Source organism: Eumetopias jubatus, unplaced genomic scaffold (assembly GCF_037043125.1).
Source record: "Eumetopias jubatus isolate StellerSeaLion01/CBP00866 unplaced genomic scaffold, mEumJub1_p1.0 scaffold_10, whole genome shotgun sequence".
In the NCBI taxonomy this organism is placed as follows: domain Eukaryota; kingdom Metazoa; phylum Chordata; class Mammalia; order Carnivora; family Otariidae; genus Eumetopias; species Eumetopias jubatus.
The window spans coordinates 85,023,038-85,302,982 of record NW_028274816.1 but is presented as its reverse complement, the minus strand read 5'-3'; the positions used below and the strand labels follow the sequence as shown (position 1 = coordinate 85,302,982).

The window sequence follows — 279,945 nt, the reverse complement described above, 5'->3', positions numbered from 1 at the left end:
GGGTGGTCATGGGAGAGCTCTTGGCTGGGGCTGTGGTCACGCAGGTGCATCTCTCCGAGATACCCACCCGTTTGCTGAGGATCTGTGATTTTGCTTGAATGCTATACTTTAATAAAAAATTACTTAAAAATATAATGTACAGTAGTATGGTCCTGTTTTCTCGGTTGAAAATATATGTGCAGGGGCCCCTGGGTACCTTAGTTGGTTAAACTTCAGACTCTTGGTTTCGGCTCAGGTCATGATCTCAGGGTTGTGGGATTGAGCCCTGTGTTGAGCTCCTGATGGTGTACATTCAAAAAGATGAATTAAAAGCACTTGAGGGGCATCTGGGCGGCTCAGTCGGTTGGGTGTTTGCCTTGGGCTCGGGTCATGATCTAGGGGTCCTGGGATTGAGCCCCAGGTCGGGCTCCCTGCTTAGTGGGGAGTCTGCTGCTCCCTCTGCCCCTCCCCCTACTCATGCTCTCTCTCACTCTCTTTCTCTCAAATAAATAAATAAATCTTAAAAAAAAAAACAAAAATAAAAACCACTTAAGCCTCGAGGGGACCACCACCTGTTGTCACTCCCCTTGGAAACTCACATGCTCTTTCCAGGCCTGCAGAACAATCTTCTTATCCAGAAAAACAGATTTTTCTGCTTAAAATTTTGATCCAACTTTATTTTTTTCCAGAAGATTTTATTTATTTATTTGACACAGAGAGAGAGACAGTAAGAGAGAGAACACAAGCAGGGAGAGTGGGAGAGGGAGAAACAGGCTTCCCGCCGAGCAGGGAGCCCGATGCAGGGCTCAATCCCTGGACCCTGGGACCATGACCTGAGCCAGAGGCAGACACCCAACGACTGAACCACCCCAGTGCCCCTTGATCCAACTTTAAAGTTCAGATGTTGAAATAAAAGGATGCTTCACAATGGATTTTTTTTTAAATAGGTGAAACAAACAAATTACGATCCCTAGATGTTCCTTCTCCAAGCAAGGTGACCTGGTCATTTCCCCCGTGTCCAAGATGGGGCAGCGCTACCCCTCCTCACAGAACCTCGGAGTGCACAGCGGGCACGGGTTTCTTCCGCCTCAACCCCTTGCCTTCCCTGCCACACACCTGCTCTTGGGTACCTTCTGGGTCACAGGCTGAATGCACCCAAAACGCACCTGCAGCAACAGACGGGATAAAGAAGTAGTTAGGAGGAGATATCAGCCAGGGGGAGTCTGTCTCTCTGCTCACCTACCCCTGAAATCCCGCCAGGCTGAGGGTATCACTGTCTTGGGGACAAACCACAGTTCCGAAGTGAAGATCCTGAAGGCCTCCGTGCTTTCCGTGAGTGCGACACAGTTCAACACAAGACAGTGGTTCTTCTCATTCCCACCTTATGCCTTAGCTGCTCCTGACTCCGCCATAAACACACAACCTCTTATCCTAACGCACAGGCCCGGAATACTCCCCAGGGTGGGAAGAAGGTGCCAGTGTCTGTGTTCCATCCCTGCCTTAAGTGGAACCTTTTTTTTTTTTTTGAGATTTTATTTATGTGTTTGACAGCGCACAAGCAGGGGGAGTGGCAGGCAGTGGGAGAGGGAGAAGCAGACTCCCCACTGAGCAGGGAGCCCGATGCTGGGTTCGATCCCAAGACCCTGGGACCATGACCTGAGCCGAAGGCAGACGCCCAATGGACTGACTCGCCCAGGCGTCCCAAGTGGGACCTTTTTTACAAAACTGTGTGGCCCACCTGGATATCTGTGATAAATGACATTATCGTAGAGGTCCTGGGAGCCGCTCCCCTCCACCCCACCTCTGGATTCAGGAGTCAGGCACAAATTCAAACCGTTAAGTAAGTCCCAGCGGGCTCGCATTTTCTGGAGCCCCACAGTCATAAACCGCGGCAACAAAGCTCTTCCCAGTTCCTAACTTCAGAGCTGTTTTCTTGTTTTGTCAGTAAGCATTCATTCCAGAGAACTATGCCCTTCCGGCTCTTTCCTGGGTCTGATGTCCACCAGCTACCAATAAGCTGCTAAATGCAATTGTGGTTTTTTTCACACGGGGAATGTCGGGCAGAGCATTTCTGTGGTCATATGATCTGCCTAAAGCCCCAAGCCCTCTGGGTTCGCCTTTGGCAGCTGAGTTTGGGCAGGAGAGGTTTCTTCCAGGACCCCACCTGTTTCAGACCCTTTTGGGAACCAGACCCTCGTTCTCGGCTCTGTGTACAGTGTATGGGTGGGAACGGCTCTTGGGGTCTTCACTCGGTGGCTACGGGCCTTCTGGGATGCTGCCCACCTCCCCAAAAGAGGGACGTTGTGAGTTCTGACTACCCTCTGAGTTGTTGCCACCAAAGCAGTGTGTTCTCTTGCTTTTCAAAAACCCAGAAAACAAGTCCCTGTTTCCTAAATGAAAAGGAGCAAACTTAGCACTGGGAGAGGTCGTGGGAGATGTTTTCCAAGGATCTGAGAGTGCTCGGCACTTACATGCAAAATCCTCTCCATCAGGGCCTGTTCTGAAGTCAGTTCATTGTGCAGGAAGGGAAACTGAAAGAAATTGAAAGAGTTTGACTCTTAAGTCTTTATAAACCCTACAAAAATTCACATAGCTGTAAAGATGCAAAAGAGCCCATTTTGGGGTGGGCGTGCTGCTGGAGGGGATTGGTGGGCTTGAGGGATCGCCCCCTAAGGCAGAATCTCCTAAGAACTTGAATAATAGTATGAGCAGAACCCAACCCAGAATCCGGAGGAAGGGGGAATGAATTCTGACCTTGGCATATGGGTGTTTAGTGGGGGAACTGAGCCATGCGGGATGGGGCGGGATTTCGTAGAGCAGATCCGGGGACAAAAGCCCTACCGGGCGGGAGAGGCTCAGACTTCCAGAGGGGGCAACAGGGAGGGAGGCACAGGGCGGTGCGTCCTCAGGCAGCAAGCAGCATGATGGCCTCGGCGCTCGGGGCAGAGGTAAACCGAAACCTGGTATTTTTATTGCTGTTTCTATATTGGGCTTCACAAGTCGGAGATCTAACATGAACATAAATTTGCTACAAGGTTAGGGGTTTTTTCGTTTGAAATTCGAAGAGACATTTTTATCAGCGACAGCATGTCCGAACAACCGTGGAATGTCACAGACTTTTCCACGTCCTCCCGTCCCGTTCCTCCAAGGAGGTACCAGGCAGGATACTCCATCATCTTCGACTAGAATTCACCCCTCTTCGTGGACGGTGTGGGTGTGGGTGGGGGTGAGGCTGTGGGTAGGGGGAGTTTTGGGACCGTGATTTCAGGCTGACACCCCATCTTTACAAAATTAAATGTTCAGCCTCCTTTTCATGCCATAATTGGCGATCTCTGGGTCTGTTGAGCGCCACCTACCCCTCTGTTTCCAGCTTCTCTCTCTTCTTTGCAGTAAATGCTAGTGAACTAATCTGTGTGCAAAGACACTTTTTGGGGGCATGCAGAAACCCAACCAACATCTTTGCAAAAGGTTGGTGTTTTTAAAAGCCCTAATAAGCTCTTCTCATCAGCTGAATGAATGTTTTGACAGCCTAATGGTGATCGATGTGTTCTACAGCTTTTAGACAGAGCTGCTGAATTATAGAGTAACTTCATAGATCAAGCCCTAGATGAGAATGTTCTCCATAGAGCTGGCCTGTCCCCAGTTATTGCTCAGGAAAACCCATCCCCCTGTTGGCCCTGGCCATCTCCTGTGGGAAGAAACACTGTAGGGCTGAGGGGTTAGACAGGCCTTCATTACCATGGAGCTGGAGGCAAAGGGTTAAGTTTGGGGGTGTCAGATCTTTGAGACACTCTGAAGACCCCTGCCCAGCCCCTCCCTCTTATTCCCATCTCACTCGGTGAGAATCTACATAGAATGGTGCAATCGGCCTTGATAGGACCAGAAGACCAGTCGCTGCACCAGCCTGGCACTGACGTTCTGTGGAACCTACCACCAGAAGGCCTGAGGCTTGGAGGCCAAAGAGCAAGACCAGCATTTCATCTTGGTCAGCCGCAGGGTCAACTGGATGGCAGGCATAATGTGATGTTTCCAATCTGGGCATACAGAGAAGGCTAACAGGTCCACCTGGCTTAGGTAGGGCTCCCCAGTGCCTTGGGAGCTGGGGGTATGTGGGCTGCTTAGAGCCATAATGGGTGGGCGCATCAGACAGCTCTTTGGAAGGGTTTGGAAAAGCTGTTCCTTTCTTCAACCCAATGCCTCTGACCCAGGTAGGCTCTCAAGGGGGAGTCCATCCCTACAGAGAGGTCTTGTCTCCCTCTTTCTCAACAACAATTACAAATCAATGACTTTAAAATTTACCGTCCAACCAGGTCACTTCTGAGAGTGACAGGGGGGCATTGTGAATAAGTACCTTGAGTCAACAGGCATACACGGACATTGTCTCCAACCGGGTCGTCTGTCACCCTAATTAGAAGGGAAGAAGAAGGGAAGGAATGTGAATGAGACCGGGCTGTCCTTTGAGCCACCAATTCCAAGTAACAATGGGCACTTTTCTGTTACGGAAGACAATCCCACGCGCCACTAGGTCCAAAGGTAACAAAAGACAGTGTATTTCCAGCTGCTGTTCCAGAAATGGCATTTAACCTAAGGAGAGCCCTGGCCCCAGCCACAGCAGGTCATCTTTCCTAAGTCAAGGTTGTAATTGTGCAGCCTCGGGAACCTGATTGTTCTAACGTGTGTGCAGGCACGCGTGGGGGCGGTGCATCTAGAAGCTCTTGTCCCCGCTTCCTGCCATCAGCATTGCCTCTGTCGCAGCACGCAGGGAACACAGGCTTTGACGGGCAAGGTAATCCCAGGGGGTTTAGAACAGGAAAGAAATAACTAGTACCTTCCAGTAACCATCCCATCCCCTTCAATAAGAGGAAGGCAGCGCTGCCGGTGCTGTCCTCCCACGCAGAGTCCCAAGAGCTAGATGAACATGCGGGAAAATGAGCCTCCGCTTGCAGCGTTGGGGGAAGGACAAGAGTCTAGAAGATCACTTGGCCACCTCTCCTTAGGGATTATGGGTGAACTGCAGGCTTCTGTCCTACGCTGGAATAAACAGCTTCTTTTTGTTGTTGTTTTTTTAAGATTATTTATTTATTAGAGAGAGAGAGTGTGTGTGTGTGTGTGTGTGTGTGCACGCGCGTGCAAGAGTCGGGGAGGGCAGAGGGAGAGAGAATCTCAAGCAGACTCTATGCCGAGCACGGAGCCCGATCTCACAACCCCAAGATCATGACCTGAGCTGAAATCAAGAGTCAGAGGCTCACTTGGGTGCCCCAAGCAGCTGCTTCTTTCAGGAGTTGAAATGATGAGGCTCATGTCAGTGTCTTAGCTGGAGGAAAAGCTCGCAACAGAGCCCATACCTTGTGGGAGAGCAGACTGGGCTGTTGTCAGGGATGCCAGCTCCCTGGCAGGACAGGAAGCAGCCTTTCTTTTATCCACCTGCAGAATGAAGGAGTATTTGATGAAATCATTCATGCTGAGTGAGTGCAAAATATCATCTACAAGTGCAGGTATTTAACAACATCATCCATAAGAAGAGGGCCAGTCTGGCTTGTCCTGAGGGGCCCTTCCGTGGTAGTGGTTCGTCCTTCTGCTCTGTGTGTGATCCCTGGATGACATGAGCCAACTGCACTCACACATGCTGGGCACCCTTGCTCCAGTGCAAAGGCAGGATTATTGGACGAATTTGAGGCTGCACAGACACCTTCTGATCCCATGCCAGAGAAGAGACCACAGCTTAGAAAAAACAGGAACAGTTTCAGGAACGTGACTGTGGGGACTTTTCCCAGGCCTCACTGACCCTCGGGCTACATTTGCCCCTTACTGACAATACTTTCTCTTATTGCGCCAAAACCAGTTTCAGCTAGTTTGTTACACTGCCCGAGAGTTCATCAACTGGAGATTAGAATGGACAAGCACAGGGAGGGGGAAGTTTCCCTGGACTCCCTTAGGGTCCCCAGCTAGGCCTGAAAATGAAACGGACAAAGACAATCACAGGAGAAAAACGTACGTGATTATTTAATAGACGTTTTCTGGGACATGGGAGCTGTCATAATGAAGTGAAGAGTTGAAGAAACAGTTAAATCTGAGTTGTTTTTTTTAAGATTTGATTTTTAAATAATCTCCATCCCCAAAGTGGGGCTTGAACTCAACGACCCTGAGATCAAGAGTTGCACACTCCACCAGTCGAGCCGCAAACCTGAACATTTTTGTGTGGGGTTTGATGCTGAGTGGATGGTCGTGGAGGAATGTGATAGGTCGAAGAATCTGAGGTAAGGGGCAGTAAACTGGGGTAAGCTCAGCAAGGTCTGTTGGTTGGAATTCCTCCGGGCATCCCCGTCACCAGAGGTAAGGATGCTCCTTTGCCCAGGTGTAGAGAGGGCCCCTCTCATGGCAGAATTTTATGACCTGTGTCGGGAGAAGCCAGGGGAGGTGGGAGTGGACTTTCTGCTTCTGCTGTTTTCTCAAATCCCTTCAGTGTGCACTATTTAATGTGCCAAGGTGCCATATTTGGGGGTAGTAGGTCCTAAACCCCATCCCAAGCATGTTCTTAAAAGTGTGAAAGGTGAAGGACCCATCAAAACCTGTGCCCCTAGGAATGGCCTGATCAATCTCCTGGTTTTGCCTCTTGCATCTGAGCTCAGCTGGGGTTGAACTGGATCACGTCCCAATACCATCTCCGATGGACCAGGATACAGGTGCGAGGCTTGCAAGCGTGTATCCTTGGTCTACTCCCCACCATACTCTGAGGCTGCCCCAAGGGTTTTGAATCTTCTCTCCACACTCTGACTGTGCTCAGATTTCCAGATTGTAGATAGCCCCTTTCCAAGGTAGACACGTAAACCCCGCTGGGGCTCAGAGGTGTGATTTAGATTTAACTAACTGCACGCTCTGGCAGGAGACTTTGATTCGGAACTGGCTGGTGTGGAGGCAGGGGACAGGGCATCGTTTTGTTGGCATGGATTGTTGGCAGAGCCAGCCCGGTTCTGGAGGCGGGAGCCAAGGCAGCAACATCCTGACTTGGCAGTTCCCTAATCCTGGGGAGGTGCAGCCGGGAGCTGGTTCTTCGGTGTGACTCGGGGAGTCGGTTGTTCCTGGAAGCCTGCCCAGTGCCTGCATCTCCGGCCGTCTCAATGGTTCTGTGAGCTTTCTGCCCCTTCAGAAATCCCTTTGGCTTGAACCAGCCGTAGCAGATCCTGTTGTCTGCAACTAAGAACCCCCGGCTAATGCAGAGGGAGCAAGACAGCAGAGGGCAGGGGAAAGGATGTTCAGCATATGGTAGAAGAGTCGAGAAAGAGATATAGGAAATTGACAAGTATTTTGAATAATGGTCATACCCTGCACATTATCTCCAACCTTTACAACAACTCTGTTAGGCATTAGTATTCCTGTTTTACAGATGAGCACATAGTCTCAGAATGGTTAAGGGACCTGCCCAAGGCCACACAGCCTTCGACTGTGACTCAGGAATTTGAACCCAGATCCTTTTGCTCAAAGCCCAGGATCTCTCCACTCTGTTGCTCTGCCCAGGCCAGCCCTTCGTGCAGAAGGGTGTGGAAGCTCCCGTCCCATTCTGTTTCCTCTTCTTGACTTCCCCTTCCCCCACCCCCATGGGAGGCACACTACAGTTTATGTATGTATGGACCTTCATTGGTCAGGAGCAGAGCATACCTCAGAAAACACCGCAAAGGGTCCACCACTGAGGCGACGGTGGGGCGGGGAGGGTTCCCCAGCAGCTTTTTCCTTTCTGCATAAGACAATTGCACTGTTGGAACTTTTTTACAGGAAGCAAGTGTATTACTTATGTAATGTAGACATCAAAATTAGCACTGCCGAAGAGTGATGGAAAAGCACCAAGACATAAATTGTGGTTATTATGGCATGGTGGGTTATAGGGGATTTTTATTTTCTTCTTTATCCGTTTCTGCATTTAACCATATTTCTAAAATGAGGATGTGCTCAGGTTGCTTTTAGCCACAAGGAACAGAAAAAAACCCTTCGTCAAACTGGATTGCCCAGTGAGGACGCTGATGGGTTCCCAGGCCTCGATGTCTTGCAGACGAAGGACAGCCCCACACATGACCAGGGCATGTCACAAAAGACTCCACCTGCTTCCTCCTCCTCTCTTCTCTGTGGCCCCAGCATCCTCCCCAGGAAATGCTGGCTCCCCTCGTGCACACAGTACCCTGGAGCCGTCCCAGGAGAGAGCAGGCACAACAGTGTCCACACACAGAAATAGGGGATTTCTGTTCATGTGTCTCCTTTGTCAGGGTGCAGGGACCCTTCCAGAACCTCCTGGCAGACTCCCCTGCCGGTGTCATTGGTCAGAACTGGGTGACACGCTCGCTCCTAAATCAGTCCCTGGCAGGAGGGATGCCTTAGCCGTACCTGGTGCACCTGCTGGAGCTGGGGCAGCACCCAGCCTCCCCGGGAAACGGAATATGGACAAGGGCAAATGCCTGAACAAAGGCGGGCTTTAGGAGTGAAGCCATGGTGATATGGGTGCCGTGTGGAGAGTCTCCTAGGGCAGGTATTTATTTGATTATTTAAAACACTACATTAATTTTTAAAAATTTAAAATTACCCTTGTGTGGTTGGACCTGCTGTTGAGGGCTTTGGTGGGAACTGTGTTGCTGGGTCTACTCTGTTTATGAAACCTGGCTGCTCCTAGTGGAAGATAATCATGGCCTCGGCAGCAACAAAAACCCTGTGCTGTTTCTGCTCCAGGATATTGTTTTATCTCTGGGAACATCGGGAGCTGAACGGGACCCACCTGGCAGTTGTGGGGCCCGAAATTCTGTAGGTACATCTGTCACTTGGGTCACGTGAGCCAGACCACTGATGGGGGCTGCCGGGCTGGGCCAAAAAGGTTCCTGACTCAGGGTGTTAAGGCTCAACGTTAAGTTTTGTTCTTGGCCATGAAGGCTGCTAAGCTTTCACCAAACATTATTTGATGCAGCCTTCTTCAATGTTAAAGGCTTGGTGAAGCTGAATGAAGGGGTCTTGGAAGTGCTCCAGGTCCCAGTGTGGCAAATCTGAGGGTGAGGGTCGAGGTAGCAGAAGCCCCTTGGAGGCCCCTCGGGTTTTCCTGAGTCCATAAACTTCCTCAGGGTTGTTCTGTTTTTGTTTTTGTTTTGTTTTCAACTGAGTCTGATCCAACTGCCTGGAAATCATTGTTTCCTTTCAACTTGCAGAGTTGCTCAACTGTTTAAAGCAAGAGCAGAAGTTAAGCCAGTGGGTTTGACGTCTTCCATCAGAGAAGAAGCTTTACTCTGCATTGATATTCAAATTGTCCTCCAAGTCTTTGTTTCTAGGACATAAGAATAAGTGGATTTTTTTTTTTATATTTCTATAAGTTTAAAAAAACATTTTTTAAAGTAATCTCTACACCCAGTATGGGCCTCGAACTCACAACCCCGAGATCAAGAGTCGCATGCTCTCCTGACTGAGCCAGCCGGGTGCCCCACTTCTCTTTTTCTTTAAATTCACTTATTCTTGGGGTGCCCGGTTGATTCCATCGGGAGAGCATGCGACTTTTGGTCTTGGGGTTGTGAGCTCGAGCCCCACGCTAGGTAGAGATAACGAGAAAAAAAAGGGAGGGGTGATGAAAGGTAAAGAAAGAAACTTCCCTATTATTTTCTCCAAGTTAAGGGTACCTTTCACTTCACTCAGCATTCTAAAACTCAACGTATTCCCTCGCTTGCAAAGTTGTGGAGTTTTTCTTCCCTCCATTATGTCATGTGCTAGGCACCCAAGGAGCCCCACGATTATAAATCTCAGAACAACAGACGGTTGGGAGAATAAATGGAACATTAAAAAGTCATACAGGATCTTGCCACTTGTTATTTAAAGAATTTATAAGTCAAGACAGTTTGAACTGCTACTCAGGGCCCATACGGAAAGACTTGAAGGCCAGAGAGGTTCTTGGTTCGCTTGCTTGGCAGAATGTCCGAGGATGTCCGGGCACCCACATCCATCCGGTGTTTGCGCACCTGGCATCCCCATGCCTTATGTGCTTATGGCTGATGGGCTTTTCACCATGACACCTGGGCATACGCAGCTCGAAGCTGGGAAACTGGAAGAAAGACCAAAGTGCAAAGAAACTGAGTGAAGCAGAGAGAAGTTAATGCAACGGAAATACCCCTGTGAGCATAGGAGTCAGTGTTGGGTTCAGATTCTCTGCCCTGGAAGTTACTTACCCTGGGTGTACCTTGGTGTCCCCATCTGTGAAATGGGCTCCTCTGAGGATCGGTGATGAGGCGTGGAAAGTGCCTAGCACCGGCCCAATATAGTTGGTCGGCAACAGAGGAGTTGTTTTTTGTTTTCAGCTGGATGTCTTCATTTAGCTAAATTAAATAGGGCGCCATATTTAGATGTCGTGGAGGAGGGGAGAGGCACAGTCGGCTGGCTCCAAAGTTCTGAATACTCTGTAGGGATTAAACCACCTGGCCGCCTTGTGCCTCGGTTTCCCTGAGTATGGAATAAACTCAGGTTGCCAGCATCACAGGGATTCCTGGAAGACTCTCCTGAGCTGCCAAGAGGCTGGTCCCCAGAGAAGTCCTTTGCATGCCTGCCCGTGACAGGTGCACGTGCCAAACCTTTGAATAAGGCCAGTCCGGACACAGAGCCCAGCCTTGGTCACCAAGGACAGTGACGTCTTTGTCCTCAGGCTGCGGGGGCTTGCTGAGCCTGGTGGTTAAAAAGTTCTCTCTCCTGCTGTGTAAAGTTCAAAGGTGTACCTTGTGTCCCTGGGGTATGGAGGAGGGTTGCACGGGCTCTTGGTTTTGCGTCAGCATGGTTTCTGGGGAGCAGTAGAACACCCACCCCCGCCCCCAATGTCCTGGAGGCAGCTAAAGGTCATGCCTTGGCAAGAGCACCATACCTGACAGAGGCCACCATGCGAGGCAGGGCTGGGAGGCGTGGTCCCTTTTAGGGACGGTTATGCATTCACACGTTAGCATTTTAAGAGTGGAGTGGGCTCTCTGAACTTGGAGGGTGGCAGGAGCTCTCGTGCCCAGCTAAGCAAGACAACTCTCTCTGCCTGTGGTCCCTGACACCTTCAAGTCCTATGTAGCTTGTAATTATAGAAGGTGGTTTACCAAGAAAGAGGTAAGGTCTGTGCTTACAGCCATTCACGTGAGGACTGGTCTTTTGATCAGCACCCTTTGTATTATTTTTCCGTTTGGGAGAAATTTCAGATGGGGAAGGACTTATCTAAATAAATAGAGGATGATACTACCAACCAACCAAAGGGGTAGGCAGGGTAATAATAATCTATGGTTACAGAATGTTCTGGAGGCAGAGCTGTGAGATGCCTGGCTATGGGAAGCGTTCACTCAGAGCCTAACCATTTACAAAGTGTTTTCACGAACATTCTCTTATCTAAGCTTTACAACCCTGTGAGATACATTTTCTGACACCAAATCCCATCAACATCCAATTTAAAACATTTTTTTTTTTTCCTTTGGAAGAGAAAGGTCTTAAAAGCTGCTCTGGGCTACAGGGATGGTTCAGTTGGGCACTGCCAAGGTGGGAAGGGCTGAGAGATGGGATTTTCGGCGAGGTGTGAAATGAGCAGATGTGTGGTTCTCAGCGGGAGGTCACAGAACATTCTGGAGGCAGAGCTGCGGGATGCCTGGCTGTGGGTTGCACTCCAAATAAGGAATTGAACAGAAACACCCCCCACCCCCGCACCATGGCCAAAAGCCTTTGGGGTGACAGGAGATTTCGGGGTCTGAGGTGGCCCTCTCTTTCATCCATGTCAAAGAGAAAGTGGGGGAGATCTGGGCCCTCTCTGGCTTTTCTCTGTGAGGTCCACTCTCTGCCCACAGGACTGAAAGTGGAGCAGGCGTTTCTCTTCCCTCTGTAGCCTTGGGAAAAAGGCATCACTGATCCCACTTAGGATGCTCTGCTTCTGATCCCTCACTTGGTGTCATCTTGTTGTGTGACCTTCAGTCTGTCCCTTGTTGATACTCCGTTGCTCCTGCCAGGCCAACCCCACCTCCATCTTGTGTGACCAGCAGAGGAGCAGCCTGGGGAGCAATTGCTAACTTGCTAAGTCCCGATCTAGCTTACCACAGCTGCATCAGGTCCCAGAAGCGAGGACTCTATTTTGTAAGCAAACAAACCAAAAAGAAGTATGATTGTGTTGGCTATTTGTATGTCTCTGAGCTGGAAGCCGAGAAGGGCCTCAGATCATCTCCTTTGTTGTCCTAAATCTCATCGGATGAGCACCCTGCTTCCCAGGGCACAGGGTAGCAAGTCTCTTACGCTGGGCTGCTTCCCTAGGCTCGGTGTCCTAGCTTGGTGACACGGAGGACAGAACAGGGTGAGGAAAGCACCACCCCCAAGGATGCCTCCGCTCAGCCCATGGGACGGAGAGATGTGTCTAATGCACCCACAATAAAGATCCAATGCAATGTAAGGCTCATGACTTCAACCCATCCAATATTTAATAGGGTTCTGGAAAATGGCAGGTGCCATGACAAGGAGAAGAAAATGAGTGGATACGGTCCTAGGACCCAAGCAACTTACAATCTGATGGAACACAGACCCGCTTCTCTTCCAATCTCATTGAAGGCAGTATGCCTTAAGTGGAAGTGCCAAGTTCATAGGCGCATATAGAAAAAGAACAGGTGACAGGAAAGGCTTTAGAGAGGGCTACAGACCTTACCAGCTACATCTTCCATGTAGGAAGTCTTATCCCATTTCCATGGCTGCCCTGTGCAGTAGGCTGAGCACCTGGAAGGCCAATCTGCTTTTCTATAGTGTATCTTCCTACACTCCTGTGCTTAATGTGGCGTCTGAATAAATTAAGGAGCTGAATAAATGTTTGCTGAGTTAACAAAGGGATGAATAAATGAACAGACAGAGTGGAGGTGGAAAGAAAGTCTTTCTGGACAAAGGAAAGCTGGGGACAAGATTTATAGAAGATCTCAGATGACAGGCTTGGATGCTTCAATTTATTTCTGTCGTCCATGTAGGTTTTGAGCCAAGGTGTAAGTTTGTGTTTGTGTTGTTTTGAAAGAGAATTCTGCCAGCAGCATTAAGAGGGCCCTGGAAGAAGAAAGGCTTTCTGGCAGCGAAACCAATTAAGGAAAGGGGAGCTTTGCCTCTCCAGATTGAACTGAGGTATTTTAGAAATGTGTCAGGTCAGATGATAATTTTGCAGATCTGGCTTCTTGGCCTGAAGTTTTCCCAGGTTGGGAATGATGCAATGGTATTAGCTCAAGGCCACTGGATGACTGCCAGCTCCATTAGGAAATTGTGCCTGTGGGATAAGCTACATTTTCCACACTTTTCCAGGCTGGAAAATTTGCCAGATGGCCCATGTCAGGAGAATCTGTCATGTTTTGCAAGGCTGTCTTTTACCATCAAGTGAGAAGGTAATCTCTTCCAGACATGGAGGAGAGTGGACATGTCCCTGGGACTGACCGATGTGCAAGGGGCAAATGCCAGGGTGGGTCGGGCCCCGGAGAATAAGATTAAGTGCCACTGGGCCTCTCACACAGCCTAGATGTTTAATTGACCCTAAGTCTTAGTTACATTCAAAGAGATCATTCAGCCCTTTATTTCCTATTTCTTTGGCTGTGGTGGGGAAGAGATTGGGGCTCTGCAGGCTGAAATTTGAGCTAAGACTGTCACCTGCCTCCCAGGGTCTTTCCTGCAATGACCCTCCCCTTAATCCATACCCCCAGTCCTCTCAGTGTCACCAACTTCCCATGCTTTCCTTGGGATGACTCCTGAGAGCACTAAGAGCAATGGAGAAGATGTGGCTGTAGGGACCAGGGACAGTGTCCCCAGCTCCGGTCAATCCTGTTGGGAAAGATGTAACAGCCACAGCGTCGGTGTCTAGGCAGGTGTGAGCAGGCCACTGATGCCACGTCCTGACCACATCAGCCAGAGGTGGCCCCACGGAACGGCAGCTTCAGCTTCTAGCTCCTAGTGGTAACTCAGCTGAGCGACCCAAAAGAGCCAGAGGGTCTCTCTGTGGATGCCAGAACTTAGGAATCTTCGGTCTCCCTTCCAGGCCACCCATCAAGGCTTCCATCCACCAAATGAGAGGTGACAGCAGACAGGTGAGGAGTTCACTAATAAAAATGCTCATCGAGCTGGGGCTTCACTCAGGGTGTCTTAGAATACTCTCCTAGTACGACTTTCAAGAGAGTCTGAAGAAGAGAGCAGGGTTGCTGTTGCAGACCAGGGAGGCCACATCGTGTCATCTCCACTAGAGTTTCACGGTCCCACCAGTCCTGCCCTTTGTTCTGTGCACACACACAACCTGCATTGACAAAGTGCTATTCGAGGAAGGGTGTTTGATCCTCTTTGCTCGCTCCTACCTGCTGGCTGGGGGCCAAGGCGATACTGAGATAAGGGCAAGGCAGCGAGACAGAAGGAACCCATGGTCCTGATGATGAGAAATGAGACCACCTGAATCCACACAGCTTAACTGTCAGGACTCCTGTGTCAATATGACTGACTCTTCACCTAGAGAATTCTTGCCTGGGGAAGATAAGACTGTAAACCAATAAATAGCTTCACTGTTTGCTTCAGGATACTCATGAAAAATAATGTCTTCTAACAAAAGGTGGCTCATCTTGGCAAACAACCCCCCCCTCTCAGGAGGTTAGGTTGCTCACTTGGGCAAACAGCTTGTTTATCAGACAACTGTTTACTTAACAAGACTAGAATCTTCGAGACCTTCGGCTTGTTGTGTCCACCAGGCGTCCACGACTACATCACACATTGGCCCGGTCCTTCTGAGGCCTCAGCTTTGAGAGACCTGCCTTGAACACTTAAGCTGAGACCCATGCACCCTGAAATGTCTCCCCTGACCTCCCCCAGCTGATGCACCAAGAGCGTCTCCAGGTTGACTCTGGTCCAGGTGGAGCTCTCTCCTGCTGTTGTTGCTTCAATCACCTTGGCCTTCGTTTGGTTCATCAGCACATTATTCTGATGGTCCTTTGGGGGAGCTGGCAGTTGATATTGGTGATCGAGGCACCATACCAGCCCTGGACCTCATTCACAGGTGAGGGACATACACTGTTATTTTGTCATGACACTTTTACTTTGCGGTTCTGGTCACCGGCCGCCAAAGCTGATCCCCTGACTTCCCTGCTTTCCCCTCTACACTCTACTCATCTTTATGCCTCACCCAGGGTCTGCCATATAGTAAGAGCTCTGCAGACATGTGCTAACAAGACAGACTGCTTCTTTACATTTAACTCTGTAGTATGTCCCTCAGTAGAGTTTCTTGTAGGTTTTGGACACTTGCGCAATAAAACTGATTTAAAAACAAACATACCATAATTTATACATCTAAACAAGTGTTGTTTCCTTCAAATTAGATTCCTTGGGAGTCTGTTCTTGTATCCCAACGATACTACTATTGCTTGAGACATTTTCAAATACCTCTTTTGTAATTATGTCTTGATTTGCCAGCCTCAGTGGTGACAGACCATCTTTTTTTTTGTGAAAAATGTTTTATTATTGTTAATTACAAACATATACAACAGTGGACACAATCATACAATGAACAGTTATCAACTTAAGACCAGTCTTATTTCATCTAAGCCTTTACTCCCCCTTCTCCCCAGCTGGCTTATTTTGAAGGTAATCCTAGACATCACATCATTTCACTCCAAAATATTTCAGCATGTCCCTAAGAGACAGGGCTCCTTTGAAAAATTTTAGCCATAATACCATATCCCGCCTAAAAAATTAGTAAGTTTTTAATATCATTGTATGTTCAATGTTTTTAATCTCCCTGGTTTCATAACACTTTATTTGTGAAAATCAGGATGGAAATCAAGTTCATACACTGCAATTGGTCCAAGTCTCAGGTCTGTTTTTTCTTGAAAAGTTTTAACTGAAGTGTACTATATGCAGACAAAAGTGCAGGAGTCCTAAGTGTATGGCTCAGTGATCTCCCAATCTCCTTTAGGCCCTCACCCCCCCCCCCCCGGTTTTTTCCTTTGGAATTTATCTGATAAAGAATGTGTTTGTCATGCAGGGTTACCCCCAGCTGAGGCTTGGGCAATTGCTTCGCCATGGTATCATTTGGCATGTTCCTCTGTTCTCTGCTCCCTGTAAATTGGTGGTTACACCTACAGGTTTATCAGATCAGGTCAGTTTTCGGCAAGACCAATTTCGTAGGTGCTGCTGTTTACTCCTACTGGGAGGCTCATCATTCCTGGGACGTCTCTTTTTGAAAGCATCTTTTGAAGGTGGATGTGATTTTTACTAACAGGCAAAAGCCAGTCGGAGCTGAGTGTAGTGAGCAGTGTGGGTGCTCAAGTTGGAAAATGATGGTTTGCGAAAAACAAGGTGTGATCAAGTTATCCATGACGTTCTTGTGTGGCTGCTAAACTGGCCCTGAAGGAAATTCCAAAGCAGTTCCGGAAATGGGCTGTGCGATGGCAGAGCATCCAATGTGCAGCCACCCAGGGTGACTAATACAAAGGGCACAGCAGTGACACCGCCGGAGAAATCACGTGTGGGGGGCCGTGCGCCGTGGCCCTCTCCAGTCCTTCTACCCCCTTAAGGACCCGCGTCTCAACATGTATCACACTCGTGCTTCAAAGCTGGCGCTGGAACTGCGCCTTCCCGCTGGAACGCAGCCCTCCTGGTCTCGAGGGGCTGACCTGGTCTCACGTCAGTTCCATTGCGGGGCCTGGACCTGTTGACAAGATGATGCTCGGTTCCGCCCAGCCCCTCGCAAGCCCTGACACTCGCCTCAGCTGCATTACTCGGCGAGAATGTGGTCAGGGCACTGCAGGGGGAGGCCTGCCGCTCCTGAGCAGTGCACAAAAAATGAGGAGGCACCGGACCTCCGGCGCCGGTCAGACCTCAGGGCAGCGCCCTGGCCCCGGCCCCCGGCAGCCACAAAACCAGAAGGCCGGGGCGGGGACCGGCCTGCTCCAACTCAGCGGAACTCCCCGCCCAGCTCGCTACCCACTTTGGCGTCTCGCTCCGCCCCTCGTCCTAGCCCCGCCCCGTGACGCAAACAGGGCGGAGCCAGCGGCCTCTAGTGAGACCAGCCTGTGCGTCAGGGCCTGCGCCAGCTCCGAACTCCTCCCACGCCCGCCGGGCCCCCGAGATGGCGCCTGCGCAGCGCGGCTCGGCCCGGGTTGTGGCTCCCCGCCCCCTCCCCTAGCAACCGTCGTCGCGCCCGCCTCCGTCCTTCGGCCGCGCTCGCGCACGCGCGCTCCTTCCGGCCGCCCGGCCCCGCCCTCCCCGTCACCCGTAACAACCACTCGAGCCTCGCCGCGCCCCTCCCGCTCCCGCCCCCCGGTCCACTCCCCGGAACCGGCCGCGGAGCTGCGGCCGCGGGCAGTGGAACGGCGACGGCACCACGGAGCCGCCAGCATGAGCGCCCCCCGCCGCCCCGCGTCCCGGGCCCGGCCTTTCTGACAAGAGGTAGGCGCGCGTCGCCGCGGCGGGCTCCGAGCGCGCCCCCTGCCCCTCCCAGCGCCGCGGGGCTCTACGCGGCCCCTCGGCCCGGGAGGGAGGGGACCCACCGCCCCCGCTTCCTCGGTAGCCCCCCGTAGCCCCCGCCTTCCCACTCCGGGAGCCCTCCCTGCGGGAAGCAGAGTTTGGGGTCCAAGCCCGCTCTCGGCTCCCCACCGCCGGGCTGGCCGGGGCTGGGGGCGCGGGGCCCGCCGCGCTGGACTCCCTAGACCGGCCCGAGGGCCCGGCCGCCCCTCCGCCTGCGCGCGGTGGACTCCCTGGCTCTGGCCATTGGCTGATTTTTAAGCACCAATTGTCATGCAATAGAGGCTGCCCTGGTCCAGGATGCCACTTGGCCGTTGTAAGTCCGGATTCCCACGTAGGACGTTTCTCTGGACCTGAGCATCCGAAGCTGGGCACTGGCAGGAGTTCAGAAGCTCGTGAATTAGCAGGTTCCCCAGCGTAGTCACTCTGGGTTCTTCCGGGCAGTGGAATCCTGAATGGGTGTTAGAGTATCTTCGCCGAGCATTCTGCTTTTTAAGTCTCCCCCAACCCCCGCATCCCTTTTTATACCCTGTGACCAGCCTCCCCGTCTCTGGGCGATGCTCTAAAGTTAATTTTCCCAATTTAAAAATTGTGCACCGGCATTGTTAGGTTTACAAAACGAAATAGAATGTGGTCCCCGCGCGGCAGGACCTGCCAGTCCCAGAATCGATATTAATGCCGGCTTCCAGTGGAGTGACATGGAGGACTCCGGAGTTTGGCTCTGAGTGTCAAGATTTCAGAGTTGGAAGTCCTTCGAGATTATCTCACCTCAAACCTCATTTTCCAGAGGTGAAACTGAGTCCGAGGGAAGTCAAATGACTGGTTTGAGGTCACCGAGAGTAATTCTGTAACATGCCAGTGCTGTTGTCCAACATAACCTGTTCTTGCAGAGAGATATGCTAAACAAACACACCAGAGAGAGTTCCAGACCTGGTTAAATGTAATAATGTAGATAAGAATCTTCTGAAATAAAATATATCTCCATAATTTTTTTTTTATTACAGCTAGACTTTGGGCTCCTTGAGGATATTCCATTTTGTACATTTGAATATCCTCTGACCATATTCACATGAAGTAACATTCTTAATGATTATTCTCAGCAGGACAGGTAGGCTCTTTGGATTTATTTTTCTTCCTCACTTTTAAATAGGGAATCAAAGTCACGCAAAGGACTCCAAAAAAAGTGTGTTTTTCAGAAAAATGCGTGTAGGCTGGCACCAGAGTGGGAATAGGTACCTTGTAGGAGGATTCCTTCCTCTGGGTCGTAGGCTCCAGCATTTAGTGGATTATTGACAGGTATCACAGCTGTTTGAGGCTGGAGGTTCCACCCAGCTGGAGTGCTTGGTGTTGCTGCCATTGGAAGACAGGTCTCTGAAATTGTAGTCTATGCAGTTAGAAAACAGGGATTGCCAGGTTTACTTTAAAGCTAGCTTTTGAGGAGTATTCCATAATTTGAAATACAATAGTATTTTTTTCCATTTTTATTTTTGTGTGTCTTCAGACTTAATATCTTGAAGTGCCATAATTTTTATTTGGCTTCTTGTAGAAGTTGTGGAAGGGAAAATGATTCAAGAACTAATAATCGGACCATATAACATTTCAGTGCTGGAAAGAACTGGGATCCTGTACCCAGTCCAGCCCCTGGAGAGGCCCTAGGAGGCAGAGCAGAGCTGTTTCCCTCATGACACTTGGACTTCCTTCACCTTTTCTTACTGTCTAATTACCTTCTCCTTCCTTGTATAGTCCAAGTGTCATCTTTGGGTTTTTGTGTGTAGAGAATTATTGAGGTCCCTTTCTACAGTTAGACTGTGGTATGATGAGTAAATGCAGACTTAATTTTTTCCAGACTTAATCATGGTTTTTTTTAAATCATATATATTTGTGTTTTGCAGGTGTGAGAGGATTGCTATTGTGTTACAGTCATGGTGCAGAAATACCAGTCACCCGTGAGGGTGTATAAACACCCCTTTGAATTAATTATGGCTGTAAGTACTTTACATTTTAATTTAGTCTTTGGCTTTTTTTTTTTTAAGTATTCAAATTTGATGATCTGTAAATGGATGTAAATGTTATAATTTGTTTCCATTGCTCCACTTTTACTTATTCTGTTTTTATGCTTTTGATCCAGATCTAGAGTTCATGAAATGTTTTTAAACCATAAATCTCTAAAAATGAAAACCTGCATGTTTGTTTTTTACAAACGCACCTCTGGTTAATATGTGAATTTGAGTTAATTCTCTCTTTGAAAACACAGAAGTGCGATTCTGAAAATACTTCTTCTGGATTTTGGTCTTTTTGTTTGTTTGTTGAAATAGAAAAGGGATGTGCAGAGTGGTTTTTTTCCCTCTGCTGCTCATTCAGAAGCGCGCTCTGGTTGTCCGGGTATTCACTTACATAGCAATGAACACTATGGGATGGAGTTTAATTTAGATTATTCTAAGGCCTCTGCTGAATGAGTTTTTCCCCTTGACATCAAGTTCGTGAGGCATAGTAGAATTCCACAAACGGGGTAACTCAAGTCTTAATTTTCTTTGTTATTTATCTGCAGAGTTTGGCTGAAAATAAGCATTTCACCAGATGCAAAACAAATCTTTCCAAATCACTTTTAGAATATTTTTGGGTATTCCTTCTTCTCCTTTCTTTTCTGTGTTACTGTTAAGGTGTAATATAACCTGCGTACAGGAAATGCTTTTGTCACGAACATAACGATGAAAATGCCAAACTGGACCAAGATCAAGATCCAGAACATACCAGCCCAGCAAGAAATCCCCCTTGCCCCCTCCCTCCCACCTCAAAGTTAGCCACTGCTCTGACTTCGCTGCTCTGACTTCGAGCACCATTGATGAGTGTTGGCTGTTTCTGTTCTATATTTAACTAGAAACTCAGGTGGTGTTTTTGCATCTGGCTGTTTCTGCGCAACCTTGTTTGTGAGATTTATCTGGAGCAATATGGTTTTGAAAAATAACCCCCAAAAGGCAAGTCGTCTCAAGGAAACAATTTAGATTTAGGAAATTTTTAAATTGAGACATAATTTACATACATTGAGATGGTCACGTTAACATTAGGTGTACAGTTTGATCAGTTTTGATGAAAGAGTGACCCACACCTCTGTCAGGATGCAGAACCTTTCCATCCAGTACCTCAGAAAGTTCCCTTGTGCCTCTTCTCTGTCAGTGTGAGGTTTTGGGGGTTTTTCTTTTGGCACGGGGGTGGTGCTTTTAGTTCTGTATTTCCTTTTTTTTTTTTTTTTTTTGAAGATTTTACTTTTACGTAATCTCTACACCCTGTGTGGGGCTCGAACCCCCGAACCCGAGATCAAGAGTCGTGTGTTTGACTGATGGAGCCAGCCTGGCGCCACCGTGTTTCCCTTAAATACCAGGACTGTTCAGTATTTTATGTTAATGGTTTATCAGAGAGGCTTGTTTCCTGTTTGCATGTTATGTGTACTGCTTTGGCTTTTGGTTGTATGCAGCAAAGACCCACTCCAGAGAGCTTGAGAAGGGGTATTGTTCGAGGGAACACATGTGGTGTGATGTGGTGATGTGAATCGCACAGAAGTGCAGGAATGCGAGCTGGCTGGGCTGAGCTCCAAGAACTGGGCGTTGGAAGGTGGTTCCCGGCAGCTCTGGGGAACCTTGGCTGCAGTTGTCCCTGGAACTTCACCCCGTGGGACTCGGCCTTGCTCCACAGGGGGGAGCCTCTCTTCCCCGTCTCCTGCCAGTCTCCTGCCAGTCGGCTGCTTTGCTCACTCCTGGTTTGCCCTCCCCTGTGGCTTCAGCTCTGGTGCTGTTTTAGCTGTTCAAAGCCCCTCCAAGCCCTAGTCCAACTTTGTGGCATTTCTTGTTGCTTTCTTTCAGTTTCTAAGTGACCGAGTCTTGTCATGTTTCAGATTCTAGAGAGGCTCGATCTGGGCATCTCTCCCCTGGAGCAAGGATGTAGGTTATTGGCCAGTCTGTGGATTATTTGCCCAGGGTGGGTGGCCTAACCCTTTTCAGTTGGCAGACGCTGGCGGAGGTGGGGGAGAGGTGTGGGGAGCAGTGGAGCCCAGTGGCTCCCTCTGAGGCCGAGAACTGCCCCAGGGGCTGGCCAGGCCGGGTCGGCAGGGGAACACAGGAACCAGGAGCCAGGGGTGGTGCGTTCTGTTCTCTAAAACATTAAGTATGATCTGAAAAGCTCAGTGCTGCCCTGATTGTGGGAGGCAGAGGTTTTTTTTTTGGTCTCTTCTGCAGACACTAGATTAATAAAGAGGAGTTTTGACTAATGATCAACTTCCATATTTTCCTTACTTGACTATTTTCAAAATGGTGAAGTTTGTCCTGCCCATTTTATATGTGGATTTACAGGAGAATTTGAAATTCAAGATCTGAACCATCCCCCCAGGCTTTTAAAATTAACTCATTTTTAAATTGCTTTTGTTTTGAGGCAAGTAGTCATTTTCTTTCGGGTTGTGGAAAGTATTTTTTAATCTGAAAATGAAATAAGTTCTTCCAGAATTAGATAGAAGCTAGAGTGTTTTAAGTCCTTAGTGATTTTTGTGTGGTGTCATTGGCCACTTTTCGGACTGAAATTGTACGTCATAAAATTCTCTTTATTTACCTTGCTTTATTATTATTTTTTTCATTGAGAAGAAACAGTAGTATAATAGAATAAGTCTGGGAATATTCTTTGCAGTTCTTCAGAGCGAGGAGAGACACAATTAAAGCAAGAACAGAACTATAGCATCAAGGGATAAATTTTTTTAATTAAACTTTTAATTTCAAGATACTTTTAGATATACATGCAATCATAAGAAATAATACAGAAAGATGCCATGTACCCTTACCCATTTTTGTCCAATGGGAACATCTTGCAAAACTATAATACTGTATCACAACCAAGATACTGATATTCATACAGTCAAGATACAGAGCATTTCCGTCCCCACAAAGATCCTCAGGTTGCCCTTTTTAAGTAAGCTCCACACGTAGTGTGGGGCTCGAACCCGCAACCCAGAGCCCAAGAGTCCCATGCCCTGCTGACTGAGCCAGCCGGGTGCCCCCCCCAAGGGAAAGGGTTTTGAGAGAGCGCCACAGCGAGAGCTGGGTAGTGGTGGGGGTGCCGGGGCGGTGGGTGGTTGATTGGAGGCTCCAAATCTTGCTTCATGGGGGGTCCCTGGGGGGAGGAGACTGTTGGGGAAAATGCCACTCAGTGAGAACATGGCCTTATCTGTCAAGCAGAGGTGTGACTGAGTGTAGTATTGCCAGAAAATGGTTCAGGTGGAAATTGCCTCCAAAAATAGCGACACAGTGGACATCAGATTTGTTAATTGCATTTGATTGAGTTAATTAAAATTGATCATTTGTTTTGGGATCAGTATACCCGTAGCACGAAGAAATCTTGTTGATGTTCCCATTGACTCGTAAATGGCAAACAAGCAAGATGGAGGTAGAGTTTTCCAGCGGGCGCTTGTAGCATTTTAAGGGCTTGCTTTTGTGAGACGTTTGCCCAGAAACAGCACGTTAGGGCTTCAGTGAGTGGAGAAATGGCCCGAAAGCCCCTGTCTCACCTCGGAGGGTGAGGAGCCCGAGGCGCACTTAGTGGCAGAGATCTGCTTCCCAAGTCCGTCGTTCCTTGCACCCTGCGGGGGCTTCTGAAGGTTCTTGTTCCCCGGGATGCCTCTGACTTGTCCAGCCTCTGCCCGGGCTGTTGGGAGGCATGTTGAATCCCTGAAGGACGCTTAAAAGATTTGGGGTCTTGCCCAGGCGGAGCGAGGGGTTCCCACAAAGCAGGAGCTTGGCATGGCAGGGAGGACTCTGACGCGCTTGCGGGAGAGTGTTTCACGTTGACATTTCTGGGGGAAAACCGTTTTAAAACGAAACATTTTCAGGCACAGCTTTCCCCCTCCTGACGTCACAGGCCTCTTACTACCAACCCGAGGAGGGGTGAAGGAGGTAGGGAGCGGGTCGAAGAGAGGCGCGGGAGGGCGACCGGGAGGGGTCCAGTACCTCTGGGTGCGGGGGTACCTCCGGGTGTGGGTGCGGGGAGAGGAGAAGGCCTGCCGCTGTCCTCTGCGGTGGCCCAGGGAGCTCTGTGCCCGCATGCACAAGTGGGGCGAGGACTGGCCTCTCCTCCCTTTCCTCCTGAGGACAGCTGTCGTTTTGACCCCGTGGAGCGCGTGCTGGGAGGGGCCCCGCCGCAGGCCCCGCTGCCTTCCGCGCCAGCACGGTGCGCCCGGGCCCGCTCTCAGGAGCACCGGCCTTCTTCCAGCCCCCCCCCCGCCACCATCTGTGGCCCAGCAGACACAGCCTCTGCTTGTGCCCTCGGGTCCCCCGTTTCTGTTCCTTTCTCTCCCGGCACTGCCCGAGTGAGTTGTTTTCTTGTTCCGTCTTGTACGCCTTCAGGTCACCCCGCGTTCTGCTGCCAGACGCTGTGTCCGCGTGGCAGTCCCATTTGGGTGACCTCTTACTGTCTCACCTGCTCTAAACTCCCGTGCTCTTCCTCGAGGACCTTCCTGTCCTCCCTTTGTGAAGTAAGTAACCTTACTTCACAAATAGGCATTTTTAAATCTATTCTGTGCTGTTCCGGTTGCCACACAGTGTTTTTCCGGCCCTTACACCGTTTTGACACTTCCTTCCTCGCCTGAGCTGCTTGCTTTTCCCCGTCTGTTTCTTTGAATCTCGGTCCTGCTGACCTAGCTTCTTCCCCGGGCCTCTGAGGGACCACCCGGGTCTCTCTCCCTTTCCTTGACTCTTTTTTATCAGGGTCGTCAGGGTTAGCTACTTCCCCTTCTAACTAGAGTTTCGTTTATTCTCAGGGTTCCATACAACTATTGTCTATGTTCCTCAGGGGCAGTGACTTTGCAGATTATTTTCCCCTGTTCCCTCAGGTGTTGGCCCTAAACCCGTAGTAGGCTCTTGGATTGCACTTGGTCAGCTGACGTCTGTGCGCAGGAACTTTGCATGTGAGGACTTGGGAGGTGGGTCTGATGGAAACTCAGATCTAAAATGTAACTCTGTGGTCTGTTTTCAGATAAGAGATTTACGTTTTCTCTGTGGAATAGAAGTAACGCACGATGATCCTTCAATTAACCAATACTTCCCTTAGGAACAGAGCCCTTTTATGATGAATTTGACTTTTTTTTTTTTACATCTTCATAAATTATGCGAAGCTCTGTTGACAGGCACCTTACTAGTAGTTTAAGCAGTGTATTTTTATAGGTTGAACAAACAGAAAAGCTATTTGCCAGTGTACAGTTGTTGATTAAATGGCCCACCACCACTAAATTTGCTTTTGCTCTTCTCTCTTATTTTTGTTTGTTTCATTCTTTGTGTTTTTAGCTCTTCCTTTTTTTTCCCCAGGCGTCTCCTGGGTTCCCTTTCCCCAGGTGCCTCCTGGCTTCCCGCTAAGACCAGCTGATGAAGGCAGGAAGGACAGATGTGCTGAGTTGGGTGCACATCTAATCCCTGCCACAAACCAGCTGGGTGACCCAGTGACGAGGCCAGTTACCTAGTGTAAGGCTGCGGTGCGGAGGAGTTAGCCCGCAGTTAGCAAAGTAGGGAAGACGGGGCCTGGCGATACCTGTGCCCCCCACTCTTCCTTCTTTACATCCAGCCCTTTGCCTACCTCCAAATACGAGGTGAAATCAATCAGTAAGTAAATGACTTCTCTGAATGTGTGTATTTCTTTTATTTTTAAGATTTCTTTTAGATGAAACAGGCATTTGTACTTATATTTAGGCTTTATTTCCTGTATCAAAACAGCAGGGGACACCTGGGGGGACCCCAGGTAGACTTGTATGTGTGCCTGCAGTATGAGAAGAGCCCCACGTGGAGTTGGACCGAGTCTGGTCTTTTTGGGGTGAGGGTGAGGTGTGCAGAAATCCGAGAAATAGAGTGCTTCCTGAGGAGTCGGCCTGGCACACAAGCCGCCCCACTTCCACATTGTTCCTCGGGTTGGTTGGGGTGGGGGAGCACAAGTCCCGCTGGAACCCAGACTTGCTTTGTCCTTGCTCACTCCTTCTGGCAGCTGGCTGCCTCTGGAAGCCCCGTCCATTCTCCTGAAGAAATTCTGAGCCACCTGTCCCACTTTTCACTGTTTCTCCCTCTGACCTGAGCTGCATGCACGTTGGGTTTTGAGCAGCATTTAGTTGGAAGTGTTGTCATCCCGTCTCTCATTGTTCGAGAAGAACACATCTTCTTCCTCTCATCCTGGATTTCATCCCTGGGCCTTTTGGCATCCCTGGCTCTGGTGTCCGAGTTTCTCATGGTGGTACTGAAATACATCCTCTCGTTGACTGAGGTGGTATTAGATCTTCGGGCAGCCTAATACGCGGTAGGATTTGTTTTTACTCAGAGGTGAATAAGCAGTGTTCGTGTATTTTGGGTAGCTGACTTTAAACAATTTATTCAAGTCTAGGAATGGAGGGAAGTGATCCAATTTCTCTGATGGTGTATTAAGGTCAGTTTTCAGTGGGGGGACGCTGTACTCTTCTCATTTATAGGGTGTTCGAGTGCTACAGCGTGAGTCCTATTGCATTTAATACAAGCTGGGGTCTAATTAGTCAAGCTTACTTAGTTTTGGAAATGGACAATTATAGTACACTTTCATTACATGCTACTTTGTATAGAACTAGGCATTTTCCCTTCTCTTACACCCACTTGCCAGCACATTATGCATTCCGAATTATTTTTAATGTGCTAGGGTGAAGACAGTTGTGGCTCAGTAGGAAATATCCAAAGGAGATCTAAAGCAGGATCTGACTCAGCTCCTTGCCTCTTTGATTTACCACTGCGCCCCGACCTCATTAGCCCCCAGCCAGGCCTCCTCTAACACCCGCTGCTCGCTGCTCCTGCTACACACAAACCCTCTCAATCAAACCTGCCAATAGATGAACTGCTTTCTGTGTGAAACATTAGGACCAATGAAGTGGGTTAAAAAGTAACTATAAATAAACCCAGGAGTATTTTGCATCTTATTTGCAATTCAACATTCTTGAAGAGGGTCACTGGGACCAAAGAGGAGCAGCAGGTTTTTGCCACTAAATAAATAAAGCCAGTCTCCATCATCAAGCATTTCAACAGAGCTGCTGTTGAGTAAATGACTTCTCTGAATGTGTATATTTCTTTTATTTTTAAGATTTCTTTTAGATGAAACAGGCATTTGTACTTATATTTAGGCTTTATTTCCTGTATCAAAACAGCAGGGGACACCTGGGGGGACCCCAGGTAGACTTGTGTGTGTGCCTGCAGTATGAGAGGAGCCCCACGTGGAGTTGGACCGAGTCTGGTCTTTTTGGGGTGAGGGCGAGGTGTGCAGAAATCCGAGAAAACACAAAATACCACACAAAAACCCCGAAACCTTGTATTATGGACATTTTCAAGCATACGTGAGTAGAGAGCATGAAGCGTGCAGCTAACGCCGCGGCCCCATCACCCCGCTCTGGCAGGAGCAGCGCTTTGCCACTGACTATTGTGTCATCTGTCCCCCCCCCCTTTTGTTCTTTTCCTGGTGTATTTAGAGCAGATTTCAGGCATCTTGTGAACTCATCCATAAATCCTTCAGCACGTATCTCTAACCAGTAAGGACCTTTTTCTGTTGTAAACTCCATTGCCATGTCATCATCACAGTTAATGAAAACACTGTGTTCAGACTTTTCTCTACTGTCAAGAACGATGTCTTTTCAGACAGTGTTTGGTTCCCACTCTGGATCAGCCATCGCTCTTGGTTTTTGTGTCTTCAGTCCTCACACTTCTCCCACATTCTCCCTTCCCTGTTTCCTTTCATGCCCTCACTTTATTAGAGAAACTGGGGCATCGCCCAGCCCCGTCCTCTTAACCTTTGGCTAATTGTTCCCGGTAGTTGATAGGAGCCGATGCAGCCTCGAGTCAGTTCAGCGACTCTAGCGGCTCTGTTGAAATGCTTGATGATGGAGATTGGCTTTATTTATTTAGTGGCAAAAACCTGCTGCTCCTCTTTGGTCCCAGTGACCCTCTTCAAGGATGTTGAATTGCAAATAAGATGCAAAATACTCCTGGGTTTATTTGTAGTTACTTTTTAACCCACTTCATTGGTCCTCATGTTTCACACAGAAAGCAGTTGAAAGGAGTTCATCTATTGGCAGGTTTGACTGAGAGGGTTTGTGGGTAGCAGGAGCAGCGAGCGGGTGCTGGTGGAGGCCTGGCTGGGGGCTAGTGAGGTCGGGGGGCAGTGGTCTGAGGGGTCTGGCTCCCGGTGGTTCTTCCACCTGAGCCCTGGGTAGGGCTATCAGGCTGGTTGGAGAAGCGTCCACAGAGAAGTTCACCGAAGAGAGGACTTGGCTTGCTGGTGTCATAACTGATTCTTCTTTCTTGATTTTAACCTGTACAGGAGGGAAACAGTTTTGTGTATTTCTAGGGGAGTGATTTTACATGTTGAAACAGAGAGCATATCCTGCATTCAAATTCTTTTGCAAGGTACAATTTGATGTTAGGAGAACTAGCCTTTTTCTTTTTAATGAAAAGTTTATGTATATATCATTATCACTCTATATAAGGTAACTTTATGTATCTTGATGTACTGGATCCCTTTTCCATTCAGAAATCTTACCATCTGTTTCATGGCTCTCCTGCTTGTTTCGCACTAGAGTATTCAGAGCATACTTTGAGTTACTGATAAGCATCCGGTGTGTAAGTGCCGGTGCCTTGCATATTTGACCAGAGGCTGCCTGTGGAACTCTCCAGCCTCTGCCCTCTGACCAGTCTTGCCTCTCACCCCCCACTCCCACCCTTTCTGCTGGCAGATGGACTCCTCCTCTCATACTTGTCTTGCTATTTGGGGACCACCGGTTATAGATTTTGTGTTTTCTGGCCCTCATAAGCATCATGGTGTTATAATTGGTAGTTAATGCTATTTTAGAACGATCCAGTTCTCTCTCACCTGACATCTCTTCCTGGGCAGCCTCATTTAACTCATGGCTTCAACTGTTACTTTATAAACAGAAGATCTCAAAGTTTATCTTCAGCCTACACTCCCACTCAGGAGCTTCCAGATTCCTAGCCAACTGCCTGCTAGGACATCTCCATTTGACTATACACAAATTCAGTGTCTCTGAAACAGAATTCACTCCCTCCTCCTGCCTGCGCAAAGAACACAGCCTAACAGAAAACAAATACACAAAAAACCCCAATAAAATGTCTCTGAAGCTCTGCCTTTACCTTTGATCTGCTGCTTCTGTTGAGTGCCACGGCCATGTGGCCGGCCCTGCCCTCAGACCAGAGACCTCGGCGTCCCTGGCTGCCTTCCCTGCGCGCCCCTTGGCCTCAGTGATGACCAGACCCTCCCCTGTCCAGAACGTCGAATGAACGAACGAACTCACCCTTCCTTCCTTCCTTCCTTCCTTCCTTCCTTCCTTCCTTCCTTCCTTCCTTCCTTCCTTCCTTCCTTCCTTCCTCTCTCTCTCTCTCTTTCTTTTTTTTAAGTTTCACTTATTTAAGTCATCTCTACACCCCATGTGGGGCTTGAACTCACGACTCCGAGGTCAGGAGTCACATACATGCTCCTCTGACTGAGCCAGCCAGGTGCCCCACCCGAATTGTTTCTGAATCTGCCTGTCTCCGATCGTGTTGGCTCCTCTCCGATGACAGGATGACAGTTCCTGGCATCCTTTTCAGGGCTTCTGGACTCGGACTGCTGACGCCATCTCACCCACCTCCTCTTTCTCTGGGCTGCTGCCAGGGGCTCTGATTGTAAACCTGAACATGCTCCGTGTTGGAGTTCTTAAGTGTCTGCCCCGCACCTTCAAGGTGAGGCTCAGATTCGTACCCAGCCTGGTACCCGGGGCCCTTCCCCATCTTCTCCTGCCTCTCTCCCCAGCCTCATCTCCCCGCATGAGCCCCCCACGTTTGCTGCACATCCAGTTATATCGGACCAGTGGGAGTTTCAACAGTATGCCGTTATTCCCCACGGCTTCTGCGCCTTTCTGCAGACTGCTTGGGGTTCCTCCCTCCCTCTTTCCCACGTGGCTGGCTCTAACTGGTTGGACTCACTTCTCCTAGGTGGGATTCCCTCTCTGTGTTCTCATGGCCCCGTCACCTCACTGGTCTCTCCACCTTCAGCTTGTAACTTGAGCATATAGTAAGCTCTCAAATATATTTGTCTAAGGAGTAAGTCAGTCTTGGAATATATGCGTGTGTTCCTGTGGAACTTCTGCTTCTGGTAATGAAAATTCTGACAGAAGGTCACATTGGATCATGCTCTTTTGGTTGGAGGTATTTGCTACTTGTCGTTGAGTCATGTTTTGAAGGAATCTAACTCAAATCATGTTTTGTGGGTAAAACAGAGTCCATATTCAGTGAACTGAAGTATATAAGCACTATAGTTGACTAAAAAATGTGTCCTGGTTTATGTATCATTTGGTGTTTTGGGTGGCTTTTCTCCCATCGTGATGAATACCAATTATAAAAGAATTTCATTTCTGTGGTTCTCCTATAGAACGTGAAATTCATTTAAAAATTGTTGGGTGGCTCAGTCATTGAGTGTCTGCCTTCGGCTCAGGTCATGATCCCGGGGTGCTGGAATCGAGCCCCGCATCGGGCTCCCTGCTCCACGGGAAGCCTGCTTCTCCCTCTTCCACTCCCCCTGCTTGTGTTCCCTCTCTTGCTGTGTCTCTCTCGGTCAAATAATTAAAATCTTAAAAAAAAAAAATTATTGACTCTGGTAATATGGTATTCTAGTTTGTTTTGTTTTTTTTTTTGAGATATCTTCAGGTTTAAACCTGAAAGGTTGATTATTATATGACTTTTTTTCCTTAATGAATAAGTTATTCTGTAGCATTAGGTAGTCCTACTCATAAATGTGTGTGTTTCTCTTCTTTTTCCTAGCTTAATCCCTGTGTATGTCTTAAAAACCAAGTCCAGACCTAAAAGCTGTAAGGTACAGATTTTAAGTAAATTTAAGAGATCATTGGTTGTATTGCAGGATTTATGCTATTAATATTAGGACTCTTGCTCAAACACCTGTTATCTTCATTTTGCTTTTAACACAAAGTTGATTTAGAATGCAAATTCTAGCAGTTCTAAGTTCTGATTCTCTATTGAATCGGGGTTTTCTGAGAGTGGGCGCCACAGCGTGGTTTCGCAGCCCTCCAGGTGATTCTGATACCTGCTCAGGTTTGAGAACCACTGGTGTAGCTCTCCTTAATTAGAATTTATAGCAAATGGAATAGGAGGAAGGGAAGTTGGTTTCAGTTATAACTGTTAAATTTTTTGAAAAGACTAGATTCTTTAACAGGCTGTGTCAAGAGATTCTTACTACATTATGTTTTCTTTTGAAGGATTTAACGTGCCAAGACGGAGACTATTTATTTGCTTTATATGCTTCTCAGACTGTTGTTCTTGAGTTTATTTAGTGATACCAAAGTTACAAGCATGTGTTTCTTTGAACTTGTCTTAATTTAGTTATTTGTATGACTTTGCTAATTTTCAGGTAAAGAACCTGTACTTGTACTATACTGTATTGTGGTAAATAGACACTAATATAAAATCTGTCATTTTAACCATTTCCAAGTGTACAGTTCAGTGTGCTAACGGGTCCACCTTATGTAGCCATCAACGCCATCCATCCCCCGAACTTTTTTACCTTCCCGCACAGAGACTTTGTACCCATTAAACACCAGCTCCCCAACCCCCATTCCCTGGTAAACACCCTGCCCCTTCTTTACTTTCTGTTTCTGATTAGAACTATGTTCCTTATATGAGTGGAATCCTACAACATTTGTCCTTTTGTGATTTGCTTATTTTACTCAGTATCATGTCTTCACGGGTCATCCATGTTGTAGCAGGTGTCAGAATTTCTTTCCTTTTTAAGGCTGAATAATCTATTTGATGTATATACCACGTTTTGTTCATCTATTCATCCGTCAGTGGACACTTGGGTTGCTTCCACTTTTCGGCTGTCGTGTTTACTGTATACTTTTAAGATCTAGTTTTTGACTATAATATCAACCAAAAAAATGCATATCTCTCTAGGTTTTTTTTTTTTGTCCTTTGTATTAGTAGATTCTAGATCCAAAAGACAGCTTCCTTGAAGAATTCTACCACTGAATTTGGTCCCCTGTATTCAAAGTATATCTGTAACTTACATCTCATGGTTGCTGTTGCTGTTGGTTTCTTTTTTTTTTTAATTTTATTTTTTAAAGATTTTATTTATTCATTCGAGACACAGAGCTACAGAGAGAGAGAGAGAGAGAGCATGATCAGGGGGAGAGGCAGAGGGAAAAGCAGGCTCCCTGCTGAGCCAAGAGCCAGACGTGGGGCTTGATCCCAGGACGCTGGGATCATGACCTGAGCTGAAGACAGGCATTTAACCATTTGAGCCATCCAGGCGCCCCTCTTTTTTTTTTTTTTTTTAAAGATTTTATTTATTTCAGAGAGAGAGGAGGGGGAAGGGCAGAGGGAGAGGGAGAAGCAGACATCCCCGCTGAGCAGGGAGCCCGATGCGGGACTCGATGCCAGGACTCTGGGATCATGATCCGAGCTGAAGGCAGACGCCCAACCGACTGAGCCACCCAGGCGCCTGGTTTCTGAAGAAAGAACAGCATCTAACAGCAGGTGTAGAGCCAGTGAAGTACAACGGTGGGCTCCGGCCGTAGGGGGAGAGAAGCAGCAGAGAGAATAGGGAAGTGGGCGCTGGACAGTCTGGGAGGTGCGACTTGTGTAACAGGCCTCTAATAAATAGTGCACGACAGATATGTTCCTGATGGATTAAAATAGCTCCTACTTTCAGCCTACTGATGATGGAGTTTTTATTCTGGTTCATGAAACCGGATAATATTTCCATAGCTCATTACATTCTTTTATGTGGGCAAACACATGGCATCTTTCAAAGCTGACAGCTGCGATACGCTGGAACACCAGATGCTTTTCTGAAGTCCATGGATTTATTTTTTACACTCTGGAAAGTAAAACAGTACTCTGCCAAATCCCAACTTGATTTGAATAGGAATATGCAAAACTGCTATTTTTGTTGCCACCTATACTCTGTTTGCTATTTATTAGACAAAACAATTTATGGATTAGGAATGGGTTTGGTAAATCATGGTGTGTTTTGGTTGCCATTGGACCACGCATGGATCAGTCATGTGATTGCACATGAAAACCTGAGAGAGGAGAAACCTTTCATAGCACTCTGGACACTCTTGTTTCCCTGGGGCTTAAGTAATTGTGGCCTATGAAACATTTGACCTTCAAGATTTATTGACGGTGGTATCTTAAGTATAAAGATCAACTTAAAAGATGTGTCTACCTCTTTTTTTTCTAACCACAATTGACCCTTGAACACAGAGGTTAGGGGCACGGACCTCCCCCCTTCCCCCAGTGCAGTTAAAAATCTGCATATAACTTTTGATTGTCCAAAAACTTAACCACTAATAGCCCACTGTTGACCAAAGCCTTACTGGTCACATAGCAGTTGATAAATACAGATTTTGTATATTATCATATACCATATTCCTACAATCAAACAAGGTAAAAAAACGTTAAAGGCATAAGAAAAATACATTTACCATACTGTACTGTATCGAAAAAAATCTGTGTATATTTGGACCTGCACAGTTCAAACTCGTTGTTCAAGGGTCAACTGTAGTGTCCTTTAATTCTCTAATAGGGATTGGTTAATGTTGTGCTTTTTATTTTGACAGTCTGAAAAAAGTATGAACACATTGAGATCATCTGGATGCCTGACATAGCTAAGTGCTATGGGACAGAACATGGTTTGCCGTTATGTTTATTTGGGGGTGCCAAATAATACTATTTTTATGGTGGAAGCAAATACAAAAAGAATTGAGGTGGAATTAATATGTAGAAGATGTATTTGAGCCAAGTATAGGCCAAGGTACCTTGCAGACAGGGAGCTGTACAAGTAAAGGGTTAACTAAAGAAAGCAGTGGGCATGGTGGGTCACCTGCAGCCTCTCCCAGCCAGCCGTCAGGTCTGAAAGCACGGTGCCCTGGCCACCAGTTTGTGTCTATGCTGAAGGAGCCATCAGCTCCAACAAGTTGTCACCCTTCCTAGTAAACGTATGTCATGGGCTTCATAATTGTATGAGCTTTTACCTAGTTTGTATGTATTTAAGTAATATAATAATAGAAATAATTGGTCAACACCAAAGGTCCAAAGAAGCTTTTTTCTCTTAAAAGGGGTTTGTACATTATTCAAGCCTGGTACCCAGTTACTTGGAGTTAGATTTTGCTATACTTGCATGAATCCATATCAGCCAGGTCCTTAAGTTGGGTTTTGTTGGAAACACAGCCTGAGGTTGAAAACGACCAGAGGTTGTGTGGAGGGGGTGCTTCACTTGATGGTTTGTTGGTCCAGCTGTTTTAAATAACCCTTCTATACAGTGAACCCATAGTGGTAGTTTGTTTGACTGTCCTCTAAGTTTTGATTGATGAGACTGAGAATGGAAAAGAGGGATGGTAGTGTCCCCAAACTTCTGGATCTGACTTAGAGCTGTGGAAATTCACACAGTGTACACATTTTGACTCTGTCACCTTACAGTGGAAAGGTGTGTGTGGTGGTCCTTTTATGTTTATGATTCTTAAAGTCATGTTTCTTTTTCATGAAAGGAGTTTTTGAGTGTTTTGTAAATGGTCCTCAAATACAACTGTATCATATTTTTAACTTTCAAAGTTTAAAACTTTTGGGGCATCTGACCGGCTTGGTTGGAAGGGCATATGACTCTTGATCTCGGGGTTGTACGCTCAAGCCCCATGGTGGGTATAGAGATTAATTAAAAATAAAATCTTAAAAAATGTATACACTGTGTTAATTTCCACAGATCTAAGTTAGACCCAGAAGAAGTTGAGGATGCTGCCAGTATCTCATTTATTGCTTACACTTACCTTGTGGGTGGGGCCCCCAACCAGCTTTATTTGGATATAATGGACATTTAACATTGTATTAGTTTAAGATGAATAATAGTGCTTTGATATATGTACATATTTGTGAAATGATCATCACAATAAGTTTATTTAACATCTATTACCTCACATAGTTACACATTTTTTTCTTGTGATAACTTTTAAGACGTACTCTTAGTACCTTTCAAATATGCAGTACAGTATTATTAATTATAATCACTGTGCTGTGCATTATATCCCCAGGACTTACCTGTTTTTTTTCTCTTTTTAAAGATGTATTTATTTATTTGAGAGAGAGAGAGTGTGTGCCCGTGAGCAGGGGTGTGGGTTAGAGGGGGAGAGAGAGAGAGAATCCCCAAGCAGACTCCCCACTGAGCAAGGAGCCCAACTCAGGGCTTGATCTCATGACCCTGAGATCCTGACCTGGACGCTTAACCGACTGACTGACTGAGCCACCCAGGTGCCCCCCCCCCCCCCGCCGCCTTTTCTTTTAAGTAAGCTCTATATCCAGTGTGGGACTTTAACTCACAGCTCTGAGGTCTGCAGTCTCACGCTCCACTGACTGACTTACAACTGGAAGTGTGTACTTTTTGGAGTAGGTCTTCTCTTATTCCACTGTACAAGGGAGAGAACTGAGGTTGAATTGGCTCGGCCAGTGGGTGGTCCTTGACCTGGCTGCCCGCCCAGTGACTGTGGCGCAGCCTGCCAGCATGTAGGGGTGGACTGCCTGCAGCTGGCTCACCTCCAGACAAACCCCGATCTCACCAGCCAGCCGCTGATGCTCGACCCTTGCCTCTCCTGATTCTGGACAGGGCTGGTTTTTGGACTTTGCTTTAAAGTTCCTCTCCCTTTCTCCTCCTGGTTCTCCCTCTGAACTGTGTCTGACCCGGTTCCCTGCTGGGCAATAAAACTTTTTCCCCCAGGGCCCTATCTCCCCATCTTTTCTCTTTTCTTTAACGGAAGCCTCTTGCTCATCGGTGGGTACTGCTGGCCTTCAAATCAAGGTCCAAAGCTCTGCATTGGCTCTGTGGTGTGCCTCCCTGGTTTGTGTCTTAGTCCTGAGGAGACGGTGCTGCAGGAGCGGAGGGAAAGGACACTGTGGGTAGTTGAGTCAAATACCTGGTAATTCGTGGGGTCGGGGTGCAGGGAGGATCGAAAGTTGCTAGCACTCTGAGTTTAAAATAGTCCATTTGAAAAATAAAAATAAAATAAAACAGTCCCTCTGAGGCCGTAAGTGCTGGTGCAGCATCATGTCTTTGGTCAACAGTTGTGCGAGACCACCCGGGGAGGGCTTTGTCTGGGGAACGGTGGATGGCTCTTCCGAGACTGTGGGAACAGCAGGTTAATGTTTACATTTATTCAGGCCACTGCGGGACCTGAGCAATTAGTTTCCTGACGTGAGTTCTTTCCCTTCCAGGTATATTGTATTTCCTCGTTCTGTGGAAGACGTTAATACCATTAACATCAGGCCTGATTCAAGGCTGCCTGTAACTGCAAACTTTTCAGAGAACATCTTGTTACCTGGCACCCTCCTGCCAGCCCCCATGTATTTTATGAAAGTTCTCTTCCCACCTCTGGTTATGTTTGTCTTCAGAGCCATATTTTTTGTTTCCAGTAACTGAGTATTTTATATTTAGCTAATTAATCATTTAACTAGCTAAATCCCTTTATTTCTTGTATTTATTTTATATTACAGAGGGAATATTTTATCCACAATGCTGAAATTGAAATAAAGAATTTTTCTATCTTTATCTTCTGTTTGCCTTTTCTTTTCCTTATAGAAAGAGGGAGACCAATATGATAGTATTTATACCAAGTTTTTTTTTTTTTTAGTTGGCTATTTATAAACTTAACATAGTTGGTTTCCACCAAAGCCTCATGAGATTTGCATCTTGTGTCATTTTAGTCTGGTGAACACGTGGATTTTCTGAGGGGTGCATTTTCGAAGTATAATAGAAAAGGTAAATGTCAAAAAAAATTTTAGTTTTTAAAGCTGTTTGCGTTAAAAAGGTAAGGTGTCCTTCCTCTTTTTATGCATCGCCGAGTTGGCTCCTTGGGACTGTTGGGTGGCCGTGTCCTTACCCACGGTTCGTCACTCTCTTCCTCTTTGGGAAGTTCATGTGCAGTGGGCATGTGAACACATGTAGCTGCATGTTTTGACTATTGTTCTTATTCTATGTGAGGATCTACTAAACATTTTCTTTTTTAATCTTCCACAATTCTGTACATTAAAGAAGTTGAGGAAATTTAGTAACCTCCCAAGGCCATCCTCCGGCTGAGGGCAGAGCTGGGATTTGAAGCTGGTCTCTTTTCTCCGGGTCTGTGCTCTGAGATTCAGAGGCCATCTGCATCAGGAGTGGGGCATACCCGGGTTCAGATTCTGGGACATTTGCTCCTCTCAGCCTCCCATTTCCTCATTTCAAAGTAGAGAGAAACATTTCATAGAAAGATCCTGCCTAGTAAACGCATTAATCTCTGTGAAACCGATTATGGTGCAAACGTAGGATTCAGTAAGTAGGCGGTGGTTTGGGAGTCTGTTCTCAGGCTTGTTTCCCCCATGGTGAATGGTCTTCACACACGGTCCTTGCCTTCTGTTCGTGCCCCCTCAGCACCTGCCCTATAGTGCCTGTCATGGGGAAGGGAGAGAGTGTTTGCTGAGTAAGTGATATTCTGAATTTCTCTAGGTTCTTCTGAAAAGAAGTTTGTCTTTTTATTTTCTTACAGCACAGTTAATAGGTTTTTGCCCCTTTTCTTCATATTTAATAGGTATGATTTTTTTTTAGAATAATTTTAGGTTTACAGAAAATTGAGCAGATAGTACAGAGAGTTTCTATATACCCCTTTATAATTTCCCCATTTACTTATTTATTTGAGATGGAGAGCGGGCGCACAGCACTCGCGTGAGCAGGGGTAAGAACAGAGGGAGAGACAGAATCCCAGGCAGACTCCACAATGAGCATGGAGCCCGACGCTGGGCTTGATCTCACGATCCTGAGATCAGAACCTGAGCTGAAATCAAGAGTCTGACGCTTAACCCACTAAGCCACTTAGGTGCCCCTTCCCCTGTTATTGACATCCTGTGTGGTGTGTTCGTTTCGATTGATGAACCAGTATTAATACATCATTATTAACTGAAGTCCATAATTTACATTAGGATTCACTCTTTGTGTTGCACATTCTGTGGGTGTGGATGCGTGTAGAATGGCATGTGTCCACATTACGGTATCCTATGGAATAGTTTCACTGCCCAAAAAGCCCTCTGTGCTCCACCTACTCCTCCCTCCCTTCTCCTTCCCAGTACCTGGGAGCCACTGAGCTTCCGGCTGTCTCCATAGTTGTCCTTTACCAGAGTGTCAACGTGGTTGGAATCATATGGGACGCGGCCTTTTCACACAGGCTCCTTGCATTAAACAATAGTCATTGAAGTTTCTTCCATGTATTTTTGTGGGTTGACAGCTGATTTTTCTTTATTGCTGAGTAATACTCCCTTGTATGGATTTGCCCCAGTCTGTTTATCCGTCTTTTGTGGGACATCTCAGCTGCTTTCAGTGTTTGATGATTAGGAATAAAGCCTGCCATGCTGTGTTCCTTGTCAAATGCCCTTGGCCTGTGCCTGCTCCGTGCTGGATGATGGTGAATCGGGTTCCTTCATCAGGAAATCCTGAGCACTGCTAGAAATGCTTTCCTAAGTTGGCTTTGTCAGTTAAACCTATGTGTACTTGTGTTTTTATTTTTATTTTTTAGCTTTACTGAGGTATAAATGATGAATAATAAACTGTGCATTTTAAAAGATGTATAGTTGGGTAAGTTTTATCATGTGTATATACCTTTGAAACCATCACTGTAATAAAGATAATGAACATATCCATCACCCCAGAAATTCTTTATGCCCCATTGTAATTTCTTTTTTCCTACCACCAGGCAACCACTGATTTGCTTTCTGTTAGTATAAATTGGTTTCCATTTCCTAGAATGTCACAAAAATAGAATCACACGTACTTTTTTGGTGTTTTCTTTGATTCATCATAATTATTTTGGATTCATTCATGTGCGCATAAGTAGTTTGTTACATTGTATTGCTGAAGAGTGTTTCATTGGGTGGGTATACCACAATTTATTTGTTACATATTGCCACAGAAAACATTGGCACTAAAAAAGAAGTGAACACTTTTTGATTCTGTAGGGCTTTTCTAAGATATTTGGATCTGTTAGAATCAAGAGTAAAACCTGTAATTTATTTATTTTATTTTTTATTTTTCCTATAATTTATTTTAAAACTCTGGGTTAATATTTGTAAACTAGAAAACAGAAGAGATGCTTTTCAGGCTGTCAGCAAAAAGAAAAAAAAACAGTTACGAAAGTTACATTCTAGGCAGAAAACAAAACTAGATCTGAGACTCTTGGGACCTAGAGAAGGAAGGAATACCAGGGATCCAGTTGGGGGCGGGTGGAGCAGGAAGGGGGTGCACCGAGGGGTAGGAGAGCAGCCTCAGAGGGGCTGAAGAGAGCGTTGAGCTGCCTCAGTGTTGAGCTGCCTCAGTGAGCTGTCTTTGAAGGAATTAACTGATGTTTACCCTTAAGTTAGCTTTGTGATCGGTGTTATGAGTTCGGAGGTTGCCTGTTTTCTAAAAAATTCCCTCTGGTGCCAGAAGTTTTAAAATAGGGGATACAGCCTTCTATTCTACGTCTGGACAAAAGGCTTTAAATAACAAAGCCTAATTAATAAAACAGATTTGAAACTCAGACTAATATAATCAACCTATCAGTAAGTATGAATGACTCTGGGTTTTGTGGAGAGAAGAAATTTATCATAAGGCTTATGATTTGGGGCATCTGCCAGCACCGCCCTGCAGACATTCTAAGGACACTAACTAGGACAAAGGTGTGGAGTTGTCAGGTCAAAATGTTTGTTACAGCATTCAGTTATTCATTGTAAGTCAGGCAAGAATATCAGAGCAACTTCTTTAACTTAAAATGTGGCTCGGGAGACTGAGGAACTGATTTTTTTTTTTTTTTTTTTTAGAGAGAGAGCGTGCACAGGGGGGAAGGACAGAGGGAGAGGGAGAAGCAGACTCCCCACTGAGCAGGGAGCACGATGCAGTGGCTCGATCCCAGGACCCCGGGATCATGACCTGAGCCGAAGGCAGATGCCTAACGACTGAGCCACCCAGGTGCCCTAGTTTTTACATTTTTTAATGAGTAGGGAAAATCCCAAAGAATAACATTTTCTGACATGTGAAAAGCATATGAAATTCATTTCTCGGTGTCTCTAAGTAAAGTCTCATCGGCGCACAGCTGTGCTCGTTTGCTCACGTGTTGGTGGCAGCAGTGCTGAGTATTTGCGACAGAACCTGTCTGGTCCGTAAAGCTTAAAATATTTGATATCTGGCCCTCTACTTACAGGAAAAGTTTGCTTGCCCCTCTCGTCGATTTTTAAAGGTCTCTATGCAGACATTGGAAACTTGCTAGAACACTGGACCCTTTGTTTTTGATAGAAAGTTTGATGGTGGAAGATGATCAATTGATTGGAGCTCGTTTCTTTAGATTTTGAATACTTCCTCTTTATATAGGCAGAAGAATTTGTGAACAAATGAATACCATTTAAAGCACTCGGAGCCACAGTTCCCTCGCTGTTCTGAGGCCCCCTAGAACACCACAGGGCTGTAGGGTATTTTTAATTTTTGAGGAAACACAGTGATAGTCATCAGCTCACATTTTAAGATTAGATCACACTGCATTTCTTTTTTTTTTTTTTTAAGATTTAATTTATCAGAGAGCGCGCACAGGCGCAATTGGGGGAGGGCAAGAAGGAGCGGGAGAAGCAGACCCCCTGCTGAGCAGGGAGCCCGATGCAGGGGTCTGTCCCTGGGATCACGACCTGAGCCAAAGGCAGCTGCCCGACTGACTGAGCCACCCAGGCGCCCTTGCATTTCTTTTAAGGGTGTTGCATCTTTGTGGCGCCGGGTTTTCGCTGGTTGCTATGCTAAAAAGCCATTGCCACATGAGAATCAGTGAGCCACAGGAAACCAGAGTAGGAGGGTCCACTGTGATTCCAAGCCTCCCTAGTACCCAAGTACGTATGCTCACAAGTAATCTTGGGTATTTAGGAAGAAAACAAAAACATGTTTTCCCTCAATTTAAATGTAGTATTATTTAAGATGGTTACTAAGTTATTAGGACACAAATGCTTTTTAAGTTGTTTGGACCTAATAATAAATGGTATTTCTTTTGACTTTGGGGCACTGTGGAAAAGTTACTGAGATGTCAAGGGTGCTGTGAAGGGAAATGTGGAAAAACCTCTGACGTAGAGCTCCCTGTGACCGTGCCTAAGGACGAATAGTCAGAAATGTCATCACTGATTATCTTTAAGACAGTAAACAAACTGAAATCACCCCCAGGCTATTGTGTGAGATGTCAGTCTTGAGCTCTTTTCAGAAATCGGACACAGTTGAACCAGTGCAGGCCCTAGCTTTCTAATCTAGGCTAAAAAGCAGAAGATGCAGTTTAATCAAGCACGCTAGATCGTACTTGGAATTTTATTTGAAAGCTCAAAAGCTCTGTGTCAATCTATTAAATTGTGTTAACAAAAGTTTCCAAGTAGTTTTGCCCGGAAATTTTTTTTTTTTTAAAGATTTTATTTATTTATTTGAGAGAGAGAATAAGAGAGAGAGAGAGCATGAGAGGGGGGAGGGTCAGAGGGAGAAGCAGAGTCCCCGCTGAGCAGGGAGCCCGATGTGGGACTTGATCCCGGGACTCCAGGATCATGACCTGAGCCGAAGGCAGTCGCTTAACCGACTGAGCCACCCAGGTGCCCTGCCCAGAAATTTTTAAAGGAATATATTACAAGTACTGTAAGAGATGGGGCGCCTGCGTGGCTCAGTTGTTGGGCATCTGCCTTCGGCTCAGGTCCTGGGGTCCTGGGATCAAGCCCTGCATCGGGCTCCCTGCTCGGCGGGAAGCCTGCTTCTCCCTCTCCCACTCCCCCTGCTTGTGTTCCCTCTCTCGCCATGTCTCTCTCTGTCAAATAAATAAATAAAATCTTTAAAAAAAAAAAAGTACTGTAAGAGTATTCTAGAAGATCTTACCAAATCAAAGCTTTAGCTCTTCAGTTGGCTGCACACCTCAGGGAGAGAAGGATGGTTTGATGTTTGTCTTTGACCAGGAACAACTGAAACTGTCTTGCTGTTAGGAGTTGGCAGCTTTGCTTTAGCCGAATGTAAACATGCTATTTTTTTTTTAAAGATTTTGTTTCTCTCAGAGGGAGGGAGAGAGAGCGTGCGCACAAGCTGGGGGAGGGGCAGAGGGAGAGGGAGAAGCAGACTCCTCACCGAGCAGGGAGTCTGACTTGGGGCTCCATCCCAGGACCCCGGGATCATGACCTGAGCTGAAGGCAGACGCTTAACCAACTGAGCCACCCAGGCGCCCCTCTAATTTTTTTTTTATTATTAAGTAAGTTCTACATTGAATGTGGAGCTTGAACTCATGACCCTGAGATCAAGAGTCGTGTGCTCTACCGACTGAACCAGCCAGGTGCCCCAAACATGCTAAGTTTTTAATAGATTTAGATGATTATTTTTCTTCTAAGGACAGTTCTTTGGCTTGTTTTATTTTTAGCAATGATTCAGATCCTGAGAAGTCCCGGGACTCTGCTGCCTGTCGTGTAATAGTGACGTATAGTCATTTCTCTGCTGTGAACCAGGAACAGTTTGGTAGCGGGACCCAAACTTCCGTATGTGCAGGATAAAATCCAGTGTCAGGCTCACTGACCTTTGGGGGGAGGGGGCAGGGCAGGGGCACTTTGTGGGGGGTGCCCGGCTCTTTTGGGGGGTTTACCTGCTGCTCCTTTGCTCACTTTTTTTTTTTTTGGTCATGTACTAGCGTTTATTTCTAGGACCCAGAGCGTTAGGAAAATTTGTGGTAGAAAATCTTAAAATGGATAGAACTTCATGTAGTGCTAATTCATGTTCCTCTTCAGGAGGGACCTTTGCCAGGCACCTGGTTGAGGGCCCTCCCATCCCACCTTTCATTCGGGTCTGTGAGAAAGAACACTGCCTTGTGGAGTAGAGTTAAGCACGGTTTGGGTCTCACTGGCCCTAATTATTTTAAGAGGTCAGAAAATACCCTGCTATTACGTGGTTTTTTTTTGGATACTATTTAAAATTACCATGGTATGGGTGAATAAGATTAACGATTTCTCTGAAATGAAAACTTCTTACATGTGAAGTCTTGTAATGTTGTGGGTAGTTCTTACCAGGCTGTGTAGGATTGTGCCACTGTTGCTGGCGGCTCGCCGTCTGGAGGCCAGTGAAAGTGGACTGAGGGCAGGGGACACAGATGGCCGCTGCGTGCAGTGACCCCGCCGTGGTGGAGGCCCTGCATGCCCAGTGGCACCGTGGCCTGTGTCTGTGTGCTGTTTTCTGACTGAAACTATGTGGAGTTTAGAAGAAATTTCGAGAATTTTCTGTCCTTTCACTAAACTATTTCCTGTAGAGAACTTGGAGCCCCGGCGTGGACATGTGAGCGAGGGCAGCGGTGACCCTCGTGTGCGCGCCCTCCCAGTATTTGCGCATTCCCCCTCTGGAGCGCCGAGCAGCGCCTGCGTTATCGCAGTAAATAAGGCCGGTTTCCGTCCCGGTGTGGTGGCTGTGGGCGTGGGTGTTGGAGAGAGGCGTGGCAAAAAGAAGGTGCTCCTGGTGAAAACTGTCTCCAGTGTTTGCAGGTGGGAGCGTGTCGGCGCGTCTGCCGTGTGTTCCTCCACTGTAGCTGCGTCTTCTGCAGCGCACTCCTACTCTAACGGGGAGGCCCTAGGAGAGAATCCAAGCTCTTTCACCGGATTACTGTGGCATCCATCACCCTGCCCTCCTTGTCCTTAGCGCTCACAGCACCGGAGGCTGAAGTCACGCCTTCTCCATACTAAATAGTACCTGGAAAGAATGTGTGATCAGAACCATGGGATTTGAGGTTTTCTAAGATGAAATTCATAATTTAAACTTCAAATGTGTTTGCTCTCAGAGGGATACGGCTTGGGATCGATGGGATTTTTACAGATCTCTTTTTAGCTTTAGTAGAGCCATTGGACGTTCTTGTTTGAACTTCCCAGTGGGTGTTCCAGTCTGCCGGGGCTTGACCTGTGGGCCTCACTGAAGACGGTGATTGAGGACAAGGACTTGGCTGTAAATGCTTCGCTTCCCTCCCGCCGTTGTGCGCACCGTGCTACCCTCGTGCGTTTGCTCCTGCTCTTGCTCACGCTCTTGCGCTCCTTTGAAAATCGCTCATCTCATCGGGTTGTCATTAAGTATTTGGATGAATGAAGTATAACATAACAGGATTATAGCTTTCCTTTAAAAGGGCTCACGTTTTCAAAAATTTAAGTTTATAAGTATCTTGCTAAGTATGAACACATGCATTCCCAAGTAGCCTGTAACTTGGAACCCCTTTAGTAGTGGACTAAATAGAAGTAATATTGGAGGTAGAATTCAGGAGCCCACAAAGGACTGACCTGTGAGTAAACGCAGTGTCAGGGTTCCAAGGTTCCCTGGGTGGTTGACACTTTTCATAGCTACAGTTGGCTGATCTGTTTACATGCTGTCGAGTTTCAGCAACAGACCAGGTGTTTAAAGCTCTTCATGGAGCAACCTCCTGTGTGCTTGGGCCAGCTTTTGAGAAACTGCCGTTGTGTAAACAGGTCTGAAAGGCTGCCCTGGAGTTCATCTGTGCTTTGCTCCCTTTTGGTTTCGCTCCGGTTCCTCCCACCAGGAATGTTCCCTTCTGCAGATGCACTTCTGGGTAAAGCCTTTCACCACCCAGCCTGCAGCCCTTTCCCCCGACTCTCCCAGGCAGTTGTAGCCGCAGTGCATACGGTGCCCTGACGCTCGTCGCCTCCTCCCTGTCTTTTCAATTGTTGTCCACAGTGTATGCTTCCGTGTCTTTCTAAGGAAGCCCCACCCCTGTGTCCTCCACTGTTGTGTTCTTTGGGATCTTAACATGATGCCTTAGATGGTAGGGCCTCTGTATGTCCCTGTCGCTTTGATAGTCTATGAATTCCGGAATCCTAACTCTGAGGGACTTTGGTCAGGTTGCCCTATCGTCTTGATAGGTTTTCTGTTTGCTTCCTTGAACACCGGCGACTTCTGAGACACACTTAAGCCATGTTTGGTTTTTTTACTTAGGGATTCTTTCTGGGGTAAAACCAGATCTGTGTCTGAGTTTGATGGTCATGTCCAGTGCCATAGAATATCCAGGTTGTTCCACGGAAAGCAGCTGGCTTAGTTCGTTGGCTGAATTGTGTATGAACATAGTTCAACTTAAAGGTAGATTGTTTAAATGGAATTTCTCTTAAATGGGTTTTCCCGGCAGAATGCACTGTTAAGCTCATTAATTCTCAAGTTGAAATGTCTTCACTAAAGTATGGTTTTCTTTAGCACAGTACAAGCTTCTAACGTCCCAAAATTGCATTCCGAGATTGGTTAAAAACTGAAAGTACTGTTGCCAGGCTCCCAAATTACAGTCTCAGAAATCCCATTTGAAAGAGGAAGAGTGGGTGTAGGAAGGTAGGAGGAAGCTAAGTTACCCAGAAGGCAGCTTCCCACCCCCCGCCCCGGGGCAAATGGATCAGGCCCTGGTTTTGTTTTTATTGTTGAAACAATTGCTATGTTAAACAAAAAGAGTGAACAAATGATTATAATAGTTATTTCTCTTGCGAAAGCAACCTTTCCTTTTAAGAGACATCGAAGAACATTTCTCTGTCTCTGGAGAAGTTCCTTCTGGAAGAGTTCATTTTGTTCAGCCTTTCTTGATTTTTGTGTTTGATAAATTCTGAGTGTGATTAGGAAGTGACTTGATAATACTGCAGATAGTTACAAAAAAGAAGACATTTGGAAATTCCTGCAGCTCTCCTGAGGTGGTGATTTGAACCCGATGTGAGCTTTAGCCTGGGTTCTTGCTCAGTTCTCCTGGAGAGACTTTTTTGTGCAGAGAGAAGACTCGCAGGTCTGCTTATGTGGGCTCATTGGCCCATACAAGGTTTTAAAAATAGGGAAGCTTCACACAGAAATTCAGATTGCTGTTTTCTCTTGAACAACCAGAAGCTGGAGCTCTCTGGACCTGCATCTCCTCAGAGCTATGGTGGCAGGACTGCGCAGGGGGCGCCTGTACAGGGGCACAGGTCCCTGGTGGACTGCACATCCAGCCTTTCACCTTGGGCTGAGGCCGGGGCAAACCTCAAGCTTGTACATTTTCAGGTATAAAATAGGACAGTGTCATATTCAGTCAGTTATTTGCAGAAGCGCTGCTAGTTTCCATATGGCCCTTCCCCCCGCCAAAGTTACCTTCTTCTATTAATATTTTCCCCAACTTTTGAGAAATTTCCATTTTTAAAAAAATTGAGGAAGTGGGGCGCCTGCGTGGCTCAGTTGGTTGAGCGTCTGCCTTCAGCTCAGCTCTCGATCTCGGTCCTGGGATTGGGCCCCACATCGGCCTCCCTGCTCGGTGGGGAGCCTGCTTTTCCCTCTTCCCCCCTGCTTGTGCTCACTTGCTCTCTCTCTCTCTCAAATAAATAAATAAAATATTTAAAAAATAATAAAATTAAAAAAAATTGACGAAGTATAGTGAATACCTGTATACAGTTCCACTTAGATAAATGAGCACATTTGCTTGCCTTCTAACATATACACTCACACACACATACACATGGCATGTATTTTGCAGCACCGTTTGAAAGTAAGCTGTGTATATCTTAACACTTTTGCCCTAAGTACGGATGTATTGCCTAAGAAGAGAAATTCTACTTAACGGTCATCATTATCATACCCAAGAAATTTAACACTGACAGAAGGGTATTATTTAATGTGTGATGGTCACATTTCCTTAAATATTCTGTATAGCTATTATTATTCCAATCAAAAAGCCAGTGCATTTGATGGTCCTGTCTCTTTAATTGCCTTTATTCTGATTGGTCTCTGCATTTTCTGTTCATCTTTCAAGACACTAGCATTTTTCACTTATTTTTAAGAGTCCAGGCTGATGGTTTTGTACAATGTTCTGTAACTTGGACCTATCTGATTGTTTCCTCATGATGAGCCCCAGGCTCACCATTTTGTTGTGAGGACTGCGTAGGCTGTGTGTGCTTCCATTGTATCCCATCAGCTTGTCAGGCTGTCCCGTTGTTGGTCCTGAGTTGAATTGTTTGGTCCAGGTGATAATCTACTAGATCTTTCCAACGTAAAGGCACCTCTGTCCCCTTGTAATGGTAAGCTGCAGGATGATAGTGTGAGACTGTGGTACCTCATCCAACAGCCCCCCTCAGCAGTGCCCGTTGGTGGTCCTTGTCTGAACCCGTAACTGAGGATTAGTGCTTGCACTACTGGGATTCTCTAATTGTATCGTTCACTCTGGTGGTTTTTAGGTGACATTTTCCTGTAAGATTTCCTCCCCTCCATTTTTCTTGAGTATCACTCTGGCTTATAAAGCTTTACTGTCTTTTCTCTTTCTGGTGCTCAAATGACCCCAGAGTTGGGGAGGGGAACCCCTTCAGGCCAGTCTCTGTGTCCTTTTGACATGTCCCCATCAGTCACTGAGCACATCCTCAGATTTCTGATAAGTACTTCAGATTCACCTTGACCTTTCTTTCCTTCAGACCTGTAATCAGCCACTTCTTCACAGTGCACGCATTCCTTTGTGGTAGGGAATGGTATTTAGAAACCGGGATCTAGACGCCAAGTTTCTTGTGACTGCTGATATGTCATTGCTTCTAGGCTCTTCCTTTGGATAAAACTAGAATGCCTCTATTTTTGTAGCAACTTTATAGATTGTAGTTTGTGCTGAAAACCTGGGATCTGGTATCTGTAAGCAGTTTCAGAGACTAAAGCTTTCTGCAGTCTTCCTTTTCCACAACCCTCTAGAAATTTAGGGTTTTCTGTGCTAAAAGGATGCAGAATTCATTAACCTTATATATTTCTGAAAGATTGGCCCAGGTAAGTGAGCACAGAAACAAAAAGCTGGATTCATTGGTTTATTTAGTAAGGTTTTATTCCATAATTCAAAGAATGTTTATTGAACAGTGACATTGTTTTAGGCAATGTGAAGAAAAATGGGACTTGGTGTCTGCGCTGTGGCTCAGTAACGCGTCTGGGGCAGGGTGATGGATGCAGACCAGCCCGTGGAGGGAGGAAGGTAGATGCTTCCTAGCCTGGGTACTTGAAATGCCACCTGGCCAAGGTATAAGTGAGTGTGTACAGGTGTCTACCCGGCTGGATGACTTTACAGGGAATGGAAAGTTTGTACTGTGTTTTGAATTAAAGGCTAGGCTGTGTGGGAAATGCCCTGTGCTGACCACTCTATTTCAAGGGTTTAAAAGATGTTGTGGGTATGTTGAAAATGATCTAATACGTCCTTCAATAGGAGAGACCCTAGCTTACATTTTTTCTTGGTGAGTACTTGCTTTACCCTTTATGTAACCTAAAAAGAATTGTTTTGTTTGAAGCCCTAGTGTTCTCAGTTTTTTGGTATGTCATAGTGCTGGAATGTACAAAGCCAGGTTTTGGTTTTTTGTTTGTTTGTTTTAATGTGTTACAATTTAGAAGTTAGTTTAGATGGTTTTCAGTATCTGTAGAACAAATGATAGCAAATTTTTTTCTAGAATTGTTCATGTATGTAGTGCTTAATACAAATTTTAGGGCCTCCTTGAGACTTATCTGTGGTATTGTCTGAGCAGTTGGATAAACTTCTTAAATGTTATTTATTTAAAATGCATTAAGAGACAAATATTGTGTGATTTATCAAGATTATAGCAGTAATGGGATTCAGAATATATTTGAGTGGAGGAGGGGAGTAGATAAATATGAAGAATATGTTTTTGACTCCCAAAGTAAAAACATTTTAAAAAGCAAATATAACTGGTGGTCATGTAAATTTTGCCTCCTTTCCAGATGCCCTGTGCAAGACTGTCATTAATTTTCTGAAAAGGCGACTCTGGTCACATGGTAGAGTTCCCTCCTTCTTCATCTGCTGTGGAGGAGGTCAGTTCCAGGGCGGCCAGCACTGTGCCTGCAGGGCCTGGCCATGCGGTCAGTCCTCAGTGGAGACCTGCCTTGTCACAGTCCCGCTCCCTCGCCTCTGCCAGCTTTGGGTGCCTGTTTCCTTAGGCTGCGTTCTTGGGTTCTCTTTCCTGGAAATCTCTCCCCTCCTTGCTGACGACAGACAGACTTTCCCACTTTGAGGCCATGTCAGTGCTTCCTCTTTCATGAAACCTTCCCAAACCACCAGCTCTCCAAAGCTGAGGGTGTTCTTTCTCCTCAAGCCTTTATACCTTGCGTATTCTTAGTATGCTTTCATATTACCCTGACTCCCTTTCCTGAACTGTTTGCTTCATTTCCCCTCCCTCCCGCATTCCCTAGCGTGGGATCCTGTAAACATGTAGATGGCAGGAGCACAGCCCAAAGTGTTCAGATTAGTGTAACCCTGCGATGTTATGGTGAGGAGATAAGATATGTACCAGAGAATCGAGCATCGCTTTGGAACGGGATTGATGAAAACCAGGTGGAGGGATTAATAGGTGGCTCTGGTGCTGTAGTGGGTTTTCAGTGCGGCTCTTGTGATCGGAGTATTACTTCTGTTCAGACTTCACACCTGTTCACGGGGAACGTCAGGAAACTTCTCCACGAAAGGTGGTGTTTTTAGTATGGTGGTGCCCCAAAACCACTCGCTCCTTGTTAGAGGTAAAATCAGAGCAGTCTATGTTGCTTTCAGATTTTCATTCATCTTTTTAACACCATACATTTCTTCTTAAATCTGTGCTTGGTTGTGATTAAGGTAGGAAGTCAGCCCCCCCCCCCCCCATTTTTAGGACAACCCGATAGAGGAGTGATGTCTGTCACTTTATTAGGAGCATCAGTTCAGTGAACTGCTGAGCCCAGCCCTGGGCTTCTTTTTTATGCCCCTTCTTACAGCCCAGGACTTGTCATCCCGAGTCCCATGGTTTCCTGCTCACGCACCCCTGTGAGCTGCTAAGGTAGCTTAGGTTTTAGTGTGAATGTAGCAAGGTCTTCAGCAAAGTTGTCTTCAAGGACCACCACACACTACACAGCAAACTCAGGTGCCTGAGTGCATCTTCTAAAAGTTTGGATGAATTATATATAGCAAGTGAAAATTTTTTTTAATTCAGTTTTTTATTTTGAGATTATTGAAGATTCATGATTTATTAATAATACTTTATTCATAAGGAATAATATGGAGAGAGGCCGTGTGCTCTTTAACCATTTTCCCCCAGTGGTGGCATTTGGGAAACTGTAGTAACATCATCGGAACCAGGATATTGATGTTGATGCAGTGAAGATACAGAACATTTTCCAAGTATCTTTCTTTGTTACCCTGTTACAGTCACACCCACATCCCCCCTGCCCTTACCCCACAGCAACCACTAATCTGTTCTGCATTTCTATAGTGGTGTCATTTCTTTCTTTTTTTTTAAGAGTTTATTCATTTATTTTGGGGGGAGGGGCAGAGGGAGAGAGAGAATCTCAAGCAGACTCTGTGCTGAGTGTGGAACCCAACACAGGGCTCAATCCCATGACCCTGAGATCATGACCTGAACTGAAACCAAGAGCTGGACGCTCAACTGACTGAGCCCCCCAGGCGCACCTATAGTGGTGTCATTTCAAGAAGGTTACAAAAATCGTTAAGTCCTTGATCCATTTTGAGTTAATTTTTATATAAGGTGTGTGGTTCAGGTTGAGCTCCATTTTTTTTTTTTTTTTTTTTTTTTTGCCTGTCGGTGTGCAATTTCTCCAGTAATATTTTTTGAAAAAAAGGCTATACTTCTATTGAATTGCTTTTGCACCTTTGTCAAAAATCAGTTGGGCATATTTGTGTGGGTCAATTTACAGCTCTCTCATCCGCCCACTGACCTCTGTGTCTGTCCCTCTGCCAGTACCATTAGCCTGGATTACTGTAGGTGTGTAGTCCCTGCTAATACCATACCATGTAGAGTGATTCCTCCCAATGTAGTCTTCTTTTTCAAAACTGTTGTAGCTATTTCTGTTCTTCTGCCTTTCCATATCAATTTTAAAATAATCTTGTCTGTAGCTTAAACAAAATAAGCCTTGCTGGGATTTTGTAGGAATTATGTTAAACCTCTATATCCATATGGGAAGAGTTGACATCTTTACCGCGTTGAGTCTTCTAATCCATGAACATAGACTGTCTTTTTCTTTTTTAATGAAATCTTATGATGTAAAGAGAAAGATGACTCTGATGTAACATGTTGACATGTGTTAAGAGATGCTTTTTTTCCAGGGAGACTATCAGTGACAAACTGTCAGATTGCATCTTTGTTCAATTACTTTAAAAAAAAATTTTTTTTGTAGGCCTATGAAAGGAGGTTTCCTACATGTCCTTTGATTCCGATGTTTGTGGACAGTGACACTGTGAATGAGTTCAAGAGCGAAGACGGGGCTATTCACGTTATAGAAAGGCGCTGTAAGCTGGACATAGACGCACCAAGGCTGCTGAAAAAGGTACCTGTGGGGACACCTTAGAAAGACCATCCCCAAACTAGATGAAGTTACGTTCACAGCTTCTGTTGCATTTGGTATTATTAATAAGCCCTTTTTCTCTTTATTTTGTTTTCTAAAGATTGCAGGAGTTGATTATGTTTATTTTGTCCAGAAAAACTCACTGAATTCTCGGGAACGTACTTTGCACATTGAGGCCCACAATGAAACCTTTTCTAATCGGGTCATCATCACTGAGCACTGCTGCTACACCGTGAGTGCCCAGCATTTGGGGAAGGACGTGAGTGTGGGCTGCCGTGTGCTGTGGGGGGTTGCTTGGCCACCGCTTTACACAGTCCACTGCCTTATCTCAGAGGGCAGCTCTTCAGCACATATGGTCACTCATTTCTCATTGGTGGGATTTGCAAGGTGGCAGGTGTGGTTTACTGCAGAATGGGTTACGTTGTCGTAGCAGTTAAGGGAGCCTAGGTGATGCCTTGATTTGTCTTTATTTATTTATTATTTTTTTAAAAAGGTTTTATTTATTTGAGAGAGAGAGAAACAGCGTGAGAGGGAACACAAGCAGGGGCAGAGGGACAGGGAGAAGCAGACTCCCTGCTGAGCAGGGAGCCTGATGCAGGGCTCGATCCCAGGACCCTGGGGTCATGACCTGAGCTGAAGGCAGATGCTTAACGACTGAGCCACCCAAGTGCCCCTTGATTTGTCTTTAAATGTTACCTTATATGCCCCTTCATCTCTGGCACCACTCTTAACACTTTAGAAGTATATATGGACGGACCCAAGATACAGTTTTCCTCCACTCTCTGAAAGTAGAGTGTTTCTGTGAACTCTTTTGTAAGCCGAAATGGGGCAAAGCGAAACAGCAAATTACCATGAATTTATATGGAAATTTTTTTTAGCATTCCTATACTCAAAAAATAACCTCTTTAAGCTTTTCTGAGACCTTAGGACACATCTTGCTAACAGATGCACAAAATAAATGCAGATAAAGCCCAGGTGCTCACAGACACAGTTCTAGGCTCTGGAGTCCTGATGCTGAGTTGCTGAGTATGGCTCTCTGGCAGGGGGCTTGGTGGCACTCTCAGGGCTGGGCTTGGGGTGCGAGCTGCCTCTGTAACAGCTTTGGCAAAACAAATGGTGAATGCTATTTTCGCTTTTTGCCCTTTTTCCTAAAAGCGGAAATCCTCTTTGGATTTCTTTTGGTTATCAAAACCAGGTACAAATGTAGATCTTTCGTAAAAACGAAGGGGTGGAGTGGTGGAGTACAGACTTTGGGAAGGGAGGGGAGATACCTGTAATGCATACCTCTGAGATCAGGCTGAGTGCTTTTATCTGCCACACCATCTTCAGTAACTTCTGTTACCAGATTATTAGAAGAATCTAATAGGGTCTCTTTGCTTTTCCCTTACCTTCCTGCAACATATCCTCAGTGCTGAATCCAAAATGATCCTTTTAAAGTATATCAGCTCATGTCATACTTTCTGCAGTTGTACTGCATTTCACTCAGAGAAGGAGCCCAGAGGCCTTCCAGTGGCTTACAAGGCCTTGCATTTTCTCTTAATCACACATCTGCTCCTGCCTTCCTTGTGCACAAGCCTACGCACCATCTTGCTGTTCCTGATCACGTAGGCGTGCTTCCCCTGAGGACCTGTGCTCCAAGTGCACCCTCTGCCTGCCCTCACCTCCTTCAGTCTGTGCTCATGTCTGCCCTTCTGGATGAAGCCAGTTTGAACACCCTATTTAATTCTGCTTCCTCCCCGCCACGCCCCTGCCCCCAACCCTCGTCCTTTTAACCTGTTCCACCGTTCCTTTCTCCCTTGGCACTTGTCTTCCAACAACAATAGAATTTCTTACCTCTGATGTTCATGGCTAATTGCCGTTCTCCCCCTTCAGACTGTAAGCTTCATGAGGCAGGGATCTTCGTTTTGTTTATGATGGAGAACACTGCTCAATAAATGTGATGAACAAATGAACCAAGAATGAAAATGAAGCTCTCCTTTTCACAGTCATTTTTAGAATTTTTTTTTAGACTATTTTAGAAATATTATTTAGGTCTTTTCATGATTTTAAACGTCTCTGTGTAATTTTTCCATCTGGTGCTTTCATGATAATATTATTAGTCAAATGAAATGTTTTCTTTTGGTTACCACTTGATTGAGGAGCAAATGACCTTGTCAGTTGTCAGCATAGTTAATGGGAATGATTTCTCATTTATCTACAGGTTCACCCTGAAAATGAAGATTGGACTTGTTTTGAACAGTCTGCAAGTTTAGATATTAAATCTTTCTTTGGTTTTGAAAGTACAGTGGAAAAAATTGCAATGAAACAATATACCAGCAACATTAAAAAAGTGAGTCTAGCTTGGGATTTTATGGAAACGGGAAGGCAGGAGCCTCTGAGGTGCTGGCAGTGTTTTCAGGAGGCTGGAAATGGGCTAGTCAGGGAGCCCAGCCATTTCAAGACAAGGAAATACTTTGGCTTTTCCCCAAGCCTTGTGTTCCAGGGAGGTGTAGGGTTGGATGGGGGTTCAGATGATGCTGGTGGCTGGTGGAGGTAAGGAGGAGCATGTAGCCACTGGCCAGGACGCCCTCTGCTTAGAATCACTGGAAGATTGGGGTTGGGGGGTGGGGGGGTGAGGCAGGAGCAGCTGGCTTACAGCGCCCCCAGCTGCCACCTCAGGGTCTGTGGGCAGGAGGTGCCGCATGAGGAGGCGCTTGCCGGGGACCCCTTGGGGATCCAGGCCTTGGATTATTAGGTTCACCTTCCGTGGAAAAACTTTCCTTCTCATTTTTTTTTTTTTAAAGATTTATTTGAGAGGGAGGGGGAGAGAGAGAGAGTGCATGAGCGCAGTGGGAAGACACAGAGGGAGAAGGAGAATCTTAAGCAGACTCTCTGCTGAGTGCGAAGCCTGATGTGGGGCTCGATCTCACAACCCTGACATCATGACCTGAGCTGAAATCAAGAATCGGACGCTTAACTGACTGTGCCCCCCCCAGGCGCTCCACTTTCCTTCTCATTTTTATACTGCTGCTCAGTGTTGGTGTGGAATATGGTTGTGAAGTGTATCCATGTTGGATTCTAAGTGCTTTTTGAAGGCTTGTTTTATTTCAGGGTGTTAGAAAGAATTTGGATTGAGACACAAAGCATTAATTGAGTACAAGTGTGATGAATCAGTGCTTTTAATTAGTCATAAAAAAAATTCCATCTCTTTAGATATTATTTCCTAGACCATTGGAGAAGAGGAAGTAAAATAATTATGAAAAACAGAAACACAAAGGCATTTCACTTTTTTATAGATTTATTCTGTAGCAACCCAGTTTTTATTAGTGTTTTAAAGACCTGTGGGAGATGAATAATTTGAATGTTGAATATATACTAACCTTAAAATTGGTTTTGTTTTAAAGGGAAAAGAAATAATTGAATACTATCTTCGTCAGTTGGAAGAAGAAGGCATAACGTTCGTGCCCCGCTGGACTCCGCCTTCCATTGCTCCGTCCTCAGAGACCTCCTCATTGTGCAAGAAACAGGCAGCATCCTTGGCTCTTGTGGTTCCAGATGCTGCCCAGGCGGAGGGGCTGGGCAGTGAGGCCCTCGGCAGCCCCAGCGGGCCCCCTGAGCCCGGGGCGGGGACCCCTGACGGTGGGTCGGAAAGAGGGTCGTCCCACGAGCAAGGCTGGGGCCTCCGAGGAGTCCTTTCCCCTCTGCTTCCTCCACCCCTTCTTGTGTCCTGAGGACACGCGGAGATAATTTTGTTACTGTCCCTTTTCCACGTTTTATTTTTTTCTTAGAATGAGGAAGCATTTAGTTTTTTTAATGGGCAGGAAGGGTTATATCAAGTTACTCTTTTCTTGAAACCAGGAAATGTGTTTCATTTATTTTAATTGAAGGCATCTTTAGTGAATGAAAGGTAGCAACTAATCGTTTTAACACAGTTGTGTCACCATCAAACACTTTATACTCACTCTGTGCTAGGCCCTGTTGTAAGCACTTAATGAGTATTTATTTACTCACTTAACAGTGGTTGCTTCTTGGTACGCAGTGCTTATTACCCTCATTTTATGTATGAGAGAACTGAGGCCCACAGGAGCTGAGTGACTTGCCTGGAGTCCCAGTGGCAGATGGTGGCGCTGGGACGGAGCTAGGGCGGCTGGCGCCAGGGTCTGCACGTAGCCACTGTGCTGTGCTGCCTTTCATGTGTGTTGTGCACGCGCGCACACATGTGCACGCGCACCTCTTTTTTATTTCTCAGAGTGATGCCCATTGTAAAACCACACAAGAAGATTCTACCACTCACAAGTTTTGTTAAAGTATTGCTGTCTCTCTTTCCACACTTTCTTCTCTGCAGCTAAACTGTGCCATCCATTTGCCGTGCAGTAGGCAGCAGGTGACAGGTGTTTTAATTGGTTTGGGGACACGTTCTATTTTTCCATCTCGTGAATGTTTGCTGTATTTATGGTACCCCATCACGAAGAAGAAGATTTCTTATATTCTTGAGTACAGTAGCTCTATTCAGAATAGGTTTAAGTCCACATACTTGTTTTATTTCATAGTCTTATGTAGGTCCTGTTTAAGTTTGAATTAAAATAATCTCTCAATAACTGTTACAGATTTTCTTCTGCCGTGACTACTATTAAGACTTTGCAAATAGAGTTGACCACGGGGTGATCAGGGAATATAACTGATTGAATCAGTAGCCTGGCCTGGGGCCTGGTCAGTGATTAGCTCTTACAGACTATCACTGAGGGTCTCGAGGGGGCCAGCTTAGCTCTGCTGTCCCTGGGGTGTCATTGAGTTCTGTGACTTGGGGACCACACTTAACGTTACTGAGCAGGATGACTTTGGAAGCCTTCACGTTCCCAGTGTTCTTTGTGTAAATGTCGTCATGTAACTTACATTCCAGACAAACTAGATGCAGACTACATCAAGAGATACCTGGGTGACTTGACCCCGCTACAGGAGAGCTGCCTGATCCGGCTTCGCCAGTGGCTCCAGGAGACCCACAAGGGCAAAGTGAGAACTGGCACCCATGTACAGGCGTGCTGTCTGTGGAGCTGTGGACCCTGGTCCCGTTCGTAGTTACTCAGAGTACATGTTCCCGATCGCCATAGCTGGGGACGTCCCTCTCAGCCCCAGCATCACTGGCTCTGTATCTCTGGGTGTGGCATCTGAGTCCCTCGTGGAGAGTCATGATGCCCTTCTATGTACGATCAGCTGTGCTTTTCTCGGTTTACCAGAGGAGGGTCTCCCGTAAAAACAATTACAGGTCAAGCTACAAAGCAATATTATATTCCAAGTATTCAGACTTTTTAAAAAATATGTATTTATTTATTTATTTTAGATGGAGCAGGGGCAGGGGTAGAGGGCGAAGAGGGAGAGAGTATCCAGCAGACTCCCTGCTGCGCCAGGAGGTCCGTGCGGGGCTCGATCCCATGACCCTGAGGTCACAACCTGAGCTGAACCCAAGAGTCAGATGCTCAACTGACTGAGCCACCTAGGCGCCCCCAAGTATTCAGACATTTTAATTATCAGAAGCTTTGGAAGGAGTCCACAGATTATTCCAAGACCAGCAGTGTTTGAGCTTTCATTTTGAGGTTTTTGGTAGATTTTTAGCCTTGTTAAGGAATCCCGTTTTTCTCATACTAAGCCTCATACTGATGGGGGGCGAGTGGTGAGCACAGGCAGGTTGGCGTGTCCGGCTGGGTACTGGCACCACTCAGTAAAGGGAAGCCGGGGTTGCATGGAGCCGGCCTGCTCTAGAACTCTGTCCACCTGGGTTACTAGAGCCACATCCTGAGGACTGTTTAGTGTCAGTTGTCGGGAGCACAACCATTGTAGTGATGGCTGTCATTTGTTGTGCATACACTGTGTACTAGACGCTCTTAGGGTCTTTATGAGGTCCTCCAGCAGCCCTCTGAGGTGGTGTTTTTATCATGTGAGGGAACTGAGGCGCAGAGCAGTGAGGTCACTTGCCTGAGGCCTTCCAGTGAGTGAGTGCTGGGGTGAGGATTTGAAGCCAGGCCCTTTGCTTCCGGCACCCACATCCTTTCTGAGCGGCAGCGACACCCTCTGAGTGCCTTGAGTTGCTCTCCCGGCAGTGGGGTTGTTGGCAGGCTCCCCACCCGCCGCCTTCCTGTCCCCTGTGGACCCGCGGCGTGCATCAGTGAGCGCATGGCCACAGAGGAAGACGGCCAGGCCAGATGAGACTTCTTTTTCACTCAGAGAAGTCGACGTATCCGATAGCAGACTTTAGAGGAGGTGTGTGTTAGGAAGCCCCCCCCCCCCTCACCAAAACCAACAACACTTCTGTATTCGAACTTTTGTTCTGGTGTAATATAGAAAAGTGCACCCAGATCATAATCATAAATCAGTCCAGTGAATTGAAGCATCTGATGTTTAACAAATTGTTTATGCCTTTGCTCTACTTGGCTGAAACTAAAATGGAATACTATAAAGATTATTCAGATTAATGATACCAGTTTTCTAAAGCATTGAGGAAGGTTTTTTTAGTAACGGCTAATTTTAAATAGTGCAAAAATGCAGCTCCCTCTGGATGAGAAGTGACAGTTTTAGAGTTTTATTCCCTTAGTAACTTGGTTTTTTTTTTTCCCTTAGCAACTTTTAACACTGCTTAGAAACTTCTTTTTCTCTGAATAGATCCCAAAAGATGAGCATATTCTTCGGTTCTTACGCGCCCGGGACTTCAATATCGACAAAGCCAGAGAGATCATGTGTCAGTCTTTGACTTGGCGAAAGCAGCACCAGGTGGACTACATTCTTGAGACCTGGAGCCCTCCCCAGGTCCTTCAGGACTACTACGCGGGAGGCTGGCACCATCATGACAAAGGTGGGCTGGGCATCCCGGACATGCTTCAAGGCCACGTTGTGCAGCGTTGAAGGGACCCGTGAATGCCTGGGCCCTCCCTCTCCCAGGGTGGCGCCCATTCATCACGGCCAGCCCCACAACACTGCCCACTCGGAAGCCCCCTGAGGTCCCCCATAGAGCAGCAGGTGCGGGCTGTCTGCTCCTTCTCTCGGCTCATGGCCCCTTGGCCACCAAGTTTCTTCACCTCCTTTCTTAGTCACAAAGACCTTGTTTCGACTTACTTAAAAAACCCGCAAGTTTGAGGGCAGTGTTTTCAGGAGCACAGTGCTAGTAAAGGAACTTTTAATAACTTAAATCCCTACAAGATCTGTAACAATATGTAGCCAGGTTTTCTACATCGAAACAGCGAAGAACTTCAGCTCTGTTTTGGGCAGGAAGCAAAACATAAGCCAAGGAAGTGATAGCGTAAAACGAAGGGTAAGCTAAGGGAGCAGGGTTCTCTCGGATTGCATCCAAGGCACGCCCTGCAGGAAAGCGGGCATTGCCAGAGGCATGCTCGGTATTTCCTGGTTTGGAGTTGGGCAGTGGACGGAACGGAACCGTGGACGTGGGCTCCCTCCCCCTCCAGGCAGATTCTTCCAGAATGGCACAGCTCGGATTCGTCTGTTTTCTGGACTGCATCTTTTGTACTTTTCCAGACTAATTGTAGCTCTGTTCGTTTTTGCTAGCAACATATATTTATTCTACTTTCCCACCTTTCAAAGATTAAAGTTTGGTAGTGAAATATTAACAAATGTGTCTTATAAATGTCAGGAGACACTTTTCATAAATCTTCCTTTCAACAAGATTTGGGAGCATAAAGACATTCTTGTTTTAAGTAGAACATTGATCTAGTTCAGACCGGGTGATAAATACAAGGAGAACTTGGACTTTGTCAGGATGACAGGACTGACCCTCCGTTAACAGAAGACAAGGCTTAGTTGCTTGTCAGCAGCAGCTTCCGTTCCTGTCCTTTCTGCTGCTCCCCTGTGACCCCAAGTGTCAGGAGTCCAGATTCTGGAGAATCTGCTGACTCAGGGGGATGCTGTGGCCATCGAGATCTTTTCCCATTTATGTAGCTGGCCTGTGATGACAGGGCATTTGTATAGTGAATGAGGTTCCTCTCAGGTTTCATCCATTAGACCTTCGGGGTATAAACATGTAGAGCCAAGATGTGCTGGTTGGTATGGATTTAAAAATTTCCTGGAAGGACTCATTTATTCTGATCCTTTGGATGGGAATCAAGGGAAGCTGGCTTTTTTAAAAAAATCTAGACATTAACTTACTGATAACTCATGAAATGAAAAAAAAATTGTTTTCTCTAAAATACAAAATTTTAAAATACTCCATATTCACAGAAAATGTGTCTCTGGATCTTCTGAGGTCCCCCGGCTTGAAAGTCAGCTCTGCTCAACCCCCTGGTTGTTTAAGTGAGGAGGCCGAGCCTAGCAATGGCCCCGGTCGGTGACGGTGGTTGGAGCCAGATGAGAGAGAGGTTGAGTTGCACTTGGTGCCTCTCATCCTGGGCAGAGGGGCAGTGGTTGGGGGGAATCTCCTGTACACACAGCCAGCTGCAGCTTCTAAGTGGGAAAGCACGCTCCTTGTTAAGGTTCCTAGAGTTGTACTGTCAGCTTCTCATCAGGAGTGGTGCTGATTATACCTTTGCTTCCCCTCCTGCAGACGGGCGGCCACTATACGTTCTCAGGCTGGGGCAGATGGACACCAAGGGCTTGGTGAGGGCCCTCGGGGAGGAGGCTCTGCTGCGATACGTAAGTGCTTCCTGCGGAGGTCACTGCCCCCTTCCTTGCCAGCAGGGTGGTGATCTTAACAGCTATTAGAGCAAGCATGCAGTGCTTTTGTAATTAGGCCAATCTATTAATATATTTTTAAAATTTCAAAAGAGGGCACGGAAATTATAAAAATGTTTTTCACAGGGAAGCATCAACAAAAAAATCTGTGTAGCCACTCAAGATGACTTTGTGGGGACTGATTTGGGGTCTTCTTGTTTCATTGCCATGCTCCCCCCCCCCCCCCCCCCAGCCCTCCACTCTCCTTTTGAGCTGTCTCTCGGATCAGACCGCTTCAGGGCATTCTTTTCCCGGCACTTCCTTACTCGCAGGTCTTCACATCTCTTATCTGGACGGTTATAAATGCCTCCTCCCGGTTCCCCTTCCACTTCGGCCTCCACAGCATGGGCAGTTATGAAGAGAAGAGTGTGCTTAAATTAAAAACCAAACAAACGGGCACCTGGGTGGCTCAATCGGTTAAGCGTCTGCCTTCGGCTCAGGTCATGATCCCAGGGTCCTGGGATCGAGCCCTGCGTCAGGCTCCCTTCCCCACTCAGTGGGCTTTATTACTGTCTCTTTGTTTCATAGCTTGACACAGTGGCATTACTTAGACTAATCATGGGCTTTTTATGGCCATTTTACACACAGGTTCTCTCCATAAACGAAGAAGGGCTGAGACGGTGTGAAGAAAATACAAAAGTCTTTGGTCGACCTATCAGGTAGATGTTGATTTTGTTTTTCCTTCCAGCGTATTGAGAATGTGAGGTAAATATTTCTAGTTGACTTTTAGGACCAAAATCTGGTTTGATTTTTAGGCTTTTAGATTTCTAGAGCCAAATCTAAATAGCTTCCCATTTTTTGCAGTGTTCCAGAAGGTAGAAGATAAATAACATGTAATTCGGTCAGTTGGGAAGGATAGGTGCTGGATTTTGGTATTTCTGACCCTGAGTGAGACATTGTTGTCACCTCAGTCTGAGTGGGTCGGTCTGCCTTGTTAGTCTGCATGGTCCTTGGGAGCCCAGGGTCGCAGGTTGGTTTTGTTCGTTTGTTTTAGTTGCAGGGGCACAAGGAAATTATTCTGTATTTCTAAACCATACTTGTAGTTATGGTAAACTATTTGGAAAATGTGCAGTGGTTCAGAGGTGGACACTAGAAGGGCATAGCGGGTTTACTGGTATGGAAGTTCCACCATGACAGGAAGGAGTTTTTTTTTTTCTTTTTTCTTTAAATTTTTATTGTTATGTTAATCACCATACATCATTAGTTTTTGATGTAGTGTTCCATGATTCATTGTTTGTGCATAACACCCAGTGCTCCACGCAGAACGTGCCCTCTTTAATGCCCATCACCAGGCTAACCCATCCCCCCACCTCCCTCCCCTCTAGAACCCTCCGTTTGTTTTTCAGAGTCCATCGTCTCTCATGGTTCGTCTCCCCCTCCGATTTACTCCCGTTCATTCTTCCCCTCCTGCTATCTTCTTCTTCCTTTTTTTTTTCTTAACATATATTGCATTATTGGTTTCAGAAGTACAGATCTGTGATTCAATAGTCTTGCACAATTCACAGCACTCACCACAGCACATACCCTCCCCAATGTCCATCACCCAGCCACCCCATGCCTCCCACCCCCCACCACTCCAGCACCCCTCAGTTTGTTTCCTGAGATTAGGAATTGACAGGAAGGAGTTTTGAGGGTTTTCTGTTCCCTGCGTATTGTCAGCTCCTGAGACACTGCTGGGTTAGTGGGTATTTGTTGAAGAAGAGCTTCTTGAAGTTCAGTCACACGATGCGTTAAAAAGCCAGGTTCCTGCCCTGTTAGGTCTGTGGAGGTGGCCCAGCATGTCAAGCCCAGCGTGTCACCTTGTTTGCTGGGTCACAGGCAGGTCCGAATGAGGTGGTTATTAATTGTCAGTTGAGGTTTTGCTATTCCAGGGGTTGGTCCTACCACACTGATCCCGTATGTATCATACAAGTAGATAGAAATACAGTTCATAACACTTTAATTTTTAGAAACTGGTGTATTTTTGGAAATGGATATAAATGATGGCTTTGTAATAGCCAGAAGACGATAGCTTAGGACGTGGTTTGCACGCGTGCCGTGTCTAGCGAGTAGCTCACACGTCTGCACCCCTGCAGTTCGTGGACCTGCCTGGTGGACCTGGAGGGACTCAACATGCGCCACCTGTGGAGACCCGGCGTCAAGGCCTTGCTGCGCATCATAGAGGTGGTGGAGGCCAACTACCCTGAGACGCTCGGCCGCCTGCTCATTCTCCGTGCTCCCCGCGTGTTCCCCGTCCTCTGGACGCTGGTGGGTGTGGGCGCTGGTTTGGGGAAACGGTTGGCCATTCAGAAGGTGGAGAGGTGTGCATTCGTATCCCTGTGTCTGTTCGTCTGAACTAGTCAGGAAATAACAAATGTGGAAAGATACACGCTTTCTCAGATAATTTAAGGGAAGGAAGAATTCATGAGAGTCCTTTTGTCACGCAAATAGACTTTACGGAAAAAGTGTATCACGCTTCCTACCCCTACCCCCACCCACCCACTCATACTGTCACACGGTAATTTTAATCCTTGGGAATCAGACAGCAAAGCAAAATGACCACGTGGTCCTTTCTCGTTACTTACAGGTTAGTCCATTCATCGATGACAACACCAGAAGGAAATTCCTGATTTATGCCGGAAATGACTACCAGGGTCCCGGAGGCCTGCTGGACTACATTGATAAAGAGATTATTCCAGATTTCCTGAGCGGGGAGTGTATGGTATGTATTTAGGCAAGCAGCTGTACGTCTGGCTGCTTCACAGGGGTAGGAAAGGTGGGTGTTGGTTGGTACAAATGATTTTCAGAACTTTTAGTTTGGATTATTGTTTTTTGTTTTGTTTTGTTTTTCTTTATTTTGCTGACATTTTTCTGACCCAGGGTTAAACTACATAGAACCGTTCAGGTAATGGTTGACAAATGCACGTTTCTTCATTGTTACTTGCTAATGAGAATTTGTTTTAGAACCTAATATAATTGCAGCTTGCTTTATTCACTCAGCTTTGTGTGGATCAGATTTCTTAATAACTATTTTGAGGAGCTATGCATTTTATAGAAACACTTTTAAAAACTCAAAGTGATTCTGCAGGATCTCCTTCTTGACAATAAATAAGGATAACATTTTGAAGGGGACACATTAAGGGAAATACTTTTATAATCTGGGGTTTTTGATACATGGCGTTGCTAGGGTATCAGGCAGCCATGTCCACTTCTATGCCCTGAACTGTGATGAGGGGTCCTTGAGGACCTTACAGCCTGCAGGGCGTGCCCTGCTGACACGAGGGCAAGGGAGGCCAAAGGCTGCAGAGGCCCAGGTGGCTTCCTGAAGTGACAGCAGAAGCCAGAGGGGAGTGTGGTTCTCCTTAGAGAAAGGATCTCTATCATCCTCATAGAAAATAGAGTTGTCCTTCTGAGATGTGACACGCTGGATTTGATGCACGTATTTACCTAACGAACCCGGTTTTCAGGGGAGTCTCGGGTTGGTTAGAGGAGTTTGAACAGCATCCGGATTCAGCTTTCAGGGCCTCGGTCCTGCTGTCAAGAACTGCAGACATCAGCACGGCGTGGTACCAGGTTGCCAAGGAGTTGCTGGCCCCTCCCTCACCGAGGGCCATGAGATTAAACCGGGAGGTGCGCTGTGTAGCGACCCACAGGCAACTCCCATTACGAACGGTCCCAAGTGCTTGGTCCTTCTGACGGTGAGCTGGAGCAGAGGGAGACCTGACTCACAGCACGTTGGGCCGACCCTGATGTGCTCCCCACTGTGAGAGTCCTCCTCATTCGTCCATGGGTCCAGGCTCTTCTCGGCTCTCCTGTGCTCCCTGCTTCCCTGCTCCGGGTCCGTCTGAGGTCTTCCACCGGAGACTGTCTCTGGGTCACCGCCTCCCAGGGCCGGTAGTGCAAGAGGTGCTGGGATTCTGTGAACTTCAGTGTTGAGTCACTAGGTCAAGGTCAACTAGGAAATGTATGAAGTATACAGATTTTAATTCAACCCAGCCTGTAGTTGCTGAGAATAAAACTTTTCTTCATACCATGTTTTCTCTTTACAGTACAGTGTAACTGCTTGTAATTCTCCCAAGAACTAGAGTTCCTAATGGGGTCCAGCACCTCACACTTAGTAGTGTAAATTCTGTGGTAAATTAGCTTCAACATGTTCTCATTTAGTTAAACTAAGACAGGTAGATTTAAGAGGTTTTAAAAATTTACATTGCTGAGTCATGCAGAAGCTGTTGGACATTGCCAGTGTGTTCCATTCCCTAAGCAGCTGGGGGCGTACGGGCCTTGATGGAGTGTCGGCTTTCAGGGGGTCCCTTCTGTGTGCACAGCTTTTACTGCTATGTTTGTGTTTCCAGTGCGAAGTGCCCGAGGGCGGACTGGTCCCCAAGTCTCTGTACAGGACTGCAGAGGAGCTGGAGAACGAGGACCTCAGGCTCTGGACCGAGACCATCTACCAGTCTGCAAGCGTCTTCAAAGGAGCCCCGCATGAGGTGCGCCGCCCGCACCCAGGGCCCGGGGTGGCGGGGCCCCTTCTCCCAACAGACACTTTCTTCGGCGGGTCTTCCCAATAGGATTTACTTTAGAAGAATCAAATGGTTTTTCTGGTCTTTGTCTTTAGATTTTTGTTGTTGTTGTTGTTGTTTCAGATCTTTAGTTGAGGTAAAAGTCTGCACTGACGTACAGGCATCTCAAGGGATCTGCTCCTGGAAGGAGGTTAGGCCTCCTGGCCTCTGCTTTACCAGAGACCCCTGAGCACAGGAATGAGTCGCATGTGGAAGGGTTTTCCTGTGGAAGATTGTTGACTCTCAAATCTAGTTTATTTAACGATTATGTAGGGCTGGTTTCATTTTCTGTTTTTTCGTGACCGGGCTTTGATTATTTACATTTTTTAAGAGATTTGCACATTTTTGTAAGTCATATGGAGTGAGGAGAAAGTAGCACATCTCTGTTTTCCCTTCTTGCTGTCACACTGGGTGTGGCAGCAAGAGTATTCCTGGGTTTTGCAAACACTGTGTGTCCTGTGACATTGTGAGTGGTCTGAGCGGTGAGGGCTGACAACCAAGGCACCTTTCCTGAGCTCTGGGCAGATTTGTTTGTGCCTCAGGGGTTGTTGCTGAGGACGGGGGCGCTGGGCACCGAGCCAGCGTTCAGTGCGCAGGGGCTGTGGGCTCAGGCTGTTGGTGGTAGCCGGGAGCTGACCCCTTATTTCCATCCGCCATTTGTCCTTGCTGGCCTGTGTTCTAGCATGGCCGACCCATCCCTTGTGGGGCAGGTAGGTACTGTTGCTGTGTTTGAACAAGTAGAGGCAGATTTGGTCTGCCTCATTCGTAGGTTCTGTAGGGGAAGTCTCAGATTTTCATGACTGTGTCTTGAGGATTATTTATATTAATTCCTTATTTGGAGACCAGGCTTGAGGAGGTGGAGTTCTTATTTCTCTTAGGTAACTCGCTCGTCTCTGGTAGGGAACTCCGTGGCATAGGGCGTTTCTTGTGCGTCACAGGGTATCTGTGAAATGTGAAAGTTTTCTACATCAGAATGCTAAACCCTGCTTTGGGGGTGAAGTAAAACACAAATCAGGGACACAAGAGCCCTGAAATGAAGGTTGAATTCAGTGTCCCCACGGTAAGTGCAGGAAGGAGGGTGCCTGTCAGCAGAGGGGGCTGCGTCCCGGGAGATCTCGGCCCTTGGGGAGCCACTGTGCTGCGGAAGGCCCGTCGCTGTTCCCAGACAGGACTCTTGTGCTCCGGGGAGTCTGCTCTTCAGGGAGATTCCGAGTTGGTGAATGTATGGTGAGAAGTAGCAGTGGTGGAATCGAGGAGTCTGTCTGACTGACGACAGGCAGCCGAGCGCCGAAGAGCAAGCAGCCAGACGGGTCTCACAGGGGGGCACGGCCTCCGCTGAGGTCTCACAGCTGGGTTCAGTTCTCACATCCCTCCCACAGTAATGTTTTAAACTCTCTGACTTTGATCATTCCCTGCTGCAAACCCTTCCAGGGGCTCTGTTAGGAAGTTTGGGTTTTGGGTTGGCACTCAGTCCCCGGGGCCGCGGCCCCTCCTCTGCCCCGGGCCACGTGGCTCTTTTCTCCCCACGCTGCCACTGTTCCTTGAGAGTCTGTCCCCTCCCCCTGCCCGGAACGCTTCCTCCTGTTCTTCCATGTGCCCTTTATTTAGCTCCCACCTTCTCTGGGACTATCCTTGTGCTCATCCACCTAGAACAATCCATGGAACCACTTCTGTACCATCTTGAGTCACTTCTGCTCTGTGTTGTTAAGGCATTTGTACAGCCAGGAGCCAGTGTGTCCGAGTGCTACGGATCGTGCAGTGGGAAGTCTGGGCTGTAGGTGCAGCTGAGGGAGAGCGCAGAGCTTGGCACGTGACATGGAGCAGGAAGGTTGGGAGGAGGGAGAGCAGGAAAGGCTGGGTGGCAGAACGGTGGGTGCGGGTGAGGACACAGTTGGTGGGACGTGTCTCCCTCCCTCCCACAACACACACGGCTGGGCCCAGAAGCTCCCCCAAGGACGAAGCTGCCACAGTGTCGGCACGGGACTGGGGGGCTCGTGCTTGCCTTGGTTGCTTAATGCACTCTCTTTTTCCAGATCCTCATTCAGATTGTGGATGCCTCTTCAGTGATCACTTGGGATTTTGACGTGTGCAAAGGGGACATTGTCTTCAACATCTACCACTCCAAGAGGTCGCCCCAGCCTCCCAAAAAGGACTCCCTGGGGGCACACAGCATTACTTCCCCAGGAGGGAATAACGTGCAGCTAATAGACAGAGTCTGGCAGCTGGGCCGTGACTACAGCATGGTGGAGTCACCTCTGATCTGCAAAGAAGGGGAAAGCGTGCAGGTAGAGCCATCTGTGACTCTCTACAGCTTGGGTATTTTGTCTTCAAAAAGAAGGGTCTTTTGCTTCATTGCTGTCCTGCGCGGCTGGCACTCTGTCTGCGGGGAGTCCGCAGGGGTGTGCGGCGTCAGTTACGGTCAGAGTGACCCAGGAAGCCCCATTGAGACTCCGAAGAGAGGGAACTCAGCCCTGAGCAGGGGTTTTGGAATGAATCCATAACTTTTATCTAAAGTGCATGAGTTTTCTTCAGAAGTTAGTTTCACAAGAGCGACGTGGAAGGAAGGGAGAGGCATTCGGTGCACGTGGACAGCTGGGATCCAGACTTCACTGAGAGGACAGTCACCCCAAATAGCAGGGAGACAAGCAAGTGCTGAGGGAGCTGTTAGCTGTCATTACTGAGCATTCTCATTCATTTAAAAATGCTCTGTCAGTTCATTTTTCACATTTTGGCCAGTTATTTTGAGTGCTTGTACTAAGAACGGTGGTTCTTGGGTGCTTCTGGCCTGCATAATAGATGCATAATTTTGCTGCCTTTACAGTTTTCAGGGATGAGCCTGTCAGTGTTTGGTGGTCTGAGAAGTAGAATAAAAGAGAGTATTTTATTTAGTTTTAAAAGTAATGGATGGTTTAAGCTTCAGAATTAAATGAAGAAAGTAATTTTCATAGGTTGACATTGTACTTCAGATTGCCATCCTTTTAACCAGAATGCTCTAGTAAGATCATTGGAAGCAGGTCCAGGAGAGCACTGCCTGGTCAGATGATCTTTCTTGACCCCCTTAAGGCTGAATGAAGGGCCCCCTGAGCTCTCTCATCCCGCCTCTCCAGGCGCCTGCTTCTGTTGTGGCCTTGCCCCCTCCCCCCCAAAAGCTGCAAGTCCCTGGGGTGGGCAGACACGGAGAGCCCCTCCCCGAGGCCTGCGCAGCTCTTGGGAGGGGCCTCGCTGCAGGGCCGGAGGCCGCATGGGACTGGCCCCTGAGTGAGGAGTTGGTCCTCCAACCACGGAGGTGGCCGGCCGACGCTGCTGAATCTGAGTAGGCCCGGGGAAGCCCGCAGGTGGTGTCCGCCAGGGTCCATGGAAGGTAGGGGCTTGGAAGTAAGTTCTCAGGCGGTGGTGCCTGACTCGTTCCAGGGCTCACACGTGACAAGATGGCCGGGCTTCTACATCCTGCAGTGGAGATTCCACAGCATGCCCGCGTGCGCCGCCACCAACCTGCCCCGGGTGGACGATGTGCTGGCCTCCCTGCAGGTGTCGTCCCACAAGTGCAAAGTGATGTACTACACCGAAGTGATCGGCTCCGAGGATTTCCGGTACGGGCTCCCCACCCCCAGGGCCACCGCAGCACCACGGGTGTGGGCAGGGGGGCTCCGCAAGGGTGGTGGGGCTCGGGGGCGGGTGGGAGTGGCCTTTGGGCCATCTGCTGTGGCCGGTTGATGACGTCACCTGTGGGCCGGGCCAGCAGGGAGCCACGGTTCTGGGAGAGCCTGCTTTGTGAGTGCTGTGGGGGCCGAGTGGGCCGCGGGGAGCGAGGGCGGCCCGCAGTGGGGTCCTCACGCCTCGCCCCTCCCGGTGCTGTTTGCAGAGGCTCTATGACCAGCCTGGAGTCCAGCCACAGCGGGTTCTCCCAGCTGAGCGCCGCCACCACCTCCTCCAGCCAGTCTCAGTCCAGCTCCATGATTTCCAGGTAGTGCCGCAGCGCCCGTGCCCAGGGCGCGGAGGGGACAGCGCGCCTCCTCGGACAGCCTGCCGCGTTCCGCCACCCGCCCGGCGGCCACACTGTGCAGACTTCTCACCCTCTAGGTAGCAGATAGCTCTCCAGATGGCACATGTAGTGCTTGATCCCAGACTGTCTCGACAGGTAGTTGTAACTCTAACTCCATAGCCATAGATTTTGTATACAGTGTGCACAAAATCAAACCAGAGCACAAGGGCTCTCTTGAAAGAAAAGTAGTTTATATACAATTAAGAGGTTGACTTCGTCTCAAATGTTGATGCAAAAAATGTTTCCAGCAACCTCCACACCCTGTCCGTTAGCGGATGAATTCCTACACCATCCTTCAGAGGTGACCCACCTTCCTACACGGGGCAGGAACCACCAGCTCGTCCCCACACCACGTCACAGTGTCACCCTCTGCTGTTAGCCGGCATGGCCCACAGATCGAGGGGCCGCCCACTAGGCACCTGTCCTTCGAGCAGCGCTGCTTCCGTGGGGAGCACTTGGGGGCAGCCTGCAGGAGCACCTCGCTTGGGCCCCGCGGGCGGGTGACCCGCTGTCCTGCAGTGGGTGCGGGTGGGCCCGGGGGCTCTCGGGGACCCCCCCTCCCACGGTGCCAGGAGAGCACCGCCACCATTAAACAGCTTCTCTTTCCTCCTTTCCACATCTTTCTGGTACTTTCAGAGCAGGATTTTTCTGTATGTGAACTCGCGCGGAAGGGATTCTTTCCCTTTTCCTTCTGGTATGTTCTTACCTGCAAATGCTAGTTCTGAACTCACTCTAGACTTAGGTCCCCTCTGCCTCCTCTTAGCTTGATAGCGTCAGAGCCCGTGCGGTCTTTCTAGTCACTAGAAGGCTGTTGTGACGACTCAGTCATGTTTGCCATTTTGAAGTTGTCCAGTGTCCATCTGCGCTGATGAGTGTTCTTGCCATGCGGCCGCTCCAGGAGAGCATGCGGCTTACAGGAGCCCCGCTGCTTCATAGAAGGACATTGCCTACGTGTGGGGGGGTGTGCGTGGCAGTGGGGGCACACGCGTGTGAGTGAGGCAGCGCGTGGGGGGGTGTTTGGGTGGCAGTGCGTGGGGGCACACGTGGGTGAGCGTGACAATATGTGTGGCACGTGTGTGCAAGTGTGGCATTGGGGGGCACGTGAGTGTGGGGGTGCATGGGGGTGGGGGTGTGGGTGGGCATCAGTGTGGTGTTGGTGAGAAACGGGGCAAGTAGAAAGTGAGATAAGTTACAAGGGATTCTTTTTCGAAGCAAATCAGAGTATGAGCTTGGTTTGCCTTCTTTGTTTTGTTTTTGATTCCCAATTCTTGTGTTGGCCCATGTTTTTTTCAGCTTTTTATGGGAAAAGCAGGTCATTTGCGAATCTGTCTGGATGTTGCGTAGGGTCAGCGTTTGTGATAAGGATGTGATGTGTGGTGTCGTGTGTTGGAAGAGGCTGTGTTTTTAAAGATATGTGCCACAGCCCACGTGGCCGTTAGCGGCAGGTGTGAGAAGCACGGAAGCCTGGGCCGCATTGCTTGCCATCCGCTCTCGAGGCCCGAGGTGGGTGGCTGCAGGGTGGACAGGTGTGGGCCCCGCGGGCGAGCCCCAGCGGGCTCGTGAGGAACGCCGGGTCAGGGAGGCCCCCAAGGCGGCCCGCACAACTGAAGACTGGGCTTCTCCGTGGTTGCCGGTCTTCCCGGAGTGTGTGGCCTCTGAAAAGATACGCTCGCCATTGGCACCTAAAGCCTTGTTTCCAGAAAGCACAGTAGGGTTGGTTAGTGCCCCTGTGCTGCTTCCGATCAGTGCTTCCTGCTTCTAAATTATAAGGACCTGAAGATGGTCCCTTCCTTCTCTTTCTTTCTCTCTCTCTCTGTGTCTCAGATGGCGATTTTGCTGACAGCTGCCAAGAAAACGCTTCCCTCCACAGTCCACCTCAGCCCAGGGATGTCTGTAGAACTGCTTGAGTTGCAGCCATTCCCTCCCCCTCCCCCAGTCTGAAGACGTGTTCGTTTTAAGTTGGCTCAGAAGTGGCACTGTCTTGTCCCCAGAGAATTGAATGCGTCTCTCAGAGTTCAAAGCACATCACTGCGCAGACGCCTGCAGGGTTCCTCATGAGTGACACAGCACCTGCTTCTCCTTGGAGGGGGCTGCGGGCGCCCGGACCCGGACTCTGCCCCTACTTCCAGTGCCCTGCGCTCTCACACTCCGCCTTTCTCCTGCACTAAGGGTTCTTTTGATTTCCCCTCTATTACTAGTGTCTTAACTCACTTTTCTTCCTAAATTCATTATTTGCATATCAAATTCTGTAAATGTTTTGTAAACATATTACCTCACTCTTGGTAATACAATACTGATAGTCTTTAAAAGATTTTTTTACTGTTATCAATAATAAACGTGAACTGTTTAAAGAAGAGAATGTCTCTTTCTTCCTGTGAAACGTGAAGCATCAGCCTCCCTTGGAGTGTGGACTGAGCAGATGTGGGGTGGTGAGCAGGTGCGTGGATGTCCGCACATCCGTAGCTCAGTCTGAGTTTGAGTTTGTCAGCAAGCAAGAGAGGTGATGTGCGTCATTCCCGCCTCAGCAGCACCTGTGTTGCTCACTGAGGCCTCGGCGTGTTGCCGGAGGAAGGGCAGGGTTTACACCAGTTCCTTTCGGGCTCTGAGTTCTCTGCCTGCCCTCCTGTCAGGCCTGCTCTTACCAAGCTGTTGGGTTAGCATCGGATTCTCACGGCGGCGGCAGGAGAAAACCCGTGTTACCTGGTGCTGTCTCGGCCGTCTCAGAACGTAGTGAAAGTGGGCTGTCCTGAACGACGGTTCCCGTGTTCTTTTGGGCCGCCGGACCTTGAGTACGTATTTCTCCTTAAACACATCCCTTCGTTTCATACCTGAGCACAACCGTAGGGCGCCTGTCAGTTCTCTGGTCAAGGCAGAGGTGTTCTCAGTAAAATGTTGTCATGACAGACCAATGAATCGGTTTTTGTTTTTTTTTTAAGATTTTGAGTGAGTGAGAGAGCACAAGCAGGGACAGCAGCAGAGGGAGACGGAGAGGGAGCAGCAGACCCCCAGCTGAGCGGGGAGCCTGACGTGGGGCTCCATCCCAGAGATCCCAGAGCCCCGGGATCGTGACCTGAGCCAAAGGCAGACACTCAACTGACTGAGCCACCCAGCGCCCCCCAGTGAATCAGTTTTGTTTGAAAGGGCTTTGGAAAGCAGGGGTTCTGGGAACAGGGTAGTGGCATCCCGTGTAAAAACAGCAGCTAGACTGCAAAGCCTCAAACCTGCAGCCATCTGAATTGTGGGCTTAAAAGGGGTTAAAATGGCAACGTTTGTTACTTATTTTCTACCACAGTGAAAAACCGCTATGGACAGCATTCACAGTCTAGGTGATAAGGTATCTGCACAAACCCCGAACAGAGGCACAAACCAGCAACAGTCATAAGCCCCAGTGTTCAACAGTGTTCAGTCTGATGGACGGGAGCAGGACCTGGGTTAAGCCCTCCTTCCGATGGTGGATGCCAGGGCCGTGGGCAAGGGGCCTGTGGGGTGGGGCGGTCGGCCCCTTGGAGCTTCCAGCACGGCCTGACGGGGCTCCCTGCCAGGAAGGGTCCCACACTGAGGGAAACCCACCAGGAGTGGAATGAAAACTAAGCAGGACGGGGCCTACACGAGGGAGAGAAGGCGGAAGCAGGGCCGGAGCCGGGAAAGCTCTGGAAGCAAAGGGACACATTTTTTAAAACTTCCCAAAAATGACAGAAGAGGGCGCTCTGTAGAATTAGAAATGCTTTCTTGAAGCCCCTTTCATTCTGAAAGTTTATGACATACTTTCACGTAAAAATAAGCATCAGAAAAGCATCCAAGTCCAGTCCATACGAAGCTGAGAATGAGAAGGGCATCCTACAGACAAGGAAAGGCCAGAAGGATGCGCCTACAAAACCCGCAAATGTATAAATGGTTTCTTTTTCTCCTTGAAGTATAGCGAACACGCGACGTTTTAGTTTTGGGGGTGCAGCTACGGATTCCACGGTTCTGTGCGTGGCTCCGTGCTCTCCATGACCGGTGTGGCCGCCGCCTGTCACGACATCGTCACGGTGCCGTTGACATCCCCATGCCGGGGTCCCTCTGGTCTCCGTGACTGACCGACTTGGTGACTGGAAGTTTGTGCTGCGTCACCCCCGCCCCCTCTGGCGACCACCAGTCCTCTGGGTGGGAGAGTCTCTGTTTTGGGCTTTTTTTAAGGAACCCAAAGACATTAAGAGAGTAGACATGACAGGAAAGAATGTATTAGAAAAGCTCAGAAACAAAGTGACAAGAATTAGAAATGAATGAAACCACTTCAGAAATTCAGATGGAATTAGGAGGACATAAAGTGGAAGATGCCACAGATGAGGCTCTAAGGGAAAAGCTCCAAAGGGGAGAATCAGACAAGTCAGGAAGGACAGAGGTGAAGAGATGTCGAAGGGGACACGGCTTGAAGGTGAGCGAAGCAGGAAGCCCAGTCCCGAGAGATACTTTGGTGAGACTGAGGCATCTGGGGGGAACTCAGGCTTCCCAAAGGCTGAGCTTTGTGGGGGAAGAAATAGAATAATTGGGATTTTCAAGGAAAGAAAGAGGAAGCCTCGGAATTTCTAGCCAGCAGCACAGCACATGGGGGTCAGGTGGCCGCACGCCCTCCTGCCAAGTCCGGAGAGGGTGCCAGGGTGCAGGGGGCGACCGAGGACGGGGGCCTTAGGGCCAGCGAGGCTGCAGAGGGGAGAGGGGGGTACGTGTTGGCTACCGCCCTATGTCTGTATCAGACAACTTTTTCAAAAACGGGGCGGGAAACAGGGACAGCGTACGCGAAAGTTTCTGTTTTTCATAACCAGTGGCAGCGTTCCCATGGGTCATCTGAGAGTCTTGGTCTGTGATATGGGTGCGTCTGTGTGGGACCAGCCCAACCGCAGTGAGAACCCCCAGCCCCCCGTGGTGGTTTCGTCACGGGAAGCCCCGTGGGTGTGGGGGAGTCTGGCAGCTCCAGGGGGCTGAGTCGTTTGTTGGACCCATGCACTTTTCTAGATCCCTGTTTTATCTTATAAAACAGAGGTTTGTGGGTGGTGGTGTTTTTAGTTAGGGTTTTAGACAGGTAATTTGCCTCGAGGGACAGTAACACCGGCTGTCTTGCTGGGACTCAGGCTTTCTTTCCTTTGTCCAGATCACCAAAGCACCAGTTGGGGCTGCTGAGGCCTGCAGCTTCTGTTCCATCCCGGGCTTGTGTGTGCAGGACAGCGAAGCCGAGCCCACTCGCTGGCGGCAGGTGACTGCGAAGCTCAGCGCTGCTCTCCAGGAGGACGTCTGAGAGGCCGGTCCCGTGAGAGTCGAGCCCCTTGCCCGTGCTTCTCCGATAGAAGTGGCTAGACCTCTCCCGCTCTGACCTTGCCTTTGGGTTTAAGAACTCGGTCTCCAGGACCCGTGTTGACACCCACTGGGAAACAGTCATGAGCCCTCGGATATGCAAATCACTGAGCCTCCGTGCATCAGCCCAGCTGCTCTGTGTCCTGTGACCCGTGAAGGAGAGAACAATCTGCGGCCTGCTCTCTGGGCTATTTCTGGGAACCAGCGAGGGGCAAGAGGCCTGGCTGCAGGGAGGAAGGCGCTCCCAGCTCCATCTGTAGAGCAGCGTGGGTCCGTGGAGTTGAACCCGGTCTACACCCATGATCTGACAGTCCTGGTGCTACAGCCAGAGTGAAGCCCAAGCTCAGCCACCCAGGCCGCTGAAGCTCAAGGTAGTCCCGGCTCTGGCCCGGGAAGTCCCTCCCGGATGCCACCTTGTGGCCGTATGGGAGACACGGCACCCTCCGTTCCCAGCTGGGGTGGTGGTGACGTCCTTTCTCCAGCTCTGCCCTGCAAGTCAGAGCCATGGGAGGACCTTCTCTAGCCCTCATGTCTCCGGAAATCTCTCAGAAGGGGTGCCATAGTTAATGTGTCAGTTTGGCTGGGCCATGCGGTACCCAGATATTTGGTCCAACATTATCCTGGGTGTTTGTGTGGAGGTGCTTTTTTGCACGAGATTAACAATGACATGGGTAGAGTGAGTGAAGCAGATCGCTTTTCCTAATGCAGGTGGGTCTTGTCCAATCAGTTGAAGTCCTGAATAGAACAAAAGGCTGCCCTCCCCAAAGGAAGAGAGGATTCCCCCTGCCTAGTGGTCTTCAAACTGGGATATCAGCTTTTTCTTGCCTTCGGACTAAAAAGTTGTCTCCTTCTGGGTCTCAAACCTGCTGGCCTTTGGACCAGAATAATACCATCAAGCCCTCCAGAGTCTCCAGCTTGCCAACTGCAGACCTTGGGACCTGTCAGCCTCCGTAATCGTGCAAGCCCATTCCCTACATCAGAACTCCTTCTATATACGCGTTCTCTTGATTCCGACTCTCTGGAGAACCCTGACTAATACAGGAAGTGTACTCCGAAACCCTGGAATTGCAAAGCCTTTGACTTTTACAAAAAAACCTGGTTAATCTGGAATCATCTTTCTCTGGTTTGTGTGTATGTGTTTTGGTTTAGGATTTTTTTTTTCCATCAATAGGCTTATTTTTCTAAATGTAGAATAAAATTACGGACTGTTAAAGTTGAGTTGGGAAAGACTAAAATGGTCTAGTTGCAGCTCTCGCAGCTTAAGGATGGTCAAGCCCGGAGCGGGGAGGGGGCTGTACCTGAGCAGGTGGCTGCGAGTCCAGCAGGCTGGGGGACGTTGGGCAAGCCACTGAGCCTCCCCGAGCCCAGCTTCTCACTGTGAAGGCCAAGTCCGGAGCCCTCCAAAGTCCCTTCCATCTTGTTGCCATCACTGACCGTGGAATGGGAGGAGGCAGGTCCATCTCACTGGGGTCGTTGTCAAGACACAAGAAGCAAATGATGATTAGACCGTGTTCACTTCCAAGTGCTCTGCAAACGTGAGGTGTTCTGTATAGTTCCGGTCTTGCCTAGGGCATGGGAGCAGAGTACTGGGCCCGGGCCGAGGACATATCAGTGCCTGCTCCTCTGGGAAGACGGTACACTGGACATCGGATGGAAGACACGCCACTAAAGGGGAGGCCAGAAGGAACAGCTTGAAGTTAGAAGCAAGTAAGAAAGCTTAATGGCATGCTCTCCTCCCTCTTCCCGAGAGGGAATGAGATGGCCACGGGGTGGCAGGGGGCCGTGGGGGGAATGTGTCACCCGACTGCCCCTCCGCTCCGGTGCCCGTGGAATGGAAGGACAGACAGCTTATTGGACTGAACACCTGTTGGAGCCAGGGGCTGTGGAGGGGGCCAGTGTGCCCTGGAGAGCTGTACCCAGCCCTCCTGGCACTTTCTCTCTTCCCTACATGTCACCCTCGGCGGGGGGGGCTGCTTTTCAGGGTTCTCATCCCACAGAGTCGAAGACTGAATCTCGGGGACACAAGAGGGTGGAGTGATAGTTTATTAAGTGAAGGTGAGAACAGATAGAAAGCTCTCTAGAGTGAGAGGGGTCCTGAATGGGTTGCCCTTTCTCTTCTTTAAAAAAAATTAAAGCATTTTTGTGGACCCCTAAAAGAATCGTGGGCCCTGGGCCCTGCTCCCAGAGGCTGGAAAGCCTCTGCGGACACGGCCTGCCCCAGCCCAGAAGGGGGCAGGGGAAGGGACCCTCCCCACTGCGCTAATCCTTGAGCCCTGCTGGGGCTGCCCTGGGAGCCGCCCCCGAAAGCTCTGCCTGCGAGGATGCCGCTGCCCACTTGTGCGCCTGGCGTTGGCGTCGGCGTGGGGGTGTGCTGGGTCAGTCTGCGCACCAGGGTGGGTGTAGAACTCAGCACCCTTCCGAGGGGTGTGGAAGGGACGTGGCTGTCGGTGCACTCAGGTCCTGGGGAGCTGCTGCTTCCTTGGGCCTGGGGGCTCTGGCCAGTCTGCGGAGCGCTCGCCCCTCGGACCCTGCTCACGGTCTGATTGCTCCCAGTGGGAGGCGCCAGCCCTCAGCTCAGCCTGAGCTTCAGAAGAGCACAGTACACTCTGCTTCTAGAAGTCTCCATGGCCATGTGGGGAGGGGCCCCTGGAGGTCTTCAGTGAGTCAGTCTGTTCCCAGCCTTTCGATGTGCCTACGCTGGCTTAGCTTGCAGAGCCTAGGAGCTGGGGGGTGTCAGGCATTGTGACAAGCCCTGCTTGGCGGGGTCATACCCTCTGCCCTGGAGAAGCATCTGGGGAAGGGGTCCCTATGCTGGTGCTAGGGAGGTGCCCAGGGATTGAGCTCAGGCCATACTGTTTCTGAGCTGCCCCACTGCCCTCTGGGGCGTCTCCTCCATACCCTTCTACCTCCAGTGCATCTCTCCTTATATTTACTTTTCTGCCTAAGTGACACTCACCCTATGCCACAGAATCTCTGGCTTCAGCCCTCCCTGTGGCCCCCCGCCCAAGGAGGGCTTGGAGGGAGCCCACAGAGGCTGGGCAGAAAGACAGGGCCGGCCCAGGGAGAGCAGGCTCATGATGGTGGCAGGTGCCCCTCCCCGTCCTGGGAGTGCAGAGGGCAGACCTATGGGCCAGACCCTCACTTGCCCCCTTTACTCATGGCCTCCGACTGGGCCCCAGTGTGAGTGTTCTCCGAAGGAGCACATGGATAAATTAATTTATTCTTTGTTGACTCTGAAAGTCATGTCTAAAGCTCCCCAGCAGAATCCGTGCGAATCCCTTTTCCTAGAGGCACTGTCATTTGTCAGTGGAGCTGAGCTGAGCCTGGACTAGCAGTGGACTTGGGCCTCCTGGGCCCCCTGCCCTGCTCCATTCTCCTTCCCGGGCCCCACACCTGCTTGGCCCCCAGGCCTTTGTCCCTGCTGTTCCCAGCACCTGGAACCCTGACCCCCTTCCCCCCTCCCTGGGAAGGAGGCCTCAGGAAGCTCTTCGTGTTCCTATGAACCCTGCACGGACTCTGCAACCCCAAGACCTTTGTGGAACTGGCTTGTTGCCCCATTCTAGACTGGAAGGTTCTTCATGGGGTCGGGGTAGGGGCTGGCTTGGTGGTGTGGCCCCCCCAGATTGCGCCCCCCACCCCCCCGGGCCCTGCAGCTGCTCATGTGTCCCACCCTGCAGCCCCAGCTTCCAGAAGCCACGCGGCTGCTGGGTAGGCAGCCAGTGGCTGCTTCTTACAGATGGGAGTCCCAGTGTGTCCCTTTCCCCTTCGAAACCCAGGGAGCCTGCTTCCTATATTACATCCTTTTGTTTGAAGCAGCGAAGATGATCTCTGTTCTCCTGACTGTTGTCCCACGTGGTGACGTGTGCCGGGAGGAAAGTAAGCGTGGCGAGGGACAGGTTGATGGGGTGGGATGGGGGGTCGCAGTCTTCAACCGGGTGAGCAGGAAAGGCCTCACTCGAAGGACGTGAGGGAGCCAGCCTAGCAGATTTCCGGGAGAATGTTCTAGAACGAGGGAGGCGCTAACACAGAGGCCACAGGACACGTATGTTCAGCAGGAGGGCTGTGGCGGAGAGACCTCAGTTCACGAGGCGCCGCAACCACGCGGACCTCACCGGGACGGCTCCGGCCAACGGGCAATGTCACCTCTGGGTGTGGGGGAGCACTTCCCCAGGACCGCCTGGGTCGGTGTCGCCGTGTGGTGTGGCTGCAGCCTCGGGGGGCTGCCTGACCCTCAGGGGCCTCGTGCAAGTAGGAAGTAAATGCGTCTGTGATGTCAGGGTTTGCCGTCACCCCTGCAGGACCAAGCTCATCCTGACAAATAGGCGTGAGGCCAGTGGGGGGGTGGGGGGGTGGGCGGGGCGGCCAGGCCCCAAAAGGCCTTGGGGCTCCGGCGAGGCCACCAGCTTGCGGCTCCAGCTCTGAATGAGATGGGAGCAGCGGTCTTGTCACGTGGCTTGGGCTCTTTGGTTTTGAGTAGAACATTTTAATCCTTATGACGTCAAATTTCTTTTCCTTTCCTGAACAGCGTCTGGGTTTTACATCTTACTCAGGACTTCCCCACGTGAAACTCTCCTACAGTTTCTTCAGGTTCTTCCGTGGTTTTATTTTTTTTACATTTACATGTAAATGTCTGATGCACCTGATGTTGGGTTTTGTGTCAAGAGTGACGTAATGACTTGGTTAGTCCTAAATCGTTCTCCAGGTTTGGTGGCTGTAGGACAAAACTCACTTCCAGCTCTTCAGAACCCTCTTGGGGGTGCCCAGATGGCTCAGGCGGTGGGATGTGTGACTCTTGATCTCGGGGTTGTGAGTTCGAGCCCCCTGTTGGGTGTGGAGATGACTTAAAAATAAAATCTTAAAAAACCCACAAAAACTCTCTTGAGACATGCTTAGGGACTGTGGCTGGTCGGGGCAGGGAGGCCGGGGTGGACGGCCGCAGGTAGCTGGGAGATCCAGGGCCAGCTGGGCAGCTGCTGGTGGACATCGAGGCAGTTCTAAGTGTTGAAATATTGCAGGAATAAATTGCAGCCCTGAAGCCTGCGAGCCTGGGCGTCCGCCCCGCACACCTTCCCTGATGGCCGAGAGCGCCCTCACGTGGACGGCGTCCCTGGGCCCTGCTGTCAGCACGCCGGGACAGCGTTTACTCAGCAGAAGCACGCAGCCTAATAACCCACAGGCTGTTTTCCGAGAACCAGTGATTTATTTTATTGCCTCATTTTTAAGCGCTTCAGCGTGCCTCCCAAGAGGCTGTTTGGTTTGGAAAATCACAAGAGAAGATGCGGACTGCGAGCGGGGAGCGCTTCTCTGCACCTGCCGGGGCGCCAGCCTAATCGCGCGGGGGCCAGACGTTCGGGGCCTCTGGCCGAGGTGCGCCCCCTGTGCCGGCTCTGGCTCCTAGTGCACGTCTGGAAGGGGCGCACCGGCCGTCAGTAGAAGACGAAGATGGGTTTCTCTGCGTCTGGAAGCACGAAGTGAACATGGATCAGTTTCAGGGGCATTGTGGTGGCCTCCTGCAGGGGCCCCGACCTGTCTCCAGGTGCCCGGCCAGCCGCCACCGCTAAGGAAATGCACAGACAGAGGTCACCGACACTCTGAGGATCCCGCATGGGACACTCTGGCCTCTCGGCCGTCTGCCCTCACTGTTCTCCGCTCTTCCCAGAGTGGAGGAAGCTCCTGAGAGCCGTCACCAAGGCTCCCTGGAAGGCCTCAAGGACCGTGGAGAAAGGGCAGTGAACCTTTTCCACTTCCCCAGTTTGTGTTCTGTCCAGTAAGACATGACCTGTGCCGTTGTCCTCACAGCCCGATCTGGACTTGGAATGGGCGGGGGTTGGTCTACCCCAGGGTCCCTCGACCTCGGCACTGTTGACATTCTGGGCGGGATAATCCCTTGCTGTGCAAGCTGTCTAGTGCACTGTGGGATGTGCCGTGGTATCCCTGGCCTCTCCCCTCTCGATGCCACTGGCATCCCCTAGTTGTGACAACCAACCGTGTCTCCAGACATTCCTCACTGTCCCCTGGGTGGGTGAGACCATCCCTGGTGAGAATCATGGTTCTGATCCAACACTCTTAGGACTGGGGGGAAGAAACTGAGGCCCAGGGAGGTTGAGACGTTTGCTCAAAGTAACACAGCGAGTCCATGGTGGTGGAGCCGGGGTTTGACCTCTCGCCCTGGCCTCCCAGGTTGGTGCTCGGTCCGTTGCGAACGCAGCCGCAGATGCGATGAGCATGAATTTAACAAAAGGTAAAACTGGACTTCCTCCAGGGTCCAGTTCTCCCCCGGAAATCATGGGGGGGATCGTGAATGCGCAGGCAGGTCAGAAAATTAACCTCCTTGGCAATGCAGAGAGCCGAGAGCGTTTGAGTGCCAGGCCCCAGCACGGATCCGCTCCCACCCGATCCTGCACAGAGAACACAGCCTTCCAGCTGGGGAGCCTGGACATTTGGACGACAGTGAAGAAGTTCCCTCCAGACTGGCGGTTTTGCTTAAGCTTCACAGTGGTGCCTTCATCATCGTCACCGATAAATACCGCAGACTCCAAGTGCATGACATGCTCCTCTTGTGAGACAGTGGCCCACAGTCTGCTCAATAAACACCTTCCCAGGACACCAGACCGTGTGTTCAGATGTGTTCTGGGAAAGGCTGTTGAAAGGAACCCCCAAGAAGAATCCTTCTGTGATGCCAGATTCCCCTGGTGATTACTTCCTGATTTGGCGTTTAATAAATGTAATTCAGCACGGTGTGGAATTTTCCTAAAGCACCAACACATTTATTTGGAGGTGGGGTAGGAGCAGGGTGTGTGTTGGGGGGGCGGTCAGACACAGCCTAAGGACTGAGTTTGTCTGTATTAGAACAGGATACATAGGTTCTTTCATGCAGTGGATTCTCCAGCCCTAGAGTTAGCAGCTCTGGCACACAATATGCGAGTCGGGGGATGTTACACTCAAAGGAGCAAACACTGGCTCTGTTTTCAGCCTGGTTTCCTGTCTCCTTTGGGATGCGGTGTGGGACCTGCCTCTTGACTGCAGCCTTGCTGCATGTCTGCCGGCCAAGATGCACGCGGCCCCGATGTGCCTCATTTTCCTGCCAGGAGCCAGGGAAACCCGGGGAGCCCGAGCCCTCAGCTCTGGGGAGGCGCTCAGACCTAAATCTAAATCTCAGGAGGGTTATTCTCCGGATGAGGTGAGCTTGCATGCGTCGGGCCTGGCCTGTCCATGGGAAGAGTTCTGGAACGATCAGCCACGGGGAAGGCAGATAATGACAGCGATGCCAGGCTGACTCAAGGCCTTGCAGTCAGACACTCAGAGGTGATCACAAGTGGCCCGGAACCTCCAGGGCTCTGGGCTGCGGCTGGGACCCTGGGGCCGCTGCCCTCGTCCAGGCCCAGACCAGCCTGGTGGGGTCACGGGCTCTCTGCTCTGCTGTGCTGTCCTCCAGCATCCTTTCACAGCCGATGGAGATGGTTTTGGTGCCAGGGGAAGACAGGTGGGAGAGCAAACCTCGGCCTGCCTGGGCACCCAGCGACCCCCGGTGGCGGCCCTGCAGCTGCGGTCCTGGATGGGCCCACTGCCAGAGCAAGTCAGGTTGGTCTCTGCCCCAGGGCCTTTGCACCTGCCACCTCCCTGTCTGTGGTATTCTCTCCCAGGTGTTGGCATGGCAGTCCCTCCTCTGACTACCTTACCCAAATGGCACCGCCCATCCAGGCACTTTGGCACTCTCCTCCTAAGTGCCCCAGGTGTCTGTCCCCACCAGATTCACACCCCATGAGAACAGGGACCTCATTTGCTGTGTTCAGTGCTATGGCTCCAGAGTCCAGAAGAATGTCCAACAGGTGGGAGCGGCTGAATGGAGGGATGGCTGAAGGTAGATGATCGAGGTCCTTAGGTGCGCGAGAAGGCTGTGGGGGCAGGGGCCTGGGTCTCCAGGCCCTCCGGGGCTGCAGACCGTGTGGTCCAGAGCGCTAGCTTGGGTGGGTGAGGTCAGAGTCCCAGCCCGCTGCCCGGCCGGGGGCCCCAAGTGAGCCTGCAGTGCAGGGAGCCTCGCTCTGAAGGGGAAGCCCGGAAGACACTTCAGCTGCAGGGGTGCACGCAGAGGGCAGGACATGGCAGCCTCTGTGTCCCCCGCCCTACCTGCCGCAGCTCCCGGATAATGACCGATCAGTCAGCTCCCGCAATGAGCAGGGACGCAGATCTGCTTCTGTCGCTGGGACCCCCAACAGACGGCCATGCAGGCCACAGGGAGAAGAGGAGGCTCGGGGACTAAGCTGCGGGCTGAGATAGACCCCCAATCGGCTGGCTGCTCGGGCCGGGACTGGGCCCCGGGGACCCCCCGCCCGCACTTCTGCCTCCAGCTCTCAGCAAGTTGGACCGAAGTGCACAGTCTCCACCGGCTGGAGGACACTCGGGGGACAGATTGGCAGGGCAGGAAGGACATTGTGGGGGGGCAACGGCCGGTCAGGAGGGATTGGGAGGTGACTCACCATGTGACATTGGAGCCCGTAGGGCGGGCCGTGCAGGACGTAGAAATGAAAAGCACCCCCCCCAAAAAGAGAAAAGCCCAGAAATGGCACATTTGGGTGGTGCCTCCCGAAAGGCCAGCTCCTGTGAATGGGAGGACTTCCAGCTGAGCCCTGCACGTCCTCTCCCCCAGGATGGCGCGAGACGGTGTGTATGGAAGGGACACGCGTGGAGCCGCCAGGAGCCGCAGCTTCTCTGGGCCCGTTCGAGCCGTGAAGTGCGCTGGTGGAGCCCGGGTCTGAGCAGCCGGCCTGGCGGGTTCCCCGGGGCTGGTCCTCCTCTTGCCCAGCACACCCTTGGCACCCACTGCATTTGGGGCGGCTAATGAATGAAAGCCTCTCCGGGTCCAGTGAGATCCTGCAGGCAAAGCTGCCCCGGAGGCGTCATCGTCAAGGCCGAGAAGCCTGGGGAGGCGGTGGTGAGGGCGCCTGTGGTCCCAGGTCCCAGACCCCACTGCCCAGGCTGTGCAGGGCTGAGAGCCTCCTGACCTCCAGCAAGGCTCTGGTCGGCAGGGCGCAGGGATGGCCCATGGCCCAGGCAGGACCGGAGGGTGGCAGAGGCGGCTCACCTCTTGCTCCCAAGACTGCAGCCCCCAAGCAGAACCGGGGTGGACAGGGCCTCCCAGGGCGCCTGACTCTCCCTGGTTCCCTTCTCCAGCGGCCCTTGCTCGGTGGTCGGGGACACCTGGTCTTAGAAAGCTGCCTGCAGACGTACGGCACTTGGCTCCCCGCGTGCATGGCACTCGAGCCAGCCACAGTGCACCTGCACACCCAGGGACCCCGCTTCCCCGCCCCAGCCTTCGGTCTGGGGGGTGTGTGTGGGTGGGGCGGGTTCTGTGCACGTGCACATGTCTGCATGCGTGTGCATGTGCACACGCCTGTATGCACACGTATAGTGTGTGTCTGTACGTGTGCACGCGTGTCCATGTATGTCCCCACTCCCTGTCCCACCTCCTCTGAAGGTCCCCGCTCCACCCTCGGGAGCTGCCTGGCCAAGTTCCCATGGGCCACAGCGCCACCTGCTGGAACGCAGGCCGCAGGCCGTCCAGACCTGGCCCGAGGGAGGGCGAGAGGCAACACCTAGTCCTCCCCCTGGGCTTGTGACATCCTGGGAATTCCTGAAGGAAGGACCGAGGCCGGGAGACCTGGGCAGCATGGGTAGGGGTCCAACACCCAGAGCTGGGCTTGGGGTGTTCAGTGGACGCTCCCGCCAGGACTGGTCTTTAGTGAGCCTCATTCTATCAGGTGGAGGGTCACTGCCCTGCAGCCCTCACACAGGCAGCCAAGGCTGTTCCTTCTCCGGCTTAAAGATGGGAAACTGAGGCCCAGAGAAGTTGCAACCAGTAGGCAGAGGGCCTGGGATTCTGGCCCAGGCTCGTTGGCTCCAGTCTCCCGTGGCTCTCTCTGCTTTGCCTAAACAGAGGACCTTCACTTAAATGCCACCTCCGCCAGGAAGCCTTCTCTGACCCCTCCACATTAGGGTGGGTGCTCCTGCTCTGTGCTCAGCTAGCAACCCATATCCCCCATTTTAGTTCTCGCCAGGTTGCTTACCTGGCCCAGGTTTACCTTCCCCGCCACCCCAGTCTGTGAGCTCCTAAAGAGGTCACTTGTGTCTTGTTCACCTGCCCTGTGTAATGACCCAAACCTTTAACTGCACAGTTTTGAGTTAATCATGAGGGTCAGAGAGCTGTGAAGAAGGGGCGAGGTCAGAGGGTGTACCAAAAGCCCATTTCTTATTGTGTTTGCCTGGACTCCTCCACAAGTGCTCCTCCCAGGAAGATGCTGAGCCGGGCTCTGAGCAGCATGGTGGCAGGACCCCTGTCTGCCGTGCTCACAGACGGCTGCCAGGACCCTTGTCTGTCAGCCCAGGGACAGACGTGGAAGCCGGTCAAGGCTCCGATGCAGCAAGGCCATCTTGTGGACGCTCCTCACGAGGGCACTGACTTGTCACCTGGGGCTTCCCATCCCCCATCCTCCCCTACCCTCTTCCTAAACTGGGTGGGACCACCTACACCGCGGCCCTCCGAGGTGGCCCCCACTGATGCCCCTGGGTGCTGAATCCCAGGGACGGGCCGCACGCCCCGGCTTGATCCTGCCCTCCCGCCCCCAGAGGCCAGTGCTCCCCACCCGACTCAGTCTCCAGCACCCTCCCCAGGGCTTTGGGACGGGCTCGCTCTGCTCCTTTGGCCCAGATCCTACCATCTTGATAAACAGCTTCATTATCGCTTAGCCGATGCCCTCGGCTGAAAGACATGGGCCTCCTCCACTCAGTGCATGGGGGCAGAATCCCAAGGTGTCCCGACTCCCAGCCCTGCTGTGCTGTCACCTGCTCTCAGTTGTGCAGCCAAGTGTCAGTGTAGACATGGCTCTGACAGGCTAGCAGGTGTCCTTGGGTTCCCCAGGCAGCTCACCTTGAAATAGGGAGATTATCAGGGTGGGCCACACCAAGCACAGAGCCCTCTCCCTTCTGGGGCTCCACAGCAAAGGAAGCATGTGACCGAGTGAAAGCAGCCTGTGCAAGGGGAGGAAGGATTTGCAAACGCAGCCGCCTCAGGGTCAAGCCCAAACTCCTCCACGGGTCTCAGAAGGCCCCTCCTGCCCTGGTCCCCCACTGACTGTGCCCTCATGGGCCACCTTCTCCTTCCCCTCGGCACCCTGGGAGGGGGTGTCCCTCCCTGAGCACAGAGTGCCCTCTCCCCAGGTGAGGCTCTCCCCTCAGCTGCCAGGGCTCAGCTCACTATTGCCTCCTCTGGGAAGCCTTCCTTGGTTCCCCCAGCCCGGATTTGATGCCGAGTGTGCTCTCCTGGCACCCCGTCACCACCCCCGACGGAAGCCCCCGACCGCACTGCACGTGTGGTCTTTGTGTCCCTGCTTCTGTGTCCATCCGGGCTGGAAGCCGCTGGGGCAGGGAGGCCGTCACCACGCTCACCTCTGCACCCCGCGCCACATGCGCCCGCGTCTCTACTTGACGGGAGCCCTCCTCCTTCACGTTCGCGTGCAGTGCCCTCTGGACACCCGCCCAGCTGCCCCCCGTACGCTTCGGCACGCCGCGTATTTATTTTCACTCGGCTTCGTGCTTACATTTCCTTCAAGACTTCCTCTTTGACCCTGGATTATCTAGAAGTGTGTTGTTTAACTTGCAAGTGTTCAGAGATTTTCCCCTTGTCTCTCTGTCGTTGATTTTCAGTTTGGTACTATTATGGTCAGAGAACGTGTTCTGCGTGATTTCAGTGGCAAAGAACGTGCTGAGGTTTATTTGGTGGCTCAGGACAGGTGGATCTTGGTGAATGTTCCCTGGGCACTTGATAAAAATGTGTCTTCTCCTGGGGCACCTGGGTGGCTCAGTCGGTTAAGCGTCTGCCTTCGGCTCAGGTCATGATCCCAGGGTCCTGGGATCGAGCCCCGCCTCGGGCTCCGTGCTCAGCGTGGAGATGGCCTCCCTGCCCCAGCGGCTTCCAGCCCGGAGCTTCTCCCTCTCCCTCTCCCTCTGCTGCTCCCCCTGTTTGTGCTCTCTCTCTCTCTCTCAAATAAATAAATAAAATCTTAAAAAAAAAAAGTATGTCTTCTGTCAGGTGGCGTCTTCTGGATCGGTGGGCCAGATCCCGGGGTGAATGGGGCCATGAGATCCTCACTTGTGTCCTTGCCGATTTTCGGTCCGGTTATTCCATCAGTTGCTGGCGGTGGGCGGGGGGGTGGGGTGCGGGGAGGTGTTGAAGTCCCCAGATGTACCTGTGGGTCCATTTCTCCTTTCAGCTCGGCTAGTTTTCTGCTTTGTGTATCTTGAGGCTCTGCTGCTTGGTGCGCACACGGATTTGGGATTACCAAGTCTCTGGTGAATTAATCTTTTTATCACCATGTAACGTCCCTCTTTGTGTCTGGTAATTTTCCCTGCTCTGAAGCAGGCTTTATTTCATATGAATATAGCCACTCATGCTTTAAAAAAAAATCATTGGCATGGCATGTCTTTTTTCCATTCTTCCTTTCAGTCCGCCAGTGTCACTGGGTTTGAAGTAAGTGTTGTAAGCAGCGTCTGGTTGGGTCCCGTTCTTTCCACTCTGACGGTCTCTGCCTTTCGTGAGCGGATCGAGACCACGTAAGGCTGCCGTTTTAGTATGTGAGGGTTTTGGGGTATGTTTTCTGTGTATCAGCTTCTCCTTCCTCTGCTTCTCTTTCCTTGCCACCTGTGGCAATATTTTAGGACCCCGGGTCGAGGTTTCATGGTGTTTCCGAGAGTTTTGTGTACGTTTCCATACAAACGTGGGTATGGCCACACACATAACGTATCACCCAATGCTGACACCGGTGCTTTAGCATTTCACGTGGAAACTTAGGCAACTCCATCCGTGGGGGTCCCGTTACCCTCCCCTCTTTTAAATGTCTGGAGAATCAGACGGGCCCTATAACTTTTGTCCCACCACACCCGATTCAGAAAACTCGCGAGGAGGAAAGTCTGTTGTACATAGCGCATTTCTGCTCTTTCCATTATTCCTGATTCCTTCCTGATGCTCAAGATTCCTTCTTTTATTATTTCCCTTCTGGATGAAGAACTTCCTCTAAGCCATTCTTTAGGGATATGTCTGCTCACAAAAATTCCTTTCATTTTCTTCCATCAGAGGATGTCTTTATTTCCCTGTCGTTCCTGAAGGGTACTTCTGCCAGATTTAGGGCTCACAGTTCATAGCTCTGTTTCCTTCAGCACCTTTGTGGGCCGCATTCCCAGTCCCGGGCTGATTCAGAGCCAGGCGTCGGGCCAGGTGTTGCTGAGAGGACCGAAGGCCCGGCCGCCTGGTGCCGCTTGGTGGGAGGGGACCTCCAGCTTGCGGGGGCAGAGAGCAGCCCTGGGCCCGTGCTTCTGGTGGGGGGCCTTCCCTTGGCCCTGGGTGTCTCTGGGTGAGTAAGGGGAGCCCTTGCCTGGCCACTGTTGTCGGGCGCCCCCTAGTCCTTCCCCTGACTGGTTCTGCCTGGCCGGCCTGGTGTTTGGCGAGCCTCTCGCTCGGTCCAGGAGAGAATGAGCCTGCTCGGCAGCCTTCCGTTGCTGGGTCGGGGCTTGGGAAGTGCGTTCCTCGGTCCGGGGGTGCGGGGGCTGCAGGGTGCCCTACGATGCCTTGCGGCTAATTGTTCCTGACTCGGTCTTGGGGTCCCAGCCACCTCCCCTTCTCCCTCTGCTCTTCAGCACCCCCTTTGGGTTGCCTCTCGCATCATCCCCAGGGCCTGTAGCCGTTCTTAGCAGAGAGGGGTGGGAAGAGCCGCGTCGACACCATCTTTTCCAGACTCGAAGTCCCTCCTTAGGTGCTTGAGTGACTGTCTGTTTGAAAGAAAGCAGTGAACACAGGCCCCTGTGCAAAGCAGGTTAGCGCCTCACGCCGGAGCCGTGAGGTCCGGGCTGGACTGCGGGGCCAGCCAGCTCCTGTCACAGCCCCACGGCCAGGGCGGTCAGGAGCGGCGGCCCCCACGGCGGCCCCACTGAAGGGCATCGGCCCGGGGGGGTGGGGGGGGGTGACAGCCAACTGCTGCCCAGCCACCGGATGCTGAGAGTCGGGGAGCGGGGAGAAGCCCCAGCAGAGATGCCTGGAAAACAGACCCCACGGTGGGGCCGCGGCCACCCCCTGCTGCCGGTCACCCCTGCGGTTGGAGGGGTTGGTAGGGATGGATGTGCCAGCCTTTCGGGGTGGCCTCCCGAGACAGAAGCTCCTTCCTCCCCGCCCCCGACAGCCATTCCCTGCTGCTCCGGGGCCAAGCCTGGTGACTTGGCAGCAAACGGGGGCGGGGGCCGCACACCTCCAGAGGGCTCTGCGGGCGCCCCGGGCCGCTGTCTTCCGGCCACACGCTGGAGGCCCAGGAACCTCGGAGCTCAGTGTGCGTCTCTGTTCCAGAGCAGAGGGCTGCTGTCTTTCGGAACCCGTCAGGCCCCCCGCGCCCTCTTGCCCCACCACTGTGGGGACAGTGGGGGAGGCTCGCAGGGCCGCTGCGGGGGTGAGGGCAAGAAGAAAGGGGCACCACAAGAGCCCAGTTCTTTTCCTTCCTTTTCCATTTCTTTCCATAGAAAGTGCCTTTCGGCACCCGGCTCTGTGCTCTGAGGAAGGTGGGAGTGGGAAGGGGCGCACAGGTGAGTCGGACCCCGCTCAGCCCTGGGAAGAGCTCGGCGGGCCCAGGACAACCTGAGCCCAGCGTCCAGTCCGGCCCCAGGCGCAGCGATGCAGAGCCCTGGAAGGTTTCAGACGCCCGGGTCTTCGCACAGGGCCAGTCTCTCTCTCTCTCTCCGTGGGCACCTGGCCGGGCCAGGAGGGCTGGTCCCACCGCCAGGCCTGTTGGCTGCCCCCTCCCGCGTCTTTCCTGCTGGGGCCTGTCTGTGGCTCCCCAGGCAGAGGCCTTGGTCCCACCCCCAGGCCTCTGACATTGTTGCAGGCTCTGCCTGGCCTCCCCCTCCTTCACCATGGGCGGCCTTCCCCGACAGGCACCCACCATTCCGCGGAAGCCTGTAATTTCCAAGGGCTGAGTCACTGCTGGCTGGCTAGACGGGTCAGCATGCCGCCCGGCCCGGGGCACAGAAGTGAGCTACTGGGGCCTGTGCCCTGAGGTGAGGTGCCCAGGGACCGATTTCCAGGAAGCCTGGCCTGTGAATAAGTCTTAAAAAGCAAAGATCAAGGCGGAGAATAACCGAGCCTTTATTCCCTCACCCCACCCATGTCAGGAGCCGCCTGGCTCCCTCAGACTAGGTTCCAGCACATTCAGTGTGCTCCCCCTGATGCTCTGGGGTTTTGGATGAAGGCTGCACATTCCGGAGAGGGTGCTGGACATATCCATGCAGAACCGTCCAGCGGAGGGTTATTGGAGAGCCAGAGAGAGGGGTGCTGCCTGGGATGGAGTTGAGGCTCATCCACTGAGCGGCTGGGTGACCTTCAACAGGTCACTTCACCTCTCTGTGCTTACGTCCCTCATCTGTGGATGGGAACGTGATGGGGCTTCAGTGAATCAGTGCAGGGAAAGCACGCGGGGCAGGCTGGAGAGGATGCTAGAATCTGGAAGTGGGGTTTGCTGGGGGCAAGGTTTAGGACCAGAGGTGGGGAGCAGGGAGGAGTGTAGACAGGAGCTTTGAATGGGATGTGACACTGAAGTTTTGGTTTAGGCCGGTCTGGTTATTTTAATACGTGACAGTGAGTCTAGACGAGCAAAGATTAGGTGGTTCCTAGTGCTGACAATGAATGAAGTCTGTGAAGCGCCTGAGCGCTTAACAAGGGTGGTGGGGGCACCAGAGTGGGGAGAAAAATGATCTGCTGAGCTTGGCCCCTGCAGGAAGCTGGTTACACTCACCCGACATGAACTCCAGCCTGCAGAGGAGGCGGCCATCAGCTGCCTTCCCGCCGTTACCCTACCTCTCCCACCTCCCCGGCCCCACCCCTTCCATCCCTGTCCGCTCCTCTGTCTCTACCTCCACATCCTGAACCACTGCTGCCCAGTGTCATTTCCTGGAACAGCCCCCGTTCCCCACCCCCAGCTGCTTCCTGACCTTGCCATGCTCCTCCCTGAAAGGCACCCGTCCAAACCATCTCCTAACTGGAAAAGTCAGAGCAGCCCCAGAGCCTGCCCCTGCCACACCCAACATCCCGGAAAAGGGCCCTCAGCTCCTCTTTGCCCCGCTGGGCGCTCCTGACCCAAGGTGGGGGTGTGCCGTTGACGAGCAACTAGCTGCACTGCTGGGCGGGCAGGTGTCCCCCAGAAGGCGCACGTTTTTCTGGGAGTCAGGCCCGGTGCTGGGTCCTTTCTCAGCTCTTGAAGCCACCTTGCCAGGCAGGAATTGCCATTCCATCGGACAGATGAGGAACAGACGCAGAGAGGTTCAGCAGCCCCTCCGAGCTCACGGGTCCCCTGCGCACTCGGCCTCCGCCCCCCTGGGCAACCGCAGCGCGCCGAGTCATCGGCAGCCCCCCAGGCCGGCAGCTGAGCCCCAGCAAGAAGGCAGTCATCCCAGGTTTGGGGCTTGTATCTGAGTGTCATGGGAGCAGGCTGAACCTCAGCCCGCAAACACAGGAGGCCCAGAGCAAGCCCATTGCCTCAGTGTCTTCAGAGCTGACCCCAAGCCCCCAGCTTGCTTTCACAGGAAATTGTCTGTCATTCGGGATTCCTGCTCTCCCCCCGCCCCCCGCTGTCACTGCCACCGTGGGGTGGGCCGAGGTCCCAGGCCTCCCAGGTAGGCCCCTGGTCACTGCTCTGCCTTGGTCCTGCCGAGATGCCCACCATGGCAACCTCGGGGTCCTTTCTGACTCTTGGCTCTGCATCTGGGCACAGGGATCCCCAGGTACCCCAGGCCACCTTCCCAGGGTGCCCTACAGCGGTTCCCTCCAGGTGTGTCGGGCCAGCCCCTGCTGACCTCCTACCGACCTCCATCCTCTTGTCTGCACACGGGGTCTCCTGTTTGTGTCTCACTCTCTCTCAAGGCACCCCTCCCTCCTGCACAACCTGCCCCCCACCCCCACCGCACACACAGACACACACACACACACACACACACACACAGCCAGCAGAACTCTTCTTGAAAGGCAAGAGGGGACACTGTCTGCTATCAGCGTCTGCTTCACGCCCTGCCCCAAATCCCTGACACCTTAGAATCGGGGTTTGGGGAAATACAGGGAAAAGGTGTGTAAATTAAGGTCTCAGAAAATCCTCCCCACGCAGGGGCTCTTCGGCAGCCCTGGTGGTCTCTGGGGGCTGTTGGAATGTTCCGCCTTGGGGGACGGTGGTAAGGGGATTTAGTCCACTTACAGGATTGCTCGGGTTGGTCCCTCTGGGGCCCTTCAGCCTCTGGTGCATTCCCGCGTTTGTCCGGGCGCTGGAAGGGGCCGCCCGGGGGCGGGAAGGGGAGACGCAGGGTAAACTCGGGAGTGGGGCGAAAGCAGATCTCGGCTCATTTAACATTAAAAGGGCGTTTATGAAAACGAACCACCACTGAGGACAGCCACCACGACCATCTCTCTCTATCCAGAAGGAGCATCCATCCCCGTGCGGGGCTCCTGACCCACCGTCGGCGAGTTTGCAGGACGTCCTGGGACCCACGGGAGCTGGTGTGGAATGAGGACAGTGCTTGCCACCTCCGAGCGCTCACAGCGGTGGACGGGGAACCGGAGTCCCTTTTTTTATTGTGGTAAAATACACATAACACAAAATTTACCGCCTCACCCCCTTCTCAGCATCCTGTTCCGGGGCGTCAGGTCCATTCACGCTGTTGTGTAGCCCTCACCACCATCTGTCTCCAGAACTCTTCCATCTTGCACAACTGAAACTCTGTCCCCATGAAACTCTAACCGCCCCCCCAGCCCCGGCCCCCACCACCCCACTATCTCAAGGCATCTGACTGTCTAGGGACCCCAGAGAAGGGGAGTCCTGCGGGGTCTGTCTTTGTGGTCCTTTTAAAGGTGGGCTTCCTGTGTGTGGTTCCCAATTCTATCTTCCCGACTTTTCACTCACCTGGTGGATGCCCTTCTCAAGAGCCATGACAGGAAGGACATTGGCCCGCGGGCCCCAGACTGGAGCCTGGAAGGGACACTGAATTGCACAGGTAGGACTCAGGGTAGAGTGTATATTTCGGGGCCCCTGAATGTACGCGGAAAAGATGAAATACCGGGGCGCCCGGGTGGCTCAGTCGGTTAAGCGTCCGACTCCTGATTTCGGCTCGGGTCATGATCACAGGGTCCTGGGATCGAGCCCTTCGTGGGGCCCTGCACTCAGCAGGGAGTCTGCTTGAGGATTTTTCTCCCTGTCCCTCTGCCCCTTGCCCCGTTCACTTTCTCTCTCTCTAAAATAAATAAATAAATCTTAAAAAAATGATGAAATATTTCAAGCATCAGAAAAACGGAGAGCCATACAACAAACACCTGTTTACGCCGCCTAGTGCTAGCAAAGGAGAGCATCCCGCCGCATGTGATTCAGACCCTCCTTCCCCCTCTCCCGATAGATGTTAACAACACAAGGTTACACACAGAACTGAAGGGCCCCTCTGTACTCACTGGGGCCCCATTCTTCCTCCTTCCCCGGAGCTAACGGCTGTCCTAATGTCTTTGCATTTATAATTTTATACTTTTCTTTTTTACTTGTATAAATATCTGTAAGCAACACCTAGAATTGTGTGTGTTAACCTTCCTGTTCACATCATTCTACATAACTGGCTTATTTGGACTTTCCTCTGCCATTCGATTTTATGGTTTTATTTATCACGTCTCTCTGAGTCCTCTTCTCTCTTCTGTTGAACTGAGAAGGGTTTCCGCATTCTCTCGTTTTTTTTTTTTAAGATTTTCTTTTTTAAAGAAGATTTTATTTATTCATTTGACAGAGAGAGAGAGAGAGAGAGAGAGAGAGAGAGAGAGAGAGCACAAGCAGGGGGAGTGGCAGGGAGGGGCCGGGGGAGAAGCAGATGCCCCGCGGAGCAGGGAGCCCAAAGCGGTACTCGATCCCAGGACCCTGGGATCATGACCTGAGCCGAAGGCAGACGCTTCACCGACTGAGCCACCCAGGCGCCCCTGTGTTCACCCTTGTTTCTTGCAGCTTTCTCTTCCCTCCTGGCTTGACTTTTCTTCTTGCCAGAGTTCACCCTTGGTAAATTTTCAGGGATGGTTTGTGGTTAGGGAACTCTTTCTTAGACTTTGCATGTTGGAAATGTGCTTTGTTCGCACTGCTAAGGAAGAGCTTAGCTGGCTCTAGAATTCTAGAATGGCAGCTGGGTTCCTTCGGCCAGTGGACGGATTGCCCCAGACTGCAAGAAACCTGCTGGATTCTCATTTCTCCATGGATGATTTTATTGTCTCTGATAGCATTTCCGACTTTTCTGTGTCCTTGGATGTGCCGCAGGTTCGCCATGACGTCTCTAATTATGAATGGGTGTTTATTGATCTGGCACAGCACGTTTCTTTTTTAGTTTTTGAGAGCTTTCAGCAGTTATGTTTCAGAACATTATTTTTTATATCATTCCTTCTATTTTCTTCTTCTGAAGCCCCTGTGAGATATATTCTGGAACTTCTTGATCCGCTCTCTGCGTTTCTTACCTGTAACTTCTTGTTCTTATCTGCTTCATTTGTTTATTTCTGGGCCACATTCTCGGCAATATCTGCCAACTACCTCATTCCTCAGTGTGTCCGATAACATATATTCTGTCTGTCGAGCTTTAACTTTGAAACTTCTCATTTCCATTTTATTTGAAAACCATTTGCAGGGGCGTCTGGGTGGCTCAGTCGGTTAAGCATCTGACTCTTGATTTCGGCTCAGGTCAGGATCTCAGGGTCTCAGCATGGAGCCTGCTTGGGACTCTCTCTCTCCCTCTCCCTGTGCCCCGCTGCCCTGCTCACGTGCGCTCACTCTCTCTCAATCAATCAGTCAATAGTATGAAAATCATTTTCAGATTCCTCTATTATTTCCACTTCACCAGGAGTGATTTTATATCTGCATGGTTGATCTTCTGGATTGTCTTTACCAGCATTAGCTTAGCCCATGTTTTGGGGATCAGGTTTGTAGGTTCATCTTGAGTCGATGTTTCTGTCTCTCCAATCTCTTCCCCTCTCCGTCCATCCCCCATCGTCTCGCTGCCTCCACCTGGCCTGCTGGGGGCCCCACTGCAGAACAATGAAGCCATTTGTTGTTGGCTGGGAGTGCCCACCTCGTGGGGGGATGCTGGGGACCCAGCTGCTGAGTCCCTGGGTGTCATGGCTCAGAGACTATAGTTGCTCCTTTCCACTTCTCCAGACACACGGCAGGGAGCCCTGCCCCAACCCACCCACGGCGTAGCCCCAGCCAGACCCCCCCCACCCCCACCCCACTCCACCATCTCCTTTCAGTATCTGTTACATGGAGATGGGGATCTTAGGTTGTTTTTTTTTTTAATAGTTTTTTTTTTAAGATTTTTATTTATTTATTTGTCAGATTGGGAGAGAGAGAGAGCACAAGCAGGGGGAGCAGCAGAGGGAGAGGGAGAGGCAAGCTCCCTGCTTAGCAAGGAGCCCGATGCGGGACTTGATCCGAGGACCCTGGGATCATGACCTGAGCCGAAGGCAGACACTTAACCGACTGAGCCACACAGGCGCCCCATGGATCTTCAGTTTTCTTCCGGCTATGTCTTTTAAATTTCTCTTTTTATAGTTTATCTGCCTTTGCTATATGAGATGACTTGGAAAATGAACTTAAAGTGCCATCTACTTTTTTAAGCTTTAAATATTTCCTTTTGTTGTAAATCCATTAAAAATAGAAAACCAGTGTAAATTTTCAGTTTCCCGGAATGTAATGGGTTTGAAGGTTAACTTTTAAAAATGCAACCTCATCAAGCTGACCCAAATATGCGCTCAGCTACACATCTTTTTCCCTCTGTAGTGGCGGGCTCTGCAGCTGTGTGCAGACAATGGGTAATAAATTCACGTTTCCATTGCAAAGTTGGAGGTAATAATATCTCCTTGCAAGATAAATGGGGTAAGCTTCTCTCTATTGGAAGCCTCTTTGCTAACTGAACTTTATTTTTTTAGAAACTATTTTGTTGAATTACAGCATGACACGGCAAAGTGCACACATCCTAAATGAGCCACGTGATGAGCGTCTGCCTGTGGATGTACCAGGGTGGCCTCTATCCAATCCTGAGCAAGCCTGTGGCCTTGGAGAGGTCATGACCTCCATTCCATGCGTAAGGAAGTGAAAGAGCAGAGAGGTTAAGTGCTTTTTCCAAGGTTCCCAGCTAGGAAGAGGCATAACAGGGAGGGCACAGCCAGGCCTCATGGCCCTACATTCGGGGAACAGCTCTGAGAGCAGGGGTGGGGGGTGGGGAGCATTTACACAGGAAAGGAAAATTTCAGAAGAAAGACCAGTCCTTTGAATATCTTAGGCTTTCACAAAAGAGAAAAGGGTGAACAAAAACAAAAACCAGAAACCCACCTCTTTGCATTGTTCTCACTGGTCTCATTTTGCTTCTGACTGGAACACTTGTCGGGGGCACGGCCCCAGTCCCCAGCTTGGTGTCTGGAAACCCCGACTGGGGGATGGTCAAAGCTCCTCTCCAGGACTGCCAGCCTAGGTCCAGGGGCCCAGGCCAGAGTTTCCAGATTTAGCAAGTAAAAATATAGGATGCCCCGTTACATGCTAATTTCAGATAAACAATAATTTTTTTAGAAGTATACCTTTATGTCTTAAATACTACATGGGACATAGTCATACCACAAAAATTATTTGCTGCTCACCTGGAAGTTCAAATCTCACTGGGCATTCTGTGTTTGGTCCTGCAACTTCGCCAAGGGACACCTGCAGAGCATGAGGGCTGAGCCGAGTGTGCCAAGAGCGCCAGAGTGTGCCCGCCCCACCCCCCACTCTGTGACCCGCGGCACCTGCAGCCACAGCCCCTGGCAGGCCCTATATTTATTTATGCTTTTAATGAAAGCAAATTAAGATTCACTTACTCTGGAGAACTGTAACATGATGGCTCTTATGAGAAGAGGAGACACTTGGCTTTTCTCAGCCCGCGCGTCCCGCGTGGGGCTCTGGTTCCAGCACTCGGCTGTCGGCTGCTTATGGAGCGCCTCTGCACACGGCCCTGAGGGAGGGAAGGCCACTCCTGCCCTCACTCACTCACCGTCCACCTGGGGATGGGCGAGTGCCACTGTTATAGCCCAACCCCACAACAGCCCAGGGCAGGCGTTGTTATCCCCATGGGACAGGTGAGGAAACTGAGGCACAGAGATTTGGGATTGTGCAGAAGCTCATCGGGCTGATGCCTAGCGGCCCTGGGCTGTCCACCCAGACCTCGGGTTTCCCTCCCGCAGACCGGTGGTTTGAGCCCAGGGAGCGCTTTCGAAAAGCTCCACTGCCAGACCTCCTGATGCAACGGGCCTGGTGGGGAGCTCTGAAAGCTCCCGGGAGAGGCCAGTGGACAGAGATGAATCTGGCTTCTCCCTGCACTTCCTCCCGGCGGGAGAAACAGCCCCACGGAGGCAGAGGGGCTCCAGGGCCGGAGGGTATGCTAGGGGGCCCAGGGGGGCACGAGCAGAGGCGCAGAGGCGGGATGTGCTCCTGGGCGAATAGAGGGCTGAGCTCCAAATGGGGGCTTGCCTCGGGCTTTCCTCTCCACGTTGCTGGGGATTCCCACTGCCCCTGAGCAGAAAGCACGGGTGCGGTGTCGCCAAGGATGCCAGTCCCTTTCCCGCCTCACCCCAGGGCCCGGCGGTTTTCCCATCAGAAAGCTCATCCTGGCTCCTCCTCCCAGAGGGCAGTGGAGAGGACGGGAGGAGTGGGCAAGGCCAGCAGGAAGTGACAAGGGCAAAGGAGAGCAGGCCCAGGGTCGAGGAGCCTTCATTTGCAGCTGACCTTGGAGCCTGGCGGACTTCCCTGGCTGACGGGCGGCCCTCCCCGCCCCCACCGACCCAGGGGCCCTCCTACCAGCCTCCTTGCGCAGAGAATGTCCCGCGGAACCGCAAGGCACTTGTAATGAAAGAGTCCTGGTGTCCCAAGTTTGGGAAATGCTGTGTACTCTAACCTTGTTGGAGCCTCACAGCATCTTCGAGCACGTTAAAGGCTCTGAGAAGTCCTACAGCAAAATGCTGCCCAGTTAGTTTTGTTTGATATAAGTGTGGATGCTTTGTGACCTCAGAGCCCTTCTCCGTACAATGAGGAACCCTGAGAGCATCGTGGAATGCGTCCTGGAGACGGGCAGGGGCTCCCGAGAGAGGGGCGGGAAGTGGAGGTCTTATTTGGATCCGTGGTGCCAGGTTAATCCTTCAGAAGGGCCACCCTTCCTCAGGCTGCTGGCGAGGGAGGGAAGCGCCTTGTCCGAGGAAGCACTCCGCCAGAGTCCAGGACCGATCCCTCCCTCGAGGGGGCTCAGCCGCTGTTTGATGCCCCACCTGCAAGAATGGCAGATTCGGACTCTCAGGATTTGGGGCCCGGCACTGGCTTTCGTGGCCGCGGGAGAAGCTGTGCTTCATGGGGAGGGAAATCCTAGCGTGCGGGCCCTGGGTGACCTCGGACTCCGTGCCCCATATTCCGTAGAATGGGCTCACGAGAAAACCACCCACTGAAATGAAGGTTAAAGTCACTTTGCAAGTCGGCAGTCCAAACTGCCCCAATGTAAAAAAAAAACCCTGCTTGAGGTCCTGGTAATGATGAGTTTGATTGAAAAGATCCGAAGGTCAGACAAAGCTGTGAAAGTATACCAACATCGACCTCAAACACAGGTGTCTGTCGTACGTGTACACGTGGTGTGGGCGGCTGTTTTCCCAGATGATGAGAGCAATATACGTTTTCATGGAAAACACAGAAAAATACAAAGAAGAAACCAAGCCACCCCTAATCCCATGACGGGTAGGCACTGCTGTTAGCATCCGGTGTAACATTTCCTATATTTTAATGTTTTTATTTTACTAGATGCGTCATCTTTCTGTTTTCTAGACAAGATCTCTGTGTACCTACGGCCCTTGCAGCCTTCTTTTTGTTTTTTAAGTAAACTCTGTGCCCAACGCGGGGCTCGAACTCACGACCCCGAGATCAAGAGTCGCACACTGCACTCCACCGACGGAGCTCAGCCCGCAACCTTCATTTTTTAAAAATAACTTATTGACGGGGCGCCTGGGTGGCTCAGTCGTTAAGCGTCTGTCTTCGGCTCAGGTCGTGATCCCGGGGTCCTGGGATCGAGCCCCGCATCGGGCTCCCTGCTCGGCGGGAAGCCTGCTTCTCCCTCTCCCACTCCCCCTGCTTGTGTTCCCTCTCTCGCTGTGTCTCTCTGTGTCAAATAAATAAAATCTTAAAAAAAAAAAACTTATTGAAGCGAAAATCACATAAAATAAAATAACCATTTAAGGCGAGCAAGTCGGTGGCATTTAACGCATTCATGGTGTGCAAACATCACCCCTATCCAGTTCTGAAACTTTCCCCAAAGTCTTCCTTTGGCACTCGCCGAAGCTTTGCATACTCTTCCACCGAGACGGGGCTGTTACTTCTTGAACGCTAAAGCTGTTCCTGAATACTGGCTTTAATTTCCCGCACTGCCGGCGGGCTGCTGAGAAGGTCCAGTGCACACCTGTTGTCTGTGTGTCTGTCTGTTCCCCTCCCACCTCCCAGCAGGCTCTGGGAGGGATCTTGACAGCCGAGACCCGCCTGATGCCCAAGCACAGACGCCACCGCCCAGCTGATGGCTCGCCTTGGATGCTTGGAAGCCTCCGCAACACGACATGCCTGAAGCTCAGCCTGTCCTCCATCCGTCCCTCTTGCGTCTCTCTGAGCCGTCCTGATGCGGCCCATCCCCAGGCCCGGGTGATTTTACCTCTGGGGCTCCTTTCTGAGACGCTGCAATTTCTCTCTTTGCATCTCACCATGCCCCTGCCCTGAGCCCCACCATCGTCCGAGCCTGGAACACTGCCTCAGGCTCCCCCTGGACTCCGGCCCCCTCCCGTCGCTTGCAGTCCATCTAGACGGCTGTTCCGGAGTGCCAGGCGGCTCATGCCAGCCCCTCTTCTCCCTCTTGGAACCTTTCCCTGACCTCCTGTTCTTTTTTAGGGTAAAGGTCCAAGTCATTAAAGTGCCTGTAAGGCCTGCTTCCTCCGCCATCTCTCCAGCTTCTCTGGGCTCAAGCCTCCTGCGTCCCTGCAGTTCCCCGCAGGGACCACCTTCCCTCCCACCGAAGGGCCTTTGCACAGGCTGCTCTCCCCTTCCCCTCCGTTCCTCCTGGTTAATCCTGGCTCATCTTTCTGACCTCAGCCCAGTCCCCCCTCCTACAAGAAGCCCTCCCTGACCCCGGACCAGATGTGAAGCTTTTAGTGTATACTCTGATTGCACCTTCTTCTATGTCGGTTTGGTTAATGTCTGTTTTCCTGGCCCAACTAGAAGCATTAGAGGGAAGGGGCCATAATGAGTAATCAAGAAATATGTGTTGAATCAGCCAATGAAAAAACAATGTAATTAAGAGGACAAAGCTCCTGACACATATTTGCCAGAGTGCTTTCCGGACAGGGGGGAGCAACGCGCTCTCCCACATTGCATATGCGGGTGTCAGAGTAGCCACACCTTTACCGTAAACTCTGCACATGCAGCAAGGCCTCAGTCCTCTGACGAGTTCAAGCTCAGGGACAGCACAAGTTAGGGAACAGTCAGCAGCAGGTGTGCCGAGCCGAGCTGAAGAAGCAAAGATAGCCCACACCTGGTGTGACCAGGACCCGCTCAGGACAGAGGACCGGAGCAATCCCCCCGGATGGCTTATCAGAGCCACGTCGGACCACTCGGGCCTGGAACCCTGGGTGGGAGGTCCAGGGAAAGGACTAGCAAGACGTTGACGGACGACAGAGAAGAAAATGTGAGCAGAGGCAGGGGGCCCGGGCGGTGGCTGGGGCCGGAGGTCTCAGGCCAGCCGACGACGTGGGAGGTGCGGTGTGGGGAGCACGGGAAGGCTCACCTCACCGGCACCTGGGCTGGGAAGACCCAGAGACCAGGACCGCTGACAAGATCTCCACTTGTGGCCTCCTTGGGGCAGGCTGTTTCTACGATGGTCCCAAAGCTTGCCTGCCTCCCGGTATTCAGGGCGGCCACCTCCGTGATCAGATTACGAGATCACGGTTTCCATCTTTCCAGCGGACCGTCTTCCCTTGATGGACAAGTTGCTGAGTCGGGGAGTCCCACATGTCAAGGAGCTCAGTTCTAGCTGGTGCAGAACCGAGGCCTTCAGTTTAAGAGCCTCCACGGAGCTCAGCTCTGGCAACAACCACGTCAACTTGGATGTGTATCCTTCCCTCGTTGAACCTTCAGAGGAGACCCTGCCCCAGCCAGCCCCTGGACTGCCATCTGTGAGACCCTCTGCAGCCCGGAGCCCAGCCCAGCCACGCACATATTCCTGACTCACAGAAGCCATGCGATGTTAACCGTGTGTCATTGTAAGCCACTAAGTTTGTGACAATTTGTTACACAGCAGTAGTTACCCGACACACTCCCGTGTGCCTTGGCTTCCTCATCACAAAGAAGTCTGGAGTGTCTCAAGTTTCAGGGTTATAATGAAACAACAGGCTCTCCCACAGTCAAAGGGAGGGGACATAGGGAAGAACACTAAGGTCACAATGTGGAAGGGGGATGGAGACAGTGCCGTGGCCGTTTTTGGGAAATATGCTCTGACACAGCCCATCCTTGGGCCACAGCAACCCACGTGCTCCCACATGCAAAGTACACTCACCCGCCCCCAAGACCCCCGACGTCTGGTCCACGTGCTTTGGGCCCAGACTCCAGATGCAGGATGCAGTCTAGTCCTTGAGGCCACCTGGTGCAGATGGGACTCCGGGGGAGGGTTCCTCAAGTCCTACGCCCCCGCCTGGGGCTGTTCTCTGAGTCACACTTCCTCTTTCATAAGAAAACAGCGTTTGTAACTGAACAGCTTTCTCAGCCTGCTTCTTCCTCTAAGAGGCTGAGAGTCCAAAAGCCTCTTTTTTCATTTTGCCTCGGCTTTATCCCCGTTTAGTCCAAACCTAATTCCTTTAAAAGCTTGGGGGCTGCCTATGTGTTCATTTAAAATCGGCTCCTTGCATTAAAAACCCTACCCACAAAACTTTAAAAAAAAATGAATAGACTTTGTGTGTAAAGAGTTGTTTTAGGGTTAGAGAAAAGGGGAGCAGAAGGCACAGAGCGTTCCCACGGGCCCCACATGGCCCCCCACCCCGCCCCCAGCATTCCCTCTTCTTCACATCTTGCACTGGAGTGGCACATTTGTCACAACTGATGAGCCACTATTGATACGTGATAATTAACTAAAGCCCACAGTACATGTTAGGGCTCACTCTCGTTGCACACTCCATGGGTTTGGGCAAGTGCGTGATAACACGGATCGGCCACTACAGTATCCCACATAATAGTTTCACTGGCCTAAAAATCCCCTGTGCTCCACCTGTTCGTCCCTCCTTCCTTCCTGTCTACCCCGTGGCAGCCCCTGATTACTGTCTCCATAGTTCTGCCCCTTCCAGAATGTCCTATAGCTGGAATCATACAGTGTGGAGCCTTTTCGGATGGCTGCCTTCACTTAGCACCACAACACTTCCTGAGATTAGCCCGTCTCTGCCCTCATGTGAGGATGCAGTGGGAGAAGCCCCCGGAAGGCCAACTCTAATAGGGTCTGCAAGGCAAGAAGACCCTCAAAGTGCCTCTGTCGGAAACAGTTTATGAAGCACCTTTACATTTTTCCCTGAGGTCTTCCCCAAGGATCTGACAGTCACATCTGGACTTCCTTGTTCTGAGGCCCTTTCTTACTTTGAGAACCCTTTGCTGGCTGCGGAGACAGTTCCGGCTTTTCCCATTTCCTCGCAATTCCACTTGAAACTCAAATTGTTTGCTCTTAGTTCATCTTTCTCCTTTCTCATTTTATGATAGGCAGAGCCTTCTGCCTCCCCCTGGAAAGTCCGTTAGCTAGATCATCAAGTTCGCGAGCACACTTTCCATCTGTGCAGGCACCAGGTTTGCTAAGCTTTCTGCCACCACTTGGTGAAGGCTTCCTGTCCCCCGGGGGGCAACAGCACTCTTTTTTTTTTTTTTTTAAAGATTTTATTTATTTGAGAGAGAGAGAGAGAGAGAGAGAGAGTGCACGAGTGGGAGGGGGAGGGGCAGAGGGAGAAGCAGACGCCCCACTGAGCAGGGAGCCCGATGCAGGGCTCAATCCCAGGACCCTGAGATTGTGACCTGAGCCGAAATCAAGAGCCGGCCGCTTAATCAACTTAGCCCCCTAGGTGTCCCCATACGTTGCTTTTCTAATCAATACAACCGCCTCGCAAGCTATGTAAGATATTGTCATTACATTTATAGGAGCAGAAACTGAGACTCAGAGACGTCATATGGCTTGTCACAAGCCACACAGTAGGTGAGGGAGCTGAGTGTTGAAAAAAAATTTTTAAAAGGCGGCCAGCACAGTGGCCTGGGGACGTTTCGTGAAGAAGAAACACAGCAGTATATGAGTCAGTAACCATTAAAGGTGTCATTTAAGATGATCTTGAGCCATGAGAAAGTTTGGTATACTCTATTAAGGCAAGTGATTTTGTTATACGTTTTATTAGAGAGTGTCCATAAAAAGAATGAAAATAAAATTTTTGTGCTTAAACAACCTTCATGCATCTTGAAAGCCATGCCCCTCCTCCCCTCCCTCCCTCTCTCTCATCCTTCCTTCAAGAGTCTTGGGAATGTTAGAGGTCCTGTATCACTGCAACACAGGTGTTCCTGGTTCCTGGGTGCCCAGGTACATGTGAATTATGACCCACAGGCAGAAAGGTGAGCGTCGAGAGAGGGGCCAACCCAACGGAAAACATCCTCCATGACTCCAGGATGCATCTACTCTGAGGATGGATGAGCACCGGGGCATCTCTGATGTGAGCTAAATAAAAGGAACGAAGCCAACAATTCGACAGACTCTTGAGAGGTGGTTGGGCTCTGGGAACCAGAGGCCTCAGTGTCAGGGCTGTACCATGCATTCTGGCTGAATCAGAACAAAGCTTGACACCAGAGTAGAATTTGCACACATGGCAGTTAGGGGTGTTGTGCTAGTGCAAGTGACGATGGTGGGGGGGCGAGGGGTGCGCGGCCAACCCAGAATCTACTGATAGCTGCTTATAATTCATCTATAGCCCCAGGCCTGGAGCTGCTCCCCTCCTTCACACCCCTGCCCTGCCTCAGCTTCCCATCCCTAGATAAGGAAGTGGGAGGTTGGCCCGGGCAGAGTCCAGGGTCTACTGTGGTCCAGTTGACTCTAACCAGGGGTTGGGGAAGGTCACCTGCCTGGACAGATTTCTGACAATGGGGAGCAGGTGGGAAGGACTCACCCACCGAGCCACGTGTACCTGAGTTCTCATTTATAAGGGTTTCCCACTCCCTGGCAGGAAATAAAAATGCTTCTTGGACCCCCATGGAAAGTAAAGGAGAAGAGGGGAAGAGAGGGTTGATGAAGCTAAGCCTACTTTCTCCTGTGTGCTGTTTGGGATGGCGGCCAGGAGCAGGCAGCGCTGAGCCCTCACTGAGAATTTGTGTGGATCTCCTCCCCCACTCCTGTCTTACCTGGGGGCCTGGGCTGGCAAATCTGGAAGGGCCGGCCGGGTGCGTCTCTCTGCGCTTGTGAGACATCGCGCCTGGGGCTCTGCCACGCCCTTCCCTCTGCCTGGAACAGCCTGCCTCCCCAAACCTTGGCTACCTGGCAGATTCCTACTCACTCTTTAAAACCTTGAATTGGCACCACCTTAATACAACTCTGGCATCACCCTCTAGACAAAACGCCTCACTTTCTCCTCTGTATGTTAAAAAAAAAAAAAGTTTTATTACGGAAAATTTCCTTAAGGATACAAAAGTAGAGAGAATTCTTCTGTACAACTTTTGCCAGGAATGCACACTCTCATCACTGCCTGTACTACACAGGTTGGAAAGCCGAGTGTCCCTCTGTGTCTGCTCTTCAGAGCCGCGCACAGTACCTGGCACAGAGCGGATCAATGTTCCTCAGATGGATCAGAAATCGAGCTGATACAACGCGCCCATTCTACAGATGTGGAAACCGAGGCCCCCGCTCATCAGAGGAGTAGAGGCAGTCTGTTCTTTTGACTACTAGACAGGTAGAGAGGCAGGTACCCCGCCCCCCACCCTGCCCTGCCCTGGGCAACTAAACTGGAGTCCGGCTCCGCCGCCCGCCCCCCCCCACACACGGGGGGCTGGCCCGCTGTGCCACCGCCTCGCCCCTCGGCCTGAGCGCGCGGCCGCACCCCGCGCTCCCTCCTCCCCCAGCGGTCACCTGGGCCCCCGCGCCGGGACTCGAGACAGGGAAGGAGCTGCGACGCCCCGGGACCAGCCCTTCGCGCTGGGGGTGGGGGGTAGGGGGTGGGCGATGCGGGCCGGCGCGGGCCACCAGGCGTCCCCACCCTCGGACGTGCTGCGTAGGGGTGCAGAGCCCGGGCCGCGGGGCCGCGCCAGGTGCAGCGCGGGGCGGGGCCGGGCGCGCACCTCCACGGGCGGGGGCGGGGCCGGGGGCGGCCCCTCCTCCCGCCCCACCCCGCGCTCTCCGGGCCCGGGATTAGCGACCCGGGAGCCCGCGCCCCGGGGCCTCGCCGCCACACTTTCCTGGGAGCGGCGGCCGCGGCGGCACCATGAAGAAGTCGTACTCAGGTGGGCGCCGCGGCCGGAGCGGGGAGGGGTCGGTGTCCCGGGACGAGCCCTTCTTACCTGAGCCGAGGAGGTGGCGGGTGGGGACGGCGCGGGCCGTTGCACTCCCGCTCAGCTCCCGCGCGTGGGGCGTTCGCGCCCGGCCCGTGTTCGCAGCTCCCAAACCGGACCCGGATCCAGGGTCCTCCAGGCGGTGAGCCCCTCGACGGACTCGGCGCTGCCCTTTGCTCCCAGGCCGCGGGGCCCGCGCGCGGGTCGGGACCACCCGTGAGGGGGGCGGGGCAGGGGCGGGTTGGAGGGGGGGAGTCCTGGCGCTGAGGCCTCTGACCCCGGCACGGCTGGCCCCGCTCCCGACCTTGCCCGGGGTCCCCCGCCGCCGTCAGCCACTGCTCGCTCAGGTGTCTGTCCGGAGGGGCCGCCGTGGGGGCCGCTGCCCTAGGCTGGTCGTACTTCCTGCTCGCCCTCCTTGCCCCTTGCGTCCGACTCTCCAGGCGCCACCCGCGGGTCCCGGCGTGCGTCTGTGTGTGTTGGCAGGGGGTGGTGGGGTGGAGGATTTCCTGGGGCTCAGCCTCCAGGGCTGGTGGTGGTCCAGGCCGCAGCATCCTTTCTTCAGATGAACTGTTTGTTACCCCTCTACCCGGTGGAGCTTGGGAAGTTCGCCAAATGGGACCATCCAGCAAGGCCCGGGCTTAGTACCACGGGTTCATCCGGTGGGTCTCAGAGTGCGTCCCCCACCCCCGGGTGCTGGCATCCTAACTCCACCGGCAGCTCTAACCTCACACAGGTGGGGGAGGCCTCACTGGCTCGCATCACTCTGAAGTTCCATTTCACAGATGGGACAACTGAGGCCACAAGCATGGAAGGGCAGACAAGGGTAACCCAGATCTCTCTTTCTCTCTCTCTCTCTTTCTTTCTTTCTCTTTCTTTTCTTTGTGCCCCCCCCCCCCAAGGGATCCTGGCAGGATCCGTTGTCCTCAGTTCTCAAATATAAGTAGCATCTCCTCTTTTGCTCACCTTGCAAACTGTGTTCCTCCCCTTAATCTATTTGGACATGAAGTTTTCTGCCAAGGACTCATGAACTGATTTTTACTGATAAGAGGACAGCATCATGGGACTTAGTTGGAGCTGAAGAGGCCATTCGGGCCACCCCCGTGCCTTTGGGCCATTTCTCAGTCTCCTGCTTTCCATATTCAGGAACTGAAATGAGTAATAAAGAATAACTTGTCTAAAAGAGGGTTACTCAGAACTTCCTTTAAAATACCCTTCTGGGTCAGTGGCTTAGAATTCCAACTTTAACCCCCTTGTTGCAAACAGCACGGCCCTTCAGACACCCCCAGCACAGCTCTATCTTGGGAGCGTGCGCGCGTTGATGTAATGGTGGGGGGGGGAGGGGGCTTCCAGGTGGCATATGCTGGGATTTGGCACTTGGCCTCCCTTCCTCCCCAGCATGCTCCAAATACTTGAGATGGTTGTGGGCATTGCTGCCGTGTGCGGCCCTCTCCCTTGGATCGCTAGCCCAGTGCATCCCAGGGACCTCTGCTGGCTCCCACCCTAGGCTCCTTGTGTTTCACCTCCTGCTGGTGGGTCTGGACAGTGGGGGCGATATGGGTCCTGCCAGGTCATAGGTCCTTGGCATTTTCCTGGGGGGACTTTGAGACCTCTGTGGATGCCAGAGGGCCCCTGAAGCAGGCTTGGGCTCCTCTCCTCCAGGCCTTCTTCCCCTCCCCCCCCCGGTAAATTAAAAAAAGAAAGATGAAGCTTTGTGTAATAAATGGAAGTAGGGTTTATGGGGTGAGTAGGAACCAGCTCTTGTAAAGGCAGCCTCCATGGCTCCTGTGTTTACCTAACGGGGTGGGGCCCTGGAGGATGGGAGCAGGGAGGGCTTGGACCACTTCCAGTTTGTTCCCCTGCTGGCAGTGGTCCAAGGCAGGCTGGGTCACTCTGTTGCAGTTGTATGGGATTGGGCTGGAGGGGCCTGGCCCAGGGGAGGGCTGGCCTCTTGGCCTCATTCTGAGCCTGCCCCAGTTCTCTTGGTGCGCCCTGTTCAGAGGGGTGCTCTGCAGAAGTCAGACTGACCCCTAGGTAGCATCAATGCTATGAAATTAAGGAGAGCCCAAACAGTGTTAACCCCCCACCCCAGGGCTGAAAATCCAAGGACAGCTGAAAAGGCTTTTATTTTCTGCCTGGACTGAGTGGGATCATTGCTTCTGGACCTATTTATGGGCTCAGAAAGAAATCAGATGATTATAATGGGGTCCTCTGTAGAGCTGGTTTTGAGCACTCATGAGTCCCTGAAACGGGGAACATTTTTAAGCTATGCTTTGGGGCGGATCCCAAGTGTCTTAGGGCTGTACACATTCACTGAACACACACCATGCGTTGGGCACCCACCGCCAGGGCCACGAGGGGACGAAGATGCTAAAACGACGGGGGTCCTTGCTGCATGCTCACAGGGGAGACAAGAAGCAGGCGAGACACCAGCTGGATGACCGCGCCGCCCCCGCCCCCCCGCTGCCCCGACCTGAGCTGTAGGCTCCAAATGCTACCAAATACCCTGGAAGGTGGGATCCCAGGCATGACAGGAGGTCTGAGTGGGAGCCAAGATTGAACTGGGCCCTGAGAAATGAGAGGTGGGAGTAGGTGGGGAATAGAAAGGGGCTTTCCAGGTGGGGAACAAAGTGAAGGCCCTGGTGGGGGCTGCAGGACGGCAGCTCCAAAGCCGCTCCAGCCTTTTCCTGGATCCATCTCCCCTGCTGTTCCGGTGGGGCAGGGTGGTGTTGGTCCACAGGCAGCGTGGCCCAGGGGCGAACTGGGGGGCTCCTGGAAGCCAGTCCCAGGCTGGCACCTCCTCACTGTGTGGCAGGGTACTTGATCTCACTTCATTTGTTAAACAGGGTTGATGCTGATTGGTTGTGAGGATTGCATGAGCCCCTGCGTATAAAGGCCTAGAAACACCTGCCCTGTACCTTGGTGGCTGCTACTGTCTTCATCATTCTTACCAGCTGTAGGAAGGCCAGGAAGGCCGTATGTTCCTCCCCTTTCCCAGGAAGCCGGGAAGATGCCCGGTCCTCCCTGCACCCTCTGCTGCTGCGGAGGCCAGGAGTGAGGCCCAGGCTTTTCCCTCAGGCCCTCTGCTGTCTGAACCCCCCTGGTTTTCTGGTGTTCTGAGTTTGGGGCTTCTCACTGCATGCTGGGTCACGGGGACCTGGCCTTTCAGTGTCCCTGGCTCCCCTGGGAATCCTCATGGGCACAGGCGCTTACCTGAGGCCCACAAACCACAGAAATGGGGAGCAGGGGGCTGGGGATTGGTCTGTGGGTACACTTGGGAATTAGTCTGAGATTCTTTGTGGCTTTCGGGATATTCCCAAAGGGGTACCTGGCCTATCAGACGTTAAAGAGGCTTCTCCAGAGGCCTGGGTAGGAGGCTGGACCCCAGGGGAACGAGACTATTGTCTGTGGCTGGCCCCTGGGAAGTGCAGCCTTCCTCACACCCAATGCCCTAGAAGCTGACTTATGGGAAGGGAGAGGAACCTCCAAGAATACTTCCCCAGTGAGCTAACCCCGGGTTGCCCGGTGAGGTGAGCGTGGGCAGGGGGTTAAGGCAGGGTTCTTCCTCTTCTTTGCCCTGGCCCCTCCCCCCACCCAGTCCTCGCTGCCCCTTGTCTTCTTGAGTCCAAGCCTGTTTGCTCTGGTTCATTCGGGGACCTGGGTAGAGAGAAAGAGCTACCTAGTGCAGTTAGTCTGTGGCACTGTGGACTTGTGCCCAGGACCATGGGACTCATGGACCCCTGGAGCCCCCCAGTCGTGAGTAAGCTGGCCGAGCCTGAGACCTGGGACCATCCTTCTTGCTGGCCCGTTGCAGAGGTGGGGAGGCACGCTCAGGCACGGGTGATGGGCTTGCTCGCCCTTCTGGCTCACCCCAGCTCCCAGTCCCCTGCCCGGCAGCATCTTCCCAGCCAGCCCAGAGGGTTCTGAGAGTCCGGTGGCATGCACCTGAGTTTGAGGCAGCCCATCTTCTTCCTGGAGACCCACCCCCTCCAAGTAGCCAGTTCGAGTGAGGACAGGTGCAGAGGGGACATGAGACTGCCCCTCCGGAGCAGAGGCCTAGAGCCCATGAACCAGGAGGACATGCTCAGAGCTCTCAGGAGGGTGTCAGCAGAGGGCATCTCACCTGAGGACCCAGGGACCCCACTAGCAGGAAGAAGGCTCTCCCCATCCCCCACCCAACCCCTTGGGCAGCCCTGTGAGACTCTCCTGCCCATCCCAGGCCACCCCACGTGGATGGGACCTGGGGGTGGGGCCTTGTTTCCGCACTGCTGTTTGTCCATGGGCAGTGTTGCGTGGGCCGTGCAGTTTGTCTAAGATGTGCTTGATAAGGAAGGCTCAGCACACAGCAGAGCAGGGCCCAGCCTGGGGCGAGGAGCACCAGTTCCTGGGCGGATCCTGCTGGTGGCCTTGGGGGAGGGAGGGTTGGAGGGAGAGGCCCCAGGCCCCAGGCCCCAGGGGTGTGAACCTCTGTGTGGGGAGGGAGGTGACTGTGGGGGTTCTTGGCTCTCTCTGTTGGAGCTATTATCTTGGAATGCCCAGCTCTAGGCGTGGCCTGGGGAACTGGGGGGGGGGGGGTGTCCGTGGGTGGGAGAGGCCTGTGCAGAGCACAGGAGGGACCCAGCCTCCCAGAGGGATGGGGGCTGAGCTGTGGGGTGCCTGTCTCCCCAGGCTTCCTGGCCTGTTTTGACTGTCCCTGTGGGTTCAGTCCCTCATTGCCAGAGCGCTGCCGAGTGCCAGGCTCTGCGTGTCCTTCCTGCTCCCCGGTGGCTCTCATTGACGCTCAGCAAGGGTGGCCTGGCCTTGGGTCTCCAAGGTCGAGTGTGGCACTCTTCTCCCAGCCCGGTTTCTCTCTGCCTTATCTCCCTGTCCCCGCCCGGGGCCCAGGTCCCTTGCAGCCTGCGTGAAGCGGGGCATTGAGCGGCTGCCGGCAGAGGGGGCAGCGGCCCCCGGGCGTCTTGCTGTCAGTGTGGCCTTTTGGAGGCTCTTTAACAACTAAGCTTTGTTCCCGGCCAAATCTGACCTGGTTCTCTGGAGTGTGACCGCTGGCTGCCTGCAGGCCTCCAGGACAGGAAAAGGGGCCGCGGCAGCGAGAGTAAGATGATCCGGGTCACAGGGTGGCCCTCGAGCCCAGGCTGCCTGCCTTCTCTGGCAGGAACGCGCGTCACCGGTCATCCTCCAAGGGCTGCTGGCTCCAGGCCCCACGCGGCAGGTGTGGGCCCCACAAAGTGCCGGGTGGGGGAGGAGGCCTGGAAAGACCTCCGTCCTGCTGGCTGCTGCCCCCTGGAGAGTCAGGTCTTCTGCTGGCCTGGGATTTCAGAGTGGGGCCGAGATCGGATGATGGGGCAGCGGGGGGGGGGGGGTTGTGCGCTGTCCTCTTTCTGGCTCATCCGGGGCAGCTTCAGAGACGTGCAGTTACGCCTGGGTGGTGGCTGGGCCTTCTTGGGCCCTACGGGCTGCACCTGGGAGCCAGGGGCTGGTCACACAGCCGTGTGAGTCCCTGAGAGCTGAGCCAGGGCCCCTGGTCCTGGCCCGGCCAGGCGTGTTGGGGCAGCGGCTGAAAGGCGCGCGGCAGCGACCATCTGCCCGGGCTGGAGATTGCTCCTGGGGAGCGTGGTTACCAGGAGGGGCCAGGCAGAGGTAGGCTGGCAGGCGGCCTTGGGCTTGGCCCACACCTTCATCTGACCCGCATCCTGGGGCTTTCACAGATGTCCCAGGGACCATGCTCCTGTTCCCCGCCCAGGATCAGATCCCAGTGCAAGAATAATGCTCCTGTAACCCAAGCCACTTGGAAGTGGGTTAAATTCAATCCCTGTTGTCTTCCAGCCTGTTAAGGACTAATCCGCTCAGAGGGATTTGGGGGTTAGTTCACAAAACGTGCTAAGAAAACCGTGACTTTGGCTCTGTAGCCGCAGGTTCAAACATGTGTGTGTCGAGGGCCAGGTGTTGGATGGATGCACAGAGGTGAGCCAGTGTAGACGCTGTGGGGGACACAGGTGGTGGCGTAACCTCCCAGGGCACACTGCGGCGGCAGCGTGAGGCCTCCTGGCCGGTGCAGTGAGGGGCCGAGGGGCCGAGGGGCCGAGGTGTGGCAGACCCTCAGCTCTAGTGAGCCAGTCATTCTGGGCGGCAGCGCCTTCCTGCTAGCTGGGGGTTGACGCTCCAGCTGCCAGACCTCTGCATACATTTTTTGGGTTTGTTTTCTTAAAGAAAAGCTTTCTAAAATACCCACTGTGCGTCTCTTCTTTCTCTTCTGTCTTTCCACCCCTCCCCCCAGTGGTTCGTTTTGTTCATTACTTATTGCCAATGTGAATAGGAAATTGCAAGAGCAAATTCTTCAGTCCCATCGGTCATAACTTTGATTTCTGTGTGCCCTTGGCCATAGGCACAGCATTTGATTATCAAAAGGATATAACGTATTTTCCCAGAGGTAGGCATTCCCTACAGAAACCATTTTAATTCTGCTCTTTCCACTTGCGATCAAATCTCATGCATGGACTGCAGAATTCTAACTTTACTGGCTCTTCAGAGTGCATGTCCCTTGATTGACTTAACCATCCTCTTACTAGCTGCTGACACTGACCCCCTTCTGGGACGGCGACGGGCGGAGGGTGGGGGGAACGTGCCTCTAATTGAGGGTTCTGTGCTGCGCTGAAGATGTTACAGTAGCCGTGCCCCCAGCTCTGGCACATGGGTTGTTTGGATACTGAATATTTCTCCAGGTAATTAGCTTAATAAAACACTGTGCATGATGACTCCTTTTTTCCATCATTCCTGGGATTGCCTCCAAAACCAGAAAAGTGTTCTTACGGCAGCATTCTGTAAGGAGGCCTGATGAACCGAAAATGCCTTTTGCTCTGCTTATCAATCTGCTTCAAGGACTGACTTGTTTAAAAGATCAGCCCCCTGGGGCGCCTGGGTGGCTCAGTTGGTTAAGCGATTGCCTTCGGCTCAGGGATCGAGTCCCACATCAGGCTCCCTGCTCAGCGGGGAGTCTGCTTCTCCCTCTGAACCCTCTTCCCTCTCATGCTGTCTCTCATTCTCTCTTTCTCACATAAATAAAAAAAATAATAATAAAATAAAAAAAAAAAAAAGATCAGCCCCGGATCCATATGGTGGAGCCCCAGCTCCCAGTGGGATGGTGTTTGGAAGGGGGCCTTTGGGAGGTGATTCTGTTTAAACAGTCTTGAGGGTGGGGCTCCCATGGTGGGATTGGTGTCCTTGTAAGAGGAGGAGACTCCAGTGTTCCCCCTACCCGCCATGTGAGGATAAACAAAAAAAAACTTTTTTTTATTAAAAATCAATAAAAGCAAAGACCAACAAAGCCTTCTTTGTATCCCAGGGGCACCTTCCTCCTGCTCCGTTCTGCTGTAGTGAGCAGTTTCTGATGGCTTCTCGATTTTCCTTTGGGTCCACTGGCCCTTTGTTAATCTGCTCATCTTTCTCACGTGTGCAGTTTGTTCATGGTATATGTTTCGATGTCTAACCAGGACACAAATCTCTCGAGGACTTGGAATAGAAGGACTTCCATGTAAGGTCTTTGCTATACGGATGATGGAAAGAAACAGCCATGGGCAGATCCACCTTGCGTGGGGCTTATACAACTCTTTAAAAAAGTATGAACATGATTCCTTGTTTAGAATGAGGAAAGAAATAACACCAGATTGTAAATTTTATTTTATTTTATTTTATTTTTTTTAAAAGATTTTGTTTTTAGGGACACCTGGGAGGCTCAGTCAGTTAAGCATCTGCCTTCGGCTCAGGTCATGATCCCGGGGTCCTGGAATCGAGCCCCGCGTCGGCTCCCTGCTCAGCGGGGAGGCTGCTTCTCCCTCTCCCGCTGCCTGCCGCTCCCCCTGCTTGTGTGCATGCACCCTCTCTCTCTCTTTCTCTCTGTCAAATAAATAAAATCTTAAAATAAATGCTTCTTACCCCTTAAAAAAAAGGTGTGACTTCACACAGAGTTTGTGGTACTGCCACAATTTTTGCCCTACACACACAAGGATTCTGATATATTCTATCTCTAAGATAATTTCTGTTTTAAGAAAGAAATAGGAAAGTATGGGGCATTTGTAACTTTGTATTTATCTCTGACCAGAGATACTTTGTGTTTTGACTCCCCATGGAAGGGAAGCAAATTCTCTGCTTACAACTTTGTGTCTGGCGATCAGAATAATTTTCCGTGGACTTTCCTGTGGCCTAGCTTCTGGCTTCGCACATTCTACATCTCACTTTCCCGCAACTGCCCACATTTTTCTGGCAGGCACTCAGGTCGTGTTCACATCTTATCCCTTCTGGTTCCGCATAGCAGACAGATTGGAGTGGTCATGGGAAGGAGTGTTGCTGGACTGCCACCTGGGGATGGCCAGCAGGCCCCTAAGTAAACACAGACATACCTGTGAACCATGTAAATACAACCCAGCTGAGTCCAAACTATGTATGTATATCTTCCCATCCAACCTGTCCTTGGCGGGAGCCCCCGGATGCCAGCCACCACCCCCCCCACCCCCGCCCCCGGTACCTTACACAGGAGGAGTGTGATGGGCAGGAACTCAGAGTGGACATAGACAGTGATTTTACCTGATTGGGTTTAAGATATTTTCTGTTTTGAAAATTTCACAAAAACGTTTGACCCTGTGGATGTGTTGTTAGGGCCCTTTTCATGCCAGCCAAGGGCCCTGAAGCTTCAGGTTCCTTGGCTTCCTGGAGACAACCTACGGATTAGCAGCAGGAAGCCACCACCCCTCTCCCAGGTCAGAGGGTCAGAGGGAGGAGGTCATGTCCCAGTCCACACCTGATGGTAGTGGGGCAAAGGTGGGCCTGACCCGCCCGAGCTGCAGCTTTCAGCAAAGACAAGATCTGCTGCTGGAGAAACCTCCCAAGGCAGAGAGAGAGGAAGGATCTACCCTGTTTCTGCCTTGCTCCCACCTCACAGTCTTCTCCCAAACCCCCCACTGGTTGGCAGGCCTGTGGACCACGGCTCTTCTGCCCCTCGAAGGAGAGCCTGGGAGGGGCAAGGAATGGAGGAATACACTCATGCTTAAAAGATTATCTGTTGTTTATCTGAAATTCAGGTTCAACTGAGTGTATTTCACATGGCAATGTAGTTTATATGGGTGGGACCCCAGAGTCCAGATGTCCAGGGACCTTGCTCAGCACCGATGTCGTGTGACAGACCGGGCTACCTGGTGAGGTTGCTGCCTGCAGAGGGCTGAGCAGAGCCCCCCTTGTGCATAAGCTGTTGGCACCTTCCCAACCTGTGAGCTGGACCCCCGTGTAGGCTCCCCACGAGGCTGTGAGCGCCACCAGGGGAGCCCAGGTCACTTTTGGTCACTGTTGTATCCCCCAGTCCTTGAACGGTGCCCGGTGCAGGGTAGATGCTCAGTAATATTTTCATGAGTCTGCATCTTGTAGATACAGAAACTCAGGCTCAGAGAGAGAGCGCACTTCCTCGGGCAGCAAAGGCAGAGGCTGGGAGAAGAGGGAGGAACTTATCTCCTGATCTCAGGTTCTTCTAGATAAGCCTAGAATTTGACTCTTCACTCCCACCTGCAACCCTTGACTTTGCGGAAGCCCTTCCCAGCTTCTGTGGGCACGTGCGCCGTAGAGAAAGAGGGATGAAGATTGTGCGTCCCGGGGCCCCCATCCTGGGCTCGGAGGTGGAGGGGCAGATGGCTCTGAGCCAAGGTCGCTGTGACCTCCCCGTTCTTTCCTGAGAGACTCAAACTCAGGGGTTTGAAGACAAAAAATGAAAATGGATTCTTTTCTGTTCTTTATTGAAAATGGATGTTTGTGCAAATTTTCATAGTGTCTCTTCCTGCAAAATGGTAACTTCTTGATTGGAGGAAGGTACTGTCCCGACCTCATTCGTTGCTGGCACAGAGCAGAACCAGATGCATGTATGTGTATGTGTGTGTGTCGGGGGGGGGCGTCACCCTCCACCTGGGCTGGGATGTCTCGGCTGTGCACGACCCCAGAGGGGCTGGGGACAGCCGCCAGATCCTGGACGGAGACAGTGGCTCTGAGGCTGTGCATGGTGTTGCAGTCATTAAAATCATAACTAATAATAACACATGAACTCGAGAGTCTAGTTAGATGCCTCGGTGCCTGTTGAACCATTTTGAACTTGTGATTTACTGGGTCCTATCATAAAACCTTGTCCGGAAGGAAGAAATACAGGGCTTTCACGCCGACTGCACCCCTGCCTGCATCCCCTGTGCAGGCTCCCCAGGTTGCACGCACAGGGCGATGCCCAGGAGACAGGCCGAGGGGCTCCCCTGGCCGCACGGCTGCTGTGCCAGGTGGGGCTGCACCTGGGCCGTGTGGCGGAGGGGCAGCGCAGGCTCCGGGCAGTTTCCCCGGACCGGTTTTTGCTGCCTGCGGGTGGGCTTTGCCCCGGGGCTGCCATGGTGGCTCCGTGCCCCCACCCTGCACACTGGTTCTAGCAGGAAAACGCCGCCCCGGGCCATCCCCGCTGGCCCAGCCCTGCCCAGGATCGCCACGTTTCTCTCCAGGACCAAGGAGCCCCCATTCCTGGTCTGGCATCTTTCCTGCTCCGGAATGCTGCGATTTCATTCGGTTTGAGACGCCGGCCAGGGGTGAGTCCTGCTTTCTGCCCTCTGCTGCCCTCTGTCTCAGTCCCGCGGGCTCGGGGCTCGACACCGTACACTTTACTGGTGTGTGTCACTGGTCTGGAGTTTGTGACCGTTTATGAAATGGCCTTTGTGCCCAGCCTCGGAGTTTCTGGGGTGCGCGGGTCTAGGAGAGCACCCAGATCCTGAGTTCCCCTAAGCGTGACTGTTCCCTATGGATCTTACACTAACTTACACTTTGTTCAAATGCATCGGCTCGGGGCAGCCAAGCTTTGTGAATTCCTAATTATAGATCCCTGGGTTCAGGCTGGCGTATGTGGCTGGTGAATAATAAGCATAAAAATAATTTTAAAATTATTATGATTATGATTAATATGCTACTAATGATAATTATATAATTTATCGAGTGCTTACTTCGTGCGAGGCGCTGTGCCGGGTGCCCACAGTGTGTGGTGACGTTTAATCTTGGTCACCCGTGTGCGTGCACTGTGCCCGGTCCGCGGGCTGCAGACGGGGCAGCCGACACTGGAACGGGGACCTCATTTCCCGGAGGGGTGGTGGGGGCAGCTAGCACCTGGCGAACCCCGGATTTGAACCCTGCTCCACGGACTGCCGGCTTTCCCGCTTCCCGGGCCTCCGGGAACTCCAGCAGTTTGGTCAGGGATGACTCCAGACGGCCAAATTTCAAATCGCCTCCTCGCCCTTCAGAATATGTTTTATTTTAAAATCACATAAAAATAACTCAATTCTCAACTGGAACAACTGAGCCCTTAGATGGCTTGGAGGCCTTTCCGGCTCCCTCTCCGCTGGACTCTGACGCGGGGCCTGAGGAGTGAGGTCCAAGGAGCTGGATTTCAGTAGCTCTTGGCCGTGGGTCCCTCCCAGGCAGAGGCCCGGCCGAGTGGGCGGCGCTGGGCGGGGAGGTTGTGCGAGGGCGGGAGCCTTGGGCCGCCACCTCCCGGGCTCGGGAATCAGCATGCCCAGCATCTTCTCCATGCCAGGGGCTGCCTGGCACCAGCCGCGTGTTTTGGGAAATCGGAAAAACAAACAGCATAAATAAAACAAAAACTCCACCCAAGAAATCTGAGACAGATGCTGTTTTCCTCCTAGCCGCCACTCTAGCCCCACCCTGGGTTTGGGGAGCAGCGAGCCCAGAAGGGGGCTTGGAGACCAGATGCCCGGGGTGGGGGTGTGGAACCCGAATGGGACCTCTTTCCTTTTACCTTTGCCGGAAGCAGGGGTGGGGGCACGGGTGGGCGTCCAGCTGGCCCAGGGGGAGTCGCAGCCGGAAGTGAGTCAATCCACAGGAATGTTGGGTCCATTCCTTCTCTGTTCCTCACCCCGTACGGTTTTCATATTGGGGACTCGCTGGGCTCACAGGCACAGCTGTGGCTCACTGGTGCCACTCAGCCCAACAGTGGGACCTCTGAGTGGCTCGTGTGTGTGTGTGTGTGTGTGTGTGTGTGTGTGTGCGCGCGCGCGTGTATGTGTGTGTGTGTATTGAGGGGGTGATGATGAGATGGTGCTTCTCATGGGTTGTTACATGCAGTGTAGCTCCCGTTCCGGGGTGTGGAGAGAGGTCACAGCCATCGTGGAAGGAAGGCCTGCTGAGGCCGGGGGTGCCCTCGTTCACGCCTCAGCAGCCTTGGGAGCAGGGCCTGTCCCCTCCCGCCCTTCCCTGCCCTGGGCAGCCCACCAGAGACATTTCGGGCCCACCCTCTCCGGGTCTTAAGGGAGCTGTCTGTTCCAGAAGTCCAAGGCAGGACCTGCCCGCACAGCCCTGAGGCCGTGGTCCAGGCTCCCTGTCCGGCAGGGCTGGCCTGGAATCCCTGTGCTCTGGTTGGACGTCTGAGGAGGGATGGTGTTCATCGCTCAGCCGTGAGCAGATGTGCGTCAGAGTAGGTGGGCACCGAGGACGGATGCTTGCGTGTCTGCTGGGTGAGATCACTGTATCAGTCGGGGTTCGCCAGAGAAACAGGCCAGTGGGGGAACGGGCTCATGTCATTATGGAGGCTGAGGAATGCCTACAGGCTGCTGTCTGCAAGCTGGACACCCCAGTGTGCGTCCCAGTCCCGGCCAGGCCGAGAACATTCTCCCTTGCTTTGTGCCGTTCATGCCCACCACACTGGGGGGACGGCTTGCTGCATTTAGTCCATCGATTCAAATGCTAACCTCATCTAGAAACACCCTCCCCCACGACACACACCCCCAGAAACCATGTTTGGCCAAATATCTGGGCACCTGGGAATGCAGTCAGGTTGACCCGGTATGGCGGGGGTGGGGTGGGGGGCTCTGTAGGAGAACTTGGCATTTGGGGACGTCTGAGCCTCCCTGCCCTGAAATGGCAGTGGTGGCACCTGCCTGGTGGGGGTGGGTGGGGAATGGACATGAGCTCGTGACTGTCCTAGGGCCTCGGCACGTGGAAGGGGTCATGACCACACAGCATTCCCCCCGGCCTCCTGCAAGGGTCAGCTTGGGCCTCCCTGCCTCCTCAAAGCCTCGCTGGTCACTTCAGGCCCTTGAATCTCCTGCCACATGCATCTCCCGGCGTTGTTTCGTGGTGTGTGGGTTCAACATTTAGGGCACATCTTGGGTCCTCCCCAGCCCTGGAAAGAGGCTCAGGCTTAGCAGCAGGTATCTGTCAATACTAGACCCTGCAGGATGGACCGCACCCATTCTGTTGTTGCTAAATCCAGCGTCCTCCAGACGTGTAGAGCATGTGTGTCACCGGGGAGCTGGGCATGAGGCCAGGTCTTGCAGGTCGCCCTGCTTGGAGCTCTGGAAGCTCTAGGAACAACGCCGGCTGCGTCCACTCCCTGTTGCCCATAGTTTAGGGGTGGGTTTGTGGAATGAATGTGAGAATAAATGAATATTCCAGGAGCCTCTCTGGAGGACTGCAGGAGAGGAGTCAGCACCTCTAACCCCAGCGGTCTGGGTGGGTGTCAGACGGTGGAGGCTGCGGGCAGGTTTCTGGGTTAACCCGGGGCCCCTTCTCCGCTCATCTAGCTGTCTGCGGGGAGGGCCTCTGCTGGTCAGCATGGGGTGTCCCTACAGCTTCAAGGGATGGCTTGGTTGCCCAGGCAGCCCGCTCCCGGAGCAGCGGAATCTGGCAGCAGCCGTGCTCCCCTGCCTCTCCCATGGGTCTCCTTCCTGGCAGCCCCGGGTTTGCTCGGCTTAGCACCTCCGCAAATCCCCTCGAGTTGGGACTTGCTTGCCTTAAGCCTCTCCAGGGAGCACGCACTGGTCCAAGGGTGTGTGTGCCGGGACAGTGCGCGTGCAGCACGAGGCCGTGTTAATCTGGGGCTCCGTCCTTGTTCCCTCCTGGGGCGGTGGGAGAGAACAGCCCATCCTCCACCCTCCCAAATCCAGCCCGGCTCTGCCCAGGCCCAGAGCAGAGGGGGCTGGGTCAGGGACTCTGGTGCAGGGAAATCTCAATTCACAATACAGGTAGATGTGCATTATCCCAGGGGGTGGCTGGGGCCTGACTGGGTGCCAGCACCCTCAGCATCCTGCAGACAGTTGGGGTGGGGGGGGCACACTTGGCCAAGCCCAGATTCTGGAGGTTGATGGGACTTGGGTTCATTCTGGGCTCAACTCCTAGTAGCTGTGTGGCCTCAGGCAAGTTACTCAATCCCACTGAAATTCAGCTGTGAAATGGAGTAGTGAGAGTTACATGGGAAATGTGTGCAAAGGGCTTGGCCGGTGTCCAGAAGGCAGTGGCTGTCCTTGTGGGTAGCTGCTGGGTCTGGGTGTCACCTGGGAGGACCAGGTCCGCTGGCCCCACAGGGAACTGGTTTCTGGTCCTGGAGCCCATTGCAGGAGCAGAGGTGAGGATATGCCCTGTGTGAACCACCCCTAGCGGCCTCGTGTGACCTTTGCCCTCTGCCCCTGTCTTTAGGAGTCACACGGACCTCCAGCAACCGTCTCCGGAAGCTCGGCGACACCACTGGCCCAGGTAAGTGGCTTGTTCAGCCGTGACCCCCTCTGTTCTTCTGGCCCAGTGCTCCGTCCCGCCTGGCCTTCTTGGGTGAGTGGGGCCCCTCGCCTGCGGCCCAGGGAGGCCCTGTCTTTGATGGCTCTGATTCAGATGGCTTTCAGGCCCATTGACCACAGCTCTGCTGGAGGTGGGCCTCGTAGGCGGGGGGGGGGGGGGGGGGGCTCTCTGTAGGGAGGCAGCGCTGGCCCAAGGGAGCAGGCCCGCGTGTGCGGGCCAGAGGACAGAAGGGAGAGGCAGATGTGGATGCCGTAGGGCCGCCCCCACTGAGGCGCTGAGGGACGGGCGGCCCGTGGGTGGGTGGCTTTGGCTCTGAGCAGCTCTGGGCCAGTCGGTCCACGGACCATTGCTGCTCCCTGCAGAACTGAGGGGGCTCCCGCGACAGAGCAGACACGCCGCGGGGACCAGTTCACAGAAGTGGGTTCTCGGTGGTCTTGGCTGAGCTCTTCTCTCTGCTTTTTCTCTGTGTGTCCATGCGGGTGGCCTCTTTCCAAAGAGGACACTGGGGCCCAGAGATGAAGGATGAAGGGACTCACCTCCCCTAGAGCCCATATCCTCCCTCCAAGACCAGCCCTGCCCTACAGAACTTTTCTGTGATGGTGGGAATGTTCCACACCAGCCGTAGCGGCCACGTGACTCTCGACCGCCTGAAGAATACATTAAGTTTATTTTATTCATTCTATCACTTGCGTAGAATGACTTGATTAACGTATTTTAAATTAATTTCCACATAATGTCTACATGTAGCTAGCAGCTGTGAAATTAGACAGCCCCGGATCATTCTGGCTACCCCAGAATTCCTTACCTAGATGTTCCCGAGCTTACTTCCGGGCCATTGCAAACCTCTCTGAGGGCTGTCCGTCAGAGGTGTCACCTACCTGTGGGCTGGGCACTCCCAGGCTTGTGGGGTGCCGAGGGGCAGTGCCTGGCAGGGAGTGGGGGTGGCAGTATCCGGGGCGTGTGGATGCACAGGCCGGGATGTCCCCACGGCTGTGTCTGAGGCCCCTTGTGGTGCAGGATGGGGCCGGGTGTGGAAAGGGAAGGGTGACGCCCGGCTGGAGGTCTCCAGGGCGGCTGAATGATTCACATCCGTGGTTAAGCAAGAGCTCCGCCCTGCGCAGCCGTGTCGGGCCACTAACCACTGGACTGCCCGGCCGCCGCTGTCTTTCTGGGGAACTTTTCTCTGGGGTCCCTTGCCTCTGCAGCTGGTCTGCTTCTCTGCCCCTCCAGCAGCCGGGCAGGTCTAGGGACCTTGCCTGATGCTGGGGCTGGGGACGGGCTGCTGAGCTCGGGGGTTGAGGTCTCGGGAGACAGGCGCCCTGGGCCGTGTGGACACAGTCTCCTCTGGCCCTTGCTTCCCTGTGCTCAGACTGGCCAGTTCTGTGCCGTCAGCACTTGGCAGCCCCTGCCACGGCTCCGCTTGGAAGCCTAAGGCATAATTTGCCGAAGCCCAGAGCTGCAAGCTGGTGATCTGGGTTTTGCTTGGGACCGCCTGCTGACACACGAAATCCTCTCTGTGGGGGCCTGCGCGGGCTTTGCCCCGGGACACCCTTTCCTTGTCTTCCTGGCTCCTTCTCTAATCCCGGCCATCCTGCAGCTAAGACCGGGGTCCGAGCGGGGTTCTTCCCCAGACCCCCAGCCTCTCAGCCCGCCCCCCACCCCCGGCCCCTCTGACCGTTGCAGGATCCCCATTTGGAGCCGCCGCCCTTCCTCTCCTCCCCCCAGCCTGACCTCTTGTTGCACAGGGCCCGGTCACCTGTGTCCGGGACTCCGGACCCCCAGTGCTCCCAGAGGGCAAGGGACCATTCCAGCGCATCCTCCATGAGCTCAGATTCTTCACGAGGCTGTGTTTGGGACCAGGCCGGGGATGGCCGATTCTGGCACAAGCCACAGTCCATCAGCTCAGGCCACACCCACGGTCAAGCCTTTGACGAGCTCAATCACTGTCTGCCCTTTTTTTAAAAAAATGGAATTGGTAGACATATTAAAAAAAAACCTATTAAGACTAAAATAAACCAGCCATGCACCCACCATCCCTTTTGAGAAATAAGGTGTTCCAGGTGCGGTGTGAGCCCCCAGGTGACCCTCTCCATGTCCATTCCCACCAGGGTGACCACCTGTTTGAATTCAGAACTGGTCACTGCCGGGCATGTGTGTGCTGCGTGTCTGGGGACGACACGTGCCTCGTCCTGCGGACCGGCAGTATCACATTGGGTGTCCAAGGGGAGTCGGCTGGTAGTCGCTCTTTGCTTTTTCACGCGACAGGATGACTTTGAGATTTATCCACTCGGGGTGTGCGTAGCTTTGTTCATTTATTTTGACCAAAGGTGAGGGCTTCTCCGTGTGGGCAGGCAATTACCTACCCACTGGCCTGTTGTTGGAGGTCCACGGAAGGTTTCCTCTGTTACAGACGCTGCTGGAAACATTCTCATGTGTCCCCGTGCACATGTGTGTGTCCCCAGGCGGAACGTCTGGGCTGAGGGGATGCCCATACTCAGACCTCCCAAGTGGCCTTCCGGTGTGTTCTCCCACGCTCACCCGCTTTCGGTGCCTCGAGCAGCCTCTCTGGGCTGCTGCCTCTGGGCCACTGTCTCTGGCCAACCTTTGCCCTGGTTCCCACAGCTCACACAGCATTTCCCCTCAGTCGGCTTCTCACCTCCCGCGGCCGGCCCAGCCGGGACTCCTCAGGGCCTCTCCTTCTGCCCGGACATCCGGTGTGTTCTGGGTCCTGCTTTTCCTCCTTCAAATACCTCTGAGATGGGTGGCCTCGTCCCCGCTGTAGGGGGTTGACTGACGTCCCCCCGGAATTCATGTTCACCCAGAACCTCAGAAAGTGGCCTGACTTGGAAATAGGTCTTAGAAGCATGATTAGTTAAGGACCTGGAGATGAGATCCTGCTGGAGTTAAGGTGGCCCTAAGTCCGACGGCGGGGGTCCTTACAAGAAGGGGAGCAGGGGAGGAGGCCACGTGAGACCACAGGCAGAGATGGAGTGAGGCGGCCACAAGCCCGGGGACACCGGAGCCCGGGGCTAGAAGACGCAGGAAGGTTTTTCCTGAAGCCGCTGGAGGAAGCTGGGCCCTGCCAATACCTTGATTTTGGACTTTGGCCTCCAGAACGGGGAGAGAATCAGCTTCTGTTGTTTTAAGCCTCTTCCTCCGGTGATTTGTCACAGCAGCCCCAGGAAGCCCATGCACCAACCCCCTGGGCTCGTGTGGGCGGATGACCCTCTCTCCACAGAAGGATCTCCCCCAAATGCTGCTGTCTGGACCGTGTCTCTGCCCTCACGCCTCACAGTCAGGTGCCCCATGGGATGCCCGGCGGTTGCTCCCGCCGCACGCCCCCAGTCTTTCTGTCCAGGCTTGCACACCCCTTGCTTGCTCCGTGCCTGGTGAGCTCTCCGCCTCACGCTCAGGATGCCCAGCTGTACGCACAGCCCGGCTGCCATCATCACGGCCGTGTGGGCAAAGGGAGAGAGTGTGCCTGTGCCGTGGGGAGCTGGGCACGCAAGACGCAGCCAGAGTCTGGCTGCCCAGGGGCCTTGCCCGGGGCTCCCATGGGCACCCCCCCGCTGGTGCTGCCCCTCCCACCCACGGACACCTGCTCCTCCTTCATTCCTCGCAGCTCTCAGCCTGGCCATCCGCCCAGGTCGTGCTTGAGGAAGCAGGAAATCTGAGCATCGTCCTTGACCTTTGCTCCACCCCCAGCACCCTCAGGTCGGCAGGTGACCAAGATCTTAGCAACTCCCCCTCCCCTCAGATGACCCTTGGGTGGGCTGCCTCGTGGCCTGGGCAGGCATCGGTGTCCCTCCTCCTCTGCACTCCTTCTCCCCACAGAGCCTGCTCTATTCCCATCAGCCTCTGGTGGCATTTACTAAGACCTGCCTGCGTGCCCAGGACTGGGCCACAGGCTCCATCCCTGTGATTATCCAGAACAGACCTGATCATGGGCTCTTAAAGAACCCTTAGTTCCCTTTTCCCCACAAGTTAAACTAAGCCACAGCACAGTGTCCATGACGCTTCCCAGCCTGACCCGTCCCCCCTCCCCCCTTCCAGGCTCTCACTCCCGCGTCCTCCCTCCTTGGTCTGTGCGCGCCGTGCGCGCCGGCCTCCCTGGGGCCACAGCTCCAGGGTGGGCCCTGCGCCTTCTCGCCTCTGAAGGCGTTGTCTCCCCGGGCTAACTGTGACCCAACCTGTCCATCTCCAAGGTTGGCCTCAGGGGTTTCTTGGTCCTCCTGCCCACAGGGCTGGGTGTTCTTATGGCATATGGCTAGCAGGCCATAAATACTGTTGAATTCAACTTGATAGGACAAGCTTGGGATGGTCGGCCAAAGAACGAGTTTAAAATAGAAATGTCAGCCTTCTTTTGCGTTGGCTGGAAAGTAGCTTTTCTCTTTGTTTGTCTTCTGGTGAAGAAATTCATGGAGAATGCAGTGTCTCTGGGGAGGAGGGGCTGGGAGAAGCACACCCATGCATCAGTAGGCACACGTGGCTGCCATATTGAAGGCGGTAGATAGAGAACGTTTACGTCATTGCAGAACGTTCTGGTGGGCAGTGCTGGTCGGGAGAGTCTACACGTTGGATCTTCAAGTTCACTATTCTTCCAGCGAGCATTTATTGGGCACCTCGTGCGTTCCCGGCAGGAAGTGAAAGACACCAGCTCTTCGGGGGAGTTTCCAGTATTCTGGGGAGACGTTTCAACCTGGGGGCCCTGGGGCAGATGCTCTCGAGAGCCTGGCCTCCGTACTCCTCTATCCCCTTGCAGCCAGGGGCCTCCGGCTCCGGCCAGGCTGCAGCCCGGGATGGATGGCTGAGCATGAGGCCTGTTAGTGGCGGAATTGGGCCCCGTCTGGGCTGCCTCTCGCCATTGTCTTGGTTCCCTTCCACACTGCCCTGGAAGAACTCCCAGAGCAACAGGCCGGCCCAGGCTGTTAGCACCAGTAAACCCCGCAGCTGTCCCCAGGGCAGAGAGCTGGGTTGTATTTATTTAGGAACAGCCGAAACTTGCTGCACAATAAAGAGTGGAGAGAAGGTTCCTGAGAGGAATGTAGCTGCCTGGGCCCAAAATCCGCCCCACTCGGGGAGAATGCTGGCGGCCCGGCTGGGGCGGGCTGCCCGCTCTCCTGGCAGGTACGGTAGCCGAGGCGGCTGTGGGAGGGTCAGCAGGAGGGGGTCAGGATGGAGCGCCTTTATTTTTAACTCAGGGAAGCAGACTTCAGTGGTGGAGTCTGGGGATGAGCAGGAAATGAACGGAAAAGTCATTTTTTTAGAGTGAGAGTTCCCCGTAGCTTGGAGCTGATTATGGAGGATTTGCGAGTATCTGCATGGCGGGGGGTGGGGGGGTGGGTGGGGGGGTGGCCCGAAAGCCTGAGCCCAGAGCCTCAGAAAGCCTCCTTTCAGCTGGGCTCCTCTGCCCCCACCTCCTCACGGCCCCTCCTCGGAAGGCACACCGGGAATGAAGCCACGTTGGTCCTGGGGCCCCTGCTGCCCACATCATGGGAATCATCCTCCTGGCCTGGTGGTGGGAGTCCGGGGCACCCCGGGAACACCTCTTAGCTGTGTGTCCTCTCCCCACGGGGTGCAGGGGGCTTGCAGCTGTGCTTCATGGGGGGGCCTGAGCCACGTCTTTAACGACAAAGCCTTCCTCCAACTCTTCCTCCTCGCCCTGTACCACGCCCTGTACCACGCCCCTCACCGGGGATGGGGACATCGATGGCAGTGTGCAGATGGCAGGTGCAGATCTGTGGGGGGGGAGGGTGAAGGACAGAGATACCATCTTGAGGACTGTCTGGGAGAGGCTGTTGGGCAACGGTGCCAACCCCAGGACGTGGGCTGGCTGGGGTGGCCGGGAGCGGGGGCAGTTTCCCAAAGCTGTGGCCGTGGGGGGTCCTGCCTCCCCCAGATGGCAGGTGTTGGTCCAATTTGGGAAGCGCTGGGTTGAAGGAAGCCAGCCCCCTCACAGAGACTACTCACTGCATTTACTATGCTAATGTGCCGGAGGAATCTAAGGCAGGCTTCTCGTTTTATGTAACCACAGAGCCATGTCAGGGAGGAATGGAGCCATGTGGGGAACCAACTTTGGGGATGCAGGTCCGGCCTGGCCTGGACAGTTGCTTCCCCACCCCCCAGGCGTGGACAGTGCTGGTGCCTACACCGGGCCTCGGTGAGCCCTGGGGGGTTGGTTGCCCCCTTCTCCCATGGCCTGGCCTCACCCCACTTCTGCGCCTGGCCTCTGAGCTGGCTCATGACTAACACGGGCCTCATTGGAGCCAATTGGTGCTGCCAGGTTTTTGGTTTCAAATGATCCCTTGCTTGGGCCAGAATGCTTGGATTTTTAGGCATGGTGGGGGAATGGACATTGAGCCCAGCTATGCCGGGGAAGAACTGAGGGTCAGAGCTGTACTCAGCAGCTGCCCTGACTACAGCAATGAAATCACAGCCTGTGTGCTCAGCGCCCAGAGGAGGTGGCCAGGAGGGACACGGCCCCCACTGGCCTACCCCGGATTCCCACCAGCGGCCTGTCTGTGGGGCCTTCCTGGGCCTGCTTGCCTTGCTGGGAATTGGTGCCGGAGAGTCCCCTGTGGTATTAAAGGGGTTTCTTCTTTCTATGTTTTCTGTCGTTTCTAAATTTAATACAATGAACAAATACTACATTTATAATCAGAAAAACCAGTAAGGAATATCTTTTCAAAATTGGGGAAGAGAGTGAATGAATAAACCAAAAAATTCTCCCTGATTGCCATTGTTCGAACTCAAGGGTTGTTAGTGGTTGGTGGAACATAATGTTTTCGAATGGAATATGATGACCAGAAAATGTTAGACAGGGGCACTGACTCGCTGGTTTATGGTGTCTGTCTGTGTTACCTGGGGGGCCCATACAAATGGGCACAGATTTGGTGGCTTGCAACGACAGAAGCGCATTCTCTCGTGGTTCTAGAGCTGGAGGTCTGAGATTGAGGTGTGCTCGGGGCTGTACCTCCTCCAAGGCTCCAGGAGAGGGTCTTTTCCTGGCCTCTTCTTGCTTCTGGGGGCTGCATCCAGCCTTCGAAGGCGGGGTCGTCAAGTTTCTCTCTGCTCTGCCGTCCCATCCCTTTCTCTGTGTCTGTACCCTAGACCTCTCTCTGCCTCCCTCCTACACGAGGCACGAGGCCCGTGATGGCATTTAGGGCCCACCCTGATAATCCAGGCTCAAGATCCTTCGCTTAATCTCCATCTGCAAAGATTCTCCAAGTTAGGTCCCATTTACAGGGATTACGATGTGATATCTTTGGGGGCCATTATTGAGCCTGTGGGACCTAGTTGGGCTGAGGCACTGCTCCCACCTTCCCTCAGCTGGCAGGCCACTTTTGGGGCTGTCCTCCAGGCTCTGCTTGGGGGTGGGGGTGGGGAGATAGTTGCTGTTGGGTGCCCCCGCCCCCAAGGAGACACCCTTGGTACATAGGAGACTGCATTTGGGGTCCTGTCCCAGGCAGGAGGGGATGGGAACTTTGCCGGCACCATCCAGATGTGCATGGACACCCCCCTGACTCTGACCAGGTGCTGGTGGGTTCCCCCTCCCCGAGTTTGCCAGGTGAGCAGCCCCCCCCCCGGGGGACCCCAGTGGAAGAGCAGGAAACAGCTGAGCCCCTAGCCAGGCCTTGGGGGGGGGCCCCTCCCAGAGAAGTGCTGAGTATGGGGAACCGTGCTGAGGAGCCAGGCTCCCTCCCCGGGGACAGCTGGGGATGCACTGACTCATGAGCCAGTGGGACCTTCCAGGAAGTCTCCCTCGCGCCGCCCCCTCAGCCCCCACTGGCCTGGGTGGGACGGCCAGTGGCCTGTGTCACCGCTGCCGCTGACGGGACACCGGGCAGCCACAGGGGCAACTCCTCCGGGCTCGTCGGGGCAGGTGCTCTGGAGCCCTCCGTGGCCGCCTGCCTCCTTGGGGCCAAGCCGGGGGTCGGGGTGGGCTGCAGGGCCCCCGCGGCGCAGGGAAGGCGAGGCAGGCACGCAGGAACTAGGCTTTTCAAACGCTTCAGCCAGAGGAAACGTAGCATCGCGGGCCGGGGAAAATGAAAGACTTTGGAAGTCGCCAGGAATTTGACTGTGAGCTGGTTTCCAAGAGGCTAAGTTAAGCTTCTCCAAGTGGATATTAAAAAGGAGCTGCAGGCCTGGCGGAGGGGCTAGAGGGGGTGGAGAGCAGGCCGCCGGAAGCCGCACGCTGCCCCTCTGGAGCCACCGCGCGCGCACAAAGCCCAGACGGCGGTCGGTCCGGCCGGGACCCTGGGGCTGCGGGAGGCTCACGGCCCACGTCCGGCCCCTGCCCCGCCTCCTCGCCTTCACGGCTGTGCCTCGGTCCCTTCTCCTCCCCGATTCAAAGAGACAATGCTACTTCAGTTTGGGGCACAAACATATGATCAGCACATGGAAATGTGGTAATTTGGATGCATTCGTGATTGCAACAGATTGAAGAAATTAGACCAGACAAAGAGTGTTTTTGGAAGAGGAGGAGGCAGAAGGAGGGAGGGCGTCGGGGGTGAGAAGGGGAGGACGCCTCTGGAAAGGGGGACGCCGCCAGGACTCCCGCCTGCTGCTAAATATATCGTAGTAATGGAGAGAGACCGGATCACAGGTAGGCCCCTCGCTGCCCCCGCCCTTAACTCAGAGCTGCGTCCGTGCTTCGGGAGATAAGCACCCAGGGATCACTTTTATTCATTTTTGTGGACATAATTTCTTTTCCTTTTGACTGTTCTGAGGTCGTGGGACACAGTGTTCCCAGAGCTACGCTTCACAAAGTCTGGCTTTTATTGAAACTCTGCTCTCCTTCCCCTCGCTCTTCTCGCTCGGTCCCCAGTGCATCTCGAGGCGCCGGGAGCGCCGAGACCGTTGGTGCCGCGCTCCGGGAAAGGGTGGGGGGACCAGCGGCTGGCGCCCGGCTCTGGAGTGGTGGCATTTGGGCCGCTAGTTGGTTGGTTTGTGCACTGTGTGGTTTGTGTTTTTGCCGCCAGCCAAAGTCGGTCTTCAAGGCTGTCCCGGTCTCCTCCCTGAAATAGCATTTTGGTGCCTTCCCAGGAGTTCATTGCAGGGGTGGAGCTCCCGGTGCTCAGAGGAGACGTGCAAACGTGTGTGTGCCCACACACGGCAGACAGAGCTGGTCCTAGAAGCTTGGGGCATCAACCAAGGTGAATCCCCCTCGGGGCCAGGGCGGTAGTGTCACTCAGGTCCTCACTCACTTGGGAACCCTAAAGCAGGGAGGGGGAGTGACAATCTCCCAGGGTCACCGCGGGATGCTCTAGGCCAGGGAGATTAGCAGATGTGGGCTCTGCTCGGATTCTGGAACAGAATCACTGTTTAGAGCATCTCGATGTCACCTCAGGGCACGGAGGGAGGGCAGACGCTGGTCCTTGGGCCAGAGGGGCCTCGTGGGTCTGGACCCATCCCTGCTCTCCCTGGGGTCCAACATTTCATAGACGGGCCGTTCTCACTGCCGACCCCCACAGAGCGGGCACGGAGCCATCAGGGTGGTGCGAGAGCTGACCCTGAAGAGAAAGGAGGCAGCTCTGGCTTGAGTCATCCCTGTTAGATGGCCCCCCCGTCCCGGGTCAGGCTCCCTGCCCCTCAGCCAGCCGTGGCATGCGGTGGCTCGGTCAGCGTCTGACATCATGAGAAGTCCCCTTCATTATAGCGCCTGTTGCCTACCGTGTGCCCCTCAGGCGTCCAGGGTCCACTGGGCAGCTCTGGGGCATCCTCAGGCTTCAGCTACTCCGCGCTGACCCCTAGGTCCTGGTGAGCCTCAGAATTGCACACCACAAGTGCCGTAGCCCCTCGTCTGCTGCTCCAGGGGCCGATCAGATCCGGACGGGATGTCAGGGCCGATGGGGCGGCCCCCGGGAGGAGAGCTGCTGACCGGCCGTGTGCGTGTGTGAGTGCGTGTGCTTGTGCACGCGTGTACCGCTGGGACCACCACAGGATGAGGGGCAGCCATGGGAGGCCCGCGGAACCAAGCTGTGAGCTCAGTGACACGGGCAAGCTGGGGTAGAGGGGTGTGGAGCCAGAGTTCCCTGCGCCTGCCTGGCACGGGGCGTTGACAGGGTCCCTGCGGGGCTTGGGAAGACAGGCACTTCACCAGCCTGGCTTGCAGAGCCTCGGGGGCCATGGGTCCAGCCTTCATGTCACAGATGACCAAGCCACGGCCCAGATGGGTGACACCAGGGGAGCGGAGAGCCAGGACACAAAGTGGGGAGGAGACTCTTGGGAAGTGACAGCACTCTTGGAACCTTCTGGGCTGGCCAGACCCTAGCAGCTGTTTATGAACTGAACCAAACTGCCTTTGAAAACGGTCAGCTCTGCATCTTTACGGCCACGCTAGGTGCCACCGCCCTCGGCTGGGACTTCCCGCGAGGGACAAAAAGGGGACTTTCTCTCAGGATGTGCCTGAGGAAAAATTGGTACTATTGATGAAATTCTCCTAGGGATGTGTTGTCACTAAAAATTACTTCTTTCTTTCCCAAAGCTTAGTTAGAAACTGGTTACAGACATGAATGACAATGGAAATCCTCAAGCCCTTTACCTACGTGTTGCTCAGACCTGCTCAGATCTTGACCTTCGTCTTTGATTGTAACTCAGCTCTTAGGCAGTGCCGCCCCCCCCCACCCCAGGGAAACGAGGTCCACCCTGTCCCTCTGTGGCCCGGGGCCTCAGTTTCCTAGCCTGTAACGTGAAGGGGTTGGACTGGCGTGGCCCGAGGCAGCACCCCACTGCCGGCGGGCCTCTGGGCCTGCTCTGGTGGGGCCCCCAAAGGCTCCTTCCTTCTCTCCTTGTCTCGGTAAGGCGGTTGTGACAGCTACCTCAGTTCCCACCCACACACCGGGCAGAGGTGGGGCTGGGGGCCAGGGTGTCCTGCCTGGCCCAGCGCCCCACTCGACCACTTCCAGACAGAACTGCCACTGCCCCTGCCCCACGGGGCGTTTGAGGTGCGTCCGGCTGGCTCTCGGCCACTGCCCAGCGCTGTCCAGGAGGAGCTGATGGGGAGGGGAAAGGGGCTTGGGGCAGGTGCAGGCAGCTGCAGGACCCTGCCATCTGCTCGCTCCTTCTCTTGGCAGCACCGGGCTCCTGCCTAGTTTGTGAGTCTGGGGCCTGGGGTCCTCCTGGGCGGTGGGGTAGCCCCGGCCCTCTTGGAGACTCCCCCCCTCCCCCCACCGCCCCGGGAAGATGCCGTAGGGCTTGTCAGCAGGGCAGGAATGAGTCATGGAGCAGTGACTGGCCGCTGAGACACAGAAGGCCGCTCCTTCCAGCCAAGGGTCGGGTTTTTTTCCTTGTTCTGGACTGGCTTTGTGGCTTTTACAAATTAAGCATTTTTATCTCGTTCCAAGCGCTTGTATTTCAGCAGGGAGAGAATCTCCAAGAAGGGAACTTTCCACTGGGGAGCTGTTACTTAGCTCAGCTGGGCCTCGGGGAGGGTGGGAACAGGCCTCGCGGGTGAGTTGCAGGCAGGGAATGTGGAAGGCTCTCTGCTCTGTCATGGACGTCGATGTGGGGTCCTGGGAGGGCTGGCTGCCCCGTCACTGGACGTCTGTCCGTGGTGTGGCTGGGTGTCTGCCCGACACAGTGAGGCACAGAGCGCTCACCCAGGAGGTGGTGGGGGGAGCTGGTGGTCTGCTCTTCTCAGGGTGTCCACTGTCAGGGGGAGGGCAGGGAGCTGGACACCCATCACCTCTCCCTGCTTGTCTCTGAGTCCCCCGGGCATGTCTCACCCCGGTCCTGGACAGACACTGTGGGTCACAAGCTGCCTGGCTCTGCTTTGTCCTCTCTGGCTTTATTTCCCTCATCCCCAAGACGAGAGGAGTAGCCAGTAGCCTTCCTGGCCCCCTTCCTCTTCTGGCTCTGACTGGCAAGGGACTTGGTCCCTGGAGCAGTCTCTTAGGGCTGCTGAAACCAAGTGCCACAGACTGAGCGGCTTAAAACAACACCAACAGACTCTCTCAGAGTTCTGGAGGCTGGAAGTACAAACTCAAGGTGTTGGCAGGGCTGGTTCCTTCTGAAGGCCTTCTGAAGGCTCTGTACCCCTCTCCTGGCTTCTGGGGGCTGCTTGTGATCCCCGGTGGTCCTTGGCCTGTAGGAGCATCACCCAGTCTCTGCCTGTTGTCACAGAGCCTTCTGTGTCCCCAAACTCTGCTGCTTCTCTCTTATGAGGACACTCATCACTGGACTTGACTTCCCTGCCCCCCCCCCGATAATCCAGGATGACAAATCTCCAGATCCTTACCTTAATTACACTCACAAGACCCTGTTTCCAAATAGGATCATGTTCAGGGTTCTAGGTGAGCATGCATTTTTTGGGGGGGGGGGGTCACCATTTAACCCACTCCAGTCCTGATGTATCCTGGATGTCTCAGATTCCTCGTTGTCCCACTCTGGACCTTTTGGTGTGGCCACTGGCCTTTTCCACTGGGTCACGTATGCCTGGTGGGGTGTGGACAACTCGACCTTGTTGGGATTCCAAGAGCCAGCCAGGAGACTGACCTGCTTCCTGCCTGGAGCTCCCCGGTCCTGACTGCAGGGGCCAGGGATGCCCGGAGCTCTGTGCTGGACTCTGAACTCTTTTTAAACATTGTGGTAAAATACGCATAACATATAAATTGCCGTTTCAACAATTTCGGGGTATATAGTTTGGTGGCATTTAATAAGTACATTCACAGAATTAGGCCACCATCCATCTATCTGCAGAACTTCTTCACCTTCCAGAATGAAACTCTGTCCCTACAGAACATCAGCTTTCCTTTCTCCCGCCCCTCTGCCCTTGGCAGCCACCATCCAACTTTCCATGTCTGTGAGTTGGACTATTCCTCATAGACCTTGAATCATGCACTATGCATCTGTCTGTGCCTGGCTTATTTCACTTAGTATAATCTCTTTGTGGTTCATCCGTGTTGTAGCAGGTGTCAGTTTCCTTCCTAGTTTAAGACAGAGCAATAGGGGACGCCTGGGTGGCTCAGTCGGTTAAGCGCCTGCCTTCGGCTCGGGTCGTGATCCCAGGGTCCTGGGATCGAGTCCCACATCGGGCTCCTTGCTGAGCAGGGAGCCTGCTTCTCCCTCTGCCTGCCTCTGTCTCTCTCTCTCTCTCTGATAAACAAATAAAATCTTTAAAAAAAGAAAAAGACAGAGCAATAGACCACATTGTGTTTCTTCTTTGATCTTTGGATAGACATGTACGTTGTTTCCACCTTTAGGCTTCTGTGACAGCTACTGCTATGAACATGGGTGTGCAGATATCTGCTCGAGTCCCCACTTTCAGACATACTGGGTACATATGCAGAAGCAGAGTTGCTGGATCGTGTGGGAATTCTATGTTTAATTTTGTTGGGAAGCTCCCGTCCTGCTTGCCCAGTGGCTGCACCATTTCACATTCCCACCAGCAGGGCACAAGGGTTCCAATTTCCCCACCCCCTCACTGACATTGCTATTTTATTTACTTATTTGTTTCTTTGGGTAATGGCCATCCTAATGAGTGCAAAGTGGTGACTCACTGTGGTTTTGATGTACGTTTCTCTAAATGCTTAGAGAGAGATGGTGAGTGTCTTTTCCCCAGCTTGTTGGCATCTGTGTGTCTTTGGAGAAATGTTTCTTTGAGTCCTTTGCTAAGTTTTTAATTGTTTTTGTTGTTGTTGTTGTTGTTGTTGGTTGTAGGAGTTCTTTATATATCCTGCATATTAATCCCTTATCTGATATGTGATTTGCAAGTATTTTCTCACATTCTGTCAATTACCTTCTCACGCTAGTGATGGTGTTCTTTGATGCATAGAAGTTTTTTAAGTTTGACAAAATCCCATTTTACTATTCATTCTTTTGTTGCCTGTGCTTGTGTGGTGTCATACCCATTGTCACAAAGCTTTTCCCCTGTGATTTTTCCTAAGGGTTGTGTAGTTTTGGCTCTGGCGTTGAGACCTTTGATCCATTTTGAGTTAATTTCTGGATATGGTGTGAGGTAAGGTTCCTGATTCACTCTTTTTCTTTCCTCACACCCAGGCTGGCTCCTCTGGGTGGCAGGGAGCAGGGAAATCCAGGGCTGGGCCAGGCCTTGAATCCCTCCCTGCCCCAGGCTGGCCACGGAGCCTCAGCTCTGGCCCGGACCACAGCTGGACGTGTGCTGTGCCCGGGGCAGCCCACCCAGGCCCTTCTGGGCTGACAGTGGAGGCCAGCCTGCGGTGTTCTGGATTCCACCATGTGGAGGTACCTCTACTTCTCTGTGGTCTCCCTGCCCAGTCTGCGTGAGACACTAGCTGTCTGTGTGGCAGGGTGTAGGGCTCAGTGTCCATTGGTCTGTCCCCATGCTCTTTCTCAGGAAGCCTCTCCACCCATACCCTCCCGCGTGGCTTCTTCTGCCTCCTGCTCAGAGTTGGTCATCCCTCTTGTCTGACAGAAACCTCTGTCCTGAGGCGGCCGCTCAAACCCCTTTGCCCAAAGGCCCTCCAGCACTGGACACGCCTTCAGCAGCCACACACGGATTCTGCTGACAGGGTCGGCTGTGGATGCAGCTCCTTTTGGGGTGGGCATGTGACCGGGCAAAGGGTAGGGTAGGACCTGACCGAGAAACGGGGGAGATTTCCTCCTAACAAGTGGCCTGAGCTTGGAGAAATGTCTTGGCCACAGCTTGAACTCTGGACAGATAGCAACGTGGATTTCAGCTCGAGGTGGAGAGCGCTTCTGCCTTTAGACCTTCAGATCCTCCTTCCTTTTTTTCTTTTTTTTCCCCCCTTTTCTTTAAACTAATGAGGAAACTCTGACTTGAGCAAAGCTGAGTAAACAAAGCAACACACCCCTAGGAAATCAGCGAAGAGGCACCAGCCCTGAAACTTTGCTATAAAAACTACATGCTTTGGGGCTGGGTGGGTCTGTGGGAGCAGATGCGTATGGTGGGGCCGCGGGGCTTGGGTAGCAGGAACCCGCACGCCCCGTGCTCTGCTGCTGCTCTCCTACCCCCTCCCACCGGAGGGCCAACAATCCGTGTGGTATCTTCTGCTTGGAGTTCACCTCCTGTCGTTCGTCAGCGGGGGTCCTGTTTGCAGCACCATTAGGCTCAGGCCGTTCCAGTTCACTTTTTGAATATTTCTTGAGGTCCTACAATGTGCAGGTGCTCACCTACGTTCTTGGCCTACAGGAGTGAGGAGGATACAGCCCTTGTTCCTGTGGGTCTCCACCTGAACTAGATGTCAAGCATCTAGCCAATAAGCACATTGATAGATGATTCTAGACGAAGGCTGTGAAGGAGCCTAGAACAGGTGATGTGATCATTACCTGCTGTGCATGTCTGTGTGTGTGTGTGTGTGTGTGTGTGTTGCGGAATTAGTGGATGCCCTCCCTGAGGAGGTGACACTGAGCTGAAACTTGCATAACCAGAAAGACCCGACCAGGCCAGCGTCCAAAGGAAGAGCTTTCGGGCAAAGAGAACAGAAAATGCAAAGGCCCTGAGGTTGGATCATCAAGGCGAGGGGTGGGTCTGGGTCAGATTGTGCTGGCGAGGCCTGCTGGGTGCCCTGTGGAGGGAGCCACGGGCCCTGAATGCCCAGTGGCTGCTGGGTCACCTGTGGCAGGCCGGGAGGGGAAGCAGGGAGGCCTAGAGGGAAGGAAGACGCTGCAGTGGGAGAGGGAGGGCCTCCGATTGCTGGGGGTGCCCTGGGTGGTTGACGAGGCCGAAGATGCACTGAGCTGCTGCCCAGCCCTGCCCTGGAGGGGGGCTTGCGCCGTCCCCGCTAGGAGGATGCTGGCTGTTAGGAGGATGCTGGTTGTGGCTTGGCCAACCGTGGGGTGAGGCTGAGGCCGCCTGAGTCCTGGGACAGTGATCCTGAGCAGGCAGCCTCAAGAGGAACTGCAGCATGGGAGAGGCGACTCGCTCCTTCATGTCGCACAAGGTCCCGCGTCTCCAGGCAGTTAGCTCCGGTGTGATGCCACGTGCCCGCCAGGGGCTAATGCCCCTCCTGCTGGCGTGGACGGAGCTGCAGCCTCTCCAGCCCCTGTGTTTCTGCTCAGCTGGCAAGGGCTGGGGAGGGACGAAGACTCAAGAGCTGCTTTCACAGGACGGCGGACAGTGCGTGCCTGAGCATCCCCGGCCCACACAGGGGATGTTTCGGTCAGGCCCTCCTTGCTACTTAGTGTGCTCCTTGACCATCCGCGGACCACCTGGTGTGGTGTGATGGGCGAGCGCAGAAGGCTCGCTCAGGCCCGAGACCTCACCTTTCCGGGGCTTCACTTCAGACCTGCACCCCTCTCTGGCCCTGCCGCCCCTGGTGTGCACGCAGGCGGCGCCCCACCATCTGCCCGGCCAGCCCACCAGGGGCCAGGGGGCCTCTCCAGGTGGCATTTCGATTCAAGGATGCAGGGCTCTGGACCGTGGGGCTGGGTGAGATGTCCCAGGATGTTGTTATCTGATCAATAAGCTTTGGGATGGTGGACGTCAGCATGTTTCCAAGCTCCAGCATCTTTAGCGTGTCCTGATCCCGATGGCGTCAAGTCCAAGGGAGAGGGATGGGGCTGGGGGTGACGGCTGGGGGCCTGGGCTGTGCCTCTGTGCTGTGTGTTTAAGGGTTGGGGGGGTACTCTCAGGAATGCCCTGCAGTGCCCGCCGCCCCAGCTCGCACCTCTCTGGGGAGGAGTGGACAGAGGGGCCTGGGTTCTGGAAACATGCATCATCCAGGCATGGGTGCCCCCCATTACTGCCATGAGGGGCGGGGCCGGGCCTGAGGAGGGAGGAGGCCGCAAACCCGGAGAAGGGAGAGGGATTGCAGAAAGCCTTTCCCCCAGAAGGTGGCAGTGCAGGCCCTCGAGAGCTGGCCGCGGCCCGTCTCCCGGCTTACGGAATTTGCGGGAAGAGGCCGCCCCGGCGTTATCTCCACTTCCCGGGGCTGCTCGCTACAGGTGGGAAGTGGCGGGTGGAGAGAGCAGAAATCATGGCGAGGATGGGAAGGCGCCAGCGCGGAAGCAAGGACTCCCCTGAAACCGGGCGGCTTCCTGCTTTGAGGGAGGGGGCTCCGGCTACATCCTTCTTCTTCCTATTTGTGGTTGATATGTCTCAGTCTCTTTTAAATTTTTCCAACTTTTTACTATGAAACACTTCAAACACACAGGAAAGGTGAAAGAATTCTAGCGCCAACCCTCCCCCCCACGTCCACCACTGAGACTCTGCAATGCACGTTATGCTCTGTTGGCTTCAACACACGTCCCTCCCTCCATCTGCCAACAATCCATGGGATTTGGAGGGATCCATTTCAGAATAAGTTGCTGATATCCATACACATTACCCTGCCAACACTTCAGCTTGCATCTCACCAGCTAGAGTCCAGTATTTGTATATGGTTCTTTTTCTTTCTTTTGGTAAAATTTATGTGCCACGAAACTCCCAGATCTTAAGTGTAGCACTCTGAGTTTGGGCGTAGACTAACACTGTGCATCTGAACTCCTATCAGGATACAGAGCATCACCATCCATGCTCCTTGCCAGTCAGTCTCTGCCTCCACCTGCCTGGGGGCTGCCAAAATTCTGTTTTTTTCCCTATTGATTAATTTTGCCAGTTTGTGTGTTTTTTAGATCTATGTTTCTGCCAGCACTAGTAGTCCCATGATTGCTGAGTGGTGTTCATTGCATGTTTCCAGGGTGAGACTCTTATGAATTAAGCTGCTATGAGCTTTCTTTTTTTTTTTTTTAAAGATTTTTTTATTTTAAGTCATCTCTACCCCCAACGTGGGGCTCAAACTCACTACCCCAAGATTAGGAGTCGCACGCTGCATGCACTGAGCCAGCTGAGCACCACTGCTATGAGCATTCTTATACAACTTTTGTGTGTGTGTCTGTGCATATGCTTCCATTTGTCTTGTGTAAACACCAAGTAGAATTATTGGACCAGAGGGTAGGTAGGTATGAGTTTAGTTTTACAGGAAACTGCCAGATCTTTTCCTAAAGTGGCTGTACCATTTTACACGCCCACCAGCCACATAGGAGAGTTCCCGTTGCTCCACGTCCTCGCCCACATTTGGTGCTGTCCTTCTTTACGATTCCATCCTTCTGTTGGGTGTGTAGTGGTATCTCATTAGGGTTTCAATTTGCATTTTCCTGATGACTAATGCTGTTGAGCGCATTTTCTTGTGCTTACTGGGGACTCATCTATTTTTCCTTTGCGAAGGATCTTTTCAAATCTATTGCCCATTTTAAAAGTGGGTTGCTTGGGGATGCCTGGGTGGCTTAGTCAGTGAAGCATCTGCCTCCAGCTCAGGTCATGATCCCAGGGTCCTGGGATTGAGCCCCGCATCGGGCTCTTTGCTCAATGGGGAGCCTGCTTCTCCTCTCCCTCTGCTGCTCTCTCTTTCTTCCCTCTCCCCTCTTTCTCACAATTAAATACATAAAATCTTTTTTTTTAAAGATTTTTATTTATTTATTTATTTGACAGAGAGAGAGACAGCGAGAGAGGGAACACAAGCAGGGGGAGTGCGAGAGGGAGAAGCAGGCTTCCCGCCGAGCAGGGAGCCCAATGCGGGGCTCGATCCCAGGACCCTGGGATCATGATCTGAGCCAAAGGCGGATGCTTAACGACTGAGCCACGCAGGCGCCCCTAAATACATAAAATCTTTAAAAAAAAATGAAAAATAAAAGTGGGTTGCTTGACTTTTATTCTTTCTGGATACTGGTCTTTTGTCAGATATGTGTATTGTAAATATGTTTTTTCCTGCTCTGTGGCTTACACATTCATTTCTTAATGATATCTTTTGATGAGCAAAAGTTTGTAATTTTAATTTTGATGAAATCTAATGTAAAAAATTTCTTTCTTTGTGGTTACTGCTTTCTGTGTTCTTTATAAGAAGGCTTTGCCTTCTCCCAAGTGGCAGGTATTTTCAGTGTTTTCTTCCAGAAGCTTTGTGGTTATAGCTTTAATGTTAGGTTTAGAAATCGTCTTTTGTGTATGGTATGAGGTAGGGGGTTAAGGTTCATCATGTTGGGTTTTGCTTGCTGGTTTGTTTTTTCAGTATGTATACCCCATTGTTCTAACACCATTTGTTGAAAAGACATTGGAGTACCTTGACACCTTTGTTGAGAATCAGTTTACTTTGATGGGGCACCTGGGTGGCTCAATTAGTTAAGCATCTGACTTTGACTCAGGTCATGATCCCAAGGTCCTGGGATGGAGCCCCACATCAGGCTCCCTGCTCAGCGGGAGGCCTGCTTCTCCCTCTTCCTCTGCCTGCCACTCCACCTGCTTGTGCTCTCTCTCTGTCAAATAAATAAATAAAATCTTAAAAAAAAAAAAGAAAATCAATTGATTTTGTATACGTGGTTCTATTTCCAGAGTCTATCCTGTTGTATTCATATTTTGTCTATTCTTTGGCCAAGACCGCCCTGTCTTGATTAATGTGGCTTCATAATAAGCCTTGAAATAAGCTCTCCCAATATATACAAACCACTGCTTTAAATGTTCTTTTTAAAATTTTTTAGGATTTTATTTTTAAGTAGTCTCTACACCCAACATGGGTCTTGAACCCACGACCCGGAGATCAAGAGTCATACGTTCTACCGACTGAGTCTGCCAGGTGCCCCTAGATGTTCTTGGTCTTTTCTGAGACCAAGAATACTTTTATAATTTCCTTATAAATTTTAGAAGTAGAGAGTCGACGTCTATAAAAATGCTGTGTGAATTTTGAGATCGCATTGAATCTATAGGTCAATTTAGGGATAATTGACATTTTAATGACATTGACTCTTCTAATCTTATAAACATGGTAGGTCTCCATTTTTAAAGACCTTTTTCTTCAATCAGTTGTCAGTGAAAAGATCTTCATGTCAGTTGTTAAATGTATTTCTAACTATTTTATTTTTTGGTGCTGTTGTAAATTGAGCATATATTTTAAATTTCATTTCCAATTGTTTGTTGCTGGTATATAAAATGCCCTTGATTTTTGCATATAAATTTTATATGCTGTGACCTTGTCAAAGTCCTTTTTTATCCTAGTACTTGTTTTACTTCTTTCTTCCTGATCTTGATTCCTTTAATTGCTTTTTCTTGCCTTATTACACTAGCTAGAACTGCCAGGACCATATTGAATAGAAGTGAGTAGGCATCTTCGTCTTGTGCTGGAACTGAGGACGTTAACTATCGATTTTCCGAATATGCTCTTCATCAGACTGAGGAGATTCCGTTCTCTCCCTAATTTGCTGGAGTTTTGAACATGAATGGATGTTGACTTCGATAAATACTCTTTCTGTATCTCCTGAAATGATCATTATTTTCTCCTTTGTTCTACTAGTAGGGTGAATTACAATGATTGATTTTTGAATATTAAACCAAGCTTGCATTCCTGGAAAAAGCCCCACTTGGTTATGATATGTAATCCTTTTCATACATTGCTGGATTTGATTTCCCTAGTTTTTTGTAAAGGATTTTTTATATAGATCCATGAAGGATATTATTGGGTGTGGTATTTTTTTGGTTAGTTACTTCGTTTTGGTAATGTCTTTGTCAGGGTTCTTTCGACCTCATGAACTGAGTTGAGAAGTGTATCCTCCTCTCCATTTTTCATAAAAGTTTGCATAAATTCGTGTTACTTCTTTCTTAAGTGTTTGATAGAAGTCAGCAAGGAAGCCATCTGTCCCTAGAGTTTTCTTGGAAAGTTGGGTTTTTTTAATGACAAATTAAAAACTTGGATTAAATATTTAAATGAATTTAATATTTAATTGAACATATTAAATTTATTTGATACGGAGAGAGAGCTATTCAAGGTTTTTACTTCCCTCTTATGTCAATTTTGGTAAGTTGTATTTTGAAGGAATCTGTCCATTTCATCTAAGTTTTTGAACTTATTCATTTAAAGTTGTTCATAGTTTTCCTTTATTATCATTTTAATGTCTATAGGATCTTAGGGATAACCCTTAATTCCTAATACTGGTAATTTATGTTCTCCATCTCTCTTTCTTTCTCTCATTAGTCTGCTGTGAGTTTAAGGGTGTGTAGATCTTTTTGAAGAACAAACCTTTGGCTTTATTTTTTTTTCTGTTTTTTATTTCCTTTATTTCTATCCTTATCTTCATGACTTCCTTCCTTCTGCTTACTTTGATGTATCAGTCAGGTCCCAGGCAGGAAACAGAAAATACACCACACCAGTAATTTGAATAGCAAAATGTAATAAAAAGAATTATTAACAGGTAAAAGCTGGTTAGCTACTAAAAGGGTAAAACAAGACTCTGAGGAATATAGAGCAGCAAATAAAGAAGCAGCTACTTTGGAAGGAAACACAGGGGAAAGCTTTGTGACATTGGGTTTGGCAACAACTTCTTGGCTAGGACACCAAAAGCACAGGCAACAAAAGAAAAAAAAAAGGTAAGTTGTATTTCATCAAAATTAAAAACTTTTGCCTCAAAGGACACCTCAACAGAAGGCAAAGGCAATCCACGGGATGGGGAGGAAATATTTGCAAACCATATATCCATAAGGGATTAATATTTAGAATATATAAAGAACTGCTACAACCTAACAACAAAAACCCAAACAGCCCAATTAAAAAAAAAAAACAAAAAACTGACGAAGGACTGGAATAGCCCTTTCTCCAGAGAAGACACACAGATGCCAACAAGCCCAGGAAAAGATGCTCAGTGTCACTAATCATTAGAGACATGCAAATATACTCATGAGGATGGCTGGTACCCAAAAAAACAGAGAGTAACACATGTTGGCCAGGATGTGGAGAGTTCGGAGCCCTCGTGCTCGGCTGCTGGCAGCTGTGGAAAGCACCATGGAAGGTCCTCAAAAAATTAAACCTAGAATTCTCACACGCTCCACCACATCTTCTTCTAGTAGGATTTCCCCCAAAGAATTGATAGCAGGGTCCCGCGCAGATATGTGGGCACATTCGTCGAAGGCAGTGGCCAGCGGGCTGGGGGGAGGGGAATGGGAAGTTAGTGTCTGAGGGGTACAGAGTTTCAGCTTGATAAGACGGAAAGTTCTAGAGATGGGTCATGTTGATAGTTGCACAACGATGTGGATGAACGTAATGCTGCAGAAACGCACACCTGAATATTGTTAAAAGGGTGAGTTCTGTGTTACGGATGTTTCACCACATACTCACGGAAGAGGCAGCTGTGGCTCTGGGGCTCAGGGGCAGAACGTGACAGGACGGGGAGAACTGGGAGCTCCAGCAGCCCTGCCTCACTTGGTCTGGGGCTCAGGCTGTGCTGGAGCAGGTGTGGCTGCCACAGAGACCCGTGGTCTCCTGGTGGTGAAACGTTCTTCCCGGAGGGTGTCGACGGAGTAGAAGCAGCTTACGGGGTGGCAGAGGAACTTCTGGAGGGTGTGGGCAGGTGGGAGCTGGCCCACAGGAAGTTTTGGGGGGGGGTGGGCTGGGGGCCAAAGCCGGTGCACGGGAAGGAGTCTTCTGGGTGCCAGGGAAACGCCGTGAAGGGCAAGCACCACGCTGCTCGGGCCCATGGGAGGCGGGAAGAGAAGCCCCTTCCTGGGGGCCGCCGGAGGAGCCTCGACCTGGTCTTTGCTCCCGTGCGGCGTGTGTGTCTGTGTGTGTGCAGAGGAAATGACTCACACCCAAGTGCAAAGGTGGGGGTCGGAGCAGGCAGCCCCAGGGTTCGAGGAGCCCAGGGGAGGAAACGGGGCTGGGCGTGGAGACAGGAGAAGCGACAGACACCACACCTAGGAGGCCTGCTGGAGATTTCTGCAATGCCCAGCACGGCGCTTCTGGAGTTCAGTCTTGTTTCATGAGGCCCGGGATCCTTCGAGGTGAAAGGAAAGGAAGGAAAACGACTTCCCCTGCGGGGGCGTGTGTGAGTGCGCGTGTGAGTGTGCGTGTGAGGGCGTGGGTGAGTGCGCGTGCAAGTGCGCGTGTGAGTGCGTGTGCGCACATGTGTGCACAGCTGTTGTTTCCATTTTACCGTCTTCCTGACCACCAGCAGGAATGTCTGCGAAGCTCCGCACCCTGCCCTGTGCGGCGTGAGATGGGACATGTGCACGCGGGCACGCGGGCACACGCACGTGCGTGTGCACACACACACACAGAGTCAGGGGCGATCAGTCCTACAGATTGTACCTAGGCCTGGCAGGAAACTGGACTCTGGGAAACTTCAGGCCCCACCTTTGGCACAAAACTAAGCTTTTTGTTGCTGTACGTTCAAGGGAACAGAAAGTGGGGGTGGGGTGGGGCCGGTTTATGTGCAGAAGAGCAAATCCTGCCCCAGGCATCCAGTGCAGTTGAGGGCCCGTTCGGATGGCTTCTGTCCCAAGCTCTGGGGGCCTCGGGAGGCGCAGCTGTGCCCAGGTCTGGAGTGGTCCCACTCCAAGTGGGGTCTTCTCCTGGAGTTCTGGGCCAGGATCATGGGGTTGCCACTGAAAGGAACCTTGGCCAGAACCCCGCTCAGTGGCTCCCCACATTGGCTGAGGGCAAGCGGCTGATTTAGTTGTCTGGGCAGCCTGTGAAAATACGGGGTCCAGGCCTACCGCGCAAACCCCAGTGTCTGATGAGGTGCTGACAGTGAGCGGGGCAGGGGGTCCCTGCCACAGGTGCTCTGGGAGCACAGGGCTGCCCTGCCTGTGGGGTGTGGGAAGATCCGCGTGTACTTGCTGACCAACAAAGCTCTGGGTGAACGGCCGCGTGACCTGGCGGATGAGACAGAATAGCGGATGCAGACTCTGGCTGCAGGAGGGAGCCTGGGACACCGGCCATTTGGGCCATCCTTGCTCAGTCCCTGGACGGGTCTTGTGGCTGTCCTAACAAATGACCACAGACCCGGGGCTCACACAGCAGACACTCCTTCCCTCACAGTTCCAGAGGCCAGGAGTCCTCAGGTGGGGCTGGTTCCTTCTGGAGGCCCTGAGGGAGAATCGAGAGTCCTCTCCCAGCTTCTCCCCGGTCTCCGGTGGCTGCCGACCTTCCGCGGCTGGCAGGTTCCCCTCTGCAGTCTCTGCCTCCAGCTCCCTAGGGCTGTCTCCCCCCGAGCATCTCTGTGTTCACACAGCCACCATCTCTTTCTCTTACAGAGACACCAGCTTGTGGGTTTAGGACCCCCCTCTAATCCAGGATTCCCTCCTCCTAACTCCATCATATCTGCAAAGACCTTATTTACAAGTAAGATCCCTTTCACGGTTCTGGGCATTAGGGTTTCGACATACCTTTTTGGAGAACACAGCTCAGCCTGCAATAGGCTCTCTCTGTAGAGGGGCCCTCTCCGGGACTCAGTCGTGAAGGAGGACGTGGGTGGACAAGAGAGGGCCCCGGTGTGGGGTGGGGGGTACCCCCATGCTGGGGGGGGGGCCTTGGAGTGAGTCAGGGCAGGGGCTGGGAGGGTGCTGCAGGGTTGTCTGCACAGGAGGGACAGAAAGAGAAGAGCTGCAGAGACACCTGGCTGGCTCCGTAGAGCATGTGGCTCTTGATCTTGGGGTCATGAGTTCGAGCCCCACCTTGAGTGCAGGGATTACCTGGAAAAAGAAAAGCGCTACAGTCACTGTGTCTGAGTAGTTGGAGGGTCATCACATAGAAGGAGGAAGGGACTTAGTTTGAGTTCCTCCAAAACGCACCCCCGTGACCGGATACCTGGCAGGTCCCAGGAAGAGCAGTTTGACTCGTTACATAAAGAGGCATTTTGCCCACAAGTTGGATTTTCTGACTATGAAGCAGACCAGTTCACAAAGTAGTGAGTTCTCCATGCCTAGAAGTATTCAAGCGGGGACCGTGTGGAGATTGTTCAGGAAAGCTGTAGAAGGGACCTCTGAGGTTACTGCCAAGACCAGCTGTCTTATTTGAGGAGAACTTAACTTTCAAAGTGTAATGATGTGGGGAACATGCCTAAGAGGGAGGTGCCTTCCGCTTAGGCCCTACATATTCTGCTTTGTCTTTATGACTGGGGATCAGGCTGGGCTTGATCCTACAGCACTTTCTCCCTGCCCCACCCCCTTGTCTTTGGCTGCCTCTGGTTCCTATGCAAATGGAGCCTCTACTCTGTGGCCCACCTGCCTGAGCCCCGACGACGTAATTAAGCTCCTTGTCAGACGGGTCTGGGGAAACGTGTGCAGATAGTCACACATGTGGATGAACACATGCCTCTTACTGCACGTGTGAGCACATCCCCCGTCGAGGGTCCCTGGTACAGGGCCCCCGCATCTGCTGCGCCCCTGGGTCTGAGGCAGCAGTCAGGAATGCCAGCTTTGATGCTTGCCGTATGCCACGCTCTGTTTTAAGCACGTAATAACACGTGTCTTTTTTTTTTTTTTTTTTACCTATCTAGCAAACCTATAACACTTGTCTTGTGCTGGGCACTGTTCTAAGCGCTTTACAAATATGAACGCATTTTCATTTAATGATAACCCTTGGAAGTAGGTAATGTTATCCCCATTTTATAGATGAAGAAACAGAGGCATAGTGGGGTACAGGGATTTGCCCAAGGCCTGCCTCCCTCCCTCCTGCGCGCGCGCGCGCGCGCGCACACACACACACACACACACACACACACACACACACACACACAGCCACCCATTCGGACACACGCTCACACATGTGCTCGATGGTGGCTGTTCTCTTCAGACGTGAAGCGGGTCTCGGATTGACCAGGACCCTGATCAGGTCTGGGTCTCACTCTGGCCTTGTTCTGTTGCCGACACTGAGGGCCATTCCTGTAACCTCACCCCTCTGGTCTGGCCCATCTCCCAGGAACTGGATTTCCCCCAGAGTCCCTGCCCAGCCCGGAGGGAGGGTTCACTGGAGGTGACTGGTCAGGCTCAGACCCCCTCCTATCAGCCCCTCTGGTCACCGCTCTGCTGGCTGTGGTGTCGCCAGTCTTGCCCCTGGATCTGGGCACCCAGCAGCTGTCCGGGAAGGAAATGACACTTGAGCCTCCGGGAAGCTTTGGGAGAAGCAGCTGTGGGGACGTGTGGCCTCCCGCTACCCTTTCCCTGCCCCCGAGGACGGACACGGGTAGATCACCGCATGAACGTTCCCACCGGGAGCGCAGGGCAGCGCGGGCATGATGCCTGCTGGTCGCACGTGCCAACGAGGACTCACCCTAGTCCTGTGTGCTGGCCACCCACCCACCCAGCCCAGGCCAGTGCTGCCTACAGACACATTCTCGTCGTCTCGCTGAGACCTGCTATTTCACAAGGAGACTGAGGCCCAGAGATGTCAAGAAACTTGTCCAGATTCCACCAGCTGATAACTTGGCTGAGCCAGGATTTCTGCCGAGGGCCCTGCGACTCCAAAAGCCCAAGTTCTTCCTATGACATCAGGCCCAGGAAAAGCTCGGGATGTTTTTCCACAAGCTGATTATTTGGATGGTCTGTGCTGCTCGGCTCATTATAGTTGCTCAATAAAATGAGCTGAATGAATGGGTGGGTCCTCCCCTGCTGATCGGCATGACTGAGAGCTGATGGCTTTGGCCAAAATGCCTGTCTCCGTTCCCTGGCCCAGCATCTCCCTTTGGGGTATGTGACCTTGAAAATGGTGACCCTCTCCGTCCTGCCTTGGACAGCATCTCCGAGTGGCGTCAGGAGAGCAGCTGGGGATTACCAGCGCCCTGTTGCTGGCAGGCTGTGCGCCAGATTCCTGGCATGGATGCGTGGCTGATTGTCAGCCACATGTGTGTGGAGAGCTGAACATGTAAGGCTTGTGCAAACGCCCTGCCCCCGCCCCCCCCCGCCCCCCCCCCCCCCCCCCCCCCGGCACAAGGCCCCTGGGTGGTTGCCAAGATTCTGCTCTGGAACGTTGGCCAACGGGGGGTCTTGCCTTGTGTCCCGGCTGTGGTGGCTGTTCATTTAGGTCACGGGGCTGTGTGCAAAGAGCCTGACCGTGGATTGTGGGTCATGCGTGTGTCCCATGCCCCTTCTACCTGTGACATCATGGGTGGAGACCCCTGCCTCTCGTCCAGTGGCTGTGGCATCTGAAGGGCCTGCCAAGGTGAAGGGCTGATGCAGGATCCGTGCAAACACTGGGGCCGGGGGGGGGGGTGTTTAGGAGCACTCCGGCCTCTTCCTCCCGTGGCAGGGTTCTGAGTATCCATCCTCAGGGGAAAACCAGCATCTGAATCTTTGAGTAATGCCGGGTGGGTGGCGTCTCCCTGCTGGTGAGGGCGTTCCTAGACCTAGATGTGATGCCACGCGAAACAGGGACTCCCGCTGCCCGTGAAGCGTTGCTCTGCAGAAGTGGGTAGCATCCCGGCCCCGTTAGTGCCCCCGCTCTGCAGGGATTCATGAACGCCCGCCACGTGCCACACAGCTTCTCCCGAGCATCACATGTACTGCGCACCTGGCCTGGTCTCCAGCCTGGTCTCCCTGGCTTCCAGAGCCTTCTGCAAGGACTCAAAGCCGCAGCCCCTGTTGCCCTTGATTCTGTTTAGGGCCATACGGATGGACGTGGTGGTTGGACAGGCTGAGTTCACGTCCCAGCGGCTCCACTGATCCCTGGGGCCTGGGCAGGCTCCTGCCTTCCTCGCCCCTCTGCCGCCCATGGAGAAATTGGGGGGTTGGAGAGGCTACCTCTCAGCGGCTTCTCCAGGATTAAAGGAGGTGATAGCGCAGGTAATAATGTCAGAGTAATCATAAATGTAATAAATGCGGTGGGCTGCAGGGACCGGCCCGCCCTCGGGAAGCGCTGTTCCTCCTCCTGTTTTTCGCCTGTTGTTACTCCTCCTCCGTCTGTTTCCCCTCCCCCTCCCCCTCCTCCCTCCCCTCCTCCCTCCATCCTCCTCCCCCATACACTACCACTAGCACTACAGTTCGGTGCCGCCAGCGCCCTCCTCCATTCCTGTCCTCTCTGGTTCTCTAAGTGGGGCCTGGAGGACAGAGAGGGGCTGCCCCACCTTGGGGGGCTCCCACCGGCCAGGCACTGAGCAGGACTGTATGCAGTCTTCAGCCCGCTTCTCTGTCCACACTTGGCCTGCTGGGGGCTGGAGGCAGCCTCAGGAGACACAACCCCGGAAAGGGGCTCTTGGACCAAGGGTCGGCCGTCAGGACAGAACCCTGGGGGGAGAAGGGTAGGCGCCATGGGAGGGGAAGCAATTGAGACATTCGCTAGTGCTTTATTTATGACTTAGGATGTTTGCCGGGTGACCGGAGCATAGCTGGAGAAGTTGTTGGCCAGAAGTCCAGGAGTGTCCACTGGGTGGCTGGACCAGGCTGCTGGGGGAACTCTCTGGGCAGGCAGATAAGGCGTGCGGGCAGGGGCTGACGTTCGCTTGGCATCTGTCACATGCCAAGCATCCCCCCCCGCCACTGGAGAACCTTCCAGGTGCCAGTGGGGAGAGGATAGGACTGAGAAGCAAGGGCCTTTGAACCCCTAAGGCACATGGTCAATAAGTATCCCTCTGACCGTCTTCAGAAGAAGAGAGAAGGTGCATCCACGCTTACAGGGCTGTGTTCCAACACGGGCTCTGTTGGGGGGGTCTGCCCCTGCTCCAACAGTGGGTGTGGTTCCCTATACCTCTCTCCTCCCTCCATGGACTGTGAAAATGGTCAGACATGCAGCAGAGTTGGGAGCATTTTACGGTGCACACCCACATGCTCATCACTGCGATTCCACAACTGACGCCGAATTATGCTTGCTTTATCACCTCTCTGTCCGCTTATCCATCCTTCCATCCACCTTATTGTCACTTCTGGTGCATTGCAAAGTAAGTCACAGACATCCTGATTACCTACAGAATCATTGCCACATACTCCAGCCTCACTTTCAAAATTTCTCACCCATTGCCCACTCTGTATACAAGGCTGCTCCTTCCCCAGCAGGAGCACTGCAGACGGAGTTGGATGCAGCCTGGGTTCCAGTCCCGACTCTGCTATTAACAGCTGTGTGGCCCTTGGCAAACCATTTTGCTTCTCTAGGTCCAGCTATAAACGGGGTTCACCTGTATGTTATAGGTAATGAGAGCTACCAATAACTAAGTTCCTATTTTATGCCAGACACTTACTGTCACTAATCCCTTCAATCTAGGGATTGTCGTTCCTACAGACGGGGGAATCTGTGACAGCTCAGAAAGGTGAAGGAACTCGCTGGGGATCCTGCTGCCTGGTGAATGGCCACCCTGGGTCTGCGCCCAGCGGTCCGACCCGGAGCCCAGGCCTCAGCTCCTACTGATGTTCTAAGATCATGCTTTGTCCCTGAAGTGGCCAGTTCTGTTCTAGCTAGCACACAGCTCTTCGTGTTGGTGACCTCTCAAGATCTCTGTCAACACAGAACTTTCTAGAGCAGTCCCAGCCTCCTACTCTGGGCGTGTATTTATTTGGTGTCCCCTCTGCCTTATGTTAATGTTTGTCCTCTGTTAAGCTCAGAACTTTATTTTCCAATTTCAAATACACAAACGAGCCAACGAAACAAATCTTGGGTGAACTAGACTGTTCATTTTGCTGTGATTGTATCAGACTCTACCAGGGGCTGAGTGCATAAAGCTTAGATCTCTGCCTTGCCTTCAGGGAGTTCCCAGACTGGCGGGATGATGGGCACACACCCTGTTGGTCAGGGAGCTGTCTGGCTGTGTAACAAAGACTGAAACACAGAGGCTTACACAAGAGAGAAATTCACTTCTCTTCCACCTCCCCGTCCAAGGGTAAGCAATCGTGGTGGCCCAGCACAGCAGGGACACAGTGTGCTGCTGCTTTGCTGTTCTGCCATCCTCAACTGCAGCATCCATCTCGTGAAATAAGATGGTTGCTGTGGCTCCTGCCATTACGTCTATGCTCCTGCTGGGGGAGGGAAAGGGGCAGGAGTGCCCTGAAAGTTAAACACTTCAGCTCCCCTCTTGCTGGCCAGAACCTAGTCACATGGCCTCTCCTAGCAGCAAGGGCACCTGGGAAATGTATTCTTTAGATGGGCATCGACAGGTCCAGCTGAAACTTTTGTCACTGTGCAAGAAAGGGAGAGTAGGTATGATGGAGGGCACGTAGGGTCTGTGCCACACTCGGTAAGTACAAAGTGGTGGCCAGCCCTGTGGCAGGGATCGCTCCCGGGAAAGGGGAGACTGGGAAACAGTTCATCAAGGAGGTGACGTTTGCCCTGAGCTTGAGGGGCAAGACAAATATCTTCAGGTCAGGAATGGCAATTGTCTTGGCATGCGTGCCGCCAGCCACCTGTCCTGAGGCTGGGGCAGATATTGTCGGTCGAGCAGCATAGCTGTCTTTCTCCCTGAGCACCGAGCAGCCCCGGAAACCTGCCCCGCATCCCCCCCGGTGGGCAGGCGACTGGCTAGGCCTGCCAGTTGAACCCCATCAAGCCCTGCTGTTTTGTAAGGCAACGGGGCACCATGGGCGTCTCACCCGCGCCCCCCAAAACGAATCAGCTGCGGCTGTCTGACCGCGTCAGCTAGCAGTGGGCGCGCCTCGTTCCCACTCTGTGTCCAGTCACGTCCTCTTGGTGGCTTGAACTTGGCCATGGTTGGACCATTTCCATCACGGCCGTTGGCAAATGTGATAAATCAGGCATTTCCCCGCCACCGGGCGGGCCGTTAAAACATTCACCAGCACGCCGCTGCATCAGCCCTGTCTTTCTTCCTTTCTTAACCAAAGTCTTCCTGAAAGGTCTGAGCGCTGTTCTTCGTTTTAATGGGGGTCCCACTGCACAGCGCTTCCCTCCTTTTGAAGACCTTGCTTTGCCTCGGGGTCACCGTTCTGAGTGTCATCTCCTCCCGCTCAGAACTAAGGTCATGGCGGGGAGTGGGGAGATTTGGGAGGCCCGTGGGATTGACTGCGGTTGTGTGGTGCTGTTGTGTCCCGGGCACCTGAGGCTTGGCTGGATGGGGTGGGCACCAGGGAAGCCACATGGTTCTGCAGAAAGGGGACCCGTGTTCGGAGATCTGAGGTCCCCGACTGGACAATGCTGGCCTCTTCCTAGATAGATGATCTAGATCATTCATTATCGAGGGGGAACCTCTCAGTTCTGGGCCTTGCACACCCTGCCGGCCCAGAAGACCACATGCGCCACGTAGGCTCCGTCTGTTTCCTTCTCTCCAGCCATGGGGTGGGCCACGGCCCTATTGAGATGTGCTGACATCTGGTGATTCACTGGTCTGGAATGTCCGCGCTTACCTCCTTGAAAATGATGCCCCTGGTACCAAAGGCTCCACTTGGATTCACGTGCGGGTCTGTTCTCCACTGGTGCTGTGGCTTCAGCTAACCCCCGGACCCCGCCTGCCCCGCCTGCCCCGCCCTGGGGGCCGTGCAGCTCCAGATGTGTGCTCACTTGGCCAGGAGCGGCAGGCCCGGGGCCAGGTCTGCGGCCCTGTGGATGGAAAAAACCGCAGAGATCCAGACTCTGTGGTCTCTGAGACCAGTGTAGACGTGGCCCCCTCTGGCATATCTCCACCCTGTCCCCGAGGTGGGAAATTTCTCTCTGCTGGAGAGCAGCTGTTAGGACGAGGTAGCCCATCTGGCTGGCAGGATGGCTGGGGAGGGACAAGGGCATGCGCATTGCCTCCTTCCTCCCCGGGCTGTGTTCTTCCCGGTGGCAGGAGAGGCGTGTCACCCCCGCAGGCTGATTCCTGGCTTCCTCCAGCGAATGGTCCAGGGCAGAGGCTGCCCTGATCACTGGGAAAGCTCGCAGAAGGGTCCGGAAGAGAGTCCCTCCACCCGGGGGTTCCTGGGAGGCTTCTGAGAAGTGGCCTCTGAGCCGAGTACCTGAAGGCCATGGGATGCCTGGGTGGCTTAGTCAGTTAAGCGTTTGACTCTTGATCTCTGCTCACGGCATGATCTCAGGGTCGTGAGTTCAAGCCCCGCATTAGGCTCCATCCTGGGCATGGAGCCTACTTAAAAAGATTAAAAAAAAAAAAAAGGATGAGCTGGCCAAGGAGGGTGGCAGGGGGGCTACCACACAGAGGGGACAGAAGAGGACAGGCACAGAGGTGTGACACTGGCTTGTCCGGGAACTAGGAGCAGCTGGGCAGGAGCAGGGGGCATGGGGACGGAGGCCCTGGCACGGCCTTGGGGGGCCCTGCTAGGCTCTCACCGTCTTCAGCAGGTGAAGGTCAGATGTGCATTCTAGAAAGAGTGTCCCACCAGCAGCTCTGAGTTAGGCTGGGAGGAGCAGACACCCTGGGCAGGGAGATCAGCTTCCTTCCCCAGAGCCTGCGGCCACGCGTGTGAGGGAGCCCGAGTGTTTGGTAGTAATGAAAGACAGTGACACCCCAAACCTGTCTCTGACTTGGGGCCATCCCAGAGGTGCTGCGGGGACTGCTGGCCCTCAGAGGCCTTGGGCTGTCTTGTCCCTCTTCCCTCTGGCCAGTTTCCACGTTGGTTCACCCCCTCAGCTCCCCATCTGCAGGAGTCTCCCGGAAGACTGTCTGTCCCCACGTGGGCAGGGGCACGGCTGCCCAGATGCCCAAGGAACCAAAGAGACACACAGGGGCCTTCGGTTGGCTTCAGGGCCCCCGGATATAGACAGTCCAGGGGAAGCCTCTGGGGGTGCCCCCCGCCCCCCGGCCTCTCCACTGGGCAGCCTTTGTCCTTGGGACTGGTCTATCTCCTCACAGCCTGGCCAGGGCTGGTATCCCCCTGGTCAGGGCCCTCAGCCCAGCCTTGTCATCTCGGTGAGTGACTCATGCTGGGGGGGGGCGGGGGGGGGCGGGGAGCAGAGCACCAGGCGGGGTGTGTTAATAGCAAACCCATTACGTCCCCGTCCCTGAGGTCACTTCACACGAGGGACAAATGGTTCATTGAGGTTGATTTGGCTGCCGGCTGGCCCCAGCAGCACTGGCAGTGGGGAGATTTCATTATCCAGGAAAGCAGTACCAGATTGTTGGGAGGGGGCCCAGCCAGGCTCCCTCCCACACAGAGCATTCTGTTCCCGAGGCTCCGGGCCAAGACCCAGAGGCAGCATCCCAGGTACAGCGGGGCACAGTGGCCACCCTCCCCTGGGGGTCACACCGGGCCAAGGGATGCATCCGGGGGTACACAACCTCCTCTCAATTCCTGGTGGGCGGGATCGGGCAGAAGAATCCAGCCCACAGGGAGCCCCCCCCCCCCATTTTGGATACTGACGCCGGGCCCTTTGTCCCCAGATGTTGTGCTCTCAAGCGTCTCCTGAGTGAGCTGGCTGGCTCCTCTTCTTTCTTCTCCATCCTTCTGTGGAGGTATTGAGAAGGTGACGCATGGCCCAAGATGCTCAGTGGAAGTCAGGAGGAGGAGGAGAGGGAGAGGCTGGGGGCTGGGGACCTGCCGGCTCAAGACTGTCCCAAAATACGTGCGGCTTCCCGCTGAGCCCCTAGAAGCCTGGTACGGACAGTGGCCCGGGCACCCATTCTTCTCCCCTGCCCCCACCTGACCCCGGGTGTGCCCCTGCGCAGAGTTCCCGAGTACCCGGGGTCCTGGGGTCGAAGGCTGAGGAGGGGCCCGTAGCCCAGGGGTTTCGAGATACTTGCTCCTCCCCTGGCTCCTGTTTCTAGGAGCCCCTGGCTCACTGGCTGGTTTCTGGGGACATTTCCCCACAGCGACCAGCTGATGAGGAACCAGTTCTCTTCCAGGCCCCAGAGCAAGCCCTGAGCTTTCCCGGGCTAGCTTCTATAGTCAGGTTCCCACTGTTGCCAGGGACACCTGGGAGCTGATGTCCCCGTAGGGGCCCCTCCTCCAACCTTCCCTGGGGGCCCGCATCTCAGCCCCTTCCTCAAAATGGAGGGCCACATGCCCCAGGCTCCAGGCCCCTAGAAAGGCTGCTGGCAACACATACCTCTGCATCTTCTTTCCACTTTTCTGGGGTTTTTTGTTTGTTTTTTTCACTTTTCTATTTAAGTTCTTTTTTTTTTTTTTAAAGATTTTATTTATTTGACAGAGAGAGACACAGCGAGAGAGGGAACACAAATAGGGGGAGTGGGGGAGGGAGAAGCAGGCTTCTGCGGAGCAGGGAGCCCGATGTGGGGCTCGATCCCAGGACCCCGGGATCATGACCTGAGCCGAAGGCAGACGCTTAATGACTGAGCCACCCAGGCGCCCCAAGTTTTTTTTTTTTTTCAGATTTTTATTTATTTATGAGAGAGAGAGAAAGCACAAGCAGGGAGAGGGAGAGGAAGAAGCAGGCTTCCCGCGGAGCAGGGAGCCCGATGCAGGGACTCGATCCCAGGACCCTGGGATCATGACCTGACCGAAAGGCAGACACTTAACTGACTCAGCCACCCAGCTGCCCCTCACTTTTCTATTCTTGAAAAGAGTAGAGTTGATACCTTCTTCCATGGGCAAAAACAATAGTCAGGCAAACTTTAATTCTCTCCCTCACTGCCTCCCGCCCCCACTCTGTCTCTTTCTAGCTGTCTTTTTTAAACAGCCCAAACTGGACAAAGACCAAGTAAGCAGCATTAATAGGCACTGAGCTCCCTGTCACTGGAGGTGTTCAAGGGTAGGGTGGATGGGCATTTAAGGGGTGGGCATTGAAGGGGGATCCCAGCAAGGGCTGTGCATGCCCCATAAGCCCCGAAGACCCTTGTGAGAGGGTGAAGAGGAAAGGGGGTTCCCCCTTTCCTGCCCTTCCTGTGTTGACGGCTGCCACTCTGAGCCTCAGCCCGCTTGCCTCCCACCTGCTTGCTGGCTGTCTCCTGTGCAGTGGGCAGGAGCACTGTTAGGGCATGTGGCCCGAGTCCAAGGGGGCAGGCGGACAGGCAGCTCCCTGGGACAACGTCACCTCGGTCACTGCGGCGACTTTAAAAATAAGTTCAGCCACAGAGGGCCTGTTGCCCTTTCTTCTCTGCTCGGATCCTGCTCAGATGCTGTTGTTCCTGCTGACGTGGAGCTGGGGGAAGGCTGGTGACTCAGCTCTTGTCCCCAGACTGCAGCAGTAGTGAGCTGCCTGCAGCCTCTGAGCCCTCGGAGCAGGGTGCCTGCTCGGGAAAGGCAGTGAGGCGGTCAGGACACCCAGGGGACAGCCTGTCCTCTCGGGTAGGTGGCCTGGCCAGGTGTCCTGGCAGCCCCAGGGGTGAGGCACAACCACTTGCTGCTTTGAGGCTGGGTGGGTACCAGGCCGGCCCCTCCTTCGAGGCCCCTGTGGGACTCTGGAGCTCCTGGGAGGGCAAGAGTGCTTGTTTGTTTGTCTTCTCCCCATCAGCTGGGGCGCAGGGGATGCTGTGTGCCCCCAGCTCATCTCTGTACCTCTAGCCTCTGCTGGCGGTCAGCGGGCTGGGGACTCAAGTCCCTTCCAAAGCCCTGTTCTGGGGGCTGGGGTCAGAACGGACTGTGCAAAGAGGGAACGCGTCAGGGATACAGCATATGAGCCGTTGCGTTCCTCCTCCCCCTTCCCAGCTGGGTGGTCACTCGCCAAGCCCATGGTGGGGACCCAGGCATCTGAACCCGCTAGCCAAGAGCCCATTGGACATGCCGGAGCCCCCGAGTTGAGCTGGTGAGGAATCACCTTGGAGGGTCACAGCTTCCGAGCAATCTTCTGCACGCCACCCCCCCCACCCGCCTCCGTGTTAGCAGCCACCGCCCCTGCCCTGCCTTGGCTCAGGTGGTCCCGCTGGCTTTCATGGCCCTGCAGGAAAATTTACAAGTGAAATGGAAAATGGGAGGGCCAGGCAGGGCTGCAGGCCCCCTCAGAGCCAGGCCACGGGAGCTGCAAGCTGCCGGGGTCCTGAGCATCTGTCAGCGGGGCTGGGGGGGGCCGGGGCGGGGCAGGGGCGGGAGGCCTGCAGCCAGGGAGCAGGGAGCTTGCCTGGGTCCTGCTGGCCAGCAGCTTCCTTCTGTGACTCGAAAGCATGAGTTTAGAAGAGTAATACTTTGTTTAAAAAGCTCCCTGCCTCAGAGATAAGGCCCGGGCTGCTGTGGTCAGAGTTTGCTGTAAATTTTCTGAACAAAGCAGGCTGGGGCGATAGCTGGGGAGTCTGGAGAACAGATTAATCATGTGCTAAGAAAACGGCATTCCCCTTTGAAGTGAAACCTTATGGTTGCATTTAAGCAGCCAGGCAGATGGTGTAAGGGTGTTCTGTGGCCTACACACTGATTAAATGTCAGCTGCACCCACAGACAGGCTTCACGGGAAGATACACAATCTGGCAGCCCGGGAGACTCGGTGGTAGGGCTCCAACGGTGTCACAGGGCCATATAAAGGGAGACGGGGTCCTGGCACTTTGGTCCGGGTGCAGATGGCGCCCTGCCTGTCATCCTGAATGCTGGGGCTGGGGCTGGGGCAGGTCTGTGTGGTGGCTGGTGGGCATGCAGGGAGTCCGTGTGAGTTCTGAATGTGCCCCCCCCCCCCGCCCCCATGGGCTGATTCCCCGTCAGGAGTCACCATGACCCAGCCATCCTGTGAAGGAAAGTGAACTTTGCCATTGCAACAGGGATCTGGCAGGTGCTTGGGGAGTCCTCCTTGTGTGCCTAGAGGCGAGGAAGCAACTGTCTCAAGGGGTCTCCTGGGGGCCCCTGGGATGGTCGCTCTGATATTTAAGACAGAAATGACAGACAGGAAGCCAGCCGGGGGGACACCTTAGGGACGCTGCCCAGGCAGAGGGAACAGCTGAGGCAAATGTCCTGAGGCAGAAGGCAGTGTGAAGTGGGCCAGTGAGTAGACCAGGTGGGCAGGGGCCTGGGCATGTGGGACCGTGGCAGCCAAGGTAAGGAGTTTGCACTCGATTCTAAGTGTGAACGGGGCCATTGGAGGTGACATAATCTGATCTTTAAGCTTCACTGAGATCTGAATGGAGGGGAGCGAGAAGTAAGAAGCAGGCACCTCAGTGAGGAGGCTTTGCAGGAATGCAGGAGGGAGAGGGTGGCGTGGAGCGGCCAGTTCAATTTGGAGGTATTTTGTGAGTTGTTAAACACAACCATTATTAGAAATTTAATCACAGCAGTATGTAAAAAACATAATTAATATTTTGTGGAATGTATATAAAATACAAAATAAATTATGTATAAATTATTGCTTAAAATTAAATACCACGGAATTACCATATGATCCAGCAGGTTCACTTCTGAGTAAATGCCCAAAAGCATGAACACGGGACTCAAGGAGACATGCGCACACCCAGGTTCCTAGCAGCCTCATTCGCAACAGCCAAAAAATGGAAGCAACCCAAGTGTCCATCGACGGATGAAGGAATAAACAAAATGTGGTGTGTACGTACAATAGAACATCAGCCTTAAAAAGGAAGGAAATCCTGACACTCGTGACCACATGGATGAACCTTGCGGCCATTATGCGCAGTGAACTAAGCCAGGCACAAAAGGACAAACACTATGATTTCACTTGTGTGAGGTTCCCTAGAGCAGCCAAATCCACAGAGACAGAAAGTAGAGTGGTGACTGCCGTGGGCCGTGGGAGCAGAGGGGCGGACACAGGGACTCCTGTTTGATGGCAATAGGAGTTTCAGTTTGGGAGCATGACAACAGTCCTGGGAATGGTCGGGGCTGATGGGTGCCCAACAGCGTGAGTGCGCTTGATGCCATTTTGCTGTACACGTAGAAGTGGTTAAGGTGATAAATTTTATGTTATGTATGTTTTTAGCACAATAAAAAATGCATTGCCCTATTAGAAACAAATCATACTATAAAACAAAGTTATCTGTTAGATTTATACAATACAAATTACAAGTAATGACATTACAAACAAAGGTGATAAATACACAGAACTCACACTTCTCAAGTCTTTCAGTACATTTTAGTATATTCTCTGTGTTTTGGAGCTCAGCATCGCTTGTCCTATCTGTACGATAGAAATGCTACACGGTGACGGTTCCTTCCCAGAGCTTCCCTGCTGGGCCTTCCATGGTGTCACACTGGTAGCTCAAAGTTGGCCAGGGTGAGGGTATTTACACCACAGAAATGGGCAAATGCTACCGAATAATCAGGTTTTTTTTTTTAACCCCCAAAGTGCTGGTTGTTAAACATTAGGCAGCATGTACCACTGGGGTGGGGGGGCGGGCCTTGGACCTGAGTTGGGAGCACTTGAGGTCAGAAGCAGCCCGACCCGTAGATATTTTGGAGATGGAAACTCACTGATGGCCTGGATGTGGGGGTGAGGGAAACAGGGGACCCAAGGGTGATGCCAAGATACTTGGCCTGAGCCACTTGTGGATGGAGGGACCATTTACAAAGATGGCGGACTGAGGGAGCTTGGGGGCTGTGGAAGGTCGGGCAGCTGATGGATCCAAGGCTCTGGAGCTCAGGGAGGCCCTAATGTGCGCCAGGCCTGGGCAGGGCCGAGACCATGGGTGCCTGTCCTGGTCTTTGAGGAAACAGATGGTCCACTTAACAGAGTGTCCTGTCCAAAGGCCTAGGGCAGCCGGGCAAAGAGCCACTGTCCTCTCTCTGCTCCCCAAGCCCCACATGGAGCCCCGGGTCATGGATACCGAGGTTGAGCCAAATGGCTGTTTCCGCCCATTGACTTCCTCCCTCCCTCTCTTTCCCAAGGCTCATCCCACCAGGGCCTGACCCGTGGGGTTTCTCTCCAGGCCTGCTCCTTCCCATTCCCAGAGAGGTTTAGAACTGGACTTCATATTAGACCTTTCTTGCCCATCCCTGGCCCTCAGGTGTTATTAAAACTTGCTGCTTGCTGTCAGGGTTTCCCCAGCCCCCCAGGTCCCCTCAGGAGGGCCACCTGCTGGGCAGCGTTCCTTACCTGCAGCAGGTTGTGCAGCTCATACACATCTTCGGGAGGTGCTGGTGGGGTCGAGGTCTGTAGAGCGTCTGGGGGTCACCATTAACAAAGGACCACACTCGAGGGGCTTAACGCAGCAGAAATGTCTTCTCTCACGGTTCTAGAGGCCAGAAGCCTGAAATCAAGGTGTCAGCAGGGCCTCGCTCCCTCTGAAGAAGGCTCAAGGGAAGAATCCTTCCTCTTCTCTTCCAGCCTCTGGGGTCCCAAGTGTCTCTGGCTTGTGGCCACATCCCTCCAATCTCTGCCTCTAACTTCACATGGCTTCTCTGTGTCTCCTTTTTGGCCTCTTACAGGGACACTTGTCATTGGATTTAGGGGCCACCCTAATCCAGAGTTATCTGATCTACAGATCCTCACCTTAATTACATCTGCAGAGATCCTTATACCGAATTGGGTCCCATTCTGAGGTTCGGGTGGATGTGTGTTTTTGGAGCACCCATCACAGGTCTCATGGGGGAACCTGGGAGGCGGGTCGCCCCTCCAGTGTCCCCTCTAATCACACTTTCCCCTTGGGCCAGACCTACAGTCTTGCCTTCCCCATGGCCTTGGAAGAGGGTACCACTGCAGAATGTGGACGCCTTGTGGTTCTCTTTTTCTTGCCAAATTTAAGCTCACTTTCCTCTCTCTGCTGCTACTCACTTTACCTGCCCAGCGCCCCTGCCAGGAATGCCCGTCCTAACCCCCCTGCCCCGCCCTGACTGTTCTGCCCTGAGAAGGGGCCTAGGGACCCCTCACCTGCCCCTCAGGATCAGGCCTACTCTGCGGACCGGACGAAGCCATCAGAGGTGATCAAAGGCCGGGCTGAGACAGGGCTGGGTGCACGATTTCAGCAGGGAAAGAGAAGGCCGAGGAGCGGCCGGATTGTCTTCGAGTTTGGAGAAGGTGATTATTATGTGAAGGGTGGTGCCCAGCTGTTTCCCATCTCCTCTGAAGACAGAAAAAAAAGAGGAAATAAATGATGTACAATTAGAGCAGTTGGTTAGATACAGAGGCGAACTTCCTGGCTGGGAGTGTGGCCAAGCGCTGGGCAGGGTTTCCGGAGGGAGCACGGGGAATCTCCTTACCTGGAGGTGTCAAGGCCTGGCAGCCGTGGCCCCGGTGGTTAAACGGAAGGCGGGGGTATGGACCGGATGGCCTCTAGAGTGCAGTCATGCCAACATGGGGCACTTTCTGGCTGTGGAGGTTGGTTCCCTCCTGCCATTGTCCTTTAGGTTCCCACAGGGGAGCATTTTGGCGAGGCGTGCACCCTGGCTGGGCTCCCCGAGGAGATACGCCCACGTCTGTTCAGCTCCACTGTGAATGGACATGAAGAATGCACAATAAGTTGACCCTATGCTAATCTGGTGGAACTCCATGCCCGCTCTCTGGGAGAACAATCGCATGGGTGTGTCTACACTCACCAGGTGCTTTTTATAAAAACACTGGCGAATAATGCTGTGGACCAGCATCTTCTCAGGGGCCTGGGTAGTTAGGTTGCTTCGCAGGGGCAGTGGACCACCAAACTCCCCAATACTGGGTGGACAGGTGGCCTAGAGGGCTGGGCCGTCAGGCAGGCCTAGGTACTGGCTTTCCAACGTGACATGCCGGGGCCACTGGGAAGGCCATCAGGGTGCCCTCCATGGCAGCCGTGACTCCCTTCTTGAAACCCGGGCTCCCAGGCAGAGGAGGGTGTGTGCGCATCTGAAATGTCTGTGGTTTTGCAGTTCCATGTCCACAAACTCCCTTAGTTGAAAATAGTTCAAAATATCCAAAGCATGAGGGAGGGAGTGACTGGTTTTCTTAAAAAGAAAGGACTCGATTTCATCTACTTGATAAAGCCAGCCAACCCAGTGTGTTCTCTGAAAGAGGTGGGGAGTACCTGGGATGGCAGTCGGGCCTCCTCATCCCCTGCCCATTTGGGATCTTTCCAGACTAGGGGTGTGGGGGGCTGGGAGGGGAGTGGCAGTGATCAACCTGAGACCCAGGACCAGCTCTCAGGCACTCCCAGGCCTCACACAGAGGACAGGCACCAGCGGGGAGGGTGTGTTCCCCGCCATGGACTCTCACGGGGCCTGACTTCGGGCAGAGGTTCTGGGTCTAAGATAATGAGGGGGAGAGTAGGTTGGAGCCCAGCGCCCAACTAACTAGCAGGGGGAGCGGAAGGGAGGCCCCCTCCGCTGTGGGGACCAGCCCTGGGGGGCCCTTCCTGGGGGCTCCATCCTTTAGCTTTGCAAGTTCCAGCCCGTCCTGTTGTCTCCAGCCTGGAGGGACCTGCCTGCCGTCCTTGTCGGGGACAGAATTTAATCAGTGTTTGGATGGGCACGTGTAGAAACGGCTGTCTTGGAGGGCAAGACCAGGCCTGAGGTACAGCGGAGATGGGGAGCCCCCTTTCTCCCGTTACGGAACTCCTTCCTTCAGATCCTAGGGAATATCGTCGCCTTACCAGGGGGAAAGACCATGGTGTATGCTCTGCCACCAAGCTGCCCCCCTTATTGTGGAAGCTGGAGGTGGCACCTTTCCCTGGCTGTTCTGGCAGGGGCGCTCCTTCCTTGCTCCCCCCCCCCCAGGCTGGCACCTTTTCTGTCACCTGGCTCGGAGGGTGCAGCAAGTGACCCCGGGGGTGGACGGGTAGGGATCGGGAATCGCTGGAGGGTCGCCCCCCTCCCCGGGGGCCATGTGATTCCTGCGCTCGCCCCTCGCTCCGCGGCTCCGGGCCCACAGGCAGGGGTGCCCCGGCCCGGCAGCTCGGGCGCTTAACCCTTGCAGCCGCTGAGCGCGGGAAGGCGGCGGCGGCGGCGGCGGTGAACTTTGTTTGGCTGCGTAAATAAAACCTCCCTCAGGAGGAACCCTGCGCCCCAGGGAAGGGGAGGAATCTCTTCCCCCCTCGGCACCGCCCCCGCGCCGCCTCCCGGCCCCCACATCCGCCCACATCTGGCCGCGGCGGGGCGTCCGGGGGGGGAGGGGCCGAGCCGCGTCGGTCGCCGTCCCCGGGGCGCGGGCCAGGCGGGGAGGAGCGGGGCGCCGCGTCGGGCGCCCAGGACTCGGCCTGTCCCCGCGGCGTCCGCTCGGGCCCCAGCACCCCCCCGCCCCCCCGCCAGGCCCCGGCCTTGACGGGCGGGCGGAGCAGCCAGTGCGAGCCGGGGAGGCCGGGCCGGGTGCGGGAACCTGATCCGCCCGGGCGGCGGGGGCGGGGCGGGGCGGGGGCGCGGGGAGCCGAGGCCCGGCGCCCGCCCGCCTCCCCCATTCATTCAGCCGAGCCCAGGGGCCGAGGGGCTCGGGCGGCCAGCTCTGCTCGGCGGGAGTGCGGGCGCAGGGCCCGGGCCGCCGGGGCGCTTCCTTGCCGCCGCCCTCCGCGCGCCGCGCCGCCCGCCAGCCACCATGTCCGACCCCGCGGTCAACGCGCAGCTGGACGGGATCATTTCGGACTTCGAAGGTGGGTGCCGGGCGCGCCGCGGACGCGCGGAGGGGCGGGCGGGAACCCCCGAAGGGGCGCCCTCCGGCCGCGCGCCCCCTGCCCCGCGCCCCCGTCGCCTACGTGGAGGACCCGGTTCGGGGGCCCGCGCGCCTTGGCGGCCCCCGCGCTGCCTCCCGGCTTCCTTCCTTTTATTGTATTTGCCGAGCGGCGACAGTCCCCTCGAGGGCTCGCGGGGCGCCCGCGGAACTGGCCGGGGCGCGCGGCTCCCTCGCGGCCGTCGCTCAGTCCCCTCCCCGCGGCGCTCCCCGTCGGGCCCTCGGGCCCCCGCGGCCCTGCGGCGGGGCGGGGAACCGGTCATCCGCCTCTGCGTCCTGCCCAGAGGGCGGCTGCCCTCCCCCACGCGTTTCGGGGCCGGACCGAGCCGAATTCCGGCGGGGGAGGACGCCGAGCGGACCCGGCTCGGGCCGGCGGGGTCTAGAGGGGGGCGCCCGTTGGGCCCCCATCCAGGCCCGGGGCACCCCCTTCCGCCTCCTGGAGTCGGGCGGCGCGGGGGAGGAGGGGCCTGCGGGCCAGTAGGGAGCGCATTTTGGTCCCCTCCCCCCTTCGGGGTGTACAGAGTGTGCAGAGACTTGGGGGGCTCTTCCGTCCGAGTGCGCCGGGCTTCCCCCAGCCCTGAGCCTGTGTCCGTGTCCGTGTGTGTGTGTGTGTGTCCGTGTGTGTGTGTGTGTGTGTGCGCGCGCGCGCGCCTTCGTGCGTCCTCGTGACTGCCTGTGGCTCTGCGTCCTGGCGTCCTGGGGAGTAAATAAAGCGGTCGGGAGGGAAGCTCACACAATAGTCTGCAGACAGCACTTCTAGGGCCGGAACTCTGAGGGGCGGGCCTGCCTCTGCTGGGACCTAGAGCCCCCGCCCCTCCGAGGGGCTCCCAGGCAGCCTTGGGCAGAGCCCTCTGGTGGGCCCGGCCTTGGGGCGGCTATGCTGGAAGGAGTTTTAGACTTCCAGGTGCCAGGCCCAGCCAGGCGGTCGCCTAACCCCCCGGGGGGGGGCGTGTGCAGCGCCAGGGCTGGGATCTGTGTGTCCCGAGCTCTGCAGCACGCATGGTCTACCTGGGGTGAGCCGTACCTGTGGGGCACTTCTGGGTGCATCCCAAGCCGAGTGGCAGCAGCTGTGATTCTGGGCTGGGCCTGGGCTGGCTTGGGCAAGGGTGTGAAGAGACTAGAGTGTTTGGGGTCTGGTGGCTGGCACACCCATGCAGAGGACGCGCCTGCTCTTGGCTCAGTGGCCCGAGCACTTTTGTGATTCTGGCACTGAGCACTGAACAAGGGGAGTTCTGGTCTGCAGGGCGGTGATGGCTTTTGCCCTGCTGTTTGGACATCGTGGATAATGTGCTCCTACTGGGCCTCCCTACCTCTCCTTCGTTCTGTTTCGCCTTTTTCGGGCCCAGAGCATGGCTCTCCTTTGAGACTCCCACTGTTGCCCTCGGGAGCCTTTCCTAAGTGTCCAAGTGTGAGAACCAGCCCGTCTGGAGACGGCTGCCCCCTTCAGGTCCCGCGCCGCGCGTGCACCCTCCCTGGGGCCTGTGGGAGTGAGGTTGGCTTGCGGTTCTGAAAGCCTTGGGCCGGCAGCGGGCAGCGGGGCGTGTGGGGAAGGCCAGGATTCCATGGTAGCCCCGAGGCGGGGCGGGGGGAGACTTGGGGGTGGGGCAGTCCTCTAGCTGTTCCAGTTCGCACCTCTGCCTCCGGGTCCCGGGTGTGACTCCATCCTGACCCCAACAGGCCCCATGTGGAGATGTTGGCGGCCTCTGCCCTGGCTCCCAGGCGGCTTCTTGACCCTCTCATTTGGTTGGAGACAATGGCCTCATTGAGACCATCCTGGTGCGACAGTGGGCAGCCCTGTGGGTCCCGGGGGAGATCTCTCACTCTTAGGGAACCTCTGGTTCCCTGTGTGCATCGGTCGTCCTGTTGTGTGCTCTGACAAGCTGAAAGGGCTCTAAAGGCAGAGGGGTCAGGCGTTAGAGCCCTCTGGACTTCTGGGAGGAAGGGTGTGTGAGCTCAGGGACCGGCATGGCCTCCCTAAGTGGCCCAGGAGCTTGGAGTGCACTTGGGTGTTGGGGGCTGGGCCTGGAACGGTCGGAGGTGGGGAAGGAGCCGTCAGCAAAGTCTGGGAAGGAGGACAGCGCACGACCTAGAGGAGCAGTGACAGATACAATGCAGCGGGGCCCAGGCAGGGAAAGGTCGCAGTGGAGGAGGCAGACCTTGGGCGAAAGTCGGAATTCAGTTGCAGGAGGGAGGAGGAGAGCACTCAGGTCCTGGGCAGCAGGCAGAAGCGGGGGAGGCCGGAATGAGCTGGTCCATTGGAGAATGGGGCACAAGGAGGGGCCAGTTGGAGCGGATCAGAGGGCCAGGCCAGGCGTGCCCACCCGGAGTTGGGACTGTCCTGGGGAGGCAGCCGGAGTGGTGAGAGCAGAGCTGGAGGAGTTCTGGTCTGGGTCCGTGGGGCTGCCCACGTGGTGTCTCGGGGTTTGTGCAAGGTAGGACGAAAGGGGTCGGGGGGAAGACTGGCAGCCCCTCAGCCGCTGCTGTGCCCCCAGAGTTCTTGGGCCCGCGGACATGGCCTGTCACGATGCACGCGCTCATGGCTGAAAAACAGAAGCCCAGGGGCCACCAGCAAAGCCTGGCAAGTTCTGAGCCACGGCATTGCTGGGGGTGGTTTGCAATGCTTGCAGACTGGAATCCTGCAGGGGAGCCAGAGGGCCCTCGTCGGGTGTCTTTGGGAGGTTTGGAGCTAGTGGGAGTATCCGGGCCAGGGTGGCATGCCCCGCAGGGCAGAGGGGAAGGCAGCTGGGGTGGGTGTCCAGGCTGGAGCAGCATGCCCCTACAGGGCCAACAGGAAGCTGCCTCAGGTGGATGTGTGTGGGGTGTGTGGATCTGCTGATGCCCCACGTCCCGGGCACGTCTGTCCTCTGCCCCGGGGAGCACCCTTCTCGTTTTGGGTCTGTCACATTGTCGAGGAGGCATGGGGACTCAGCCTGCCCTCTCTCACGGGCATGTCTGTCGGGTTCACTTCTCCCCCGGGCACTGAGAGGGTGGCAGTGGTCTTCATGGGCGTGAACATCCCACACTGGCCTCGGCCTTCCCTTGCGGGATGACCTTGGGGCTCTGTGGAGAACCCCCATGTAGGAGCAAGAAGAGAGTTTTGTATTTTGCTCATGTGATTTTTTTTTTTTTTTTTTAGAGAGTTTTGATTCCCCCCCCCCCCCCCCCGCGTCCCCTGGGAAGTTGGGCCCGGAGGGATGACTCCTTCCCTGATCTCACCCTGGGTCGGTGGAGGCACGGAGCTGTTGGGCGGCATGTTCTTGGGTGAGAGCAGGCCAAATCTGTTCTCGCGAACGCTATTACAAGTCTGGTCTTTGTGTAACAAAGCCCTTGCAGGGGCCAGCTGCTGCCCGCCTTCCTCAGCGCTGTCTGCTGGAACCATAGTCGCATGCGGGGAAAGAATCCTGAAAGTCCTGGATGTTTGTGCAAACGCAGTCTGGCCTGGAACCTCGGCACTCCGGTTCCGCAGCTGTGCTTTGTCGTGTACAGATTGTGCCTGCCCTTCTAGACCCTCTGCTGTCTCTTTGGAGGACCCTCCTAGAGGGGTCCTGGAGCTCTGGGCCCCGGAGAGCAGGCCGGTGGGGCTGGGGGGCCAGGGCAGGGAGCGGGTCTCCTGGTGGGGGGCGGGGAAGGGACCAGGCGGACAAACCCGCTCATCTGGGAGCCCAGACACCTCTGGGACAGGGGCTCCCTCGCCTGCTGGAGGCAGGTGCCCCTTTCCTCCCAGAAGGACAAGGCCTGTTGCTTGGTGATGGGTACAGACCTGTCCCTGATTAAGGCCAGTGGGCCTCTCGGGTGACGCCTCCTGCTTTTCAGCCAGACACAAGGCCCCTCGTGAGTACCAGCTCCCTGTTGTTGGCACCTTTGGGGCAGGAGGCGGGAGCCGTGTGGCGTTGAGTTCACTCGGCTGGACTGGAGGAGCCGGGCCTGGGAGATTTGGCTGGTGCCTGTTCTGCAGCGATAAGGGGACGGTGGCCTGGTACTCTCTGTGTCCAGAACACGGGACCGGGCACACCCACGGTTTCGGTGTGGGGAGGAGAGCCGCCATGCACGCACGGGGTAGCAGAAGCCCCTCTGTCATGGGCTTCCAGGCCGGGCCGAGCATCAGACCTGGGCTGGGGAGGTGGGGGCACATCTCACGCTGCCGGGCATCTGTCTAGAAAGGCTTTCTGGAGGACACGGATCTCCAGGAAGGTTTGGAACGAGGCAGGAGGCAGGTGGGCAGAGTTTGCATCCAGAGGGGGAGGCAGAGTTACCTTCCAGAGAGGTGACGGATGGGGCAACTGGGAGCCCGCGTGGTGCACTGCTCATGAGGGCGAGCCCACTGCCATTGAAAGCTGGGTGGCTCACGGGAAGTGTCTGAGCCCGAGCCTCAGTTTCTCCTCTCTGCGAGGGTTGTCCTGGGATTTAGGTGGATGTGGCCGGCAGCACCGAGCACAGAGCCCGCTCCTGGGAGCATGGGGGGTGCTGCTGCTGCTCTTGGACCTGGGTGGGTGGGGGTGGGTATTTGCAAGGGGCGGGTGGGGGTGGACGCCGAAATGTGGCGATCTGGGTGATGGAAAGTGTTCCAAGGCCACAGGCAAGGGCCTGTCTGGTCCCCATGGGGGTGAGGCTCACAGTGTGGTCAGCACTGCAGATTTGTAGCTTCTGTGGTGCCCACCCGGGGCTCCCTCTGAGTGCAGCAGATGCTCAGGCTCCTGGCCAAGCCAAGGGAGTCCCCCTCTGGCCTGGCAGAGCTCCCTGGAGGTGCCATAGGTTTCTCCCCATCAGAGTGGAGGCTGGGCTCACGTGGGCTGCCGGGTTGCTTCCCTGGAGAGGTCACCCCACCTCCTCTGCCATTCCCCACCCCAGAGCATCTCAGATGGGGGGCCACAGGCTGGTGCTGGACAACCTGACTGAAGACAGGTGGTGGGCTCGGGCGGCCCACCTTCCTGAAAGGGGAGCAAGGCAGGGAGGCCGTGTCAGGGAGGGGACGTGCAGGTGGGGCAACCTCCTCGGCCAGCAGCCCTTTGGCAAGTCCTGCTTGTGTGTGGGCTCTGAGCTAAGAGAACAGTCTCGTCTGGGGCCAAGGGGGAGAGCAGGGGCAAGCCGGGTGCCTTGCCTGTGCCCCAGGAGCCCGTGAGTTCTATACCCCCGCCCACCGAGGGCCTGGGGAGCCTGGACATGGGGTGGGGGCTCCAGGGGCTGCCCTGCCTGGAGAGACAAACCCAGAGCTCAAGCTCCCAGGGCCAGTGGTGGGCACAGCCAGCCCAGTGCCCGGTGCGTGGGGGGCACTTGCTCAGGCCACATTTACAGAGGTGGCCATCTTGCCAGTGGGGGCAGTGATACGGTGGCTCACTCATGAGGCCGTGGCACCAAGAGCCGCACAGATATGCAGATGGTGCACTTGTCCCGCGGGAGCCAGGGACCTCTCCGCCCAGTGCCCGTGGCCTCAGCCTGCCCCTCGGTGCTGTAGCCCACAGACCCTGGCGCTGGCCGAGCAGAGCAGGGCTCCCTCGTCTTCTTTCTCCTTGTGTGCCCAGAGGTCAGGGGAGGTCCCGTTCAGAGATCCGGCCCCCTCCATGGTTCAGCCCAGTTGGCACTATCACTGCCCCCCCCGCCCCCCCCCCCCCCCCCGCTCAGTTTACCGGCCAGGCAACCCCGGGGTTGGGCCAGTTTGCTGCTCAGAAGAGTCTCCTCGGGGTACAGATAGGAGTGTACCCCGGTTTGGCAGCAAGGACCTGGGGGCCAGACTTAGGGAATCTATCGTGAGCCCCAAACCCAGGAAGGAGTCTCACCTGCCTGCCTGGCCAGACCTGGGGCTTTCCGCTGGGCTCGGAGCCCCGCTTTGCTCACTGTTTTGTGGCCGGGACAGTGCGCTACGTGCTGAATATCCTTAAGGACCTGGTGGGGTGTGTAGAATGTGGTGGGGGGGCGGTGAAGGAGTGAGGAGCAGGGGCAGCCAGGGGCTCCGGTGGGAGATTCATCAGAGGGCTGAGGCCCCGGGAGATTTCATGTTTTTGATTCATCCCCGAAACCTAGCCAGAAAACGAGCTCTTGTGCTTTCTTTTGACAAAGCCAGTGAGGAAAAATGGTCTCACAGTGGCTTTCTTCCCAAAGGCCTCTCGGTTTTTCCCAAATTTGGAGGCTCTCTCAGTTGGTTATGAGACCGAACGGTCCGGAACTCTCTGGAACATGGTCCCAGAAGCCTGAGGATTTGTAATCTCCAGCCAAACAGACCCAGCTGACACCCTAGACACCCCCGGCGCCTGGGGTAGTTCTGGGCTCGGGTGTTTAATTTGGTCGGGACAGAGCCTGGAGACTCCATTCAGCCTGGACCAGGAGACATTCTGGAAGCTCCCAAGCTTGTTGTCATTTTTAAAAGTGCTGCCAGTGCCCAGAAATTCAGGCGGAGGCATAAGAGGACAGTGCCGATGTCTGATGTCCGTGGAGTCCCCACACCCAGCCCAGGGCTCTCTCAGGAGCTGGGGCTGCAGAGAAGGTGGGGAGCCCGGAATGAAGCTCCAGCCTACCTCTTTCTTGCGTTTGGTGTTTTTCCTTGTCTGCTCTGTTTCCCATGTTCCTGAGTTTTTAATAGCCCTTCCCGGGAGGGTGAACCTCTACGGACTCTGGCCTTCTCCCTCCACTGGGTGGAGATGCAAAATCCAGAGAATCCAGGGCCCTGGCCTTAAATGCATAAGCGTGTCCTGCCCACCCAAGGCTTAGAGCTTCCTGTGTCCCTGGGCCCAAGGCCGGGAGCCTTTGCCTTCAAATACTCAGAATAGCCTCCTGGGAAAGCCAGGGGAGATGGGGAAGGGGAAGCAGAGAGGTGACCCCACCCCCCACCTCCTGGCCATTCCACTCCTCTGGTCTCTGAGGGCCTGTCTGCCTGGCTGGGGGTACCATGGTTGTTCCCTGGGTACAAATGGGGGGCCGTGGGGAGGTGGGGGGCTCTTGTGGCCTGGGGCTTATTCGGATTAAGTGGGGGAATTCCAGGGTTCCTTCCCCTCTGTGCCCCACTTCCTCAGTTTTCCAAGGAGGGGCTGGAACGCTAAGCTCTTTTGTAGGCCTTGTCAGGTCTTTTTCCGTGATTCTGTATCTGGTCTCCTAACCAAAGCCACAGCCTTCCCGGACCGTTAGAGGAGCGCTGGCCAGTGGCTGGCTCTCTTTGCTGATGGGCTTCTGGCTGTCCCCTGGGGCAGGGTCTGGGCATCCTGGGCACCTCCCTGTGGGAGGCTACAGCTGAGGGTCCCCTAGAATTGAGGAAGGGAGCCACCCGGGCCGCAGACAGCCCCCTCTCTGCCCGTGGGAGGTTAGGCGACAGACAGCATCGTCTTTCTTTTTGGTGGGAAGAGAGAGATGTCCCCAGTATGAGCCACCTTGCCGTCTCCCCTCCCCTAGGCACTGACCTGGAAGATGGAGATGTTTCTGGTTCTAACCTTGGTGGCCAGCAGCCTGGTGGATTTCCATACTGTCTCAGGCAGGATCTCATTCTGTACGTGGGCTGGCCCCCTCCCTGGATGCAGGCAGCCAGCTTTGAGCCGGGATATTTGGCCCTCCGTTCCATGTGGGTGGGCAGTTTCCCTGTGAGTGGTAGGCCAGGCCCCTGAACCCGTGTCCCCTGGAGACCGAGATTATCTATAGTAAAAGCATACAAGTTCTCCTGGCTCCCAACCAGGCCTGGAGGGGTGGTCTTCTCTGCTGTCCCCTGCCTCCTGTCCCCCATAAAAAGTGAGGGGAAGGCGTGCTCTGGAAAGTGGCTGGGTTTTGGCTTTTTGTTCATCGTGAGAAGTGCCGGTGTCCGTTTGTTCTCTGGTGGGCCAGGAGGAGGATCCGAGGGGTGGGAGAAGCAGTCGGCTCTTTCCTCTTATTCAGCAGCTGTCTGTGGGCTCCAGCTAGGTGCCAGCTCTGTTCTAGGTTCTTGGGGTCCAGGTGTGAGCCCAAGAGAAGAGGGGTTGGTTCAGGAGGGCTTTCTGGAGGAAGGAGCACCTAACTAGAGTCCCGGGTGGGAGTTTACCAGGCAGGGTCTCCAGGCACATGGTGCTGGCTGGCCTCTCTGGTGATTTCTCCCAACTCGTAATTTGTTTGGGGGATCCTGTTGTGCCCACACCTGGTAGAGGTGCCTGCACCTGATGGGAGTGCCCTTGGGGCTGTGCTTGCATGGAGGATCCGGGCTCCATCTTTGCTCCTGGTCAGGAGGCTGGGTGAGCTGCGACGGACTTGGGTGGTGAATGATCCAGGCAGGAGAGATGCCCTGGCTTTGTTACCCTAGTAGGGGTGGAGCTGGTCGCACGTTGGAGCGGCGAGCTTTAAGTCCTGGGCCTTCTCCACAAACCCTCAGGAAGGGCTGCTTTGCTCTTTTGCCGAGCTACGAAAGAAACCCCTGGCAGACCTGGGGCCCCTCGGCGGTGAGATGGGCAAGGCCGTCATTCATCATTCGCTCACACCTTTGTAGGAGGCGGTGGAGTGGTGTCCTTTCCCTCCTGGCTGGCTGTCCCCACCCCAGACCCTGGCTCTGGGGGACACCGAGTCTCGGGGCAGCTGGGGGGATGGGGGCACTGGTGAGGGAGGAAATCTCCCCCCTGCCCTGTGCACTCAAATATTTACATCTCTCCTAATATTTAAATGATGAAGCCAGGCTCCTGCAAACAGCTGCCCTGGAGCCAGCTGTCGGCTCTGCCCTCCCCCCTCCCCCTCCCCCCTCCCCCTCCCCCTCCCTCCTCCCTCCTTCCCTCCCTCCCTCCTTCCCTCCCTCCCTCCCTCCCTCCCGCATTCTTTGTTTCTGACCCAAGTCCCCGGCCCTTCCAGCTGTTACCCGTTTGCTCACAGGCACGTCTTCTGCCCGTGCTGGCTCTTGTTAGTTTCCATAACCATCTCCTTTATCGAGCACCTACTACGTGCCAGGCACGGGGTTGGGCACTTTATATGCTCAGTCTTTCGGTCTTCCCAGAGTCCAGCAAGGTTGGACCGGCTGCTGAGGCTCACTCAGGTCACCCCTGGCCCCAGGCCACACAGGCAGGCAGACCCAGGTCCTCCTGACCTGTACCTGCATCTGCCCATCCCTCCCTACTGCTGAATCCTGCCCTCTGGCCCTCCCTGCTGCCACCTTCCACGGGCTGACCCTGCCAGGCTGTGATGGAAATGTCAGCGGTGGGTGGGGAGCAGCTGGGCATCGAGAGCCTGCAGTCGGGCGGGGGCTGCCCCTCCTCCAGTCCTGGCCTCACTGCCTTCCAGCTCCGTGACGGCTTTTTGTGAGGCGGGCATCACGGTGTCCACATTGCAGGGTGGCGGGGAGCTTGGGAGAGGTGGTGAGGGTTCAGGGCTCAGTGCAGCGCTGGGGAGTAGCGGGCGCTCTCCTGTTGAGGGTGTGTGGTATGCCGGTTAGCGTGCTGGCTGGGGTCTGGCTTCACCGGCGCCCAGGCTGTGATGCTGGGCCAGTCGCTTGCCTCTCCGGGCCTTGGCTTCCCATCTGCGAAATGAGGAGGGCGTAAAGTCGCCGTGTCTTGGGGTGGCCATGAGAATTAAATGGGCCTCAGAGCTGTGCCTGGCGTGGAGTAAGCACTCCGCAACATTGGCTGTTAGAAGTTCAAAGCAACGGGACTTTCTGGGTTTGTAGGACACGCCTGGCAGTGTCCGATGCCCTGGTGGAGATGGGGACTGTGCTGGTCTGTTTGGGCCACTGTCAGGAAAACCCGAGGGTGGGGGCTTAAACCGTGCATTCATCCCTCGCCATCCTGGAGGCTGGGGATCCAGGATCACCTTGCTGCCAAGTCCTGGCTCACAGATGGCTACAGCAGGGACAGCCACCAGCAAGCTTTGCTCCTGTCTCCAGGAGGGCGACGGTCTGTGGGGAGGAGTGGGCAGATTCGGCAGAGGCAGGAGGTGGGGGGGGGCCCTGCGTGCCGGGCTGTACCTCTGTCCTGTCTGTGTTTCCCGTAGCAGGTGAGTTAAACTGTGTGTTGCTGTGGGGGCCCTGGGCTGCCTGGACCTTCTCTGTCCAAGGTCAACACGGTGTGGGCTGTGGGCAGGTTTTGAGGCCTCGTGACTGACACACCCCCCTCGTCACATGTGCCTCTGCCCCTAGCAGTGCCCAGTGCGTCCTCGGGGCGGGTCATGACTGATCCGGGAGCTGAATGGTGGCGGCTGAGGCTGGACACCGACCTTGGGTGACTTTTGGGGCAGGTGGGGGCAGGCGGGGCTGCTGAACTGGCATCTCCAAGGTCCCTGGCCAAGGCGGCCCCCCGATGGTTGGTGCTTAGGATTTTCTCTTTGTAGGATTCTCGGCAGGGGGTGGTGGTGGAGAGGAGGCTTGTAAGGGCCTCCCCCAGCTTCCCCTCTGACACACCTTGGGGTGCCAGGCCCACCCAGCCCTCCTGATCCAGAACCTCCAGGAGGCCGGGATTGGCAATCGATTTTTTAACAAGCTCCAGAAATGGACCTGACCAGCGGTCAGCAGTGAGAACGATCGGGAACCAGGACCTTACAACTACAAAGGAATTCAGAGAGCTGGTGCTAGAATGAGTAGAGATTTGACCCGTGTGATGCTACCCGGAGGGCAGCTCAGAGCGCGTCCCTGCACGAGCCTGCTTACAAAACACGGGCACATATATACACAGCAGAAGGATTGGAAGGACCTTGGCCAACATATTGAAGTGGTTCTCTGGGTCGTGGGTTTATCGATGTTTTTTCTTCTATTTCCTTTGAGTCTGGCAAATTTTCTGCATTGTACATAAATTGCTTTTAGAGCCAGGAAAAGAGCAATAGATGTTATCTTTGCAAGTTTATTGTCAAAAAGAAAATCACTCAGTCAGCCCAGGGTCCCACGCTGGCTAGAGAGATGCGTGCCCACTGGCTTCTGCAGCTCCAGGTTGGGCTGCTGGGTTGAGGGAAGGCCGCTTGGTCCAGAGGTGAGCATGGCCGGGAGCCACCTTCACATGCACGGCCGCCAGCTGTGGGTTTGGCCCCAGAGGAACGTGGCCAGAACCCTGGGGAGGAGGGGGGCTGGCCCTCCCCGTGCATCCCTGGCCGGGCCCCTCCAGCTCTGCTGAGCGTGGGGATTGCCGGTTGGTTGAGGAGCAGCAAGAGTAGCCGGAGCTGCCGGCGGACTTCAAAATGGCCCTCGGGTCGGAGGGTTCCAGGGCTGGAAGGGGCTCTTCAGCCCTGCCCTTCTTTCTGGTCTGTCACCAGAACACTGAGGCCAGAGGGGTCATCTGTCTGGCCCAGGCAGCCTCCCCAGCCCTGGGCTCAGCGGAGCTGCCCCTGCCCCTCCCACACTGAGCAGTTATGTTGACAACTGAGCTAAAATTCTCTCCTTTTAGTTAAGAAAAGTATCATTCATGCAGGCAGCTCTGTTTCCTGCCCCTGACGGGGGTGTTCATGGGGGGGGGGGGGGTGGACCCTGGGCGGTTCCTGGGCAGGTGATGGCTCCTGCAGCAGGTGGAAGGGAGGGTCTGGCTGTGCCGAGGCCGCAGAGGCAAGAATCGGGAGTGGCAGTTGGCAGCCCGGGCCCTGCCTGGGTGGGTCAGGGCTTCTGGGGTTGGGTTGGCAGCCCTGGGCGGTGGGGGATGGCAGCGGCGGTGGTCTGCTAGGAGCTCTGGCACGGGATTTAGACCTCACTGTAGACCGCGCTTCTGTTTCTCCTGCTCCTGCAGGCCAGCAGCAGAATGGAGGGTTGTCTCTTTATGGGGTGTGGCCCTGGTGGGGGTTGTTTACCGGCCCACCTGCAGCCCAGCGGCCAGGGAGCTGAAGGTCACATACTGCCTGCCCTGAGGCCCTTCGTGCAGCAAAGGGAGGACGCCCTGCAGGCCAGCTGCTGGGGCGCGCTGCCCGCTCTGCCGGGAGGACGGGGCCTGTCCCATCCCCCGGGAGCTGTCTTCCCTAAAGCCAGGCAGGGCAGATGAACGCTCGGAGCCTTTCTGACCCAACGTAAAATGGGAAAAGAGTACGTTCACTGCTGCCTGGAAGCTGTAGCCAGGTGGGCACCGGAAAGTGAGACGTGGACCCGACAAGTGTGTGCGACCAGCTCGGGGGACCTCGGGGCACAGGTGGGAGAGAGAGGGCTCAGCAGGCCGGGCGGCAGCGGGAGCTGTGAGTTTGCTGCAGCAAAGTTCCACGGGCTGAGGGGTGTAAAGCCCGGGCCAGGAGGCCCCAAGTCCCATATCCAGGCATCGGCCGGGCTGGTTCCTTCTGGAGGCCCCAAGGGAGAATGCACCCCAGGCCTGTGTCCTGGCTCCCGGGGCTGCCCGTGGTCCTTGGCATTTGTGGCTTGTGGACGCATCACCTGCCTGCCTCGTCTTCACGTGGCCCCCTCGTGGGTCTGCATGACCTTGTCTTTCCTGTCTCTTAAGAGCATGCTCAGTATCTACTTGTGGACCCACCCTAAATCCACGATGATCACGTCTTGAGATTTTTAATCGCATCTGCAAAGACCTTATTGCCAAAACAGGTCCCGTTCACGGGTTCTGGGGGCTAGGACGTGGACGTGCCTTTTGGGGACCACTCCTCAACCCATTGCAGTGACCCATGTGAGGGGCAGCAGAGTGTTCCAGGCTTGGGGTGGGATCGGTGGGTGGGGAGTGGCTCTGAGGGACGTTGGCCCGCCCGGGCCTGGCCTTTCCGTCTGTGCATTAGGAGTGTGGTGGGTCCTGTCTGCCGTCTTCCAAGCAGCTGCCCGTGGCCCACCTGCTGGACCTGTCCAAGGGTCTCCTCCCGTTCTAGATGCGTGTGTAGAGTTGACCAAGAGCTTGCCGTCCCTGGTGAGAGCCCAGTGAGACCCCGAACAGGAGGGGCCCTGGAGGCCGCCTCACTCAGCACCCCCCGCCCCCCCAGGCTCTTTGGAACAGCCAGGCACCCTCCCCCCCGGCCCCCGCCGTGGAGGTGCTACTGCTCCCTGGGAGCCCCTTCCAGAGTCTTCTCAGTGTCCAGCTGTGGTCTCTTCCACACAACAAACTCACCTCCTCCTTTTAGTTTAGTTTTCTGTGCTCCCCTCCTCCGCCAGGACCACTCCTGTCCTTGAGGGTAGAGACCAAGTCCACTCCACCCTCTGGGTTGGCAGAACCTGAACCCACGGGTCCATGTTGGTGCAGGTGGGGCTTTGCGGTCCCTGCGTCCCTTCGTCCCCCACCCCCACCATTCCTCGGGAGGCCTGGGGAGCAGCTGCACTCCTGGGTGCTGCTCTGGCCGGCGTCTGACCCCTGCTCCCTGGGGTCACCGTTCCCTGTAATTAGGCCGAAGCTCCCGTTGGCCTGGGCAGCACCCGCTTGCTGCCCGCCCCAAGGCTGTAACACAGGGAGCTCCATCTGTCCCCCTTGCGTCCCTCGGCAGGCTGCGTGATTAATGGAGGGCTCCACCTGGGCCGAGCGGCCCCTGGTAGTAGGCTGGTTTTTTTCGCTTCATTTTTTTTTTTTTTAAGTGTATTGACCATCTCCCCCAGTAGTCAATGAGGTGAGGAAGGGGAGGGCGTTCCTCCGCCCCCACAGATCGGGAACAGCCAGCGCCCGGGTGCGAGGTTGCTGGGCTGAGCGCAGAGAATGGAGGAGTAGTCCCCCTAGGCAGCTGGCCCCCCACCCTGACCACGGCCTGGCAGCTTGGCCTGTGCCATGGAGCCCAGATGTCCTCGGTGCCGCAGTCCTGCTCTGCCATGGTGGCCCGGTGGCCGGTGGGAGAGAAGCCACCGGGGGTGTGGCTGGGCGGGTGCACCGAGGGCTGGTTTGCAGAGGGATTTTCTTTCCTTTCTTTCTTTCTTTCTTTCTCTTTCTTTCTCTTTCTTTCTTTCTTTCTTTCTTTTTTTCTTTCTTTCTTTTTTTCTTTCTTTCTTTCTTTTTCTATCTTCTTTCCTTTTTCTTTCTTTCTTTCGTTCATTCTTTCCTTCCTTCTTTCTCTCTCCTTCTTTTCTTTCTTTCTTTCTTTTTTCTTTCTTTCTCTCTCTCTCTCTCAAGATTTTATTTATTTGTCAGAGAGAGAGAGAGAGAGAGTGCCCAAGCAGGGAGAGCGGCAGGCAGAGGGAGGAGCAGGGAGCCCAATGCAGGACTAGATCCCAGCACCCTGGGATCATGACCCAAGCCGAAGGCAGAGCCTTCACCGACTGAGCCCCCCAGGCGTCCCATGCAGAGGGATTTTCATGGACTGTCCTTGCTCCGCGGTCAGGGATGGGACCAGGGCGGCATCCCGAGGCTTGGGGGAAGGTGTGTTTGGGGGAGTGGTGGGCGGTTGGGGGGTGCGGGTAGAAAGGAGGGAGAGGGCTGTGTTGGTGGTGGGGACCCTCTTGTGGGGGGCGGGGCTGTGCTCCGACCTGGAACCGGCAGCTCTGTTCTCTTTCTGGGGCAGGACCCCCAGGAGACCCCCACAGGGTGTCTGGGGTGCCTGGGAAGGGGGTTACAGGCTGAAGGGCTCTGGGCTTTGTGACCTCTGAGGCCGTTGAAGCTGTGGCCTGTGGTTTCGGGTTTTGAAGTCAGTCCCCTCCCAGGGCCTCCCTCCTGCCCTCCCTGGCTGCCATTTATCTGAGAACCTTCGACCCGAGGAGGCCAAGAGGTCATGTATCCCCTCCTCTCCCTCCAGGCTGGGCCCCTCCTCCATCCAGAGAGAGCTCCATGGGTAGCCTGGCGTCCCCACCCAGGGCAGGACATTCTTGCCCTATCTCGTCCGCATCTCTGCTGGGAGCTCAGCCGCGCGTTCCCTCGCTCTGCTCTCTCCTTGGCTTGAGAGAGGGGAGGAGAAGACCCTCTGTCTGCAAAGATTGTTCCGCATGTGCACATGTTCCCGTAACTGTAGTCAAGGAAGAAATGTGGTCCAGGGTCTTAGGGGACTTTTAAACCTGCCCGGAATGACGCTGGTGTCACCGGACCCAGGGGGACCGGGCAGATGGCAGGAGCAAACACAAAGGGGCCTTCATCCGGGAGAAGAGGCCCCTGTGCCCGTGTGTCATCATTCTGCTCCGTGTAGAGAGACTTCTCGCAGCAGGAGTCGCTCTGCGGCTGTCCCCGGCTGCCTGCCGGGTCTCCCAGACTGGACAGCTGTCGCCCCGAGACCCTTCTCTGGTGGGGGAGGGGTAAACACCAGTAATGAGCCCTCTGAAGGGAGGCCGACCAGAGAACTTTCTGCCCAAGGGGGGGACAGTGTTGGGAGTGAACAGGGTGCCCTGTCTTGTGACACTGGGATTATAGGTATGAGTTGGGACATCCTAGGTGGGCGGGATGCATGGTCTCTGGCCCGGGTGGACATGGGGGAGGCTCTGAGGCTGGGGAGGGAGAGCAAGTAGCAGGAGGGGGCCAGGGTGAGCCAGTGGCCTGATGCAGGCCAAGGGGGAGAGGCTCCTTCTCGCCAGGCCAGACTGATTCCGGGGTACCCATGTTCCCCTTTTCAGAGCTGGTGAGTCATGGCGGGAAGTGGCTTCAGCATCCACAGAAGGCAGCCACGGTGGTTGCAAGACTTTCCCTCTCTCTTCCGTGTTCTGTTGGTGTGTTCATTTCCTGGGGCTGTAACAAAGTGCCACACTGGATGGCTTCAAACACTAGCAGTTTAGTCTGTCCCTGTTCTGGAGCCCACAGTCCGAAGTCGAGGTGTGGGCAGGGCTTGGTTCCTGCTGGGTGCTCGGAGGGAGCGTCTGTCCCAGGCATCTGTCCCAGCTTCAGTGACGGTCCTCGGCTTGTAGACCCATCCCTCCAGTCCCTGCCCCCCGTCACGTGGCCTTCTTCTCGTTTTCTGTATCTTAGGAGGACACTTGTCATCAGATGTAGGGCCCACCCTTACCCAGGATGATCTCATCTCTAGATCCTTAATTACTTCTGCAAAGACCCTTTTCCCAAGCAAGGTCCCTTTCAAAGGTTTTGGGAATTAGGACTTGGACCTATATTGGGGGCCACCATTCGACCAGTGTCTTCTGTAGGTCACGTAGAAGAATCTGGACGCCGTTGTAAAGGAATCAAGTAGGACCTCCCATCCCATCCTGGGGGGACTGGACTGCGTAGTGAGGCCGGGGAGGGCTGGTTCCATCTGTGTCCTTGCTTGCCTGCCAGGTTGTCAGAGAGCCTGTTCCAGGGAGTTTGGGGAATAAGAGAAGGTCTAGGGTCTGGGGGCTGCTTTTGACCCTAGCTGCCACTGGGCTCCCCTGCTCATAGCCGAGGGGGTCTCGTGTGTGTGTGTGTGTGCAGGCACGCATGTGCATGCGTATGGGTTGGGGGTCACTGCTGCTCCACTCCTGGCTTTTGTATTCTTTTTGTGCCTGGAAATGTCATGGCCTGGGAAGGGCCGGGTGCCATGGAGGCTGTGTGGAGGGCCCCCTGCCATGAGCGGCAGCCCGCTCCTCCTGTGGCCCTAGGAAGGGAGGGAGGGGGCTTGTTTGTTGCTCTTGGCCCCATCTGGGAAACCCAGCCTGCACTTTCTCACATTGCCATTCCAGAGCAGGGGGCCAGGCCTCGGTGGAGGCTGTGAGGAGCAGGAAGGACCCTGGAATGCTTGTGTCCCTGAGGCCCAGGGTACCGGGGCGGGGGGGGGTGCGGTGCCTCCTCACACCCAAAGCGACAGTCATCCAAATAAATCAAGGCGGGGGCGGGGGCACCTCACATGCTTTGGCTGGGGCTGCATGGCCTCCCCTGGGTTCAGAGACCTGCTGACGAATCCAGTGTTCTCAGGGATGCTGTTGGCTGTCCCTGTCCCCCCCGGGGCTCATGGGGGTCAGCCAGTCCCTCTTTGTCCAGGGGGCCCAGGCTGGACCCTTGGTAAGACCGTGCCGGGTTGTTGAAATGCAGGCCTGCTGGTGGTCCCAGGGCCAGGGAGAGGGGCCATGTGCATGCTGCCCGTGCTCCCCAGGCTGCCTTCAGCTGGTCACACGTGCATGTGAGCCCAGGGTAGCCTGTAGGCCTTAGCCACCTCGCTGGCCCCCAGACCCGAGCTGGAGTGGGAGCAGCGTGGGGCTGGCATGGGATGTGGCTCTCAGGCTGTGTCTGGCCCTGTAGCCCGGCCAGGCCTCGCCTTGGGGAGGCAGAGAGAGGGGGGCTGGGTGGAGGGTTTGGACCCGTGGGTGCCCTGCTCTCCATCCGTCTGCTCTCCCTTTGTTTGGACTTGGCCTCTTTCTTGTTGTTAGATGTGGTTCTCTGTGTGAAATCTTAAGGCCCAGCTGCCTGGTGGTGCCCGAGCTGTTTGCGGCCTTCGGCTCCCCAGGGCAGGCCCCACTCAGCCAGGGTGTGTTTTTAAGCTTTTCCTTTTGGATTGTTTTGCTTCCTGAGGACACACCTCCTTCCCCTTCCCCACCTACCCTCTTAGCCATCTCCCCTCCACCGAGCCCTTGGCGGCAGCTCCTGAAACAGGGATCCAAGGGGGGGTGGTGATCCCAGGTACTCCCCCAGTGGAGGAGGCTGGGAAGGGCGTGGCCTGGAGGGTGCAGCACCGAGCATGTTGGGCAGGTGGGCAGCTGGGGCCCACTGGGAGTGCCGGGGAACCCTGCACCGTGCACCCCAGAGTTGTCCCAAGGGGGGCAGCTGGGGTATTTACCCTCCATTGACAGCCTAAAGCCTGCTGCCTGCCAGGCTTGGGCACCAGCAGAGGCTGCCTGTGGGTGTGAGGGACATCGGTAAGGCCCGTGCAACCTTGGCCACGCATGGGGTGACCACACACGCCTGCATGCACACCCCCCCACGGGTGCACACGTGAACAACAGTGGTAATTAGGTCACAGGCACCATCGTGTCATCCTGTCAATGCCACAGTGGGACAGTCCAGGAAGCAGAGACTCAGTGATGACGACTGAGGTCGAGTCACTCCCAGTTCAAGCTTCTCCCCGTGGCCCTGACTGAGGAGCGCAGTCTGGTGAGCGCCGTCCGCCCCACATGGTGCAGCGACTGTCGGCCCCTTCAGAGCACCCTGGCCCTCTGCCCTGCCCCCCCGCCCCCCCTCCTGGAGTTGCCCCTGCTGGGCCCCTCTTTCTGTAGGTAATTCATTCTTTAGTTGGAATGAGTCTTGCTTTTGTGGCCTGGGGTTCTTTTCCTTTGGAGGATTTGGCACTTCCATGACTTACCCGTGTCCTGTCTGCCCTGTTTTCCTGCTGTACTGGGTGAAGCTTCTCGTGGCCCCAGCCCCCAGCTCCTGTCCGCCACGACGAGACTGCGCTCGGTCCCCGCCAAGGCCCCGCTGGAGTCCTTGACCCAGAGCCAGGGGCCTGCGCCAGGGCCCGGCCCCCACGGGAGGAGAACCAGGGCCCACGGCTAGCCCTGCGTGTCCTGACGGCCGAGCAGTCACCTCCGGGGTGACGTTGCCCTGTGGCCTTGCCCTGCGGGCTCAGGATGGGGAGGAGGGCAATACTACCTGCCTGGTGGGCCGCGACCCCAGCTCCTGGGTGGCCACCCTGTTCAGGGACAGAACCTGCTCTGCCACTACCGGGAAGAGGCTCTGCTTGGCCGGGGCGGGTGCTCCTGGGGCCTGAGGCCAGAACAGGACCCCACGATCGGCAGCGTCCCCGGCGCTCCGTCCCCCGGGAGTTGTGCTTGGGTTTGTTCTGACCTTGGTCTCTGACATTCCTTCCATGACATTCAGCCCCCCCACTGGAGCAGGGTTCTATGGCTAGCCCCGGTGCCCCCTCCCCAGACTGGCCGCTCTGCGCGCCCGGAAGCCGGAGAGCTTCGCCGCAGCCTGTGGTCAGAGCAGGGGCCTTCACAATGAACCCTTGTGCGCCACGCATTCCTCCTTAAACAGGCCCAGATCCTGCTGCTCCTGCTTCGACCCCCACGGCACGGACGGACGGACGTGCATCTGGAGAGGGCCCGGAGGTGGCTAGTGGGCTGCGGAGGGCCAGGCCTTGGGGCAGGAGGAGTGGGGCTGGGCCAGCGTGTGATCATCCACAACCTCCCTTGTTCACAGCAAGGGCCGTTTTTAAAAAAGAGCGTTGATGGTTTTATTCCCTGAAAGTGGTAAGTGGCCCACACTTGGTGCACACATGCTGGGAAGAGGCGGGAGAGCCTAATGGAGCAAAGCACCCACCTGAACTCCATCCAGAGACCGCGTCCTCCGCGAGCGTGCACGCACACCGCACATGTGCGTGTGAGACGCAGTCGGATCTTTGCACGCATCTTGTATCGTGCTATTTTTACTCAATATTCTCAACATTTCTCATCTTCAAAACCGTGATTTTGATGACAGCGCAGGACTTTGGCATATGGGTTTAGAAAATCTATGTAAACCCGGATTGTTTCCAGCGTTTGCTATTTTAACGCTGATGCAAACGTCCCCATACATAAATCCTCTGCTTTGGATTATTTCCTGTGGTAAATTCCCAGCAGCAGGCCAAGGTGCACGGACCACCATCTCCAGACGCCCGATGCCCATTAGGGAGGGCTTTTGGGAGCAGGTGAGGTTTGAGGCTTTGGGGGGACTTGAATACAGAGGAGGGAGAAGGGGGGCAGTCTTGTTTTGGGAACAGTGTAAGCAGAGCCGGGGCACCTCCTGCCCCATGGGGATGGATGGCAGGATCTCTTCTTCCCAGATGACCGCCCCGTACCTGTCTGAGGCTCCGAGGCAGTCTGGTTTGTCCTGTCCAGCTGTGGATGTCTTTCGTGCCCTCTGACTCGATGACATCTTGCAGACAGAAGAGGAGGCAGTTCCGTGCTGCTCCCCACGGCTCTCCACGGGTCCAGTGAGAGGCCGCTTTTCTGCCCAGGCATCAGATCTGACATACGGTCACATAGCGTCTCAAATCTGCAAAATGACCAGCTCATGAGCACTCCTGTTGGCTTCTGTGGCCACTTGTGGACAGACACCCTTTGGCTGGCTCTACCCTTGCAGGGAAGGGGAGGGGTACCTGCCACCGGGGGAGGTCACGCCCCCGCCCCCGGAGCTGGTGGAGGGGGCTTCCAAGGACGGGGGCTGTATGTGTGTGCCTGGGACCCAGGGTGTGTTTTTAGGATTCTGAGGGGGGGAAGCTTCAGGACGGTCTGCTAATTTTTCCCAGCTGGGTGTTGCTCGTGTCACGACATCCTCCGTGGGGAGGCAGCTTTGTACAGGGCGTCCCTTGCGAAGCCTGCCTTAAAAAATGATCTTGTTTCATCACCAAATTTCCCGGTGTAAATCTAGAGCAGGGTCACTCCTGATGACTACTCCTACCGTCTGGGGTTTTGTGGATTCCAGGAGGGGAAAAGGAGGTGGCTTTTTCTCCTGGGTCCCTGGAGAGGGGCTGGGGTGCAGGGCAGGGCGGCAGCACCAGCCAGAGAGCCCAGATACCTGGAGAGGGGCTGGGGTGCAGGGCAGGGCGGCAGCACCAGCCAGAGAGCCCAGATACCTGGAGAGGGGCTGGGGTGCAGGGCAGGGCGGCAGCACCAGCCGGAGAGCCCAGATACCTGGAGAGGGGCTGGGGTGCAGGGCAGGGCGGCAGCACCAGCCAGAGAGCCCAGATAGGCCTGCAGCGCAGAGGCCTCGCCCCTCCAGCGGTTGCTGTGGTAACTTCTTGGGGCTGCCGTAAGAAGTTACCACAGACTGTGGGGCTCAAACCACGGAAGTTTATTCTCACAGTTCTGGAGGCCTGAAGTCCAAAGTCAAGGTCATACTCTCCAAAAGCATGAGGAAAGAATCCTTCCTGCTTCTCCCAGCTTCTTGGTGGCCCCAGGCGTCCCTTGGCTTCGGGCTACATCACCGCGGTCTCTGCTGGTCTCACGGCGCCTGAGTTTGTGCCTCAAATCCCCCTTTTCTCTCCTGTATAAGACCGCTTACAGGATTTAGAGCCCCTCCTAAATTCAGGATGGTGTCATCTTGAATCCTTACCTTATCTTCCCAGGTAAGGTCACCTTCACAGGTTCTGGGGGTTGGGACTGGGACATATCTTTTGGGGGACACGATTCAACTCATTACAGAGCCGTAGAGGAAGGTGGAGCTTCTCAGGCTGAAAAGGCGGTGAAGACCCGGTGCCCCTCTGCTCCCGAGGTCCCTTGTCTGGGGCTTCCCCGGGGCTCCGTGCCCACAGGTACAAACCTGCGACCTGCTCCCACCTTCAGCTCATGTAGAAGCAGCACCTGAGGCCCATGAAGGGACAAAGAGGTGGCTCGTGGAGTTACAAAGGGTCCGGGGACCCCAAACCCACCCCCCACCCCAAAGCCAATCACCATAGTCCTGACATGGCCTGGATGACATGGGAGGGGGACGTATGAATGTGTTGGGCTAGGGCAGGAGGCGACAGCGAGCCTGGCCTTGGAGGGGACTTGGAATCAAGTTTGTTTGGGGGGATGGCATAAATTCTCCAGAACAACCCTAACAATGCAGCCGGCTTGCCGACGTCACCACCCTGAGGGTGGGAACTGCTCCTGTTCTCTTGGGGCCTAGGAGTAACCCAGGATGGGATGGTGCCTGAAGCCCGAGGGTGAACACCTTCATCGATGGTGTAGTGGGACGAGGAGCTCCCAGGTCATGTAGGGCCAGGGGTGGCGTGTGCTGCGACAGGGCACAAAGCCGCGAGAGGAGAGGGCGGCGGGTGGGGACGGGAGCGTGCGTCTGTGGAGATGGCTGTGGCGGGGTGACCTGCAGAGGGAGGAGGGTTGCCGGCCCGACTCAGCAGTGATCTGTGTGCGGGTCGGGTTCGAATTCATCACCACCCTGCGACCGTTGGTGCCTGTGTCAGGGACCAGGCTTTGCTTTGGTGCACGGTCCTAACTCCTGGGTCGGTGGTTAAGGGCACCTCCAAATGGGCTTCCCAGGGAGAGGGCTCTCCAAATGGGGTCACAGGCCTCGCCGGTACTCCCAGAGAGGAGGTCGTCTCATTCTGGGGCGAACATGGGGAAAGGCCTACCCCCCTGATTTCTGTTCTCCAACTCGGCCCCACGGATTAACCCCAGGGACACCTGGAAATGCCTGTGCCGAGGTGGGTGGGGTGTGGACCCCGCCTCTAGGGAGCTCACAGACAGACAGACAGGAACCACCGTTCGAGGGGCAGTTTGGACAGTGCTCTCGAGGCCGGGGGTAGACCAGATGCCTCGAGGTTCCGGGGAACCCTATGAGGTCATGGTTCCAGGTGTTCCAGGTGTTCAGCTCTGGACTTTCTGGCCAGTTTAATGCACCCTGGCCCTGTCCTTTGTCACCTCAGCCTTCTTTGGAATGAGCGGTTTGCTCTCTGTGGTTCTCTTAGAGGCTAGGCCCCAGGGGAGAGGTGCTGGCATCCCTGCTTGGACACATCCCTGCCACTCAGCACAGGACCCCACCGCCCTTGGCCACGTTTTCCACCAGAGGTCACACGCTGGGCCCCCAGGCCAATTGCAGCCTGTGGATGGGTTTCTGTTTGACTGCTCCGTGTTTTAAGAGGCGTTGTTTTCCTCTGCGCCAGCATATACAGATCAGGAGATGGCACGTAAAAAAGTGCAGATTTCCAGATTCTTCTGCCAAGCCCGAAGCTCTGGCCACATGGGGCACACGGGCCCTGCCAGGCAGCAGCAGAGCTGAGCAGCTGGTGGATCCCCGAGACAGGGTGCTCACTGACATGCTAGGTCCCCCTGACCAGGGACACTTCTGTCCCTGCAGGGCCTCTGGGATCGCTGAGCTTTGCAACTCAGGATTTTGTGCCCTTTGTGCCCCGAGAAGGAGATGTGCCCAGGGCTCAGAGGGGTGCTGCTGGGGTGCCACCTTTGGGGAACCGGTAGATCAGGCAGCCAGACGTCGGGGATGAGGGCCTCCTTTGCTTCTTCGCTCTCCCAGTGCTTATGAGCACATGCTTCTCTGGCCACCCACCCACTCAGCCGCCCGCCAGGCCCTGATCTCTGGAGGAAGCACCGTCCACTGGGAAGAGACAAGACTGTGCTGGAATTTGGGGGAGGGGAAGCTCAGGGTTGGGGGGTGGTGCTGAGAATGGCCCCAGATTGCTGTTTTTGGGGCCGGGGCCAGCTGGGGGCCCGGGGAGGAACTGGCAGGGTCCTAGGAAATCCTGGGCTTGGCGGGGGAGCTGGGCTGGCGAGGTGAGGCGAGGGGTGGGAGAGGCACCCTGGGCCGCCGAGGGCCTGCTGGGGGCCCGGCCGGGAAGGAGCTGGTGAATGTTCCTGCCACGTGGGCCTCTCCTGCTCTGGTCTTTATGGTGGGAGCAGCTGGTTCTTGTTGGGAGTGTGGCCGCAGGGACCGTGGGGATGGCTGGCAGCTTCCCAGGCACTGTGTCCTGGCCTTGGAGGGAGCAGGTCCTGGCGGAGGTAGTGGGTGGCCGGGCGGAAGCACTGGGCGGCAGGGTGGGAGTCAGGTGGCCAGCGTCCCACGGGGGTCCAGGTCCAGCTAGGGAAGGGAGCAAAGCACGGAGGCAGATGCGGCCGAGGGTGAGGACCGAGAGAGTTGCCACGCCAGGGCTCCGTTCTGCTGCCCGAAACAGGACAGCCAAGCAGTCAGAATCTTGGGCCTTGCCGCTGGACAGATGCATCTTCTGGCCCCGCCGCTCTGTCTCCACGCTGTTGGGCACGTTGCTTAAGCACCAGGGCCTCAGTTTCCCCATCCGTACCAGGGGTTAACCGGTATTTACAGCATTGGGTCGCGTGAGGAGTGAACGTACATGGTAAACCCAGTGCCCGTGTTGGCGGTTGATGTCGGTTGTCACGATGACATCATTGCCGTCATGATTCTGACAGATTGTGGTTGTGGCTGGTGTGACTGGGGACGCCTCCCGCCCCACCCTGCCCAGTTGCTGCTGTGTGTTTGTGTCTGGTGGCGTCTGCGCTGGGCGGAGGTGAGGAGGGATAAAGGAAGGCTGCCAAGGAAGAAATCAAAGCTCCGCTTGAGCCAGAACATCTTTATAGAAAACGTGGCTGCCACATCCACGCCGTGGCCATGGGGGACAGAGAGGCTGGTGTCCTCCAAGCTCCAGCCTTCTCTCTCTCTCTCTCTCTCTCCCAGTGTGTGTGCGATTGCTGGTGCTGGAGTGCCCTAGGAGAGTGGGGCTGTCCCCTTTCTTCCCAAGACGTGCAGGGTGCAGGAGTCTCCCGGGCCCCTCAAGGCAGCACCCCTGCCTGCTCCCTCTGCAGCGCGTTCCCGAACCGTCCGCTCCTCACATTCCCCCCCGCTCTGTTTTCCAGCCTTGAAAAGATCTTTTGAGGTCGAGGAGGCCGAGACGCCCAACTCCACCCCGCACCGGAGGGTCCAGACCCCTGTGCTCCGGGCCACTGTGGCTAGCTCCACCCAGAAGTTCCAGGACCTGGGCGTGAAGAACTCCGAGCCCGCAGCTCGCCATGTAGACTCCCTCAGCCAGCGATCCCCCAAGGCTGCCCTGCGGAGGGTCGAGCTCTCGGGTCCCAAGGCCGAGCCCGTGTCCCGGCGCACGGAGATCTCCATCGACATCTCGTCCAAGCAGGTGGAGAACACCAGCACTGCTGGGCCGTCTCGCTTCGGGCTCAAGCGAGCCGAGGCACTGGGCCACAAGACGCCAGAGCCCACCCCTCGGAGGACGGAGATCACCATAGTCAAGCCCCAGGAGTCAGCTCACCGGAGGATGGAGACCCCTGCCTCCAAGATCCCCGAGGGGCCCACAGCTCCCACTGCAGACGCAGCCCCCAAGAGGGTCGAGATCCAGGTGCCCAAGCCAGCCGAGGTGCCCGCCTCCCCCATCCCACCCCAGACCCTGGAGAATTCAGAACACACCCTGATGTCTCAGCTGCAGAACAGGCTGGAGCCCAAGCCCCAGCACCCCGTGGTCGAGGCCCCACCCAAGAGCCAAGAGGGTGAGTGGCCAAAGCGAGTGCTCCGTGCTGTTGTGCTCGGGGATGGGGAGCTGGCTTTGCCCTGGAGTCTGGATATAGGGGGGAGGGGGTGGGTAGCAGGTGGGTGGAGACACGATTCTGGGGAGGCCAGGAATACAGCAGGGCAGGGGTCCCAAGGCTGGTGAGGGGGACTGGCAGCCCTTTCTGTCCATTGGGGAAGGACTGGGAGGCAGGAGCAAGCTTGGCTTGCATTGGGGCTTTGCACAGCATCTTTGGGTTTCGAGGGGCCCCCTTTACTGGTCAGAATGCACCGTGGTGTAGAGCTTCTGCTGTCAGAGCCCCACACGGCGGGGGTCTGGAAGTCTGGGGAATGAGGAGGCAACAGGCTCGGGTTGGGACGTGGTTTGGGACCCAAGGACCGGCTCCCATGTGTCGCTGGTTGCCGGGCCACGGGGAGGCAGACTCCTGCTCAGGAGGGATTGCGGGCTGCCCTGTAAGTACCCGCCAGAGGCAGAGGCCTTGGGTGGGAGGAGGGGGTTCGTGCCCTCCTGAGGTTTTGTCCTGGAGGACCTTCCTCCAACTCTTCCTCAGGGAGGGAGGGTCGGTCGTGGCTGGAGGCAAGGGAAACAAGAATACCTAATCTCTGTGTGCCCCAATTCTGGCGGCAGCTAGGAAGGGGTCCTTGGGCCGGGGAGCCCCATGATACCTGCACACAGCTCCGTTGGGGATGCTCTTCCAGTGAGGGAGGGAAGCCAAGGGCTTGGGTGCTGTGCTCCGAGGGCCCAAACCCAGAGTTGTGCTCCCGTGGGGAGCTCACCGGGGCCCGCTTGGGAACGTCTGGCCATGGGATGCGGTGATCAGGGGCTGGCGGGGCTGTAAACCTTTTCCAAGTGCAGGACTTGGACGCAGTAAACGCTCAGTAAGTATTCTTTGGGTTGGATAAACAAAACAGTCTAGGTTTTTGATTTACCTTTTAAATTATTGTTATTATTATTAAAATTTTGGTAAAATACGTATACCGTGAATTGACCACTTGAACCGTCGTGAAGTGTGAGGCTCAGTGGCATTGAGCACGCTCATGCTGTCGGGCAGCCAACTCCACCATCTGTCTCCAGAACCTTCCCAAACCGAAACTGTGTCCCCACCAAGCACTAACTCCCTCTGGGGGAGTCAGAGCCCTCCGTCTAACTCGTCCCCCTCTGCCAGCCCCTGGCGACCCTCCCCCCGCCCCCGTCTACCCTCCGTGGGATCCGACAGTGCTCGTCCTTCCGTGTCTGGCCGACTTCACCGAACACTGTGTCCTCACGGTCCATCTGTGGTGTAGCCTGTGTCGGCATTTCCTTACTTTTTACGGCTGAGTAATATTCTGTTGTGCGGACAGACCTCATTTTGCTTGCCCCCCGCCCCACAACTTCCTCCTTCAGCACAGACTCGGCTCATGCTCACTTACGCCAGAGTCCGCGGACGGACCCCAGGCTACAGCTCCTTGGCCACTGTGAGCATATCGGTGCACGGATAGCCCGTCCGTACCCTGCTTTCAGTTTTTCTGGGTTTTCCTTTTTGAACACAAGTTTTCCCATGGTCCGTGGGCTTAGGGACTGGGGCGGCTTTCGGCGCCAGACGGGGTGGGGTGTTGGATGGGGGCCAGCGCTCCTCACGCTTCAGTGGGAGCAGCTCCCTTCGTTTGACCGAGCAGCTGGGGATGGGGGTGGGGGCCAAGACTCTGCATTGCTGCAGTGCTGGGCCTCAGCCCACCCTCCCATCTCCCCAAACTTGACCCTGCAGAGCCACACCCACCCACTCAGATACTGTGGTGTTGGCACGAAGGCATGCCCAGTGTGCGGGGAGTGGTCTTCTGTTGGCCCAGGGCCTTTGCCACCAGATACGACCCCCTCCCATGGGCGAGGTGTTCACGCCCAGCTGAGTCAGGCAGGATGTGGTTGGGGACATGGTCATCACCAGGCCCGTCCATGTCCAGATCTTGATGGCAGCTCGTGCTGGATGAGTGAGGAGGCGGTCCTGGTTCTGGGGGATGGGGGGGGGGTCTACCCAGGGTGGGTCTGCCCTGGGTCATCAGGGTGGGCAGGGCACAGCCTCAGGGATGCAAGACTGTCTTCCTCCAGCACAGATGCTACTCGGGGCCCCACTTAGCCCAGAGGCTGTGCTGGGAGCCAGGGCCGCTGGAGCCGGTCAGGCTGGCTCTGCCTCAGGAGCAGAACAGTCAGTAAAGAGCAGCCAGGAGCCATCGAGGGGGCTGTGGGGGTCTTCCTGGAGCCCAAGGTGCTTGAGCCAGCCTTGGAGAAAGTAGGATTTATCCAGAAGAAGAAGGGGAGCTGAGGCAGCGTCCCGAGGGGCCCAGGAGCCTGGAGCTCAGAGGGAACTGCAGACTTTGTCCGTGGAAGAGAGTTTAGATGTCCAAGCCCAGTGCCAGAGCCCTGCGGTCAGCAGCCCACACCCCAGTGCCCCTCAGAGAGCAGCCAGTGGGTCCAGCAGATGGGGGTCCAGCTCATGGGCCAGTGGCTGTCCTCCTGCCTCGGAGCGTGAGCTGGGGGTGGGGGGGGGTGTGTGCCAGGCACGTGTATACATGCGCGTGCCGGGACCTCCTGTGTCTCATCAGCTGGGTGGGGAAGGGGCTTTCTGAGACCGGTGCTCACAGGTTTGAGAACCTTCAGGCTGGACAGATGCAGTTAGATAGGCAGCTGCAAAGGGGAGGAATGCAGGGGGAGGGGGAGGGCTGGAGGAAGTGGGGGCTCGGATGGCTCCGTTGGGGAGGATTCTGTTCCCTTTGGGCAGCACTGCGGTGACTCCGGTCCTGGGGCCTGGCAGTAATGCAGGGTGTGAGAGGTTGGGTGAGGAGGAGGAAGCACGGCCCACTGTGGGCTGGAGAACTTGGCCCTGACTGGCTCGGCCTTGGATGTCCATTCTTGGAGTCCTGGGCAAGCCCGGTGGCAGGCAGGGCCCTTCCGGTGGAGGTGTGGTCCTGGAATCCGTTACGGTGGCTTCTGGGGGTCCCCTGCTCTGAGGCTCTGTCTGCTCCCCCGCCCCTCCCTCTCCTCTGGTCATATCCCGTCCAGTCCATCCAGACACAGATCCGATTGCCCCTCAACCTGGCTTCCCATCCGTCTTTTTCACTGGACTGGCACTCCCATCCCCTTCCGCCCCCTCCCAGAAGCCCCCCCCCCCACCCTGTAGGCCTTGCTCCGACTGCCCCCTGTGGGCACGCCGTCCCTGGCACCTGAGGCCAGCTGGCACCTCAGGGGTGAAGGATCAGGGAGGGAGGGAGCTCTGTGCCCTCTGCCTTCCGGACTGTGGCTTCAGGTGCGGGACAGGGTCTCCAGGGAGCACGGCCGAGTTGCTCCCAGATGGAGCTTCCTACAGCACAGCACTGATGAAATCCCCACCAGCCCTGGGCCTTCCCTGGCCTGCTGTCCATGGGGCCCTCCACAGTCGGTTCCCTCTCTTGTCCAGCTCAAACCTCCCTGCTCCCCGGGCTCCTCCTGCTCTGGTCCTGTCACGGCCTTCACAGGTCACCTTTCCTCACCTCCTGCCCTGACCTCCTGACCCCCGGCCCCTGGCCCCTGACCTTCTTCCTCTCCACATTGCTGCTTTTTGAACTTATATGCATCCTTCAAAGCCCAGCTCAAATGGCACCTCTTCCACGAAGCCCTCCTACTAGAGTCAGAAATAGCGTCACTTCCTTTGACTCCTGTGCCTTTTTGCATTTTTTTTGGTCTATGATATCTTGTGTGTGGCTTGCAATGTTAATTATTTGTGTTGCATGAAACTTTTTTCCTCTGCTAGACTTCTAGTGTAAAAATAGCTTCTCAGCGTACCTTTTCTTTTCAGATTTAGAAAATCTAGAAGTTAGAATCTAAGGTTCACTTGTAATCCAGCGATATCCACTCTGAGCATTTGCTCTGTATTTTTCAGAATCCCCTCCATGCCCTACTAGGTTCTGGGTTATTTGAGGGTAAGGCTGTTGTCTGTTTTCTTCAAGGTTTTTTTGTTTTTGTTTGTTTGTTTTACTGGCTGAGTGACATAGATGTAGCAGGTGCTCAATAAAACAATGTTGGAGGGGTGAGATGGCTTTTTGTGGCCCCTTCGGACATCAGGACCCTAGGGACCCCATGGGACCTTGCAGGGACCAAGCAGATCCTTTCCTGGTCAACCAATAACCCACAGGTCTGACCTGCTCCATTCTGGTGCATCGGGGTCTGTGTTTCTGAGGCTGCTGGTCCCAGGCCCTGACCCTTGACCCTCCTTGTCACCCTTCGGTCATCCCTGCTTCTTTTAGGCTCTGGGTGAGTATGGCCTTGTGCCCTTGCCTAGGTCCCTGCTTTTCCCCTGCCCGTACATGAGTGGCTCTGGGTGGGGCAGGGCCACTGGACCCAGAACCATGTCTGTGCGGTGAGCTACTGGCTCCGCTCCCCCTTGGGAACCACCCACCTCTGGTTCCATGGCTGACACCGGCCAAGTTTCCCCCGAGACTGCCTTATAAGGCGGGCACAGGCTGCTCAGTCTCCAGGCTGCTGCTTTGCCGTCGCCGGATGCTAACTGGGAGCCCTGGGGGAGGCTGGGGCTGACTGGGCAGGGTGGGGATCGAAGGGCCCTGGACCGGCTCTTGCTGAGTTCTTGCCCAGGGCCTGGTTCTGTCCCATGGGCCAGCTGGTTGTGAGCCATCCCTTTGCCCGCCCTCCAGCCTCAGTTTCTTGATCTGTCCCACAAGGGACTGGTTGGGGCTCCTGTCCTGAGGCAGTGGGGCCGGAACCCTGTTCCACGGTGGTGCCAGGTGTGGCTGGTGATGGTGGCTGTGGAATTGGGGTGGGGCAGACTCACCAAGTGTCTCAGTTAGGGTTCCCCTCTGACTAATAACATCTAGAAATGTTCTTGGCTATGGGTGGAGCATTGAGGCAGGTGGCCATCAGGTCCCCAGGCTTCTGGCGGTGGGCATGGTGTCTGTGCACACCAGGGGTGCCTGCCTGCCTTCTCGGTGGACCTGGGTTCCTGCTGCACCAAGCCTGTGTTAGGGGCTGGGACAGAACAGAAACGGTGTCAGCTCTGTGGGGGACAGCGGGGGCTAGAAGCACGGGGCTCCTGGGACCCCCAGCAGAGACCCAGGGATGGAGGAGGCTGGGCAGAGGAGGCTTCAGGGAAAGACAGGTGTGTACTGAGTGTGAAGGGGGAGGAGGGGTCAGCCAGTGACGTGGGTAGGAATGTGCCAGGCCCGGGGGGGGGGGAGGTGGGGGGGAGGGTGACCACTGTGCGATTAGGGAGGAAAGGCCCAGGACTCCCCCCACACCGTGTTCACAGGACACCCCACTAACTAGGGTCCACTCTGGGCCTGACACTGGCCCGTGAACTCCCTGGTGGCGTTTCATCCAGCACTCGGCATACAGCAGGAGCTTGATAAATGTTGAGGGACTCATTTGTGTGTGATTAAAGCAAGCAGAGCTGTGGGCTCGCACCTCACCATGCCCTGGGCCCTAGGCCTGCAGAATTTCCTTCTGTGCGGGGCTAGATGTTTCTTATCTTTTCTTTAAAGGTTTATTTATTTGAGAGAGAGTGCGTGCACACGTGTGCACGCAGGGGATGGGAAGGCAGAGGGAGAAGCAGACTCTCCGCTGAACAGGGAGCCCGACGTGGGGCTCGATCCCAGGACCCTGAGATCCTGACCTGAGCTGAAATCCGGAGTCAGCCGTTTAACCGACTGAGCCACCCAGGTGCCTCTAAATGTTTCTCTTGTGGCAGCACAAGGCCACGCCTTTAGCAGGGATGTTCCCACCGAGCTGCCTTACCTGGAAGACCCCTCTGCTCTGAGCTCCTCCCGTGTTCCTGACCCGGCCCTAGAGAGCATCCAGGCACCCCCTTGCTTTTCGGGATTGGGTCTCTTTCTCTTTTCCCCTGCTAGGAACGAGCACACTTCCCCTCTGTGTCTGAGGCAGGAAGTCCCCGTGCACAGGGGTGCAGGAGGACAGTGCCGGGACCAGGGGTGTGGCCTTCGAGGTGGGGCAGAGTAGGAGGCAGCAAGGACAGAACTTGGCCCCGGGGCCCGGGAAAAAGGACCCGCCTCCCCTGGCTGACCCGGCCGGCTGTCTGCCCAGCGCAGCCCAGGGCGGGAGAAGGAACGAGAGCCCGTGCAGGGAACGCAGCCCCAGCAGCTGTGGAATGCCTTACACAGAGCCAGGCACAGCTGAGGCGAGGGCAGGGCAGGGAGGCAGGCGCTGGAGGCGGGTCCCAGCGCTTCCCTGCTTGGGGGCTGTGGCCCTGACCACCCAGCCTGGCCCCAGGATGGAACCCGGGCTCCCAGACACGTGGTGCTGGCTGAGGCCTCCCGCGTGCTCATTCCCGGAAGCGGGAGCAGCTGTCCGAAGAGGAGCTGCGTCTGCATCCGCAGCCTCCCGGGCCCGGGACGGCCGCTGGGAGCCAGGGTCCGCACAGCGGGGCTGCCGTCGGGGGGAGTGCCTGTGCCGGACAGCCACGCTCTGTGTGGCCTGGACAGAGGACACGTTCAGTGTTGGAGGACCGCGCTCGGACCCCCACCTGGTGCCCTGAAGGGTGGGCAGGCCTGGCCAGACTCCGGGTTCTGACGGTTGGCCTGGAGGATGCCACTTGTTCACACTGGCCTGCTGTGGCCAAACGTGGACCTTTGGTGGCCTGCCCCAGAGCCGTGGGGCAGGGAGCGGGCCCGGAGGCTCTTCTCTGGGCACGATGTGACTTCCTTTCTCCGGGTCGGCTTTCCCTGACCTGGGGCTTTCCGTGGGCGTCACAGGAGCCCCCCCGGGAATCCCAGGGGTACCTGGAGCTCCGGGATGTAGCTGGTGAGCAGAGGCAGCTTGTGCCCGGGCCTGAGCTTCCAGTTCCCTGAGCAGTGGGACAGGGATAAAAGGGGACGTGCTTTTTTGAAGAGGGGGCCATGGAGCTCCCATGCTCAGTCTCCCCTCTCCGTTCCCTCCGCTGTCATCTCTCTCCTTCTAGAAGGACCTAGGACCCCCAGAGGTTTTGACGTCAAAGCATAGAATGTGAAGAGGTGGGAATCACCTGGGAGGCCTTGGCCACTCGCGTGTGGGGGCGTGGTTGGCGGGCACGGGCTTCATCGTCAGGCCGCCGGGGCTCCCGTGTCCGCCCTGCGCACGCCCGGTTACTGCTGCCCCGGCGGCCGGCGGCTCGTCGTGCCGTGGGCACGATTCCTCCAGCACGGCCTCGGCAGAACAAACGTGGTGCTGGGCAAAGCCGGCCAGCGCGGGCCCGGCACCGGAAGGCTTTGGCGGAACAAGCATGTGAATGAAAACCGAAGGCCTTAGCCCTTCGAGGACGGGCTTGGTTGCTTCCTCACACGGTGCCCCTCCCTCCGCCGGCTTGTCCACTCTGGACCCCCAGTTAGCTTTTCTTGTCTCATCCCAAAGAGCAGTGCGTGGCCAGGGTTGGGAGAGAAGAAATAATGATCCCAGGAACTTTGCAAAGGAAGTCTGTCTTTCTGGACACCCTCCCCCTCCTTCCCCACGGCAGCCTGTTGTTAACAGCTGGGTGCATTGTGTGTCCTTCTGGGATTTGCACGTGTGGACCGTCCTTCGGTGCCCGTGGAGAGAAGTCTTTGCATAGGTATCAAGTGAAGTCAGACTCCTGCAACTGGCTTTTTATTTCTCCATTATCCTGGTGCTGTCTTTGTGCCCAGCAGGTCCCTCTGGTCCTACCGTCCCTGTTCCACTGTTCACCGTGGTGCGTGAGGCTTCGATGAGCATGCTCGCATTTAGAGTCGTGTGCATGGGACGGCCCACCTTCACGAGTGGGATTTCTGCACCACGGGACAGGTGTGTTTAAAGTGTTGATCCATGTGGCCAAACTGGCCTCTAAGCGGTCAACACCAAATTTTGGTGCTCGCAGCACAGCGATCCTGGGCCTGGCATGGGGGAACGGGGCTGGAAAGCTATGGGACTGGGGCTTTATTTCCTCCGTCCTTCTGGGTGTGAAGGGGAGTATCTCCTCTGTTTACAGGCCAAGGGCCCTGGGTTCTCTGTGAGCGGCTCCTTCCTGCCCTTCGTTGCCCTGGTTGGGCTGTTCATCCTTGTGGTGTTGACATTTTCTTCTTAAGAAATTGTCACCTTGTGCGTGTTTGTTGTAGCTGCTACAAGTGCTTCTTTCCAGTTGTTGACTTTCAATTCTATTTATAGTGTGTTCTTCCAAACAGAGGTTTTTAACCCAAAGGTTGTCAAGTGCATTCTTTTTTTTTCTTCCTCTGTTGGGATCCATGCCCTGCTTAGAGGCTTCCTGCATTCCAGGATCATAGGAAACATGCCCTCCAGGTTTTCTTCTAGCACTTATGGTTTCGTCTTTTACGTACTGCGGACATTAATCTATTGGAATTTATTCGGGTTTAAACAGCAAGGTGGGGACATACAGTTTTGCACGGATATACACACATGAGCCTGGTCCGCCGTGTGTGGGGTGCGTGCGTGTGCGCTATTTTTTTTTTTAAGATTTTATTTATTTGAGAGAAAGAGTGAGCAAGAGAGAGGGAGAGCATGAGCTGGGGGGGAGGGAGAGGGAGAAGCAGATTCTCCACTGAGCAGGGAGCCCGACGTGGGACTCGATCCCAAGGCCCTGGGATCATGGCCTGAGCCAAAGGCAGTTGCTTAACCGGCTGAGCCACCCACGTGCCCCACGTGTGTGCTATTTTTATCAGTTTTGGTGTCAGCGTCCCACTGGCTTTGCAAAAGTAATTTGGATGTGTTTCTTTCTTCCTCTGGGTCCTGGAACATCGTAAACAACACAGTCTTCACGTTATAACTTTTAGAGAATTCACTAGTGAAACCATCTGAGCCTGATACTTTCGGAGGGGTCCTCATACTTTAAAAACCTTAACAAGGGTTTTTCCAGAAGATCATCCTTCAAGCCATTTAAAACCCCCTGGACGGTTCAGAGGTGGTAATGTGGCACCATCACCCCCTGTACCTCGGCCACTGCCCTGGGCCAGGCGCCGTCCGCCCAGAGCCACGTGCAGAGACACACTGGATGTGGCCGCTGTCTGGGGATGCTCCCTACGACACGCAAGCAGTGCAGCGTGACAAGGTTCGGAGAGGGACCAGTCCGGAGGGCCACAGCACCCCAGGGAGAGTGCCTCCCACCCTGCCGGCAGAGCCCTCTTGGTGGCAGTGGTGCTGGGGGACCCGGGTCTCAGAGGGGACAGAGTGGTCCAGGCAGGCGAAGGGCCTGTGTTCCAGGAATCGTGAGTTTGGTGTTGCCCAGAGAGTTGCCTGTCAAACTTTGCCGGGCTGCAGCTCCTGGTAAGAAACACATTTTATACCACAAACCAGGACACACGATTGTGTAGATCAGGGCACGTGTGTGTTGGGGGGCTGGGTGTGTACAAATGCAACATTTCCCAGGAGTAATCCTTACCTTTCATGGGCCTGCTGCACTCTGCTCTTCTCTGTTCTTTCCTCTTTCTGGGCAGGAGGCGCTTTGCTTATTTCTTTCAAAGCAGCTTTATTGAGATACACTTTACAGACCACACAGTGCGCTCATCGGAAGGGCACACCCGCAGAGTGGTGCTCACCACATCCAGTTTTAGATTATTTCCATCACCTCAGACAGACTCCCCTTACTCTTTAGCCGTGGCCCCCCCTTCCCCCCCCCACCATTTCCTCCAGCCCTAAGTGGTGACGGGTCTTTCTAGATCTGCCTATTCAGCACCTTGCTTAGAAACAGGACCAGGGGCGCCTGGGTGGCTCAGTCAGTTTAGCATCTGACTCTTGATCTCAGCCCAGGTGTTGATCTCAGGATCATGAGTTTGAGCCCTGCATTGGGCTCCATCTTTAAAAAAAAAAAAAAAAAAAAGGAAAGGAAAGAGATAGGACCATACAGTAGGTGGTCTTCGTTGACCGGCTTCTTTCACTCTGTGTGATGTCTTCAAGGTTCATCCACGTGGCAGCACCCATCAGAGCCTCATTGCTTTCCACAGCTGAGTGTGGCTCGAGTACATTTTGTGTATACGCTCATCAGCTCCCGGCCATTTGGGCTGTTAACACCTCTTGCCTATTACGAATGTACTCCTTCAAAATGTGTGTATATATTCATTTTCATTTGAGGGCTTTTTTAGGTGTGTCCCCAGGCTTTACTCTCTACTCCAAAATATCTCCTCTCAGTCTCAAATCCTCCGATTCCTGGGTCCGAGGAGCCCAGCCTTCCTGGTGGGGTTTGGGTGGGCTGCCCGTGAGAGAGCACCTGCTGTCCAGGTGTTCAGGCGTTGGCCGTGAAGGTTAAGGAAGATAACGTGCCGCATCGGCGCGACCATGGGTGTTGGGGCCCCCGCGACACCTCAGAGGCCTTTTGGTCGGCCTCACGGGCTGGACTGAGTTCCCAGAGAGGATGGCCTGCCCAGGGGTAGACACCGGTGGTGACGGAGTAGCCTTGCTCCTCTGGGAGTTCTGCAGGTGCAGAGCTCAGGCCTGGACGCACCCCTCCGCTGCTGACGGTGGGGAGGCAGCGGGCTCGCCCACAAGGGCCTCCCCACCTGGCTTCCTTTGGCCGCTGGCCTTGGCTCTGCCATCCAAGGCCTCACGGATGCAGCTGAGCCTCCCGCTTCCCTCATTGCCCTAGCGACGTCTCCAGATTCTTTGCCAGAAGCACCTCCTTCTGGGGTGGGGGGGCATCTTGAGCTGGCAAAACAGCACATTTGCTTTCCAGGCAGCCTTGCCATCGTTTGAGACCTGTGGGCCCTGCGTCCCGTGCTGGACTGCCATGGGGCGTGTGTGGGCCGAGGTGAGGCCCCCTTTGCAGGGGCTCACAGTTACCCTTAGAGACCACCGCTAGGAGGCGGTCCCTGGCGGGGGGGCAGCCCCTCCCTGCTTCTGAGCCCCTCAGTTCCTATTCCCTGGGCTCCAGGGTCCAGCCCGGAAGCTGCCGTTCTCAGGCACTGTCTCCAGAACCACTTCCTCTGTCTGCACTGGGACTTCAGGCCTTGCCTCCCTTCTGGTCAGGCAGGAACAGGAGACCCCGTGGGGCCCCCGGAGGGCGGGCGGAGGCTGCCATTTGAACAGAAGGGCTTGGGCTACAGTGGTTTTTCCCTCTGTTCCTCCCCTAAGGTGGGTCCGGCAGAATTTGGGGTGTCGGCTCCCTCTTGTGCATGGGGATGGGCGCTGGTGGGGAGCCTGTTATCAACCAGGAACTGAGCTAGAGGGGAGGTGACACCCATGGTCACCACTCGTCACTGGTGACCCCAGAGCATGCCTGAGTCATGCCTGAGTCATGGCGTGATCCCACTTTGGGGGACAGTGTCTGCTTCTCTGCACGGTCCAGTATCCCAGCCCAAGAGGGAGAAGAGGGGGCTCCGTTTTCATCCTCAGGGTGATCCCCGCCCCTGCCTTAATTCTGGTCGAACCTCGGGCCTTCCTTAGGTCTGTGGCTCCCTGCCCGCCCGCCTGCTGACTAATGCGTATCTGGTCCCTGATAGGAAGGACGGCATGGTGAGGCAGCAGGCCCCTGTCTCAGGGGCTCAGGTTACTGAGGAGGGTTGAGGCAGCTCCTAAAACAAGGCCCCAAAGCCACTGACCCTCCACTGCTGCCTGGATTTCAGGCCCCGGTGCTGACACCCGCGCCAGGTGAGTTCAGGCTGGGTGTGGCCGGACGAGGTGGAGGTGCGGTGGGTTTCTGGGGTGGGGCGTGGCTAGGGAGGCTGGGGTGGAGGCGGAGGGCGGATCCTTGCATCTGTGCCCTGGGCAGGAGAGAAGCCTGGTACCTGGGCCCCACCCTCTTCTGTGGCTGCCGAGGGGGCCTTGGCGGCCTTGGCCGCTTCTTTGTCTCTGCGGAGGACTAAGCAGTCGCTTAGGCTGCCCGGCAACCTTGTGAACCAGGCTGGTGCATGCACGGGAGGGGGGGTGGCGGGGGCACACCTCGAATCCAGACCCGTTGCCTGTGGTTTACCTGGCTTGCTCTGGAAGTGGACGTTCTGTTCTGGGGAGGCAGCCCAGCCCAGCGAGTTAGAAGCCGAATTCCCTGAGATTTAATTTAGCAGCAAGTTTGCCTCTGCCCAAATCCTTGCTTATTATGCTTGCCTGTTCTTGGCAGGTATCGCGCTCTGCTCTCTGTGGGCTGTGTGGGCCCCCAGCCCCCCTGGCCTTGATGCCTGCCCCCATGTTAAACAGAAGCCCGGGCTGCACCCCCCACCCCAGTGCCTGCAAGCCTGTGAGACACTTGGCTCCAGTGATGGGTGATTCTGTTTGAACTCAGAAGTTCTGGGAATGTTCGGCCTCAGTATCCAGAGGAGTCTTTGGGGGGCGGGGGGGCAATCCAAGCAGTCTTCCTGTCACATGGTCACATGCGCCGTCCTGAAAGGGTCATCCCCTTTCCCTCTCCCTCGGCACGTCCCTGCCCCTCCTCCCTCGATTTTCCTTCCCTCTTCCCTTCCCCTGGAGGCTCTTCATCTGGCACCAGCACCTCCCTTTCCGGATGGGACTGGATGGGACTCGGAATTGGAAGACTCTCCTGGTCCTTCCAGGTCTAGATCCCGGTCACGGCAATGAGAGAAATGCTTATCTCACCCGGGAGCCACTGATAGTAACCTAACAATTCCAGCACCGTAAGGCTAGCTTCCGGCCATAGTTACTCTCATACCCCATTTTCTAGATTAGAAAATCAAGTCCGAGAGCCACCAGCCTCTTGCCTGAGGCCCAGCAGCTGCTAACAGTCTGGATTTGAATCCTGGGGGAGCCTGGCAGCCCAGCTGGTCTGGGCGGCCGGCAGCGGCGGTGGGGGTGGGGCTGCCTGGGGACCCGGCCAGTGCGTGAAGCTGGGTCCCTGCCCCGAAGCTTTGGCTGGGATGCCGAGGAGGAGCCCCGGCTGGCACCCTCCACTTGCTTCTTTCTTTCACAAGGCGCCACGAGATGATGAAAGAAAACCCCATTTAGAAAGGAGAGACTCTGGTATTCCCCCTCTTCCTCCAGCCCCTTAGCTGCCTTGGGTTTTGAAATAAGATACTACTTGTCGGGGACTTGAGTGGGAACAGATTGGAAGTCCCTTTTCTCTCCCTTGGATCACAGCTGCAGGGAGCCCCGTGTGGCTGCTTGCCACCACTCCGGCCGGCCCCCCCACCTCGGTGCAGCCCTGCCCCGCCCCCTGCAGCCCTGCCCCTCTCAGCCCCGTGCAGCCCCGCCCCTCCCAGCCCTTGCCCCTCCCCACTGCTCCCAATCTGTCTCTCTGCTCCCCCTCCTCCTCAGGAGCCCAGCTCGAGGGCTGCTGGAAGAGCCGAGGGAGATGTTTTGGCTGGGCGCAGGTGGGGCTGTGCCTTCTTGGTTGGGAAGGGGCTGAGTTAAAACCCCGGCTGGCCCCAAGATCAGCAGGAGACTGTGGGCTGGTATGCCAGCACCCCACCTGCCAACTTTGCTCCCAGGCCTTGGAGCAGGTCCCTGCAGGCCCCAGAGCATGCCATCCTGTGCAGTGATGGCTTCCACAGGCTCGCCCGGGTTATCGATTTTCCTGGAGCTTGGAGTAGTTTTCCACCCTCCTGAGGGGGCTGAGCAAGGCACCGACATGGTTGAGGACAGAGCTTTCCTGACCGCCCCCCCCAGGGTGAAGGTTGGGGTGATGGGTCTCACTCTCCGGGATTGGCAGCTTCCATGCTTTTTTCAGAGGCCCAGCTGTGTGCGGGCACCAGGCTCAGCTCTTGACGGGTGTTACCTGCAACAGCACAGGGGCCCTGTTCCCTGCACACCGCGGCTCAGCCCCTCAGGATGTCAGAGAGAGTATCAGGTGGGGAAGCCAGCAGAAATGCGGGTCTGCACTCCTGTCAGCGCCCCACCTTGGGACCAGGCAGGGCAGCCAGGACAGTAGCGAGGCCGCATGGCTTTCTGGGAGGCCTGCCGGTCAGCATGGTCCCAGGGATGGGGAGGGGAGCTTCCATCCTTGGGTCCCCTCATTTCTGGTCTCTGGGCTTTGGAAGCTGGCCCCCAGAGTTCTGCCTGGGGATGTGAGGTGGTGGGGGAAGCTGAGGTGAGAGCAGGGGGCTGGGGTGCTGGGGAACCCTGGAAAACCATCTGTCCCCACCCCCAGGGAGCAGGCTTCTGGCCACACATGGCCATGGGGAAGCTGATGCTCTTGAGGAGTCTCCAGGAGTCTCCTGGGCCTGAGTTCTATCTTCCAGTCTCTGGATAGTTCTGAATCTGAAATGCAGCTTCCTAGGCCCAAACCCAGCCCTTTGGACCCAGGGCGCCTGGGGAGGGAGGGAACTTACTGAACACTGCTATGAACCTCCTTCCCACACCTTCCAGTTCTCTGGGCGTCTTGGTCAGCACTCGGCTCCAGGGTCGGCCCCAGGTGAGAGCTGTGGGCTCTGAGATCGCACCTGCCTCTGGACCAGGTGGTGGGTGAATGTGAGGAGCTGTAACCCCTCTGAGCATGTCGTCCACACAGTGCTTGGCGGCCTACCGGGGGGGGACCCCTGGATGCAGTGTCTGGGACCATGTGACTGTTTCGGGGCAAAGGCTCTTGCCCAGGAGACTGGAGAGATGCGGCCCCTGGCTAGTTCCTCATTGGGGAGTGGGGGGCCAGGCTGGCCTGAGTCATTGCCCAGTAACCCCGCGCCCCGAGAGATCGTGGCTCTGCGGTGAGTAATCCTTCCCAGCGCCACTGCCCCCGCGGTGGCCGCATGTTCCTGCTGCAGAGAAACTTTTCCAGGGAGCCAGCTGACACACTTGGCCCGGATCGTTTGTTTTTGAACAGGCCTGAAAGGAGAGAGTGAGTAAGAAAGTGGGGGGAGGGGGGTTAACTGAGTAGGGGAAGGTCAGAGAGAGGGGAGGAAAGATCTGGAAAGTCCCAACATGTGCTTTGGAAGCAGGTGCCAGCCATGAGCTACTCTGGAGGGTGGGGCCTGCCCACGACCGAGCTGGGGCTGGGCTGGGCTGGGGCGGGGCGCAGTGTACGGCACAGGGATTGCGGCTGGAAGCCAGACCTGGGAGCCGGCCCCTGGCTGGCTTTCTGCTGTTCTGAGAACAGAGTTGTTTCCATTTTAGGGACACAGTGGGGAGGCTGTCATTCTCCTCCTAGCCTTTATTAAGGTTCCATTAATCACGGTGACTGCTCCAAGTGCTGGACTCCAAGTTTCAGCTGCTTCATGGGATGTATCTGCGCAGCAACCTTCGCAAGCACGTCCCGACTATTTAGTGTTATGGAGAAGGTACCAGGGCACAGAGAGGTTGAAAAACTTACCCCAGGCCACACAGCTGAAAGTGGCAGATGCTGGCTTTGAGTTTGAACACGGGGCTGTTGGACACCAGAGCCCCAGCGGGTCTGTAACTCCATGCCTGGTTTCTCTGCCATTTCGCCAGCCTCTGCCTTTCCAGGGATGGGCAGCCCCAGTGCACTGTCCCCACAGCTAAACTGGGGCCAGGAGAGGAAGGGGCTGCAGCCAGGGTCTCCCTCCCGGTGGGCAGCCACCCCGGGGACAAGGCCACATCTCCCCTCCTGGACCTCTGGAGCCCACAGGTACGGGTCGGGGCTGTCCGCCCCCAGCAGGAGCGGGCCCCAAAGCAGCAGACCCTGGGAGTCTGGCCTGCGAAGCCTGGAGGCTTCCGGAGGCTGCTGGCCCGCCTTCCTGTGCAGCTCGTTCTCCTGCACACTCGGTCCCCAGTCCGCAGTCGGCACGACCTCCCACATCTGGGACCGTCTTCTCAGGCTGGGTCACGTGGTGCGGGTCGGCGCTGCTCTGGGGGAGGGCAGGGCGCCAGGAACAGCCTGCAGGGAGGGGGCCCTACTCCCCGGGAATGGAGTCAGAGCTCACTTTGGCCCAGCGCCTACTCTGCACAGGAGCGGGCTCGACTCCCAGCTGGGGGTCACTCAACGTCACCCAGCTCTGCACAGGCCCTGTCAGTTACCCACCTGTCCATCTGTCCACCCGCTACCCCCCATCCACCCGGTAGACATTTATACATGCGCTTGCGGTCTGTGTGAGGAGCGAGGCTGTCTGGCTTGGAGCCAGAAGTTTCGGGGTGAGCCCAGCTCTGCTGGCCACTGGCCACGTGATCCTGGACAGAGCCAGGCCTCCCTGCACATGGGTCCTTATCTGCAGGAGGAGGAGGTGGGATGTGGTGGTTATGTGCCATGCTGGGGCGTTCACCTCCGAGAAGTTAAGGTCTGCGTTCACACAGGTGACCCAGAACAGTGAATTAGGCTGAGCGGAAGGTTCGGGGTGGGGAGGGTACACCTCCCAGCCCAGCACTCTCCAGCACAATCGGCCATTTCCTTCTGAGTCCAGGCCCCAGGCCTCCCGGTCAGGAAACAGCACCCTGTTCGCCCACTGAGCTGCCTGGGCCTGAGAAAGTGGGAGTCATCTGCCACACACAGCTGTCTGCAGAACAGATCCCAGGCGGTTGCCCCGTCTGGAAGTGACTGTCCAGCCCACGCCGCCCCCTGCCGTCCCCATCCCACAAGGCTGCCACCCCTTCCCACATGTAATGTGTGTGAGGCTCGACACCGTGATCCTGGCGGCCCTCGGTGATTTTTCTGAATGATTCAGGTCACTTTGCGTCTCACACCTCCCAGTGGGCACCCCTTGTCCTTGGGACACTCATCCCCCCCCCCCGCCCCAAATCATTGGCGTCCTGCCCTCTGGCCTGGCCCTGGCTGCCCCTGGGACACAAAGCCTTGTCTCCACTGAGAGCCTTCACCCTACCTGTTCCTTCCTGGGCCATCTTTTTCTGATTCTTCTCCTGGCTGCCTCATTTGGGTCCCTGCCTAAATGCCACCACCTGAGAGGTGCATCCCCTGTCACCCCAGCTAAGGCAGCTCTCTCACGGCAGTGGGTCACTTGCTGTGAGTGTGAATGGGTGCGCACGTGCGTCTCATCACTTACTGGCCGCACGGAGTACAAACTCCACGGGGGCAGGAGAAACTGGCTTGTGTCCCCAGAACTGGCATGTCATCCGTGCTCAGTTGAGCCTGTTGAGCACTGAGCAGTAAGGAGCACAGGAGAAGAGATTCCCTCCAGTTGGAGCAATTGTGGAAGACTTCCTGGAGGAAGTGGTGTGTGGTGGGCCTGGGAAAGTGAAAGGTTTGTCTGGCGCAGAGATTAGGGTAGAAGGCAAAGGGGCACTGTCAGACCTCAGCAGATGGCCACGAGCAGCGAAGACTGTGCTGTGAAGTGCATTGCCACTGGCCAGCGTTGAGTAGGAGTCAGACACCCACGTGCTGGAGCCCAAGCAGAGGCCCGAGGTGGGAATGACACCGGTGGGTGTGGCTCAGTGTCCGGTGGAGCCGAATCAGAGGATGGGCAGCCCTAAGCCCACCAAGCATTAGGACAAGTGGAGGTGTTTCTAGGGGACCAGTCCAGCATGGGTGTACGGATGGACAGGAGGAGAAGGGACAGAAGGGCCGGGGGCTCTGGTCCACTGAGTCAAGGGCTCTCCCATCTCCCTGCCCGGGCTGGCTCTAGCTCTTGGCCTAGCACGGTGAATGCGCCTCGGTCGTAGGGCTGGCTCCAGCCCCGCGGTCATGGCTGCTTGAAGCACTGTGTTGAGGATTCTGAGGCCATGAGGGAAAACGTCTGCTCTAGATTGGCAGCATCTGCCTCGGGTGGGGGGCCCCCACTCTGTGCCTGCCTGCCTCTGTCCCGGTCCTGGCAGGAGACCCACTGGAGCCCATCACACCCCGTGGGACAGTCAGCGACAGAACACGGGGAGGCCAGGGGCACAGGCTGGATGGGGGGCCTGGAGAGCACCCAGGCCTTGCCCCGGTTGCTCCTGGAGCTCTGCTCATCATGCCAGAGCGTCCGGAGCAGCATGGGTTTGTCTGACCAGCACCCAGTCCCTGGGCTCATTCGCCATTTTGGTTTGATCTGTTCATTGTCACCGCTGTCATCACTACCCCACGGCTGGCTGCCAGATATCCAGCCTTTCTGGCATGGCAGCCACTGTGCTCAGAGCTCTCCGTGCATCTCCTGTAGCCTTCGCAGCAACCCAGGAGGCACAGAAAGGCTGAGTCACTGGTCTTTAGTCACACAGCAAGTACCAGGGCTTATGCTGGACCTCTGACCCCCAGGGCCTTTGCATGGGGACACTGGCATTGAAACAAGGTATGAGAGCTGACCTCTCCTCGGAGCTCGGGCAGGGTGGCCCCGCCGGCCCAGCTGACCCAGTGACCTGTATGGGCTGGGCCGTTGACAAAGCATAACTGTCACCTGTGCCTCTCTCTGGGGGAGATGGACCTAGTAGGCAGAAGTGTGGGCTCTGAGCTACGTGCGCCCACTTGCACACCAGGTGACCTCAGGTGCTTTCCAGAACTTTCTGGCTTCCTTACCCGGGAAAAGAGAACTCATAGTCCCGACCCCTAAGGCAGGTGGGGGCAGCATGCACGAGATTTCCAGGAATGCTGGTCTGTGTCACGGGCTTGGTTGACATCAGCTGTGCAGGCGACCCCTCAGTGACTTTTTGGAGTAGGCCAGTGTTGCCATGTCTTCGTTTTGAAGGTGTAGCCCAGAGAGGTTAGGGCACTGACCCAAGTCACACAGCAAGAGCTCAGGCTACAAAATAGCAGTGCTGGAGGGGAGAATGCTGGAAGCCTCAGCACAGGAGGGAGGACCGTGGGGGTCAGCCGAGGGAGGGCGTGCTTCCCAGCTGGGAGGATTCACTCGCTTCGGCACCTCCTTTGTGCCAGCGCCTGGTGGGCAGGGAAGTCATTCCAGGGCCCCTGAGAGCTGATGGAACTCAGGGACACACAGCAGATGGGGCAGCCTTGGGGCCGGGCTGTTGGGGTTTGCCTGTGGAGCTGTGGAAGGTGTGGTGGTGCTTGCTGCTGGTGGAGCCCTCCACCTACCGGGGAGCTGGGCTTTGCCCCGTGACATAAATGCCAGTCCCCCACTCTGCAGGAGGAAAGTGAGCCTCAGACGTCCCGGCACCTGCCCAGGGTCGACGTGGTGCCAGGCACGCAGCAGGTGTGAATGTGCCGGCCTCCTTCCCACCATGCCTTGCAGCTTGCCTCCCCAGGCTTGCCCCTCAGACTGTGCTGTGCCTTGCCGGGGCTAGCCCATCAGAGGTGGTCCCGTGCTGGCCTTGAGCAGGAGGCTCACTAGCACAGGGGATGGAACGCCCGCACCCGCCCCGACCGCCCACCGTCCTGCACCACACGGTCATCAGATCCCGAGAATGGGCTTGAGGGCGGTTGCTTCCGGGTTTTGCTGGTGGCCACGGTCTCCTCTGCATGGGGACAGCCCTGGGGTCTGCGGGGTGTGCTGTGCAGGCAGAACCACTCACCCACCTGGGAAGTGGGTGTCCAGTCCTGGGCGGCCTCATTTCGTCACAGAGGAATGGGGGGCAGTGAGGTTTTTGGAGACGGGAGCCTGCAGCCTCCCTGGGCACGCCACCCCATCTTCCTCCCTGAGTCGCAGCTGGTCAGTAGGGGGCAGTGGAGGTCTCGGGTCCCTGGAGAGGAGCGGACACAGCAGTTTTGGTAAATCTCTCTCTGGGAAGTCTCTCCGATCTCTATCTCGCCTGGATCTCGATCTCGCCCGCCGTGGCTTCCCTCCCTGCTAACACTTTTCCTGGGGTTGTGCTGCCAGGGCCCGGGAGGGGGAGTCCTCCCCAGGCTGGGGATGGAGCAGAGCTGTGTCGATACAAACTCCAGTTGAACCCACATCCTCCCTGCAGCGCAGCAGGAAGTGACCAAGTGACCTTGTGGCAGGGCCTGTGGAGCACCCACCACGCGTTCCATCGGTGAGTGCTAGACCCAGCTCTGCACATGGAGGCAAGGGGACCCGGCCCCTCAGAGCCATCCAGGGAAGCCCGGCCCGGGGCCTGGCTGACAGCTCTTCGGAACGTTCCATCTGCTTGGCCGGCGGTGCCGGCGTGCCGACGTAGGGGCTGCTGAGAAGCTAAGGAGCATCTGTCTTCCTGATTGAAAACAACCCTTGTCTTTTGTGTTTTAAAAATTATGCCAACTCATGGCAAAGAAAATTAAATTAGAAAGCTATAGAGAATACGATCGCTGATAATTGCCTCCTGCAGAAATAAGCGCTATTGGCGTTTTCTTGCAGGCCATTTTTCTACATGTATACTTAACACAGATGACATTTAAAATAAAAAACAAAAACAAAAACAAAACAGAAGTGGGATCGGACACTGCTTTCTGCCACATACAAGAGTGTCCCCTCCCGGGGGGATTTTCCTCATTCTGCCCGTGTCTGGCCTTGTAAAGACTGGGCTCACTTGCTCTAGGAGGGCATGGCAGGTCAAAGGACCATCTTAGGGCCGGGGGTACTTGGAAACAGGCTGGGGAGCTTTCAGCAGAGGGGGGACCCTGGCTGGGGGCAGCAGACCAGTGCTGGACCCCGTTGGATGCCTCCTCTTTATTCCGTGGGTTTATCTGTGAGTGGTTTGGGCGGGAGTGTGGCCACAGTACTGGTCTGCACAACCTTCCTGGCAGCATGACCTTGGCCAAGGTACTTCGTTCCCATCTGTAAAATGGGCTTATAGAAACACTCACTCAGGAGACCTCGGTGAGAAACGGATGTGTCCATCCAAGCAGAGGGCTTCGGGTAGCTTGGTCATCGTGGTCCATGATGTCTGGCTGTGTTCTGTCCTCGCCCCTGTTGCCCACCTCCATTGTCCACTGTCAGGCTCTCATTCACCTTTTGAGGTGCCAGGCATGGAGCTGAGGACTGGGGATCGATCCTGGGGTTTCCGAGAACATGAGGATTGCGGGACTGGCCCCGGCTGCCCCACCACCCCCTCCTCAGTGGGAACGGGGCCAGCTCCGACCCCCGTCGCTGTGTGACCTGGGACAAGTTGCTGAGCCCCTCTGTCCCTCGTTTCCTAATCTGTTAAAGGAGGAGAGCCACAGGAAGGCTCCAGTCGGGTTGCTGTGAGGACCCGAGGGGGATGCGTGTGAAGCTCTGGGAACGGTGCCCGCAATGCATAAGCTCTTACTCAGTCTTTGCTCTTCTCATAGTTGCCGTCCTGAGAATATTCTTGGATCTCGGGACACTGACAACCGTAGATGGAATGCTTTTTCTGGGAGCCATCAAAGAGGGACTGTAGCGGCTGCAGGAACAGTGACTGGGAGTCCCTGCCCAGAGCACAGTCACTGTTCTGCGGGGGGAGGTGGCCTGCCCTGGAGTCCCTCTCCCGGACACTTGTGGGGTGGGTGGGGTGGGTGGGGGTGTGTCTGACGCTGGGGATCTGATTCTCCAAGTTTACATGGTCCCTGCTCGGATGTGGAGGGGCCTCCCTCCCTCACCTCGTGGGCCCACTGTGTTCTCAGCTGTGCCAGCAGAGTGCTTTTGCGGCCGTGTAACAGAAACCCCAACTCAAGAATGGCCGAGAGAATGTACTTTAGTACGAAGTGGGAAGTCCAGAAACCGGGCAGCTCCGGGATGCTCCAGAGGATGCTCCGTTCCAGCTGTCCTCGGGTGTGGTGTTGCTCTCGGCTGGTCCGGGCAGTCACGGATGCTGCAGCATTCAGAGGAACGAGAGCCGCTTCCTGTGAGCCATGCCACCCGCTAGCAGCTGGGGACTGGCTGTGCCCTTCTGTGCGCTCCTTTGTGCCCCCTTCATCCCGCAGTTTTGCCTCCCAGCCCCTGGCCTTCGGCTAAGACTCCGTGGCTCCTGCCCTCTAGCATGGGGCTGAACAGAGAGGAGGGCGAGCCCCTGAACCAAATTAGGGTTGGCTGGGAGAGGGGGCTTGAATGAGAGACCCTCCTTTAGCAGAGGGAGCAGGGAAGAGCCTTGACTCTGGTTGGTATCCGCGTAGAGTCAGGGCACCTTGGGGCCAGTCCTTCCCGACCAGGCGAGCAGGGCAGTCCGTGTAAGCCAGTGAGGCAGGACCCGGTTCTGCCAGCCCAGGGGGACCTCGCTGTGGGCCCCACCCCCGGTCCACGCTGGACAAACAGCAGCTGTGGCCCGACGCACTGACTGGGCCGGCTTTCTTGGGGCCGGAGAGGGTTGGCTGAGCTGGAGCCTGACCTCCAAGCCGGATCCAGCTGTCCCGGGGACCGGCTGTAGATACAAACGCTGGGGGAAAATCTGCAGGGGGGGGGGTCAGGGGGGCCCGGCTGCCCCTCTGCAGGTTTGGCTGGGAGTGCACCCTGCTCTTTCCTGGTCCCCCTCCCACCCTTCATGTTCTGTGTTGGTAGGTTTCCTTTCCTGCCCCCTCCCTCTGGCTCTGCGCGCGCTATGGCGCGTATGGTACTAATTAAGTCCTTCCGCCCGCAGCTCGGTGGACGAGAGCAGAGCTTGTGTGGGGCCTCCCCCGACCCTGGGTTGGGGGGCTCCCCCCATCTTCTGGCCTTCAGAAACCAGACGTTTTGCCTGTGCGTGTAGGTTTTGGTGCAGTAGAACACCAAATCGATGCTGTTCTGTGTCTGAGTTTCTCACTTTTCCACTTGGGGAAGGCCCCTCAGCTTGGGGTTCCCAGGCCAGGCCCCCAGCACTCGCTGGGACAGGCAGGGCTCCTTCCACCTCTCGGGGCAGCGCCTCTTTGGTTCCCTAGAACAGGGCCACACAGTGGGGTTGCGAGACCAGCTCAGGCTTTGGCACCAGCTGCAGCCTGTGCTGGTGTGCGGCTGGGGCCCTGCGCTTCCCCTGCCTGGGAGCGGTGTGCAGGGCAGGGGTGCGGGCAGTCCCAGGCAGTGCCGGGGTACTGGAAGCACCGGAAGCCCCGCAAAGCCCCTGGTTCCTTGAAGCCTTGAGTCTGGGGTATTCCTGGACTCCCCCACCCCAGCCTGGACGGTTGGTGTTCTCTCTTGCACATGAAGCTAAGGCTTGTTTGGAGGAGGGAGGAAGAAGCGTGGTTTTGAAGAAGATGAGGTGATTGTTCACCTTTCTCAAACGCGGACCGAGGGTGGTGGCCTGGAGCCTCTGGGGCTACTAATTCAGGAGGGTGGTTGGTCACTGGGAACAAAGGCTGAGCTCCAGCATCTCAGCTACTGTCACCAGAGGAGAGAGAAGTAGGGAGGGTAGCACCGTCTGTCAACTGGGGCCTCGAGCTGCCAAGGCCCCCAAAGATTGTGACATGATGTTGGTGTCCATTCATGGTAACCAGGGCTTCCTGTGGACTTTGCTAGGCCTTAGGACGCTTTACCCGGTCCATCTCCTTTAATCTGATCACTCTGGGACGTCATCCCATTTCACAGATGAGGAACTCAAGGCACAGAGAGGATAGGTGACGTGCCCAAGGCCACACAGCTGGTGAGTGTGACAGAGAGAAGGTTTGAATTTAAGAAGCCTGACTCCAGAGCCCCTGTCCCTACCCAGTGACATAGCTCCTTGGACCTCTGACTTAGCTCTCTCTTGTTTCGGTGGAGAACCCGAGGCCAAGAGAGGGGCAGTGACTCGGCCAGGGTCACACAGCAGGCTCGTGGCAGAGCTGGAATCCTGTCTCCCAGGCTACTGAACAGGGCCTGTCCGGAGGTGGGATGGCCCGTCCTTGGAGTGGGTCTGGAGGTGCCAGGGGTCACCAGTCAGTGCAGCCCAGTCTCCCACACGTCATTCCGGAAAGAGGTTAGTCCAAGATGGGGCGTCGGAGGGACACAGACACCCTTTGGGCTGATGACCACAGTTATTCGCCATTGTTGGGTCACGCCTCGCTTCCCCGCGCACCTGTCCTGCCTTCGGTCAGCGGCTTGCCTTCAGCACAGGTGTGTGTGTGTGTGTGTGTGACGAGCCGCGGGAGTTTGCGGGGAGCAGCACCGCAGGTATCTGCATACATTGGCATTGGAGCCCTGCCTTTGCGTAATTGGTGGGGCAGTTGGTGGGACGGGAACCTCTTCGGGGCTCCCCATCTCCCTGCAGAACCCATGCACGGCTTACCCCGGGCAGGGGGGAGAGCCTGGAGGCCTGGCCGCAGGAAAGCGAGCACTGTGCCAGCCGGTGGGGTGTCCTCTCAGCCTCGATCGTGCGTGTTTTTGTGCACGAGGGTGCTGGGACCAGCCGGCGGGGCCTCTGCTGTGCGTCCCTGGTTCCCGGCAGGGTGGGAGGGGGCGGGGGCCTGCAGGAAGTTGGCAGGCAGGAAAGAGTTAATGATCGCTCCTGCTGCAGCTTTTCCCAGGGAAAGAGGCCTCTTCAGAGGAAGGGGTGGGTGGGGGATGCAGTGAGAACAGGCACCCCAGCCACCCTGCATATTTAAATTCCACCGACTTCTGCAGGCCGGCTGTTCAGAGCGCGCCCAGAAGGTGGAGGGAGAGCTTCCAATAAGCAGAGGATGGAATGAATGTGGGATTCATTACTGGAATTTGGCAATGCAAGGAGCCTCACTTTCTCCCCTGAGAGGGGACGGGGGCGGGGAGGCCCTGGGCCAGAGCCATGGTGGGGGGGGGGGTGTCGGGCAACAGCCCCTGCCCATCCCCCACGGCTGAGCCCCCCTGGGGGCCCCCCTGCTTCCCTGTGCCCAGTTCGCCCTTCCCCTGAGAACCTCGGGCTGGAGTCACGTGCCCAGCTGGCCTCTGCTGGAGAGAATGGCCTGGCCTCGTTGGCCCCTGCCACCTACGGCCTCCTGTTTTGCTGCCCTGGCCTCTCTCACGGAGGCTGGGGCGGGCGTGGGCAAAAGCCGCTTCCCGGCCACCGCCCTGGTCCTGGAAGCCGCTGAAATGTGTTGACGCCCCCGCAGGGTGGGCTGACCAGCCAGGCTCCGGGAGGACACCAGGGAGAAGGCCAGGGTGCCACCACGTGGGACAGAGCCTAAAGAATGTCCCCAAGTGTCTCTTAGGCAGGGGCTGCCACTGGGTTCCAGAACCGTACTCCGCGGATGTGGTTCGTGGAATCCTGTGGCCCCGCTCCCTGCAGAGGAGGAAGTCAGAGAGGCCCAGAGAAGCAGAATGTTGTAAGATGACAAATGTGTGTTTTAGGTCACTAAATTTGTGGCAATTTGTTATAGCAGCAATGGAAAGCTGATACAGTCAGGAAGTGGTGATCTTCTTCTGGAAAAATTCCGGGGGAATTCTCTATGTGTCCCGAGCCCTGGAAGACGCTGGGCTCCCCCAGCCTCTCCCCACTCCAGAGTCCGCAGGAAGGCTTCCCCAGGCAGGGCAGGAAAGAGTCCAGTCGAGAAACTGATTCCCCTTTTCACAAGTGAAGGCAAGGGTGTGAGCCGGCACGCCCAGCCTCATTCTTGGGGCTTTTTTTTTTCTTCTGAGAATTCTGTAGCTGAAAGAGACTCTGGGGTTCATCTGCCTGGTTTGCAAGTGAGGAAAGGGAGGCCCAGGGAAGTTCAGTGCCAGAGTCAGAGGCACGCAGGGAGTTCAAGCCAGATTTTCAGCTCGTCCCCTCAAGCACTTTCTTCCATGGTGGACAGTTAGTGGACTTCAAGGGAGCAAACTGGATGGGCCCGGGGGAGCTGGAAGAGCAACCCCCGCAGTCTCTGCTCCCTTCCCCGCGGCCCCCAGGTGCCCCGAGGCCTGCATCGGCCACTTGTCTCAGCCCTGTAGCCCTGGGAGCCCCAGGGACCAGAGCATGCCCTGGCTTGAGGGCGAGGGCCTGGCTGAAGGTGGGGAAGGGCCAGGTGCCCTGCATGGGCATGGGGGGCTCCTCTGCAGACTGCTGCTGCCCCCTGCCTCCTGCAGGGGCCTCCAGGCTGCCGAGGGCTCCCGGAGACCTTGGTGAGTTTTCCACCCCCGCCTTTCCCCATCGGCACCGCAAGGCCAGCAGCTTGCAAGAGTTAGGCTCTTCCTTATGGCCATGAAACCATCACTTTCTGAGCTGAGTGGGGACCCGGTGATCAAATCCCTATGATCATCCTATCCTGGGGTCTGGGAAAAACAGCTGGGAGTGACACTTTAGGACATTGGGGACCTCCAGCCTCCTCACTTGGCCCTCGGCCTCTCCTGACATGTGCATGCAGATGCCCCTGCCTGGGACGCCTGCTCTCTCACAGGGCTTGGGCCTCTTTTAGCATTCACTGGGAACAGCCTTGGTGGACTGTTCTCAGGTGTCAGGGGCCCTTGCTAAGTGTTGCCAGATCCTCTGCCTGGCTTCTGTCTACTTCCGCATTTTAGCTCTGTGTCTCCTCCCTGCTGAGACCTGAGCCGCCAGGGTCCCCTCACACGGAACAGAGCCTGAGCTCCGGACACCATGCAGACACATGTGCCGCACAAGGAGGTGGAAGGAATAAGGTGTCCCGTACCCCGTTTCTAACTTGTATATCGTGGTCAATGTTTATGGCATGTTACATTTTTGATGTACTTCTTAAAAACTTTATTTTGAAATAGTCTTAGACTCACAAGACATTGCAAAAGTCACAGGAGAGAGTTTCTGTGCCCTTTACCCAGCACGGCATCCTCCCCCATGACATGTTACAGGATTTGGTTCGTTATCAAAGCCAGGAAATGACGGTGGTCCAGTATGAACGCAGCTGCAGACCTCACTAAGCTTCACCAGCTTTATGGCGCTTTGTTGTTTTGGCGTTTGGTTCCACGAACTTTTATCACGTACATGGATTCATGTACTCCCCGCCATAGTCGGGGGACAGAAATGTTCTGTCTCCCCAAAGAATTTTGCCTGGTTTTGAACTTACCTAATGTACTAGAGAGCATACTTTTATTTTTTTAAATTTATTTTTGCCTTCTTTCACTGATTATTGTGTGTGTGTATCTTTTTGTTTTTTTTAACGTACTTTTAAAAGAGAAATTCCCCAGAAGATCCTGTGGGTGCACCATTAGGGTTTTAAAGCACAGATGCTCACAGCCTCTCTGTCCACCAACAGTTTCTGCTTATTCCTGTTTTCACTTCCAGCTCAGAGCGTCATGCATCTTGAGGCTGGCAGATGCCTGCTTGCTGCAGGCTGTTCCCGGCCCCTCACCTGCACTGGTGCTGGGAAGAGGTTAGCAGGTATCGCTCTGGAGCACCTGCTTGGGTGCAGGCATAGCGCTGGGTCTGTGCACGTTCTGCCTCTTTCCTTCTCACTCTCCGCTTCCAGGGAGGGGAGAGCCCCTTCCCCCTTTTGGCATATGGGAAAACGCTTCCAAGAGGTTTAGAAATTTGCCCAGAGTCCCTCAGCTGCTAAGTGGTGGGGGATGGAATGCGAAGTGGGGTGGCTGCCTGAGACCACAGGCTCCTCCAGGCAGGGAGGGTCTGGCACTAGGGGTGCCGGGGCTTATGGAGTGAGCCCGGGAGGGTCAGCGTCCCCTCTCTGAATAAACAGCTGGAGATGATGTTCCAGCAGCTTCACAGTCTCAAGTTTCCTGAGCTCCTGGAACCAGGAGAAGAGCAGGGCCGGCTTGGGCCCAGTTCAGACAAGCTTCTCCGTTGACGCGGATGGTGGTTTCATCTGCACAGTGTCTGTGCTAAAGGGGTGAGGGGCTTCAGGGGCCCCCCAGTAAAAGTGGGTCTGGGGCCGAGAGAAGCCTCATGTCAGATAGCCTGAGCAGCTGGCAGACCTCAGGCGTGAGACTGAGGCCTCTGCCCTGGAGGAAAAAACAAGGTTTCCTTTGGCTGGGGTGTTTTCTGCCCGGTCACGAAAACAGGCTCAGAGTCACTGGCTCCCCCGCTCCTGGTTAGGAGCTTCGTTAGGAGCTTCGTGTGGTTTTCGAACCCCTTTGGGGTTGTAAGTTCATTATCCTGCCCAGAAGCCCATCAGGGAGGGCAGAAAGTTTGAGCAGGCTCCTTGCAAGCAGCTGACTAGCAGATGGGTTTGTTGCCTTGGTTTGCAGGTGAGTAAACTGAGGCTCAGGGAGGTTATTATGCCTTTAGCCAGTTAGTCACAGAAAAGCTCACGCCTTGTTATTCCCCGGGGCCTCCAAAGATTTCTTTAGTTTTTAATAAAGCTGCACCGTCCTGCACAGTGAACACCTGCATGCGTCTGTCCAGCCGGAGCAACCTCGTTAACCAGCCCTGTTTCCTTCCTCCCACCAGACGCGCCCACATCCTGCGCTCACGCTCATCCTTCCCCTGTGGGCCTTAGAACTTTTGCTGTGTTGCTGTGTTTCTCGGTCGTGCATGGTGGTGTTTTGCACGTTGCATAACTGGGGCATATTATGGATAAGCATCCTTTTGCATCTTTTTATGTTTGGAAATTGAGGTCATCTGCCCCCGTGTCTATAGTTCTGGTCTGTGCGTTTTCACTGCCGAAGGGTCATCGGTGGGTGGATATACCAGGGTTTTCTGCTCTCTCCTTGATGGACACTGGGTTCTTTTCAGTTTCTGCTTTTATACACAATGCTGCCATGATATGTTCTTGTGTTCTCTGGTAACTTTGGAATTTGGGTTTAAAAAGATTATTCCAAGATCTGTGGCAGCCTCGGGCAAGCCGTCCTACCGTGGGGCTCATGATCTCTGCTCCCACCCCAGCTTGTGTCCAGAGAGTCTGGACCAATCTGGTGTCTGGTCTGGAACCAGAGCAGAGTGCTGACAGGCTGAGAAGTCTAAACCAGTGTTTCCCAAACTCTGTTCTCTCTGGCACCATTAATAGGTATTAAAGAGGCAAAGTGGTTCTGCCATCCAACAAGTTTTAAGAAATAAAGAGTTTAAACTTAAAAAAAGGAACTCTATGGAATATAATCTTTAGTATGCTGACAAATACTTGTGAACATCCAAAGAGGGACTGTGGAGGGCAGCAGTTGGATATATCTGTGGAAACCTTTCAGGATGGGAGCATCCTACAGGACAAATTTTCCTGCTTTCACAGACTTTGAGAAACAGGGGTCTGAATCGTTGGCTGTGGGTGGGGAAAGGGTGCATCTGCAGTGAAGAGAGGGGTTGTTTTTGTTTTTGTTTTGTGGGGGCTGGCAAGGAAAAAACTTTTCCTCTATCCTCTTAGGTTCAGGACTTGGGGGTCTACAAATTAAACTGGCAGGAGCCCCCCCCCCCAAATTAAACTGTCAAGAGCCATAGTAGTGAGAGAAAAGACAGCTTTAATCATATACATATGGGAGTTTACAGAAAAATGTGACTCAAAGGGGTAGTTAGAATTTGAAGCTTATATGCTATCAGGGGAGGGGGCGAAGAGCACTTACTGGAAAACAAATGACTTTTTGGAAAGATAAGTGGCCCTCAGGAGAATAGACGGGAGGTAGATAGTTTTGTGAACGTCTGTTTAGGTGTGGTGTGAAGACTTCTCATCTGTGATAAAGGCAGTCTTGCCTGGTTGCCCAGCGCAGGGGATTGATGACAATGGAGTCCTTCTGGGAAGTTCTGCTTTTAGACAGATAAGAGATTCCAGGAGCTCAAATGGCTTCTCAGAATCACTTTTATACCACAGTGATGTACTCTGGACCCCTTCCTAGACCTCCTTTTTTCTTGTTCTTTTTCAAGCCCCAGCCAGGCAGCGGGCAGCGTGGAGGCACTTAATGAAAAGCCTGAGCCCTGCCCGTTGAATGGCCTTTTCTGGACAGTTGAAGGAGTTATGGTCCCCGCCCCGCCCCCAGCACCCCACTCATCCCATGCGTTCCTCTTGGGTACATTCGGCTCAGAATGCTCTTGCCATAGATCCCGGGATCTCGCCAGATCCCAGACGTGTGTGTGTATCTATCAGTCCCACACAGTGTGTTTTTTTTTTTTTAAGATTTTATTGGAGAGAGGCGGGGGGGGGGCACAAGCCAGGGGAGGGGCAGAGGGAGAGGGAGAAGCAGGCTCCCTGATCAGCAGGGAGCCGTGTGTGGGGTCAGATCCCAGGACCCTGAGCCAAAGGCAGACTCTTCATCGACTGAGCCACCCAGCGCGCCCACAAGGTGCTTTCCAACCAGGAATGCAATACGCGGTAGAGTTCCCTAAGAAGTTTTCAAAAAATACGAACCCCTGGATTAGTGAAATCGGAAAGGCCAGGGTGGGGCCCAGGGCTCTGTATTTCTTGGAAGTTCCCCAGTAGAATAGCAACGGGCTGCTAGGATTGAGAACCTGCGTCCAGAAGCCGAACACCCGGGGGGTCAGAGCCGCGGGCCCCCCTCTCACTACCGAGTCCTGTCCTGTGTTGTTTGACTCAGAATCCCACCATCTTAGCTGCCGGGCTTTTGGTTTTGGTCCTTGTTTCGGTGAAGGGAGGGCGAGGCCTCTGCACCACACCTAAAGCCAACCTGGAGCGCCCCCACCTGGCGGTCCTCCCTCCTGACACCCCGGAGAGAGCATGCAGGAGACACCTCAGTGTTCGTGAATAGCCTTTGAAATCCGCACAGGGTTCGGGTTGTCCTGTGGCTGGGCATCTAGGATTCCGGCTGGGTGTCAGCGGGGAGCTTGCAGCCCCGGGGCTCGCGGGTTCCCGAGGGAGGGTGGGGTGGGTGGGGTGGGTGCGGTTGGAAGTGTGCCTGGGGCTTCTCTGATCCTCCTGAGTGGCCATCATGCCCTCGGCAGAACAGAGCTGGCTGCCGACGAGGAGCACGATTTTCTAAAGTTAAGATATCATCACATAATTTCTAAGACACCCTTGTTGACATGATAGCTCTTGAAGAGGAGAAAGAAATGTGTATTAAGGTGCCCTGGAGGGGAAGAGGCAACCTGACCATGGAGGTGGGAGGCCCACACTTCTTAGAAAGGAGGAAATGGGGCCTTCCTGCCGCTTCCTCCACAAACACGTATCTGCTGCCTAGGAGACGAGGAGGGGGTGAGTAAGTCCCTCTGGCAAGTGCTCCAGATCAGGGTGTGACTCTGGAAACACAGAAGGGTGGTCGTGTCTGAGGGAGGGCGTCTGGAGGGCTCCCTGGAGGCGGTGACTTTTAACAGGGGTGGGGATTTTAGGGGTTTGGGAGACTGCAAGCCCTGGAGAAGACAGTGTGCTTTGAGCGGTGGCTGAGCTGGGAAGGCCGTCTCTGGGGTGGCTCTGGGGATGGAGAGGAGACCCTGGTGTGCTGTGGGACGAGGAGAGGCTAGTGCCCCGAGCAGCGCCTTTCCAGAAGGAGGGGCGGTTCATCTGTGTCACATGGTGGCCCAGGCCAGCCTGGTGGAGCTGGATGTTGGCGCTGAGTGTTTTCTCAAGAGGGCGGTTTTAATGGTGAGATGGGCAGACGCCAGACAGCAGAGGTTAAGACGCGAGCAGGTGGTAGGAAGATAGAACCATAGTGCAGACCACCTGTTAAGAGGTGGAGAGAACATCAACGGTTGGAGGACGTCGCTGGGTCCTTTGAGATTGGGAGCAGCCTGACTGTTGTCCTCTGTCAAGTTGCAAAGGAACCCAAAGAAAGATGTCAACCAGATATGACCAAACCACCAGCCCGCTAAGCATTGCTCTGTGGCAAGAGACTTTGCAGGTCCCCACCCCCCAGGCTTGCCTGAGCCCTCACTCTGGGGCCACTGGGAGTCCCTCCAGGGACAGCAGGGCCGTGTGCAGGATCCCCTCCCCCCGGGGGTGTGTGGCTACACATGCTGGCTGCCCACATCAGCGGCGCCCCACACTGCTGACCCGCCAGCCTTCCTCTGCCCTTGTGTGCAGGCCAGCCCAGCGACCCACCTGCAGAGCAAAGGGAAGGGTGTTTTTTCTTGGCCTTTGATGGCAAGTATCTGCTGCATCCCATGGGAGTTTGCCCAGCGTGTGTTGGAAAAGAGGTCGTGGGAGGGCTGAGTGTCGTGTTTACAACCAGGCTTCGGGCTTGGCAGGAGAAAGTGGGGGGCCTGGGCACTGGGGCTTGCGTGCATGAATGTGTGTGAGAGGGGGAGGGGAGGGAGGATGCCTTGTGACCACTTCCTTTCCCTTCTGCTGCTGCCGTGGGCCAGAGGGCGGGTCTTGGGCATCACGTGGGCGTCCCTGCACGGTGGGGTGCGTGACACCCCCAGACTGTGCTTTTCTCCTAACTGGCCCATTTGGAGGTGGGAGCCTGCCCCAACTGCCCCTCTGCAGCTTTCAGAGTAGGACCCTGCTGCAGGACAGCTGACCGGGGCTGCCACCTCCCTAATGACCATTCTGGTGGGGGTCCCCCAGGAAGGGCAGTGGGTGCTGCTCACGAGCAGGTGGAAATGGCCCACGGCAGGCCTTCTTGTCAGGCAGGGACACCATGGCACCCTCTTCCCTCCCCCACACAGCAGCCTGGTGTCCAGCGAGGGGGCCAGAGTTTCCCAGAAGTGACAGCCTTGGAAAATCCGACCTAGACCCCCCTCCAAAGGGCTGGGAGGGATCCTGTTCCTGCTTCTGGGCTGCCTTAGCCTGGAGCAAGTTTCCTTCTAGCTTTGAGTGTTTCTTTCCACATTTGTAGGAGGAAGCTCCTACCTTACTCTGGGTCAGGTCAGGATTGCAGGGCTGTGTAAAGGGTCCTGGGGCCGCTGTGACAAAGTACTACAAATTACCATGGCCCCATGCAACAGAAAAGCCTACTCTCCTACAGTTCTAGAAGCCCTGGGTCTAGGGTCAGGGTCACTGGGGTATGGCAAGGTGTGGGCAGGGCTGGTTCCTTCCGGAGGCCCCAAGGGAGAATCTGTCCTTGTGCCTCCTCCAGCTTCTGGTGGCTGCTGGTGGTCCTTGGCTTGTGGCCACGGCACCCCAGTCCCTGCCCCCATCGTCATGTGGTCACCTTCTCTATAGTCTTCAACTTTCCCAGAGGACACCTGTGACGAGATAGGGACCCCGGACACCGCAGGATAGTCTCTGCATCTCGAATTCCTCCTGCCATATCAGGGGACCTTCCCAGGCTCCAGGCCGGGGGTGTTGCTCCATCTGCCCCAGCACGCTTTGTCTTGGGGCCCTTGTGGTCTCCAGGTAGGAAACAACCACGACAAACCAGCTCAAGAGAAAAAAGGATGCATTAGACTCTTTTTCCTATAAATATATTTTTTATGGTATCAGATACCCAGAACATGAAATTTACTGTCAGTAGCACTTAGCACATTCACAGGGCTGGGCAGCATTCCCATCCCCTCAAAAGGAAACCCCATGTCTGTTAAGCGGTCAGTTCCCACCCCCTCCCACCCTGGTCTTGGCAACCCCCAATCCGCTTTCTGTCTTTATAGACTCTATTCTAATCAGTGTGGCTCTGTGTGACTTTGAAGTCAGTAAACAGAGGCAGGACGAGCTGGTTATTGGAAGGACGTAAGGCACAAGGAAGTTGGGGTGTGGAATGGCCGGGCTCAGAAAGGGCAGGGTTTGCAAGAGCTCAGCTGGCCCACGGCCTATTCTCCCTTGCTCCTTTCTTGGGGTCTCCGCCTGCGCTTCCCCCCTACTCTGGCATCTCTCCCTTTGCAAATGGCCCCAGACAACTTCCCAGCCCAGAAGTCTACATGACCTCAAGCTTCTGGACCCTCGACCAGAAAGGCTCCTTGGTCTGGGCTGCTGTGGGTGGTGGGCGGGCGGGGGGCGGGGATCTCCAGCGGCCCAGCTCATCACCTGTTTGAGCCAGGCGTTGAGGTCGGGTCGCTGGTCAGCCTGTGGCTGGCTGCCTTCGAGTCAGGAGTTCGCCCCCGGCCGGAGCACCTGTGAACCGGATAGGATAGAGAACCCCAGAAACGGGTGGTGATCTCACTGATGCTTAGCACAAATCTAGCAAAGTAACTTCTCTGGAGAAGTTCTGCTCTTTCTGATAGTAGAATCTGGGGGAAATATCCCCAGCACATCCCAGAAGGGGGACGCTGTGATGTAGGGATCAGTGGTCTCAGCCATATAGGGGATGCCACTGTGGGTTCCATGGAGCTGTATCCTGTAGCACCCCAACTGTGGCTGGGCATCCACCGCTTGAGAACGAAGCATAGTGCTGAAACATTGTGGTCCGAATAAACAGCTCGCCAAGGACCTGGTGTACCCCCAGGGTGCAGTCGGGAACACCTGGACAGCTGCGCCCAGCATGGCAGCCACCGCAGCCACTGACTGCTTAAAACGTGCCATGACCAGCGGTGCCCGGCAGGCTCCCTTAGAAGAGCATGCGACCCTTGATCTCGGGGTCGTGAGTTTGAGCCCCATGTGGGGTGCAGAAATTACTTAAATAAATAAAACCTTAAAAGGAAGAAAGAAAGAAACGTGCCTAATCCAAATCAGGAGGTGCCGTGAATGTACGATGCACACTGAATTTCAAAGACTTAGTACAGAAAGAAAAAAGAACGTGAAATATCTAAAAAGTTTCAGGGCGCCGTTGGTGAAGTGACTGCCTTTGTCTCAGGTCATGATCCTGGGGTCCTGGGGTCGAGCCCCCATGTTGGGGTCCCTGCTGAGCGGGGAGTCCGCTTCTCCCTCTCCCTCTGCTGCTCTCTCTGCTGCTCCCCCTGCTTATGCTCTCTCTCTCTTTCTCCCTCAAATAGATTATTTTTTAAAAAATTAAAAATAAAAAAAAGTTTTTATACGGATGATATGTTGAGTTGATAATATTTTGGCTGTATTAAGTAAAATATATTAAATGTCACCTGTTTCTTCTTATAAACGTGGCCACTGGAAACTTTAAAATGTGGTGTGCTTATGGTGCCTTGCCTTCTGTTTCTGCTGGGGGATTCGGTGGGCGGCTGTGCAGGCTTCAGGCTGTTCCTCTAGACGCTGTGTGTGCCGAGCGGTCAAGAACTCTGAGCAGGCCCCAGAGTGGGGGAAGGGCTTCTGCGTTGGAAAAGCGCCCCCCGGGCGGGGGGTCTTGTCAGGTGCAGGGATTCCCTCTCCTGTGCTCTTGGAGACCCCCATCCGGAGGGCGAGGAGCAGGGAACGTGCGGAAAGCACCCAGGCCACCTCCAGGGCCAGTGGTCCGCAGGGGTGTAGGGAGGGGAGGAGGTAGCGCAGGGAGTGGCCTCGGGCAGCTGGCCGGTTGCCCACGTGGTGCCCAGGAAGGGGTGGTGGGCCCTGGGGGACAAGGCTAGGTGAGAGGCAGGGAAGGAGGTTCCAAGGGGAGCGCTGGGAAGGAAGAGCCCTGTCCACAGGACAGGTGTAGAGTGGAGATGGCATCTCCAAGGTTCCGTGTCAGCCTTGACACCCGGCATGACAGGACTCCCTCCTGGCGTCGTTTGGTGATGGTTGTTGGAGCTGTCCTTCAGGGCCCGGCGACAAGGGTCCAGCAGGGTGGGCAGGGGGTGGCTGGCGGGGCTTGGCCCTCCCTAATTCCCTGTCCTAGGAAACCACCTCCTTGGAGGAAAGAGAACCGTCGATTTTGAGTGGCCAGTCTTCCTCCTTCCGGACGTGATGTCCGCCATCTCTTGTCTTAGTTCTTGTGACTAGAGGTGATCATGTTCATTTCACAGGTGGGGAGGGTCAGGTCCCACAGGGTTGGGTAACGAGCCGAGGCTGATTTCAGTGAGGGGGGCCTGGATTCTGGTGTGTGTCTCCGAGGCCCTCACCTCCGGTCCACCACCATCCTCCCTTCCACTGGGGCGGGAACCAGGACGCCGGATGCCTAGTCCCTCCCCTGGATGCTCCCTGTGTTTGGCCCCGGGGGGCCCAGACACCCACGGCAGCGGCTCTGCGCTCTGTGTGGGGTGGGGAAGGGAGCAGGAGGGCAGCCCCCTGAGGCCATTATGGCAAACTGGGAGACTTGGGAGGCCGCGGGGAGGAAATTGGCCTCTGGAGCGCGGAGTGGCCAGGTTGGCCCCACCAGTGGCTGCTACTAGGGGGAGCTGGCTTCTGAGGAACTGGAAGGAGGACCAACTGGACGTGGTCAGTCGGCCAGTGTGGCCAGTGGGGTGGGTGCTTGGGGCCTCACCCACCAGCCATGTGGTGGGGGGGGTGTGGGCATGGGGAAGGAGAGCATGCATCGGAGCGGGGCCTGGGCCAGAGTTACTCCTCCAGAGAGTGGGAGGATGGACGGCCCTAGGCCAGCCTGCTCAGGTGTCACTAAGGGCTCCTTTGCACTTGAACTTCCTCACTCCCGGCCTCTGCAAATTCCCCAAACCAGCGGGAACTTTCTCCTAGTCGGGAGTAGGCCTGGGGCTGCCTTGGCCACGCCTGTGCCTGGGAGTGACTCATCAGGGGCAGAGGTCGTGGCACAGGATGGGTCTGGCAGATCCCAGCGCCCAGGCCCAGCCCCAAACAGCGGGGCTCCCAAGCTCCTCCCTCTGGGGACCACCTAGCCCATCCCCCTCAGGGTCCCAGCACATCACCGGGGTCTGCAGGGAGGGTGACTCATCGCCCGGGGCCCTGAGGGCTGTAGGAGCTGCCGCCCGGAATCGGAGTCCTTAGGCTTCAGGAAGAAGGAGCTCAGGGTGAGCTGGCACCACCCCCATCTCCCTAGCCTCTAGCCCGGTCCCCCTTCTGCTGCTTCTCCCTTGGGGGTGTTTCCACCACAGTAGCCCTAGGCAGTGGACGGCACCCAGGGCTGGCTGTGCTCCGGCCCCCGACGCCTGGACTCCGGGACAACCCCGGCTTTGGTTCTTGACGGCTTTCCTGGGGAGGTCTGCTACCCGGGGCGGGGGGAGGCCTGCCCGCTGGGCTGGGCATGTCATCTGAGCTGGCCGGGGTCAGGGCCCACTTGGGGCTCACCTGGCAGAGTGGGGAGTGCTGGGCAGGGCGGCAGTGAGAGAGGGCGCCCCCCGGGGCAGCGCCAGATTCCCGGCACCAGCCTGCACTCCCGGCCCGCCTCACCCAGGCAGGAGGACAGTTTGGGAGGAGGGGACTGGAGGCTTTGCCGGTGCACTGACTTCTGGCCAGGGCAGTTGGACCGGGCGTCCAGGTGAGAGCCTCCTTCCCTCTCTCCTACCCGGGGGCCGGAGCGCTTTCCTTTTGGGGGTGACTCTGAGGCCGGCTGGGGAGCTTGGCGTTTCTCATGTCCGGGATGCACCCCGCACATCCCGGTTGGTTTCAGGCCTTCAGCCAGGCACCCCTGGTCTCCTCCGGCGACCCCCCCCCCCTCCGCTCCCCTCGCCCTGCCCCCGAGCCTCCGTTCTCAGGCGGTCCCTCCTACCTCTGCCCGCGCTCTGGGAGGCTCCTTGTTCCGCGGCCACAAAGCCCCTTTGATCCTCTGCTCGGCTCGGAGCCATGTGACCTGGTGGGCGGGCCGCGCTCTCTGCCGGCGGCCGGCGCAGCCCGACTCAGCTGCTGGGGTGAGTCCTCCGCTCCCTTTGTTCCTTGCAGCCTCGCACCGGTGGCGGGGGGCCCTCAGGTGGTGCAGCCGCGCGGTGGCCCTCCGAGGGCGCGGCGGCGGGGCTGGGAACGGCGCCTCCCCGGGGCGATCCCCTGCCCCTCCCCCCCCCCCCCCCGCCGGCAGGACAGCCCCGGGTCCCCGGGAGAGGGGCGGCGGGAGCTCGGTCTCCACGCGGGGCCCAGATTTTCGGCCGCGGAGCAGAAGAAAAGGGCTTTGTGCGGCCACAGCTATCTCTTTGTAAATATTTGGCCAGCTAGGCTGAGTGGTTAGGTCTTTCTCGGCGGGGAGTTTCTTGGACCCTGTTTCCCTTTCGCAAGGGGCTTCCCTGACTTCTAGGAGGCCGGGGTGGGGGGGGGGCGGACTCGGATTGGCCACCGTGCCTCTTAAAACCGTTCCGCACCGATTGTCAGCCGTTGGGGCCGGCGGCCCAGAGGGCGGGCCGGAGATGGGCTTCAGCAGACGCTAGAAATGCGGGATCCGACGTGGTATTGTGCGTGCGCCGGGGAGTCGGCTGCTTCTCGTCTCTGGGTTCCGGGGAGCTGTGGGGAGGTGCGGCTTGTTCCCGGAGCGGGCAGGGGCCGGAATGCGTGCGCCCTGCCGGAGGAGGAGTGGAACAGCCCGCCGCTCCTTGTCAAGGAGCAGGGGCGAGGAAGCAGCTCCATGGGGACCTGCTATCGAAAGGGCCTTCCAGCCGAGACTCTGGGAAAACCCCCAGACTCAAATCCCACCGCCGGCCCAGCGCATCACTTGTGCGCCAATGCTGGGAGGGCTGAGGTGCTTCAGAGCCAATGCCATTTGCCCCTGGAACTTCATCCCACATGCCGCCCCCCCCCCCCCAGGATCCCTCCATCCTGGTCCTCCTCCGTTTCCTCTCTGCCAGGAAATCTGCCAGGCTTTTGTCAGAGGTTTGGGGGAGCATCTCTGCTCACCAAAGAGCAGTTTGAAACTCCTTTCCTGGAGAAAAATGTGCCGTCCAGTCAGTGGGTTTCTGGCTGTAGGGACAGCACCCCAGTAGGAAATTTGGTTTGGATCCCTCATGGAAAATCCTGTTTGGGGACAAGGGAGAAAAAGTCCCCATTCTCGTATAATCCCTTAGATTCCCTTATAATTTACATGTGGGTTTCCCACTTCATTCATGTTGCTTTGCCTCCATGGGTGTTTACATAAATGTCATTTCTCTTTGGCTGGCTCCCCGTGGCAACCCAGGGGGCCCCTTTCCAGGAAATAGAAAGAAGAATGAGTTTGTTTAACCATTTGGGGCCAGAGGGCCAGTGTCTGCTTGAGACCTCTTTGATAGGGTAGGGTTCTTGCTTCTCTCCTTTGGGTCACCTTTGGGCTAAGGTGTGACTGTGGAAGGAGACCTCTTCCGTGGCTGACCCCTCCCAGGCATTCCCACTGCCCCCGATCATTTCCGTGTTGTGGCACCTGCAACACTATTGCGTCCACTGGTGTGTGTGTGTATATTTCCGCCAGACTGCTCCACGTGGCTGGCACAGCGTCAGGGATGACGGCCAGGTCGCCGGTGTGTGGGGAGGGGCCTACTCTGTGTGGGGCACTTTGCGCTCCAGGACCCAGGAGACAGCACCCTTCGTGATGGGAAGGGGGCAGTCACAAGGCTCCACCCACCCAAGCCAAAGATAGCCCTGGTTGGGGCCCGTGGGGTCATTCCCTGAGTGCCTGGCCCACTGCCCCAAGCCTGGAGGACAGGGTTCACAGGGGCTTTCACCCCAGAAGCCCTGTACCCACTTGGGCGACCAGAGTCTTTGGGCTGACTTCCCTCCCCACCCCTCCCCACCTCCCTGGCCACATACCCTCCCCACTTCCTGTTATGTCACTGCCTGAGCTGCCTTTGTCATTGTCAGATAGGACAGAAGCATTCCCTAGGGGCATTCACAGAGGGGAAGACCCCATCCTTAAGAGAGCGCCCCCAGCAGCCTCCAGCCGTGCCCAGCTTCCTGTGTTGTCAGAGATCTCCGTGCTTTCTTAGGAAGCTGTTGGTTGACTGGCCGAGCTTCCGTTATGCCATGCCCCCTGCGCCATGAACTCTTGGGTCGGCTCTTCCGTACCACCCGAGGGTTCTGGGCGCCCTCCTACTCTTCTTGGCCAAGTGCACAGGAAGAATGACTATTTCAGGGACCATGATCTCGGGATAGCCCTGCTCCCTACTCCCTGCAGCCGGGCTCTTGGGGAAGATGGTTCCAGCACAAATCACAGCCCTTGGCCGAGACTCCATTCCCATACTTCTGCCTTCCATTGACAAGCTTTGATTTGTTTATTGAGAGTCAGCCTGGTTCCTTGGACAGGTAGGGGCCTGTTCTCAGGAGCTCAGTGGAGTCTTACGAGGCCTGCCCAGGACCGCTCCTGAGGGTGGTGGGCTGTGCAGTTAGCTGTGCAGGCGAGCCTGATCTTGGAGGAGCAGGCGGGAAGGCAGGGGAGGCCCAGGTCTAATTACAGGCCCTCCAGCCCGCCCACCTCCCAGCGGGATCATTGGGAGCCTTGTTCCACAGTTGGTGGAGGGGTGGGTGGCCACATCTCACCCGTCATGGCTCGGCCCTAGGCCGGGGGTGCAGGAGTGGGGTCCAGGTGCTCCCCTCATCTCTTTCTCTGTTACCACCTCTGGGACGCACCGGGCCTCCAGGCCTGAGGGGCAGAAGAACAGGCCTGCGAGGCCCAGGGGTTCCAAGTTCTGATTCTGACTTTGTGCAGGGGCCTGAGCTGCCACTTGCTGTCTGGGCGGGCTGTTCCCACCATCAGAGCAGAGTTGCTGCTCCGCGCTCGGGAGCTGGTTTCTGCGAGGAGGGCCTGGGCCTTGGTCTGGGGACAGCAGCCTCGCGCAGAGGGTCTGCAAGGTGAGGGTCAGCCTGTCGGCTCACTCCCGTTGTCCCGGCTGTTTCAACCTCGACCGAGTTTTCAACGTTGGTGAATTTGGTTTGGGTTCAGTAGCTGGATCATGGCAGAAGCACCCCCAAATTTCTTGTCCCTCTCCTGAAGCTGGGGGTGAGGGGACAGCCTCTGAGATGTTGGCTCCCAAGCACCCAAGGCTGTATTTGGAACCCCAGCTCTGGGTTGGGGGTGAGTCACCGACACTGACCCCCACTTGGCCTTGGGGAAGGAGGCTCTCTGGTGCTGCTGTGGAGCTCCTTGCTGTGTCCCCCAGAGGCCTGCCAGCCCCGGCCCTGCCCTGTGAGTGCCAGGCACTGAATGCCTGGTCATCTGGATGGTCATCGGAAGAGTGTCCTTGCTGGTGTCCCCAGTGGAATGTGCACAGACCTCCCCCTGCCTCCCAGGCCCAGTTCTAGGTGCCTGTCACCAGGCCTCTGACAGCAGATAAGATTTTCCTAGCCCAGAGCAGGATGGTGAATCCGCTCTCCTGCGTGGAGGACACCTCCCTCCACATTGGGGGGGGACGTTTGTGTCCTGTCTTTCGCTAGACTGTGGACTTGCGTCGAGATGGCATTTCATCGATCTCGGTCTCCGGGTCCCGGACCTCACAGGAGCTTGCTCAGTTCACGTTTGAATGAATGCACTCTGGTCAGCATGGTGTGACTCCAGCTTTTCATCTTCTGTCCAAATACTCTGGTTTCTGTACAACTAGCTCGAGAGCCTTAACAAGAGCAGCCGTGGGTCCTGCTGTCTTCAACACAGGCTCTTCTGGAGTGTTTTCTTCAGGATCTGAATGCATTCTCCCCGGGGCAGGGGACTGGACCAGATGACCCTGGCCCTGCTCCGTGCCCTGGTTCCGGGGAAGTAGGGGACGAAGGAAAGGATCCATGCTGCCCCCCCATCGCTGCCTGTCCGCTGTGGGCTCCAAAGACTAAAGCTGGTGACAGCAGCCCCACTGAGTTGGAGGGGAATGGCTGCCGGTTGTGGCTGGAGGGCCACAGGTGGGCAGCTCGGCGGAGCAGTGGAGGGAGGTGGCACATCCGTGGCGGGGCCTCGTGTGCTACTAGGAATTCTCTGCCTCTTGGCCTCACTCACCTGTCCCGGCCTAGGCCTGTGGACAACGACCACGGAGTGGAGGGAGGCTGTGGTTCGGTTTGCAGACCACACGCTCTTCTGATGCAGGGCCGGTACCCGTCACTCCGGAGCTTGGCCGTCGGTCTGCTGGGGCCGGTCCCTGCGGCCGGCACTGTCCTGCTGACCACAGTCGGCTCTGGGCCTGGTGCCCGGGGCCCTCGGTCTTCATCTTGGGGAGTTTAAGTAACGAGGCTGCCTGGTTCCATACCTGGAAACTGAGGCAAAAGAGTGAAGTCATCTCCAAAGCGTTTTTTTTTTTTTAATATTTTATTTATTTATTTGACATAGAGAGAGAGAGAGAGACAGAGTGAGCACAAGCAGGGGGAGTGGCAGGCAGAGGCAGAGGGAGAAGCAGGCTCCCCACAGAGAAGGGGGAGCCCGATGCGGGACTCGATCCCGGGACTCCGGGATCATGACCTGAGCCGAAGGCAGTGGCTTAACCAACTGAGCCACCCAGGCGCCCTCTCCAAAGCGTTTTTAGGTGGGTGAGAAAGTTTCTTCCAAGACAATAAGTAAGGTCACTTAATAGGAATGAGTTTATTTATTACAGAAGAAGTGAGCTTTACGCTGACCCCTGGAGCCACCCCGCCCCAAGGCTGGTTTGCTCTGTGTGGATGCAGGCGCCTCTTCCCAGCGCTCCTGCAGCCTCTTCTCCCCGGAGCGCACCGGAGCTCACCTGGCCGGCCGGGGGGCTGCTTCACACCATCTCCTCTGCGGGAGGGGACCGTGCAGCCAAATGGTGCCCAGTGAGGGCTGCGCGCTCCCGGTCCGTCTTCCCACACCAGGGATGTTACAGCTCATGGCACAAACCCATTCTCCCCACCTTATAGGCAGACGCCAGGGCCCAGGCCCGGGGAAGAAAGTCGCTCGGCCCCATGGGTTCAGCGACTTGCCTGCTGAGGCCAAATTGCGGCAGTGGAGCTGGGACCCCCTTCCCATGCGTCCCCTACTCAAGTTTAGTGTGAGCCCCTCCTAGCCCCCCGCTTAGGGCCCCAGCGGACTAAGGACCCTTGGAGGCCAGATCCAAGAGAACACAGCCCCCTGGGTGAGGCCTGCTGTTCCAGCGAAGGAGGCGGTGACTCCAGGTGGAAGGTGGGAAGTTGGGGAACAGTGGGGAGCCCGGTTTGGCTGTAGCAGACGAGGGGAGAGTAGGGTGGAGTGAGGTATAGCCGGAAGACCCTCGTCTTTGGCGGAGACGGGGGCTAACTGGGTGTCCACCTCTGCTAACTAGGCATAAGCCGGCCCCCTAAGGACCGGGTCTGCGTTTCCTGAGGCTCCTGACCGCCCCCCTCATGTGCTTGGTCATTCTGCTCACTCGCTGGGAGATGGCCTGGCTGCCCGCTCCCCAAATTCAGTGACAGGATGTGTGTTCCAAGGAGGCGGTTTCCCACGTGGGGCCAGTGACCTGCCCAGCCCCCTGTGCACCTCTGGATGACCCTGTGGCCTTAAACACGTGACTCGCCCCCTCTGAACCACCGTCCAGCGTCCAGAAGGCAGGATAGCAGTTACCATTTTATGTGCTTGGCATGAGGGTGAATGGACATAAAACAGAGAATGTGTGGCCCTGGACACGGAAATGTATGCTAGCCTGCGGCTGCTACTGTCATGAGTTCTAACCACGTGGCAGCCCTGGGCCGAGCAGGGTAGGGGAACACACGAGGCGGGCCTTCCAGAAGCTTCCAGTCCAGTTAGGCGGTAAGGACACACCAGCTCTAAGATGAGATGCCCTAGGACCCACAGGTGTCCCCAGGAAGGCAGCTCGTTTACGGTGGGGACTCAGCAAAGGCTTCAGGGCCCATGAGTGCTGGGGTGCTCCCCTGGGCTCCCTGGAATTTCCCCCGAGACACAGAGGAGAGCAGCTGAGAATTGGGGCAGCCAGGGAAGCAGGACAGGAGGGGCAGAGGAAGGGCTCTGTGGCATGGTGCCTGCCTGTCCAGGTGCAGGTGGCAGCCTCCACAGTGGGACCAGTCCCCTGTGCTGCTCCTCAGGCCGCCCACCTCCGTGAGCTCCCTCCACACAACACCGCTCCACAGATGCCTGCTTCCTGCTCGCCTGGCACAGGTTCCTTAGCTGACCTTTGCCATCCTTCCAAAGGTCTTGGCTGCCTCCCCAGCCTCCTCCGGGGCTCACAGTGGAACCGGAGTACCTGGTCTGTCTCCCTGAGGCTCTTGGGACCTTGCGTGGGTGCCAATAGCTACCTCTGTCTTTGTCACTTCCTTATACACTCACCCAGCGGTGCGTCTTGGACACCACTCAACAGTAAGGTGCAGAGATACTTCTGGGCCTGAGACCCAGGCCTGGCCTGCTAGAACCTCACGCTGCTGGTTCCTGGGGTGCAGCTGGGGCCGGGCCCGTCGTGGGCCGTGGGAAGATGAGCCAGGGGCTTCTGTCTGCACCTCACTTTCTGCCTCCGGCGCAAGAGCAGAAACTCCTGTCTGCTGCTAGTTCACGGGGCTGTGGGGGAGACTGGACTGGGTCAGGGCTGGGAGGCTGGTTCTCGGAGGGTCCCAGGGTTTGCTGGGTGCGTTGGGGGTGAGGGAAGCCCCTCCATGTGTACTGCTCTGGGCTGCCTCCTCACCACGGGGCTCTCCAAGGACAGCTGGGGAGTAAAGAGATAATTAACACCACAGGGCACTGGGAGACTCAGTACTAAAGTTAGAACTAAACCTTGAGCCGCCGGAGGCCCCTCTCCCTCTGGGGCCTGTGCCGCCCTGTACAAGTGGGTGAGAATTCGGTGAATTCTCTCTCTCTCTGACTTGTTTTCACGGAGGCTCCTCCAGCAGCATCCTTAGGGTTTGGGACGAGGGACAGAGAAGCCTGGGGCCTCTAACAGATTTGGGTGGGTGCTGCCAGAGATGGCTCAGGAAATCCGGGGGGCGCACAGCTGGTTCTGGTACCGGGATCCGGGAGGGGATGCTGAGTGGATTTTCCCTTGTCCCTCCTGCCCAGAGACCTGGGATGAGCCGAGTGCACCCTCTGTGGTTGCCGATTGCTGCGTGTTTTATTCCCACTGTCCCCTCCCTTCAGGGTGAGGCTTAGGGCCTCCTTCTGTATTAAAGGGGCCCACTCCTAGTCCACTCTGACTTGCAGGCTCCAGCGTGGGCCACCGAGGGCCCTTTTTTCTGAGATTAACGATGAGTCCTCATGAGCACAGCTGGTGCAAGCAGCAGGGGGAGGGTGAGTAGGAAGGCACAGGGCGAGGACCCCCCCAGGCCCCCACTCCCTGGGCTGCAGAGCTGGAGCAGTGCTGGGAGCTGGCCGTGGACACGGACACAGTCCCCGCTCTCGTTTATTGGGGAGCCCTCACGGGTCACCCGTTAACGTTGTCGTTAACAGCTTTGTTGAGATAGCGTTCACACACCGAGAAGTTCACCCTTCAAAGTGTACAATTCAGCGATTTTTAATGCATTTGCAAAGTCACGGAGTTATCAGCACTAATTCCAGAACATTCTCCTCCCCTCAGAAGAGACTCTGTACCCGTTAGCAGCCATGCGCTCCCTAGCTCCCTGCCTGCAGCCCCGGGCAACGCTGATCTGCATTTGGTCTCTGTGAATTCGCCTGTTCTGGATATTCTCCTTAAGTGGAATCCCATGCATCTGGCTCAGGCGGTGCGATGTCTTCAAGTTTCGCGCTGTGGCGGGTGCCAAAGTTTCGTTCCTTTTTGTGGCTGGATAGTGCTCCACACGATGGCCACGTCGCGTTCTGTTTACCTGTTCATCCGTAGATGGGCATCAGGGATGCTCCCGCGTTTTCACTATCGTGAACATGGGTGCCCGGGTCTTGGGGTGGACGGTGTGTTTCATTTCTCTTGGGGACCTGCCTGTCGCCTGGTAGGCAGTTGGTTCGCCAGCACCGGGTGGGGGTGCAGTGTGCGTCCTGCCTGGCCCCCAGTCCCTGTGCGTTTCTTGCGCTTTCCCCCATGACATGTCTTGAATGCGTCTCTGGACAATTCTCCAGGGGTGCAGGGCCGGCTCAGTGGGATATGGTGACTGGGCCTGTGGGTGGGTTTGGGGGTCCGTGGGGGGGGCACAGAGGAGCCTTTCAGGTCTGCAGCTGAGCACTGGCGCTGGCTTCTGGTTCCCTTCGCCTGCATGGGGCCCAGAACTAGGCAGGAGGGGCAAATGGAAGGTCTGCGTGTCCTCCCGGGGCCATAGGGAAGCTGCAGCCACGCTCCTGCCAGGGGAGAGAGGAAGTGGGTGGAGGGGAGTGGCTGGGCTGCGTGTACCCCCACCCCCTGTAGGAAGCGGGGGAGGGGGAACGGACTGGGGTGTGGGAGTGGCCTTCCTTTTTTCTCCTGAGAGAATGTGCTCCCCCTGCCCCCACCCGCCGTGGCTCAGGGAGATGCTTCCAGGGAGACACTTCCTTCCCGGGAGGGTGGAAGTGCAGGGCGCTGCCTCTCGGATCCCTGGAGGGGGCACGGGCGGCGGGAGCATGTGCCCAGTGTCACACACGGAAAAGTTAGGCTCAAACGAACGCATATCCGTGTCTGTTGTCATCTGAAACCACCACGTGAGCACAAAAGGCGAAGGCCCTTTGCCCCGCCTGCCCCCGGGAGCCTGCGCCCCTCCCCCCCGCAGCCCGAGATGAGGGCACCGGGAAGGGCCCGGTTGGCGGGGCTGGGAGGCGGTGAGAGGGCGGTCAGGCTGGGGCCAGGCTCCCCGCTCCTCCTCCTCCTCCTCCTCCTCCTCCTCCTCCTCCTTCGGCTGCGGCTGGAGGGGCCGCTGCTGCTCGCCAGTTCGCAGGCAGAAATTACCATATGAATGTGGCTCTTTCCCGGAGCCGGCGGCCGAGGGACCTGGGAGGGGACGGGCTCCCACCCCCGGGGCCTCCAGGTTCTGTGCCTGCGACGTCCGCAATCAGGCAGAGGAGGCTGACATTTCCGATCCGCAGGCAGGTACCCCCGCGGGGTGCGGAGGGCGCGGGCAGGCTGGGGTCTGCCGGTGGGCGGTGTCCCGCGAAGGGGGGGCACCCCGCCGACGGGCACGCTTTCTTGCTGCACTTTCTTCTGTCCTAACTTGTGTAAGGACACGGTACCGTGGTGGTGGTTCTTTTGGTCTCATTTCAAGAGTCGCAGCTAATTACCGCAGGAAATGTGGAATCCAAGGAGGAACTAAAGTATCCATGCACAGCCGAGCCCTGGGGGTCAGCGCTGCTCTGGTGGTCCACGGCCCCTTATGTCTGAGCCCCTGGCCGAGCCCCTGGTGGTGACTCAGTTAATAAATTCTCATTGCCAGTTGTCCCAACTGCTCTTCAGTTTGGGCTGGAGGTATATCACATGGAACAGCTGGACCGAAGATTCAGGGATGGCCGGAAAAGTCACCCTGGGGCTATGCAACTCACTGGCAGACCCCAGCTCCCGGGGGCATATCTTTGGGGTTGCCCAGTGACCCATGACCTGGTCTCCCCACATAGGGGACCCGCTTGGCACCGTGGCACTGGCCAGGCCGGCTGCAGCTGGGGAGCAGCTCAGGGCAGTGCCCGGGGTGGCCCCAGGTGTTCTGCTCTGAGCCCCTGTGCACTGGCCTGGCCTGCCCTGCCCGCCCCATGCTCTGCCTCTGCTCTGCCCCTAGGAGAGCCCCACCGCCTGGTGGGTGAGGACGGGGCTAGGGATCGGGCCGGACACAGGCCACTAGGCCGCCCATTGTCCACCCACTTCTCCTCCTCAGCAGGCCCCCCCCCCGCCCCCGTTTCCTGAGCAAAATTTTCTGAATGGGTAGGAGCCATCCCCGGAAGTGCATTCATCCATCCTTCCTCTTGGGTGCTCCTTGGCTCCAGAGGACTATGGAAGCTGGAAATGGTTAACATCCAACTCACACGCTGCCACACACTGAAAGCCGCGGGGGAGCCCGTGGGAAAGGATGCAGGCCAGCACTTTGGGGGCCAGGGCGGGAGAGGCGCCACCTGGGTTGGCCAGGGAGCAGTGGCCGGCCCCCCACGATGTTCTGGGAAGAGAGGAGGGCGGGAGGAAGGGCAGGGAGCTCCCTATTCATTCAACAACCTGGGGGAACAAGGGAGGTTTCTCCAGGAGCAGGGGGCGGGGAGAACCTCTCTGAGGAGCCTTGTTTGTGGAGCTGATAGGAGCCGGGGAGACGGGCCATGCACCCAAGCTGGAGAGCTGGGCATGGGCCCATATTTTATGAACGACGACTTAGAGCATTGACTGTGCGCCTTGTAAATAATCTTGATTCTCATAACGCTCTTGGGAGGCAAGTGTTATTATTCCAATTACACAAAAGAAAATGGAGGCACAGAGAGGTTAAGTTACTTGCTCAGGGTCACAGCGAGTGCAGTAGGAGGTACCGGTCAGTCAGCACCAGTATTCGAAGTGGACAGAGGTTGGCATTTAATGCACAGAGGATGGGCAGTCGCCTGGGGAGAGTAGAGTGTCCAGCCGGGGACCAGGACTGATTCTGCCGGTGGAGGAGGGGCTAGCAAAGAGCCTTAGCCCCATTAGCCTCAGATGGAGGAGGCAAAGCAGTAGAGGCCCAGACGGAAGCCCAGAGAAGAGAGCGTTTCGGGAAAGGAAAGGCTGGGGTGGTCAGGGCGCATTCCCTGTAGCTTGGGGTGAGGGGTGACCCCTAAGCACTCTGGCTCTGCAGAGGCCTGGCGGCTGTGTCTACTCAAAACCCCAAGCCCAGAGTGCACCCAGACTTCGTGCCACAGCGCAGACGGGAAGATGGACCGTACCTGCTTCTTTCTCTCTGCTGTGTGACGCAGCACTGGGCGCGGGGGTATCTGCACCCCACCCACGGCCAGCATCCCACCCCCTGCCAGGCAGTGTTTCAGAGGTGATGGAAGTGAGCTGTCCTGGCACACGGCTTTTTCCTGTGAAGGGCCTGGGTAGAGGGGTGCGTGTGTTTCCGAGACTCCTTGCATAGGCGGGCAGTCCATCCCACGTTCCCTTCAGAGAGCATGTGACCCTAGGGTGGGTCCTCAGATTGCACAGGGTCGTTCTTTGGTTTATTCACTGGGTGAGTGGCTCCTGTGGGTGAGCAGGGGCTGGAGGGGGCAGGGGGGCAGGGAGCAGTGGGGTTTTGAGGACATGACGGGTTAGGGTAGGCTGAGGGAGCCGGGGAAGGGTCCTTGCTGATCTCCAGGCCCTGAACCCACTGCTTCCAGAGCCCCTGCCCTCCTGAGCAAGATGGACCCAGAGGCAGGAGAGCAAATGACTCCAGCTCTCTTGACTCCCCTCAGCCCAGAGCTGGAACTGCAAACGAATGCGTGACCTGATTCAAGGTGGTCCGGAGCTGCTGACCCTGCCCCCGCCTGTCCCCCACCCTTCCTGGACCCTCAGCCCATCGGCCGGTGGTATGAGCTGTCCATCTCCCTGCTTCAGGGGTCATCTGGCCAGGCTTCTCTTCTGGCCCAGGAATGTGCCCCTCCCTGCTCAGCCCCCCTCCCAGGCTCTGCCTTTGCCTTCCTGAAGTCTGCTCTGGGCATGAGGTCGCCTTAGGTAGCACCCCACCCCACCCCAGGCCTGGCCAGAACTGCACAGATGTGAATTGTTTCATAACTTTTGGGGGGGGGTGAATTTTGGTATCTTTTTCTAGTAGCCCCAGGGTGGGTGGGGGCTGCCCTGTTGCACCCGGGGAACCTGTCTGCTTTTTGTTTTCTCAGATGACCTCATGGGGAGGAACCCCCAGTGGCCCAGCCTCTGTCCGGTCTTACCCCCAGCTCTGGGGAGCATCTGCTGACAGTCTGCTGATAGAAGAGGGGGAAGGGGAGGCCTCACCCCCCCCTTAGGGGGACATCCCTGATAAGAGGAAATTCCACGCTGTGACAAATGGCCAGTTTCCACCCATCCACGGGGAGGATCTTTTCTTTCTCTTTTTAACTTGGCAAATATTTGCCAAGAACTAACGGAATCTCTGTGGTCAGCCGGCCTCTTCGGACCTGGTGGGCGGGCTGGCCGGGGCTGGATTCTGCATTTGCTTTGGGGTGGGGGCCCATCATGCTGGAAGGTTCTCTGGGGTGGGAGGAGGCTTGGGGAGACACAGTCCCTGATCCTGTGAGGCCAATGGGTGGTGGAAAACGGAATAATAAATAAGTCCTTGACACAGGAAGTCGGAGGGCTCATCCCTGGCCCTGGCTGCCTGTCATTTCTGCAGCCTGCTTTTTAGGAAGCGAATATGGGCAGGCGGCTTGCAGGTCGGAGCCTCCTCTGAGCGAAGACTCAGTGGGGCCACCGAGCCTGGCCGAGAGTCCCTGGAAGGAGGAGGCCGGGCTGCAAATAAAGAACAGAAGAGGGCCTCTTCCAGAAGGGGGTGGGGTGGCCTGGTGAGAGGTGGCCGCTGTCCAAATCTGTGTCGGGCCAATGGAAACGAAGAGCTTCTTGAGATTCCTTCCTGCACAATAGAGGAGAAGCTTGCTTTCACGCGTTTGGCGGGAGCAAGGCCGAGGAGCCTTGGTGGGCGGTAGGAGCGGGGATGCCCCCTCCCCGCCTTTGGGGCGCCTCTGGCCCCTGAAGGAATGAATGAATGAATCAGATGGGGATGGCACTCTCTCTACTGTGTCCCCTGCCAGGTCCGCAAAGGGCGCGGGGTCCTGGGAGATCATGATTCAGGCACACACCCACCGGGTCTCCTCCGGAGAACTGCAACTTCTCTTCCGCCGCCTCCTCGGAAAAGGGAAGGAGCCCGGAGCGGGAGAAAAATGCAGCCCTTTGCATTTGCAAATCCCTCCTTTCTCCGGAGAGGCACGAGCCTTTGTGCTCCTTTTCTAAGCCTAGTTTCAGGCCAGAGGGCAAAGTCTCAGATTTCTGGCATCCTGGTTCCTGACCAGACTCTGACGAGATGCTTCCTGCCTCGTACAAAGTGTGAAGTGTAATTTGATTTGTAATTACTTATCGAATTAAAGGAGGCGTGTGTGCTTTTGAAAGTCAGCCCTCGATTCCCGCGTGCACAAATTTGCAAAATTTGGTCATTTATATTCAGTGTTTACATCTTTAGAAGGGAACAGGAAGTTCCCCTGCGACATTTATGGATAGCTTGTAGTGGCTTCGGTAGGGGAATGGGGGACAAGGAGAAAGGAGCAAGGAGTGGAGTAAATGAGAAGAGGTTCTGTTTTCAAAGCCCTTCAGGGAGTGAGGCCCTGCACCCTCCCCGCCCACCCCCGGTAGTGCAGGTGGCTGGTTCTCCAAGGTCCTCCCTGCTGCAGCTCAGGGAGGGAGACCCCCCCCCCCTGCGGCGGTGAATCATTTGCTGAATGAATCTGTATTGTGGTCCTGGTCCCCTAGGACCCTGTGATCTTTTTTTTTTTCCCCAAAGATTCTGTCTAATTTTTTGACAGCACAAGCAGGGGGAGCAGCAGAGGGAGAGGGAGAAGCAGGCTCCCCGCTGAGCAGGGAGCCCAGTGCGGGTCTTGGGATCATGACCTAGGCCCAAGGCAGACGCTTAACTGACTCAGCCACCCAGGCGCCCCAGGACCTGGGATCTTACTCCGCTGTCTTCAGTAGCTTATATTGCTTATAGCTGTTTCTTTAACATCTTGTTCCAGAGCAGCTCCTTATGTGTGTGTCTGGTCCCCAGCCCCACTGACTTCCCCAAGTTGGCTAACAGTAGCATCTCCCTCCCCTGCCACTTAAAACCAGAAGTGGGGAGTCATCTTTGAGGCCCCTGTGAATTTGTTGGCTCAGCCTGGGACGACCTCCAGGAAGGAGGTGGAGTTTTAGGATGAGAATGGGCGTTTTGCTCTCTGCCCTGCTGGGATGGATCTATCCGGGAGCTTTGGTGGGGCAGCAGGTGTGCTAGGCCTCTGGTGTGGGACCTCTGTACCGGGGTTTGTGTACTTCGGCCCCCCTGCCCTGGGAGTTCTGCAGCCTGGAGAAGGCCCCTGGAATCTGGGACTCCCATACTGGGCCCTGCAGCTGCTGTCGAGGAGCTTGGCCAGCCAGGCCTTTAGGTGATTTCCTCCTAGGTTATGGGGGCTCAAGTGATAACGCCCCTAGATAGGCCTGGGGCTTCCCTGAACGGGAATCCCTTTCCAATCAGATGGGCATCTCCCGGCAGCTCCTGGGGAGAGAGGGGCGAGAGTTCCGGGCCTCCCGTCCCTGCCCCCGCAGCATACACCATCTGGGTCTTCGTTGGAGGATCTGGCCCATGGAGTCCCCCTGCCCGAGTTCAAATCCTGGCTCGGCCATGCACTAGTTCTGGATCCCTGTAGAAGACCAAGAAGAAGCTGTGGGCCTTTTTCCTCCTCTGTGACGTGGGGATAGTAACAGTGTCTGGCTGAGCAGGCTGTCGGGCCGGTCGTGAGTTAGCGCACGCGTGACGTCTAGAATAGCGCCTGGTGCACCGCGAGCCCCCGCTAGACATTGGCCGTCGTGATCAGTGTCAGGCCTGCGTTTGTTCTCTCATTTGTTCAACAAACATCAAGTCTCGGACCTGCCATGTGCCGGTGCCGCTCTAAACATGGCCGATGACGGCTCTGGCTTCCTGACTGTCCCGTGGAGGGGGAGACGTGGGAGGGAGAGAACCCTGCGCACGTCATAACGCAGTCACCGTGGAAACTGCTCGAACGCAGAGTACGGGCGGGCTCAGCAAGGGAGCTGCGGGGACGAGCCAGTGTGGGGCACAGGCCGGGGCCTGCGGGACTGCAGGCCCCGGGGAGGTTGGACGGGAGGGCAGGAGCAGCTGTGGTCACTGTCGCCCCAGCACTCCCTGCATCGGGGCCTCGCCCGCCTTGAAGAAGCCTCTTTGCGGGGGACAAGGAGCATCAGCCACCTGTGTCGTGGCTACGGGCTCGGGTGCTCCGGTGGGGTCTGCAGATGTCCCCTCGGCCTGCACTGCAGAGTCTGTGCCGTGGTCCCAGAGGGTGGACTCCAGGCAGCTGGGGGCGGGGGCGGTGGGGAGCAGCCCCAGAGCCCTCTCCTGTGGGCATCCTTATGTGGTGAGCTCAGACTGACCACTGGCACCACCTGGGCTAGGGTGGGCTGGGAGACGGAAAGCAGTTTTCTCCCGGAGAGGCCTTGGGGCAGGAAGAGAAGAGGCCCTGCTGGACCCTGGTGCCCCCCATCATCTGGCCCCCGAGTGGGTCTACCTGGATCTGCTTGGTGACTCTGGTTCCCTTCGTGGGCCCGTCGGGTAGCCTTCTAGGCATCTGCGGACCGGTTGGCCTTGCTTTCTGCTCAGGCACTGTGTGCGGGTGGGCGGTGATTGAGCAAGGCGTATTCAGACAACAGTGTCAGAGTCCCCAGGCTCTGAGAGCCAGGCATGGAGAGGATTGGGGTGAGCGAGGGGAACGGCATTGGCTTGACCCCGAGAGCGCTGTCCTAGGGCCTGTTCTGACCTGGTACCACGTGGCTGCTGTCCTGCTGGGAGCAGACCCAGGCAGGGGCCCAGGGCAGATGAGACTGATGCTCGGAGAGGGTGGAACTCGTGGGGACATTGCTAGGATGCAGAGCAAGGCAGCAACACACAGGGAGGCAGCATGTGCCGATACGGTGGGCCCCACGTGTTGGTTTCCACGTCCAGGCACTCACACTCCATCCCAGCTCCAGAGCATCCCACCCAAGAGCTGGCTCCTTCCTGGGGGCTGCCTCCCAGCCAGGGGAGCACCCCACAGCCCCAGGCCCAGCGAGCTACAACGGCAGTCTGATCCCATCATCCTTGGCAGGCCCTGGGTCAGGGGAGAATTGGTCACTTGGGGCAGAAGGCCACAGAGGGGGCTGCCTCAGGGCTGTGAATTATGGCCCCTGCTGCGGGCACACAGAAGAGCCAGGTTGCCAGGTGGGGCTGGGTGGAGCCCTGCACTTCCTTCTTGCTTTAGGACCCTGCCACCCAACTTCCTGAGAAAAGGCCGGCCCAGCAGGTGCCTGTGCTGAAGGAGGGGGCAGGCCGTATCAGGCCACCTGCCAACTGCCTGTGGGGGGGTGGGGGCTCTCCCACAGGGCTCGAAATGGGGACCTGCAGAGAGGAATTGCCCTTCCTGGGAGCCCCAGGGCTGCTGACCCCAGGGCACCACCTGGCAGCACTGGGGCTCCCGACCTCAGGCCTGAGCATGGCGTCTGGGCCTCAGCCGTGCTGTGAGCCACAGAGCCGGCTGGTGGGCACTCGTGCGCACAGTTGGGTTTTTTCCAGTCCAGCTCCACTGGCAGCCTCCGGTTTTCTTTCTTAATATGACAGCTTTATTGAGATGACAGTCCCCACACCAGACGATCCACCCATTCAGGGTGAGCAATTCAGTGGCATTTTTTTCCGGGTGGTGTTCAACCGCCCCCGCTGTCTGGTTCCAGAGCATTTTCATCACCCCAAAAGGAAACCCCCTACGCGGGAAGCTGTTCCTCCCCAGCCCCCGGCACCGCTCATCTACTTTCTGTCTCTGTGGATTTGCTGATCCTGGACATTTCACATCAGTGGAATCCTACATAGGTGACCTTCTGCGACAGGCTGAGTGAAACACTGAGCATCGGGGTGGCCAGGTTCATCTGTGTTGTAGCAGGTGGCGGGGTGTCGCTGCTTTTGATGGCTAACGTTCCCATGCTGTGGGCGCACCACCTGTCGTTCATCCGTTCATCTGTTGGTGGAGATTGTAGATGCTTCCTGAGTGCCACTGTCTGGGCTAGGAGTTAGGGATGCCACCAAGCAGGTCACAGTGTCAGGTTCAAGGGGCTTGCCGAGGAGAGCAGCGGTGGGGGGCGGTGGTCAGGAATCACGGGGCCCATTTTCCGCCCAGGTGGGTAGTGCCGGTGTGGCAGGGTGCGGGCCCTGCTACCACGGCCAGCACCCGAGGCCCCTGGCACCCACCGTGCAGTCCGTGGAAAAGCACCGAGCCTTGCTCTGACGGTAGGGTGACCGTGGCAGTTACTGTGCCTCTCTGAGGGTCCCCTGGGTTCTGTTAATAATTAGGCTGGATACCCCACAAGAATTCGGAGCAGGGACTCAGATCCTTGCAGAGCCGTGTTCACAGCAGCATCATTTACAAAAGGGGGAAACAGCGCAAGTGTCCACTGGCGGATGAACAATAAACAGTGGAATGTTATTCAGACGTGAAAAGGAAGGACATTCCGGCACCTCCTGCAACACGCATGCGCCCTGAGGCCGTCAGGCTCGGGGAGGGAAGCCGGACACAGGGCAGGGCTGCGTGGGGTCCGTAGACCAGTCAAATCCACAAAGTCAGAAGGTCGACTAGAGGCCACTGGGGGAGCGGCAGGGGAAGTTACAGGTCGGTGGGCGCGGTTTCTGTTGAGGGTGATGGAAACATTCTGGAGGTAGATGGTGGTGGCCATCGTGGATGGGCTGCAGGCCACGGAAGCAGGCACCGAAACATGATTTAAAATGGTTGAAACTTTCTGTTACGTAAATGTTACCACAACCAAGAGGATACTTAGGCTGGAGGAAGGTATAAGCCAGTGTGTAGGGTCATCCCAGCCTGGGTGGTCTCAGGCCTTCCTTCCTTGGGGGAGATTGGTGGCCTGGTGGGCAATGACGTCACCCTGGGCCTGAGAGCCTTGGGGGGTGGAGAAATTGTTGACCTGGGGCTCCTGGGGAGGGCGTGAGGCTGCACCGGGGCCCACACCTCCAGAGCGAACCGGCATCCTCCTCCGAGGAGGGGAAGGATGGGCTTGGCAGTTTGCCCTCTCTCCACATTGCCTTGCCTGAGAGGCAGGCAGAAACAGTGAGAGAAGGCAGGCAGTGCTGTGTGACCATGAGTAAATTACTTAACCTCTCTGAACTTGAGTTTTACACTTTTAAAAAATGGGGCTCCCTTGGGGCACCTGGCTGGCTCAGTTAGTGGAGTGTGTGACTCTCGATCTCGGGGTTGTGAGTTCAAGCCCCATGCTGAGTGTAGAGATTACCTAAAAAGAGAATCTTTTTTAAAAATGGGGCTTGGGGTGCCTGGGTGGCATAGTTGGTTGGGCATCCGACTTTTGGTTTCAGCTCAGGTCGTGATCTCAGAGTCGGGGGATCAAACCCCATGTCGGGCTCCACGCTCAGAATGGAATCCGCTGGGATTCTCTCTCTCTCCCTCTGCCCCTCCTGCTCATGCTCTCTCTGAAATAAATAATATTTAAAAAAATGGGGCTCCCTCTTGTTCTCTTTAGCTGATGAGGGTGCAGAGAGAGTCATCTGGGACATAAATGTGAAACTTCCTTTGCTGTGAGGAACATCCCTTTGCTATTAATAGCATCTCATGAAGTTCGGGTAGGAAACACAAATTCAGGTGCGGGGCCCTGGGAAAGAGGGTGAGGCCCCAGCCCCAGGGAGAGGTCACCGGGGGAAGTGGACTGGATACAGGTCTGACCATCATCGTGGCAGGGCTGTGGGCCAGCCTGGGACCGCAGAGCCCTCCACCCAGCCTGCACCAAGGGTCACTCCCAAGACCCCAGTCATTCCACGGGTCTTGATTGAGTGTTCCCTCCCTGTACAGCTCTGGATGTACAGGGGGGATCCACCCAGGCCAACTACCATGCTCCCTGGGGCTCACGGTGTGTCTGGGGGGACATGGACGGTCATCACACGGCACAGCAGTGAATGTGAGGCTTCGGGGTTGAATAAATGCCGTGAAGGTTATCGCATGTTGGCCTAGCTGCTTCTGATGGCGTTTCAGGGGGAAAAAACAAATCTGGGGACCTCATTTTCCCCATTTACAAAAGAAGTAGGTTGAACTAGACTTCCGTGCTGTCCAGTATCTTTACCATTTGCCCTGTGTCCCTTTTTAAATGTAAATTAATTAAAATTAAATACAATGAAAAATTCAGTTCCTCGGTTGGACCGGCTGCATTTCCAGCTCAGAAGTCACGTGTGAAAACAGGTGGCAGTTCCTCAAAAAATTAAAAATACGAATGCCGTATGACCCAGCGATCCCACTGCTGGAGAGTTACCCAGAAGAATTGGAAGCAGGGTCTCGAGGTATTCTCACACCTGTGTTCATAGCAGCATTACTCACAAGAGCTAAAACACAGAAGCAACTCGGGCGTCCATCGAGGGACAAACGGATGCGCAGAATGTGCCCTGGCCACACCAGGGACTCTCAGCCTTAAAAAGGAAGGACATTCTGATACCTGCTACAATGTGCGTGAACCTTGAGGGCATGCTGTTAAGTGAAATAAGCCAGCTCCCAAAGGACAAATGCTGGCAAGATTCCTCTTTTTATGGGGGTCCCTAGCCACACTCACAGAGGGTAGAACGGAGGCTGCAGGGGCGGGGTGGGGGGAGAGTTTCAGTTTTGCAAGACAGAAAGCGTTCTGGAGATTGGTTGCACAACAGTGTGAATGTTCTTGACACCACTGAACTGTGCACTTAAAATGGTTGATGGTAAATTTCATGTTATGTGTATTTTACCACAATTAACAAAATAGTCCCATGTGGCCGCCATATTTTAGACAGCGTGGGCGTGGGGTCTTTCCATCATAGAAGTCCTTTGGGACGGTGTTGGAGGAGATGGTCTCTGTGATCCCTGCCCGCCAGCTGGAGCAGCCGGGGCTCCTGCAGCCGGGTCCCTGGTGGCTCTCTGTGGAAAGCGAGGGTTTTCAGAGAAAGTGTCTCCAGGCAAGTTTGCCTGATGGGGCCTCTGCTTTTCCCCGCGTGGAGGTCCTGCTTCCTGGCTGGGCAGAGCAGGCAGAGCGGGGCTCTAGCATCACCACTGGTACCCTCCGGGCAGGGAGAGGAGGGGCTGGCAGGAAGGGACCCCCCACCTGTGCGAAGGCCAGGCCCTTCCCTCAGTCGGTGGGAAGGATGGGGCTTGTTGAGTTTTTATTGTTATTTCTCAAGCAGGGTGCTGGTGGGCAGGATGTTTGCTTTGTGGTTTGAGTTTCTGCAGTGGATGTTGGTGCCTAGGGGGTGGGGGACAGCTGGAGCAGAGGAGGGAGTGGAGGGGGGTTCCAGGGGCCTTGGTGCGCTTTCCCCTCCCCCCAGTTTGGCTCGGAAGGGATGAGGGATGGATGTGGGAGTGGGCGGGGGGTGGCCCAGGCCCGGACCGAATGGCTCCCAGACCCGCAGGCAGATGGAAGCAATTTTCGGTCACGTGGGGCAGGCTGAGCTGCTGGCCTGCAAGACAAGGCCCCATGTCTGTCTCCAGGAAGCAGCCCCACAACCACATGTTCAAGGCCAGATGTGGTGCTTGTCTTTGTTTATTTAAAGATGCTGGAGCTCGGGGACAGTCAGGAGGGAGCAGAGGCACATGCCTTCCGGGCGCTGCTGGAAGGAGGCCCCACGGCTGTCATCGCTGCCTCCTGGGTCCCTTGCCTATCCCCGGCCTGGGAGCGGGGGTGGGCAGCGGGGACCCGCGACGGTCCCTGGTGCTTTTACATGGGCTCTGTTATTTGCTTGACCCCCGATTCTGTGAAGTAGGAATTACAGTGCTTTGTCAGGCTGAGCAAATGGGGAAGTTGAGCGACGTTGTGCGACGTTGTGTGGAGAAACCACCCACACTCCGATTTCTGGAATTTATCAGCTGATCATCCTCCTTGCGGAAGGAGAAGGTGCTGGCCCCCACGGTCAGTTCCCTCAGACACTCCTGCAGAGCAGAGGTCTGGCCGCCAAGGTGCGCGAGCCGGCTGGGCCCACTGGGGTTTGGCACCAGGGTTTCGTTGCAGGGGAGAGTCCAGTCACTGCCCCAGGAGGTGGAAACAGTTTACCTGTCCTGTGCCCTGCTGCCTGACACTGCGCCCCCAGGGCACACCCGGAAGAGGGGGTTCTGGGGCTGACACCCAGGGAACCAGCCAGCCCCTCCCCGAGGGGGCCCAGGGAGATGTCAAGATGCACCATGGGCTTTCTTCCCGTGAGCATCCCTGGGAGGTGGGAGGGAGCTGACAGTCCTTCTCAGTGGTTGAGGGCAGGGAAGGCCGCCAGGGGAACTGAGGGGCTGGCCGAGGAGAGGTGTGTCAGGCAAGTGTGGTGTGTCTAGGGGTGCACCGGGTCCTGGCCAATGTGCTCCTGCCAGGCCCTAGTAGGGACCCATGCTCTCCTGAGCACCCTGACCAGCTCCACTGGGGGAGTGCCCCTCATGTCCCCCCCGGGTGCCTCTGGCCGCCCCTTCTCTAGGTTTCTGACTTGGGCATGTGGCTTCCTCAGGACAGCCAGGGGAGGAAGGGAGGAAGGTTCTGATATGCAAAGCGCAGAAGCTTGAGTTGTTTCTTAGAAGCTCGGTCCCATTTGCCTGTCCATAGACCTGAAAGCAAAACCTGTGGGTGTGGGGCACACAGGTGCCAGGCAGAGAGAAGAGCCCCCTGTGCCCAGTCCAGGGTGGGGGGTGGGGAGCTGGCCCAGGGCCCTGCCTGCCTGCCATCGCCTGGGAACCGCTGGGCCGGGAGGAGCATGCTCTGCATCCGGGGCTGTTGGTGGGACCTGGGACTGAACACACCTCACCCAGGAGCTGCTGGACAACAAATACCCGGGTCCTCCCTTCCTTCTTCAGAAGGCTGTCCTCTCCTTTGTCCTGGCTCACAGGCTGGCCCAAACACTCAGCTGTTTGGTCCCGAGGGTCCTGTAGCAGGTGTGGGGCCTTTTGAGCCAGGTGAAGGAGGTGGGGAGGGCCTACCTGGGTGCCCTGGGGCAGGATGGAGGCTGGGAAGAGGAGGGCTGGGGTCAGCTCTGCCTTGGAGCCAAGGGAAGGACACCACCTCGTAGGCCACTGGTGGAGAGCGTGGGGCTCTGTGGGCACCGTGGCGGGGGGCGGGGAGGGCTTTAGGTCTGGGGTGTTCTGCAGGGGTCTCGAGCCTCAGTTTCCCTGTTTGAGAAATGGGGGTGGTGGTTGGAGCCACCTGAGGATGCAGGTGCTTTGCAGATGTCAGACCCCCTGACGCTCCCCCCCGCCCGGTCTCCCCACAGCCCCTGAGGCAGCTCTTGGCTGCATTGGCGACATGGCCGACACCCCCAGAGATGCTGGGCTGAAGCAGGCGCCCACGCCCCGGAACGAGAAGGCCCCCGCGGACTTCGGCTATGTGGGAATTGACTCCATCCTGGAGCAGATGCGCAGGAAGGCCATGAAGCAGGGCTTCGAGTTCAACATCATGGTGGTCGGTGAGTGCGCACCCCGCGCCGGGACCCCGCACCGCGGGCTCTGGGGCTCAGTCTGCTACTCTGAGAACGGGGGTGGACACAGATGGCCTGCGGGGCGGATGGCGCGTGGCACCATGTGTGCGCCCGTGTGCCTGCCAGGAGGGCCCCGGCTTCCATCCGTGCCGCAGAGGGGCCTCGGCTCCCCATCGCAGGAACCCGGGACGGCCGGGCAGGTGCTCAGTGCGGCCGCTCGCTGACCAGCGGCTTCACCCTGCCGTGGCTCAGCCCTGGATGGACTTCAGGGGTGGGGCCGGCCCCCCACGGCCAGCAAGCCTGGCTGGAGGCTTCCTGGAGGCCCCAGCAGAGCTGGAGGGGCACCAGGGGAGGTCATTGATTAGCCCGACCTTAATCAGGTTGGGGGCCAGACCTGGGGGAGCACCGGGCAGCCTCTTGTTCCCGAAGCCCTTTTGGTCCTCACAGAAGCCCTGCTAAGAGGGTGCCCCACTTTGTAGGCAGCAGTGAGGCCCAGAGAGGGCACGCCAAGGACTCTGCTCACTAGGGGAGAGCCCGAGCTCTGGTCCCCCTCCTCCCTCACACAGCAGGGAGGCAGCTGGGCTAGGAGGAGGGCGTCTGTTTGGGGGTCTGCAGACCCAGGGTGGAATCCCGGCTTCGCCCCCACTCAGCGGCGTGGTGCTTGTCCTCTCTTCCCTGGGGCTTCTCCCAGTCTTGGTTTACTCATCCGTAAAATGGGACCATGGGGAGGGACAAATCAGACACCATATGTGGCTGCCACGTGGCCACGGGCCCTGGGGAAGTGGGGAAGTCGCAGAAGCAGCAGCGGGGTGGTGGTAAGGATGATAATCCTACTAGCGGTTTGCGCTTTAAAGTTCCCATCGGCATCTCCCAGATGTCCGGCGTGGTGGCCAGGACATCTGACGTAGCTCCGGGCTGACCTGGCAGGGACACAAGCAGGTGGGCTGAGGGGGACGTAGACAGCTTGGCCCAGGGATTCCCGACATCCACCTACGGCGTCCTGGGAGCCCACGCTTTTCCTTGCAAGGTTGTCAAAGTCGGAAAATTGGTGTAATTTAATTTTTTAAAATATGTTGGCTAGCATGGCATAGGGCAGCTCCGGGAAGGGGTGAGGTGTTGGGGCTCCACGTGTGGGGTCGAGCTTGTGAGGCAGTCCCTGTGTGGACCCCGAGGTGGAGAGTCATGGCGGGGCCCTGGAGCCAGGCTGCAGGGTCCCCATCCCCACGCTGGGCTCTGTGCCGGTTTTCTCATCCATCAGAGGGGATGGTGACGGTTCCTGGGCATGCGAGGGGATTAAACAGCCTCACTTAAGACAGTGCCCAGCGCAAGTGCGGTGAGCACTGTGCACGGAGCCTAGGGTTCTACAGCGACAGCAAGGCCAGCCGTAGATCCGTGACCTTTGTGAGCAGGAGGGGCCTTCTGGTCACAGCTGAGTCCAGCCCCCCTCCCCCCACCGTGGCTTCTGCCCTCTGCCCTCTGCCCTCCTGCTGTGGGGAGGGCTCGGGTGAGGTGAGGTTTGGGCACAGCAAGGCCAGGAACACTGCTGGGGCCCCGGTGCCTGGGAGCCACATGGGGGCGGCCTGATGGCCCGGGGGCTTGCTGGCCAGTCAGTCTCAGCGGCAGGGTCTGTGGCTGTGGGGACCGGCCGCTGGCTGTTCCTGGCAGCGAGACACAGCTGCCCACCGTCTGGGGGCTCCCGTCCTGCCCCAGCAGGAACTGCCCCGGTGGCTTTTCACCGAGCCCCGTGGTTGCTCGGCTGCAGGCCTTGTATGCCGAGTGTACCAGCACTTCCAACCTAGATGAGCCTGGCCCCAGGGTCTTTGGACCAGAACCCTGCAGCGTGCGGTGGCCTAGCTGTGGTTGGACCCTGGCGGGTTTGCAGAGCCTCCCTCCTGTGGTCCTGGGGCTCTGTAGAGTTTTCCTTCAAACCTGATGACCCCGGTGTGTCCAGCTGTGAAGAGGAGAGCTGCACTGGGGGGCCCCGGGGCTGCTGTGCATCTCAGCTCCTCTTGGGCACTCTGGGTCCTGCCCTGCTCCAAGGCACCACGGGAGCTGGGCCACTGCCTGGGCATCCCAGCCCTTCCTGCCTCCTGACCTCCCCCAACCCGGGGCCCCCACTGTGGGGTGCTGGGGGGCAGTGCCCAGGTATTGCTGAACCACAGGGCCCGCTGACCGGCTCCCATCCTGTCCCCAGGGCAGAGTGGCTTGGGGAAGTCCACCTTGATCAATACCCTCTTCAAGTCCAAAATTAGCCGGAAGTCAGTGCAGCCCACCTCGGAGGAACGCATCCCCAAGACCATTGAGATCAAGTCCATCACGCATGGTGAGTGCCAGGGTGGGGCTGGGGGTGTCGACGCGAGGTGTAGGGGTGCTGAGTCCTGAGCTGGGCAAGTTGAAACTTGGGTCAGGGATGCTCTCCAGGACCCCTGCAGGCCCTGGTCCAACAGAGCCCCCTAGAGACACCTGAGTTTTCCACCAAAACCCACGGGCAGGGGCTGCCCAACACATCTGTCACCAGCCCCTGCTGGAGGCAGGTCCTCTCCCTGGCATCACCTGGGGGGACCACCGCTGGTCACCCATGGGCACCCCAAGTGGACCTTGGGGTGGGGCTGGTCAGGTTCCTACTGGGCAGGACCTAGCCCGTGCCAGGTATTTGTAAGGCTCTGGGGTCTTTGCCTGAGCTCATGGGCACTGTGACTCTGTGCAGATATTGAAGAGAAGGGCGTCCGCATGAAGCTGACGGTCATTGACACACCAGGGTTCGGGGACCACATCAACAATGAGAACTGGTAAGGGCCCGTGGGCCTGTCTCCTGGCCTGCTCTTGCTGCTAAATCCTCAGAGGTCCCCAAATCCTGGGCCAACGTACAGTTACCCTGAGAATCTTGTCCCCCTCTCCCCGCGCCCCCCCCCCCCCCGCCCCCCGGGGTCAAGCGTCAGCATGGGAGGCTGGTTTGGAAGGTCTCAGGGAAGGCTGCGGTCTCTGCTTAGAAAGCCCCACACCCCTGGTCGTTCTACTGGAAAGCTGAGGACCGGGCTGGGATTCGGGGGAGACCAGGCGGGAGCCGTCCCCCGGTGCGGGCTGACGGGGCCTCCCCCTGTAGCTGGCAGCCGATCATGAAGTTCATCAACGACCAGTATGAGAAATACCTGCAGGAGGAGGTCAACATCAACCGGAAGAAGCGCATCCCGGACACGCGCGTCCACTGCTGCCTGTACTTTATCCCTGCCACCGGCCACTCGTAAGTGCCACGCGGGCCACGTCCTGTGTGATCGGGTGGCTCTTTGCCGTCCAAGTTTTCAGACCCCGGGCCGTGTCTGTGACCGCTACTCTCGCCGTGTGGGAAGAGCAGACGCAGCTCTACTCCGAGGCGGAGCATGGTGGCCGCCGTTCAGGGGCCCTGCGATCCTGCCCCCGCGCCTGCTCAGGACGGGTTTCCGGCTGGAGGCGGGTGGCACGCCAGGGCCGTGGGCCGGGTTCTGGGGACACCTGGCACAGCAGCCTGTCCCGGAGGCTTGGCTGGGTGGGCCCAGAGCTGCTGGGCGCTTCCTCCTGCTTCTCCCTTCTCTTCTTCCCAAGGGAAGCCCTGCAGTCGTGTGAGCGATGTCCTCTCTGAGAGGACACCTGCCCCGGGACGGTGCTCAGAGCCGGCCTGGTCTCCAGCCTGTTCCTGCCCAGCCCGGGGGCGCTTCTGTCTGGGGAATGCCCTCTTCCTCTTTCCTGTCCCTTGCTCAGGGCTTGGCCGGCACGCAACCCACGGCCTTGGCCTTGCTTGTGTGTCCCCACCTGGAAGCCCCCATGGGCACCCCGAGGGCCCTTTCTCAGCTCCATCCAGCCAGAGGCAGGCAGCCCTGCCGCGCTCATTCTGTCCCCATCCCTCCGGCCTCTTCGGCCAAACGCTCACCCACGCCATTCTGTTCCAGCCTCAGGCCCCTGGACATCGAGTTTATGAAGCGCCTCAGCAAAGTAGTGAACATTGTTCCTGTCATCGCCAAGGCCGACACGCTGACCCTGGAGGAGAGGGTCTACTTCAAACAGCGGGTAGGGCTCCCCACCTCCATCTGGGCCGTCAGACACAACGTGCCAGGTCTTCCTCGGGTGGAAGAGAAAGCCCAGAGGGGGTGGTCCCCACTGAGGGGACAGGTGGCCGCATCTTCCTTCCCTGCTGCCGTCCACACAGGAGGGCGCCCCCAGGGCTGTGGCTTCCTAACACGTCAGAGCCCCCTGGGCAACCGGGACGAGGCCCCCGGGCCCCACAGAGCCTCCACCCCGGTGGGTGAGAGCCAGGAGGCCCTTCGGTCTACTCCCCGAAGCTGCGCACGCCCCCGTTGGGCCTCGGCCCCGGGCCCGGGTGCGGGGGGTTTTCCCAGCAGGCTGAGGGGAGCACTGTGCCTTTCCCATCGTGCGTCTGCTGGAGGGAGCAGGCTGCACACAGCTGTGGGTCTGCGCTTAGGGCAGAGATGACGGCTGTGCACGGGAGTACCCACGTGTTGGGGAGCCGGTGCCGCAAACGGTGGTGACGGCCTGACGCAGGCAGGTGCACCTGGGCTTCGGAGGTCCTGGGCAGCATCCGGGGCCCGCCGTGACAGAGGGTATCTGGGTGGAGCTTGAGGGACAACTCGACAACCCGGAGCTGCTGTCTCGGGGGTGTGATGGGCTGGGGAGGGAGGACAGAGAGACGCTCGGGGCTCGGGCGGCTGCACGTGTCTTCTGGCAGGCAGGCCTGCAGCTGCCCCTCCTCCACTCAGGAGGCACGAGAACTGGAGTATCAGGGTCACCAGCCCTGTAAAGCCTGCCCTTGACCCCAGGCTGGGCCCCCCTCACTTTCTGGAGGTCACAGCGCAGGCAGACCCCGGTGGGCCAGTCCAGTCCAGCTCGCTGTGTGAATGGCACCCACATCTCTCCCCTCTGTATCCGCAGATCACCGCGGACCTGCTGTCCAACGGCATCGACGTGTACCCCCAGAAGGAGTTTGACGAGGACTCCGAGGACCGGCTGGTGAATGAGAAGTTCCGAGTGAGTGGATTGGCCAGATGCCGTTCCCAGCGGCCCCCCGGTTCCTGCTAGACAACACGGCGGGGTCTTCCAGCCCGCTTACAGCTCTGGGACTGGGGAGGTGGGTGGGGTGGCCCTGACCCATGAGAACGTATTCTCTGGGCCGGAGGGGGTCAGAGCCCAAGTGGCCACTTGTGGCTCTCTCAGGCCAAGGGTTTTCGTTCCGGGGGGCCCCGGGCTCAGGGCAGCTCTTCCCCGGGGCCCAGAGAGCGGACTGGCCTTTGCACACATGTGACCAGTGCTTCCTGTCCCCCCCCCAGGAGATGATCCCGTTCGCCGTGGTGGGCAGTGACCACGAGTACCAAGTGAATGGGAAGAGGATCCTTGGACGGAAAACCAAATGGGGCACCATCGAAGGTAATCGTCAAGCTGTTGGGGCCTCCAGACAGATCAGAAAACTCAAGCTGCCTCTGCTGGCCCGGAGCTTGGGCACCAAGGCCTCAGCCGGGTGCTCCTGGGACCTCTTCTGTTGCATTGCCTCACTCAGCCACTGGGAGGGGGCAAGTGGCTTGTCCAGGGCCCGCAGCCGTTAGCTGATGGAGCAGTCCCTTCACCCCGATCTCCTGGGGGCAGGGCAGTATCCAGAGAGGAAAGGAAGGAGCCATGAGGGGTCCTGCCAAGTCCTGGGTTCTGGTCCTGCTGTTTCATGGCCGTGCTGCGTGACCCTGGACAAATTGCTCCACCTCTCTGGGCCTAGGACAGGGCTGGGCTATAGCTCTGTCCAGCTCTGAGAACCAGACGACCCGCCCCCTGCACAAGTTCCCGGGACCCCCACATCTTCTTGTCTTGGGGCTGCTGTGCCAAATTAGCACAGACTGGGCAGCTTGAAACAAATTTCTTCTCATGGTTCTGGAGGCCAGAAGTCAAGGTGTCAGCAGGGTTCGTTCCTTTCAGAGGCCCTGAGGGAGAATGTGTTCCAGGCCTCTCTCCTGGTGGCTGTCAGCCATCCCTGACGTCGCTCAGCTTGTCCCCAACCCCCACTCTGCCTTCAGCCTTCTGACTGACTGTCTTTTCCTCACAAGGACATTTGTCATTGGCTTAGCACCCACCCGAAACCCAGGGTCATCCCCTTTTACGCTCTTTATCTTAAGTGTGAATTCAAAAACTCTTTCCAAGTAAGCTGCCATTCACAAGTCCCGAGGGAGTTGGCAGGTGGACATGGTTTGGGGGACACAGTTGAACCCCCTCGGGTGGTGGCGCCCAAGGTGGGCTGCACCTGGGCGTTTCTTCCCCCTCCACTCTGTTCCGCCCTCCCTCTTCAGAACAGAGGGGGGAGAAGGGGTAGTTTGAGATGGGCCACTTTGTCTTCGATCCCGTGGCTGAGGGCCAGTGTGGACAAGGTCGGGAAGGTGCTCACCAGCCCCCACGCCCTCCCGCCGTGAAATTGGGCAAGTCCCTTAATCCCCCAGGGCCTCAGCTTTCACCATCCTTAAAATGGGTACTATGTGCCAAGACTTTAGTAAAAATGACAGAATGTCTCAAAGACTTTTAGAGCTTTTGGGGCAGCAGATGCTCTAAGAAAGTGATCACCGTGAAATCCGGTCAGTGAGTGAGCCCCCTCCCTCTCTCAGTCTCTCCCTCCCTCCCTCCCCCCCCCCATGCTGGCTCACTTTACACGCATTATTTTGCTGCATGCTTAGCCCCCCCCGCCCCCCACCCCCGGCTGTCCCTGCACCCTCCTGCAGAGAGGCCCAGGCTGTGGCACCCAAGGGCCCACCCTTGCACTGCTAAAGCCTGGGGGAGGCATGGCGCGGTACACAGACCTGCCCCGGGGCGCCCACGTAGGTGCTGGGGGGTGGGTGCAGGATGGTGTTTTCTGCACCCGTGTCTGCTGGCTCTCTCCTGCCGCGGCTCTCCCCTCCTTTAGGGGCGTCTCTGTGGGGACCGCTCGGCATCCTGTCCCATGAAGGCTGTCCTCCACCAGGCTTTACCTGGGCTCGTCTGCCTTGGCTCCGCCTCGTCCTGAAATGTGGCTGTTTAGGAACTGTTTCGCAGGCGCCTGTTCCCGAGGTTGGAGAAGTGCGAGATAAGAAAGGCCCGTGGGGAGGATGCCTGAGAGCGCTGGGGGCAGCCCAGGGATGCACGCGCCTCTGCTGCCCCCTGGCGGCCCGCTCCGGCCTGCAGGCTCACCGGGCGTTGGTTGTGAGAAACAGCCCCGTGGCGCCTGTAGGGACGGTGGCCAGGGGGCGGGTCTCCCATTCCTGCAGTCTTCATGAGGACCTGGAGGATATCTCTGCCCCCCATCTGTGTAGCTGAACTTCCCCAGCGCACTGGCGGCTCTTTCTTTATCTCTGGGGCCTTGTGCGCTCAAAACTGATCAGAGGACGGGCCGCTCTGTGCTCGCCCCGGCGAGCCTGGTTAACACACGCTTTTGCCTTGCTCTTGCCCCGCGCATCCCTGGTCCTGCTTCTTTGACCTTCCCCCCACTTGGTGTGCGCCATCCTGAGATGGTTTACCCCTCCTCGGAAACTACCCGGCGTCTTCAGGAGGAGGGTGGGGTGTTAAGAAAGCACACAGTTAACTGACTCATCGAGTCCTCTCGCGTCCCTGAGAGGTAGCTGACATTTGAGCCCCACTTTACAGAAGAGGAAACTGAGGGTCAGAGAGGCCGGGATAAGTCACCCCAGGCCAGGAAAAGCAGCAGGGCTGTGTTCTTCCTGCCGGCTCTCACCGCTTCCCCATGTCAGGTGGCAATGCTACATGAGAGTCCCTCCGCAGAAGGCTGTAGTGTGGGCCCCGCCTGTGTGGGTGGGGTTATGGGAGAGGACCAGGGGTGTGGAGGGTGGAACCCAGGCAAGCCGCAGCTGGAATAAAATCAGGAGCGCCCCAGGGCTCTGCAAGGTGGAGGCACTGGGGCTTTCTCTCGCCAGCCCTGCCTGCCAGCTTATTGGAGGGTGTGGGGGGGGGGAGATAGGCTCATTCCCTGCGTTCTGAGCCCCGATTCCCTGAGACCACAGAAGAGGAGCCATAGTGGTGTCTCGGGTGCATGGGTTAAACGATTGGGTTAAACGTGCAGGCGCCCTGCACCTTGACGCCTTTCCATTCAACCTCTGTGCCCGCCCGCCTCAGTGCAGATGGCGCCACTTGCCGCCCGTTAAAGGATCTGCATGTACGGGGTAATTACGCACATGAGTCACACAGCAGAGCCTTAAAGTGAACAGGGAGACTGCCACCAGCTCCGGCCCCAAGCCACCACCAGGGTGCCGCTCAAGGGGACCTGGGGGCACCTGGGGGCACCTGCCTGCCCCGTCTTCCCACGTCCCCAGAGCTAACCCCTGCCCTGCAGCCCGTGCTTTGGACGTCTGTGTGTGGCCGGCAACGTAGGGTTCCTGAGCTCGACGTAAATGGTGACGCGTGTGGGAGAACGCCCAGCGGGGGCACAGGTTCTCGAAATGCCACCTTCGGTCCCTGCCTTGTTCCATTGCCACCCCCCCACCCTCGTTTTCAGGGTCCGTGGGACATGCTGCTCTTCCCAGGAGACTCCCCCTGGTTCCCATTTGACTGGATCCCTCCGGAGGGCGGGTGCCTGGTCAGGCCTACGTGCCTGTGGGTGCCCAGGGCTCCCCTGTGGGGCAGTGACTCCTGCCCCCACCACCCACCTGCCCAGGGTCCTCTTGGCACCAGAACTACCGGGGGCAGGGGCTTCGAGTGACCTTAAAGCTCCTTTTGTCTCCTCTCCTCAGTTGAGAACACCACCCACTGTGAGTTTGCCTACCTTCGGGACCTCCTTATCAGGTGAGAGAGGGCTGTGGGGTGTCGGCCTTGGCCCCCTAAAGGCCCCGAGAGGGCCCTAAGTCAGGAGCGTGGGCACTGGGGGAGCAGGCGGAGGTCCTGGTCAGCAGCTGGCCCGTCCTCCCTCAGGAAGACCTCGGAAGCCCATCGTCTAAAACACCTCCTAGAAATGAAGCAGGAAGTGAAGAGCCTTCTTAATCTGTGGGAGAGCACCTGGATGGGAAGGGGATGGGAAGGCGTTGGGGAAGGGGCCGGTGGTCCCCCACTGGCCACTGGCCTGGTGCTTCTCGATGGCAGCAAGGACATGCCGGCGCTGTCCCCTCTGATTGTGCACCCAGCCCCTACCCTTGCACTGGCCACAGGCTTGACACAGAGGGGACACGTGCATTATAACAGAGCTGTTGGGAGAAGGTCTGGGTCCCCATGGGGACGGCCCCACCTCCCAGGCCTGGGCCAGCTCGCTGGGCCTTACAAGCCCTCCCGGGGGCCCCCTGAAAGCCAAGCAGGGGGCATGGGGTGCAAGGGGGGCAGGCAGTGGGATCCTGGGTCCGACCCAGCGGGATCAGCATCCGTGAGCTCCCTGTGTCCCCCCAGGACGCACATGCAGAACATCAAGGACATCACCAGCAGCATCCATTTCGAAGCGTACCGGGTGAAGCGTCTGCACGAGGGCAGCCATGCCATGTCCAACGGCGTCGAGGAGAAGGGGCCCGAAGCCCAGGAGATGTAGACCCACCCTGCCCCCGGGACCCTGCCCCCCAGTCCTTTCCAGCACCACCCCCAGGCCCACCCACATGCCCCATTTTATTTTATATAATTTTCTCCACTTGTCATCGTTCTCTGCCCCTTTACACGCCGCCAAGTAACAAGATCACGTGTGCCCTCCTGAGTATGTGCATTCTTAGCCACTGACTGTGGGGCTTGGACCGGGTGGGGCCTCGGGCAGGAGGCCGTCCCTCTGGCCGTCCCCGAGGTCTGTGAGAGGCTGGGCCACGGCCAGGAGGGGACCCGCGGCTTCGGTGCCAGCCCCCACCCCCACCCCCCAACTGCAGGCCCAGCTCCGGGTTGCACTCGGCCCCAGCCTCTGAGCGAGGCAGGCTTGACCTGGCCTGGCCGCCCCGGAGCCCCTTCCTACCCCCTCTCTACACGGCCCAGACCCGTAACTCAGAGAGCCCCCGCCCTTGTCCTTCCCCCCCCCAGGGGAGAATAGTTAATTCCATGAGATGCAGGTTGCCAATTGCTTAGACACCGGGAGGCACATCGCCTGCCGCCCACCTGTGAGCCCGTCCTGGAGCAGAAAGTGCCTTTATCAGCCGTCCACGAGCCAGCCTTCTCTCCCCCGCTGTCCCCGTCACCGGCACTGGGAACTGGGGACAAGTCGGAGAGAGGGAGCTGTGTCTTCATTTCTCCATCGCCTCCCCCCGCCCAGGATTTGATTGAGCATGCAAAGGAAGGAAAAAGATGCACCCCACTCCAGCCCACCCCCACGCTTTGGGGGAAGGTCCAAGCAGGTGAATCTGGTGGAGGAGCTGAGGGAGGAAGAGGCGACCGTGTGGGAAAGGGGGGTGCTGTGTGGGGCCGGGCCTGTTCAGAGCCGCCCACGTGACCCCAGGGCCTGCCCTGCACCGTCCCTCGTGACTGGGAGAGTGTGTTTCTGTCCGTCCGTCTGTCTGTCTGTTTAGAAATCTCTGGCCTAAGATGCTCCACCCCAGGTACACATTCAGCCTTCTTGGCCCAGGCCTCGCTGACCTTGACCCCAGAAGCTTTTCGTCGCCCTAAATGTTCCTGGGCTCCTGCATCCCAGAGCCCATCGTAAAGACCGCACCCCCCCACAAAGAGGGAGAGGTCAGGAGGCAGGTGTGCATGGCCCCTCATCGGGCTGCAGCCCGGGGTTTTACAAGCAGGGCTTGGCCAGTCGCTCCCGCTCCCTCACCCTGCGTCTCCACGGGGAGAGCAGCCGGGGCCGTCCGAGCCACGCACGGCAGAAGGCAGGTGCTTCTCCCTGCCTTCTGGAGAGCCAGGGGGCTGGCGCAGGTCATGAGATTAGACACAGGGGAGGTACACGTCTGTCTGCAAGCAGCGGGAGGAAGGGGATGCAGACAGGCCTGTGCAGGGTGTGCGTGTGCGCGTGTGCGTGTGTGTACGATGTCCTTGCATTGCGTGCTCACTCCCCACCTGAGACAGGAAGGACCCCTAAGCGAAACCATTGACTTGCCGACTTGCCGTGTTTTTGCCAAAACCAAGATTTCGAAGGACACCTCCAGCTTCAGCGGTGGGGTGAGGGCGCGGGGCAGCCCCCCGGGCGGGACGGACCCGCTTTCCTTCTCTGTAGCCAGATCGTGACAGATCGTGACTTTTCACTGGCTTCTGTCCCACAGTGGCCTTTTGCTCTGTGCCTCCTGAGAAATTCGTCTTTTTGTATAAATAACAAAGTGTTGAAACTGTATTTCCTGAAATAAATGTCCGAACGCGAACGTGGCGGGGGGGACGTGCCCCTCTCCCAGACCCCAGAGGCACGGTTCTCCTTGCGGAGGAAGCCGCTGTCGCCGCGGTTCTGGGGGCTGCTGAGCCTCGTGCCGGGGCGCCGCGTTTGGGGGCTTCAGAAGCCCGCGTGTACGTGGAAAGCCAGGGGCGAGGCTTCCCCACATGGCGCCGCAAGTGGCTTTCGTTCCTGTATTGTCAGAAATAAAGTTTCTCTTCTGGAATCTCACCCTACCAGATTGAGCCCCAGGAGCTGGTCAGTAGCTGAGACCGTGGCCCCGAGTGGAGGCGGGCTCTCGGGGCCGAGCCCTTTGCTGTGCATGACATACCACCGCACAACAGAAATCCATTCCCTCCCGCTTCCGGAGGCCCCAAGTCCGAGATCGAGGTGCCGGCGGGCCGTCCTTCCCCTGGCCTGCTTTGTCCTTGCAGACGAGAAACAGATCTCTTGTAAGGCACTCCCGTTGGATTTGGGGCCCATCTTCAGGATGGCCTCATCTCATCCTTAATTACATCTGCAAAGACCCTGTTCCCAAATAAGGCCACGTTCTGAGGTTCTGAGAGGACATGAATTTGGGGGGTGGGTGCTGTTCAACCCAGGGCATCCCCTACCCCCACCCCCACCCCATCACTGGGTCTCAGGGACGAGGCAGCCGCAGAGGGCCCTGCAACAGGGCTCAGATGATGAGGGGTCAAGGTTTGCTCTGCAATGGACCAGCTGGGAGAGGATTACTGCAGCCCCTCGGGCCACCCCAGCCCTTCCGTCAGGCAGGTTGGCTCGTTCTGCAGAAAGTAAATGGGTTTCGTGTCCAAATGAATCAATGGGCAGTGGCCACGTGGACCATCTGCTTCCTGGATTCTGAGGTGCCCCCCGCTGCTGACGTCCGCTGGGGGTACAGGAGGAAGACAGGGTCAGCCCAGGGGTGGGGGGCCGCGGGGTCATCATCTCAGGACTCTTCCAGCTCTGAAGCTCTCCCTCCCACCTCCAGACTGAAACTGTCCCCATTTTCGCCTCTGCTGGACATGCGCATCCGGCAGCTGCACTCTCTGGGCCTGACCCTCTCCAGGGCCCAACATGGGTTCCAAGCCTTGATCTCTGTTCTACAATCTGGTTCCTTCCCTCCCCCCCCACCCCACCCCAGGGGCTTACCGTGTCTGGCCGCCTCCCTGCCCCTGGCGCTGCTGGTCCCTCACACGCCAGCCTGGCGGCGACCAGGACACCAGCTCTGCCCATCCAAAGGTAACCCGGGGAATGCCTGTGGTGATGGGGGCTCGTCCCCCACCCAAGCCAAGCAGATCCCCTGTAGATCCGGGTGGTGACCAACTGTCCCGGTCTGCCTGCCCCTGTGGGGTTTCCAGGGATCTGGGACTTTCAGCCCTAAAACTGGGAAGGTCCTGGGTGAGCCGGACAAGTTGCTTACCCTGTGTAGACCCCACACCACCCTGACCCTTCTCCCACCGCTCAGGGTCCTGGTTGTGGACTCCTTGGCCCAAGGGGCTCCTACAAAGCTGCGAGGTCTGGGCTGGGCTGTTGCCAAGACATCCCGGGGGTGAGCAGGAGGCCCCAAGGACAAGCCATAGCGTTATGCTGGCTCTGAACACCTGTGTGGGGTGGATGTCCCGAGGCGCTGCGGTGACCAGGTGTCCTGTGCTCATGCCTTCCCCGCTCTGGGCTGCAGGGTTTGAACAGGCCGGGAAAATGATTAAAACAACAGGCAATTTGGGGTGGGGTGCTTTTCCAGACCCTGCCCTGTGTGTCCTTGCATCCAGTGAGGATCCATGGCAGGTGGCCTCCACCTGGGGGAGAAGCCAGATGGAAATCAGCTGACGGGGGAGGGTCTCCTTTCAGATCTATATTTATGGATGTCCCCTCCTCATTGTTAAAACATTACTTTTCTGACTACCAAAGTAACATAGACAAAGTAGACAATGTGGAATGTGGAAAATGCCAGAAAAAAAATAAAATACCCCACCAGGAAATGAAAAGCCCACCATCTTCCTCCCTAGTGCCAACTCTGGTGGTTCCTGGGCTTTGCTTTGTATCCTGCTTGATACGGTTTTAGGGGTGCTGAGGAGAGGAAGTTAGGGGGCAGGAGGGAGGCCGAGAGCCCAGTGTGCACAGCTGAGGGATTTGGAGGCCTCCTGTCTCAGGGACCACTTTGCAGAGGTCCCTGGCCCTCCCCTTCTCCCTGCTCTCCCCCACCGCTCCCCCTGAGGAAGGAGAAGGGGGACAGCCCTCCAAGTAGGTTGGGCCCAGCTCGGGTGTCTCGGACGGTGAAAACTGGGACTCAGCAGACCAGATGCATTTCCTACCTTGGCGCCTAGAACACTTTCCAGATGTGTGCACTGCCCCAAGGCCCAGTCGGGAGGGGCCGGACCCAGCTGTGTCAGGGACGCTGGCCTAACGCCAGCACATGGGTCAGTCACTGATGAGAGTGTCGCCGTGAGGAGCCCAAACCTGGGAGCCTGTCCTTGGAGAGTCCCGGGGAGGCTGTGGTTCCCTCTGCTGATCCAGGCTGGCTGCAGACCCCAGCCCTGCCCCCACTCTGAGGGCGCTGGCCTTTCCAGAAAGTAAGATGTCCTGGCTTTTCTGATAGTATTAGCCACACCTGCTTCCTGAGGAAAGTGTGAAAAACAGAGAAAAGCCAGAAAACAACAACCCTAACAGCGAACCCAGAAACCCACAGTTGCCAGTCAACCGGCTACTGTATAGGAGATAAAGAAGCGCTTTTAAATGCATCGGCAAACTTTGTTGTGTTTGTCTTTCCAAAACTGAGCTCACATCAAGCACATCCTTTTGTAACCCACGTTTTCACTTCCTATCAGTGAGGGTTTTCCCACTTCGTGTTTTCTTGGAAAACAGGATTTTAATGGCGATACCTTAGTCCATCCCATACACCTGTCTTATTAAGTGAGGATTGCCACGTTTTCACCCCCGTCGTCTGTGGGCTGTGCCCAGAAGGCCGGAGGGGTGCAAGCCTTCCCTGTCCTCCTCACAGATGAGAGAGGTGCCTGGTTGCAGAAGCTACTGGAAATGGTTCAGAAGCCCACGCTGAAAGGGCCTGTGTAGCCCAGAGCCAGGAGGGACCCCAGGACTGTGTTGACCCATCCTTCCTCCTCCTGCCCGGTTCCACTGAGGCTCTCGTTACTGCGGTTTGGTGTGTGGGTGGGCGAAGCATCCTTGTGAAGTCGTGCACACCAACCGTCAGAGTCTCACATGTGACAGTCTCACGGAGCTCAGGGCTCACGGCACAGAACAGTGCTATGACCATATTACCGAAATGCTCATTTCTGGGCTCCTTTTCCACATAGATTCAGGTAGGCAGCTGGGCATCTCTTGAATGGGTCTGCCAGGGAGACCCCAGCAGGTCACCCCGTCGATCACATATTGAGACGCCCCAGAGGCTAGAGGGGGTGGGTGGGGGATGGAGGGGTGGATGCAATGGTCCCTGGCCCTGCCGTGGGTCACTCATGGGCCGAGGTGGACCCTGACCAGTCCCTCAGTTTCAGGAGAGACCAGGAAGCCACAAACAGCCCTGTGGTCATTGTCCATCGAGGTAAGTGCCGAGGGAGAAGGTCCAGGCCTGGAAGGTCGTATAATGGGGGACCCGGCCCATGATGGGGTAGGCATCAGACGGGGCTTCCTTTGTGTGAAGGCCTGAGTCGGGGGGAGCATGGAGTTGGAGGGGACCAGGAGGCCAGAGGCTGGAAGCGGCAGAGGGGGTGGGGAGGCCAGCCGGGCTGAGTCTACCCCAAGCCAAGCCCCTCCCTGCACCCCTGCAAGGCTGGCCCCACCGCCCTCCTTTCTCCCACCTGTGTGAGCCCCAGCCACTCTCCTGCTGTGCCCCTGCCTGGTCCCCCCGCCCCAGGACACTGATGCCCCAAGTCCTCCAGGCGGGGCCCCTGGCCAGCCCTCCGCAGGTCCCTGGAGAGTCCTGGGCCACCGTTCGGCTGCCGTTTCCTGGGCAAGCTGTGGATCCCCAGAGAAGACTGCAGCTGAGTGGATGCCCAGAGCCCAGGGAGAGAGCATCTTTCTTCCTGTCGCTGTAAATAATGAGAGTAAAGAGGGACTATGAATGATTAAAGCTGCCCAGAGTGAGTGGGTCTTGAACTGTCTGCTGGGTTTAAAAACTAATTACTTGGAGAGTGTTGCTGCCAGGGAACGGTTGCCCGTTTCCCACAATGCCCTCTCCCTCCTCCCACTCCTTCCTCCTCCCCCTCCCCTCTTCCCCCCTCCTCCCTCCCCCTTCCTCCGCCTCCTCGGGTGCCAGGGACACCAGCATCAGGCTGATCAGCCAGTCCTGGCACATGGAGAACTGCCATGGCCCTTCCATCTCCCTGATTAATGACTTCATTGGAGCCTGTCCCACGAAGAAATACAAGTCCCCTGAAGGAAACAAACACATGGAGGGATCACGTGGGGGAGGCACCGAGGACCCATGTGGGTGGAGCTGAGACTGGAGCTGGAGCACTCAGGAGACCCCCAGGGGCAGCTTTACCAGCCAGGCCAGGGTGGGCACCGCTCAGAACCGGCCTCTGCACCCTGCCTGGAGCCCCGCGAGGGGGCTGGGGGATGCACGGCCGCAGGTGGTGCCCCTGGCCCGGCGGCTCCCGGACATCCCGCCCTCAGAACGTCCCTGCGTGCCAGGAGTTGGGGCAGGGGGACGGGAGTGAAAGTGTCTGGGGACAGAGCTTCAGTTTGGGAAAAAAATATTCTGGAGGTGGATGGTGGCGGCGGCGGCTGCACAACAGTGTGAATGTGCTTAACGCCCCCGAACTGTACATTAAAAAAGGCTAAAATGGTAAATTTTATGTGATGTCTATTTTACCACAGTTTTAAAAATAAATATTTTAAAAAAGGCTGTCTGTGTCTCAGGCCCACTGGGTCTGGGACAGGCTGGTCTCATGGCGGAAGATGTGCTTCCAGCATGTTCTAGCATGGCAAAGAGAAAAGGGTGCATACCTGCATCTCCTGCTGGAGAAGGGGGCCCTGGGGCTGCAAGGGGGCCTCTGCCAAGGGGAGGGAAAATCGTGCCCTTCAGCCAGCTGCAAGTGGGGCTTTGAACGCTGGGTTGGGGGGCGGGTAGGACCGGCAGTGCCGCCCAGTCGGTGAGCTGTGGGGGTGTGGACATGGCCTGGGGAGGGGGGTGCTGAGTCTTGGGATTTGCAAACAGATTAACTGAAGGGGGCCAGTCATTACAGGGGCTCAGTAGCATCTTTGGGTCTTCACTGTCTATTTGGCGGCCCAGGCACAGCCCCCCACCTGACCCCACCTCTCCTCCTCAGGGTCCTGTCTGGAGCTCCAGCTCCCCAGGGCAGCTGGAGGTAGGTAGGGGAGAGAAAAGTCCTTTCCGGGAACAGAGGGCCCTGGTGTTTGTCCAGCACTTCAAGGTTTACAGAGATTCCCACTCAAGTGGCACCTTTGGAGAAGGCACAGCCAGGGCTGCCAGCCCCACTGCCCAGGTGAGGAGACAGGTCATGCAGCAGGGTGGTGGCGGAGGCCTGGCTCCCCGGGTTCCTCCTCTGAGTGCCTTGTGCTCTGGGAGCTGCTTTGGACAGCCCTTCCTCTGCCGCCACCCCCCTGCGAGGAGCGGGGCTGGAACACAGCCATATTCAGTCTCATTGTGCTGGGCTGCCTGTGGTCTCAGAGCAGGGAGTGTGGTCTGTGCGCACACATGTGAGCTCGCCAGCAAACATGCATGCCTCCATGGCACATGATACAGGGAAACACACGGGGTCAAGAGAGCCCACTGGTTTGGGACTGCAATTGGTGTCCCCCCCCAAATTCATATGTCGGAGCCTACCCCCAATGTGATGGAAATTGGAGGTGGGATGCTCAGAAGGGGATTGGGTTTCTTCAGGCTGTGTTTCATGCTTTATAAGAAGAGACAAGATCGCTCTCTCTCTGCATGTGCACGCACTGAGAGGCCATTTGGGTCTTCACTGTCTATTTGGCGGTGAATACAGTGAGAAGGCAGCTGTCTGCAAGCCACAGAAACAGCTCTCACTAGGAGCAGAATCTGCCTGTCAGCACCTTGATCTTAGACTTCCTGGTCTCCAGAAGTGTAAGGAATAAATTCCTGTTGTTTAAGCCACTCAGTCCATGGTATTTTGTTATATCTGCCCAAGCAGATGAAGACAACCACCATCATCACCATCATCACCATCGTTATCACCATGATCACCACCATCATCATCACTGCCAACATCATCACCATCATCACCACCATCACCACCATCATCACCATCGTTATCACCACGATCACCACCATCATCATCACCATCATCACCACCATCATCATCACCATCGTTATCACCATCATCACCATCATCATCACCATCATCATCACTCTCACCACTGTCACCACCATCATTACCACCATAACCAGTACCATCGTCAGCACCATCATCATCATCACTATCATAATCATCACCATCACCACCACCACCATCACCACCATGAACACCATCATCACCATCGTTATCACCACCATCATCATCACTCTCACCACTGTCACCACCCACCATAACCAGTACCATCATCATCACCATCATCATCATCACTATCATAATCATCACCATCACCAACATCATCATCACCATCATCATCACTATCATAATCATCACCATCATCACTCACCACTGTCACCACCATCATCACCATCACCACCATCATCATCACCCTCAGCACTGTCACCACCATCATCACCATCACCACCATCACCAGGATGACACCAACATTTATTACCAACATTATCACCAACCTGCTGAGGCTGACAGGATGGCCTCAACTTGCTTCTCTGCCCTGGAGTCTAAAGGAATGAAAACCAGGGGCACCTGGCAGGCTCAGTCAGTGGAGCGTGTGACTCTTGATCTCGGGGTTGTGAATTTGAGCACCATGTTGGGCATAGAGATTACCTAAAAGTAAAATGTTAAAAAAAAAAAAAAAAAAAAGGAATTAAAACCAGCCAGAAGGCGGAGGGCAGAGCTGAGAGCAGAGGAGAAGGTGAGCCGTTTGCCGCTCCTTCTGGTACCCTCGCTGCTGTTCACACATGCTGCCCACCTTCCCCACTAGATCTTTTAACATCTTTATCATAAAATCCTTGTCCGGTAATTCTAACATCTCAGCCATCTCTGGATCTACTTCTACTGACAATTTTCCTCCTGATTATGGGTCACAATTTCCTGCTTCTTTGCATGTAATTTTTTACTTTCTCCAAATGTTATGTGTAAAAAACCCAGGAGTGTGCAAAATAAATATATTTCTCCTGGAAAGAGAACATGACCGTTCTTCTTTCAGGCCGTGAGTGTAAGGGGCTGAGCCCATCTAATGAATCTAATGAATGCCGCATTCATTTTAGATTCATTTCGCCACTTGCTTCCAGTGTTTTGAAGGTGAGATTGGGTCTTTCCCTTTAGTGTTTGGGAGAGAAGACAACAGCATGATAAAGTTAATGTGTGTCTCTACGCAAAAGGTAGGTGGAGCATGCTCATATGTGGCTGGCGTGGCAGGAGGCAGGTGTATGGAGGGGGAATGCTGTTGAATAGGAGACCATTGGTGTGCGGAGATGGGTGGTAATTCTCAAAGATGGCAGAACTTACCTTTGAAGCTTAGGTGTTAAGGCTGTGAATGGGGAAAATGATGAATATTAGCCTGATGAAGGGCCTTCTCTGCTAAATCCAGTCCCTTCACAGACCCTGGGAGACATCTCAGGACTTCTAAATCAACTGGCCACAGACCACCGCTGCTTCCACATGGTAGGAAAATGTGAACACCCCAGTTCTACCTCCAAACCCCAGTGCATGGTGCGTCATCCCCCCCACCCCCAGAGGAATTCACCACTAGAAAACAGAAACTGCCCTGGTCCTGGACCAGATCTCTGAGTCCCAGCCTCGCCCATGAGTGGGGCTCCCATTAGCACCACTCAGCTCCCTGCCAGATTTCCCACAGAGCTTTTTGGCTTTTGTCAGCTCAAGACAGCCCTAGAAATCTTTGGAAGCCGAGGGGGTGTGTGTCTAATAAAGCTGGAGCTCTATAATTTAGCAATTACTGTAACCCACACTTGTAATTTCGGGGGCTTCTCGTAATTCTTCTTTGTACTCTCTCTCTCTTTTAAAAAATACGCAGCTTTAATAGCTTTCTCTTTAATGTTCCAAAGGCTGGCATTTCCCCCACCCCCACCCCAGGCAGCTGCAAAGCACACAAAGTGAGCAGACTGCGTTTGTGCTGCTTTTCAAGGATTAAAAAGGTTAATTTAATGTTCGGCAGCTCCCAAAGGAAACTGAACTTGCTCTTTGCAATTGTACATGCCTTCAAAGCCCAGAATCCATCCAGTTTGATCATCAGTGTGGACTGAAACCCGCCGCAAGTTGTAATCGGCCCACCTCCCAGGCTCTGTTATTAACCAGTCCCTTTACTGCTCCCTGATCGCACGAGCACACGCGTGCTCCTTGGCCTCCATTCATGTGATTACCTGTTTGTTCATTTAAGGAAGGTTTGTTTTGAGAACCTCCGCATGCCAGTATCCGCGAGCCAGTAATCTGCTTCCTATGGGGAATCTTAGTCATCAAAGGCAGGACCTCTTCTCAGGAGTTTGTAGCATGGTGGGGAAGACAGATGACCTCTCAGAACTAGAGTTCGGAGCGGAGTTGGCACCGTGGCTGTGGAAGCCAGGGTGGGAAGGACGGAAGGACGCCGGAGAGACAAAGCCCGGGAAGGGGCAGCACTGGGTTGAGCGGGTGGGGAGCGTCAGGGCATGAAAGAGAAGCAGCGCACGGTGGTCAAAGACAATTAAATAATTCTGTGGAGCTGGCAAGGAAATCTGGAAATGGGCAGGAGAGGGGTCGGAATACAGGCAGGGGCCATGTTGCGAAGAGCCCTGAGGGCTGCAGCCTTGAGGAATTTGAGCTGTGTTTTGCAAAAGACTCTCCTGAAGGGAAATGACATGGTTAGATCTGCATCCACAACAGTGCTATGCAAAGAACTTTCTGCAGCCCTGTGGGTGTTCTGTGGTGGAGCTGTCCAGGGCGGCAGCCACGAGACCCACGAGGCTCTTAAAAATCTGAAATGTGGCTGGAGCGTCTGAGGAATTTAATTGTTTTTAATTTTATGTAAAGTAAACTTGCCTACCATATCGGACGGTGCAGCTTTAGACAGTGTCCTCTTTCAGCTGCACAAAGACCGCGTTGATGCGGGATGAGGGCAGGTGACGAGCCAGTTAGGATGACATGTGATGATCCAGGTGAGAAGCATTAAGAATCTGGCACAAGGTGGGGCCTGGGATGGAGCCCAGCATATCGGGCTCCTTGCTCGGCGGGGAGCCTGCTTCTCCCTCTCCTGCTGCCACTCCCCCTGCTTGTGCTCTCTTACTCTCTGTCAAATAAATAAATAAAATCTTAAAAAAATTAAAAAGAATCTGGCATAAGGCAGAGACTGAAGAGGAGATGACAGATTTGAGAGATACGTCGAAGAGCCAGGTATTGGCTATTGCATGGATGGAGGGGAGAGCTTAAATGACTTATGAATTTGTTACTGTGTGCCTGGGTGGATGGTGGCACTTATATCACAGAGAAAACCAGACACATACCATATATATATATACACACACACACACACACACATATATATTTATACAAATATATTTTATATGTTATACTATTATGATTTATTATATATTAAAGTATATTTTGTGTATATATAAAATATGCATAGGTATATTTTATATGTACATAAAACATATACTTACTATATAAACATATGATATAATGCATACACACAATAACAGACCTAGAGTAAGAGAAAACAAAAAGAAAACATTGAAATGGTAGACTAATCATATTTAATAATATAGTTAAGACTGCCTATTTCATTTATATCAAGTAATGTAAACGGCATAAATCACCTGTTAAAAGGAAATGACTCTAAAATCAGGTCAGAAAACAAACTCAGTTATATAATATTTATAAATTTATAAATAAATATACAAATAAAGCAATTTAGTCAAGTTAAACACAGAAAAAGGAAAAAAACATACTAGATCAACCAAACAGAACCAGAAGCATCAGGGTCATAATACTGATACCAGCAAGCAGTCAGCTCAAGGGCAGCAGCGCTAAGTGGGACAAAAGGGCCACCATAGTGGAACACACCGCCACCCAAACAACGTGGCATGAGATCTAGAGGGCCAGGCGGCAGAGTCAGGAGGGCGAGCAGGGCAGCATACTGTGGCTTGCCTCTCTCCGCACATAACAGGAAAAGCAGACTAGAAATAAATAAGGCTTCGGAGAGGCTAAATACCAGCTCTAGATGGAGCTGACAGGTGTATGTTTTTGTTCGTTTGTTTTTTAAGATTTTTATTTATTGATTATTCATTTGAGAGAGAGAAAGCACAAGCAGAGGGAGAAGCAGGCTTCCCACTCAGCAGGGAGCCCGATGTGAGGCTCGATCCCAGGACCCCGGGATCATGACCTGAGCTGAAGGCAGACGCTTGATGGACTGAGCCACCCAGGCACCCGGTGTATGTTAACAATATCCTGGAGGTGGTGTATTTCCTCTTCCAGTGGCCATGGACATTTACAAAAGCTGAGTCTAGGCTATGCCACAAAGAAAAGCTCAATAAAATCCCCAAAGAAGAAACATTACTAACTACATCTGACTTCAGTGTAATAAGACAGAGAATTAATAACAAAAATGAGCATTAAAAAATTAACTATTAAAATGGTTGCATTAACTAATTAACCAATAAAATTGTAAACCTTTTATTCTTATTATGGAGGCCAGCAACGTAATGGTCCAAAATTCATATAGACAGTAATTCCGGGATTTTACTATAAGCGTGGCTATGTTCTGTATTCCTGGATTTAGCTTTATCTATCCTACGTGGACAGAGCAGAACTTCCTGTTTGTTGGGAAATAGTTTGGTGTCTAGATCACAGGCACCCTTAAAAATATATTGCCCGCTTCAGCTAGCAAATGCATCTCCTAGCACATGGATACTGTGAGAGCAGGGTAAAAATAACCATCTCTCGATTGTGTCCTTGGGCAGAAAACCTGAATGTAGCAAGAATGGAAAGAGTTAAAGAATTTTATGCATTCAAAATATTTAAGCTACGTCAGCAGTAATGTGAAGTCAAGCAACAGATCTTTCTAAAAAATACCTGTCCTCAATGAGAGGATAAATCCATACAACTGCTACCAGATATTAGAGCCAGATGTTATCGTCTTGACCTGTAGGCGACCATAATGCCTCATCGCAGGGTCTGGCAGCAGTTTTCTGTTTTTTTTTTTTTTTTTAAATCTGGGTAGAGAAGTTCCTTATCCGATGCGACCTGCACATGGGTAGAAAAGAAAGCAGTTGGAAAAGATCCACTTTGTGATCCAAGGCATAATCAATTTTGTAACCTCTCCTTTGATGTTTGACAAGAGGGAATATTATGAAAAATCTATTTTTCTACCCATCTATTAGTCATCTATTGCTGCATAACAAATGACTCCCAAACAATAGCTTCAAGCAACAGGCAGTTATTCTCTCCCCGTCTCTGTGGCTCAGGCATTGAGGACCAGCGAAGGGGTAAGGTCCAGCCCAGGGATGGCTCCATTCCTGTAGCTGTTAGCAGAAGCCACGTGGGTTCCTTGCCATGTGGACCTCTCTTCATATTACAACTGGCTTCCCCGGAATGAGTGACCCAAGGGAAAAAGAAAGAACACGACGCTAGCAGAAGCTGCGATGTCTTTAATACCCCCGTCTTGGAAGGGATGCACCATGATTCCTGTGTCCTCCACGGGATACACAGAACATCCTCAGCGCCAAGCGGGAAGGGAGGACACCGGGGTCATCTTGGGGACTGGCTATCCCAGTTTACCTCTTGATCCATTTACAGACATGGGTAGAAATTTCTCTAACCTTACGAATTGTATTATTAAAGTACTTTGTCTGTCTTTTTTCATCCATTTGACTATCAGCCAAGAGAGATGGTTATTGTCAACCACTGCAATTCTGATTCTTTTTGTATTTGGCCACTTTTTGTTGATTCGTTTTGATTCCGTATTAATCTGCCATATGACGAGTTACATTGTGTTTTCATTGTGGATCCTACCTTTGATCATTATAAAATAACTGTGCATTTTGGTATCTTTTGCTCTTGGTGCTGTGCTGACTACTAAGAACGTTCCCGCCTCCGTTTTCTCTTTGTTTGCCTTTCCCTGATCGTGTTTGCCTGCTGTTTTAAATTTAATCTCTCCTTAATATTTAATTTCTCTTTTGTTTTGGAAGTGCCTCTGGTAAACAGCATATACTTGTAAGTTCTTTTTTTAATAAAAGAACACACTCATTTACTTTTATTGTTATAACAAACACATTTGGTTTTAATGCTTTTATCTCCTTTGCTTCTCTGATTGTGTGTGTGTGTGTGTGTGTGTGTGTGAATGTCCTAAGTCTTCTGGATTTTTCTCTACAGACTTCATTTTTACCTTCCTGGCATATTCTCTGGATATTTGTAAGGTATGTATCTCTTATTAATTTTGTATTTAATTGTTTTTTTTAAAGATTTTATTTTTATTTGAAAAAGAGAGAGAGAACATGAATGGAGGGGAGGGGCAGAGGGAGAGGGAGAAGCAGAAGAGCCCGATGCGGGACTCGATCCCAGGACCTTGAGATCACGACCTGAGCCAAAAGCAGACGCTTAGCCAACTGAGCCACCCAAGCGCCCCCCAAAATAAGCATTAAAATATTTTGTTAAATGTTAAGAACATTAAAATCTACTTGTTTTCAAAATTATTTTTTAATTACACTAAAGCGTGTGCATTGTTTTAAATGTTAAATGATCTTAAAAGGAAAGTAACAAAAAGTCACCAGTTTTGTACCTTTCTCTGCAGTGAACTACATGTGTGGGTCCCTCCCCCAAAATTCATGGGTGGGAATGCTAAGACCCAAGGTGATGGTGCCTTTGGGAGGTGGCTATTCATGAGGGCAAAGCCACAGGAATGGTATTAGTGCCTTTCATTAGAGACCCTTCCTGCCGCTGGAAGATACAGTAAGATCTTGGATGGTCTATGAACCAGGCAGCAAGCCGTCACCAGAAGCCGAATCTGCTGCAGCCTGACCTTGGACTTCAGCCTCTAGAACTATGAGACGTTCATTTCTGTGGCTTATAAGCTAGTCTTCTTTGGTATTTTGTTATAGCGGCCTGAATGGGCTAAGACATCTTCCCACCTCACCTCTGAGATCCCTTTTTCAAACATATTTTATCTGGTTTTGATTTTGGTTTCGGTTCACACCTCCACAATGTACTTCTGTGACGTTTCTTGACATTACCCTCAACGTCCCATGGCGGAGAATGAAGATTTACCACTGCACTATCTTTCCCACCCCACAACCCCTTCCCTGCTCTCTGTCCATCTACTATGGCACACGTTGGGTTACTGGGATCGTGCAATAAGGACTTAGAAAAAAAAAAATCACCTGATTTTCACCACCAAGGTAAATACTGTTATTGTGGTTACATTTCCTTTTTTGTGTCCTTGTTCTTCTTAGAGTTAACATTCGTTAATAATATCTAATTAGATGTTATTTGTTTACACATGACTAGGTCACGGTCACAATTTCTCCCTACATTTTCTAACACCGCACTCAGTTCTATGTTCCCCACGATGATTACATCAGATGCTTCATGAGCTCTCCCCCTGCACCGAATGGACCCCCCACATCCTCCCTGAGCTCTTCTGTTCCCTGCAGTTGCCACCCCCCTTCCCATCCATCAACATGCAACTTCTCTTTCCTTCCCAATGGGTTGTGGCGCCTGTTTCCCAGATCAGGTGTGTCCCAGGGGCTTCCCAAAAACGCCCGAGAGGTCCATTTCCTGAGACTTCACCTGACAAGGTCTTTGCTCTGCCTTCACTCTTTGGGTGTGAAGTGCTTGCTGAAAATCACTGCTTTGGAAACACTGAGTACACTGCACTTTTGTCTTCCAGTCCCCTACTGCGGTGGCAAACTTGGGGCCATCTTCATCCTTTGCACGTGGTCTCTCTTCCTCTCCGAAGCTGTTCAGATCATTTCTCTAGTGCTGCAATTCAAGTATCCTTGTGATGTACCTCGACATGCTCATTTAAAATTCACTGCGCTGGGTCCTTGGTAGGCGCTTTCCTTGTGAGCTGAGCTCAGGTACTTTAGTCACCACAACCTTGGGCTCTTTTGATGGACACTGGTGGCCACGAAAGAAGTCTGAGGTGGGGAAGGCCAGTGAGGCCCTCACAGCGATGCTGCCCGATGCTGACGCATCCGGACTCAGAACAAGGTCTTTGACATATGCAAATTCTTATTAAACAAATGTGCCTTTAATAACAGGCACCGAACAGCTCAGACAACGTGGCCTGGAGGCACGCTCAACTCCCAGTGTTGGTCTCTCCCTTGCTCCCCCTACACCTATATGGATGGCTCGCCCCCTGCTTGCCCCAGCTCACAGTGCTGCCTTGAGCTTACAAAACTGCGGGGTTTTCCCCTTATCCCTGATCAGGTCACCCTACCACTGTCCTTGCTGACCTCGCTTCGGGAGGATGGGGGCCCCCAGGCAAGAAGACCGCGGACCCTCCTAGTCTCCCCTGAACAAGAACTTCGCAGTCTCCCGTCTGTCTTTAGTCGATTCCCACTGCCCCCAAAGGGTGGATTTTTGACAACTGTGTCCAGTTTAATGCTTATTTTTTGTGGAGTGAATTCACTGACCACTTCATACCATCGCATCCCAGAAGGACCTCCGACAGATTGAGGTTTAAAGACCATATGGCCAGACAATCTCAACAGATACAGAAAAGATAAGATGCCATGTCTACTTAGGAGTAATAATTATAAACCTGATCTATAATAATGGTTGTTTACCAAAAACTGACAGCAAGCATTGCCCTTACTGGTGAAATGTTAGAAGCTGTCTCTTCAAAGTGAGAAGCCACTCCGGGTGCTCCAAACCCAAATGGATTTTTTTTTTTTAAGATTTTTATTTTTAAGTAATCCCTATACCCAATGTGGGGCTCAAACTTACAGCCCCGAGATCAAGACTTACATGCTCTACTGACTGAGCCAAGCGGGTGCCCCCCAATGGACTTGACATAAGAAAGTAGTTGTAGGATTGGTGGAAGGCTGGGACAGTGGCATTGGAATGCATCCCCAGCTTCAAGGTTGTGGTCCCACAGCTAAGATACAGAGGTCCTCACATGGTGCTAACTTCACACCCGTGGGGCTGGAGACGGGGAGCTGGTGCACGCACATCCCCCCACCAGCACTGTAAGACCCCTGTTTCCCAGCACCTTCCACGTATTACACAAGAGCCTCTGTTCCAGACCCTCAATCACTTTTGGTATTCTATAAAAAAGCAAGGCTGTCGGGGAAACATGGCTTTAAGCCTTCCAGCTTTCATGATACAAAGTGGTGGAAATGGGGGCACTGGGTGGCTCAGTTGGTTGAGTGTCCAACTCTTGGTTTCGGCTTAGGTCATGGTTTCAGGGTCGTATGATCGAACCCCATGTAGGGCTCCACACTTAGCGCAAAGTCTGCTGGAGATTCTCTCCCTCTCTCTGCCTCCCCCTTTGTCCATCCCCCTGCTTGAGCTCTCTCTCTTTTTCAAGTAAATAAATAAATAAAATCTTAAAAAAAAAAAAAAAAAAACCCACTGAAAAACCGAAGTGGTGGAAATGGACTGTGGGTGCTACAGAAATTGTGTCATGCAAGCACGTAGAAAAATTCTCCCCTGGTCTTTGGACAGAACAACAAGATATACTTTAGCTCCAAACCTGTTTTGAATTTCTCTGGGTACACAGCCCAGGTGAAGTGAGGGGAACAGCTTGTGAACATTCATGAGATGTCTGGCCTTTTATGGACGGGGCTTCAAAACTTGTAAACCTTGGCTAGATGTGGCAGGAAGAGTCTGTCTTAGTCTGTTCAGGATGCTTTAACAAAATGACCCTACACTGTGCGGCTTATAAACAACAGACATTTATTCCTCACAGTTCTGGAGACTGGAAGTCCAAGATTAAGGCATGAGCAGACCCGGGGCCTGGCGGGAGCCTGTTCCAGGTCCGCCGACACGCTGCATCCATGGGAGGGGTGAGCGAGCTCTCTGGGACCTCCTTCACTCAGGTGCGAATCCCATTCATGAGGGACCTCCCAGGGTCCTTACGTCCAATACACTGGGTGCTAGGATTTAAAAAATGAATTTTAGGGGGACACAAACATTCAGTCTAATAAATGGAAGACCTTGTAGCTGACCATCATGTTAGGCTCTAGAATTCTGACAACGTTCCTATTAAGAAGAAAAAGGACGTGATGCTTCCTACAGCGGAGAGAGTATCATACTGGGGACCAGTATGCCCTGTTTCTCTCTCTTATTTCCCTGCTCAGCCTGGCGACCCAGATCCTGCCTGATAGGACACCTCAGGTCTGCTCCTAAAGGTGGAGGTGCTTGTCCCATGTCAAGCTGGAAGCACCAGGGGGGCCCTGACCATATCCAAGAGCCATCTGGGAAGTGGCCGCTGACATCTGGGCAGGTGAAAGCCTCGGCTATGTGTCTCCTGTGGTGATTTTCAAGTTCAGTCTTACTTTCGTCCTTGGAAAGGTCATTTCGTCTTGCCAGGGTTCCGTGGCAGTGGCCCCCACCCCTGGGACTCAGAGCTGGAGGTGGAGAGGGGGGGTGTTTATGGGGCTCCTGCAACATATTTTGGAGGACAATCTGCCTCTAGCCAACGAGGACTCTTCGGGCGGTGCTCACGCTCCGTGTTATGGACAGAAGAAACCCAAGAGGTTCACAGGCCCCATCAGGCCCGCGGCACCCCGCAGGGCTCAGAGCGGAGAGCAGCTGTTTTGGAATGTGCAAAATGGATTTCCAAGCTTTCAAATCCGTACCTGCGGAGAGAGAAGATGGCGGCCTGAGCCAGGGCTCTCCTTCCCCTCCCCCCTGCGTGGGAGGGGGGGGTAACACCGCGTCCCCAGCTTCCTGTGCCTGTCATGGGGCCAGAGGCTTGAATCTTGCAGAGCCACATCTGCCGCTGCAGGTAAGCCTCCCTGGGTGAGCCACGGCGGGGAGAAACGCAGGGAGATGTGTTTATACGGAGCCCCTCCTCCCTGCCATCTGCGTGCACCATCCCTCCCTCCGCACCCCGTCTCCAGGCTCCCACGTGGATCTTCGTGTAATTAATTAATATTGCATTCATCAGAGCTTAATTCATGTTCTTGTAATATACAGGATTAAAAAAAAAAAAATCCTACGAAGAGAGCGGTGATAGGCTCTGGCTTTCCGGGCCGGGAGAGAGGATAGGGAGCCCCCCCCTCCCCCGTGATAGGGTTGCCTTGCTCCCGGACCCGCGGCAGTGAGCCCCCCCGCTCCCCACCCCTGCCCAGGAACTCCGCAGCCTCCCTCCTGGGGCGGGGGCCAGGCTCGGAATGCATTCGGCGGGCAGAGCGAGCCAGGATGCCGGGGTGCTGGGGACTCCGGGGCAGGTCTGATCTGAGGGCCCGGCTTCCCTGCAGAGATACCCCTGAGCGCGGGCGCGCTGTGTGAGGCTGCTCTCCCACCGTCTGCGCCCCATGGCAGCGCGGGGGCTCCCGGCCAACCACCTAACGAAGAGCAGGGAAGGGAGGCAGGGCGCCTTCAGGGTGTGGATTTCGCTCTGCGACCGACCTACCGGAGGGACAGGAACTCGGAGGACCAGCGTGGTGGGGGCTGGGCTGTTGGCGAATCCCCTCGGGGTGCCCGGGGCAGCATCTGGCTCCAGGCTTTGCTCAGAGGCTGCGCAGCGCATGTGGGGGGGGGGGTGCATGGGCTTGGGGGGGGGAACCTAAGGGGTCTGTCAAGGGCTCTGTTTCAACCAAGCCTCTCCCTTCATGTCCTCCAAGCAGAGGCCCCTCTTGCCCTGGCCATGGTCCCCGGGAACCTTGGGATCACAGGTTCCCACAGGCCCACCCCGGGAACACAGCGTAGACATTTGGGGAAAGGAAGAACAAAACCTGGAGGGAAGGGGCACCAGGAGTGGGGCAGCCAGGCAGGGTGCCCCATGGTCACCAGGGATGGGGTGGGTCACAGGCCCCGCCTTTGTTTACCCCTCTGCTCTGCCCTGGGGCCCTGTATGGTCCAGAGGACCCCTTCCTTCTCTCTCCTCCCCTAGCACAGCCCCTCCTCCTCCTCCCCCTCCCCTGCTTTTTAACGCCTTCCTTTCTGCAAGGCTCTGGTGTCAGCTCCCCCACCCAAGGTGCTGTCCCGCGGTGCTGCCTGCCCTGGAAGGTGCTCAGGGTCACCACCTCTCCGCAAGCTTCCAGGAGGTCCGCGGGGTGGGAAGGATCTGAAAGCATCTGGATGCTCGGGGCGGGCACCCTTCCTTCCTCTGCCTGCGAGCGAGCTGTCACACCATGGGCAGCTGTCCCTTCCCTTCCTCCCCCCCCCCTCGCTTCCCGACCCCCTCCTTCCACAACTTCCCTGGTGGGGTTGGGATGTGGAGGGACAGGGGCAGAGTGACCACTGTTGAGAAGGAAGGCTCACCTGTGCCCACCTGTGCAGGGGGCAGAGCAGGCAGAACCACGAGTGCCAGGGCCAGGGTCAGGGATGGTGCTTTGCTGTGTGTGGCCTGCTGAGGAAGCTTCTGGCACACTAGCTCATGTAATAGCAGAGAGCATTCCAGAATGGGTAGAGGAGCATACTGGAGGCTGGAATGTGCATTTCCGTTCCCTGTCTTGGTGCAGAGCTTGAAATGCCCAAGCGGCTGTGATGCTAAACAATGCACGAGGTAACCGTGATGATCGTGGTACAGGAAACGGGCACGGGCTGCACACGCGGACAGGGGCCACTGCGCACCACCGCTGTGGAGAGACGCTGCGGCCACCCAGTCTCCCAGGAAATGGGTTCTTCCTTTTCCCTCTGCTGCCTGGAAGGGACGCGCCCGTCAGAAGGGTGAGTGTCCTTACCCCTCCCAGCGGTACCCGGCCACTGCCACTCGGGGGGAGCCCCCCGCTCTTAGCCGCACTCTGTTCTGAAGCAGGGGTGAGGGCCCCAGGGACCCTTGGAGAGCCGGGAGAGACGTGCTGTTGGGGGCTGCCTGCCTGGCATCATTAAGCAGCCGGCTGTCTCTCTGTCCACTGCTGGCACGACATGGCTAGAGGCGACGGTGACCGAGAGGAAGATGTTCTCAGGACAGCTGGTGATTTGACCTGACACGTGTCAGATAGGCACTGGCCTCCTGCCTGCTTCCCCCCGGGGAAGAGCCACTGCCGCTGCTCCCAGAGCTAGAAGAACCGCCCCTAAAAGCTGAGGATGGCTGCTAATGAGCCCGCAGAGGGGGTGCCCACCCGGGCGGGGCGGGGGTAGAGGGCAAGGGCGGTGGGTGCTGGCCCCCTGCTGGCCCCTCCCCTCCCACACTCCCGGCTACCTCGTGGGGTGTCTAAGGTTGACCCTGGAAACCACCTGCTCCCCTCTCTCATCAGGACAGTCCTTCAAGTGTGGACCTTTCTGGAATGTGTTCTCTGCCACTGAGGCATGTATTTATCACCCTCCGGTGTATTTATCCTTAAAGATAAATAACGCCAGGGGCTGGAACCAAGCGTTCTTATAGGAGAGCCCTTGGAACAATGCATGACACGGGTCCTCAGGAAGTTCCTCCTACCCAGGCAGCGCCAGCCATCGGATGGGGTCTGGTGTGGACTGGATACCCCGCCCCCATTCAGACCCCAGCACATCAGGGTGCAGAGAGAGGGTGCGGAAATGAGGTCACTAGAGTTGCCCTGATCCTGTACGACTGGTGTCCTTATAAAAAGTGTAGATGAGCACACACACACAGAGGGAAGACTGTGTGAGAACATAGGGAGGAGGTGTCCGTCTGTAGGCCAAGGACAGAGGCCTGCAGAGGAACCAGCCCTGCCCACACCTGGATCTCAGATTCCAGCCTCCAGGACTGTGGGCAAATAAATTTCTGTTGCTAAAGCTGCTCGGCCAGCCTGTGGCGCTTTGTTGTGGCAGCCTGAGCAGACGAGGATGGAATCTCTTAGAAAATGTGAATCCAGAATGTATTTCCAGGGGCACCGGGGTGGCTCAGTCGGTTGAGTGTCCGACTCTTGATTTTGGCTCAGGTCGTGATCTCAGGGTCCTGGGATCGAGCCCCATGTTGGGCTCCGCGCTGGGCGTGAAGCCTGCTTGGGATTCTCTCCCTCTGTGCCTCCCCTCCCCACTCTTTCCCTCTATTAATTAATTAATTAACTAACTAATTAATTAATTAAATAAAAACAAGATGTATTTCTAAAAGGTACATCCCAGGTCCTTAAAAACATCTGCTTTGATGGGAGGAGAAACTTCCAGAATGCGTGTGCTGGAACGCACCAAGATGTTTTCATGCTCCAAGCCCCCTGCCCAGCACATCCCCCCTCAAAGATGTTTTCTCAAAACGTGTTCTTTTAAAAATGTATTTACACAACAGATCAACATTTAAATACATGTTTATAGAGCAATTATGACTATGTTCACCTGTCAGAGTAAGATGGTGTCGTTTATGTGTTTCCAGTTGGTTGGATAAATAAATAATCAGCTTGCATGGTTTTTTTTTTAAACCTACCACCTACTGTAATCATGTATTTACCTTTATGATAATACCCCATCCTCTCAGTTTTAGCTACGAGTGGGGGTGGAGTATTCCAGTAAAAGAGAGAGGAATGACTCTGAAGGAGGAGGGACACTGTTGCCCGCCCACCCCTCCCCCAGTGTACACCTGCTGTTTTCCCGAATCCTGGGGAGCAGTTGTCAGAAGCCACGGACGCCTTGCCTCCTGCAGCTTTTCATATCTATGACCCACGTGCTGAGAGGACCTCCCTGTGTGGGGACCAGAGCATGTGGCCCTGCCATCCACGTCGTCACGGGAGAGGGTACAGGGTGTGACTGCTCCTGGGGACCTGGGTGGCGGTGGGCACTGAGTCTTGACGTCCTGCAGAATCACGCAGCCTCAGTTGGTCTTCGCAAGCTCCCTCCTTTGCTCACAGAACCTTTGGCGATGATGTCCACAATGAGGGGTGAACTTGCCTTCCTTTAAATTTCCAAAGCAATTGGGATCTTATGCCCTGACTGCTAGTGACAGAGCCCTTATCTTATACCCTAGACCCCAGAGGAAATGAAAGAGGTCACATCTTGCCCATTTTACAGATGGGGAGAGAGAGAGAGAGGCAGAGAAGCTCAGTAACGTGGCCCAGTTCTGGCAGTTGCGATTTTTAGGCCTCATATATATATCTGGGGCTCTTCCAAAATATTCCGCAGTGGAAATTTGGGGACATGAAGCCATTGAACAATGGGGTCACTACTGCTATAGATGTCCAGAAATTCTGCTTTAAGAAGATGTTCAGTCCAGATCTACTCGAGTAAGTCAGGGATGGCTGCTTTCACTGGGAAAGCTTATCTACAGGACAGGCTGGAACCACGAGTCCCTTGAGGTGCTTTGGGTGGCTGAGGTCACACGGCGCACACCAGAGGGCAGGCCCTCCCGCTCTGCAGCTTGCTAGTGGAGTGTGTGCGCACGCGCGTGTGTGGAGGGGGGCACAGAGGAGGTGCCCACCGTTCTCATTATCTGGGCTTTCTTAGGCAGTGGTTATGAAAGGAACCGGAGAGGCTAAAGTCAAAAGAAATGGGAAAAAAATTTTTTTCTCTAATAGCAAAATCAGGCAGAAGAAAAGCTCCGAAGTTTTACTTCTTAACTCGACTTTTTCAGGTGCAGGAGAAGCACTCAAATTGGACTCTAAATCCATGCGGGTTTGGGGCCTGGGAGAGTCTACCTGAAGGCGTCCAGAGGGAGTCTGGAAGGTGTACTTAGGCCAAGCCTATTGAATGGTCTGCTCCGGTCCCAAGGCAGGCGGAGAGAGGCAGGCCAGGCAGCGGGCTATGCCGGGAGGGGCCTGCCCAGCACCCCTGGATGGGCTCCCCTGGCCACACCTCAGAGGCCTTGGGTGCTAGTCCCTCCTGGACCATCCCACCAGCCAGGTGTCTCCAAGCATCTCTGAGGACATCTTTAAATATTCTCAAAGCAAAACTAATCACAATAGAAACCAGATCAGCTAACACCATTAGTCATTAAGAAAATGCAAATCGGAACCAAAACACGACATCACATCATGCCTACTGGGGTGGCTTATTACTGAAAGAACTGGAAAATAACCAGTGTTGGTGAGGACGTGGGGAAGTTGGAGCCCTGCTGCGCTGCTGGGGGCGGGGGTGGGGGGTAGGGGTCAGGGGATGTAACATGGTGTAGCCACTGGCCAACAGTCCGTTGGTTCCTCAGTAGGTTAAATACAGAATTGCCCCGACCTAACACTTCCAGCCCTAGGTACATGCCCGCAAATATCAAAAGCGGAGACTTGAACACATACTTGCATAGCCACGTTCACAGCAACATTATTCCCGGTAGTCAAATGGGGAACCAACCCGCGTGTCCATTAAGGGAAGAACAAGCCGGATGTGGCATGTCCGGACCCTGGAATACTATTCAGCTTTAAACAGGAATGAAAGTTGGTGTGTGCACAACACTGATGGACCTTGAAAACCTCAAGGCGTCCCGCCGTCCATCTGCCAGGGGGCTTAAATTCTCGGTCCACGTTGATCCCTCCTGCTGGATGGAGGAATAAGCTCAAGGTGGTCTTCTGTCCTTCTTGAAACAGCCTCTGGGACTGACTTTCAGGACAACACGTTCCCTGGGTTGTCTTCCGTGACTCTGGCTGTCCGGCTCAGTCTCTTTGACTGTAAACACTGGAGGGTCCCCTGTTGGACATCTCAGTCGGTACCCACCTCCTTGGGGCCTGAATCTTCTCCACGGCTTTACGTACCATCTGCGCTGATGACCCCCAAACTCCCATGTCTTCTGTCCTGAGCTCCAGGCTCCTGTGTCCTCTTCCCGCACGTCTCCACGTGGTGCCTGATCGAGACTGCAAACAGAGTGGCCAGCCCTGTGCTCCGAGGTTCCTGCTGTCAGACCTGCGCCTCTGCCGCCTGTCCTGCTTCAGGAACGGCAAAGCCACTCATGGGCTGGCTTTGATGCTCCCTGCCTCCTCCTCTGTTTCCTCACAGCCCACAGCCCGGCTCTCAGCAGCCCCACTGGCTCCACCCAAGCCCAAGCCACCAGCCCTCCTCCCCGCAATTATCTTCTGTGTCTTAACAGGTCTGCCTGCTGCCCCCACCCTCCCTCCAACAGCCTCCTTGCCACAGACAAGCCCGGGTGAGCCTTTGACAACTTATGTGAGATCAGGCCAGTCCTCTGTTGGAAAGCCCCCATGACTTCTGTCTCAGACAGAAAAAGTACCCAGTCTTTATCTTGGCCTCTGAGGCCCTGCATTAACCAGTCCCGGTTTATTCCTTTCTGAGCCATACCACCTGCTTGTGTTCCTTGAACATGTGTGCACTGTGCTGCCTCAGGGCCTTTGCACTGGCTTTCCCTCTCCCTGGGATGCTGTTCCCTCCCAAGTTCCACATGTCTCGCACCTGCATTCGTGTCCGCTCATCAGAGAGGTCTTCTGCAGCCATGCCTACCTTGGAGAGCAGCTGCTTGCACTCCCTCTCTGCATGCCCTGCCTTGTTTCCACAGCTTTTATCCCACCTGACATAGTGTATAATTATTTCATTTATTTGCTAACTGTCTCTCTTCCCCACTTTGTGAGGGCTAGTGCTTTGCTTTGGGTATTGTGTTCCCAGGCCTGGCCCATGGTAGGCCCTAATACATGTAGGTTGGATGAAAGAGAGGGGCCCAGTGCCTTTGCGCATCATCTTGAAAAGATCTGGGCTAACTGTATGTATGTATGCATCTATCTATCTATCCATCCATTCATTTATTTTTAAGCAGGCTCTTTGCCCAATGTGGGGCTTGAACGCATGACCCTGAGTTCAAGAGTCCCATGTTCTACTGACTGAGCCAGCCAGGTGTTCCTGGGTTAACTCTTGAGATGTTATGAGACACGGGGGCCCGGATGGCAAGAATTCAAGCCCCAGGGGTGAGTTGACCAGAGCTTGACTTTCCCTTGTATCTCTGCCTCCTGGATTCTGGGTGCTTTTTCCCTTCATATTCTCCTTTGAAGGCAAGAGGCCTGGACAATAGGCCCAAGATGCCGGAGGTGATCTGAGGTCTGTGTGGGGCATCAAGGAAATGCTGTATCCCGAGAATCTAAGGTGTGGATCAAATCTGCAAATACCCTGCATGTCGTCTTTAAGGGGATTTGATTCCTGGCTGAATGCCTGTGGTCTCCCCGCTGGCCCCAGCTTCCAGGCCCCCTGCACATGGGTCCCCTTCGCTGCACCCTGTCTGGGTATGGACAAGCGCCACCGCAGCAGAAGTCACACTGCTCTGTCCCTAAGAACCTGTGCTTTTGGAAGGAGGTGCCCCGGAGGTTCCGGAAGCACAGGCCTCCCGGACCCCCGCTACCCTCTCAGCAGCCTCCACCCCATGCCTCATAAGCCACTATTCCTCGGGCTGAAAGCT

The 279,945-nt window shown here is 55.0% G+C and overlaps 2 protein-coding genes and 4 long non-coding RNA genes across 27 annotated transcripts in view; 4 read left to right on the top strand and 2 right to left on the bottom strand.

The window, feature by feature from the left end:
- Positions 1–135, top strand: part of LOC114216130 (uncharacterized) — a 16,844-nt gene extending 16,709 nt beyond the window's left edge. For all 5 annotated transcript variants that reach the window (XR_003610710.2, XR_003610711.2, XR_003610709.2 and 2 more), the window contains one exon: positions 1–135. This exon is cut by the window's left edge and continues 212 nt beyond it. This is a non-coding gene — a long non-coding RNA (uncharacterized LOC114216130).
- Positions 136–17,266: 17,131 nt separating this feature from the next.
- On the top strand, positions 17,267–78,331 carry SEC14L1 (SEC14 like lipid binding 1). 9 transcript variants are annotated; one of them, XR_003610714.2, is made up of 18 exons: positions 17,267–17,382; positions 19,350–19,442; positions 50,692–50,841; positions 50,960–51,118; positions 53,060–53,188; positions 54,243–54,477; positions 55,739–55,848; positions 57,493–57,682; positions 59,381–59,469; positions 60,136–60,206; positions 61,623–61,794; positions 62,114–62,248; positions 63,879–64,013; positions 66,119–66,370; positions 67,497–67,675; positions 67,948–68,049; positions 73,259–73,829; positions 74,167–78,331. XR_003610714.2 is itself a non-coding variant. In XM_028112484.2 (18 exons), exons 3-18 carry the CDS (start codon positions 19,380–19,382, stop codon positions 73,362–73,364), a joined length of 2,277 nt encoding a protein of 758 aa, XP_027968285.1. In that variant the 5' UTR covers positions 17,267–17,382; positions 18,462–18,565; positions 19,350–19,379; the 3' UTR covers positions 73,365–78,331. The 9 variants fall into 9 exon arrangements, 7 of the variants coding, with proteins under 7 accessions (XP_027968285.1, XP_027968284.1, XP_027968286.1 ...); XM_028112484.2 differs by adding an exon at positions 18,462–18,565 and having other exon boundaries at positions 73,259–78,331; XM_028112483.2 differs by having other exon boundaries at positions 73,259–78,331.
- LOC148163357 (uncharacterized) lies at positions 22,181–24,015 on the bottom strand. The gene is made up of 2 exons (XR_015769300.1): positions 23,442–24,015; positions 22,181–23,287 (listed from the first exon to the last, which is right to left on the bottom strand). It is a non-coding gene; the product is annotated as an uncharacterized LOC148163357 (long non-coding RNA).
- LOC114216133 (uncharacterized) lies at positions 30,162–36,081 on the top strand. The gene is made up of 2 exons (XR_003610717.2): positions 30,162–33,181; positions 35,748–36,081. It is a non-coding gene; the product is annotated as an uncharacterized LOC114216133 (long non-coding RNA).
- Positions 78,332–104,047: 25,716 nt separating the features above from the next.
- Positions 104,048–255,444, top strand: SEPTIN9 (septin 9). Of its 10 annotated transcripts, XM_028112902.2 has the most exons (12): positions 104,048–104,081; positions 118,614–118,670; positions 184,737–185,378; positions 244,008–244,199; positions 246,406–246,534; positions 246,919–247,000; positions 247,315–247,452; positions 248,135–248,252; positions 249,132–249,227; positions 249,527–249,623; positions 252,950–253,001; positions 253,593–255,444. In XM_028112902.2, exons 1-12 carry the CDS (start codon positions 104,063–104,065, stop codon positions 253,726–253,728), a joined length of 1,758 nt encoding a protein of 585 aa, XP_027968703.1. In that variant the 5' UTR covers positions 104,048–104,062; the 3' UTR covers positions 253,729–255,444. The 10 variants fall into 10 exon arrangements, with proteins under 10 accessions (XP_027968703.1, XP_027968705.1, XP_027968704.1 ...); XM_028112904.2 differs by lacking the exons at positions 104,048–104,081; positions 118,614–118,670 and adding an exon at positions 127,278–127,314; XM_028112903.2 differs by lacking the exons at positions 104,048–104,081; positions 118,614–118,670 and adding an exon at positions 160,506–160,673.
- On the bottom strand, positions 217,993–222,295 carry LOC114216329 (uncharacterized). The gene is made up of 2 exons (XR_015769299.1): positions 222,043–222,295; positions 217,993–220,271 (listed from the first exon to the last, which is right to left on the bottom strand). It is a non-coding gene; the product is annotated as an uncharacterized LOC114216329 (long non-coding RNA).
- Positions 255,445–279,945: the final 24,501 nt, after the last annotated feature.

Coding starts and splice junctions, on each gene's coding strand:
- SEC14L1 (XM_028112483.2), top strand. CDS start 19,380: ATGGTGCAGAAATACCAGTCACCCGTGAGGGTGTATAAACACCCCTTT. Junction 19,443..50,691: donor CCTTTGAATTAATTATGGCT/GTAAGTACTTTA, acceptor TTTTTTTTGTAG/GCCTATGAAAGGAGGTTTCC. Junction 50,842..50,959: donor CACCAAGGCTGCTGAAAAAG/GTACCTGTGGGG, acceptor TGTTTTCTAAAG/ATTGCAGGAGTTGATTATGT.
- SEPTIN9 (XM_028112902.2), top strand. Junction 249,624..252,949: donor CAAATGGGGCACCATCGAAG/GTAATCGTCAAG, acceptor TCCTCTCCTCAG/TTGAGAACACCACCCACTGT. Junction 253,002..253,592: donor CTTCGGGACCTCCTTATCAG/GTGAGAGAGGGC, acceptor GTGTCCCCCCAG/GACGCACATGCAGAACATCA.